The 288358-nt window shown below is 43.1% G+C and overlaps 4 protein-coding genes and 2 long non-coding RNA genes across 9 annotated transcripts in view; 1 reads left to right on the forward strand and 5 right to left on the reverse strand.

The window, feature by feature from the left end:
• Positions 1–2593: 2593 nt before the first annotated feature.
• On the reverse strand, positions 2594–6670 carry LOC308457619. The gene is made up of 2 exons (XR_013977043.1): positions 5956–6670; positions 2594–5843 (listed from the first exon to the last, which is right to left on the reverse strand). It is a non-coding gene; the product is annotated as an uncharacterized lncRNA (long non-coding RNA).
• A 4036-nt stretch (positions 6671–10706) lies between these two features.
• TMTC1 (transmembrane O-mannosyltransferase targeting cadherins 1) lies at positions 10707–145935 on the reverse strand. The gene is made up of 20 exons (XM_081024001.1): positions 145396–145935; positions 134067–134244; positions 127933–128006; positions 121930–122106; positions 120280–120486; positions 89036–89117; positions 88418–88521; positions 78786–78975; positions 68786–68907; positions 56173–56337; positions 54344–54457; positions 38260–38403; positions 30810–30918; positions 25659–25761; positions 19012–19147; positions 18261–18405; positions 16716–16853; positions 15640–15762; positions 14868–14945; positions 10707–13768 (listed from the first exon to the last, which is right to left on the reverse strand). The coding sequence occupies exons 1-20, from the start codon at positions 145725–145727 to the stop codon at positions 13634–13636; spliced, it is 2856 nt and encodes a 951-aa protein (XP_080880127.1). The 5' UTR covers positions 145728–145935; the 3' UTR covers positions 10707–13633.
• A 34233-nt stretch (positions 145936–180168) lies between these two features.
• Positions 180169–222325, reverse strand: IPO8 (importin 8). The gene is given in 26 exon segments (XM_081023963.1): positions 180169–183909; positions 183912–183941; positions 185703–185819; positions 187145–187363; positions 187817–188022; positions 192515–192735; positions 194858–194953; positions 196227–196324; positions 196862–196987; positions 197647–197713; positions 197917–198042; positions 200005–200165; positions 201044–201209; positions 202014–202103; positions 203455–203571; positions 204074–204150; positions 204672–204771; positions 205278–205412; positions 205963–206047; positions 209609–209703; positions 211509–211598; positions 212679–212835; positions 213409–213567; positions 215046–215202; positions 215500–215581; positions 221998–222325. Coding segments are annotated over 26 exon segments (3123 nt in total). The 5' UTR covers positions 222082–222325; the 3' UTR covers positions 180169–183847.
• A 174-nt stretch (positions 222326–222499) lies between these two features.
• On the forward strand, positions 222500–234334 carry LOC308486879. Of its 3 annotated transcripts, none has more exons than XR_013991352.1 (3): positions 222500–222586; positions 232724–232880; positions 234195–234334. It is a non-coding gene; the product is annotated as an uncharacterized lncRNA (long non-coding RNA). The 3 variants fall into 3 exon arrangements; XR_013991353.1 differs by lacking the exon at positions 222500–222586 and adding an exon at positions 229893–229982 and having other exon boundaries at positions 232728–232880; XR_013991354.1 differs by lacking the exon at positions 222500–222586 and adding an exon at positions 229907–229982.
• Positions 229059–255326, reverse strand: CAPRIN2 (caprin family member 2). Its single transcript, XM_081023947.1, is given in 24 exon segments — positions 229059–229957; positions 230874–231041; positions 232060–232123; positions 234263–234366; positions 235597–235719; positions 237349–237532; positions 238076–238225; positions 238727–238840; positions 240252–240347; positions 241008–241060; positions 242246–242321; positions 242578–242706; positions 243597–243692; positions 244629–245288; positions 246006–246049; positions 246514–246702; positions 247734–247816; positions 249633–249871; positions 250341–250427; positions 251279–251335; positions 252359–252421; positions 254078–254343; positions 255133–255159; positions 255162–255326. Coding segments are annotated over 24 exon segments (3708 nt in total). The 5' UTR covers positions 255232–255326; the 3' UTR covers positions 229059–229391.
• Positions 255327–270949: 15623 nt separating this feature from the next.
• Positions 270950–288358, reverse strand: part of SINHCAF (SIN3-HDAC complex associated factor) — a 20102-nt gene continuing 2693 nt past the window's right edge. For both annotated transcript variants that reach the window (XM_081024087.1, XM_081024088.1), the window contains exons 2-6: positions 279183–279330; positions 278918–279017; positions 277970–278096; positions 275583–275733; positions 270950–273876 (exon numbers count right to left, since the gene is read on the reverse strand). In XM_081024087.1, the coding sequence (XP_080880213.1) occupies positions 273714–273876; positions 275583–275733; positions 277970–278096; positions 278918–279017; positions 279183–279310 (669 nt within the window). In that variant the 5' untranslated portion in view covers positions 279311–279330 and the 3' untranslated portion in view covers positions 270950–273713. The remainder of the gene's footprint in view (positions 273877–275582; positions 275734–277969; positions 278097–278917; positions 279018–279182; positions 279331–288358) is intronic.

The following is a 288358-nucleotide window of genomic DNA, read 5'->3' on the forward strand; positions in this document are numbered from 1 at the left end:
ACAAATGCTTGAACCAAAACAAAAGATGCATTTGTTAGTGAAAATAACATTCAGGGTGAACTATATTAGGGGGAAGTGCTCGCAAACTGTGCACATTAGTCAAAACAGCATACAAAAATGTGTGTTAGGAGAAATTCACACCAAAACAATGGCAAATTTTCATGAGGATGTGGAATAACTGAATTTATGACTGAAAAAGAAAGGAAAATGGACAGGAGCTGAAGTTGATAGATTTGTCCATCTCTTTGTGTGCCGCCCCCCAGCATGTGCTTTGCGTATGCAATATCTCAGGTCTCATCCAGATAATTTCAAGTTATAAGAATTGTCCAAACCAAGGCACAATCAAGTGTCACCACTTATTTGCCAAGGAAGCTTTGCCAACGAGGCAAGATTGGACATGTACATATTCCAATTAGCGGCAAATCTGAAATCTGGGAGGCACAGTTGACTTCTAATCTACAGTCTCTTTACTTATTCAAAGCACAATCCTATCGACCTGATTGTTCCCCCCTTCCGAAAAACCACAAGGCGGCAAAAGTAATCTAATTCTAGCTCAATTGCTTAGTGACCTGCATTGCTAATGCTTTAAACAAAAAAACTTTTATTTTTACAACTGAGTAGATTTCCTTGCAGGGCTGTGTGCCTTGGGACTACAAATGAGTCTATAAGAAGTTAAGAATAAATATTCATAGCCACTTAATAAATATTAATAGAAGTATTTGGAGATGTATTTGCTCTTGAAGGCGGAAGACAGTATGAAAGAGATCATTATCTATTAGGACTCCGATGAATAAAAATAATATGATATAAGGTACTTGTCTTCAACTGGTGAGTTGGGGCAAGGGATGAATAGATTTGTCAACTTTCTTTCAGTTTCTCATTTTCCCAGTCTTCAGTTCTCCACACTTCCGCATCCGTTTACAAATGAAGATTTGTCAGCATTTTAATGCATATTTCTCCTAATATACTCATTTTAATACAATTTTGCCTGATACATACATTTCTGCAAGCTATTTCCACCAATTTAATACATTTCAGATGAGTTTTTCACTGATATACAATGGGACCTCGGGTTACATACGCTTCAGGTTACATATGCTTCAGGTTAGACTCTCCTAACCCAGAAATATTACCTCGGATTAAGAACTTTGCTTCAGGATGAGAACAGAAATCGTGCTCTGGTGGCGCGGCAGCAGCTGGAGGCCCCATTATCTAAAGTGGTGTTTCAGGTTAAGAACGGACCTCCGGAACGAATTAAGTACTTAACCCGAGGTACCACTGTATACACTTATATAAACTTATATGTTTAAAGCAGTATCATTCTTATCACTTTATACATGACTTCCAACCCAAAGAATCCTGGGAAATGTAGTCTGCTAAGGGTGCTGAGCGTTGTCACCCCTATTCCCCTCACAGAACTACCGTTCCCAGAGTGGTTTAACAATCAACCCTTCTTCCCAAGTAACTTCGGGAAATGGATGGAGAAGGATGGAGAAAATTAAGTTTTGTTGGCAAGTTGAAAGTCACCAAGTTAACAAAGGTGATACACTTGGCTGGCTCCCCAAAGTGTGTGTTTTGCCCTTTCCAAATGGAAGCCACTGGTGACCACTATACAATCTTGGCCAGACCATGGTTTAGTGCACCCAAATGGGTTCCCAGAGTGATTGCAGCTAGTTTACCCCTTCTCTGGTCCTGCTGATGAGCTAAAGATCCACCACACTCAGATTGGTTCATATTGAACTTCCCCCATGCAAATGTGTTCATGGAGACATGTGGAAAATTCGTGTAAAATGGGCTGCATGTGCAGAAAACTGGCAGACATCTTGGAGCAGTAGGATTCGGTTCTGTAAGAAATATGAGGTTTTCAATAGTTCTCAAGTTCTCAGTTTGGGGAGGCTAAGGTAAGGTCCTTTCAATCACTGCCATGCCCCACTGTTATTTAAATAATTACTTCCACTCACATGGGGTCATTTTCTCTGTAAGTGTTGCCCCAAAGTTGCAGAGTTAAATGGAAACCATGAAATGCAAAGCCCCAACTTTTTCATCATAGAATGACATTTTTGCTGAAGCCCTGCAACTTCTGGTAATATGGATTTCTGGGTATTCTCTGTGCAGGGCATCTTGTACCCTTAAGTAGGTGTGCGTACTAGCTGGCTCCCAACTCCCATCTACCCCAGGCAGCATATCTAATGGTGGGGGATGATGGGAACTGTAGTCCAGAGCATCAGGTTGGGGAAAGCTGGTATGCTGCATTAATAGTGAAGAATTGCTACATTTGTGCTACTCCCCATAATGCATATGTTCATGATGATTGGCCTGTATGAGAAACAGGGCTTTTTCTGTGGTAGCCTCTTGTAAATGGAATTCTCTGATGGAAGATACACCAGATAGGCTCCACTGGCCCTTTAGAATGACCATGAAAAAGAACTTTTCTGCACTGTGAGTTACTAGGAGTTAAGACGACTTTTAGATATTTCCTTTTCATTGGAATCTTTGTGTTTGCTTCTATTTGGTGATTTCTTTAAATACACTGCAGCCCTCTCAATCACACACATGAAAGAACACAATGAAAGATTCAACTGCACCAGGCTAATTGAAAAGCAGTCTGGCAGAAGGAACTCAGACACGTTTATATTGTTTTTATATAAAATAGACATCTATATACATTTGCTTTGTTTAAAGACTTCTTTGATCATAACCTCTGTAGGCAAAATTCATAATTTGACAATGAAAATAAAGGACCTTTCAAAATCCTGTTATCACTGACATACATCCCACTGCTAAATTGTGCATTTAATTGATGGAACAAAAACAACTGATAGTTCATAAAGGCAAAAGTGATGGAGACAAAAGACAGAGAAACACCACAGCTATGCAAAATTAACTTCTGCTTGTTGAAGTAGATTAACGGCATCCAGTTTCAGCAGAGAGATTTCTATATTTTCATAGAAGCCACAGCCGTGACCCAGAGACTTTTTCAGAAAAAAATAATTTTCAAACAAATTCATATAAACATCACAAGGAAGTTCAGCACATATTTTCAGAGATTACCATCATCAATGGTGACACTTTTCAAACACCATTAACAGCCAAAGCAGGTTTTCTTGTTGCTGCTTGTTATTAAGTGTACATAGAAGCAGGCTGCTTACTTGATAAAACTATTGCACATCCCCCTTAAGGCAAAAAGCCCTTTAGGACTAAATTTTCACAGATGAAAAAGCAGGTGAGCAATAAGCCGAAGTGCAGTGCAACTGCAAACAAGAACCAAGATACAGAAGGACCATGGCAGGTTCTTAAATGAATCAATCAACTTATAGGCTGTGAATCAATGAATCAATCAACTTATAGCTTCCCAGAGGTGGTGTTGGGAAAACTCACATGGCCTGCAACATTAAGTTTGTTCTGAGTCCCACCAAGGTTGCTTGTCAAATTGATTTTGAAATTTTCATACCACTCAGTGCTAAGGGACGGATTCAGCTACCCCATTCCAGTAGTGAAAGGACTCCCAGAAGCACAATATAACATTCCCACCCATGCATCTCCCCTGAATCTGCTCTGGAGGTTCGTGAGAACCCCTAGATCAGTGCACCCCAAAATGTGAGGTCATTCCTTCAGGCAAGCAGAAATGCTTGTGCTGATGGGAACCATCTTCTTAGCACTACACTGAATTCCAGCCCATACCTTTGCCACAACTAGGCCCCACCCACCAACAAAAGCATAAGAAAGTGCTGATGCACTAGGCACATGTTCATCTTGTTGCAGTTGTCATGGGCACCTATTGGTGGGAGACCTTAGCTCGGTGATAGGGCACATCTTGCATGCAAAAGGTCTCCATTTCAGTCCTGGGCACCTCTAGTTTTAAAAAAAGGACCAGGTTGCTATGAGAGCTGAAATGCAGGTATCTCTCTAAACTTGCACATAAGTGATGCAATGCAGTTCTCCAAACGAATGATGTTTACAGAGATGCATGTATTAGGGGAAAGTGTGCATTAAAAAATCAATATATAAGTAAAAAAAAAAAAAAACAGAAATGAAATTGCTTGCAAAAATGTGTATAAGAAATTATAAGAAATTGCTTCCAAAAATGTGTATTTTAGTCAAAACTGCATGCAAATTTGTGTTTATCAGGAGAGATACACACTAAAATAATTTTTGTGAGGATTCTTTTTTTTTTAAATGAAATTAGGAAATTGCTGCAGAAAGTGAAGAACTAAATTCAAGATTTGACAAATAAGAAGAGCAAAGAACAGAAATTAATAGATTCCTCCATCCCTACATGAGACCCCCAGGCAGCTGCTGTCCATCAGAACAGACATACTGGGCTAGATGGAACAATGGTCTGAAGACAGTTTCTTATGTTCGTATGAATGGTGTCCATAAAATGTAAGACATTTTTCACCCCTACCCTGTACCTGGTGCAGTACTGACATTTTAAATTCAAGATGCCACAGATAGATCCTGGGACCTTCTATATAGGGGGAAAAAACACATGTATTCCATCTCTCAGCAGGCCCTGGAGCTTACTGTCAAATCTTTTGTTGCCATAGCCACTTAGGAGAAAGACCTAGAAATTCCTAGCACTTCCCTGTGTTCTGCAAAGCAGGATCAATAGGCATGAGAAATCTGCTTTTCAGGGGGACTCCCCTCCCTATTGTTGATCTTCTGTTCAAGGAAACATGCATGTGCTTCAGAGGAACCCTAAGAGTCCCTAAGGACAGTAGTTTGAAGACTACAGAGAGAACCACCTCTACACAGGCACACACATCTGGCACACCAATTCATGCTGTACTGCTCTAGATGTTGCTGCACTACAACTCCCTCGCCATACTGGTTGAGTGTGATGAGAGTTGTAGTCCAACAACATCTGGAGAGCCTCAGGTTTTCTATCTCTGGGCTACGTGAATGCAGCACTTTGAAGACCTCAGGAAAATGAACTAAGAACAAGGGGGGGGGGAGTACACAGAGGTCCTGCTATTCAAACGCCCGTTATAGATAAATTCACTTATCCAAACACAAGGAATTAATACCCAAACCTTGCTATACATACCGCAGGTTCAGATCTCCAAACTGCCAGACCTGCGTGTAGTGGTGTAAACAAATCAACAGACTTAAAGAAGCTTCTTTTGTGTGTTTTGCTGGTCCGTGGCAGTTGTTTCATCAGAAACCATGATGAGAGGGAGGGAGGGAGAGGGACCAGATGAATAAGAGAACATTTTGCCCTTCCTTGTTAGCTTTTTGCAAGGTTTCAGAGGGTTTTCACATCATTTTATGGTCAAAATTCCATGGTTGGGAACACATTAGAAATTTCCCCATAGGAATCAATGAAAATTGTCAAATCATTATGCAAATGCTCACCTAACAAATATTTTCCTGAGAGCACATTGCGTTCGGATAGCAGGACCTGTGCGTATGCTATTTGTAGACTGGAGCAATAGAATTTCCCCCTCCTTAATAGCTTGCTTTCCTTTTTAAATAAAATATAATCCTAGTCTTCACAGTGACACAGGGAAGCAGGAGCGCCCTTTTCAATGACTTGCCACTTGATATGATACTGAAATATATATAATCTCCATACCCTGAAATTTTATCCTATTCCCTCAGAGCCATCCCTTCCTTTTGGATTTGGCTAGCGTCTGTCTGTACAGGTCTACTTTGAAAACAGTACTTAAGCAATATAAGAAGAAAACTGCCAAGCAACACCATTATTATCTGTAATGCAAAAAAGGTGTCCATAATACATGCTGTGCAGGCTAAGTATATGGCAGTAGCAGGAAAGGAGCCAGAGTATTTATAGCTGCATTACGTCGGTGAGCTATGAGAAAAAAAGAGAGAGGAAGAGCTGCCTTATATCTAATAATAATAATAATAATAAATTTTATTTATATCCCGCCCTCCCCAGCCGAAGCCGGGCTCAGGGCGGCTAACAACACTAAAATAGTGCAACATTATAAAAACATCAAATCTATGAGAACAAGATCAATTTTATTACCAATTAACCTGCTCTATTAGTTCAGCAGAAGTGGGAGAGAAATCCATTGTAATGTAATTAGACAAATATGAATCCTTATTTAAAAGTGAGCCTTTCACCAAGACTTTCCGGATTCACCTAGCAAAGGGGCCCGAATCAGACCATCAATGGAACCATTCCTGTTATTAAAAAATTAACACACATGATTCTCTTGTGTATATAGAGTTTGGTAAAACTGCAGTCACGGCATTGGGAGACAATACACAATTAAATGAATTGCTGCATTAGTTGGCATGAGGTTTTAAGCCTATAAACTGTTACTGCAGGAAAGGTGCAGCAGAACAAGAAGTATAATCCTAAAGAGTGTTCATCTCTTTTCTCCAGAAATACTACAACTTGTCTGATCCCAGCTGCATTTCCAAAACATGTCAACTGCATTGACTATTTTATATACCGTATTTTTCGCCCTATTGGACGCACCGGCCCATAGGACGCACCTAGTTTTCAGGGGGGGAAATCAAGGGGGGGAAATATGATATCCCCCCCCCCCGCAGCTCTGGGAGCAGCGGACAGGCTGCACGCAGCCTGTGCGCTACTCCAAGACCTTCTCCCTGCTTTTGCGGGAGGTGGCGGAATTCCGCCACCTCCCGCAAAAGCCCACAGGAGCCATGCGCGACTCCTACGGGCTTTTTGACCAGGAGGGAAAAGGGACTGAAATGGCCAGTCAGTGGCAGAATCCGTGACCAGGGAGAAGAGTCGGTGGAGGAAGATTGGAAGAAATTCAAAGACTATCTGCAGAAACATTGCAAAATTAAAGAATGTTAGAGTGATGTTGGATTAAAAATAAGTGGCTTCCAGCTGTACAAGATTTAAAGTTATATATAGATTAAGATTAAGGATTAGGATTAAAAAAGTTAAAGGAAATGGAAATTTGGTTTTTAAGAGGTAAAATTTAATGTTATATTATATTAAGATTAAATATTGGGATTAAAAAAGAGGGAAAGAAATTGCTGGACAAACAATTTGAACTGGAATACAAAAGAGGGAGGTACGAGGAGGTCCAGAAAATAAGTAAATTTAAAAATGGAGATGAAAAGGTGGTATTGTTTTTAATTGTTTTCTTTTTTTGTCTTTTGTTTTTTTTGTTGTTGTTTTTTTTTGATTATGTATTGTGTATTTTTGAATTGTGTATTTCTTTTTTATTTTTAACTTTCTATTGATGTGTTCTTTTTATTGGAAATCTTAATAAATATCATTAAAAAAAATAAAATGAAATGGCCAGTCAGTCCCTTCTCCCTCCTCGAGGAAAAGCCCCCAAGAGCGGCGCGCTCTTCAAAGGGTGCGCGGCTCCTGCGGGCTTTTCTACGCGGTGGGGGAATTCCCCCCCCGGTAGAAAAGCCAGCAGAAGCCGTGGAGCCCCTTTAAAGAGTGCGCGGCTTTTGCCTGCTTTTGCGGGAGGTGGGGGAATTCCCCCATCTCCCGCAAAAGCCCACCAGGAGGGTTGGAGAATAGCGGGAAGGCGTCGCACGCCTTCCCGCTGCCCCCCATCCTCTGGGGCTGGCCATGGGGGAAGCGCTGCTTTCCCCCCCGCCAGCCTCAAAGCCGGGTCGGAGAGTAGCGGGAAGGCCCCCCATCCTCTGGGGCGGGCAATGGAGGAGGCACTGCTTTCCCCCACCGCCAGCCTCAAAGAGCAGACTCTCCTGGCTTCAGCGGAAGCAACGCAAAGCCTCCGGAGCGCAGGCTTCGGAGGCTTCGCGTTGCTATCGCTGAAGCCAAGGAGCCTGCATTCGCCCCATAAGACGCACACACATTTCCCCTTCATTTTTGGAGGGGAAAAAGTGCGTCTTATAGGGCGAAAAATACGGTATATTGCATTAATATCCTGCCTTCCTCCAAGGAGCTCGAGGTGGCATACATAGTTCTCCCGATTTTGTCCTCCTCCCGATTTTATCCTAACAACAACCCTGAGAGGTAAGTTAAACTGAGAGCGAGTGGCTGGCCCATGCCATAATTGTGGCTGGGTAGCAGATGCAAAAGGAAATTTATTCTGGGTTGGGGGGTATGAAAGAAGACAGCATCCACTTCTGCTTAGTGACTGCAAAATCTTAACGTATTGAGGAATGTACACGGCTTGAAAGTGGCTTGCTTTGTTTTAGGAGGGGTTGGTTTTAACCCCTGGGAAAAGCAGCTGTGAGCAAGCTGGATTAAAAGTAATTTTCGCCATCAGACTTGCAAGCCAAAACATGTAAAAGTGAAGACAGAAAGGCTGACAGGAAAAGATTGTGACATGGATGCCTTTTAGTTAAGACTAACTCATATGACGGCTCTGATGGGCATCCTTGGGTTGTATTCAATTGTTACTCTAGAGTAGATCCACTGAAATTAACAGGGCTAAGTTAGTAATAACCATGATTTCAATGCATCTACCTCTGAGTAAAAGTTCATGGACTACAATCCTTTAATACTATTTCAGGTCTAATGTACAGAGGGACCACTATCTTTTCTGCAGCCACAATGGATTTTGGATGGTTTCTGATTACATGTACAAATCTGCCCAAATCTAAAGCCTTCCCTTCATCAGCTCTCTCTGCCTCCTTTTGAGATTCAGAGTGATATTGTGTGAGTTGAATGATTCCACTTACGGAACTTTTCTTCCTCTCCTTCTCTGTGCACACCCTGTGCCATTCCCCAAATCTACTCTGGAGGGGTGGGGTAACCCCCAGAGCATACTTGGGGGAGGGTGCCAGGGGAAGGAGAAAGTAGCATTGCACAAGCAGAAGTCGTTCCACTTGCACAGTTACGTAACCAAATACAACCCTAAGTCCCCAGTGTCAACACCTGGCAAAGGTAACGGGATGAATTAAAAAGTGGTAACCATACTAAGACAGGAAAGCTTTTCTTAATCATTATCATTAAACTAGCAAAACAAAAACAAAAAAAACTTGTATTATCTCAGATCAAGGAGACAGATTTTCAGGACGCCATTCCTTAAAAAAAAAAAGTGTTTTCCTTAAGTTATAAAAATAAACGCAATGTGTACATTCTGGATCTATGCAGCTGATATGTAGAATGATAAATAATGATAATTATATTCAGTGCTTCTTTTTCTTAAAAAAATGTTTAGGGGTACTCTCATTTTGACTCAAGAAAATCTCCATTTTATAGTTAAAATCGGGGGGAAATAAATACAGTAAATGGACAAAAGTATGAAGATTCACAAAATGTTTAGGGGTATGTGTCCCTCTGCGTTCCGCCAGGAAAAAAAGGACTGCTTATCTTGTTTTACAAATCTAATTTCTTCTTGTCTTTCAGTTCTCAGATATGTTACAATTAGGTTTCTAAGTATTATCAAGAAGTATTGGCTTACAGGGAAAGCTATAGGGGCTGCAATCCCATACTCACTCACCTGGGTCTGCTCAGTGAGACTAACTAGAGAGTAGAAATGTATAGGATTGCACTGTAGAGTATGGATGCTTGAAAATGAAATATACATTTGTGGCACTGTAGGTCTCCAAAGACTATGGTACAGATCCAGCTGCAGTGAGCAAATCATAAGTTAGGCACAACTTGTTCCGTTGTTTTCAGTGGGCTGGAGTCACACCTTATGCCAAAATCACAAGTGCATTTTAATTATCACTGGGGAAAGAGATTTTAATTTTCACTCTGGATTTTTCTCTCACTCCAGCTAATGCAAATCTTACTTTTCAAAAGTTATGCTCCGCTGGTTTTTAAATGTCACTGCAACCCTTCCCCGACCAGCTACTCTAGTTGCAAATCTATGTAGATTGCCCTGCAACTAGACTGGGATATCATCATACACAAATTCTTGTCACTTTCCATATACCACTTTTTTTTTTACCATACTTTCTACCACCCATTCTCCAGTGAAACTGTAAAGTTGCCTTGCCAGTTTTTCTTTCCTTCTCCCTTACTGAAGTAATTAGTGTGTGCTGCATGTACGTACAGTGGTACCTCGGGTTACATACGCTTCAGGTTACATACACTTCAGAAATAGTGCTTCAGGTTAAGAACTTTGCTTCAGGATGAGAACAGAAATTGTGCTCCGGCAGCGCAGCGGCAGCACGCGGCCCCATTAGCTAAAGTGGTGCTTCAGGTTAAGAAGTTTCAGGTTAAGAACGGACCCTCAAAACGAATTAAGTACTTAACCCGAGGTACCACTGTATATGTCAGTTTCACTGGAAAGCAGAGAGGGCAGGCACAGTGAGGAAAACATGCATTCATGAGATTGATAAGCATTCCTCACCCCCCACCCCAGTATCAATTTCTCTGTAGAACACAGGTGGGGGTAGTGCAATAAATATTTATGGATGAAACTGACAGCGCTTCTCCCGCGCTTTGGTGCAGGGAGGAGAGATGAGAATGTGAAAAACGCATCCCAAATGTGTTTAATTCGAGAGAGACAGATAAAGGTAGGCGGAGGATTAAAAATGCATGTCAACTAGAATGCATCAGTTCACAGGTGATAAAAAAAAAACCCAGGAAGGTTGGAAGGTGATTGTAAATCCATATTTCTCCATGGCTGTCAATCAATTTAAATGACTGATACAAGCACATTTAAAAATTGTATTCCTGTCTCCCCCAGGCATCGCAGCAATGGGAGTAAAGTTCATGCGGATGGATGTGAAATCTGTCCAGCACAAGTTAGATCAGAGCCTAGGTGCACAATCTACCAATGAGTTATATCAATGGGGTTTGTTCAACAGAACTTCATGCTGGATTGTATTGTGTCTCCCACAATAGTTTTACTGAGAATATCTATAATCATTGGGCTTACACGCTTTGCCAAGAACAACAACATTTAAAGGCATGCTAAAAGAAATGCAGGTGATAAAATGGACTTTAGATAAAAGTTAACCAACTTCAGCTGCCTTGAGGCCAAAAATTAACTGCTGGAAAACTATTCCCACCCCCAAACCCCTCTAGATTTTTGCCCCACCCTGAAAGCTCAGGGTGGTACAAAAAATTTAAGCAAGCAAAGGGACATTTACCAGTAAATCTTTAAACCTATTTCTGCATCTCTTGATGCCCCATCATATCTACTCTTTTCAGCATTCTTAACTTGTGAAGTGTCTTGCTGCATTTGCCGTCACATCAACCACATGTAATAAGTAAGCGCTATACACATTTCACAGATGGGGAATGGGAGCTAACACACAATGACTTGCCCAAGTCCATAGCAGAAGTGCGACTTGAACCCAGGCCTCCAAACTCTCAACCCACTGGGGCACACTATCTAATTATTAAGGCCACTCAGAGTAATGATATTTTTTTCAATAAAGATATTGAGGTCCACTTCCTTTGCCACTCTAGAATGCCTTGAGGCATTTAACAATTTCTGCCAAAGTTTCCTAAGCTGCCCTTTTGCAGACAACAGTGATTAAGTACTGGCAACCAGCAGCCACCAAATAGTGCATATGTGGGGGGAAGGTATTGCCCTGCCAAATGATGAGCATCTGCCATTCTCCAGATTCCTTAAAATGTGGTAAATTACCAAACAAAGGGTGCAGAAAGTAGTTACATGCATATCGCGATTAAATTATTAACTGGTAAACAGTCATCAGTATTCGTTTGACAGAAACTCTAAAACAAAACAGACACAATCCTCATTGAGGCCAATGTCTAGCAAGAGGTAGGAACAAGTTGGACTACAGCGCTTTGTGTTTTAGTAAAGCGTTCGCTGCCTGTTTCTTGGCTGCAGACTTGTTCGCATAGCAGAGGTCTTGCTGACGGAGGGCCTCTTTACGTGACGTCATGAACCCCGTCAATGCACACGACGTCTGAGCTCTTTATCGAGCATGCGGAATCCTCGTTTTAGTAGGATTTAACTTTATTCAATCAATGGAGCAAACAAGGATTGAGAAGACAAGAATCTTTAGAGCTCTGAGGCATCTGAAATATGCTCTGAAGAGGGGGTCACCAATGTGGTGCCCTTCAGACGCTGTTGGACTACAAATCCTGTCATCTCCGAACAATGGCCATACTGGGTAGGCCCGACGGGAGTTGCACTCCAGCAAAATCTGGAGAGCACCATGTCGGCCACCCTTTATAGGCTAGAAATATTAACAACTATTCACATACATTCCCCCTCTGTGGTTGCTACCTTCTCTGGCTTCATAAAAATAAGAGCAACATCCACAAGTTTAGCTACATTCCCAGTAGTGAAAGATATCACTTATGCTGCAGAGAAAAGTTAAATAAATAACGCTCAAAAATAAACACCAAATCCCTGTGAGCTTCCTTCTTCTCTACCATATTTATCTTTTATCTCATTTTTTATTCAGTGGGAGAAAGAGAATATCCATATGGAGATGGGCAGAATAGGCCTCAAAATCCCTTTCTTCACTCACTCCCCTGTGCCTCGTGCACAAATCAAGTCCAAAGACCATTGGAAAATGATCCCATCATCTCTGTCTTCAGCTGAGATCTAAAGAGCCACTGGTGTGTGCTTAGTGGACCTTCTAAGGCCTTCCTTCCTTCCTCCTTTGGAGGAAATTCAGTTCATTGGCTTTGCACACAGACAGGTTCAACCCTCACCATCTCCAGGTAGGACTGGGAATGTCCCCTGTCTGAAACCATGGAGAGCTGCTGCCAGTCAGTGTAGACAATACTGGTCCGACTCAGTATAAGGCAGCTTCCCATATACTCCCAACAACCTATTGTGCCACTACCTTACAAGCTGTCCTGAAAACTTAGGCTTGCTCCTGAGGTCAGCCTCTGAGGCAAAACAAGGGTCTATGATTTGGGGGGGGGACCCAGTGTGCATGGGTTCAAGCGCAACTTGGGACCCTAATATCATTGATATGGGAATAAGCCATATGACAGGGGTTTTCCAGAGCTGTTTCCCTCCGTTCCCCCATCTGGCGCTTTCGTTCTCTACGAAAACAGCAACCACCCTGTTATTTGGATCGAAGAAAAGCAGAGCTACTAAACTTCTAACACTGTGTGAGACCTTCAGTACAAACTGCAATGAAAAAGACTTTTCATATGAGTGACTTCTTCTGGAACTGCCCTCATGATCGAAATATTCAGCTGAGAGCTGGTTGCACCCACCTCCGCTTTGGGTGATGGAGAATTGCTTTCTGGGAAATGCAACCAAAATCCCTATTGGGGCCTAGAAGGGAGCTGCTATTTCTTTACCTCTTTGGCTGCTGCCCACTATCTTCTTGGCCAATCAGGTGCCTGGCTTTGGTAGGCCTCTATGGTAAAATATTCTTTATATCAAGACTGAATGGTGGGGGCTGCCTCCTCCGTTCCTTGCTGAATCAGGCCACTGTTTCACTTCTCATAATCATCCCAGTGCTTGATGATGATGATGATTTTTAACAAGTGAGAGACATGGACGTTATATAAGCATTTCCTACTGTCAGCACTAATGGAAAGTAGCATGAGGCAAACCCAAATATAATTCTGGATTATGATGAGCTTTGCGCCCATCCTTCGGCTCATCCATAGAGAAGCAGCAGGACTCCCCATAGCTTTCTGGCGACTCCAGCATGATTCCCATGTGCACCCTTCTTAGTCTGGGTCACCACTGCCTCCCCGCTAGGTCCTTTAAGTTCACTTCTGTCTTGTGTGGGCTTCGGGGCTTCCACAGTTTCTGCTCATCTCCAGGAGACATTGCACTCCACTGGCTGTCCCCCATTTTTATCCCCTCTCTTGAACTTCCTGCAGCCGTTTCTCCAAGCGATCCAGTTTAGCCAGATTCTCTTTCAGAAGCTTGCTGTTTGGAACCAGCTGCAAAGCTTTCTTATAATAGCCACGTGCCATGATGTAGTTGCCCTGCAGAAGGAAAGGGGGAAGGAGGAAATCATAGCACCCGTTGCAAAGCTCCTGTTGCTGAAATGCCATTCCTAACAGCCCTGTCCTAGTCTCACACGCCAATAGCTACAAATGTGCTGACAGAACCAGCATGGAATTGTGCAATAGTGAAGAGGTGTAGCCTAGTGGCCAGGACACCAAACTTTGTCCCTGGTTCAGATTGACAAAGTAGGAACTACGCAGACCAAAGTCTCAGGTGGTTGTTGTGCAGAGGAATCTGCGCTATAGAAAGCCAGTGTAATTTACGCTGGGGTAAATTATGCAAGTGTAATTTCCCCCAATTCCAAACGCCTTTCAGGAGCAGGGCTACTGTCAACCAAGCCAGCCTGAGCCTGGAAGATGGAATACAAGCCTTTAAAATAATTCATTTTTGCCAGGTTAACTTCTGTGGAGTTTCTAGGTCCTATGACCAAACTGAAAGGAGTTTGGAATAGGGATAAGTCCCCGACTGCTGGCTTGCCCCCCTCCACACCACATCCTTTTTGCAGGGACTTACTCAACCCCTAGGGGACGTGAACGGCGCTATGGGTTAAACCACAGAGCCTAGGGCTTGCTGATCAAAAGGTCATCGGTTCGAATCCCCGTGACGGGGTGAGCTCCCGTTGCTCTGTCCCAGCTCCTGCCAACCTAGCAGTTCGAAAGCACGTCAGAGTGCAAGTAGATAAATAGGTACCGCTCCGGCGGGAAGGTAAACGGCGTTTCCGTGTGCTGCTCTGGTTCGCTAGAAGTGGCTTGGTCATGCTGGCCACATGACCCGGAAGCTGTATGCCAGCTCCCTCGGCCAATAAAGCGAGATGAACGCCGCAACCCCAGAGTCACTGGTCACGACTGGACCTAACGGTCAGGGGTCCCTTTACCTTTTCACTCAACCCCTTCTGAGCCTTACACCATCAAAGTACACTCTGAATAGAATATTCTAATATATATGCCAAAATGAGTGATTTGATGGACCTCCGACTCCTTTCTTAACCCTGCCTAATTATCTCTGAATCACTTTCTTCCCTTCTTTGTTCCTCAGCAAAGGACCACATCCATTGGCAGAGCTTGCAAATCTTCTTACCTTGATATGCTCAATCCCTCCCATGTTCATCCAGGCTTGTGCTTGTTCCGGGTTGAAGTCTACAGCAACTTTATAGCTCTAAATTAACATGAAAAACAAAACAAAGCCCAAATGTTGGAACAGTCCTGCCCACAGTGTGGAAACTCAAGAGAGGCCAGTAAAGGAATGTCACTAACATGCCTTTCTGAAATCTCCTCAGAGCTACAAGTGATTTCAAAAACTGCTTCACAGTCTTAGGTGCTTACAATAGGATGGTACCATTCCGTTAAGGCTCTGAAAAGCTATTTCTTGGGAGAGCAGGTGGGGGAGGCAGGGGCACAGATTGCAAACTAGAACCTCGGGAGGTTATAATGCTTGCACTGAATTGGAGGAGAGTATTATGAATCATAGAGATTTTAGAAAGGAGTGTCAGCAACATTCCTCCAGAAGACTGGGTAATAAAACACGTGCTTGATCATAGGAACGAGGACACACAGTGCTGAATCTTAAACAGACCAGATTTACAGGATGTCTGCCTGCATCTCTGGCTTCACCCCTTTGCCACATAAATCAAGCAGCAGTTTCAGGGCACCCAACTGGGGGAGCAGGGATACAGGATTGCTAAAGTGCCTTCTTCATGGGGCACCCCATTTGCCTCATCATCCTCAGCTGTGTGGGGGCCCACCAGTATGTATACCAACCAATCTGAAGAGCTGTGTGCTACATTAAATGAAACAGGTGGCTGGTGAGTTAAGACAGCCATGTGGTTTTTAATTATTATTATTATATTTACCTCAAAAGCTTTGTCCAGGTGATTTTGTTCTCTTAGCTGGTTTCCTTTAGTGAAAAAGAGTTCTGATATGACTTTGGGGTCCTTTGGTTTCAGCTGTAGAGCTTTGTCTATGGCTTCAAGCGCCTTAACAAACACACAAACAATGATAAATATGGGTCATTTGAGCAGAACTCCTATAATATTTTGATATTTACTCTTAAGTGCTGATTCACACATGTTTTTAGGTGTACACGTAAACACATGTAATGTGTGAATGAGACACATTTGTATCATACAGGTATTCTCATCACAGAACCAGAACTGGCTGTGGTTTTCTGACAAGTGTCCAGCCGGTCACAAACTTGGTTTTGCTTCTCCACAATGTGTGGAACAGATCCAAAGTCAGAGGTGAACATGGGTGAAAATGCTTTTGCAGACTTCATAATATTTTGTCAGTAGTCTGTACCTTGATGTTCCTGTCCCCTTTTAACACTGAGGAAAACATCCCTACTTCATACTGAAAGCACCAATATTTTTGTTCTTGGACATACAACCCTTCCCTTTGCTGCACTACTGATCAGGCAATTTGTGTAGCTAATTGGTGCCATTTTTTTTCTGGCAAGAAAAGTAACATTTCACCAGCAGTTGGATCCTCAGTACCACTTGCTGAAGGAAGTTGGAAAATGGAGTCTCTCCTCTACTTCTCCAGAAAAGTCTCTTCTGAGAATCAGGGAACCCTACTGGGTAAGATTGGTGGTTGATGGGAGGTTGATGGGAGAGGGTGGAATTACATCAAACTAGGCAGAGTTGAGGATGGTCTCCTGAACATCTGGAGAGGCTTCTTGAGATTGCTGAAGGAAGGAGGGGATGAGAAAAACTCATTCCAGCAGCTTTCTTCTGCAAACGGTTCTTAGACCCAAGCTGAGATCTTAACACTCAGTGACAATACGTGCACAAAGCCACATGATGTCTGGGTTGGCTTAAGGGTTATTGCTATACATCATTTTAGGACTAACTCCACCTGATGGGTGGACAAAGACTGATCTCCTAACCAAGTGCTTTGACTGGAAGATTTCCCACCAGAGCAGCATTCCTACCTTGTTGTAGTTCTCTTGCTTGCTGTAGATGGCTGACAAAAGGCGGTAGCACTCCAGGCATTCTGCCTCCTCAGTCACAATATGATTGGTCATTTGTTCCGCTTCCTTGGTTTGCCCCATCATTGCTAAAACTTGAGCCTACCAAAAAAACCCAAAACAAACAAACAAACAAACAAACAAACCCTAAAAGGTGTTCTGATTGGAGGACCTCATATTTACAAGCATTCTGTGTCATCACAGGAGTTTATAGGATGACTTTCCAATTCTATCAGAACGCCTCACATACCGATGGCAACTAATCAAAGGCATCTCCCAAAACGATACCTCTGACATGATCTGTCTCCCTTTTTCTCTTTTACTGAAGAAGAACAGGATATTTTAATGCTATCATCACCACAGAGGGGTGTCTGTGGAGGGGATATATTTATTCAAAATGTCCAGCCAACCAGATTGGTAGCTGGGTTCCTACTGAGGATATTTGGCAAGCCAACGTGACAGTGATGTGGGATTGAGGAGTGGAGTGATCATTTTGTGGTATTATGGCAGCGGACAAAGCTGCATTGCAACTTTTGAATAAATGTTTACTTTAATTTTAAAAAATATTTTTTGAAAAAGGGGAATGACTTTTCAGTGAGTGAGCATTGCAACACTGGAACCTCACTGGATGAGATGTTACGATGGAGAAAGCCACACACCTCAACTCAGGGAGTGGGCACCAGAGCTGAATGATAATAATCTGAACCCCTGGCTGGTTTATATGGGAGCAGGCCATTTTTCAAATGCTCTGGTCTTAGCCCATTTAGAACTTTATAAGGCTAATGCCAGCACTTTGAATTGAGCCCAGAAGCAAGCTGACAGCCAGTCAAGATCTCTAAGTACCAGCATTACAGTTGTTTAGACTAGCTGCTGCCAAGGCATTGATAGTCAGATCACTTCTCAACATCAGCTTTGGGAAACTTGGACTCATATACTCCTTCCACATTCCTCTTCCAGCATGGCTGCAAGGAAGAAATCAGAAGCTTGCATTTTTTCTTAGAATGACCACAGTTTAATATTACATCCAAACCATAAGCTGTGGTTAATTTTAACTATGGTTTGTTGAAACAAGCCAACTTCTTAAGCTATAGTTTGAAGTTGCCTTGTTTCAACAAACCATAGTGACTATTAGCGACAGTCTGTGGGGTTTGAACGACACAGCAAGCTGTGCTTAACTGAAAATAGAAGCAGGAGTCTCCAAACTCTTCTTCATAGTCATGCTGGAAGAAAAGTGGGAGTGTGCAAACCCAAGGCTTGGGGATGGCTCATTCTCATAATGCAAAACCATGGTTTAGCGGTACATCCAAACAGTCCACTTCCTCTCCCAGACCTAACTGCAAGCGGAAGCAACTGCAAAGCTGAAATCCACTGACCTTCACAGAGTCAGGAGTAGAGGAACTGTTCCTTTGACATGGAAGGACAGTTGCCCTTTCTATGGTTCCAGTGGTCAGTATGATATAACTCCCCCTCCTCTGCCACACACACACACACACACACACACACACTCACCAGAGCCAGCCGAGTCTCCTTGTTGGATGGTTGAAGTGCTGCAGCTTCCCTGTACACCTTTAAGGCGTCTTCATATCTCCCTGTGTTATAATACAGAGCTCCAAGAGGAGACAATATTTCAGCTTTCCGTGCTACTTTCAGTGCCCTAAATGTTGGCAACCAAAAGGAGGGGAGCGGTGGAAACAAGGAAGCAAATAGCATGGATTGAAATGTGCCTGCTGTTAGGCTCCAAAACAAATACACGAGCAGTTATATAGGATGCTGCCTTATACAGAATCAGACAATTGGTTCTCCTAGCTCAGTATTGTCTATACCATTGGGATTGAGCTTGAGACCTTCTGCATGCAAGGCAGATGTTCTCCTACTGAGCTACAGCCCTTCCTAAGGTTCACAACAAGGCTTTCTGCCATCGGGGGGCAGGGAGGATATTTCATCCAGTCTTCCCCCTGCCCCTCCTTCTGTCATCATAATCTCTACTCCCCTCACCTATTGATGCCTTCCTTGTGGCTTTACTTCCATGGCAACAACTACATTATTCTGCATTTCAGGAAATAACCCAAATTACTACAGTTGCAATAAATGGCATGAGCCAAGTGCATTACGAAGTTATCGCTTACATCATTTGTTCAGAAAATTGGCATTTACATTTTCCTTTGTACATATCTGGGATTTCTTACAATTAGACGCCTTGAACCCCAAGAAAGGAATTTGACACTATAAAGTGGCACTCCCCCATCCTGCCTTGCCTTACCGTTTGTACCAAGTTTCAGCATCTTTGTTCTGCCCCAAGGAGCGGTACAGCCTGCCGAGGTTCACCATGGCCACATGATGATTGGGGCTAAGCTGTATGGCCTTCTGGTAGTGGGAAACTGCAGTCTCTGGAGATCCTAGGAAATAAAGAGGGTTTGGTTACGGCTTCTCTTTACATATCTTGCAAAGCTATTATAGATTCTGTTCGTGCTCATATATTTGGGAATGCATATGAAAACCAACCACACCTTCAAGAAGAGTCTGAAAAACTGTGTTCTTCAACCCTAGGTCACCTGCATCTCTTGCATTCTTTGTAGAACGTTTTAAACCCACCTTTCCTCCAAGGCAACCAGGATGCCACACATAGCCTTCAACACATAGCAAGGGACTATGAGACACTGGGCAGGGAGCTGAAGAGCTGCGTGGAGAACATGGAGAAATGCTATTGGGTGACAGAGAAGAGGCGGAACTACTCAACACCTACTTCGCCTCTGTCTTCACCCAAAAGGAAAGTGATGCCCAGCCTGGTGATAACAGAATAAATGATGTAAGGAGAGAGCTGAAGCCCAAGATAGGAAAAGAGGTAGTAAGGGAACATCTAGCTACTTTAAATGAATTCAAATCTCCAGGGCCTGATGAGCTGCATCCAAGGGTACTAAAGGAGCTTCCGGGTGTAATTTCACAGCCTTTGTCTTTGTCTTGGAGAACAGGCAAGGTCGCTACAGACTGGAGGTGGGCAAATGTTGTCTCCATCTTCAAAAAGATGGAAAAGGAAGACCCAAACAACTACCGACCAGTGAGCTTGACATCAATACTAGGGAAGGTCCTAGAACAGATAATTCAACAGTTGGTCTGTGAGCATTTAGAAAAGGATGCTGTGATTACTAAGATCCAGCATGGGTTTCTCAAAAATAAATCACGCCAGACCAATCTGATTTCTTCTTTTGATGGAATTACAAACTTGGTGGATCAGGGAAATGCTGTGGACATAGTGTATCTTGATTTCAGTAAGGCATTTGACAAAGTCCCCCATGAGGAAGCTGGTAAAATGTGGGTTGAACGAGGTAACTGTTAGGTGGATTTGTAGCTGGTTGACTGACCAAACCCAAAGAGTACTCATATACAAAGATTCTCCAAATACACACAAACATATTTATCCTCACAAAAACTATGTGAGAGAGGTTAGGCGGAGAGATGCTGATTAGTCCAAGGTTACCCAGTTCAACTTAAGAACCTTCAGAAAAGCCTGCTGGAGAAGGCCAATAGTCCAGCATCCAGTTCTCAAGTGGCCAACCAGATGCCTATGGGAAACCAGCCAACAGAACATGAGCTCAAGAGCCCTCTCCCCTCCTGTGGCTTCCAGCAACTGGTATTCAGAAGCAATGCTGCCTCCAACCGTGGAGGTAGGCCATAGCCTTCATGGCTAGTAGCCACTGATAGCCCTCTCCTCCATGAAAAGAGAAGAGCTGTCATAGAAGAGTGGGGATTTGAACCTGACACTTAAGTGCAGCGTCCCTAATCACTATACCACACAGGCCAGCCTAACTGACCCCATAGGGCTGATGTGGGGGGGGGGGAATGCATTGTTCATGGAAGTTAGTGGGTGTGGAGATTACTTGCTCAAGGTAACCATCTGCACTTGACAGAGGTGGTCTTTATTTATGATGTAAATAAAACCATAACAGACCCCTCTAATGATGCTTAAAAGCAGCTTGCAAGAAAAGCTTTTTTTAAAAAAGACACTAACATTTTTTAAAATACACTAACATTAAATAGGAAAAACAAAACAGCACAGTTACAGGTATTTTATTCCTTCTATCAATAAATAGATTGGTTTGGTTTAAAGTGTCCTTTCGTGGCAAAACCTAAGACTGTATTTATGCATCGCCACAGGATGGAGCTGCTTGACTGTCTTTTTCATGGACAGACGTGACAGATGAAATTTTGGAGAAATCCATTACAGCAGAGAAGAAGAGAGCAAGAGAGCGCTCAAGCTGTGTGTAAACTGATTAAGTAGTATCATTCATCAGTGTCTTATGCTTAAAAAAAAGCCAACAACCCACAACCGATGTGTTGATGTTAATTTCATCCTGCAGAAAAGTGACAGATTGCTAGCCTTGGGAAGCAAACAGCTATTTAAGATAAATTTTGTACATGAATCCACTGCCTGTCACATGGAAACATCTTCCACAGCAGTATGCATACATAATCTGCATGTGAAATGCAAATAAATATGTCAAGGTTAAAAATAAGCAATGTTTAAGAATTGTAAAATAAAAGGGGGGGCCCTCTTGTTAATTTCACTTTATTTGAAACTTTCAGTCATGCCCTCAAGGCCAAAGCATATTTACAGTGATTCAAGACCCTTCAGCTGTTTTATTCACTGCAAACTCACATCTCTCACAGTGATAGAATCACAGAATTATAAAGTTGGAAGGGACCCCGAAGGATCATCTAATCCAGTGTTTCCCAAACTTGAGTCTCCAGCTGTTGTTGGACCACAGCTCCCATCATACCTGACTGCTGGTCCTGCTAGCTAGGGATGATGGGAGTTGTAATCCAAGAACAGCTGAAGACTCAAGTTTGGGAAACACTGATCTAGTCCAACACTCTGCTACACAAGAATATGCAGCTGTCCCATATGGGTATGAAATCTCAACCTTGGCGTTATCAGCACTACACTCTAATTAAGGGAACTATCCAGGCCAATCTAGATGACTGTAATGAACTCTACCTTGGGCTCCCCTTTGTGCTTACCTTCAATGCTAGTCCTGTACAGAGCAGACCTACTGAAATTAATTATCTTAAGCTAGTCATGTTCATTAACATCAATGGGTCGACTCTGAGTAGGGGTAGCACTGAATACCACTCTGAAGCTGCAATGGTTACAGAACGAAGCGTCTTGCCTCTTGGCAAGAGTGCTAGGAAGAAATGCCGTCTGTGCCTATTGTATCTGTGTTGGTGTTCTGTAGCTTTCAGGATATGAACTGTGATTCTGGTTTTGATTATAAACCTCTAAATGTCTTAGCCCAGAAATTTTCATCCTTTTTGAGTCCACAGCTCCCTTGACCAACTACATTCTTTCTGTGGCACCCCGTGGGGCTGAGGAGCCCAATTATGTCACCCTTTGCCTGCAGAGCCAGCAGCCCCTCACCCCTTTCCAAGCCCTCTGCCTTGTGGTGTGCTCCCTCAGCCTCCTCTCTTATCCCCTCTCCTTGGGACGTCTCTGGGAAGCCGCCGCTGCCGCCCCTGGTCTCTGAGCTGCCCCCTCCCCAAAAATAGGTGCTTCTTCACATTGCCCCACAGGGGCCAGGGAAGCACCCCCTGGCCAGCGCCAGAGGCACCATTCGCCTGGGAAGCTTGTAGCCAGGGCTGCTGCAACAATCAGTTGTGCAAGCCTTTGGGAGGCAGAGATGTGAGAGGGAATCAGAAGAGGGAGGGAAGGAAAGAGGGACAGAGGCCAGTGTTGCCCACGGCACCCCTGACTATCATTCAAGGCACCCAAGGGTGCCACGGCACACTGGTAGAAAACCACTGTCTTTGCAAGCCACTTTGACTTTACTTATTTTATTTTTATTTATTCATTGTGCTTATATTCCACCTTTATCTCAAAGGAGCTCAAAATGGAGTACATGGTTATCCCCCCATCCTGATTTAATCACAACAACAACCCTGCAAGGTAGGGTTAGGCTGTTTGTTCCGATTCTGCATTAAAGAGTGGACTTACTTGGGGGAAAGCTAAGGGGCAAACCAAAACAAACAAAAGCACTTGGACACTGACCGGGAAATGCCTAGAAATGCAGGGCAAAGTTAAGTGTGGACTCATCAAGAGTATCTCTTATACAATCCATCTGAATACTGAATTCATGTAACAAGAGGAATGTACAAAAGAATTATCAAGTGTTTGGAGTTCAAGGAGCAAGTTAAACCTGAGCAGCTTCTGAAAAGCAAATTAAAATGTTCCTGGCTGAGCCACAGTTAAGCTAGTTAAAGCTTCATATTATTGTAAGCATTTTATCCCAATGCCTTAACATGAGGTTTTGGAAGAGTCGGGGTTGACAGTGACAGGCCTCTCAGTCACCTCCGCTGGCAGGAAAGCTCAGATGGCAACAGAAAGATTTGTCACAATCCCCAGCACTTTTAATTGCTGTGCTTTCCCCATGTGCTGTCAAAAGCATCTTTGGGGAGCCTGGGAGCAAGGAGATATATGACAGTATGAGGGCAAAATTGAGTGAGAGACATATTCCTCAAACCGTCCGTGTGTTTCCTATGCCTCTGACTTTGGAGACAATGCTAATAATCACAGTCCGTGAAAGGAATAAAAATGGCCCCTTTTATCACCTATCCAGGCTTCTTGAGGCAAGGCTGTGCATGCAACGGGCTTTTCAGAAAACTACTTTTTATTTTTCTAAATTTAAAGCGCTGAGATTCTCTACCCTGACCTCATCCAAGACCTTTGCAGAAGAGAACAGACTTGCAGCCCAAGGAGCAGGTGCCTGCCCTCTCATGCAGAATGCAGATCAAGGCAAAGAGGAAGAGTTTCTCCCAGCACAGAAAAGCAACTCGGGCACTGCTTGGTGTCCAGGGGCTATTCTGAGGCTACAATAAGCTGCTTAAGAGAAGGCGAATGGAATGAACCCCAACAAAGTAGGGATATTAAAAATACATATATAGAAAACATCTACCCTACATTTCTGTCTAGCAAAAAATAGAAGACAGCTCATTTCATTGCAGTAAAAGAAAGGCGGGGGTTAGGTTTCAGACTGGCTGAATTTTTTAATTTTATTTTAACACAATAAGGGTGGAAGAAAGAGAAGGCGGTATTATTCCAAAGTGCATGTGTGCCAGGATGAATCTGGGGAGGTTTTGGATCTGCTGGATCTAAAGTTCTCCCACTCCCATAAATCCTACCCCCAAAGCCCACCTAGGAATAGGTCTGAGGGTGGGGAAGTACAGCAGCATTAAATATGGCGTATTTCTTTTCCCTCTGGCTACCCCATCACTAGCATACTCTCTGGTTGGTGGAAAACTGGCTGGACTCAAGATTTGATAGTTCTTCTACCACATGGTGCCTGTCACCACAATACTAAGGCAGCAGGATCACCAAAAGTTATTTTTTCTGCTGTGGCTTTCAGAAGTGTTAATGTGCACCTTCTCCCTTATTTTATCTCTGAGAAATGCTTGCTGCAGCAGTTGGAAGCCCAGATAGTTATGTAACCTTCCCTGTCAACAGCTCAGCCAATTGTCTGAAGTCTGTTTTGGAAGGGGCAACCTGAGAGCCAAAAGGAGTGGCTTACTTTCTTGGTCCACTATTCAAATTCAAGTCAATGTATGACGTGCCATTTGCAGTGACTACTTCTATTATGTGTGTGCCAAGGAAGGGAACCGAAGCTACAGAAGCTGGATCTGAAAGACTCCGCATTCTGCCACGAGTCCTTTGCTGAGAAAACATACGTGCCTCCTTTTCCAAGTCACAGCATTTGTGTTTGCACAAAACAAGCCCACTGCAAAGCCTGGTTTTCTTCTGTAGCAGATGTACTCTTCCTCTAGGAGCTGATGTGCAATTCTGAGCCACCACTGAGCTGCAGCAGGAAAGCCTGGGAAGTGGCTGAAGCATACATGGTTTCAAAGTGGTCATAGTGCATCACCATCAGGATATGGTAGGCAACCCTTTGGTGCCCAGACAGAAAGCAGGACAACACTCTGCTGGCTTGAAAAGACAAGCACGTACCAGGAAGGTTGCCAGCTGGACATCATTGCTAATTGCAAACCCTTCCAAGTGCACTTCCAATGACCACCCGATGTGGATGCTATCTCATGAATTTATTCATTTGCAGTGTGATCCTATACACGCCGATCAGAAATATGCCCCCACTGAGTTCAATGGAACTTACTCCCGGGAAAGTGTGCATGTGATTGCTTGGCTGGGAGTAAGCCCTCTTGAACTCAATGGTGCTTTCTTCTAAAAGACATGCACAGGTTTACACTGTCAGTTACCTAGGGTTTTAAGGACCTTAATGTCTAGTGCTCACGGCACACCTGCCCTGATAACCAGCTATGCATCTTTCTGCAAGTGGGAGGGACTATGCTAACACACACACACACCATTGTTAAGGTTGGAGGGTGGGGTGTAGGATTGGACTGTTACAATTCTTCTCCTTTCATTATGCTTGGCCTCATTTACCCTCCCTGACATTTAATCTCTCTGGTTGTGGTGAACCATGTGGTTTCATTTACAAATGTCCATGACATCACCAAGTCACATGTAACACTGCAACATCATAGACAAAACCGGACTGGTCACTGCAGTTAATCAGCGGGAGGTGAGGGCAGATGAGGGCAAGAGGGAAAAGAAGGTAAATGCAGAAAAGGAGCAGCAGCTGACAGGGGACCAAAAGGCTGCTGAACAATTTTGAAGTAATTCGGGTATGGTTGCAGCAGGTATCAAAACTGCCAAAAATGGGAAGGACTTTTCAACACATACGAAAGTTAACTAAAGACAAATTGAGACATTTTGGTTCATTTTCACAGATGGCAACAAGAATGGGCACATTCGCTTTCGGGCACTTTGAATTGCACAGATTAAACTAATTGTCCTCTTGGTTCAACCAGAATATATCTAATAACCCCAGTGCAGTGTGTACTTACCTGTGTCTACTAAGAAAACCCCATAGTTATTGTGCAGATCGGAGCTCTCAGGACAGTTCTCTATTCCAGCCCGGTACACTTCCTCTGCTTCTTTTAATTGGTCCTTAACACAAAAAGAGTTAGCAAACGTGGTTACCCAGAGGGCTATCAGCCTCGCTACTCATGGCTACTTGTACATTTCTTTCCTGGAAATACTTATGGGCTTATTGGGGAAGGGTTCAGGATATTTCCTTCTGAATGCATAGGAGACTGCTTGAGAATGTTACGCAAGCCGTTCTGAGCTCCTTGGAGAAAGAGACTGCCATATAAGAGACTGAAGTACATTAATAGCACTGATGAAAACATAATGTTCCCATGAGAAAAGAAGCTCCTGTGATATGCTTGAAGGTGAGCATGATGCTGCCGCTGCCCCAGATAGGCTCAAGAACAGAGGGAAACGCTTTCTGCTTGCACGGCAGCTGCGCCTGCACTTCAAAGAACAGTGCGCTGTGAGGCATAATGCTGAATCATATCCATGAAAGGGTCTGCACTCATCGGGGTCAAGAAGTAGGCAGGCAGGTGCTGTGTGAGATATCATCATCACACATGGTGAGCTTGAGAATAATCTGAGGCCACAGGAGAGATTTTCACAGCTAACCTGCATATATTCTAGACAGGGGCATATGATGTGCGAAAATCTTTTGTATTTAATTGTGCTCAGATTTTTGAATCTGAATTATGCAAACTGAGCCTATCTGTACATTTAAGGATTTTACAGCATTTATTCTCCTTCTGTTAATCTTCAGGAGGGACAAAAGCTTTGGGAGCTGCTAGGTCCTAAAAAGGCACAAAGGTCTTCAGGACACAAGGAAAATTGGCTGTTGGTGTAAGTGAAACACTCTGGAGTTTTGGCAGAAAATAATTATTTCATTTCACAATCCATGAAAACTCGGCAGAATGGAACTGGGTGGGTTCACACATCCCAAGCAAATATATTTATTTTATTTTACTATTTTATTTAGAAGCATTTACATGCAGCTTAGTATTTCAAAAACTTCTAAGCAGTGTACAGTTTAAACAATATACAATTAAAACAAAAATGCAACTAAAACAGCAATAGGCAGCCCTGTTCAGGGAAGTTTTTAATCTGTGATATTTTAGTGTATTTTTGGTTTCTATGGAAGCCGCCCAGAGTGGCTGGGGAAACCCAGCCAGATGGGCGGGGTACAAATAATAAATTATTATTATTATTATTATTATTATTATTATTATTATTATTATTATTAGAAAAACACACAAAAGCATATAGAGGCATTGCCGACATGTCAAACAGGGTCCAATCTTACAGGCCAGGGAAAGCCTGGATGAAAAGGCAAGTCTTCCCAATATAGTTTTCTAAGTTGCTCATCAGAGAAAAACCCAGACATAGATCAAAGCGTTCCGGGTTTAGGCCCCAGGTACTGGTGTTGGCTACAACATGTTTCCTAATTTCCGGATGAGAAGCTGCATTGGCCTCTTGCAGCTGTTTCCTGCAGGCTTTTTGTTACTCACGTTCCTCCCCCTCAGGGGTTTTTTAAGCACCCACACCTCACAGCTCTTGTCACCCTTTAAAATGCACTACACGAGCCTTCCATCTTTGCTTTGCCACGGTTGCACCAGAGAAGCTTGAGATGCCACAGCTCCGAGCCCCTGCTTTGCAAGCAGAAGGTCCCAGGTTCAATCCCTGGCATCTCCAGTTAAAGGACCAGCTATCAAGTTGTGAGAGAGTCCTCTAGGTGGGACTCTGGCAGCAGTAGATAAGACTGGGCTAGATGGATAACAGCTGGAAGGCAGCGTCTAATGCCCCTTTGACTCCAGAAGGTGTTTTCTGGGGGAAGAAATCTGCATGGACTGCAAATATTGAAGCCCCCCAAGTCTCCGCCACCAACGCTTAAGTTCCCCTGAATCATAATCTTGTAGTTTTCAATCCTCAATAATACGATATGCTTCTGAAGGAGGATTCCTGCCCAAGGCATCCATTTTGGCTTCATTAAAAAGCAAAGCAAAACCTCATTTGATTCTAGATCAGGGGTCAGCAACCTTTTCAGCCGTGGGCTGGTCCACCGTCCCTCAGACCATGTGGGGGGCTGGACTATATTTTGGAGGGAAAAAATGAACGAATTCCTATGCCCCACAAATAACCCAGAGATGCATTTTAAATAAAAGCACACATTCTACTCATGTAAAAACACGCTGATTCCTGGACCGTCTGTGGGCTGGACTGAGAAGGCGATTGGGCCGCATCCGGCCCATGGGCCTTAGGTTGCGTACCCCTGTTCTAGATCAACCAGAGACACAAGGTCAGCTGCCCAATGCCAGTATACAACCAAATCAAGCACCACCTTCTAAACTTCCGATGTCTTAAGAATTCCAATGGGAACAAGTTTTGGGGGGTTGGGGAACCCAGAAGAAAAACAGAATTGGAGAGCTGGAGAGGACGATAATCATTTGGTCCAATGCAGGGGTCTTTTGCCCAACACAGAGCTTGAACCCACAACCCTGAGATTAAGAGACTCATGCTGGATAGCTCAGCTGGCTAGAGTTTGGTGCTGATAATGCCAAGGTTGCAGGTTTGATCCCTGTAAGGGAGAGCTGCATATTCCTGCATTGCAGGGGATTGGACTAAATGATCCACAGAGGCTCTTCCAACTCTATGATTCTATGCTATCTCTGAGCTATCCCTATAGCGCTTTGAATTCCACAAGCATCACAGGAGAAGCGGCTTTTCTTAAAGGTACAGAATCTTCAAAAGCAGCGAAGTGCTTGCAGTTAAGTTTGGGGCTCACTACAACACTGGCTTGTGTAATCGTCCTCCCTTTGCAAGTCTGCTCTCATTTGAAAATCACCTTTCGAGGGGAGGACAGGGTAATTACGCTGACTTACAGCCCAACTCCCTTGAGCATGGAACATTAATCTTAAGTGCCCCTTTTTACAACTACTGGAGCAAAGGAACGTCAAGGCTCATTTTAGATTCTTACATTGCAAGGGGAAACGTGCTGTGCAGGATCAACTGAATCAATCAGAAAGCTCCCTCCTCCTCCCTTTCCCAGATTATAATAAAAATAAATCCAGAACCCACAATTAATCAGTCTGCTTACTTCATAGTAGCTGCAGAGAGTGTGACTTCTACCGCTTGACCTGATCCTCCTGTTAGTCTGGCAGCGTGGGAGCGCTAGTAGAGCTGCTGCTTTGTGTGCCCCCAGGTAACTTGCCAAGCCCCACACCATGCAGAAGGAGCCTTTGCTGCAGCTCCTGTGCACTCCCAAAACTCAGTCTACCAAGGGATGGCACTGGCAATAGGGGGGAGTCAGAGCTGCACATGTTGCTAGAGTACAGCCTCCCCAAACCTGGTTCCCTCCTGGACTACAACTCCCATCAGCCCCAGCCAGCATGGCCAATGGTCAGGGATGGTGGGAGCTGAAGTGTAAAAAAAAATCTGGAGGGCACCACGTTGGGGAATGTTACCATGGTGGAAGGAGAAGAAGTGCATCAGTGACTCCCATCCCAGTGGGCAGGGATCTAATAAGACATTGGGGCTCCCCTGTAGCTACTGAGAGAAGATACTTTCCTCATCTATTTACAACTGAGCCAATGCTGCCCCTCCCACAATGTGGACACCATGTTCACATGCCACAAAGTTGTGGGGAAGGACCTTTCAATGGTTCTGGGGGTAATGGCAACCCCAACCATGAGGGTCATCCAGTTCAACCCAAGAAACCCTGAGATTAATAGTCTCGTGCTCTACCGACTGAACTATCCACTTGCAGCACATCTATTGCCCTGGACCATTTTTTAAATTAAAAGTTGATGAGTCAGTGAAGACCCGTATATTTTATTTATTGATTAAATTTCTATATCGCCTTTCATCCAAGGATCACAGGGTGGTTCACAAGTGACCCAAACATATGATTCTAACAGTTCACCAAACTTATGCTTCGTGTTATTACCTCCTCAGATGAGATAATGTCTTGAGGGAGCAGGCAGATCGAGAATGAGCCTCTCCTACTACCTTTTCTATCGTTGTTGCAGACAAGAAGTTTACTGCTGCTAGGGGACAACTGTTTTTGACTCGCAACCTCTTTGACTCAATATTAGTTATTGCTCTAATGGCCTTATGACCGGTGCTCCACAGTATTGAAAATCCATACTCTTTAAGTCTGTTGTCACTGAGAGCAATTAATTTCGTTTATTCTCTGGAGGTGGTTCAAAATGAAGACAGCCTTACTCATGCCCCACCTGCAAAGAGGAAAAATCAGTATGCGCCACTGGCTCCCAACTCTGCAAGCGATGATAAAGCAACCCAGCATCAGAATCCCAAAGGCAAAGCCCTGGTTTCCTTATCCTTGCACTATTTTCCATATGCCTACGTAGATGTAACAGTATACCTACAGTGAATGAGAGAAAGGATTCCTGCCTACGACAGTGCTTTTATTGACATAATCATTTATTTTCCATAGGTAAACACAAATAAATGAAAACATTTCAGAGATGCTTCTGACATGTTTTACATATTTGCAAAATGGGGCACCTGCCTCATTGGGACAGGCAAGAGGTATGTCTTCAAAAGTTGTACGCTGTTTGCCAACCCTAACACTAACCCTATAACCCTTTGCATGCACAAAGTCCACATTCAGTCCCAGGTATTATCTAACTAGGGCTGGGAAATATTCTCTTGCCGGATATTGCAAGTCTGTGTAAATAGTACTGAGATACATGAGCCACAAACGACAGCTTCCCATGTTGTACGTGCAGCAAGGAACACATGAATGTGCCTAACATCCCTTGGCGTGCATGAGACTTTTGGTGGGCGATTATGCAAGTTTAGCAGCTGTTGCCTTCACAGCTCCATGCCTCTCCTGAGCAACAGAATAGAAAAAAAAAATAGAATACGGAGGGGGGACCACCACAATATAAAATGCATCATTTCTACAGGTGGTATAATTCAGGTACAGAAACCGACACACAACTGGGGCTAGGTTAGTATAGAATTGCCTTCATTTTTAACAATTTCATGGTTTTTTCCTGCGTGGAAAGTAGACATCTCTTATCACAGGCATGTGTCCAACAGAGCTGAAAATTAGCATTAGTATACAGTACAAAGCATAGGTGGTGAACTGGAATGGAACTGGTTACCTGTTCAGCCAACAGTGAAGCGAGGCTGGAGTAAGCATCTGCAAAATCTGGTCCATACTGAATGGAATCTCTCAGTAAGAGAACAGCTTCTTCCTTCTTCCCCCGGGACCTGTAAGTCATAGGAATTTGGATGGGGGAGAGAGAAGGCAGTTCTCTTAACAACTTTCTCAGCTCACCAATTGATTAAAAATACCGTTAACAGACTCGAAAGTGCCTGTCTTCTCCTTTTCAGAAAGGGCTAGATAATTAAATTTTCTTCTATCGAGCGTCTCCTGGGGCAATATCATATTGCACAGCCTGACAGCACAAAGAGGAGTGGGAGCAGCCACTGGATATGAGCTACGTTGTGTGCCTTGGCACCTGCTGGCAACATTTTCTGTAGCCTGCTGGGCAGCACATGCAATTCCTACAAAAGCCCCTTCTCTCCCTTGTCAGCACTTCTTTCCATTTGCTATTGTATTGGGGCAACACAAATCTCCCAGGGAACCTGAGTGAAGCAAACCAGGCTGATGGAAAACTCAAAATACTGGAGGTGGGGGAAGATGAGGATCTGTATAAGGAACTGTGTGGTTCTCACTGTGAATCGTGCAACCCAATCTTCTCAGTTTCTGACCGGTACTCCAGGAAGGAGGCAGAGGGAATCGTTTTTCTCTACTTCTGAAACTCCACATAAACTAGAGATGCTTAGCAGTCTAATTTTACATGCTGGTTCTCCATATGTGTTCCAGCGTCATGCTGAGAGGAAGAGGACCGCAGTGAGCTGGGTTGGTGTCGTTAAAACATATAGCTAGTCAAATTGCACATCGCGCATTTAAAGCAAATTTATATGGCTTCTCCCAAAGAATCCTGAGAACTGTAGTTCACCTGCCACAGAGCTACAATTCCCAGCACCCACCACAGGTTACAGTTCTCAGGTTTCTTTGGGTATCTGGGGTTAAAGCTAGACTTTATGACATATATGTGGCCGAAGTTGAAAATGACAGCCCTGTGCCACCTCCTCTCTCTTCTCTGTAACATTTTATTAATAAAGAATACAGAATTATTCTGAGAATGTAACTTCATCATGCTTCACGTGTTTTGTATTACTGTAGACATTACTGCGGGGGAGACACTGGGCAGCTGCTTTTGGAAGCAGACAGGCCTCTCTTGTGACCTAGCCTCAGTACACCTGCAGCCGCCATTTCCTGCTTTAGAAAGAGTGAAACTGAAACAGAAAACATTGTGCCCAGCTATGCAAATAGGTCAACTTATATACATCAGAGCCTACTGCATGTAAATCTGACAGCAAAGGAAAACACGTTGAAAGCCATATACTGCCAAGTGCAAATGTTTAACCTGGGAGGGGAAAGTTTGCGGTTTCTTTCAGATGTTCATGCCACCCTTAGCTAACAGCTCCAGATGCTGGCGGAATATTGATGTACTGTGGAAAAAGGAGCTGGCAGGCCCAAAGCACGTTCAGTAATGACAAACCATAGTTTATTGTTACGATTAAATGCAGCTAGTGTCATTTTGATAAACGCTAACTCTACAAGGATCCGGTGTAGGATGCCTACCTTCTTTTGGCTTTCCACCTGCTCCAAGTTATTACTGTCCATAAATTCCACTGTGGTCCACCTTTTAAAAAATCAGCTGCAATATTTGCCTTCAGAATTGAAGTCCCTGAGAAGGGCAAACTACAAATTGCTTAGTGAGACCTGGGCCTCCCGTGAATCAGCAGGAGACGGCTCAACAAATGAAAAGTTCCCCAGAAGCACTGATTAAGGAGCACACTTGCCCTCTGGGAGCCATTAGCTTTAATATCTTGGACTAAAGTCATTTACTGGTAGTCTCTCTCTACCTCTCTACTTCTGACTCCCATATCTATAAAATCAGCACAGGGCATGGTAAGCTCAAACAGGCCCCATTTTTTTCCACGTCTGAGGTTGCCATAGGGAAAAGCAGGGATATAAAAGTGAAGAGAGGAGCATGATGAAGCTCAACAGTAATTGAGGAAATAATGAGAGGGAAATGACACTGCTTCTGTCACTGCCTGCCCATGCCGCCATCTTGGCCGCTCACGAATGAAGAGCATAATATGACATTGGACTCCCTACCGGTTGTCTCCCAGTCTGTGTGTGAGGAAGGCTTTCTAAAGTTAGATGCAAACATGTGCAAACAAAGCACTAACAGGCATGTAAAGGAAAATGGCTGAGAGAATCATTTTGAGTGTTTAAGTGCCCTTCTGTTCAGCCATTTCCCCTCCATCTCAGCTGTCTTAGCTTTATGACATACATTTCTATGTAATGAGCAGTCTTCCTCTCAGACTTCCAAAGCCAGGGATTTTACTCCTTGAAGGCCATTTCCCAGAGCTTATTTTAAACCAGCTGGAGCAGGCTCACAAGCAACTCCCGCATTTAAAAATGCAACAAGGGAATGGTTTGTGTGTGTGCTGCTTCAAGAAACACTATATACACTGATGCTTCAGCAAAACATTTCCTTTCTTAGAAGATGGCCTGTGTGCATAGACCCTTCCCATACCTACTTCCAAAAAAGAGACAACTATGCTGGACCATGTCCCTTCATCTCCTGCTTCCAATGTAGAATATGGGAAGAGGCCACAGTGCAGTAATAGAGCATATTATTTTCCTGGAAAAGGTCCCATGTTCAGGCCCTGGCACCTCCAGTTGAAAGGATCCAGTAGCAGGCGAGAGGAATGACTTTTGCTAGAAAACCTGGGGAGCCACTCTTTGTCAGAACAGACAATACCGAGTTGGATGCACAAATGCAGAAGGTACAAGGCTTTGAAACAACTCACTTGCTCTGCAGGTTCTCTTCAATGTACTACTCTTTGCTTGTAATACATTGTATGTACAAGGGATGGGAATACAGAATAATCCTTTTTCTGGGTAAGCGGCTTCGCAAGTAACCTGTGGCCCTCCAGATGTTACTGAACTACAACTTCCATCAGCTTATATCCCCTACTTTACACTTACAAAATAACTGTTATCAGAAAATTAATGGCACACTAAAGTACAGACAATACACCTGCATTTTTAAACACCCATGGCTCAAGCAGGTACAGATACCTGGTTGTTTAACACTTGGTATGTCATCTACATTTTCATGATAGACTACCCAGAACAGTTATGTCTGCTGCATACATTTTCATGATGCATAAAATCAGGGGTGCACTGAACAACACAGACAAGCTATCATCTTTTTTTTTAATAAGCTGGGAAATTTAGAAGATCATATTTGTGGGGCTTTGCAAATATTATATCTTGCCCCACCACCACCACCACTCAGTTTCACAGCAGGGACATTTCTTTCTTTATAAAGCAGCAGATAGCTAACCTACTGCTCTCCAGAAGTTGCACGACTCCAACTCCCATCAGCCCCAGTAATAATGGTCACTAACTAGAGGTGATGGCAGTTGTAGTCTAGCAACATAGGAAGGACCATAGGTTAGGCACCTCTGGTGAACAACAGTTGCTTTGGGGAAGGAATGCCACAGTACAATATTGAAACTAACTTATCGAAGCCCTGTCAAATGAAGGCCTATGCACCTTCCCCTATCCTGCTGAATAATGAAAGGTCAGCTAACTTGTCAATTTATAGATCATCATCTGAGGCCCTTCCTCCACAAGAGGGTGGCAATAGGAGAACGGGCCTTTTCTGTGGTGGCCCCCTGCTTGTGGAATGCACTCCTCCGGGAAGCTTGCCTTGTGCCTTCATTACATATATTTAGGCGCCAGGCATAAATATCCCTCTTCTCCCACGTCTCTGGCTAATTAAACAATCTATGGCCTTTTAAACTGTTTTGGGGGGGTGTTATTGTTTTTGTTTGTCACCATGTTATGTATTTTTCTGTTTTCATACTGCAAACCACCCTGTGATCCTTGGATGCAGGGTGCTACAGAAATGTAATAAATGAATAAAAATTCAAATTAAAGCATCTGAGGTCACCGGCTTGAGTATCTATGGAACATTTCAGTGACATAGAAAATTGATGACTGCTCTGGCAAAAGATTTGGCAAGAGTGAAGGAAATGCCAGTATCAGAAGTTAAAGGATTAAGAAACCCACTCAGCAGCAGTAAAAAAATCTTTATTACCCACAGGCATGCTTCTTGAGCACCATGTAGTCCTCTCAATTATCCTCTTTTTTCTGTTAATGGTTTTTTTTTTATTTGAACAGAGAACAATGTGCATTTTTAAAAGAGATAATAAAAAGATTATAGCATCCCTTATGTGGCAGCCTGAATTACATATGTTGCTCTGGCCCCATTCCAGACAGAGGCTCCGTTTTAGGCAGAGAAGCAGCTGACATACAATTGCACACAATCAGTCATTACAATCAAGACTAGATAAATGTGGTCCAGTAGACAGGAAGTTGGATTTAGATTCGGAAGTCTGCTTCTGCTACATTGGCTTGTTTGGACCTAACACTAAATTATGGTTTATAAAGTATGGAAATGAGCCTCGGGCTTACATGCTGGTGCATTAGCTTACTCAAGAACAAACACTGGCCCATTTCAGATGTAATGATAAAACATGGTTTAGCCACACAAGAACAAGCCTTAGAGTGACACCCCCACCCCTCTGGTGTGGTCAAAAGGAAGAAGTTAGAAGTTGCCACTGCCTGGTTTCAACTAACCAGATTTTCTTGTTACATCTGAACTGGGAATTCTGGTTAGTTTAAATTATGGTTTGTTGAAACAAGTCAAAATCATAAAGTGTAGCTTGTTCTTAGCTTGTTTCAATAAACCATGGTTTAAACCAACCACAGTTTCCTCCTGTTGCCCTCCACCTCTGGGAACATTCTAGGCTGTTGCCTGGCTCACAACCCAGTGAGGATTCTGTGAAGGCAATGATGGTATTAGCAGGCTCTTTTACATGGGATACAGGGCTGCCACACCTCGCACAATGGTGCCAGTCTGAAAGGGGGATGCTTCTTGTTCCTACCTACACACATACATTTCCACAGTGTGCAGCTGCTAACGCATACAACTAGTATCTCCATGGAATTTTTCCTGGCTTTTGATCCTGCTAGCAGTTCCTGAGGCCTACTAGTGCAGGCTATCGGTTCTGCTGAACAGGGCAACTGTCTTTCAGTGTTAAGTTTCCCATCTGCTTGGTCCACCATATGAAAGGATTGAGGATGAAACACAAGCACATGATTGCACAACACACTGCAAAGTCAAACAGCATATAAACATTATTTAGCAGTAGTCTGAAGAATTATGGGCTACGAAGCTCTTCCTGCCTGTGACCAAGGGATCTGCTGCAAGGGGGGGGGGTCACTCGGAGTATGTGTTTGTTTCCTGAGGGCAAGACGTATATTGCAGGAAAACAAAAACCTGGCTGGCTATACTTCCTACCTTCTCTGAATTCACTGAGTGACCTCCTGCCAGGAGCTGCTGGGGCAGCACCAGGAACCTCCAGATCTGTGCTCTGCTGCCCTATAAACGGTTCCCTGGGCTATGATACCTTTTCACAGTTCACTCAGCCCATCTTGTCTGTTGGATTTCCCTGACCTACTAGGGCTTCTAAAGTCTCCCACTACCTGGCTGTTAGACCCAACTACATAAGGGCATGCAATGGACAATCACATCAAAATAAGAGAAGGGCATCATCTCCTCTGGACTGGAAATAAGCTGAGCTATTTTCTCTGTGTGAAAGAGTAAGGCTTATTTCTAAGTCAAGCTGAATTTGAATCTCAGAAACCCTTGATCCCCCAAATCCCCACTTCTCCCCATAACACATGCCCAGTTAGGGCAGTAGCTCTCCAGCTGTGAGGAGACAGAAAGAGGGAGGTATCTCTCTCACTTCCTCTCCGTTGTGCTACTGACACTGCAGTCATAACAAGGAGCTCCTAGTGTGCAGGTGGATGCTAGGTGCACTACAGACACCTGCCCACCTCCCATCCAGTCTGGAGCTGTCTGGGAGCTCCAGTAAGAGATGCTGAAATTGGAGAAGGCAGAGGAAACAGAAGCAGCAGTTTAATCAGAGAAAAGAAAGGGAGGCATGAAAGGAGACTCTGAGAAAGCAGGAAATTAATAGTCTTGCTGGGGAGAATGGGAAGCTGTGATTGCTAGAAATAAGCTACTAAAACTAAGTGATGTGGAATAAGATGGCAGAATTAACTGTAGCACTTCAGGTTGCAGGTGGAGGATTTTTATTTTTTAAAAAGAGATGTTCAACTATGAAAAATTTCCTGCAAGTAGAAAACCAGCACAGTTACGAGAATGCTGGTCTACAACAGGCAACCCCAACCTTCGGCCCTCTAGATGTTTTGGCCTACAACTCCCATGATCCCTAGCTAACAGGACCAATGGTCAGGGATGATGGGAATTGTAGTCCAAAACATCTGGAGGGCCGAAGGTTGGGGATGTCTGGTAAACAACCTCTTTCCCTTCATTATGTCTCAGTTTTCAGTTATCATTTGGATGGGGGACTATGCAACACTCAAAACTAGTATCCCCCTACCTGGACTCTCAGGTGATACAGTCAGTTCTATCACATTCTGCTTAATGTACTGCTCTGGCCAAAGGTAAGGAGAAAGAATGACAACTAGTGTTCCTTTACTCTTTCAAAGCTGCTCAAACTTTGCTGAATATTCACACATAAGGTGCCCCCTCATCCAGGGCATCCTATCTCAAAATCCAACAGAACAGAGAGCACTTTCTTTTTATTTTACACCAGGATGACCTTCTGCACTGATTCTCTTCCTCTTCACTCTTTATCACATAGGGAGGAAAAGAAAATGATTTCACAAGTTTTCTTAAGAAGATAGCTGGAAACAAAGCCAAGGATTCATAACACGCTTCCGATCTAAGTGCAGTATCTAGTCCACAGATGGGCCCTAAGGCAAAACTGGAAAACTGGAAGTGGCTTTGTTTTCACTGCAAAAGGGAAAATGCATCTAGCCAGAAATATTTTATCTGAAACAAATGTACTGATTACAGGGTAACTCTCTCTGGAAACATAGATCATTATGACTGATGGTTATCAGAACGCACATGGGAGCCAAGTATCCAAAAGTTAATCATAAACACAACTCCCTCAGTTCTGAAATTCCAAGTCATCTAAGCTCCATACTGATGGTGGAAGTTAGTGATATGCTTACAAAACAGTTTGGGCATGCCCTCAGATGCGACATGGAACCTGCAGAGCTCCAGATGTTTCTGGACACCAACTCCCATCATCCCTATGCTATCTGGGTCTGATGGGAACTGGAGTCCAGCAACATCTGGAGGGCTCAGAGGTTCTCCAGCAGTGTACTTAGCAAAGAAGTGGTTGACTAGAAGTTGTAACAATATGCATTTGAATAATTAAGACTTACCTAGGGCTGAAGATGGAAAGCTTCTGAGGACTCAAACATTCTCCCAAGGCAGTCAGACCTGGCTTTGATTTGCAAGAACAATTTTCCAATTTTAAACCTACGGGGGACTGAATGAGACCATAACCTACTTGAGCAGATTTCCAAGATTGAAGAGGGCCCGGTTGTGCTGTGGATTCAGCTGGAGGGCTCTGCTGTAGTATTCCTTTGCCTCTGCCAAGTCTTTGGTCAATGTCCCAAGGTTGTTCAGGGCACTTGCATGACGTGGGTACAACCTGAGGGTACAAGAAGGAAGTTGATTGTCTTGTTGTAAACAAAGGAGGCCATCAAACCCATTTCAACACAGCCTCCACTCTTACAAACCCTAAAGCTGTTCCAGCCCAGTTACTTCCCTGCTTCAGTGTGCAATCCCATACATTGTTACTTAGAAGTAAATGTGTTCAATGGGGCTTAGTCCCAGGTAACTGAGCATAGGACATCAGCCCTTTTATGCAAGTATATGAAAGTGAATAACACTAGTTGCTTGGATGCAACAGAAGACTGCTATTGACTGTCATGTCCTGCTCGTGGACTTCTCATGGGTATCGTGATGGTCACTGGCTGCTGTGCAAAGCAGGATGCAAGACAAGGTTGGCCTTTGTCCAGATGCAAGAGGGCTCTTTTTAAGTTCTTATGGCATCAGAATGTCTGCTCCTCCTCTGCCACCATTGCCTGTCGGTGAGGCCCTCAGTATGCCCTCTCCCTCTGTGCTTGATCTAGGCAGCCACCCAGAGAAGGCAGGTGGAGGACGCTGTTCCATCTTGTCACTCTCCTCCGTGTTCACATGCTCAGAGAGGATGGGCTAGCAACTGGAATTTCACAAGAGCAAGACAACAGGAAGAGAAGGCACAGCAAGGCCAGGAAGCTCCAGGGTTGGCAGCAATGATGGCAAGCCAAACCTAAGCTTCTCCCATTATGGTGCAGGGTTAGGTCCTTGACCACTAGGCATGCTGATTGGAGGTCGCAGTCCAATACATCTGGAAGGCACAAGGTTGGGGGAAGCTGCCCAAAACATCACATTTCAATGGAGTTTGCCAGGGGGTTACTGGGGCTCCATTCCTACTCTGCCTTTTTTTAAAGGGGAGAGTCTGCCTGACATGATCTTGCATCCTGATTACGGGACAGGATACAGCCTTCATTCTAATCTACAGCTCTGGTGCCTGAAAGGAGAGACAGCCTGTTTACATTTAATCCTGTCGGCTTTATTACGAAATACAGCTTTCCCATTTGGAGTCTCTCTGAAAACACACATGCGCGGGCACATGCACAACGGTATATATGTCACCGGTAATGGCAACCATCTGCAAGCAATATCTCTCTTGCTATGTATCTCATTAGGCACAAACTCCTCTTCGCTTCACCTAATCAAGTGCCAAGTGCTGCATTATTTATGAAAGAAAGCTGAATTTCATTAACACTCTCACTGGGGCATCCAGTTTTTTGTTTTAATTTTTTTTAAAAAAAACAATCAATTTCCCCATTTTTTTTAAAATCCCAGGCATTTGCGTTAAGAACTTCCTCTCCTTCACAATTATAGCAAAAGGCTCAAAACAGTGCAATTCATTATGCCACTGGAAAAAGAAATGGAAGTAATACTTTAAATCAGGTTCAGCTTTGATTTCTGTACACAAGAAAAGCAGGATGTGGTGGGGGGGGGCAAAATGAATTATTCAGAAGACTCCTTCAGTGGTGCCACTGCAATTGTCAGGATAAATTTAGGCAGCCTGGCCTGGAACTATTAGAGGTACCACATACACTGCACAAAACTTCCAGTATCAATTATTGTCGCAGTCCTCCACATACCATTGTTGCTAGAGAAAAGAAGTCTCTTTGGCTGCCAAAGAATGGTGAATTGTAGCTTCAACACAAAAAAGATGTCAAGCAGAAATGGATTTTAAATTTTTAGAGAACTGTTAACTGTTCTTCTATCTGAGACACTTAAAAGTTTTTTTCCATTGCTGTTTGACATCTCAGTTAAACTGGTGGCAGCAAGGCAATGCCAAACTCAACCAGGGTGGAAGGGAGGAAGGAGGAACTTGTTGCCATGGATACCATCTAAAATCAAGCAAATATACTGTATTAATTCATCTTTCGTTTGTGTCAGGAAGCCACTTAGGAAGCGCTGCACTGAGAACGGGCTGTGGAACTGGCCAAAGTTTAAAGGAGCTCTGAATTTAGGTCAAAAGCCGGGGCTAAAGTTAAAAACGAATGCTTATGAGGTTGTCAGTTTTCAATGGTGAACAAGTAGTTTAGACTGGAACTCGGGCAACGGACAGTATCCAGAGCTGGTCTGCAGAAAAGGGCAGGAACACAGATAAGCATGCAGTGGAGCAAAACAATTAACTGGTTTTGGATTGTTAGGCAAGAAGAATAAGAATAACAGAACTGTAAGAATGGAAGGGATTCCCAAGGGTCATTTAGTGGGGTCATCTGGGGCTTTGGAGTACGTTGTCAGCAATATGCTGATGACACACAGCTCTACTTCTCCTCTACATCTGCTGGTGAGGCAGCCGAAGTGCTGGACCAGTGCCCTGCCTCTCTAATGGACTGAATGAGAGCCGACAAACCAAAGCTCAATCCAGATAAGGATTGAGGCACTGTTAATGGGTGGTTCCCTAGTTTGGATGGATGGGAGGACTGCCTGCTATTGATGGGGTTACTGAAGCAGCAGTTATGCAGCTTGGTGATACTTCTAGATTCATTGCTGTCACTTGAGGCTAATGGCATGAAGCACTTTCCATCACCTTGGGTGACCCAGCTGCTCCCCTATCTGGACAGGGATAACCTAACTGCTGCCGTCTATGCTCTGGTAACCTCTAGGTTAGATTACTGCAACATGTTATACGTGGGGCTGCCTCTGAAGACGGTTCGGAAACTTCAGCTGGTGCAGAATCCAGTGGCCTGGTTGCTCACGAGGGCAAGCGTGAAAAGGGAATAGAGTAGCCTTCTTTACTCCATCCTGAACCCCTCCCCCATCCTTTTTGTGTAATGACAGGGATTCAGAAATGTAGCAGTAGCATGCCAGATATTGCAAACCTGTTTTCATACTAGCACTTTTTAGAAAAGAAAACCAACAAGGAAGAAAGCAAGCAAGTGCAAGAATAAGAAACCCATTCATTCACTTTCGGATGCTTCCAGACAGGGGTTTGATATTGTAAACAGCTTGTTCAGATATTGCAAACGAAGACTTTTTTAAAACATCAGATTTCCCCCAGAGAGGAATATTATGGATTAAACAGAGGGAGACACAGGCTGACATTTTTATGCCAACAATGTTGAATGAATGCTCCAAGAAGAAAATTTTATGCATGAGGAACATCCATCCCACAATGAACCCCCATCTGAAAGAACTCTTTATGTTAAAAGATAGGCAGGTGTTTGGATTGGGTGGGGGGGGGGAGTCTGTTTAAAAGCTAATCAGAAAAAGAACTGGGTAGGGCTTCCATGGAAAAAGTAATTTTCTTATACTGGACCATGTCAAGGCCGGTTTGTATGAACCTGTGCATGGTGTGGGTGGGTGTTTGTATGTGTGTTTCCCCATGTGAGTCCAGCCCAGTTATAAGCATGGCATTAAGCTTGTGCACACCTGAAGTGATTGCTCTGGGGCCATCCCCAAGTGTGAATGACTCAGCCCTTTTATTTAACAGCTCTCTGGTGTTTAAATCACTGCCTCCTTTCACCCATAGGTAAAGGACGGAACATCACAAAGATCTCTCTTTATAACATTACAAGGAAAACAACAACATATCCACTGTGTCGTCCTAGTTATGTAGGACCTGAAATACTGCGCGACAACCCCATCCTTGTCTTGGCATCCTGAGCTGTGTCAATCAAGGACTCTTCAAAGGGTGGAGTGGTTGATTCCTCCCGGTGCAATCAAGTTGGGGGTTTTCAACACGAAGTGCAGTACGCAACTATCTCCGTCAGCTCAGTTGGGGTTCTCTTAAAGTAAAGGTAAAGGGACCCCTGACCATTAGGTCCAGTCGTGACCGACTCTGGGGTTGCGGCACTCATCTCGCTTTATTGGCTGAGGGAGTCGGCGTACAGCTTCCGGGTCATGTGGCCAGCATGACTAAGCCGCTTCTGGCGAACCAGAGCAGCGCATGGAAACGCCGCTTACCTTCCTGCCAGAGCGGTACCTATTTATCTGCTTGCACACTTTGACGTGCTTTCGAACTGCTAGGTGGGCAGGAGCAGGGACCGAGCAACGGGAGCTCACCCCGCTGTGGGGATTCGAACCGCCGACCTTCTGATCGGCAAGCCCTAGGCTCTGTGGTTTAACCCACAGCGCCACCCGCATCCCTTGGGGTTCTCTTAGGCAGCACTATAATGTCCAGCCTGCCTTGATTCCCCAGCACAATATACATTCATGAATAACGGGCCCCAGTCTGTTGTGGATGCCTTTGCAATGAGACAGAATTCCAGCAGCCTCTTCTCCTCTGGCATTGATGATGAATAGAGTCCCTAGCCTTTTTTTAATGGCCCTCTGTTTTTGCCCCCATATTCAGGTAATCTGAACCATATCCACAGCCTTCACAGCCCCTCCCAACTTTACAGCAGTTTCTAAATTGACATCCCATGGTAGGTATGATGAGGTAGGAGAGAAAGCAGCCATGTAATATGGGCGGGGGAGGAAAGTGGTGAGCTGAGGCATAGGATTACTAAATAAAATACCATTTAACACCAGGCTACACCTTCCCGTTCTTTAAAATAACGCCCACACAAAAACAGCAGAAGATCCAGTTTCCTTCAAAGCTTCTCCATGAGTTTTTAAAAATTTATATTTGAAACCAGCGTGTCTGGGTTCATTTAAACTTCATTAAATCTCTCTCTGCCTTTACACTCTGAATGCTTTTCAGCAAAGGGTTGCAGGTAACCTTGGACACCATCTGGGATTTATTTCTGCAAAGAATTAAAGTGCCAACACCTTTAGTCAACTTCTGTTTTTGTTGTTCCTTTTTTTTTTTTTACAAGAACTCAAAATGTTCTCTGCTGCTTCATTTATGAGAGCCATAGCCATCCTTGTTCCTAACGCATCAAGTACTATTATGGGACCTGGATTAGTCTTTCGGAATCATTTACTGGAGTTTGGCCTTGGTTTGATTTTACGTGTGATTGCACCAATATTCCTTTTGTGCCATGTTTTGCTGAACTGTCCCTGTGCATTGGTAAATAAGCACATAGGAAGAATCCAGACACAACCTATGTAGAATTATATCAAGGTTTTCTCTTTTCTTTTTGTGCTATATATCAGTGAAACACCCACATAAGAATCTTAATGCAATCATGTGTATGATCACATTAGGAATGCTTATATATCAGTGACACACCCACATATACACAGCAGTCTGTACAACATTCAGAAACTAAACCAAACCTTAAAAATGGGAGATTTCTGATGCACAAGTCCCACTTCAGAGACACTGGAAGCTGCTTTATACTGAATCAGGCAGTTGATTCATCTGGTCCATCTAGCTGAGTATTGTTTCTACACTGACTTAAGAGCATCTCTCCAGTGTTTCAGAGGGGGGCATCCAAGCCCTATCAGGGATGCCAGGTCTTGATCTTCTGCATGCTCTGCCAATGAGCATCAGCCCTTTTTGATTGATTTGGAATTCCAAAATCAAATGATAAATTGGCTATTTCAGAAGTATCCCTACACTGCTGTAGTACATTGAAGATTAAGATGGAAAAAAGTAATCCTGTCCAAGGCTAGAATCTCATCAAAAGCTTCATGGAACTCCTAAACTCCAAGTGAACATTTCCTCATTTTCAGCATTGGAAAAATGCATTTTCAGCATTGGAAAAAATGTGTGTGCCATCTCTGTCTCTCACGTCAAAGGAGAATGGGACAATGCTGAGCTCTGTGTATACATTTCTGTCCCATCCTGTGTTCATCACAACAGCGCTGTTTCTATTCTGCTACAGACTGGCTTCTGCTAAAACCAACATTGTTCGCATCACTATGGCCAAAACTAACATAATTTATTACATAATCAGTTTCACTGGAAGGGAAACATTGAAAACAATGCAGAAAATAATGCCCTTGTTTACATAACATTTGAGAACTATAAAGTCGATTTCTGTTCCTGACCTCCAATGAGTTTCAGCAATTTCTGCTCCTTCACAGATTACTGTGAAGAAGATCTTCATACCTAGCTTTATCCCAATGTGTGGATTTCCCAATCCACTAGTCACTAGCACATATTTCAAAGGAGGGGACATCAAGATGATCTGGAGTTGCTCGGCACCCAGAATGCTTTATGAGTAGTTGCCAGGAAATCATCACCATCATCATAGTCACTACTTCACTTTGGTCAAAATGTGGGATAGAGAGGTGACTGGTTACCCATGAGAATCATCCTAATGTCTTCCAACCCAGCTTCAGGGGCAATTGGCTCATTGGTCTACCAAAACACCAATGACAAGGATGAATAGATAAGAAGAGCGCAGATGGCAGACAACCTGAGCCAAATTTTTAAAAGTTCACTAATTTGCTGTGCAACTGAAGACATACAGAAAACTGATGTCCTTGCACCGAAGCTTATAATAATGCTTAAGAGGCATGACATTGCAGTAGCTCTTCCTTAAGTGAAAGCTATTATAGCTTCAGAGATGTTAAGTACCTCAGTGGTGTGGAGCAGGACTTTATATATTGGAGCAAGGAAAATCTATGAAAATTGTATGGGTAAATCTAGGTCCCAACATTTGGGCTTAAGCTACTGTTTCTCCAGTTTTTATGAGCACTCCAAATCTGCAGTCTAGAAAAAGTTCCTGTGCTTTGCAATCCTATGCATGTTTACTCAGAAGTAAGTCAAGCTGTGTTCAGTGTAGGTTACTCCTAGCTAAAATAATCTTTAAAACAAGCAATAGAAATGGTCAGCATTTCCTTGTTCACCATTCTTCCCAACATAAGAAGTGTTTACATTTGAAATTTTCAACACTTCAGTGGGGAATGCCTGTGACACAATGTGACTCAACTCCAAGTCTGGGCAAATGAGTGAAATGCATTTAATGAATTCATTTTGTTTCAGCAGTGCCCACTGTGTTTTGAATTTCATCACGGTTAAAACAAGACCGTTTGCGTTAGATCACTTGGTAAGAAGCAGCCTTTTGCTGCTGACAGGCAACTGCAGCCAGAACTCAGGGAGATGAAAGACAATTTCCTTCTCTACTTGCAGTAGGGGGGCTGGAGATTACATTTTAGGGTTGTCTAGAAACTCTGTTGTGCTTTTCCCACTTCCCTTTAGGCCCAATAAGAGTTGGTGTTAATTGTATCATTGCAGCTAATACGTCTAGCATTTTTCCTCTTTGAAAAGTTGCCCGGGGAATAGTATTGTGACTGTGGTGTGCAGGAAAAGTGGGATTAAAAAACAAAACACCTCCCTTCCTGCTGCAGTCTCCATGAAAAGCATCACCCAGATGCTATTTTTTCTGGGAGAGAAATATCCATTGATCCCAATGAAAAATCCCTCCTAATAAGAACAGCATAAGGCCATTTTCCCCAGGACCATATTGAGAGGGTTTTTTTAAAAAAACAAACAAACCAAAAACAACCATGTTTTAAACCTTCCCCACATAACGTGCTGTCCTAGCCCAAGTACCTAGCCCAAATCCTGCAGCTGAAGGACTATTTAATCATACGGAAGATGCCATAAATTGCATTTCAACCACCACTCCATAAAGCTCAGCACAGGTGCCAACTTAAACAAAATATGGGGGGCACCTGCCCACCCTCCCTTCTCCCCACACTTCTCTGGAGAGCACTTTCCTCCTCCACATGCAACTAGGCACAAATCTCCCCTTCCCCCCGTCTCCCACAAGAAGTTTCTGCCTACTCACCTGCCCCACACCTGTTTGCTTCTCCTACCAGCCTGCTAACCCACTTGCCTCTGCCCAGCTACCCTGGGCTCAGACACGCTCGGAAATGGCGCCGAAAGCTGAGAGCCAAGTTGGGAAAAGAGTGTAGCACCCAGCTTGGGGGGGGGGAGGTGGCTTCCCAAGGGGGGGGTAAATATTTTATGGGGGGGACCAGGGTGCCATAGAGTTGGTGCCTATGTTGCCCAGTACTGTCTACCCTGAACAGGAAGCTTCTTTGTGCCAAATCCGACACTTGGCCCATCTACTTCTGTATTGCCTACCCAGGCAGACAGTGGCTCTCCAGGGTTTCAGCCTGGTGACTCTCCCAGCCCTACCTGAAGATGCCGGGGATTGAACCTGGGACCTTCAGCATGAAAAGCAGATGCTCTACCTCTGCGCTATGCCCCTTCCCAGTCTTTCCCCAGGATATCAAGCTGAGAAATCCCGCAGCCCAAGTTAAATCAGGGAATTAGGAATGGACGTTGGGACTCTTCTGTAAGCAAAGTGTGTGCTCTGCTTCTGAGCTGTGGCCCTTGCCCAACACGTAGGAATGGCAGCACAGCAGTGAGCCACAGCAGGCAGAGATAGCAGCACCAAGCACTGCAGCTAGAAAGCAAGGAGTGTGCAGCGCTGCTTATCAGCAATGCTGCGTTTTAATGAAGAGGGAGAGCCTGCACACATTCTAATAAGAAAGGCTTCAATGACACATTAAACATTCAGCGCAGCACTAGAAATTGAGCATCCCAATATTCCTATTCAATCTTACACACATTAATATGCACACACTGCGATGATTAGTCGTACTTTGTTTCATCTCAGATGAATACTCTTTGATCTCCTTGCAGCCGGCGTCTCCTGCAGAGCTGGCAGCAGAAAACCAGCTATAGTGGCAAGGATTTTAAAATTAACCTTAGGGGATAACCTTCACCTTTCAACAATCTGCACTTTTCTTTTCTTTTTTTGCAGCCTCTCTCCCAGTTTCTTTTCTTTTCTTTTTTTAAAAAATAGTTCTGCCAAATAGCATGATTCTCTTCTTTTCTGGGGCCAACTACAGCACACCTGGCAAACGACCAGAGAGCTCTATTGCAATGATTTCTCTTTATTGCTTCACTGCAAGTAAGCTTAAAGGTTTATAACCATTATCACCATTCCAGAATATCAACCGCTCGTGAACTCTGATTTAGACACAGCTCAGTTTGCATTCCCCAAAAGAATGAGCCTTTCAAGTTACACTTAATTTCCACCGTCTGTGCTGGGCACACAAGAAAAGAGTTTTTGTCCAGACCAATAAATTTGCATGTAGAAGTTTGCTTTACCTTAATTATGGCTCCCTCCCATGCGGTTCCATTTCTGAGACCCCCACAACAATTTTTGCAATCGTTTTTGGTGTTATATATTGTAGAACAACGTTTTGGCCTACCATGTCTCCACATTATGCCTTTTCTAAAAAGCAGACTATCACCATGGCCAGCACATGCATTTCCTAATTAGACTTAGCTACACTAGTAGAAAACAACGTTCTAGAAGCCTTGCTTAATATGAAAGCATTACAATTTAATTTAAAGCCTGTCCCTCTCCTTTGAAAACAGATGCCAGTGTTAAGCTGGCCTTTGCAGCAGAAATATGGATTTGTGTTTGGAATGTGAACATTGTGTTCTGTCTCATGTCACAATCTTTGAGGGAGAAATCATGTAAGAAAGTGGATATTGGAGCACCTTCCACAGCGTTGGGAACATTTTTTGTGTGGGCAGAGGGGGGAAGTGTCTAAGGGGGGTCATGACTAAGATACATAAAATTGTGCATGGTCTTGATAAAGCAGATATAATTTTTCTCACACTTTCCCATAATATGAGAATCTAATGAAAACAACTGGCCAGAAATTCAGGACAGCCAAAGGGCATTACTTCTTCACACAACACTCATAATCTAACCTCTAGGTTAGTTTATTGCAATGTGTTACACATGGGGCTGCCTCTGAAGACAGTTTAGACACTTCAATTGGTGCTGAATTCACCGGCCAGGTTGCTCACAGGGGCAAGATGCTTTTGAGCATATAGCACCAGGTAAAGGTAAAGGACCTCTGGATTGACTGGATGGTTAAGTCCAGTCCAGGGCGACTATGGGGTGTGACGCTCATCTCTCTTCAGGCCAAGGGAGCTGGCATTTGTCCACAGAAGCTAGAGCACACGGAAATGCCATTTATATAGCACCAACTCTGGCCCAAGAGCACTGGCTGCCAATTCATTTCCAAGCCCAAAATTGACCTATAAAGCCTTAAATGGCTCAGGACTGCAATACCTCAAGGACTGCCTCTCCCTATATGACCTGACCCAGACTCTGTGATCATCATCTGAGGCTCTTCTTTCATGTGCTCCGTCCACAAGAAGTCGGGAGGATGGGAGCATGAGAACGGCCTTTTTCTGCAGTGGCTACCCACTGCAGTGGAAAGCTCTCCCCAGGGAGGCTTGCCTGGAGCCTTCATTGCATATCTTTAAGCACCAGGCAAAACCATTCCTCTTCTCTCCGGCCCTTGGCTAATTAAACAATCTGCGGCCTTGTAAATTGTTGGGGCAGTACTGTTTTGTTTGCCGTTAGGTATTTCTGTGTTTTTATACTGCAAACCACACTGTGAGCCTAAACTGAAGGGCAGTTTATATATTTAAAAAATAATAAAATAATAAATCATTCATGGAAATTTGCCAACCCCAGATGCAAGAGGAGGAGAAGATCAGGTGCCAGAAAGCAGACACCCAGGAATAGAGGGGAGAAGCCCCCACCTCTGTTTCTAGATGTCAGACAGAAACGAAAAGGGTGGAGATAGCTACCCTGCTTAAGCCCCTGAATGTCATCAACTGTACTAACATGTCTCAAAAAGTCATCCCAATGAAGTTTCGAGTTTGGCAAGGTGGTAGGAACATGAACCACATCCTTTCTCAACTCCTGTTCCTGTCTGGGCCCCGTGGAGGCCTGGAAGCAATAGGATAGAGGGGGCAGAGTCTCTAGAGAAGCGACTTTGTTTGGGGAAGAAACCAAGAATCAACAGTTATATAAGGCCAGCCAGGTACCCTTTTAGCTTTCCAGTATCATATTGCCTGCCTGAGGTGCAATAGCAATTTCCAGCCATTATCTGGGTGGTGCTGCAGCACAGCAAATATCCGTAAGCTAAAATGCCGGGCCCCTGCTGCCAGATTCCTTGGTTTGTGCCTCAGATGCCTGACATCTCTAGCACAGGGCTAGTGTGATGCCCTTCAGATGCTGCTGGACTAAAATCCCCATCAGTCCTAGCCAGCAGGCCCAATCATAAGGGATGGCGTGGGCAGTAGTCCAGCACACAAGGAGGGTACTGCTTTAGCTACCTCTGCTCTAGGGGAACTCCTGTTCTGAATCATGCAACCTAAATGGTACTTGAAGCCTCTGTGTGTTCTTCTATGACCTATTCCCACGTTCCTGCCCAATACAGGACCGACCTATGGCCAGGCTTCGCAATCTACCCTTCAGCAGCAAATCCGCTTCCTAAAACACTGACTGCTGCTTGCTAAACTCCCGGTGCTGAATCCCTGATTTACGTCTGCTGACATTCTGGCCAAGGCTACTCGCTTCCCAGCTGGCTGCACCAATCTTCCAGCTGCAAGGAAACCGACATAGTAGCATGAAGCTATGTTTATTTTGCCCACATAACTTAGTTGCTTGAGTTGAAAAGGTAACAGATCAGAGCCGGCAACCACAGCTTAATTCCAAGTTGCCAGGCAACCGCACATCCGCCAGTGAAGTACTTTCAGACGGCGCTACCAGCAAGTTTGGGAAACGGCGCTGCTGGCCCTTCATGGGGCCATAAAGCACCGCGCTGGATGATGCTCACAATGCTCTGTAAACAAGATCGTTGTGGGCTATATATCTAATGATGCTTAATTAACACTCCTGGCAAATCAATCCTAAAAACAGCCTCCTTCATAATTAAAACTCTGCCAAGTAGGAGACAGCACCGGAGCTATGGCAACTTGATGCTTGCTGAATTAGGGGAGGAAAAAAGAAACGAGGGAGAGAGGGGGGGACTCTTGACAGCAATTACTGTGTGCTTAGACTAATTCACAAGCAGATGGTTGCACTTAAGCGCCAGTGAAGGAGGACTGCATGTTACTGTCAGCAGGATGAATAGAGAGGCTGTGTCGAGCAGTGGCTAGCTTTCCATCAGAGAAGCCTGGGGCAGGCGTAAACCATTATTACTTACTATTCATACTCTGTCATCAGCATACATGAGTCCCTTACAAGCTAAACAGGGAGGTCACTGCCTCCAAAGGAGCCCCGTGGAACCACTTTAGACTGTCATGGCTTCACCCCAAAGAACTGTGGGAAATGTAGCTTGTTAAGGGTTCTGAAAGTTGTTAGAAGACCCCTATTGCCCTCAAAGAAGGACAGTTCCCAGAGTAGCTTAACCATCAATCCCTAAGGATCAATCCCTCTTCACAGGCAACCTTTGAGAACTGTAGCTTGTGGGGAGGAATAGGGGTCTCCTAACAACTCTCAGCACCCTTAACAAACCACTGTTCCCAGAATTCGTTTGGGGGAGCCATGGCTGTTTGAAGTGGTATCGCTTTAAATGTGGTATTGCTTCCCTCCCCTGATTCCCTCTGAGGCTGGTAAGCCATGAGGAAGAGTTTGGAAGCTTGCCGCTAGTTCTCTGCTGCCCCTTACCCACCCGCAGCACCTCTGGGAAAATCACTAGCTACGCTACTTGTGAGCAAATGGCTGGTCCAGCAGCTTCTTCCTCACATGAGGATAAGCCACAGTACAGGCAGAAACAATGGTTTTTGAGGAGAGATTCAAAAGAAGGAAACAAACACATTATGGAAGAATCTTTCATATAAGGGGGCATCAGCAAGGAGGGATGGGAGTAGCTGTTTAAGAGAGCTGATGAAAAGCTATGGAAAGCTTTAAAGGAAAAGACATGGGAATCATTGCAGGATATGGAAGGGTATGGGGAAGCCACTGAACAGAACTGAAGAGGGACTTCACTAGAAAGGGGTATCACTGCTTCAATATCCTCTCTCTCTCTCTCTCTCTCACACACACACACACACACACACACAAGCACATCAATTAAGTCCCAAGCGAGATTGGCTGCTCCTTGTAGAATAAATGAGGGTGTGGTGATGCCACATTTCAAATTGCTAGATGTTATGGGGGAGAGAAGAGGAGGCGAAGGCACTTGTGTATCTGCTTCTGTCAGCTGTCAACATCCCGGTTCATTCTCCAGAATGTGAGGCTGACAGGCTTAATTACAGAACTATAATTAATACATACTTGTGTTTAATAAATATTACCTGCCAGTTTACACGGCACTTCAGATTTGCAAGGTGCTTTGCAACAGAAGGGTGTAATCACAATAACTCAGTGCTATGGATAGATGGATGAGTCTATTACCAGCCCTGGCCAATTCTGTATATGCTCATTCCTAAATCAGCTCTGCCCTCTTTCTGCATTAATTTGTGAGTTTCCTTTAAAAAATGAATGAAAATACATAAATTTTTTTCTCAGTGCACACAATTCTAAAAGTATTTTATCCTAAAATGTGCATTTTGTAATGCATGTTAGTATGGTTTTTAAGCAGAGAGGTGTATTGCAAATTTCAGATAACTGCAAAATATGAAGGATAGTAGCATTAGTCATGCATTAGTCTGGGAGGTGTGAAACTGGCCAGCTCACATTCTTCTAAAGCATTTTCAGAAGCGCACAGCTTGTTTTGTCCTCAGTGATTTTTCAAAGCTTCAACATTTTCTGCTCAGCCACTAGAATGAAGGGGAACTGATCAGTCAAGCCAGGAGAAATTCTTTTCTGAAATGCCTGCTTTGGCTTGTTCTTATGCACAGCTCATTAGGGTAGCTAGCCTTCCTAATTCTTTGTACTTTGGCCACAAGCAAGGACAAAAATCCAGGAGGAAAAGCAGATAGACTCATTTGGGCTCCACATTCAACATTTTTTAAATGTCTGGTAATGAAATGCAAATAGTTGGCTGTGCAAATTTCTTAGCAGCATCCTGCTGTATGGAAAAGCTTTCCATGTGACCTTAAAGGCATTTGGCCCAGAGCCAAACTAGAGTTACATAGGAGATGCGTGAACAGTTCCTTAGCTTTTATTTATTTATTTTTTGAATGAAAAGCAGCTGTGGGAGGCTGCCAGTCTGAGCAGAGGAACGAGAGGCAGGAGGGGTTGCTTAACCCATTCCCCTTCTGCTATTTGTATGCTCACAATCAACATCCTTAATGAGTACCCCCACCTTCACAAAATTCCTAAGGGTTCTAAAAGCAGCTTAGAGAGGAGCAATGCGGAGATGCTTTTCTACTTCTAATCACGGCTACCAATACTTTGTTTCAGTGGGTTTAAATTTAAACTAAACTAAACTAAACTAAATATTTCAACTATCTTTGGTTGGTCAACAGAGCATATTATAAAAAAAGACAAAAAAATCCATTGGTGTGATATGACACACAATTAGCAATATCTGCTAATAGCTCTAACCAGAGCAGCGCATGGAAACGCCGTTTACCTTCCCGCCGGAGCGGTACCTATTTATCTACTTGCACTTTGACGTGCTTTCAAACTGCTAGGTTGGCAGGAGCAGGGACCGAGCAACGGGAGCTCACCCCGTCGCGGGGATTCAAACCACCAACCATCTGATCGGCAAATCCTAGGCTCTGTGGTTTAACCTACAGTGCCACCCGTGTCCCAATAGCTCTACTTGGAAACTAAGTAAAGGTAAAGGGACCCCTGACCATTAGGTCCAGTTGCGGACGACTCTGGGGTTGCGGCGCTCATCTTGCTTTATTGGCTGAGGGAGCCGGCGTACAGCTTCCGGGTCATGTGGCCAGCATGACTAAGCCACTTCTGGCGAACCAGAGCAGCTATATTTGTGTAATTAAAGAGACTGCATTTAAACTTAAGAATCCTCTGTGAGTACGCTTGTAAACTTGAAATGTCCAGGAAGATATTTTATCAAGACACTATATTTAAATATAAGCACTCTCTGAGGGGGTTTATGTGATGTTATGAATTTCAGAAAACCCACAGAGTTGCAGTTATCTCTTTCTGGGAATTAATTTGCCAACAGACTAATTTGCAATGAGAAACATTAATTCATACCAACCTGTTGTCTATGTAAATGAAAAACTCTTGTGCCTGTCGTATGAATTTATGCAGATAAAGCTTTTAGAGGAGTGAGCATTCACTGCTGATTCCCCAGAGCATCCTGTCCGAGGCAAGATACACTGCCTGCATACTTAGGTTCTGAATATAAAGAAAGACACTCCGCAGGAGGCATAACAAGGAGCTGGGCACAAGCTATGAGCATTTTCCAAACACATTTATGAGGAAGTCAGTCCCATTGAACTAACATGAAGGTTTAGGGCAAAATAAGTTGGTTCAGCGTGGGACTTCTTTGCTGTTTTCACTGATCATGTCTGCTTGGATTCTGTCTGCATGGACGGCTAGTAATCAGTAAGGGGAACTGCACAGTGGCTTATATATATCAAGTAGGGTGATTCTGTGTGCCTGACACTCACAGATTTAGCTCAGTCTCCCAGGCTTGCAGTGGAAACAGAGCATTTGGAGGTAAGGTACTAGAGCCTCATGCTAGGAGTCCCATTTGAAACACACACACACACACACACACACACACACAGTTCCATAGATTGTAGTGGCTTCAAGTACAAGAGCCTAACTCTCTGTTAAGACATTCTCTGATGTACCTGAGGCAAAGAACACCATCTAGAAAAGGTCCCTGAACAAAACAGCACATGCCCCAGGCCTGTACAGAATAAAAACAAGGCATATACCCAAAGTTCCAGAATTACTGGTAATAAACATGTTTCATGGTAATAAAGATGCTTATGGAGCTCCTGGACTAACCAGCTTGTGAGAAGACACAGCATGTGAGAGTAAAGAATAACAGCCGCAAAATACATCAGAGGTAGGGCGTTGGAACTGGCCTGTGGGCCAGATCTATAATTCCCTTAATCCCTACAGCTGGGTGGGACTTCCCACCTGTCTACCCCTTGGTGTCCTAATGATACTGGGAGCATGCCCTTCAAAGAGGTTCACTGTAACTTCCAGCCAGCTGACCAGCAGTTACAGGGAGCCTCTTTGAAGTCCTTTTGGAGGAAGCGGTTCCGTTTCAAAGCGCTTCCCCTCCATGAAGTGCTCTGAGTCCCAACCGCTTTGTCTGCAGAGGGGGAAATACTTCATTTGAAAACATCTGTCATGTTGGGTCACTGATCAAAAAAGGCAAGAGTGAAAGCAAACAGAATCTTCCTAAGAACTTACTTGAGGGCTGTTTTGTAGTGGTAGATGGCTTCACTGTCACGACCTTGGTCTTTCAAAAAATTGGCATAGTTGTAGTGCACCTTGGCATTATGGGGCAGAGTCTGGATGCCTGACCTATAAACGAGAAACCACATAGGAACAGTAACAAACACAGTTTTGCTTTTTATTATTGGGATTGCGCCTCTTGATAGCTTGCCGTAAAAGGGTACTAAAAATGAGGCATACTGGAAACCACGTACTTGGAAGAAACATAGTGTACCTCTCAAACCAAACTGTAGTTTTATTGAAATATATATGTAAAAAAATAATAAATGTCCAGTAGCACCTTAGAGACCAACTAAGTTGGTTCTTGGTATGAACTTTCATGTGCATGCACACTTCTTCAGTCTCCCCCATTCTCCTATGAATGCCTCAACTAGAAATATACCACCAAGCCATCACTGCCAAAATCACACTGTATGCACACACTTCATAGCCTGAAACCTGGTTCCTGACCCACTTTGGAAATTATTCTCTAATTAAAAGAGGAAATAATAAATATTCATACCCCCAGCCAAGTAGGGAAAGGTGGGGAACAAATTACAAGGCAACACAAAATGTTTTTCCCATTTCTACTTCCTTCAATCTTGCAACTAATATTTTCCATGCACATTTGCCCAACATGAATTCCTAAACTCTAATATTGTTGCTCCAGAAAATACATAGCAATTGAACTGGCTGGGGGTGAGGGAGGAAAAAACACACACCACAGATTTGAGAACAATGTCCCAGTGTGGTTTCCTTCCGCACTGAATGCTATGGAGTTTCTCACAGACCAACCTGCAATATAGTGCGTTGGCATAAACTACAATGATGTTAATAAAGCCAACACAGGTGATTTTAAAAAACATTTTAGGGCACATGTGATCATAAAAGAGGGTGCCAAACACAGAATTCTCAGAACTCTCACAAAACTACAATTCCCAGTGCTGAGAGATGTGTCATACAATTTAAACCAATTAAAACTGGGTACCATTGGAAAAATTTAAGGTGCTTCCAGCTGGGAGGCTTAATATCTCAAATGGGTTGTTGGTGACAGGTTTTTGCATATTTTCTGCCAAAAAAAGAGGATTTAAATAGGGGGGAAATATAAACTGGTATTTTGATGCTGATGATGTCATGTGCACACTATATAAAACCTTGCATTCATCAACAGCACCAATCCCCCAATAAATACCCATGTGGAAGCATCCATACCGAGCGTGACATTATCACCCCTCCGTTCTGTAAATCATCACCACCAGTAATAAAGTGTTCCACCATGATAAACCGTTTGCTGTGCAACCTCCTGTTAAATTGCTGTCCATTGATCTTTCCCAAGTGTATGTGTTTGGAACCTATTACATAATTCTGTTTGCAAAGCACAAAAAACAAGCGGGACTACATGCATCACGCTGCTCGTTCTGCAGAGGTAACATGCATAAATAAAAAGAAGCAAAAGTGTCTTTTCAGGGGTGCAGAGGAAAATCATTCCTAGTCAGCACATTTGGCTCACGGAACAGATTTACTGATTAAGGATAAGCTATTTTTAGACAGGTAAAGAGCACCATTTTAAAGGTTTAATCCCCAGTGGAGGAGAGACATTGCCTAGCAATCCATTCTCTCTCTGTCCCACACTATCACCTGCTTATAGGGTGGCTAAAACACATATTGTACTGTTCATATTCCAAGTAATATGCATTCTTCAGGTAAGGTATGAAAAATATTACTGGTGGGCCTTGGAGAACCTCAACAAAGCCAAAGTGTTTCCGCAGCCTTGCTGCCCGCCCCTCACCTTAGATCAATCTTACCTGAAAAGGGACTCTCTTGACAGCCAGATTTCATTCTGCTTCACTGTTTTCCATGAGAACAGCAAGAGCAGCAAAGCCGAGAGGGTCGCTGCAGTGGCTCCCCATTTATTTAGCCACATACAAAGCTTGTTTAAGCCGTGGACCAAGAGGATGCAGTACCCCATACTGAAAAAGCAATCAGGGAAGGAGGAGGGAGAGAAAGAATTATAGCAAGATGCAATGGTTGAGGTTCTTTCACAGAGGTTAGCATGAGAGCAGGTCCCTTGCATTATCTGGTCTTCTCTCATAGTGGGGCAAGATATTGCTAGATGGAGTCATTACTCCTCTGTGTCTCTTTGCTCACTCTTCAACATAACTAACTTAACACAATGCATGCTGCAATTTCACTACATCTTGCCCAGCTTCCACTGCCTAAGTCAATGATGTGAGGTAAGGTAACACACAGTGAGGTGATATCCCGTCAGATGTTTCGTTAAGCTAGACCAGGGATGGGGAACCTTTGGCCCTCTGGATGTTACTGAACCCCAACTCCCATCAACTCCAACCAGCCTATCTCAGTGGTGAAGGAAGATTAGAGTCCTGGCTCTCCATATGTTGCAACTGCCATCATAATTGGCCAGCCTGGCTGGATCTGATGGGAGGTAGAGTCCTCCTCATCCCAGAGTCCTCATCCCTTAGTTGAATGTTATGAGGGAGAAAGTGCCAAGACACTCAGTGTGGTTCCTGCTCCTTCTCTCTTGGCAATATCTAGTTGCACTTTGGTTCTCAAAAACCTGCAGAACATATTAGGCAACTCCAGAAGTTCAATTTTATGATGCAAATATTAAATTGGGGTAGCCAAAGTAGTGCCTTTCAGGTGTTGCTGGACCACAATTCTCACCAACTCTACAGGGAGTTTTAGTTTAGCAACAGCTAATGGTGGCTACCCTTGGTTTTAACTGTCGGGGGCGGGAATTGTAATTCTGCAATACATAAAGTTGTATGAGAGTAGCTTCCACCATGGCTATAGAAACCAGGTAGTCAGTGTACCCGGGACAAAAGAACACAAACACACACATATACTCTGTCCTTTGGATATTGTAAAATACATACTCTCCCCATCACAGAACTTCCGTGTTGGAAAAAATAATGAGGGAAGCAGCTCCCCATGGGTGTGATCCAAAGTCATAGTTCCTGGGGAAATTGTCCAAGGTCAAGGTTTTCAACTATTGCCCTTGGCAAACAGTTTTTAAATCTGGAAGAAAATGCTCCTTCAACTAAGATCCTCAACTTTAGTCTACCTCACACTGGCTGGGAAACTCAGAGCAATATAGGACATGTCTAAGACTTTAGCCTTTTCTGACTATCCATTTGGTGCCACAGCTTTTAAAATAACAACTAAATAGCCAGGGTGCGGATGAGGGGAGAGAGATCAGGGTCATGGGATATATTTCTTTTGGAGGAGGTTAACCTTTTGTCAGTAATGTTCCAATTCAAAGCTGAGTATCACCCCACAGGCTTGCTATTCACAATGGGAGGAAAGCTCTGTTCCCACATGCCACATAATGAAGGAAAAATATGTTAAATACACTACATTCTGTTAGTAATTATAAGATATAGCTCTGTCTTTTTTGCTATTGCTTGCTCTTGTCTTCTGCACACTTATTTGCCTAATGCTGACATATGGTTTAACATAATCTTGAACCAGGCCATTTCTTTTGCCCCGTTTTGGTTTTTACTGCCTCTCTCCCATGCTAAACTGAATTGGTTTTTAACATGGTTTAATATAATTTTTAGCATCATTGTTATTATAATTACGTATTAGCTTTCTAATGTATTGTTGTTTAACTGGAGCATTTTGTCTGGAGCATTTTCTTCTTAATGTAAGCTGTTTGGGGCTTATAAAGGAAAGGGGGGGGGAATCTACATTAATCTGCCTTAATAGTGAACTGTTAATTAGTTAAATTCACCAAGTTAATATGATCTTATGAATCAAAAGTTTCATAATACGCTCAATAGATTTTTTTTATAAAAACATTCACACTGAACTTCTGGTTCAGTTTTTTTAAAATACAAATATAGTTTTTATACAATTTTCATGTGTTTCCTTAAACCATTCCATATTTAAAATAACAACCAACACTGCTCCATCTAAACTAATATGCAAGGTTATTTTCCCTACAAAACTATCCATATATACTGACTCTATCTTACATATTGCTAAAATATAATTTTCTTCCCAAAGAGCTGTTTGCTAAATCTACAGTCCCTGCTAAATCTACAGTCCCTGCAGATAGCACCAGAAGCTAATCTGCTTTTGTTCTCTAACATTCCTTTGCTTTTATTCCAGTGTGTTTATTATAAAGCAACAGCATCCAAGTATCTTGACTTTTTATGAAATCAAACTTGCTATTTGATTTCAGAGTGTTTGATATTAATGGACAAACAGCTAAACATTCGAAGTCTGACTCTGGATAAGAATAATCTCAAAGAAAGGATGTTTGCAATGCTTAGTAACTTAACTATCTTTTATCTGATCAGAGAGCTAGAGAAACAGGAACTAACCCCAAATGCTAAAATGGCATTATTTCTTTCCTTCATTATTAAACATAAGTGGGAATTGAGACTGTTTCACACTTGATTCCTGCAAGGGTGCATATATTTGCTCCTGGATGTGTTTCTGCAGGAGACTGTGTAAGAGCACTTGCACATCATCATCATCATCATCATCATCATCATCAACAAAAGGAAATGTGCCACCAAAAAACAAGATAATAGATGTTCAAAGAATTTCCATATTCCGATTTACAGTGGTACCTTGGGTTATATACGTTTCAGGTTACATACGCTTCAGGTTACAGACTCCGCTAACCCAGAAATAGTACCTCGGGTTAAGAACTTTGCTTCAGGATAAGAACAGAAATTGTGCTCTGGTGGTGCGGTGGCAGTAGGAGGCTCCATTAGCTAAAGTGGTGCTTCAGGTTAAGAACAGTGTCAGGTTAAGAACGGACCTCCGGAACGAATTAAGTACTTAACCTGAGGTACCACTGTTCTTAACCTGAAACTGTTCTTAACCTGAAGCACCACTTTAGCTAATGGGGCCTCCCGCTGCGCCGATGGAGCACGATTTCTGTTCTCATCTTGAAGCAAAGTTCTTAACGTGAGGTAATATTTCTGGGTTAGCGGAGTCTGTAACCTGAAGCGTATGTAACCTGAAGCGTATGTAACCCGAGATACCACTGTATATGTATAGATGCAAATTTAAGCAGAAGCATATCTCACAATAATGGGGAAGACTGTAACCTGGTGGCTGAGCGCTGATGGGCAACTTCAGTGCCCCTACTGCTCTCCCTTCTGAGGGTTCTAGTTTCTTTCAAGTTTCAAATGGACTTGGACTGGACTTACCGACAGACAGATAACTCTTTCAAACAGTGGACTATCCTCTGTAAAGTAGGAAACATGACCACTCTGCCTACCAGGCTATCAACCAAAATGCAAATACTTGGAGCATGCATTAGTGTGTGGCATTTTTTCAGATGCTGCCTTGGTACCAAGTGGCGGGAAGTCAGCTGCTCAGCCTGAAGTTCTTAAAGCATATGAATTGAGGAAACTGGATACATTACGTGAATACACCAAATTCCCCAAATGATCAAGGGGTTGAAGCACTTTCTTTAGAATGAAAGGCTGAAGGTTTTCGGACTTGTCAGCTTAGAAAATAAATAGCTACTTAGGACAGTGTGTGTGTGTGAATGTGTGGAATATGAAATACAGAATTATGGACGGTATGGGAGGCAGAAGAGAAAGACATCATTTCTCCCCCTTGCATCGTACTAGAATTCAGGGTCACCTAATTAAGCTGATTGGCAGTAGATGCAGGAGCGACAAAAAGAAGCAGCTTTTCGCACAGCGCAAAAATGGATAATGGAAATTTACCACCTCAAGGCTGCTGATGCAGCACAGAGAATGGAAGTGTTATACAGGAGGGATCACAGCTCAGGAGTAAAGCTCATGCTTTGCACGTAGAAAGACCCGGACTCTGGCATCACCAGTTTTAAAAAATAATAGGGGAGCAGGTAATGGGAAAGATTTCAGTCTGAGACCCAGAAGAGCTGCTGCCCGTCAGACTAGGCTGCAAATGACCCATTAGGTAAAAACAAGCCTAACTACAATTAACCTCAGCCTGCAATACCTCTGGATTGCGGTACCCTCAGTATTCATTGATAAAAGTTGTTAATAAATGGAGCAGGGCAGCTACAAGTGTCATTACAGTGGTACCTCAGGTTAAGAACTTAATTCATTCTGGAGGTCCGTTCTTAACCTGAAACTGTTCTTAACCTGAAGCACCACTTTAGCTAATGGGGCCTCCCGCTGCCACTGCGCCGCCACCGTGCGATTTCTGTTCTCATCCTGAAGCAAAGTTCTTAACCCAAGGTACTATTTCTGGGTTAGCGGAGTTTGTAACCTGAAGCATGTGTAACCTTGAAGCGTCTGTAACTCGAGGTACCACTGTAATTTCAACAGGAGATACCTTAAGCATGCTTAACTCCATCCCAATGGAATCTACAGGGTTTAAAGGTGCACAATGCAGGCTGGATCTTGCCCTTTCTATTTAGAAAGAACTTTTATCTAACAATACTTTTGACAGCACTTTTAAGCCACAAGAATGTCACAATCCTTTGCCTACCTCACCACAACCCTTTGAGGTAGGTCACAACTTTCCCCATTTTAAGTTAAGAGAACTGAGGGTAAGTGAGGGTAAGAGAACTGAGGGTAAGTGCCAGTGGTAATTCATAACAGAGCGATGTGCCAACCCCTATTCTCTCCTATTCAAGTGAGGTTGCAATCTGCAACCACTTGTTGTGGAGGGGGCAGGAATCAGCTGGTGAGACTTAAAGGAATATGATCTAAGGATCAAATTCTGGTCATTTGCAAATAAAACTTGCATATGTTTTCAACTGATGATGCAGTTTAATCCTTTTGTGTCAGGTTTTTTTGGGGGGTGCGGGGGCGTTCTTAAGCAGTTATCCACAGAAAGTGCATGTTGTATAAAAGTGAAGGGATTGCATTTTACGTACTTCAATTGCAGGGGGAATGACACACAAGGCTTTCATCGAAATAGAGGTTTTGTCATGTTCACAGAATTACCAATGATTTGTCAGAAGCATGGAGAAATTCAGATTTCCAGGAGTAAATTGAAAAAAATTAAATGGAAAAAGACTAGATCGGGCCAACAGCACACCAAATAAGCATTCATAATAGGAAGTTAGGAGGAAAATATCCCCTAGAAGCAAGGGAATAATAATATATTCTCTTCAAATGAATACTTGGCTGGGGGAAAAGGGAGAGAGCTCTTTTGTGATTTTAAAGGGTCACAACCTCATAAAATTTTTAACTCTATTCTCACATCCTCATCACACTATGAATTTTAATTGCTATCGAACAAAATGCTATTAAAAGAGGTGAAGTAAAATGGCTACAAAATCCATTTCTCTTTTTACTTCCAGTTCCTCCCCCCCCCCCCCACGCATCAAATCATCTTTTGGCCCATTACAATGTAAGCAATTTCCTTTTTAAGGAGGACATGGTGAATACAAATATGTGCTTTTGAAAAATAATAGGTAAGTATCATTTAATGCTGAGTGCTAGACCCCAAGCCATCTCAAGACATTCCATGGTGACCTGAATATTCCATAACCACCACAAAACTTCACATTCACTAATATGCATTATTTAGATAAACTGATCTCTCGCAAACCTTGACAAAATGCCTTGTGAATATTAAGCACACACACATACAGGCTCCCAAGATCATCATCATCATACAACATGTACAGCAGAGCCATAGCTGCTTTCCTTTAGCAGAGCGTACCATATTAACAGCAAATGTTTGACCCTCCATTGCTGGTCATAGGCAGTGGAAGATCAAATTCTGCAGAATGCCAATGAAGTCCCAAGAGGCAGAGCACCATGTCTTGGGACAGAAAGGTGCTGTGGCATGGTCTGCCCAAACAAGTTGGTTCTAGTTTCTCAAACAAGTTCAGCAGACTAAACTCTGTGGGTCAATTGTGTGTGATAGGCTATAGTACCAGCCTGCCTAAATGTTGTCAGATGAACCATAAGGTCAATCTGTATCCACTACAGGGACCTGACACCCACGAGGCACTTATGAGGACGGATTTGACAACCCCAAGCATGCCATCAGGAAGCACCAGATACTACAACTATCTGTGGCACCACTGACGTTCTTGTAAATAAACACTGAGAACCAAACATTTCACGGGCATGAATACCTATAGGGATTATTACGTAACCTCATTCCTTTGTGTGCTCATGGGACAAAACTGTGATAGCTAGATAAGCAAGCAGTTTTCTAGCACCGCTGGCTAACATGCAAGTTGCAATGTTAGGATTAAGTAGCTGCTACCATATAAATGTGTGTCTTCTTACAACAATCACAGTTGCAAAATCCATGGATCCCGTCCAAGAGGGAAAGTTCCCAGGACTGATAAAAAATAAGGGGGGAAATGACTTAAGCACATTAACCAGGAAACAATAACTGAGCGCTTCTGTAATTTGCTCATTGTGATATGGGCATTTAATGGGGAAATTCTGAAACCACACTAGCAATACCGAAGAAACCCACTATTGTTTTCAGCAGGGGAGTTTTCTGAGAAACAAGTTCTTTCAGAGCTAGGAGACAAGAACTCTTCTAAAAAGGCAGAACACCAGCCTTGAGTGTCAAGGCAATGCATCTAGCTCTGAACTACCTTCTCCTGAACATTCACCAATATGTGATACAGCTACTGTATTGTTATTTAAGCAGAATCTTAGCAGCTAGGGAGATATAAAACTATTTTAGTTCTAAGGCAGATGTAATGCAAGTCTGAACCTGTTTATTTGGAAGCAAATCCTTCTGAAACCAGTGAAAGTTTGTTTAGTGTACTGCAGCTATTGTGTTAATGTGAGTTTGGTTTTGGTTTTTTTAAAAACAACAGCAGCAGCAGCACAGTATCCTGCTCATCAATGCTAAGGAATATGGCAGAACCAGCAATTTGATCATGATTTAGTCCAAACTTCTCCAACTTGGTTCCCTTTACATGTTGTTGGACTACAACAAGCCAGTGTAGCCAGCAATCAGGAGTGATGGGAGCTGTAGTCCAGCGGTCAGCAAGATTGATCTTGCCTGGGCCGGATCGGTCCCACAGAGATCCCTCCGTGGACTGGATTGTGTACCCGTGTTAGGGCGCATGCACGTGATTTTCAGCATCTGCACAGACGCGATTTCCTATGCCACGGAAGCGAGCCCCTGCGCTGCGTTGCGCCGGTTTAGTGCAGCACGTGAGCGGGCAGCTTGGTTCGGGGCTGGCTCATGGGCCGGTCAAACAACCTCCGCGGGCCGCTTCCAGCCCATGGGCCTTAGGTTGCTGACCCCTGCTGTAGTCCAACAACATCTGGAGAGCACTGGGTTGGGGAAGGCTAATCTAATCAAAGCTAAGCACTTTAAAAATCTTACTGACTTTAATGGGAGGATATTGCTTGCTATGACTTTAAGATTTCAGGATGTTACCTGGTTAACCTGCAAAACCTGGAAGAATAATTGAGGAAACGTTTTAAATTTTAATTATTAATCGCTCCTTACTCCATTCCAGGGCACCCACATTTACTGGCTTTCCAAATAATTGCAAGACAACAGTGGATAGTTTGCAGAGATCAAGGAGAATCATGGATATTGAAATGCAACCAGTTGCCAATATGTACCCTGCTTTTATGGTAAAGAAAGCTGCGTCATCTGGGCTCAGGAGGTTGTGCTCTGCATGCAGAAGATCCCAGGTCCAATACTCAACATACCAAGCTAAGACTGGGAGAGACTTCTTTCTGAAACCTTGGAGAAGCACTGTTGGTCAGTGCAGACAACACTGAGCTGGAGTAATTGACTCAGTGTGAAGCGGGGTTTTCCTGTGTTCCTGTAGAAGACCTTCTTATACACTTTCCTGCACAGGAGGAGCCAGTGGCCAGGCTGGATAGAGTTAGTCTAGATAGAAGGTTCTGTAATGGCATAGCTTACCGCATAGGGCAGTGGTCAGCAATTCCTGGCAGGGTGTGAGGTCACAAGTAACCTAGGGGTTACCCAATGAGCCTCTGCTCTGCCAGCTAAACTTAACTCAAGAGATCCATGATGGGACCTCATTACATTTTCATTTCTCCTCCTCCAGTTTTAATTAAAACTGTCAGTTTGATTGGAGTAGCAGTGCCAGCATGTGTGTGTGTGTGTTTAAGCCTTCCCTCTCCGCCCCCCAGCTAGTTTTTTCAATAATAAAAAAAATCACATACCAAATCCCTCCCAGACAAAACTCCCTCGCTTGAGGTTGTTGTCTTGCAGGTGAGAGTGGGGAGAATAGGCGTACCTGTAGCCTAGGGCAAAGTGAATTTGTTTGGGAAACCATCATGAGTGTAAGGGTTAAGCAGCCCCTCCCAAGTCAAACTGGCCATCCTCCCAATCAGCATTTAATTAAAAAAAGAAATCAAAACCTTTTATTGAATACCAGAGGGATGCAATGCAAGCTTTTATACAATATTTTTTTCTTCAAAAGCACAATAGTACAATTTAAAATATGAGAATTTGTAAATCTGGGAGACAGTCACAGATCTTCCACAAAACATGTAACTTGGTCCTGAAATTCAGGTCTAACAACATCCAACTGCTATGTAAAGGCTTCTAGCCACTTCACTGCTGCTTTCCCAGAATTTGGCAGAGACTGTTACACTGTCCTCTGCATTTACATGAAGAGAATTTTTTATTAAAAGATGTTTCATTTGGAAAAGAAGGCCAAAGAAAGCTTTAAAGGACCACTACATACCTATGGGTACGTTGCCCCCAACCACACTGGTTAGATATCCTCGTCTTATTCTAATTCAATAACTGAGACTTAAGAGCAGAGGTGGAAACAAAATCCAAGAAATGAATATTGTGCTTGGCAAGAGACGAAACTGCTGCTAAAGAAAGTTCTCAATAATGTTATACGTCCTTGCTCTCATTATTTGCTCAACCATTTTATTGCCAGGCTCTCCCTTGGAGCAAAATTATAAAGAGGAGGTGGGAGGAATCTTTCTTGCTTTGCAGTGGCTACAAATTCTTGTTTGAGAAGAGTGCCACAAGACTGTATTCGAAATAAAACAAAAGAGATCACTGCTCACTATTCAGTCTTGTGAGCAGTCATATTTAGCCCCCTCAATACTCTAGGCCTGTATCAGTTTTTGGAGCAGAGCACAGCTCCCATTTCCTGGGGGAACCTTGGGACAACAAACAAGATCTATCCATTTTAAACATAACATAGGAATTGGCTGCCATGCACATTTTTCATTTTAGATTTAAGTTCCAGTTCTCTGTCAATCTGAGGCACGCACCATTTTCTCCCAAGGAAATTCAGGACCCAGCAATGAAGAGCTGAAAGCAAGAGCTCCTGGCTCCCAGAGGCATAGTAAGCTCTGAGGAGGGGATGGGACGGGAAGGGGGCAGATTCTTTCCCAAAGTGTGTGAAGGAATGTGCCCCTGACCCTCTAGGCTAAACTTTCTTGTTTAATCATACAGTTACGAGGGATCTCAAATGTCACCTTGTCCAACCCTCTGACAATGCAGGAAATCCACTGCCACAGCACCCTGACAGGTGAGATCAGGTGTCCAAGGTGGACCGTCACAATGGAAGCTAAGAACAGACAGTGGCAGTTGCCCAATGCAGTGATGCTGTTGTGGATCAATACCATTGTTGCCCAACACTGTTCTTTTCCTGCAGGGTCTTCTCCCTTCCATGGGCCTGAATCTTCTTTCTGGTGACAACTAACCAGACAAGCTAATCACCAAGCCTCATGATACAATATGGAAAAGATCTGAAGTGTACTTTTTTAAAACTAGGGATGCAAGCTTTAAATCGATAGATTAAACATTTAAAGATTTAATTGATTAACCCATTTGAAGCAAGTTAAAGGCACTCATGCTCATTAACAAATAGCATGTTAGTGCAATAGACCATGAAAAGGAAAATATTACAGATCTAACACTAAATGGAAGCTTAGAGCTCTCTTGAGTATACGGGTCTGCAACAAAATACTGCAGTGTGGATATTCAGGGCCCTTTTCCAGGGTACTTACTCTATGCTATCCTCCCTTCCCAGTTTTCAATTATCCCCCTCCCCAATAGTCAGTTCAAATTCCAGGCCTACTTCGCAAGCCAATTCCTCACTGGACTGTTCTGGTGGGTGTCCACCCCAACCACTGCCAAGTCTTTTGTACTACTGCAAACCTTGGACTGCTCTGAGCCTCTTGGTCAGCAGTGGTACATGAGATGAGGGGGAGGGTGGAGCAGCAGTGCCATCCTCCTGTCATCAGCCGTGATACCACTCTCTGGGTCAGAGATGGGGCAGCAACAAAGGGTTGGTGGCAGCCCACAAGTGCATGCTACAAACAGCAATTTCCTTCACATTCCACCACTGTTGTTACCTCCCTCCTGTGAATGGGCGGTGTGGTTTTGGTTACATAAATACCAGCACAAAGTACACTATTAGTATATGCAATATCAACATTAATGAGGTTTTAGTATCACTCTTTCTCTCTCATTTTTGTATACATCTCTGTTTCTTCATCTAACAGGTCTTCATACCTCTGCTGAGACAACGTGTTCTGTTCTCATTCCATATTATAGAAAACACAAACGAGCCTTAGTTTTTTAAAAAACAAACTAGCCCTTCAACTTCAGTCACACCAATTTAGCAACTCATCTACTGATTAAATCAATTCGAATTTGTGAGATAAGCATAACATTATTTTTGTACACACTGGGGAGCAATCAACATCGCCCAATTTCTCCTGATCAAGACAGTGGTTTTCAATATGCACTCTGGGGAACTGTAGATGCCCTGAAAGCTTATAATGGGTTCCCCGGTTTTTTAAAAAAATCAATAATGGCAGACATGTTTCCTCTCAAAGGGAGCTTTGCCAGCGTCCAAAGCTACAGATTGCCCAACAATGAGAGCACTGGATGTGCCTCACTGTCATTTTTAGCCATCTTAGTCAGTGCCTCACATGAACTGAAAGCCAAACCAGATGAGACACAAATCAAACAACTGTGTGATAATTGTTTTAAAAAGTAAATTGCAGGTGCAAAGACCCCAATATAAATCAAGACCCTGAAATTGGGTTTTTATTGAGTGTTCTCTGCAAAGTTATACTTTGCAACAGCACTACCCCTGCAATTTGTATTGTGGGGGGGGGAGCGTCAGTTTACCCCACTGGGAACGTTTTTGAATGTAGATGCAACGTCCCCAATCCAGACTGGGACCATAAGGGGACAAAGGGGTAAAGCCCCCCCCTACCTACCCCTCCAATTCCAGGATCCCACTGCAAATGGGGAGACTGTGCCTGCAATTTATTTTTAAAAAGCCATTCATGCAATTGCTAATTGTGTGATTGGCATGTCATCTGTTTTGGCTCTGTGTGCACACCAGAAAACAAGTCCAGAATCCTCTGGCTTTCCATGAAAAGAAGTTCAAGAATTCCTTGGCAAATTAAAATGTTCCCTAAAGCTAAAAATGTTGAAAGACACCGCTCTAAGAGATAAAAGGCCACATTTTACACTTTCCCAGAATGGTGTGCATTTTGTTTGTTCTTTAACAGTATCTCTCTAGATGTCTACCCATTCATTAAAATGTCAGGCTATATCTCATTCTGTGGCTTAATCTGACATTTCCAGTATCCTTCTTTTTTTATGTTGAACTAAGAAGAACTTGTGACTCAAATGTTTTATATCCAAACAAAATAGCTGAAATTCCCAGGAATCCAAATTACAGTAGGACAATGGATCAGGTATCACATCTAGTACATTTTGAAAAGGAATGCCATTGTTTACCAAAGCTCATTTCTCCCACCCCAAATTTCACTCTAAACTACAGTCAGTTTTTCTAAGAATAATAGACCCAATACAGACTGAAGTAACAGATCAAGATAGAAATCCAATATTTTTCTTTCTTTCCCAGTTCTATCTAATGTTTACAAATAAAGAAGACAACAATTCACCTCTATAGTAGTATCTAGGAAGATACCATTTTGACCAGACTTTGGGTCAGCTCATGGTCACAGCAGTATCCACACTGGGCCTATAAATCACTGTGATTGGTGTAATTGTGGCACCTTGAGAAAGGGCTGTTGTTACTGTACAAGCAACAAGGACCACATATACAATCCTTACATGAAGTCACTAACAGTCACAGTCAAGCTGTTTGAAAATCACTGCCAGCATAGCAACTCTTTCAGTAAAACCCTTGAGTAGATCTAAGTATTGAACCATCCAAATCTCATTTTTACAGATTTACTTTAGCACTTGATGAGCAGCAGACCACGAATATCAGCAAAGTAGTTACAAATGAATGGGATTACATGGCATCACTGCGTACAGCTAGTTGAACAATTCTATCTACCACTGCCTGGTAGATGTTCCTCGACAAATTCTGCAGAATTTCTGAAGCGATAGTTCTAAATACTTGTACATATTTACTTGTGGGAATAAATATGGGCTGAAGACCTTAGTTTTTAAATATCATAATTGAGAGTGTCATTTCAAAAGAATTAAATGTGTGAAAATTACCTAGGCATATACAGGACACGCTCGGCCACAACAAATCCCACCCTGAAGAAGAGGTTGCTAGCCGGTATGAAGGGGAAAACCAGGAACAACAGGCCAACTAGAACTTCTCTGTGTTCCAGTTTCTGCAACGAAACAATAATTAGAGACAAATGAGTGAAAAAGAATGCCAAGTTCAGGGAAGATCATAGTTCCAATTCTAATGTAACAATATTCATACTCATATTTTTCATCATTTCATTTTATTATGGCACTTAAGCTATGTGCTTTAACAACAACAGCAAAACCTAAGAGATTGTATTGCACTGTATAGCATCCAAGCACTGGTTCACAGCTAAAACTTTTAGGTTCAAGCTAATCATTAAATGACCTCTTTATACAGTATTAGCCTTCCACACACATTTTGCAAATGGCAAACGGACAAGGAAATGATAATATCATATTATGAGTATTTTCCTACTACACGTTATTGGGGAGAAGTGAGAGAAGGCAAAGTTGGTGATGTCCAATAATTTCCCCTAATGTATAATGTGTCACTAAACTATGCCAGCTTGTTTTTACTTATCTTGTATATATTCATCTTAAGCCAGTGGGTTATTGTCATTCCAATTTTACAGATGGAAAAATGAAGCAGAGGGATTACAGTTTGCATAAGGTTTATCAGTGTTTCCGTGGCTGAGCTGGGATTGGAACATGGACCTACCAGATCTAAGTGTGCTACTAGCCCCATTCACAAGCAACAGTAAGAACAGGCTTCCTCAACCTCGGCCCTCCAGTTGTTTTGAGACTACAATTCCCATCATCCCTGACCACTGGTCCTGCTAGCTAGGGATCATGGGAGCTGTAGGCCAAAAGCATCTGAGGAAGCCTGGGTAAGAATATTGTCCAAACTAGGCCAACATTTTGCTCCAACCCTAAGTTTCTCAAGGGAAGACTAAAGGCTAGGAAATAACATGTACCATAATATTCTACAATGGGAGGGAAAATCTGATGTACAGAAAGAAGAAATCTAATTGCCCTGTCCAGAACTGGGCTAGAACATTTAGCAATTCTCTTAAGCACAGTCAGCTGCTTAATGATCTCAGCTAACTGCTTAATGATCACAGCTAGTGACCACCTTCTCACTAAGCCAAAAGCGTTGAGATGTTCCAGCAGCAAGCTTCCTTAGGAATTTCAAAGCCTGCCGAAATAGGTCATTTGTTCAGCAGTTCCTACCCAACAGCCATTTCTTGCAACATTTAGGCTTTTCCTCTGAGAACTCCATTCCACCCACAGCAGCAAACATCCATATTTGATGCCTAATAAAACTAAGTAGATGTAACAAGGAACCGCTAAGAGGCTAGAAACATGAAAAATGCACAGTGTTATTTTTATGGCCACTTTTCAGTCTATAGTGCACCGGAGCATTTTATAGCACTCAAATTCTAAGAAATATTGCCTCACAGGCACTGGCACGCACACACTCATATTAAATACACATGTGAGCATGCACATACACAATAGTGGCAGCACCAGTGCCTCATTATCCAAACTAACCTACACAATTACATTGAGGCCCCATTCACTTTCAGCCGGCGAAATGACCATGCAATTTCTTAAAGAATCGTGGGAACTGTAGTTCAGGATAGGAACTAAGAACTCTCTGCAAAGCCCAATTTCAAGATGATGGCATGTAGGCAAGAACTTACCCATTGCATCTCATTTCAAGTAACCCTTACATGCTATGCATGCAATACTGGCACACTAGTGCAGCAAACCGTCTGGGTCAGGGATCTCTGGTATGCTAACACTGAATGAAGAGGCAAAACAACACAGCACAGGTAAGTTCCTCTACCTTGCTGAAATCTGGTTGCCTTAGGCACTGCATTCTTAGCTCCCTTCTCGGACTATGGTTGGTTCGCAGAGCAGCAAATTTAAGTATGTCGTGTAAACATGCTCTTACAGAACCCCAAACTCTCACCTTCACCCTGTTTCCAAAAACAATTCGGGGCAACTTTTACACAACCACTTGTGTGTGTGATGGCTGACTTTCAGCACACTTTGGCATGGGAATAGACAAGAGACACTATATATTAATCTAACGCATTTTAGACCCTTCTGGTCCCTTGCGGAAATCTAAAATCAATTTAAAATATTTTTAATTTGCAGAACTGACTATACTATACTATACTAACAGTAATACTATACTATAGGACACTATACTATTGTTATAGGATTGGGGGATTGATTTGGATGACGCTCATGGGTACCAACCCAGCCTGTGGTTTTGCAGCTACATGTTGGGGGTCTGAAATGGCCAAAGCAGTTTGCATCTCTAGCTCCCAGGCCCAACAACTGCTTTCAAGGATTCCAGAACAGAAAAGGCTCACTCCATGTTATGGCCATCTAAAAATGACACCAGCCAGACTATTTTCACCTTTCGCCACTCAACTTCATTGAGAAATTCTAAATTCTAGTGTTATCATGGGGGCGGGCCATGATCTTGTCTATGCTCTCCACGCCATTTCGAATTATATCAGTGGCAGAGCACGGTCTTTCCATGCACAAGATCCCAGCTGCAGTCCTGGCATCTCCAGTTACAAAGGCTCTGAATGGCAATATGAATGGCTGCAACTCTTGAGATCTGTTGTCAGGCATGGCTGACAATAATGGGATAGAGAAGCCTTCAGTCTTACCCGCTACAAGGCAGTTCCTTATCCATTCAGTATTCAAACTGCAAGGCAGAAGTGAAATTTTAACAGGAAATTTTTCAACAATGGCCTTTCATCAACCTTTTCATCCTTTTTAAGACACAGATGGGACTGACTGGGTGTTAATCAGAGCCTAATCTTCATTTTTGGGTATAGGCTTTTCCCCTCCTCCTCCTCCCTTTTGTTCCTAGCAAGTCTGTGAAGAATTGGTTTGATTCTATCCACTTAATCCTACAAGCTCTAATGGTACTTGAAGATTTTTGCTGAACAAATGCAGACAATGACATAAGAAAATAAAACTCTAAAGACAAACTGAGTCTTAAAAAAAAAAAAAGAGGAATTGGCCTTTATAGCCTTTTTCTTTTGAAGACACTAGATTGCTCCCGTGTGCAGAAAAAATGATGCAAGAACATGCTCACCCCCTCTTTCTCTCTCTCTTTTTTTACAGATTACAAATAGCAAATAAAAAGGGAAAGTCAAACTAGGAAGGAGGACAGGGATTAAAATGCTTTTACCATACAAATTGTTGACACAGATACTTTTCTAGCTCTTTTATTTGTGGAAATATAAGAAATCACATGCAGATGGTATTCTGCCTATCGAGATGTGGGGCTTATTGTGTTCATTTTACTGGTAACATGCTAGTGCTTTTGTCTCGATTCCTAACGTTCCTTTTTTGCTGCAGTACCTATTGCATTATGGAACCATGGCTTTTTTATCAATATGTTGCCGTGTTGCACAAAATTTTAAACCGTGGGAAAGAACTGCATGTCAGGAAACCACCCCAAATTTCATTACATGAAATTAGAACACAATATGCCCATAACCTTCCAGGTTAACCAGGTTGCAAAAGAATTTTTTTTCTGGAAACAACACAGAAATGAGCCCTGAACTTCCATTAGATTTCCAGAAGTGGCTTTTATGCTATGTGAAAGGTCACATGGAAATTAACAGGTAAGAAAATGTCGGGGAAATGCAATAGCATGCTGTCCAAATGCAGCCCGAGCAGCAATCTAATTAAATAGCTATAAAGCTATGCACTGCTCAGTGGTCTGAAGATCTCATTGCTTTTCTACATTTCAACACTTGGCTTATAATAGCTTAGATATCTGATTGGACATATGGACAGTGTATATTAATTTATACATTAAAGTTATTGTTAATGTCAGCAGGCAATGTTCAAGCTATATGTGTCTTGGATCCCCTCCCCCATCTTTTGCTTTATCTTATTCGGGGAACAAGTTGGCAAAACCACATTAACATAGTGCCAGCCTATACTTATAAAAGAAGAATACCCAGCACTAGCTTTGATTTTGTAAATAGATATATAGATTCTATAGACGTTATTAAGGACCAAACATGACAGATAACAGTTGTGGAATGTGTTTGCATTTGTGTCCATCTTTGCCATTTTGGCAGATGAGAAGCAGTGGCATATAGGACTGCTTATATATGGAGCCCTAAGTAAGACGCAGGTGGTGCTATGGGTTAAACCACTGAGCTTACGGCTTGTCGAAGAGAAGGTCGGTGGTTCAAATCCCCATGACGGGGTGAGCTCCTGTTGTTCAGTCCCAGCTCCTGCCAACCTAGCAGTTCAAAAGCATGTCAAAGTGCAAGTAGATAAATAGGTACCACTCCGGTGGGAAGGTAAACGGCATTTCTGTGCGCTGCTCTGGTTTGCCAGAAGCGGCTTAGTCATGCTGGCCACATGACCCAGAAGCTGTACGCCGGCTCCCTTGGCCAGTAAAGCGAGATGAGCGCCGCAACCCCAGAGTCACGGACGACTGGACCTAACAGTCAGGGGTCCCTTTACCTTTACCTTTAAGTAATGGTTTAACTTTAAACACATCCTTTCATGCCCTCCCTTCCAAAAAGAAAAAGTATTTTAATCCAATCCTGTGGGTCTGTTGATCTAGAATCATACGAGGAGATGAGCCTGTAGCTGCTTCAACATTTGCTACTCCTTAAGGAGTTAAAATTCACAATTTTAAAAGCTCAGTTAATCTCCTTAGTGTTTCCTGTGCTCCTGTAAGTCAGTTAACAGGGCAGGCGCGCAGTTTATGCAGGGAAGGAGGGAGAGAGATATTCTTTTAGCCAGCCCCAGGGTCTCTTGACTTATTGCTTTCTCTTCCTGAAGCAAATGCTAATGCAATAGTCATAGAAAACCTCATTGCCAAAGCACCAGGAACATCAATAGTGACCTTAGCAGGGGTGTCAGGAAATTCAGCAGGCCCTCAGGAAAATCAAGGAAGGATTGATTCAAAATGGGTCTTTTATGAAAATGAAGGCATTTTCCAGAGAGTAAAATGCAAGAAGTCAATAAACAGCCCTGCTCACCTTGTATATCTTCGGTGCATGGGGGGATAAGAACTGTTTGGGAAGGGAGAGAAAGATATGTGCTTCCAAAACCTTGTCCATTTTGGCCTCTAGGAAACGCCCTTACCGCCAAGGAACCGTAGACAGCCATTTGTAGATGAAAAGCCAACTGTAGCAAGGTATGCAAGGTTTTTATTCACACAGACTTAAAATGGTGAACAGCACCCTTAGCTGCTTTTGTAACAGGCGCTAATTCATTTGCTGCTAGGTCACCTTCCGACGCAGATGTTCAGTTCACATACAGATGTAGAACAACTTAATAGAAAGCAATTTGATTACAACTTAATGCAAACCAATTTGATTAGACACTTAATATAAACCAGTTAGACTACAAAAACAACTGAAAAAGCACTATTTCCAAATGCTAGGCAAAATAAACATGCTTCTTCTACATGTCTCCAAGACCAGGCCAGAAAACAGTTGTAAAATGCAGTGCAGTGGAACAGCCAGATACCACACCTCTACGCTCAAGGGAGAGAACTGCACAGGTGTGGATTGGGGTGAAGTGAGGGACATAAGAATAGCTCTTCTGTTCTGTGTCTGATGCTGGAAGAATTCATGGAAACTGGAGGAAATGATGTATGGCAGGCTAACAGGCTGAAATGAGTACCATCTCCTCCCATGAATGCTTAGCCTACTCAGGAGCCTTTAGTAAGGGACTTTATAAAAAGCTTTTTGAAAGCCTAAGTACATAATGTTGACTGGATCACCACTATGCAGGTGCTTGCAGACACTCTCCAAGAGCTCTAAGTTTAGTGAAACAGGAGTTATCCTTACAGAAGCCATGTTGGTTTTCTTTCAGCAAGACCTGAAGGCTTGACCATTCTAGATGATCCTTGTGGTCCCTTCTATGATTCTATCTTTAATGCTTTCCACCAGCTTCCCCAAAACGAATGTTACACTAGCCAGCTTGGATCTCTTCTGAATCGCTTTTTAAGAAACTGGCGTTGCACTGGTCTTTTTCCAGTCCTTGGGTATGGGGGCTGGTTTTAGGGACAAGTTACACATTTTTGTTAGAAGATCAACAATTTAACATCTCTTTAAGAATGCTCAGTTGTACCTGGATATTTGCCACTTTTTAATTTGCCAGCAATGCCTAGAACTTGGTCGCTTGTCACTAATGCAGGCGATGACCATTTTGCACGGAGGTTCCATTCCTGGCCCCCGCGCACATCAGCAGAGTGTGCATAAGCCTCTTGCTTCCCCATTCTGCCTTCTTCCAGGTCCAAAAGGACCCGCCCATCAGCAGCTGTGCATCAATTGGACACACTCAAAAGGGTTGCAGCTCCTGTATTTCCCTGTTTCCATCCTGAGAAAGTTGGCTCAAGCACAAAAATCTGCCCTACATAAGCAAAGAACGAAAGAAGCACATATATTTTATCATAGATTATTCCTAACTTTTTACCTAATTAAATATGAATATTTTTGAAATATCTCTTTGCTTCGTATGAACGGAAAAGAAATTATATATCCTCTGGCAAGGACTATGACCCACAAGCAGGAAACAAAAGAACTTATGGGAACTGGTTTAATTAGACTTTGCTGGATATTGGGAAATGAAAATTGTAATTCCTTCCTTCTTACGAGAAAGGATACATCAGAAGGATACCAAGGGAAAGCTAAAGAGCAGGAGCACTGCTAATTTCCTGAAACAAATAAGCTGATAATACTGGAGAGCTACTCTTGCATTCTAGGCAACCTTCTCTCCAGCAAAACGGCACATGGCCCTATTCCAAGAGTACCGTAAGCAAAAGCAAGACCTGGAAGAGCCACAAGGCGATAAACCTATATTCATTCTACATTATAAATATAGAAGTATTCAGCAAAGAAAACTGAGCTGCCTGCCTTGGTAGTTTATCAGCACTGCACACACATTCCAACAATGCAATTACCCAAATCACAAGAGCTGACAACAAATTAGTCTCACTTAAAAATTCAATGATAACAAAATAATCAATCCCTTAGACATATTCTGTAATTATATTCAATGTAACCTGTCTTCCGACTCAGTATGACACGAGGCACCATCTCCCTCCGGTGCTCTGAGGTTGGGCAAACCTGAGGAAGGGGATAGTATCTGGTTGCTGTTGGGCACCCAGAGACAAGACCAGCTGCCCCAGCAACCAGATGCATATATCCCTGTTGTGTGAATTTTACTGGAAGTACACAGCATATACACTCTATGCATGCTTGGGGCAATAAACACTTTATAGGACACACATTGGATATATTGCAGGTGCAACTTGGTCCTGGTCTATCAAGGCTGAAAAATTTGCAAAGTCTGTGGGTAGATAATGAAAGATTTAATGGGGGTGGGGGGTGTAGAGCTGTTCTAAATAATTTTGATGCTGGGTGCAGCTTTATGTGAATGTAGGGGGTACGCATTTCCAGCTTGAGCCCTGCCTTTTCTGTGCAGCTAGTGGTTCATTACTAGAGCTGAACCAAGGCCACTGTACCCACTAAACTGACATAAAATGTGAGGCTATCCTGAGTAGCTGGCATACTCCAACTACTGGTGGGATATGGGCCAACCGTATGACACAAACAGTGCCACTCTCTGTACATGCACACACACACCCCTGGCCTAGAAAGCAATTGCAAACCTGGGAGTGTAAGAAAACGTATTCTATTTCTTTCTCTGAATGGCTATTACACCTAATGATGGCTGTACTACTTTTGGAAAGCTAGTTGTTCAGAAACAAAACACATGCTCCAAACGTAACATTATATCATCTCTCTTAACCAAGTCTCTCATTCTATGGGCCTCTGTACACTGGCTGGAAAACTGGATATAAGCTTCATCGGATCTGCTGCTTTGATTTTGTGGAGCAGAGGAAGGGAGGTTATATCTCTGCAAGGTTGACAGAATGAGACACATTGGTTAAGAGAGATGAAGCAATGTTTCATTTGGGGCTTTTGCTTTGTTTTTGATCTATCAGTGGTTCAAAAGTGTCGTAATCATCATTTAGCGTAGAGAAAGAAATAAAATCCATTTTCTTACCTTTTCCAGGTTGACAAGTGCTGTCTGGGTATTTTGTTTTAATGGCAAAAAGCAGTCCAGAGAACAAGTAGGTCCTTTGTTCTCAGAGCAGCAGCGTGCAATATTTCTGACTGCTAGCTGGTATTACTTCACCTATTCTGCGTCTCTAGAGTGTTACAAAGCATTCACGATTAAATTCTCACACAGCTCATCTTTCTCCCCAGGTTCATTACCAACACACGACTCTCAGCTTGTTTGTGGAAAAGTGGATAACCAACCCTAAATCGTCAGCTCTGTACCAATATCCCCCCCCCCCAAATTATATATATTAAAAGCAGAACACTTGATGACTTTTTGCTTCATGTACTGATCTGAGTTGTGATGGACAAGTTCAAAGTGACCCATGACCAAAGCCATAGGAAATCTGATTAGGATGGAAGAGGCAAGAGGAGTAAGGAAAAGAGGCGGAAGTAATCAGGAGCAGATGGAGACACAATGAATCCAAGGTTTCCTAATATACAAGAGAAGCAAACCTTAAGTTCATTTATGTCACAATACTCACCCTCACCTCCTCTCCCTGCCCTGCTCCCGATTCCCAAATCCCTCTCTATCTTCCCTCTTTCCATTCTGCTACAAAGAGATCCCAGGTACAAGAGCCACCTGATATTTTGCCAGTTCATACATTACACAGGTAAACTGTGGTGGAGTAAGGAGTGGAAGGGGTGTGCATGAATCGGAGCGGGTTGTCATGGGGAAAGGGCCAGACTCTCAAAAAAGTGCTCAGACACAGCACTTTACATCACAGGCTTGTTCCTAGAAAACATGGGGCAAAAGGTAACTGCGGATGAGCCCGGGTTATATGCGTGGAACTTGGGATCACATTCACTTGCCTCAAACAAATGTTTTCTTACGGGTGCAGCTCCAATACACATACTAGCTCTCCTGCTCACAAAGCCTGCCTCATCTGTATGAAGCCAAAACTTCATTGCTTTGTTTGTGCTGATCCACTTCTTCCATTAAAATAAATGGGATAGACAGCCCACACTCAGTATGTTCAAGGAAGAACACCCAGACCTCTTGATCTTCTAGGTAAAGGTAAAGATACCCCTGACCATTAGTTCCAGTTGCGGACGACTCTGCGGTTGTGCGCTCATCTCACTCTATAGGCCGAAGGAGCCAACGTGTGTCCGCAGACAGCTTCCGGGTCATGTGGCCAGCATGACTAAGCCGCTTCAGGTGAACCAGAGCAGCGCACGGATCCTCTACTCACCAGAAATTTCTTTTTTAAAACTGCTACCAACTCAATGGTTCACAATAGTCTAAAGACCTTCCCCAAGGTTGTGGGGGCACAAAGGGAGACAAGAGTGCTTGATTCCTCCTCCCCCTCCCACTAAAGCTTGATTCACGCACAGGTAGAACAGGACTTTCAACTACAGCATCAGAGAGTTGTTACATTCAAATCAATATGGTACAGCCTGTAAAGTAGCCTGTATCACTTATTATTTCATGTTCCCTTCAACCTAAGGTTCCAGGGCAGGTTATAGCAATTAAAGGACAATATTAAAAACAGTTCAAAACAACATAAAATAACAGAAATAAGGTGGCTCCTAAAAATATACATCTCTCATGTCAAAAGCCACGGTAAAGAGATACATCTTCGGCATTTGCCAGACGCACCACTGTGGGGAAGGAGTTCCACAACTTAGAGGGTGCTGCAGTAAATCCTCTCTCCCGGGTGATACACGCAACACCAAGTTTCTGGGGGTGGTGGAACAACCAAGACTGAGATTATTCCTTGGTAAATAACATCTGACCAGGCCCAGATGGGTATGTACAAAGAGAAACGGAATACTTATCTTTAGCATATTCAGGAACACTGCCTCCTCCGTTCTTTCCGGACAGAATTGTTTCTACATAATCAGTACACAAACAAATAAGTAGAGAAACATTTGTTTACCTTGAATGCTACTATGCAGTGAAGACCCAGCAGCAGCATCACCGCTGCCATCAGAAGTGTGGCAAAATTCCTCATGTCCCAGATCGATTCAACCAAAGGGATACTCCCAACCTGCCAGTCATAGCACAGAGTAATGGGAGCCAGTAGAAGCCAGGCATTGAAGGCCAGGAGGTAGGAATAAGTAAGAAACCTACAAAATGAAACGTGAAGTTCAGTTACTAGCATGCTGCTCGTAGGGGGAAAGGCAGGATTGTCAGCAGTAGGTGGAAAGGACACTGGTGCAAATCAGAGCCAAGTTTAATTTGTGGGATGAAAGAACAGTGAAAGAACATCCACAACTCTGCATTAATTTCCACACTCATATCCATTCGGCAGTACCATATCACATTAGATGAGTAGAGATGGGCAATATCTTTATTAGGACTAATCAAAATGCCACAGAATAGTGAGTAAAGCTTTTTGAGTTCTCCAGAACACTTCATCATGTCAACTGTTATACAACCCTGCTTTGTGAAGCATCTAGGCCTAAGAAAGAGTTCAGGAGAATGGAAAAGCTTGCCTGCTATTCTTTGGGATCCTGGTTGGTCCTAATAAAGGTGTTATCCAAATGTGATTTTTGAAGGTACCATTACAGGTGCCTTTGCTTTTTATGTACATTCCTAATGGCATGCACTGGAGAAACCCAGGTAGATGGGCAGGGTGAAAAGAGAAGAGAAGAGAAGAGAAGAGAAGAGAAGAGAAGAAAAGAAAAGAAAAGAAAAGAAAAGAAAAGAAAAGAAAAGAAAAGAAAAGAAAAGAAAAGAAAAGAAAAAGAAAAGAAAAATAAATAAAATAAAAATAAAAATAAAAATAAAAATAAAAATAAAAAATAATAATAATAATAATATCCCATGCAGCAGTGGCAGCAGCAGGCCCTCTATAAACTCAGTGAGACATGATTGGCTGTTCTAATGAGCCGATTGGGCCGAGGCAACTGATCAAGCCAAACCACAGATTCATGATACAAGCTCAGATATGTAAGCTCGGCTCCCAAAAGGTAGTACAGTCAGGTAAGACAAGTGTGGACAGACAAGAAGGTAGTGGGAGTTGGCAGGGCTGTAGAAAAGGCTTGCAGGATCCTGTACCTAAGTAGGAATAGGCAGGTGCAGAGCAGGAGCAGAATCCATGCTGCTTTTTTCTTAACACAGCCCATTAACAGAAAGGAGAAGGACAAGAAAGGCCAGAGAAAAAGCATAGTGCAGCAAGGCAAGGAGCCAGTAAAGTTAATTGGACCTAAGAAGACTTACGGTGTTGCACAAGGCTGCCATGTCCCAGGAAAGCTCCCAGAAGACCCACAGACTGAAAATTCACTTGTGCAATAAAAGCCGACATAGTGCAGCAGTTACAGCAGCTTTTGCCATCCCAGTGCCTTCCAGATGTTTTGGACTACAACACCCATGAGCTGCAGTCAACACTGTGCGGGGGGTTGTAGTTCACAACATCTGAAAGGTATCAGCTTGGCAAAGGGTGGGTTACAATATTGGGCTAGGAGTTGAAATCTCTGCTCAGCCATGGAGCCAGTGACCGTTTCCCAGCCTAGCGGATCTCCTAGGTTTGTTGTGCAGCTAAAATGTGTGTGAGTGTGCGCACATGCACACGGGCGTCTGCACGATTTTGTACACCACTTTGAGCTCCTTGAAGGAACGGCAGGATATAAATATATACAAGTAAGTTAGTGTCTGATAACCTTGTGAGGTATAAGAAAGGTTGGTCATATAATGGAAAAACACCTTTTTGTTTCTGAGGCAGTGATCTGATGAAAACTGCTTTTCTGCAATCTGGTAGCATTTAGAAGCCAAGACAACTGAGAAGCCAATATCAGACTGTTAATCTCAGCATCACACCTGGCTGATGTGGAAAACAACAACATAATGAGAGATTCCCTTGAGGAGCAGAGCTTCCAACATAACCCAGGCAACATGTAAGCAGCCCACAAGGATGCGGACAGCTTAGCTGCTGACCCTGCAACTGTTCTTGTGAACTATTATGAGCAGGCAAAGGAAACAGAAGTCCCCTCCCCATACCATGTGAGAACATTTACAAAGACGAATGATAAGACCTATTTGTACAGCACTTTCAGCAGAAATGATACGTAACAACAAACGACAGAAACACCAACCAAGTGGCTTGAAAATTGCTCTGTTCTGTCTTGGCACCACTTATGATCCTTCCAAACATTCTGCCAGCACAGCCACATATTGTTTTCCAAATCCTAAAACACTCGTCACATGCTGTGCATAGTTGGCTGGTTCACATCTCAGCTTATCACAACAGAAAATCTCTTGGCTGTTTTGCTCATTGTCAAATGCTGAAAGCTCTCATTAAATTTGCACGGTTTAGGAAGCATTCGCCAAACATGGCAGTGGGACTAAAGAGAGCACTTATTGATTCGCCGCAAGCCTCTTTTGAAAATGCAAGGATTCCATCTGTGACAGTTTTTAAAGCGTAACAATTTGGATCGCCTTCCCATTTTAATAGCCTTGAATAATAGCTTGCCGTTTGTGTATACCACAAAGCTAAGAGTGGCTGTGACAGCGGGCAGTAAGTGTGAGGCCAAAGAATAAAAGGCAGCATTTATTTTTAAGTAATCAACAACGTCATATAGTACCTTTCATCAGTAGCTCTCAAAATGCTTTGCAAAAAGTATAAAGGACCTGCAAACACTAAAATAGCTAATGCTATTAATCAGCTTTCACAAAAGCAGTAAGATACACTTGTTATTTCTATGAAGTAGTACATTGCCATTTATCATCCCCAAAACCTGCTGTAGGAGGTTAAGCTAGTGATTTGTCAAAGGTCATGCACTGGAACACACCTTACAACTAGTCAGATTATTTGTCCGTCTAGCCCAGTACAATGTACTCCAGGGGTGCAGAACCAGATATTGGTGGACTACAACTCCCACAATCCCTTTCCATTGGCCATGCTGACCAAGACTGCTGGAAGCTGAAGTCCAACATCAGAAGGGCCACTGGTCTCCTCTCACTGGCAGCAGCCCTCAGGGTTCTCAGGCAGATAACTTTCCCATCATCTGCTACCTCATTCTTTCAGCTGGAGATGACATGGATTAAGCCTCAGACCAGGGGTCGTGGTGCCTGGTGCCCATTTGGACTGGTAGGGCAGAAAACAAGGAGGCTAAGGATTTGGGGAGTTAGATCCACTGACATGCAGAGCCAACTAATTCTAGTTTTGTCCCCGACTTCTTCCCTGGTGAGTTTTACTAAGGCAATGCTGAAACTAAGATTTCCAGGCGCCACAAAATTAATCCAGATTAGCTACTTCCTTGCCTCTTTTCAGCCAGCACAGCAATGCCAAAAAATATTCCAGCGGCCTCTGTTATTGGGTAGTTAGAAAACAGCATTCCTTCTCTTCCAGCCTGAACTTTTAAGTTTCACTAAGAACACTCTCCTAAATTTACTATCTACATGGGAAGTCAAGAAATAAGAGCACAAAGGCGTTCTTGCTGGCTGCCTCTCAACTGTGGAATTTGCTCCCTCTTACCAGACTTGCCAAACCCTGAGATTGTGCTTCTCATAGTGATATTTTTATTCAAGTTACCTTTGGGTGACCAAAGAAAGAGTAAGATGATGATAATTAAACTCTAATTAATTACAATAGCATAATGTTACCCCTCTTGAGCTCTTGGCATAGGGAAGGCTATAAATCAAATGAAACTAATGAGCCCCCTGTTAATCTCATCAGATTTTAAAAAGGAAAGTGAAGCTGTTTCGCTTCATGTATATACAGATTTTCATGACAGTATATAATTACTTATAATGCAATTTGCTCAAAAGCAAGTTCCCTTGGGTTCAATCGGGTGCTTGGTCCAGAGTTGCAAGAATTCAGCATTAAAAAGAAAAAAATCCTAAAACTAAAAGGAGAACTTGAAAGATGAACTTTCCAGTTACAGGCTTCTGCCATTCTCCATGTTAAAGCAAGGCCTGAGTTTATTCCCAAAGTTTGCATGATTTTATAAAAAAGAACCTCGGCAGCAACTGTTACTGTGGCATACTGGATGCTTGAATGCATTTAATCTAATGCTTTAAAACTAATTATAAATACTGCTTGTGCAACCAGATCTCTCTCAAGAACATAAAACAACCACCCTTCCAAAACACAGCTCTGAGGAAAGTGACAGCTTGAACATAAACACCGGGGACTTGCTTGCTTCCCTAACTGCAATCTAGGTTGTTTATTATTTTACCCCAATCTATAGTTTATGCAGCTCTGGAGAATGTTCCCTAATCATTTGAGTTAATTTGTCTACTAATTTTCAGTATGCATTGCATTTCTTCCAATTAACATTTGCTCTTTGAATAACTGAGACGAACAGTGCAGATTAAGTCAGATGGCCAAAGAGTGTTTGCATTTTTAAAAAATTATTTTGCAGACTTCATGTAAAATAAATATTTTTTTATTGCTAATATGTCGAGAAACTGCTTGTTTTTCTTTCTGGTGCCAAGGCATCTGCACTTCTAGCCCTAGATTCAAACAACGAAAAGCATCAAAGTTGAAGCAAAGTTAACTCTTTACAGCCTAGTCACATTACTGCCTAGTCCTATGCAATTTCCCCCCAAACTAATTTCACTGTATTTAATGAGGCTCTCAATAGTTTAACCTGTTTAGAATTGCAGCCTTGAAGTCAATGGGACCTGCATAGGATTTTGCATAGGATTGTAAAGTATGGTAAAGGTAAAGGACCCATGGATGGTTAAGGCTGACTGACCGAACCCAAAGGGTGCTCATCAATGGTTCCTCTTCATCCTGGAGAAGAGTGACTAGTGGGGTGCCACAGGGTTCTGTCTTGGGCCCGGTCTTATTCAACATCTTTATCAATGACTTGGATGATGGACTCAAGGGCATCCTGATCAAATTTGCAGATGACACCAAACTGGGAGGGGTGGCTAACACCCCAGAGGACAGGATCACACTTCAAAACGACCTTGACAGATTAGAGAACTGGGCAAAAACAAACAAGATGAATTTTAACAGGGAGAAATGTAAAGTATTGCACTTGGGCAAAAAAAGTGAGAGGCACAAATACAAGATGGGTGACACCTGGCTTGAGAGCAGTACATGTGAAAAGGATCTAGGAGTCTTGGTTGACCACAAACTTGACATGAGCCAACAGTGTGACGCGGCAGCTAAAAAAGCCAATGCAATTCTGGGCTGCATCAATAGGAGTATAGCATCTAGATCAAGGGAAGTAATAGTGCCACTGTATTCTGCTCTGGTCAGACCTCACCTGGAGTACTGTGTCCAGTTCTGGGCACCACAGTTCAAGAAGGACACTGACAAACTGGAACGTGTCCAGAGGAGGGCAACCAAAATGGTCAAAGGCCTGGAAATGATGCCTTATGAGGAACGGCTAAGGGAGCTGGGCATGTTTAGCCTGGAGAAGAGGAGGTTAAGGGGTGATATGATAGCCATGTTCAAATATATAAAAGGATGTCACATAGAGGAGGGAGAAAGGTTGTTTTCTGCTGCTCCAGAGAAGCGGACACGGAGCAATGGATCCAAACTACAAGAAAGAAGATTCCACCTAAACATTAGGAAGAACTTCCTGACAGTAAGAGCTGTTCGACAGTGGAATTTGCTGCCAAGGAGTGTGGTGGAGTCTCCTTCTTTGGAGGTCTTTAAGCAGAGGCTTGACAACCATATGTCAGGAGTGCTCTGATGGTGTTTCCTGCTTGGCAGGGGTTTGGACTCGATGGCCCTTGTGGTCTCTTCCAACTCTATGATTCTATGATTCTAAGTCCACTCAAAGGCTACTATGGGGTAAGGCTCTCAGCTCGCTTTTCAGGCCAAGGGAGCTGGTGTTTGTCCACAGACAGCATTCCGGGTCATGTGACCAGCATGACTATACCATGTATAGTCATGTATAGTGTGGTGTAGTGGTTAAGAGCAGTAGTCTCGTAATCTGGGGAACCGGGTTCGCATCTCTGCTCCCCCACATGCAGCTGCTGGGTGACCTTGGGCTAGTCACACTTCTCTGAAGTCTCTCAGCCCCACTCACCTCACAGAGTGTTTGTTGTGGGGGAGGAAGGGAAAGGAGAATGTTAGCCGCTTTGAAACTCCTTCGGGTAGTGATAAAGCGGGATATCAAATCCAAACTCTTCCACTTCTTCTTCTTCTTCTTCTTCTTCTTCTTCTTCTTCTTCTTCTTCTACCACTACTGGCGCACAGAGGACCGTGACGAGTGGCAGAGTGCACGGAAATGCCGTTTACCTTCCCACCACAGCAGGAATTATTTATCTACTCGCTCTGGTATGCTTTCTGCTAGGTTGGCAGAAGCTGGGACAGAGCAACAGGAGCTCACCCCATCGCGCGGACTCGAACTGCCGACCTTCCAATCGGCAAGCCCAAGAGGCTCAGTGGTTTAAACCACAGCGCCACTCACGTCCCTACTAGGATTGTACTCTTAGTCAAGAAGCAAACAACGTGAGTAGTCCCAAGACCATGAACTCTTAATTGGCTGCAGCAGATGTATAGGTATTTTTAAGATACACTACCCCATATAACAGTGGTTTCCCTTGGTGGGCCAAGCTCAGCCTGTGTGCCAGAGGTTACCCACCCCTGAAACAGAATGAGCAGGGAGGCCCTCAGATGCAGGACAGTTGACTCACTCCAATCTGACACCATACATATGACTATTTAAAAGAGCTGAAACTCTTTTAATACCACCAGAGGCTAAAATTGCCTGGGACCAAGTATCATGGCTGTAGCAATTCCATACCTGGAATACGCTGGACAGACCAGTGTCCTTTATCCTATCCAAACTCAGCATTCACTTCTTCCCTCTACATGGGACCCAACTGATAATCTAATACTGTATAATATATATGTACCTTTACTATATGTCTGCATCTGCCTGTCTCTCTCTGTCCATTTTCTTTCCCCTCTGGTTGCCAGCGTCTCTCTTCTGCATTGTTTATGTGGCATTGCTGATACAACCAATCTTAAAACAAACAAACCCACACATACATACACAACCCTCTCTTGGGTTGCAACCTACCAACAGAACTTGGCCCTATAGCAGGTCCTGAGCCTGAGGAAAGTTGGGTGGGAATTCAGTTTGTGCCACCAACAACTATCACCTGTGGCTGAAGGAGGGGCTACAGAGAAACCAACCGGACCAGCAATGAAGCCTCTTAACAGGAAGACAAGAGAACAGATCATATTGTTCTGCTTGACCTCTATTAAAAGCTTCTGGGTCAGGCTGTCTCACTGGTGTGGGATAGGATCCCACTACATTGGTACCTCGGGTTAAGTACTTAATTCGTTCCGGAGGTCTGTTCTTAACCTGAAACTGTTCTTAACCCGAAGCACCACTTTAACTAATGGGGCCTCCCGCTGCCGCCGCGCCACCGGAGCACGATTTCTGTTCTCCTCCTGAAGCAAAGTTCTTAACCCGAGGTACTATTTCTGGGTTAGCGGAGTCTGTAACCTGAAGCATCTGTAACCTGAGGTACTACTGTACTACAATGGTATACAACCACCTTCTGCAGGCCCTTCCATACACAGAACAACCTGGTAGAAGTATGATGTCCACCAGTTTTATATGGGGAGTGGAGACAGACACACACACTCAAAAAGAAGCTGTTATCTTTTCAAAAATGATTCGGCTGACAAAGAGACAAGTATGCCGAGCTATATAGAAAGCGGGAAGGTTTTGCCGCATGGATGGGCTCCCTGATAGGAGCGCCTCAGAGTAAACAAACCAAATACGGCAGAGATAGGGAGCCCATAAATAACAGCACCTGGTTATAATTGCAGCCACATATGTTTTACAACATTATTATGAAGTGCCTTGTCAAGCGCATTTGATTTAGAGCTGTGAAAAAGATGGAAAGAGCCCCAAGCTAAAATAGCTTCAGCTGTAAATACCGAAGTGAAAAATTGTTACGCCTAATGAAGGGCATTAATAACATTTCCTCTCGGCATTTAGGAAGAGTTAAAATTCTGTTCGTTATCTGAGGAAGCCCACAAGGTTTTTAAAAGGAAAAGTTAATGGGCTACAAAACCTACCCCATGCTGTTCTTTTCCATTCCGCCCTCTTACATGACCCATGAGAACATTTGTATTTTCTTTTCCAGAGTCTCACAGTTCAATCTATAGCAGCCAGAGAGACAATGAGCTGCTTGTCTCTTCCGGTACCTTCCATTTTCCAGCTTCTCCTCCTGGCTTTTTCTTCCCCTCACACTGAAGTCTTAGGGATAAACCATGGATGTTGAGGCATTAGGCTTGCCAAGCCAGAAACCCAAGAGCCTTAAAGGCTTATATGGTGGTGATGCAGTTTCCCCTAATCAAGGGATTAGACAGAGTGATATTCGGGAATTAAGTACAACCCATGAAAAGCTTCCACAGAAAGCAAACTGAAAATGTGGCGCTTGCTTTCACTAGTCCTTCACTGGCTTCCCTACCCTTTCAAAGAGACTGCCCAAATTTAAATGGGAGTTCATTGGGACTAGGAGTCTCCTTTGTACTGCTGCTCTCTTGAGGAAGTACCCTGAGGGCATTTGAAATAATCAGTCAAAGCATTTATCCAAGCTTTTAATGCTGTGGTGATTATCCTGGGAGAGCTCTTACTCCTAGTTCATGAGCAACTGGCAGTACCTAGCTAAACAACATGGCAAGGAATGTAGTCAAGAAATGAAACCCCAATTTTTTCTTACTTTCTTCCACCTACATAATTTCTATGTTCTATGTGTCATTTGACATAAGTGCTTCCTGTGTTCCAAATTTCTGACCTTCTCTATAAAAATATAAATGAAATATTTAGGTGTCCGAAACCCAAATACCTCTTTAGAATCATTTATCTATATCAGGGTGAATTTCAAAAATTTGAGCACGGCCAATATTCATATTAATGCTAGGTTTGGACAAATCTGTCTATTTTGGTTTCTCTAAGTTTCTCACTTTTACAGTCTTAAAATTTGGTCTGCCCATTTCTGCATACACGTCTGAATTTTTTTTATGCAGCATAAAATGTAGTATTCATTTTTGTGCTAGCTTTCCCTAATACAGTGGTACCTCCGGTTGCGGGCGGGATCCGTTCTGGAGCTCCGGTCGGATCCCGAAGTTTCCGCAACCAGAGGGTCCGCTTCCAGGTTTGCCGTGTTCACATCCTGAAGGATACGCAACCGGAGGTGTGGGTATCCAGAGGTACCACTGTATGTACAATTTTGCTTGTAGAAGCATTTTTGCAAGCAAATGTGCCATAACAGAATGCAGTTGTATATGTTACTTTCACTAAAATATGCATTTTTGCATGTACTCTGCACGAGAATACATATTGTTGCACACATTCCTTGGTTGGGCAACTCCATCGTAAAATCTGGAAAAGTGCACATTCACACGTGACTGTCAACAACCACCACATTTTGGACAATCACTGCAACATATCCACTGGAATTATTTCATGCATTTGAGTTAATCTAATCCCACAAATATTATGTGATTCCCAAGCATTATACAGTTATTTTTATAACTGTAATTTTCAGGAAACAACAACAAAGATTAAGGCTTCGATTAGTTCACATTAAATGGAAAGATAGCATCAACCCAAACATATGTGGCTCCTGTTACCATACCTTGTTAGAAGATAAGGTGAGAATGAAGCTGGATTGTCCTGTTCTGAAAACGCTGGCATAGAACCTCCCATTATCCAGAAGCGAAAATACAAAAGTAGGATCACCTTCAGAAAAGAGGAGATATTTCGGTTATTACTACAAAAAGGCATACAATTCATTAGGACCAGGAAACCAGAACCTATCTTAATATACCGGTACTTAAGATTCACAAACATTTTCAGGTTAACTGAGATAAACTGCTCTAACTCAGCATAGGGGCGGACTTTGTTAATATGGTGCCTTGAGAAAGGACAAAATTTGGTGGCCCCCTTTTTCTTCTAATTTTCACAGTAATTCATTTTGAAACAGTTGCTTTTTTATGGATCTTCTCAGTAGGTACCCAGTAGGTACCCAGTAGGTGGTTGTTTTGCACCCCGCAGCTTGGTGCCCTGTGCAGGAGAACTGTCCCCACCAACTTAAATCTGCCGCTGCCCAGCATACAAATTCTTATGTTTGTTCCTATGGACTAACAAAGTAAGATACTTCTGTATTGGGCCTGCTCTCGAGACTGAGGAGAGTCTCGAGATTCATCTGAAGAAATTAAAGTTAAGTAAGAATATAGTTCAAAGTAATACTTACATAGGTAAGTACCAAGGCAGCCCTTTTTAAAAAAGGACTTGTGATGTATAAGAACTTCTGTTTGTTGCTTATGGTCAGGTAACTGTAAAAAAAAGAAAAGAAAACATTTATGAAAGTGATTATCAGTAGACACCAATCTTTTAGAACTGGGGGGTGGGGGGTGTTATTACAATTATAAACTGTCTTTCCACCAATGCATTGAAGGCATTCATGGTTTAAAACAAGGTTTCCAAATTAATAAACACAATATGCAAAGAGAGAAGGGACATGGATGGAAGAGGAAAAAATAAGCAGATAGACCGGGGGGGGGGGGAGGTGACTTTGCTGCCCCACCTCTCCAGCTGATACACAGCACATTCCACATATTTAGGCACAATCTCCACATTTAGGTAAGATCTATTGTTTTTGGGTGTGTAAATCCCATGGGGTTCCCGGGATCCTAAGTTCTGAGGAAAACTGTACTCATGAAAGGAGTGCAAACTCCTTCCATGCTTGGAGGGAAGCTTAGGATCCAAGCCATTATTTCTCTGCTGCCTGCATTCCACTGATCCATAAATAAAAACATGTTCCTTTAGGTTGCAAAAAGTAAAGGTCTTTGGTCCCTGTTGTACAGTTTCTCAGGCAAAAAGGAACAAGGCGTCTCTATTGCACTAAGCATCTATTACACTCACCCTTCTAGTCTGGTTCAAGGAAAACTTTGGCTTAAAGGCTTCAGCCGAAAAAACAAATAAAAAAGTGCGCAGATTACAGTATTTCCCAGTTTAAAAGAAAAATGTCAAAAGCAGTCTTTTGATCTATGTCTTTACAGCAAACAGCAAGTAACCTTAACAACCCTTAAAATGTAAGGAAAAGCTCTGCACACCAACAAAGAAAGAGAGATAAAGCCCACATGAGATGGGTTTAAAATTTAAAGAGGAAAAGAAAACATGGAGGGATCTGGGTGTGCTCCAGAAAACACACTGTCTAATCAAAGCAGTCTGATGAATGCCATGTCAAAAGAAGTAATAATAAAATGAGCCACATTCCACAGAGAAAAGCTAAATTGTCTCAGACATTTTATGTCTATTTATTAATAAATGTCAGCATTTCATCTTGGTATCCGAGCTAAATGCCAAGCTAGACTAAAAAGGGACTAATCTTACAAGGTCTTAAGTTTCCCAAACCTCCACTGATTTCAGACAGGCAACAAGTCCTCACTTTAAAAGGCAACCCCCAATTACTCTCCATATTTCACCTTGGCCTTGATGTGAAGTCGCCGGAGGGAACAAGCAGTTGATTTAATTAACCTGAGAGTAGGCCCTTAACACCTCCTGTTTGCCTGCTTATCTAAGAAAGCAGTAGAAGAGGTTTGTATAAACCCTCTTTGACTTTAACGGAATTTGGCAATAAAAAGAATACTTACAATGCCAGCAAACCATCGGAAATGTCTCAATTCAGTCAGCAGCAGAACGCTGGCCCTATGTAGCCAGCCCCAATGAAGCATTCAGGCAACTCAAAACCACACTGTCAAACTACTCAAGACCCCAGTAGCTACTTATAAAAATCACACATCCTAACTGGAGTTTCTTAATTCATAATCACATTCAGGATACTATTGTGTATTCTTCTTCTTTGGCGATCACTCATAGCCGAGTAAGCATGGTCTTAGCAGTGTGTCCGTAGGTGACTGTGGAGGCCAGTTCTGGATCCGCACGTCCTTCCACATTGGGGACATAGGTTTCTGGGCAGGAACTGATCATGGTAGGGGTTTGCCAAACATGCTTTCCTCTTAGCACATTTCTCCCTTTTGTCCTGAGTGTGAGTGTCTTCAAAGTCCATGGCACCTTTGGTAAAGGCTGTTCTCCAATTGGAGCGCTCACAGGACAATGTTTCCCAATTGTCAGTGTTTATACTACACTTTTTAAGATTTGCCTTGAGAGAGTCTTTAAACCTCTTTTGTTGACCACCAGCCTTACGCTTTCCATTTTTAAGTTCAGAATAGAATAGATGCTTTGGAAGATGATAATCAGGCATCCCATCAACACGACTAGTCCCAACGAAGTTGATGTTGAAGAATCATTGCTTCGACACTGGTGATCTTTGCTTCTTCCAGTACACTAACATTAGTTCACCTATCTTCCCAAGTGATATGTAAAATTTTGTGGAAACACCGTTGATGGAATCTTTTGAGGAGTTGGAGATGGTGTTTATAAGTGGTCCATCTTTCACAAGCGTACAGTAAGGTTGATAGTACAATAGCTTTGTAAACAAGCATTTTGGTTTCCCTGCAAATGTCCCGGTCCTCAAACATTCTGCATTTCTATCGGAGTCACAGAGCACCACAGAGCTCACACGATGCTGGATTTTGGCATCAATGTCAGCCCAGGTAGGAAAAGTGATCGACACTTTCCAACATTTCTACTGGGATCTCCTCTCTCTCCCAGATTTTTTCGATGAGCTTGTTAAGTTGTTGTGTAAGTTCAATTCCGTCCACTTTGAATCCCATCAGGTCCATTGGCTTTGTTGTCTTTCATTTGGTTAATAGCTGTACACAACTCTCCCAAATTTGGAGATACTGCAAGCTCATCTCTAATTTGTTTTTGCAGAATTTGTGAGAGGACCTCGGCAGCTACGGGGGAGTTGCGGTTAAGGAGATGTTGGTAATGTTCTTTTCAGCACAATGCAACAGCTTCTTTATCTTTTAGAAGTGTGGTACCGTCTGTTGAGTATAGAGGGCATATAGCACAATTTATTGGCCCACAGATGGTCTTTGTGGCTTTAAAGAAATTCTGTGCATCATGGATGTTGGCTAAGTGCTGGATCTCTTGAGCTTTTATTATCCACCAGGTGTTCTTTAGTTTCCTGGTTCTTTGAACCTCAGCCTTAGCGTTGGCATAGGTTTTTTTCTTAGTTGTGCAGTTTCTATCTCTTTGCCAGATCTGTGTAAGGTGGCCATGTGTCCTAATGTACAGAGGAAGGCCTCTAATATAAAGGGATATCCTCTATTTGACAAGTGGCCCCAAGGTCATGCTGCTGCTCCCCACCCACCCCACAATCTTTGTCCTGATGTTGAAGCATAATTTCTGAAGGAGATATCTTTCTGTACACATGAAGGCTCTCTACCAAAGTTAAAACCCTAATTGCAGACAGACTATCACAAAGCTCACTTTCTTGGAAGGTAATCCCCAACACAGCAATGATGGGAGAAGCTGCACAACAGGAGTTTTTTTACTAAGAATGCAGTTCGTTAAGTGTGCTGTGAACCGCCCAGGGTCCTTTACCTTTTTACCTTTTATCTCAGGCCTTAGAACAGAAAGAAATGCACAAAAGGGGGGGGGGGGACAAGCCATATAACACTGGAAGGCATTATTGAGCAGGCTCGCCATAAATACTGAGAACATGGCACCAGTCATCAGAGCAGTATTTTCTGTCTGCTGTACTTCATGCTTCAGTCCGTAGTAGAAGCTGACAGGCTGGAGGGCTCATAGCACCTCTGATTCCAGAACGTCTCAGTGCAAATGCCAAGATCAGTGCTGCAAAAATATTCAGCTGCTCACCATAACTACATGCTAAACATGTCCAAAATGCATCTTTCATGGAGGATCATTTAAACAAAACAAAACAAAGAACTAGATGGTGAAGAAAGCCAGCTCTACTCAAATGGCAGAGTATTTGTTGTACAGAGGTTTTTTGTGTTTTGTGTGTGTGTGCGCTTTTTAAAAAAAAAAACAACCTTGCCTCCAAGCCAGCTTCTCCATAAGTCACTGTGTAATTACTTGGCTGCTTCCTTTTCTAAAATGCCTTTTAGGAATAAAACATAATCAGAACAACAATAAACAACACAGAACTGCTTAAAAAAGCAAATTCATATACACACACACCCATATAGTTCAACGGGAGGCCAAGACAGAGATCTGGCAGCTGTGATTTCCTGAAAAGGAGAATTCATCACAAAAAGCCAATGACATCATCACTGCTCTGAGACCTTTTTTTATAACCGAAGACAGCAGGACAGGTGGCCCAATAAAACTCACAACCATGTGGGTTTACAGCAGTGTTAAAAGTTGCTGGTACAAGATGGGAGTTGTGTGGATCAAAACAAACCCCTTCTAAGGCCAGACAGATTGTCTTTGTTAAGGTGAAGAACTCAGATGCCTAATTCATTTAAGCAAAGAGCTACTTGAGGCCTGCTCCACACAGCCAGTCATTTGTCTGAAGAAGATGACAGCCTGGGGCCTACCTTCTTCACAGAGCACTTCCATCTATAGAAACTCCTGCCAGTTAGGAAGAGAGCGCTGCTCAACACACCACCGCTTAGGGAGATTGTGTCATCAGCCAGAAGGAGCCGAGTCTTTTTTCCCACAGTAGAAAAGAGGCTCTGGAATGGAACTCAGCTTCCTGAGACAGTGAAACCCTTTTCACACGCCTTGTTAAATCAGATATTATTTTGCAAATCACAAAACCTTCGGACTCACGTAACATTGTCATTTTGAATGAATGAACATTTGAAATAGAGGCGGCTGTTGCAGGGAATATTACCATTGCTGACGGTGATCTGAAACAAACAGGACTTTAAAATATCAGGTGAAGGAAAACAATGTTCCTTAGACAGAACGACACCTTTCAGGACAGTTGCACCCATTTACTTAGAGGCACCCTGACATGGCCAAATATTATGAAAAACCTTGTAATCTGTGTGCGCTCAACAAGTCGACTGAAGTCCTTGCAATCCAAAAGGAACCTCTACAATCAACACACCAATATAAAAGGCAGAGCAAAGAGAGCGTGTAAGAATTTTGGAGCCATAGGCTTGTATTCACCTAACTTTTATTAAGAGTAGACCCACTGAAATTAATAGACCTAAATTGGGTAAAGACCTCTGCAGCACTCAAAGGAGCAATAGGAAGCTTCAATCAGTCCACCACACAATCAGTCCACCACTTCCCTACTAGACCAGCCTCCTAGTTAAACAGAGCAACTGTATGCCTGCAGAGCATCTATAAATATGTTGTTATGACTGAGAGCTCTTTAACAAATGAAATTAATATATCATTTTATTTTTGAAAACTGGTATCATTGCCTTGGTACCTGTAGCATCCTCCTCCAACCTGGGCTGCATTTATTCTTTGCTGAGGTTCAAAATGCTACAAAGCCCAATGGTTTAAGCCAGATTTTAATGTTAAAAATTGGGCTATCGTGATATTTGAGGATTACTTGATTTTATGGCTGTTGCCTGAACAAGGTAATTTAACCACCTCAAGCTGCAGGAGAGGCAGGGCTGTTTAAATGTGTAGCAGCTCATACTGGTCATATCAGCTGCTCAAAAGCTCTGGGTTCTGTCCCATCACTGCCAAAACTATCCGACAATGACCTTTTACAGGAACTGTAACTTGCTAAAGGCTTCCTCCTCCTGCAGCTCCCCACAAACTGTGCATTAAAGTCAGAGGATTCTCCACTGCTAACAGTTCGCATACACAAAAGGCAAGACAGCAAAAGGGCTACTTCGTGAAAGGTCAGAAAATACGCTGCAGTAAGAACAAATGGAATGAGATTATTTTCCCCCATCCCCTTTCATTCTATGACATGCTTCACAATGTATTTTCTATTCAAAGTGACCTACTGTTGTCCACCTAGATAAAACATAGATGAAAAGTGTAACAGAAACATACCCACAATGTGCCAATACTTGTATAGAAACAAGGAAGGGGAGAATTCCCTCATGCCAAGCATCCAATCAGCTGTCTGCTAGCTGACCAAACAAGGTTACAAGCTCTCAGCCATCCACTGACAGCTTCTCCCACTAGTTAAAAATCAGCTGCGGTCGTTGGTATATATGGCTGCCTATACATTTCTGACTTAAAACACAAGTAGGTTGTTCTTTTTCCTGGACTGATGCTGGTTTGAAGGGGGTTATGAAACACAGTATTTCATAAGAAAGCAACAGGATAGATACAGATTGTGGCAAACGTTGCATGTACACCTCTTCCCAAACCAGTGGTGGGAGTACATGGGATGCAGAATAAATGGGAGCATGCACACAGCCTCAGAATTCATGGATTCCCATCATATCCATTTCAACCCAAGATCCAGACTCCTAAGCTCCAGAAAAGAGGCAATGCTTTATTTGTAAGCTGCTCTTGAGCTTAGGGCAATTTTTGATGTCATATAGGAAATCAGCTGATGTGCAGCGACTTCAATCCTGCTTTTTGCAGGGATCAGCAACACAACTGAGTTCCCCATAAGGAACTTGGTCATATAGCTGATGCAGCCACATTTCCAACTGCTCCACCCCTGAAGTTCCCCACCAGTAATAGATGTCTCCTTCAAAAAGTTTTCTCTCTCTTCATATTCTGCATCTTTTTATTCTGCATCTTTAGTTTTCAAATGCATAAAATTACAGATGCATTCAAGCTTCTTCTAAATGACAGCTTAAAGTATTTGGGTAGAAAAGCATCTGGGTTATGCTCAAGTGGCCATAATTTTAGAAAACAAGAATGCCATGTATGGTTACTTCTGGTTACTATAAACAATGTGTACAGGTTGTTCCAGTTCAGGGCCAATGATGTGGTTTGCATAGCAGGCTCTCTGGAACGTGCAACTGAGCAGCTGCACTGAGGCTGGGATTTATGACATGTTTTTCCCTTGGACAGTTTCCACTTCAGCATCACAGCTCCCAACTGACCCATAACTTGAACTTTGCCACCTCTGCTTTGGAGGTAGAAAGATCCTGGAACACCAAGGATGAAAAGACAGATGGAGATCTTCCTGTATCATTTCATGAAGCCGCTGGTAAGAAACCACTCTTGCAGAGTTCTTCACATCCCTCCTGATGACTTCAGACACCAACTCCTATCCAGAAATTTCCTCAGCTTCTGGTATGCTGCCCTCAAGGCCTGCTTGTGAACTTCCCATAGGGATCTGGTTGGCCACTGTGAAAACAGAATGCTGTGAACTAGATGACCCTTCAGCCTGACCCAGTAGGTCCCGGCTTATGTTCTTTGCCACTACACAACACCCAAAGCAGACTTCTCGTTATTGCAGTGACCACAGAGGGTGCTTCTATATGGAAGTGAACTCAGTGCTTCTCGTGCATACAACGTTTTTTGGCAGGTATTTGAGAAAGGCAGTCCTTTAGCACTTGGGGTAAATTCAATTGTCTACAAGTTTCTGCAAGCTCCTGAGCTCTTAGATTCACATTAAAGTAAACACCATGCTTGTTCCTTCTAATTATGGCTACCTGGATATAATTCACGTGCTTGGCTACTAAAATGTTAAACTGATAGTACAGAAGAATTGTGAATCCTTCTAACTTTTTAAAATGCGTAATATAGAAAGAAAATATTTCCCATGAGGGATACATACACACACACACACACACACACAGTAGAAGAGATCAACTACCAGCTCAAGAAGGGCTTAGAAATAAAGCTTTGTCACTTCTCTGGAGCAATAGGCGTTTGGCTCTTGGAAAGGAAGGGAGGTGATTGAAATCAATGAAGTCATGGTTGGCAATTACTGCACCTGGTTTTGTACAAGTAGGAGAAGCTGTGATTGCACGGCTGAGGGCTTATAACCCTGCTTGGCCTTGTTTGATCAGCTGGCAGACAGTCGATGGAATGCTTGGCATGAGTGGAAATATTTCCCCCCCTCCTCTCCTGTTCTGTACAGACGCACTTCTGTGCAAGTATTGGCATATTATACATACGTTTCTCTTATGCTTTTCTTCTCTGTTTCATCCATGGGCTCAAATGGATTTGTCATAAAATAAAAAATGGGGAGGGAACCTCACTCCATTTGCTCCTACTAAAGCATGTTTCCTGACCTTTCACTGAGAAGCCCTTCGGCTGGTTTGTCCTTGGAGGGAGAGTTTTTACTGCTTGGCCTCCTTCAATTGTGAAAATTCCTTCTGTCTCCAGCAGCAGAATCTATTTAAACATTTTCCACTATGTTGTGTCTTCAGCAGATGATAGGCTAGAAGGGAGTATTCCACTGAAGCTGTTGTATGAGATAGTAGTTTCTCCATTTCTGGTCTGTTTTCTTAAAACATTGTTTTAGTGGTTAGCTGCTTATCTCTGGTCTGGATTCATACCTGCTATTTCCTCCTTTGGTACTGTTGTTGTTGTTGTAGCAGTAACATTGGGTCTGTATGTTGTTAAGTCTTTCCTAGAAAAGCTGTTCTGTGAATTCTGAGTAGCACATGAACGAAGAATTCCATCAAGCTTGGAAACTTGCATGCTCTTGCTGTCAGAAAGTGGTCAAAACGATTTTCACTTGCACCACACCTGACAAAAGTGCTTACATAAAAAATCTTACAGACCTATGTTTGCAAGTTTTAATCCTAAAACAGCTAATAAATGCTTACACATAGCTACTGGGCAGAAGAAGGGCGTTACAAATACGATACCGCCTTCCCACACGAGTTTTGGGATCAATTCATTTGTGCTACTCTGAATTCACAAGACAGCTTTTCTAGAAAAAGACTGAAAAGGATGGCTAAGGAGCAGATAGGAAGGAGTTGTTAAGAACTAGCTTTCTGGTCTCCTAAGCATCCTTATACCTCCCCCACACACTCAACACCAATGAAAATAGCCTTCACTTGCAAGACAGGAATTATGTGGGCTGAGCTATCCAATATTATTAAATATTTACTGACAAGATAAGCAGCGCTGATGATGTCTGGGCTAGTAGCATCCTTATGGAATGTTTCTAAAATGAAGCAAGCTCTAAACTAAATCGCACCTATTCTTGAATGGCACCATCTGTGCATCACCACTAGCAACTAATCCTATGCATGGTCTCTAAGCCTAGAGTGGGCATCAAGGGCATGCACAGAAGGTGGACACACCCAGACAAAGATCACTGCAATACATAGGGCAAGGTTCCTGACAATGGCAGAGAGTACATGCAACTTGCCTCTCTGCTCTTGCTGTCACAATTAAAGCTTGAAGCAAGACCTGGAACCTGAGGTTTGCTCAGCAGGTGTTCAGCCTGTCTGCCATCCACTAAACGCTGGAAGTGAACTACAGAGTAGAAAGCTAGGCCGCCAAAAGAATCCCCTTAAAAGCAAATAGCTCAGAGTAGGCCATTGCAGACCAAACTTACTCCTGAGACTGAACATTAAAGGCCAGTAATGGCGCATGTGAGGGGGTGGAACTGTCCTCATGACACCAGCATTTTTACTTTTTACCCAGATGGTAGGAACACTTCAAGGCTCTGTGGAAGCATGGCATTGGCTGCTGTGGTCTTGCCAGTGCAACCAAGCAGCTCTGAGGTAAGGGTAAGCAGCAGCGTGTTCTCAGGGTAAGCAGCAGCGTGTCAGGAGGAATACTCCACACCAGCACACTCTCTGCTAATATTAAGGGCACCCTGCTGCTAACAGTCCTTGCCACAGATCTGCCTCACTTTTCCTCTGCTTGGTCTCCTAGGTTCAGCTCTTGCCCTGCCTCACTTTGCCCTACCACAGCCGCGCTCCCGACAGCTTCCCCCTGACATAGCAGGAGAGTTCTTCCGTATGTAGATATCGCTCTACAATTCAAGTCTGGAACAACAAGAGCTGGGTACCAACTCCATTACTGTGTAAGTTTAATTCGACTTAGTTCTTGAACACAGCATGAGAGAGGAAACGGATTCAGGAAGCAACACACCAAATATATATCAGTCACTTGGGGACTTTTGAAGTAAAAAGTGAGACTTAGGTTTAATCAAATGAATGAATAAAATAGGTACAGAGCCAACAGAAGCCAGATCTGGCAGCACTACTTAGTAGTCAGAGGGCAATAGCTACCTCTAGACTGAATTGTCATCAGCTAGGAACATGGCTCTTTGTCCTCCCAAAAGGCTGATGTAAAGCATGAGCTATTTCCTTAAGTATTGTTCAAATGAAGACCCTGCCTATTTTCCACAAGCAATTTCCTTTATCAAGCCAATATCTACTCTATATCAGTTAAATGGAGGCCAGTTCCAAAGCCATCAGGAAAACAGGCCCTTCCTGTGCAGAAAAGGGTCTAATCTGGCATTCTGATCTGTCAAGCTCCCTTGCTCAAGTCAGATGAAATAAAGGAGGCTGTATTCATTCCACAGCAATGAACACACCCTAAATAGAACTGGTAACAACTTTCCCTCCTTTTTTCTTATTTGGAAAAGCTCTGCTATTTTTATAAACAGTTTTCAGACTGATTTCCTCCCTTTTAAAAAGACAGATGCAATTCCATTCACAATCTTGGAAGAGATAAAAATGATTCATTTGGGGGCAGGAGATTTTATTCCCCCCCTATGTTTTCTATTTTTGCAATTAAATATGAAGTCCAAAGAAAGCATCTCAAACTCCGATATACCAGCACTGCCAAGATGACTAGTTTATGGTTGTTTTGACATCTGACATGACAAGCCAGATAGTTCCTTCTCAACTGCACCTTTTCCATTTATTCATTCTCCTCAGCATCCTTTATGCTCTTAGGATTCATGTCTTAAATGTGGATTGATTTTATCACCATATTCTAACACTGGTGACACCTAATTTATACATTCCACAGAATTAGTAAGAATTGAGTCATATGTTGGACTACAACTTCAACCATCCGTGGTTATTGGCCATGCTGGTTGGATATTAAGAGTGGATATTGGCTTGATAAAGAAAATTGCTTGTGGAAAACAGCCCTTTTGAAGTCGTTCAACAACATCTGGAGAGCCACAGGTTAGCTGCCCATTTATTAGGTGTTCAAGAGCTGAGGTGGCAGAATACACTGTGTGACTTCAGGCTGTGTCATGGAACCTGTGGTGCCAGCTAGGATGGAACTAGATGACAAGATCTGTCAGAGGAGAAGTGGGATCCAGAGGTTGGAGACAGTGAGTGCTCAAGCAAGGAAGGGTTTCACCCCATTGTTGCTGGACATCACAGAAGGAGAGGGGGAGCCGCTGGAGCAACTGTCCACTTCGTCTCCTGAGAATGAAGTTCTCATGGGAGCTGAGGAGGTGGCCAGTGAACTGGCAGGGCCAGCCAAATTAGAAGCAGGCAGTGAGTCAGAAGGTTGGACTCAGGTACCATCACCAAGGACACACCACCATATGCACTGGTGCAAACTGATCTGCCCTGTAGGGGCACACACTTGCAACCAAGGTTTTCTCACTTGGGATAAGAATCACACGAATGATTGGTCCTGCCCTACTCTTTAGAAGTAGGGCAGGAGGTCTGTGTCTAGTGTTGGGACAACAACGGCTTTGCTAATTATTGGTCAAAATCCTTATAACTCTGTCTGTAGACCTTAACCGTGACCCTGGGTTTGGACAATGTAGATGCAAGCTCCTCCCTGGGAGCCAGCAGGTTCATACAGTCACAAAAAAACATTGTTGTTGTTGTTGTTTAGTCGTGTCCGACTCTTTGTGACCCCATGGACCAGAGCATGCCAGGCACTTCTGTCTTCCACTGTCTCCCGCAGTTTGGTCAGACTCATGCTGGTAGCTTCGAGAACACTGTCCAACCATCTCGTCCTCTGTCGTCCCCTTCTCCTTGTGCCCTCAATCTTTCCCAACATCAGGGTCTTTTCCAGGGAGTCTTCTCTTCTCATGAGGTGGCCAAAGTATTGGAGCCTCAGCTTCACGATCTGTCCTTCCAGTGAGCACTCAGGGCTAATTTCCTTAAGAATGGATGCGTTTGATCTTCTTGCAGTCCATGGGACTCTCAAGAGTCTCCTCCAGACCATAATTCAAAAGCATCAATTCTTCGGCAATCAGCCTTCTTTATGGTCCAGCTCTCACTTCCATACATCACTACTGGGAAAACCATGGCTTTAACTATACGGACCTTTGTTGGCAAGGTGATGTCTCTGCTTTTTAAGATGCTGTCTAGGTTTGCCATCGCCTTTCTCCCAAGGAGCAGGCGTCTTTTAATTTCATGACTGCTGTCACCATCTGCAGTGATCATGGAGCCCAAGAAAGTAAAATCTCTCACTGCCTCCATTTCTTCTCCTTCTATTTGCCAGGAGGTGATGGGCCCAAGGGCCATGATCTTTGTTTTTCTGATGTTGAGCTTCAGACCATATTTTGCGCTCTCCTCTTTCACCCTCATTAAAAGGTTCTTTAATTCCTCCTCTCACTTTCTGCCATCAAGGTTGTGTCATCTGCATATCTGAGGTTGTTGATATTTCTTCCGGCAATCTTAATTCTGGCTTGGGATTCATCCAGCCCCGCCTTTCGCATGATGAATTCTGCATATAAGTTAAATAAGCAGGGAGACAATATACAGCCTTGCCGTACTCCTTTCCCAATTTTGAACCAATCAGTTGTTCCATATCCAGTTCTAACTGTAGCTTCTTGTCCCACATAGATATTTCTCAGGAGATAGATGAGGTGATCAGGCACTCCCATTTCTTTAAGAACTTGCCATAGTTTGCTGTGGTCGACACAGTCAAAGGCTTTTGCATAGTCAATGAAGCAAAAGTAGATGTCTTTCTGGAACTCTCTAGCTTTCTCCATAATCCAGTGCATGTTTGCAATTTGGTCTCTGGTTCCTCTGCCTCTTCTAAATCCAGCTTGCACTTCTGGGAGTTCTCGGTCCATATATTGCTTGAGCCTTCCTTGTAGAATTTTAAGCATAACCTTGCTAGCGTGTGAAATGAGTGCAATTGTGCAGTAGTTGGAGCATTCTTTGACACTGCCCTTCTTTGGGATTGGGATGTAGACTGATCTTCTCCAATCCTCTGGCCACTGCTGAGTTTTCCAAACTTGCTGGCATATTGAGTGTAGCACCTTAACAGCATCATCTTTTAAAATTTTAAGTAGTTCAGCTGGAATACCATCACTTCCACTGGCCTTGTTATTTGCAGTGCTTTCTAAGGCCCATTTAACTTCACTCTCCAGGATGTCTGGCTCAAGGTCAGCAACCACACTACCTGGGGTGTACGAGCCATCCGTATCTTTCTGGTATAATTCCTCTGTGTATTCTTGCCACCTCTTCTTGATGTCTTCTGCTTCTGTTAGGTCCTTACCACTTTTGTCCTTTATTATGGTAATCTTTGTACGAAATGTCCCTTTCATATCTCCAATTTTCTTGAACAGATCTCTGGTTCTTCCCATTCTGTTGTTTTCCTCTATTTCTTTGCATTGCTCATTTAAGAAGGCCTTCTTGTCTCTCCTTGCTATTTTTTGGAAATCTGCATTCAATTTCCTGTATCTTTCACTATCTCCCTCGCATTTTGCTTGCCTTCTCTCCTCCACTATTTGTAAGGCCTCGTTGGACAGCCACTTTGCTTTCTTGCATTTCCTTTTCATTGGGATGGTTTTCGTTGCTGCCTCCTGTATAATGTTGCGAGCCTCCATCCATAGTTCTTCAGGCACTCTGTCCACCAAATCTAAATCCTTAAACCTGTTCCTCACTTCCACTGTGTATTCATAAGGGATTTGACTTAGATTGTATCTTACCGGCCCAGTGGTTTTTCCTACTTTCTTCAGTTTAAGCTTGAATTTTGCTATAAGAAGCTGATGATCTGAGCCACAGTCCGCTCCAGGTCTTGTTTTTGCTGACTGTATAGAGCTTCTCCATCTTTGGCTGCAGAGAATATAATGAATCTGAATTCGATGCTGCCCATCTGGTGATGTCATGTGTAGAGTCGTCTCTTGTGTTGTTGGAAAAGCGTGTTTGTGATGACCAGCTTGTTCTCTTGGCAGAACTCTATTAGCCTTTGCCCTGCTTCGTTTTGAACTCCAAGGCCAAACTTGCCAGTTGTTCCTTTTATCTCTTGACTCCCTACTTTAGCATTCCAATCCCCTATAATGAGAAGAACATCCTTCTTTGGTGTCAATTCTATAAGGTGTTGTAAGTCTTCACAGAATTGGTCAATTTCAGTTTCTTCAGCACCAGTGGTTGGTGCATAAACTTGGATTACTGTGATGTTAAAAGGTCTGCCTTGGATTCGTATCGAGATCATTCTATCATTTTTGAGATTGCATCCCAATACAGCTTTTGCCACTCTTTTGTTGACTATGAGGGCCACTCCATTTCTTTTACGGGTTTCTTGCCCACAGTAGTAGATATGATGGTCATCCGAACTGAATTCACCCATTCCCGTCCATTTTAGTTCACTGATGCCCAGGATGTCAATATTTATTCTTGCCATCTCATTTTTGACCACATCCAACTTACCAAGGTTCATGGTTCTTACATTCCAGGTTCCTATGCAATATTTTTCTTTACAGCATTGGACTTTCCTTTCGCTTCCAGGCATATCCGCAACTGTGCGTCCTTTCAGCTTTGGCCCAGCCGCTTCATCAGCTCTGAATCTACTTGTACTTGTCCTCCGCTCTTCCTCAGTAGCATGTTGGACGCCTTCCGACCTGAGGGGCTCATCTTCCAGCGTCATAACTTTTATATGCCTTTTGTCTTTGTCCATGGAGTTTTCTTGGCAGGGATACTGGAGTGGCTTGCCGGTTCCTGCTCCAGGTGGATCACGTTTGGTCAAAACTCTCCACTATGACCTGTCCATCTTGGGTGGCCCTGCACGGCATAGCTCATAGCTTCTCCGAGTTATTCAAGCCCCTTCGCCACGGCAAGGCAGTGATCCATGAAGGGGATTGCCTAAATGTGATAGGTGAGCACGGCATTCTTACACTGTGCGGTTCAGGATTCCCTGCTCCTCCTAACTACCATGGTGCTGTTCCATTGTCTTTCAGGGCTATTTGAAATACATGCTAGGTTTGGACACGTGGGTTTCGCTCTCACAAAAGTAGTGATGGCCTCCAAGATGGGTGGCTTTAAAAGAGGATTAGGCATATTTGTGGAGGGTAAGGCTTTCAATGGTTATGTTCTACCTTCCACTGTCACAGTCTGCTTCTGAAAGCCAGTTGCTGGGAATCCCAAGTGGGGAGAGTGTTGTTGCGCTTATGTCCTGCTTGCAGGCTTCTCATAGGGGTACATGACTGGTGACTACGAGAGCAGGAATCTGGACTAGATGAGCCTCTGGCCTGATCCAGCAGGCTTTTATTTGGTTCAGGTAATCTGGAAATGGAAGGGTCTCTAATACTCTTGTTACTGGCAGACTGTGATCTGGTTGGGTTTACACAGTTGCCACTCAGAATTTCTGTAGAGGTGGCATATCAGTTCTGTTTATTGGTCTGGTGGTTTCCAAAACTCACCTAGGTGCTTTCTCCCCCTGCAATGTTTTCTGCCTTCATTTGCAGGAAAACTGGAAGCATTAAAACACAAGTGGAGACTGTAGGCGCACAAGTGATACAAAACTTGAATCAAATGTATACAAGCACATGCCCATTTTCAGACTATCAACGAACAAAGTCTTTTTTTTTCCTTGTCCATCCCCTTGTTGTCCAGACAGAGCTGTCCACCTGAGTGACTCCAGGTGGTAAATGTGCTTCTAAACTCTAGCACAACCTGCCTGGATATTGAGCCATCTGTTGCCTGCTTACAAGACACTTCTCAGATAAAAATCAATGTTATCCATTGCAATATAAACACCGCAACTGAGAACAGTGTATATACCAGAAGCATCATTAGCATCCCTCTGTTTCTATATTTGATGTGGATGAGCTGCTTCGAGAGGTCTGCAGAATCCCTTGAACCGGTACAAATTACTGAGTTCTACAGAACTCCTCCTTATCTCCCTCTTAATATTGCTGTCAAAAGAGAATTGGAGTGGCATTGGGCCAAGCTCTGACCAGCCTGTCCAGTACATGTCCCTTCAAGAGCACAGCTGTACTGGAACACGCCAGACAACAGGAAAGTTCCAAAGGAAGGCACAGAAAAAGGACACACCCAAAACATGGTAGGCAAACTTGGAAACCAGAAAGACATAGCGCTTATCCACACTTATCGTTTGCCCTGCTCTTTCCAGACACATATCCACACTTTAAAGCTCTATGTCCAAGTGCAAACACCCGCTCTTTAAAGCTGAAACACAACAAATGGCAGTTCAGGTTTTCTGCATTGTCCTTTGCTCCAACCTATTGGGTTATCCCTGTTCCGTATGGGAATGGAAGGATCCTAATTCAGAGAATTGGTGGCTGATGAAGTCTAAAGACATCAGTGCAGTAACCACTGTACAAACAGCTCTTAAATCAAAAGAACATTTCCTCTTAGAAAGGCATTTGAAGTTCTAGGGTTGCATATTTTGAACAGCAAAAGAAGAGGACACATTTGCTGACTTCTACTTTTAACTATGGATCGCTATGATGACTCTACCCATGAAAAAGAGGACATGTCCTGGGAAAAGAGGATATATGGCAACCTTCTGAGCCTACCACTACTGACCAAAGCCCTACCTAATGTGTACAGCTTTAGCAAATGGTTAAGAGTCTTCATTATAAGCATTCCTTGTTTTTTAAAAAAGTTGGGCACTGTAATAAGAGGATGATTCTACACCCAACAGATGCATTTCCTTTTATTTAGAAAAGAACTTAGAAAAAACCGCATAAGCACTGAAAACTGCCACAGTTTATCAGAATGGATAAATGAAAAGACAGCAATACCATAGTTCCTGTTCTTAACGACAGCCCAATAATAAACTTCACAAAAGGTGTTGGCACAGAGCATACCGCCAACCGTTTCCGGCATTTATTGGAAGGAATGGAAAATGTACATTGTATATTGCCATTCAACAACAACAATATCCTTTGCAGAAAATGGGTTGATTCTGGCTTTGACTGAAAGAGATATTGCACAGGCTTGGGCAAGCAATTCTTTAATAGATGCACGTGCACACACACACACACAAAACCAGGCATTTAGATATAACAAATGCAACAGCTTCTCTATAAGAGGAATGAAAGTGGGAGAGGAAAGGAAAAAACTAAACAGCACAATTCAGACATTGTGCCAAGCCATGGTTTCTGGTAATCCTAGTTATGAATTGACACCATAGTCAGAACTTTCAAATGTACAGAAGACAAACCTTGTTTTGAAGCTACTTTTCTGCTTTCATTTTGTATCTGCTCCGCATCGAGCTCCATAACGTTCCTCCCTTCTCAGTGTTGCAGCAGCCTTATGAAGCCATAATTGTAGTTTGTGAATTCAAGATATAGCAGCACAAACTGTGGTTTGCAAACCAGCTCTGAACCATGCTTTGATATCCAAGTTCAGTTTCTTGCAAACCAGGGTTTGTAAAGTGGCATAAGTTCAGTCATGCAAACAAACCATGCTTTGGTGGGGTGTCTGAATTCAGCCATTAAACTGTAGAGATTTTTTCAGAGGTCTTTTATAGTTCCCAGGACAAAGTGAAAGAGTATATACAACACATCCCTGCAATGGTGCATTTCAGGTGAGCAATAGTGGAGGACCAGCTGCCTTTTAACCATTGTGGTGTAATTAGAGTGTTTGACTAGGTCTGGGGAGAGCCAAGGTCAAATCCCCATTGAGCCATGAGGCTCAATGGGTGACCACAAACTAGCCGCTGTCAGCCTAACCTACCACATAAGGTTACCGTCAGGCTAAAAGGGGGAGGGGATAACACCATACATGCAGCCCTGAGCTCCTTGAATGGATAGAAATATAATAAGTAAAACAACTTTCAGAGAAACTTGCCAACCATTACTGAACTGAGGGACTCCTGGTAAGCTTCTAGGGAACTCGAGGATTCTCCAGGAAATCGTTTTGGAAAGCCTCGGTACTGTACAAATACCATCCTTATGCCAAATACATTTTTCATTTTTGCAGCCTGATCCTAAGATGAACACTACTGAGCTTGAAGCAATTCATCATAAAATTTTCTTGGGATCATAGCATTAAGAAACAAACACCTTGAGCCAAAAGCAAAAAAACCCTGAGCTTGCCTGTATGGGCCTTGTATTCCCTCCCCAATATTATCTATAAATCAGTGACCACATCAAAGAAATTCCAAAGCATACCACTAGTATGGTTCTAAAACAAAGTTGTTACTAATTGCTGTATCTCATTATCAGGGTGTTCCATCTGTGTGCCTTTGATTTATCCTATGGTAATTATTTCTGCCTGCAGCATTATTTCCCATTAAAATCAAGGGAAACCTAAAAAGGAAGGAGATCATAGAGCTCTTCATGTGCTCTGAGCAATATGGTCTTTCTACATATCAATAATCTTGAAATCAGTTGAAAAAAATTTCTCTGCCTTAAAAATAGACTTTTGCATCAGGCTGGAAAACAAATTGTGGCAAAATTCAACCTTCAGCAGCAAAAAGTTGCCCAGGACAATGGAGTGCACCTCCAAGGGTGAAGTCAAACCACTGAGTTAGCAACGCTGAAATGACCCATCTGAGGTGCACGCCTGGACAGTTTGTATAGAGATCCTGGACTACCTAGATGACAAGACCCACTTCTCGGCTTTGCCGATGTGTTCGAAAGCAGAGCAATACGTTTCACACCAGCTTGGCTATAGGAGTTGTCAGAAGGAGGAGTACAAGGTGTCATCCAACCATCTTAGCAATTCCACTCCAGACTTGTGTAGGGTTCACGCCTTAGCCTTTTCTTCTCCCGAAGATATCCCACAAGGCAGTAGAAGTTTAGGATCAGAGTTTTCTTGCTCCTAGATGGGCTTTGAGACCCATCGGCTCCCCTCACCTGGTTTAGCTGGCCTGTCAAAGCTGTTTCCTGGGGTGTGGCTGCTGTCACATGTAGACAGCTTCTAGGAGTCACAAGTGAGAGCTGAGTGCATGGTGGGAACCAAAGGTGGGCAAACATGTAGATAATGCATACACTGCTTACTTTTGGGGGGGGCAGGAATCTTCAGTGTTTTACAAGTATCATAAATGTTACAGATATTATATACTACCAGTACAACAGGTATGCCAGCAAAACTCCAGATTATATATTGTTGACTATGACTGGCAGCTGTTCTTGGGCTAGCAGACAGGGAGTCTTTCCTAGTTCTACTTGAAGATGCCAGGGATTGAACCTGGGACCTTCTGCATGCAAAGCAGATGCTCTGTCACTTAGCTTCTCAATATCCATCCTTAACCAACCCTCCATGTTCTGGACCAAGAGCTGACCAAGAGGAAGCTGTGCAAAGGAGTTCAGTAGGGAGCTGAATCTCCTCCCTCCTGATTGGAACCCTGAACAGGAGGGTTATCTCACCTGACATAGCTAACAGCTGTTGGAAGACCTATCTTCCTTCATGAACTGGTCCAGCCTTCCTTTAAAAAATCCATCTAAACTGAAAGCCATGCAGCAGTGAATTCATAAGTTAATCATGCAGGGTGCTAAGCTAATGATATAATTGCCACTTAATTCTAGACACAAGCTAATAAGCAGAGATTAACTTAATGGCGACCAATTTAATATATACGCACATATATATGTCAAAAGGCTGGACCTTTCATCTGATCCAGCATACTAATGTATTATTATTTGCATTTTTGAAGTGTTCAGAAAGTCTTGCCTCGTGAGCACTGCTATCCTCACAAATCCCCCTTCCTTCGTTCTTCTTTCCTTTGTTCTGAGTTGTAGTTACAAGTAAAGCCCATGTTTTGAAGACCGTCACCATGAAGACTAAAAATCTCTCCATGTGAAAATCTATAAGCAGGTCTTGGTTAGGTTAGACTAGTACAGGGAAGACCCCTGTTCACATCTCTGCCCAGCCATAAAGCTCACTGTGTGACCTTAGAGTCTACCTCACAGAACTGTTTAGTGTAAAAAAAAGTAAGTAGGGAGCTATTTATACTACTTTGAGTTCTTTAGAGAGAGGGCGAGATGTAAAGGGTGAGCTGCTTTGACACATAATGAACTCCAGAAAGAGTTCTACACCTACGATCAAAAGCTTTTGCTCTCATCCCGGTAGAAGGAAAGTATCATTATTTAGCAGGCAGCTGAGCATCATTATGGTGCAGTGGCAGATTCAGACAATTGAGGAATCTGCTTATTTACAGATGAGCAGGTTTAGAAGAATCGCCTCAGCACTGAGATGGTTTTTATTTTTTATCTTATTCACACCTTGAAATTAACTGAACTACCCAAAGGAACCAAGATGCCTTAGCAGCACAGATATATTCTTTCATTATTAAGAATGTCGTTGAGGCCTCTTGTTAGATTCTGACATTTCCAATCTCCCAGCATGTAACATTCCAGAGCCATTAAAATGACAAATGGATTTCCAAGAGGGGGGAGGGGCGGAGAGAGATACCAGACTGTCTTCAGACTACTTTAGCAACAAAAGTATTTCAGCGATAGTCTGTCAAATGTTTGTTGCTCAATGGGACACAAGGCAGTCACGTGGTAAGCCACTCCAAGGCTGCATTCACATGGCAGTTTGTTCTATTCCCCTGTTAATTTCCACATTATACTAGAGCTTTCCTATGACATAAAAGCCACTTCCAGAAAACTAATGGAATATAATGCATGTTTAGCACTCATTTACATACTATTTGATTCCAGAAGAAATAGATTTGCAGCTGCCATAACCCGGAAAATCTTGGGAGTAAAGTGAAGACATTTGGGGCACGTTTCCGGCATACATTTTGTTAAGTTGTGGGTGAACATATCAGATGACACAGTGATTCTTCAAACAGTTCTTGTTTATTCACAGGCCAGAACAGAACTGAACTGAAGGGTTCAGCCAGCCTGTTTATATAGAGCTCCAGTACAACGTAACTGTAACAACTTTCTGTAACTATCCAATCACTGAACGTCACTTTCGATCCCTTATTTTCATATGTGGACCTGAACTATCTACAGTATCCCCCTGCTGGCCCAGGGTGAGAACTTCAGTACATAACATATTTCTTTCCTGTTGTTTTCATGGGGGAACAGAAGCATGTATGTGTGGAAAGAGAGGGGAAGTAGGGACGTTGCCCAATGATGTTTGCTGTTGTGTCACACCACACCCACTGCTGTGAATGAAATTCAGTGCAGCATGCCTGTATATCAGTTGAAAAGCCACAGTTCCATAATACAACAGATACTGCAATGTGAAAGGAACATTAGAAAACATAATGCACTAGGCATTATGATCAGCAAGACTATCACAATAGTCCCCAAGTCTGAATGCGACCTGGGTTGGAAGTTTCTTTTTCTCAACAAACAAAAGGAAGAAACAAGAATTCTTCCTTAGCCACCAGGGACCTCAACTTCTGTCAAGTCCCTCTGAAAAACAAGTCAATAGTGGAGCACTCAAGTGTCATTAGCAGTAAGCCAGTTTAAAAGTGGTTTACAATTTGGAAGGCAGATGTGCTCTAAGATATAAGAATAGCAATGACGCAAGTAGCAATGCTCATCGTTATCCTTAGCAAGCAGGTCAAAAGAAAGGAGAGATGACTGGGGTCACATTGATCCACATTATAAAATCCCAGGGGTGGAACCAAAACAGCAGAATGGCTCAGCAGACCCATGAGTGTAACAGTGACTTGCATTTTGAAGGGACAGACCTGAAACTCAAAACAACTGTGCAATGACTAATGAAAAGACCCAAAGACACACACTTGTGAACCATGTTAGTACATAACCCTGATATACTTTGCTTGTTCCCAAATCTCAAACATTCCATGTCATGCTATTGTGTCTGTCTCAAAGTCACCGCTGAAGAGATTAGCAACATCCTTCTGGTTTCTGTGATCATCCTGCAATAGGCCCAAAGGATGCAGCTTAATCTCCAGAGGCCATTAACCTTCATGCTGCAACATCTGGATTGCACAGCACAGAGCAAACCAACAGGCAAAGAATCACAAAAGAGACTTAACAAGCCAGTCTTTATATTGGGGTTGGACATCCGCTGTTTGACCTTTAAAGACCTAAATGTGTTATAACAGGAGTGGTGGGGTTTGGTCCTTCAACTACCACCAGCCCCTGCAAGCATGGCCAATGGACCAGGGATGATGGGAGCTGTAGTTCACCAACATCTGGAAAGCCAAATGTCCCCAAACCTGTAAGGCTTACAACCTGCTTCCTTAAGGTTCACCTCCTCGCAAACACGCCTAATCAGACATTGAGATCATCTTTAGATGCCCTTCTCCCTGAGTGAATACTGGGAAGTGGCTACCGGGGAGAAGGTTGATGACACTCAGGCTGTAGAATGGCCTACCCAGAGAGACCTGGGGGTCATTTCTGAAATCCCAGAAAGCCACTGTCAGTCTGTGTAGATAATACTGAGCCAGATGAGCCAATGGTCCACCAATGGACCAATGGTGCTGTAGAACATACCTGCAAGGGGGGGGGGGGACAGTCTGCAAGTGCCCCTTGTCTAGTGTTATGGTTTCCTTCCTTTACTTGTGGTTGTAGGCAGAACATGGCCAGCTCCCTTAGCCTTTCTGAGTCCCAAACCCCTATCACCTGCCAAATCTGCAAAACGTCTTGAAGATTTTGACCAGCACTATATATAGCCGGTTCCAACACAGCATTTTTTCCTCCAAGTCAGTGCTTTCAGAATTGACTCCCAGTGAGGCATCAAGCTAAAGGAAAGCATTACCTCATAACTGATCAATGGGGATCCTTCAGAGACTATCTATAAACTATCCCATATGAGGTCTTAAGAAGAACTGTGTTGTGAACGTTTTAACACAATGGTGAGAAGTGCAGGCAGATCAAACCAAATATGGAGAGGTTCATGTGGGACATATGCACAAACTCACAGCCCTTGTTTTCAAATTATCCAAAAATTATCAAGATCTTTTTCTCTGAATCCTTTGGTACAATCCCTTAATTCTCGTATCCAACTATAACAAAGCAACAGCATGTATCAGTGAAATAATCAAGACATTCTATTCCTGCCCCCTCTTCCTCGGTTATTTTCATTGCTTTGTATATTAAACTGTAAACTCCTTCGGGCAGAGACCTGCCATATTGCGCTCCAGTAAAGTGTTATGCACACTGATGGCATGAATATGCACACACACACACACACACACAATAAGCCTGCAACGCACATAGAGGTTACGTTCCAGGGATCACTAGTATAGTCAAAACACACTGGGTTCAATGGCAGGTGAGATTGCCAAAGTTCTTTTTCCTTGACAACCACCCCCTTTTTAAAAAATGCCAGGTGCAGAAAGATGAATGTGCACAAGTTAAATGAGTGTAAGTTGAGGACTTACTGTACAAAAATCAAGCTTTGTTGTGATTTTCATTCTTCTAAGCTTCTTTTATGCTAGACTCCATCAAAGTTATTTCGTAGAGGCCATGAATTCCACAGACTGCATGTTGTGCAAAGAACGATAATTTCTTAGGTCTTAAATCTGCTACTAATTGATTTCAGTGGGTTCAGGGTGTTCTGCATGGGTCTCCTCCTCGCTATTTTATCCTCATAACTACCCTCTGAGGGAAGTGAGGGTGAGAAACAGTGAGGAGTCCACGGTCACTCTGTGAGCTTCATAGCTGAGTGGGGATTTGAATTGGGTCTTGAAGAAGAAGAAGAAGAAGAAGAAGAAGAAGAAGAAGAAGAAGAGGAGGAGTTTGGATTTGATATCCCGCTTTTCACTCCCCTTCAGGAGTCTCAAAGCGGCTAACATTCTCCTTTCCCTTCCTCCCCCACAACAAACACTCTGTGAGGTGAGTGGGGCTGAGAAACTTCGGAGAAGTGTGACTAGCCCAAGGTCACCCAGCAGCTGCATGTGGAGGAGCGGAGACGCGAACCCGGTTCCCCAGATTACGAGACTACCGCTCTTAACCACTACACCAAAGTCCTGGTCCAACATTACTTTGTTTGCATGGAGAAAGCAAACCCAGGCTAAGTTAAGCACTCTTAAATGCCTGTGATATTAGTTTAATCCCGAAGTGCTGAAGCACTCCTCCTTGCTTAAAATGTTCAATCCTCCTGATTGCCTTTTCTTGTAATAGTCCTATCTTGCAAGCTTGGAATTGCATACAAAATTTGCATGTAATGCCATTTAATTGCCATAGAAATATGATTGGGAGACTGTATTAAAGATACCTATAATTAAAAAAATGAAATGCTTCCGACTGAGTTGCCTACTAGCTATAATAGGCTTATGTATTCTCTATATGTTATGAGTCAATTCTTCCTCCCACCAGATCCAAAACTTAGTTTCTGTGCCTTGAAACAATCTTGAAACTTGCGCTTTGGAAAGTGTTTATGTAAATTTAATATGTATCTGAAATAAGCCACTGGGAAAGAGGTTTAATTAAGCCAGTGAACATAAATGGGATCCAAAGATGGCTACATTATAAAGTGGAAGAAGACAGGATTAAGGACAGAGGGAAATGCCCTTGGTGGGTGGTCTTTTTCTATACAATTGAAATTGCTTCTGTTCCATTATCTGGCATGAAGAACAGAGGGCACACAATGATAACTGGAACATCAGGACTGGGAAAATATATCCAGTTATTTAAATGTTTAGGGGCCAAGATCAAATTTAGCCACAGCTGAAAATGTTTTCTAACTACTGAGACCACTTTTACAGTCAAAAGAGCCAGATTCACTCAGTGCAAGCTTGTGCTTGTGTACTGTACAACAAGACTCACTGCGGACTCAGCTATACAGATGGAAATAAAATGTTTTCAATGTGTTGTAAAGTGCATTACACAAATGTGACAATAGGTGGCAATGGTGAGCTATGGCAAATTCAATATATATTTTTCCAAAAAAAAAAAAAAAAATTAAGCATTTTCACACTGTTTATTATATGTGTCTAGATTCCACCTGTGTTCTACTTATACCCTTGCAACTGCATTTAGAACAGCAGCCTCCACTAATTAATCACTAATTAAAAAGGCTTTGATCATCAGCCTTTTAACCTATTAGCCGCCCTGAGCCCGGCTTCGGCTGGGGAGGGTGGGATATAAATATTATTATTATTATTAATCTATTATGTTTTTTAAAAATCAAAACCTTGACATAGAAGCCTTTTAGAAATATTGAAATATTTTTGAAATATTGAAGGAATTAATAAATTTAATAAGCAAATGTCTAGCTTCCATTGTAAGAGGGAATCCCCGTTTTTGCTATTTCCCCCCTTCCCTATTATAGGAAACACCAACATATCCTCAAAAACAGAATAAAAATGTGCCTCCAACTCATCACCTCACCATTTAAACAGCTACAGTTTTAGATGGTCCGTGAGAGAACTGTACCAAGAACCTGTAACACATACACAAGAAACATTTTTGTCAACTCTAAACACTGGGAAACACTGGCCTGGGAACGCTCCAACTGGAGAACAGCCTTTACCAAAGGTGTCATGGGCTTTGAAGACGCTCGAACTCAGAACACAAAGGAGAAACGTGCTAAGAGGAAGGCACGCTTGGCAACCCCTCACCATGATCAACTCCCACCTGGAAACCTACATCCCCACTGTGGAAGGACGTGTGGATCCAGAATGGGCCTCCGCAGTCACTTACAGACTCACTGTTAAAACCGTGTTCATGGAAGACAATCTTACTCAGCTATAAGTGATTGCCAAAGAAGACGACAACCGAGGAGACGCAACTCACTTTTTGAAAAAACGTAGAAAAGTTCCTGTGACAAATTTCTGTCAGACTAGGAGTGAGAAACCTGCGGCTTCCCAGATACTGAGGGATCACTGGCCATGCTGGCTGGGGCTGATGGGAGTTGGCATCCAAAACATCTGGAAGGCCACAGATTTCCCGCCCCCTATATTAGACAATGCTTCAAATAATATATTCAGATGATGAGTTAGATGCTCTGTGCTCTGTGGAGCCCTCCTTGCTATTTTATTTCTGGCCAGCAATATCTGGTGGCGAAAATCGCGGGTCTTGAAATTTTAATTGCAAAACGGCTCACAGCTGTGTTGCTTCCTCCAACATTTCAATATCTCTTTCTCCTGCTATTTTTTTGCTGGGGCTGGTAATAGTAGAGGAGCAAGAATCAGAGCATCTTGTGTGTGTGTGTGTTGGCACCCATACAAAAAAAACTCCAGTGTAAACAATCTGGTCCTATTGACCTTGGAAGCGCACACAGCATCCATCAAACGCAGCTGAATTGCAAATGCAGGGAATAACGATGAAATAGAGACAGCTGTCTTTGAGCCCTCCAACATTTAACTTCCTGACCGGAGCTTGTAAAAATCCTCTCCTCATAGATCAGCAAGGCCTATTATGCAGTCTGCTGGTTACGTTTAAAATAAAATAGCCACTCCCTGCTATAAATCTGCACTTTATAACAAGGAAAGAATCCAATGATGTTAGCGCAAGCCACAAATTCCCAAGATAAATTTCCCGTTCTTTTGGGAGGATTGAGATGGGGGGGGTGAGGTGGAGATATTCCCACCAAATAAAATAAAATCTAGGAAACAATGAAACACTTTCTGCCCCAGATGACACAACAGCAACAAGATTGTATTAGGTTCTCTTCTAAAAACAAGCACAGCATGCCATGGAAAAGGGCTGTGTTTCAATTGGAGAGCAAATGCTTTGCAAGCAGAAAATCCTAGGTTCAATCCCTGGTATCTTCCCAAAAAAGCTGTCAAGATGGACAGTACTGAGTGAGATGGACCAATGGACAAACTCTGTAGAAAGCTGCTTCCAACACAGGTAAAGGCAAAGAAGAAGAGGAAGAGTTTGGATTTGATATCCCACTTTATCACTACCCAAATAAGTCTCAAAGCGGCTAACATTCTCCTTTCCCTTCCTCCCCCACAACAAACACTCTGTGAGGTGAGTGGGGCTGAGAGACTTCAAAGAAGTGTGACTGGCCCAAGGTCACCCCAGTAGCTGCATGTGGAGGAACAGAGACGTGAACCTGGTTCCCCAGATTACGAGACTACCGCTCTTAACCACTACACCACACTGGCTCTAAAGGACCCCTGGATGGTTAAGTCCAGTCAAATTCGACTATGGGGTGAAACACTCATCTCTGCTTTCAGGCCGAGGGAGCCGGCGTTTGTCCACAGACAGCTTTTCCAGGTCATGTGGCCAGCATGGCTAAACAGCTTCTGAAGCAATGGAACACTGTGACAAGTGCCAGAGCGCATGGAAAAGCCGTTTACCTTCCCACCGCAGTGGTGCCTATTTATCCCTTTATCTCTGTCACCTCCTTTCCCCCTGTTTTCCTCCTTCCTACACACATGAAAGGGTGTCAGGCTGCAGGTTACTCACCCCTGTCTTCGCTGACAAGCAGATTCCTATCTGGGGTGGGATTGTTCTTTAAGTATCTTGGTCCTAAACCACTTTAAAAGCTTTCAAAATAACGACCAGCACTTTGAAGAAAGCCTGGGAACAGCTAGACCTGAAGCAAGAAGTATAATTTGCTTTTCGGTCACATATACATGTTTTGTTTCAGGCACCATCTCAGAATAGGCATTCTTCTTTTGTGTATGGGCTGGGGGGGTGCAGGGGGAGAGACAATGTGTATGAGAGAAAAAGAAGATTAAGTGCCTTTCTTAATACAGTTCTTGAAAATCTACAATTTTAATAAGTTATTATGTTAGTTTCTTTTTAATCTGCTGCCCAATTAATCAGAGATATCTTTTTAGCTCATTAAAGGATTTGCCAATAATTACATTCACTGCATCTGAATGCTGCCTTTCTGTAAAGATTACAATGAAAGCAGTCTAATAGATTAAAAAATTAAACATTACAGGCTACCTCCCCCCCCAAAAAAACCCCACCAGACATATCTCATTAGCAGAAGTTTGTAAATTCACTTGACAAGAATAGGCTCCAGGTGACTATGTAGGGGAAGGTTTTCAAAAGCCAAGGTGGGTTTTCCCCTTTAAGTGACTAACACAGGCATGTGAGAGCAGGTGAGTTATAATTTTTTTATGGACTACTGATTTTTGTAGATTTATTTGCAAGTTTACTTTAGGGCCTTGCAAATAACAAGCTGTTATTTTTAACATCTGAGTTAACAATCCATTTGACATGGAGATACTGCAAATATCTGAACCATCTTTGATTCACTCATTTTTTTTATTTGATGTTTTGATCATGCAATTTTAAAAGTATTTTTCCAAGTTTGATAATTTCATCTCTGTTCCATAGTTGCACATAACCCAAACTCCCTGTTGTGATAAATAGATATAACAACTTCTTACAAGGCAGAAAAGACAAGAGCAGGTTATTAGCTTCGTGTTAAATTAAACGTTGAGGATATCAAGTGCACTCACCATGGCTTTGCAGAACTTAACTACAAATTGATAATTGGAGGACTGTACAGGGGAGATTTGTAAAATCACAAAATGGTAGTTAAACCTACCTCGCTCTCCATTTTAGTTCTCATTAGAAAACCATGCTTCCATACAGCATTTAACTAGAAGCAGGCCTCCATAAAGCTGTCAGTCTTTCAAAGGGTGGTGAATAGTTTTCTTTTATTTTTTATAAAGGAAATGTTTCAAAAAGGTCTTCAACCAAGTTTAAAAGCCTTCATAAAAGTGCTGAGTAGACATTAATTAATAACCTAACCATACTCCCTTGCATAATGGAACACAGAATCTCGTGCTAGGCATAGACTGGAGTTCCTGATGGGATTGATCCTGCACAACTGGCACTGTTACAGGTGCCACACAATACCTGTAATAAACCAACCTATTATTGTAGTGCCATCGACACTTTGGAACTCCCTGCCTATTGATATCAGGCAGACACCTTCACTGTATTCTTTTCAGGGCCTGGTAAAAACTTTTTTGTTTAGACAAGCCTACTGAGATATTTAGACTGCTGATGTGTTTTTAGTTTATTACTGGTTTTGATTTTTTGAATGTCTGTTGGGTGATAAGAGGATGAACAAAGAAAGCTGGGTTTGGCTCTGTATGGTCTCAGTTTATATTGTTTATTAACAATAGTACAGTAATCGCCATTCTGTCTCAGTCACAGCAGCTACTATGGAGAAATTATCTTAACGCCTTAGACTTAAGTATACCCTGCGGGTGTGAGCTGAAAATGTAATGTAAAAGATTTTCCAAGTTTGTTTTGATGCCATGTGGATGACTGCATAAAAGTCTTAACATATGTGCATATATTTCTCTTTGGAAGACAACACTTTGTGTTTGGCAATTAAAAACAAAATTCAACCAAGTTTGTAATTAAAAACAAACACTTGCATTGGACCATTAGGGTTTTTTGTTTGTCTGTTTTACAAAATATTGAGTAAAGGCCAAAAGCTACATTATAGATCACCTGGAGCGTTATGGTTCCTAACACTTTTCTAGTTGTGTCTTAACTGCCCCAGAACACAAAGACCCAAGGAAGCAGATATTGCTAACATCTTGCATAAGCATACAGCAGAACTACATGGGAAGAAGTTTTATCAGCAAAATTAGCTGTACCACTTCTGAATGCAGAAACTCTTTCATAACAAATGCTGAAATCTGATTATATCAAGAGCCCAACTGCTAACTCCTTTGTATGATGAGCTTGCCAACACATGGACATAAGAAAATGTTATGCCTGTAATGTACATTATGTCTGTAATGAGAATAAGAGTACATTTCTGAACTGCCCAGCAACCAAAGACCACTGGGCAATGTACAAAAAAATCAAATACAATTCAATCAGTAAAACTATCACAATACAAAAATGATATAAAAACTCACACCGCAACATAAGACAGTACCAAAAAGAAGCCTAAAAAGTGACCATAATAAAAATTAACAAAGAACCCAGCCTAAAATCCAGCAAATGGGAAAACTATTTGTAACCATATCTGAATGCACTGAAACATAAAACATAAAAGTATGGCAGAGTAAAAAAGACCTTCACCTGGCCTCTCTGGAGCTGATAAGAGCTGTGGGCCAAAACATCAAACTGGGAAAGGCTGCTATAGAGAGACACGCTATAGATGCGCTGTAAAATCAATGCATCTATAGGGCTGTTTGCATCACTGTGGCCTGGAAATTTGTCACATTACTCCTTTCAGAAGTGTCTGCCTAGCTGTACACTTGTAGCACAAACCCTTGCTTTATTTTGCTATGACTGCTTAGCCGAACTCTCCACACATGGTTTGGCCCCATAGTTATACCGCAGTAGTCACTACCCTAATCAACAAGTCCAGCGTTTCAAGGAAAAGATCACCTGGCAAATGAAACACAACGCTAGGAAACAAGCATATCCAATTAACAGCACTGTGCCCTATTAAGGAGGGATTAAAAAGGGATAATGGCTAATAAGACTTATTCACAACTCAATTACCAGCAGATGGGTAAGGAAACTTAGCAAGCAATACACATAAATCCTTAGTAGAAGGACGCTGTGCTCCACCCAGAGAGGAAAAACAGAAGTGACACAAAGCCCTTATTTCCTGTTCGCAAGTTGCCATTTAGTGACACAACCTAGGGGAAGTTGCTTTATTCATCTCTGCAGGATAGGGCCCTAAGTGCAGTGGCAGACTTTGGGCTCTCAAATTTCAGAGGCGCCCTACGCAACACTAAAATTTGGCATCCCCTGGCCTCTTGGCTCCATTCTACAACATTGTTGTGGCACCCTCCGCAGCACGGCACCCGGTGCAGCTGAACCAGTTGCGCTACCCTTAAAGTGCAACCTGCTAAATACCACATTCGCTTGAAAGCTAGGTATGCTGGTGAAACTGCACTGGGACATGTTGGCTCCCCTGCAAAACAGAGGGGTGAAAGGAAACTGAGTTATGCTGCGTAGGAGAGCCACAATTCAGTGGTAGAACCCTTGCCTGGCATCTCCAGGTACCAAGGCTTGGGTAGGAGGCAATGGGAGAGACCTCTGCCTTTGACCCTAGACAGCCACTGCCAGTCAGAATAGACCCGAATGACCTAAGAGCAGGTTTCTCAAACCAGGCACCCTTGAGACTCCCTTCATCCCTGATTAACGATGGGGGATAAATCAGCCTGGCTCACGTTTTAATGCAAATCTAATTGGCACTTCTCAAACCAACACACGAACCAAAATGCAGCTCCCCTTCAAAATGTGCACCTCTTCAAATTTTGCACTGCAGTTTCGAAAACAATAAATGTGCACAAAAAGAATATTATTAGGGGTAAGCACACACAAAATTTCCTACATTGGTGAAAATGACATACAAAAATGCATTATATTGCTTGCAAAAATGTGTGTGTTAGGCAACATACTATGCAAAAATGTGTATTTTAGATTAAATGCACAAGAAAATGTATATGAATTTTTATTCGGACTTTTAAACAAAATTGTAAACTGGTGCAAAAGTGAGGAGAGCTAAACTTAAGATTGGAAAAATGGGAAACAGAGAGAAAGCAAAGTTGGCAAGATTCACCCCTCCCCAAACCATTGGGCCACGCTGCCTGGGGATGAGGAAAGTTTGGAGCCCACCAACATCAGGCTGGCGAAGACTAGGCCAAATGAACAAAAGGCATGATATGGGGAACACAAACCCATGTTCACCTGCTATTCTGATAAAAGCAGCTGGGTGCACTTCCAAGTTCCAAACATTTGTTTGAATATAGTACCTTAGCACAGCCCTCACAACTTTGCTCAAGACAGAAAGGCCGTTGTGCTGCTGTTCTTCAGGCGATGCCGGGTGGCAGGAGTTCCACGTCCCCTTGTGAGCCACGCGGTGCTTCCCATTTTCCCTGCTGGATGACGGAAATTGCAACGAAGCATGTAGAGAAGCTGAAGGAGGCCGGGGAATCTTCTGGTGCACCCCTCCGTTTTTCCTAATTGAAAGAGGAATCGAAGCTTTTTATTGACAAGACAGGTTTCCACATACATCGAGCGGGAGCTACCTACAGCATTTATTTGGTTCCACCTGTGTGAAAAGCGGTGTTAGGATGATCCCACACCCAATATCATTTCTCAGACAGCGTGACAAGAGTGCTCCTCTGAGTCATTCTCTATGGCTGAAAATGAATCGCAGAAAGGCATCAAATACATGAACATTCCCCACACCTGGGATAAATAATTGGCAGTTCTATGAAACAGGCTTGTGTTCAATGTCAGTGCTACTAACGAGTGTCCATTAATTCCAGTGGGTCTGAGTGGAGCTTAGCTGACCACAACCCAGCAAAAATTTAATTCACTTTAATATAAATTTACAAATGTGTATGTATACAATTATATACTTTATGATTCGCTGTAGCTTGTGCATTTGCTGCTGCTCTAATGGCTTGATGTCTGTTGCAGCTGTTGGTGCTGTTTCCATTATCGATCTTAAGTGTTGTTATCAGTGTAACTAGGTTATTTTATTTGGATGGAGAAATCCATCTCAATAAAGAGTGCCAAGGAAGAAGTATAGACATAAAATACTGAGCACTATAAACTGCAGCATTCATGCTGGATAACGTTAGCGCGGATATAAAGTTGTGCCACACCTGGGCCACACAGCCTAATTCTTGGAAGCTCTACAATACAGATGTGGCAGCTATATAATGTTATTGAAGCAATAAAACACAATAGTTAGCATGTGTCAATGCAAGGAGCCCATCTAGGAAAGCAGTTGAAGGAAAGAAATATTTTCACTGAACAGTCCTAAATACATATCAGACAAGCAAGTTCTAAGGTTTTTAGGGATGATTCTGTCCAAATGGAAACACTGTGAAAACTAGCTAATATTTTCCTCCAGGTAGCTTGGGACAGCATAGATGGTTTTCCCCCCAGCCACCCAAAACCTTTATTCTCACAACAACCTAGTGAGGTAGGTATGGCAGTGAGACAGTGACTGACCAAGGTGACCCAGTAACTATGTGTGGTTAGGTGAGGATTTGAACCCAAATTTATTTGGACCCAGTTCAACACTAACCATTTCTCTATTTCTGCCCCCCATCCTGTGTTGTTCTAGGGGTTCTCTCGACATCCCCTAGAACCAACTGGGAAGGGACATGGGGGGAGTGCACAAAGGGAGAAAGGGGGAAGCCCCATTGCACTGGTGGAAGCACTTGCCTCATATCTCAAGTTTTACAAATACTAGAAACTTCCTGTTTTGAAAAAATGAAAGCTGGGAATCTGGAAATTCTGGCTGATCCAGCGAGGGCAACTGCCCCACATCACCCCACTGTGGACACCCATGTACTGATCGTATTTATGAGCAGGTACATTTTGTGTGCTTCTATGCAAGATAGATATAGCCAAAACACTTAAACATGCAAGTTATGTTTACTTACATTCTGAGTCTATTTTGAGAAAGCAAGAAGCCATCATACACCAGGCAAACACCAAACACGGTGATCCCAGTTTCCTTCACCAGCATTGCACAGGTCCCAAGAAATAAACTAAGCAGCAAAAAGGAGGGGGAGGCAGTGGGGGGGAAATGTTCCCCAACATAAAGCTGATCCACACTCCTGCAAGGCAGAATGGAAATGGGAGAAATTACTTCAAGAAACCAAACGGCAAATGCATTTTGCTTCCTATTTGTCCATTAAGCAGATTTCATTCCCTTAAGTTATAAAACCCCCTCCCTAGTACACTGTTAATAAACAAGACTGTCTGCATCAGCAAAGTTGAAAAACAACAACGTGCTTCTGTTAAATAAGCAGAGCAATAAGGCAAAAAGAAGAATGGGCAAAAAGGGAAGTTATCGTAAAAGGAGGAGACGACATATGGTTCCTTATAGAGTTACACAGACAGCATGCACATGTCTTTCCTCCCCCAAGGAGCATACAATCAACAACTGACAATAGGTGGGAAGAATATGGGCAAATGCAATCACACATTGGGCAAATGCAACTACACAATAGCCCTATCGTGCAATTACATTTGCCCGTGTATTTCCCTCTCCACTACCATTGTACAGGCACTATTCATCCCATTTTTCGTGAGAAACTAGCCTGTTTCCCTTTTCAGTGTTTTCCTTTGCCCCTCTCTCCATAAAATTCCTATGGATGCCCATGAATTGGTGCTTACCCAAGATATACCTCGGCACCAAACAGTTGTGTACATGTGAGCTAAGAATTGCTCTCCAGCCCAATCCTTCCTGTTGTTGGAATACAGGTACTGTACAATTAAGGCCACTTGAGCTTCCAAATTGTATTTGGTCCAAAAAGGAAGCAGGGGGATATTCTTTCTTGGGAACTGATCATCTTCCCCTGACCTAAGGTTAAAGTACAACCAGTAGGGGCAGTGGGGGTGTGGCTTTTATGTGCAGTCCCCCGCCCCTCCAGATAATATGACTACATACGTTATTTGAATGCATTAATAAGGCTATTTAGCCTCACATCTCATGTTCCACAAATGACAGAAACTTGGAGGATCCAAAGAGTATGGTTCATCAAGGGGAAGTGGAAGACCACATCCCTTTTGCCCTCTCCCATGTGGACACCTATGGGCACCACAGTTCAGTGGTGGAACACATGCTTTGCATGCAGAAGGTCATTAGAACATAAGAAGAGCCTACAGCATCAAGCCACTGGCCCATCTTGTTTAGCAGCCTGTTCTTGCAGTGACCAACCAGATCCCAAAATCAGGACCTGAACACAACAGAACTCTCTCCACCTGCAGTTCCCTCCCAAGTGGTACTCAGAACAGTGAAGGTAGAACACAGCCATCAGGGTCCAAGTTTAAGGCTTCAATCCATAGCATCCTCAGTTAAAAAGCACCAGGGAACAGGTACTGGGAGATATCTCTGTCTGAGAACCTAAATAGTTTCTGCCAATTCAGAGGGGATAATACTGGGCAAGAGGGACAAACTGTCTGACTTGATTTAATAAGGCAGATTTCTATGTCCCAGTATAATCTTTATTGTCACTTCCTATACTTAACCTAAATTGGTTGTCACTACAAATGCCGAACTGGCAGGTCTATGGGGCTTTCATCATAGAGAAGTTAAGGGTAGAACGATGCCCCTATTTGCATTCAGAGAAAATCATGGCTTATGACAGCTTTTCAATTCCGTATCAGAAATCTAGCGTGTCCCTGTAGCCCTTCCTTAGAGAGCCCCCACCCAGTGGAAGCATTTCCTGACGGAAATACAATATAAACTGACCGCCACTAACTTTATTCCAATGACATTTCCTGGAACAAAGGACAATAAGAGTTTGCAACAGCTTCTTTCCTTTATAGAAACTTCTGTGGTCTATTTAGGATGGTGTTAGCAATGTGAACTCCTGCCAACCTAGCAGTTCGAAAGCATGTCAAAGTGCAAGTAGATAAATAGGTACCGCTCTGGCGGAAAGGTAAATGGCGTTTCCATGTGCTGCTCTGGTTCACCAGAAGCGGCTTAGTCATGCTGGCCACATGACGCGGAAGCTGTACGCCGGCTCCCTCGGCCAATAAAGCGAGATGAGCAACGCCACCCCAGAGTCAGCCACGACTGAACCTAATGGTCAAGGGTCCCTTTACCTTTAGCAATGTGAACATCTAGGGGTGGTCAGAAACAAAGCGTGGGATTTAATACTGCACTCTTCCAATTGTTTCATTTGCACAAGCATTGCAGCTTGCCAGATGGAGCAATCCCCCTCTCCTCCTCCACCTGCTATTCTGGAGGTTCTCCCAACCCCACCAGAGCCATTTGGGGGGGGGATCATAGGGAGAAACCCCCATTATGCAAATCCTTCCACTGCTGGGGCTGGTTAGGTGAATCCTACCCTATACATTTAAATTATTAGTACAAAACAAAAGGGACCACCAGCATAATGTTGCAGTGTAGACTGTCCCAGTTCAGCATTTTAGCCGCCCTATTCCAGGCATATTCTGCTCCATTCTTTCTCCACCACCATTTCCCATTCTTTTGTCTCCTCCATTAGTCAGTCAACATTCTGCACTCACCATATATGCTCAGTCATCATTAGGTTGCCTTGGGATTTGCCAAGAACACAGGAACAACATGGGAAGCTGCCTTATACCAACTCAGGCCATTTGTCCATCTAGCTTAGTATTTTCTACAATAACTATCAGCGGCTCTCTGGGGTTTCAGGCTGGAGAAATTCTCAGCTCCACTTGGAGATACTAAGGGTTAAACCTCGGTCGTTCTGCAGATGCTCTATCACTGAGGTACGGCCCTTCCATGGCAGGGAGGAAGTTTCTAATAGTGTTTTGTGTTTCCATAGATCCTGGCATTCTCCCAAGCCTGGTAATCCACCCTTCTTGTACATGGGTGGTACTACTCTGGTTACATGCGGATCAGCACTCACCTCTCAACACTGGAAATAGATGGAACGATACAGGTGACATCATGAGATGGAAGGGTTAAGGACAAAATCAGGGATCACGAAGTGAGGAAGGGAGATGACAGCACAATTCAAAGGGCTATGTAGCCAATTGGATTTGGTGACCTAGTATCACCAGCAAAGGGTAAACGAAGCAAGGCTGCTTCACTGTGAAGGAACTCCTCCCTGCATTGCCAAGACAACCAGACAAGGCTACCTGTCTTCTTGTACTGCGCTACAGAGGCAGTTTTATTGCTTGTTATGCTCCCAGCACAATGCGGCAACAGAATGAGCTTTGCCTGGTTATTTGGGCACCATGCAAACATTCCCGGTCCTGTTGCACCCCTAGTGTGGTAACAGAACCACCACTCTCACAATCCAGTTCCAGAAGACAGGAGACATCATTGGGCTAATCTGGAAATCCGGGGGAGGGGGGGAGCAGATGTGCTGCAACAGGAGAGCATCTGCTCTGCATGCAGAAGTTCACAGGTTCACTCCCCAAGCATCTCCAGGTAGGACTGGGAGAGATGTCCTTCCTGAAATAGGAGATTTGCTGCTAGTCAGTGCAGACAATACAGTGGTACCTTAGGTTACATACGCTTCAGGTTACATACTCTGCTAACCCAGAAATAGTGCTTCAGGTTAAGAACTTTGCTTCAGGCTGAGAACAGAAATCGTGCTCCGGCGGCACGGCAGCAGCAGGAGGCCCCATTAGCTAAAGTGGTGCTTCAGGTTAAGAACAGTTTCAGGTTCAGAACAGACCTCCGAAACGAATTAAGTACTTAACTCGAGGTACCACTGTACTGAATTAGATGGGCCCAAGGGTCTGACTCAGTATAAGGCAACTTCCCATGTCCCTGCACTCCCTCCCCCTGCCTTCCTGCCACATTCACATGTACACTCGATTTCAGCTCAATTCTATAAACTATGAAGACAAATAGCTCACCTGTTGTGCTCGAGAGTTTTTTAAAGAGTAACTGAACATACAGTACATCTGAATGCTCCCATCAACAGAAGACTGGCCTAGTTGCCAAGGTCTTGGAATGACATTTTGAGCCCACACAAACCATTACTGAAGGAGCCTTTGAAGCCCTTTTAAAGCTACTCTCAATTGCCGAAAGTGGGGAGACTTTTCAAAGAATGTGAAAATGTTCAGTGAACTCATCCCCATCCGATTTCAGATCAGCTTCTCTAAACTCTTAAGACAATGCACGTTTTGCTTGAGACTTTAACAGAGTAACTGAATCCCCATCAAAGACACTGAGTCTCTCTATACACGCTGGAAAGATTTAGAAACTTGACCACAATCATGTTTGATGTTAAAAGTAAAAAAGCTTTTAAAAGGGAGTAAGCACTCTGCAAGCCGTTTGTCTTCATTGTTGTTAAGTGCCAGCAAACAAATAGTTTTAAGAGCATGCAAATTGTGATTCGTTGCTTACAGCAGAGATTCTGTGAAGCATTCGCAGTAATTACAGGACTCATTTATTTAACTATGTAATACCCTTCACTTCAGTGGGATTATTAGATATTTCATCATGTAGCCAATTCAGCCACAGACTCAAGGGTCTCAGGCGAGTGGCGTGATTCTACACAACAGTTCCATGCCAACGTGGAATTTGTTTATCTAACTTGTTTAAATATGTGTAGCCCCACTGCCCAGCCATAAAGGCTCACAAAGTGGCTTGCATATAATCAGAGGAACCAAGACCCGTAGGCATTACAATCTGAAAGACAGAGAGCAAAAGGAAAAAAGGATGCTGAGGGAAGAGGGGTGGGATGGGGAAACCAAGAAGGCACCCATTCTTTAAAACATTAAATAGCAGTTCTTACAATAATTGGTTGAATGGAAACAATTTAAGGAAAGGAGGAGCCTAGCTGAGAGTTCATCCACACTTTTGTCTGTGCCGTGATTTGTAGACACAGTTCCATGGAGAGGTTTTTCATAGCTGTCAAGTGTCCCTTATTTGAAGGGACAGTCCCTTATTCCAGCGCCATGTCCCACTGCTGTCCCTTATTGATAGATGTCCCTTAAATGTCCCTTAAATGATGTCCCTTAAATTTCAAAGGAAGCAGCTCCTCTCCCTCCCTCCCTGCCGGCAAGGGAGGAGGGAGGCTCCAACTGTGTTGCTTGGCTGTGTTGCTCACCCAATAAGAAGTCTAAGAACGACTGGGGGGTGGAGCTTGCATGCCTTGTGTGTGGCTAGTTAATGCAAGCTGAGGGGGTTTTTGAATGCTGGACGCCATTTTGTTGCACGTGCTGCTGCAAACTTTGCAGTGCAAAGCCAGGCCGGGCAGCCATCTTAAGTTGAGGCATAGGCCTTGTGGTGCATGTGATTCAGATTCTATTCAGTTGAACCTCTGGTTACAAAGTTGGTTGGACAGTGTTCTCGAAGCTACCAGCATGAGTTTGACCAGACTGCAGGAGGGCAGGAAGACTGGAGTGCCTGGAACAGGTGAGGCTGCAGGTCCCTTATTTTGGCTGCTGGTCCCTTATTTTCAAGGCTGCTGGTCCCTTATTTTCAAACCTGTAAGTTGACAGCTATGGTTTTTGTTGTTGTTGTTGTTGTCCCACCATTTCCCCTGGGAGCAGGCTCTGCTTCCTGCCTCTTTCACTGCTAGAATTCCAGGCCACATCTGGCACCTGAGTGACCCAAAGGCCTTCCCAGATTCACTGAGGCAGAAAGCTCTGTATGTGCAACGGGATGCTTGCACAGGTCTTCCCCACAGCTGGAATGAAGAGGGAAGCCTGCCTGTGCGAGAGCTCTATGCATTCTTCACAGTGCTTAAGAAACTCTAAATGGGTTTTTCCTCTCTCTACTCCGCAGGCACTGATACAGGGCAGTTTTCCACACACCCAAAATGGTACCATACCATATAACCAGGGCAGCAGTTAACATCTCCGGAAAAAGCAGGTGCTTCCCACCCTCTTCCTTTGTTTTAATTAAAGAAAAAGCAGCTTAGTGGAGGGGGATAATACAGAGCACATATTTTTTTAAGAACCCCATAAAACAAAAAGAGTCATACCTATTATAGGAGAGAAAAGCCAAAAGAAATAGTAGACAGGCCAAGACATCTGCTCTGCCTACTATACCCGTTACCTAAGAAGGGATGGGAAAAGAGAAACATTGTTAGAATTGTGATTAAATAAGGAAACTATACGGTATTTCAAAGCTACAGCAATGACTAATGTTGTTGCATAGGACTGCAGTAGGACATACTCCCCAAAGCGCGTGGTGAGAATTGCAGCCTTAGTTTTAACTAGAGGTTCATTTTCTGTATCCTCCCCTCTCCCCTCAACTTTGCCATAAGAAAAGCTGCAGCCCACAACATCTGGAGGGCAGCAAATTGCCTAGCCCTGGCTACCATGGCATGCAAATTAGGCCAATGAGGCCCTGAAGGATGAATGAAGCGTTTCTAGAAATGGCACACATAAATAAAATATATGAGTTATTTCAAGAGGAGTTTTAGGGAAAACGTGAGTTCAAACTGAGAAATATATTGGATTTACATTAGAAACAGACACACAAACATTCCTTGAAAGGGCTGATTCCTCCCACCCTAGGGAGGTGTGTGTGTGGTGGATAAGAATTGCATTTCTGGATCTAAGATCAATCCATTCCATCATTCTGTCTCCAGCAGCGATCAGCAAAACACCCCTTGGAAATTCGTATGCAGGCCATAGCAGCAATATCCATCCTGTTGCTTGCCCATCGCATTGTAAGTAACCAGAGGTATAAGCTTTCAAATACGGAGGCTCGATTTCAGCTCCAATTTCCCCCCAGCATGTGGTAAACTCTCAATCCATGCTGAAACGGAAGGCGAACACACGTGTGTAAGGGAGGGAAAGCACACACAACGTGCAAATGTGTGCACCAATAACCTGACAGTTTGCTGTTGCTGTTAAGGAATACAGCTTTGGAAGGGGCTGTTATTTTGAGCAGAGAAGTGTACTAAGAAGGCCCACAACCTCTTTCCCCAGGTCAAAGTGCCCTTCAGTTTGGCCTTTTCTTCCACATGGAATCTGTGGCCCTCCAGATGTTGATTGGAACATGGCCAGGGATGATGGGAGATGCAGTCTAGCAACATCTGTAATGCATCCAGGAAGCCAGTGGATGGAATGGGAAAATACTGGGCACAGTTGCCCTTCATCACCCCTTCTCTGCCCACACGTCATATCCACTGGAAACAGCTTTTCCATAGCCAAGCAGAAAGGCTGCCAGGCTACCAATGCACTCCTAGGCATGTAAGATGTGGTTTGGGCCTGAAGCTACTTCAGGTCAGCTGAAGGAGGAAGAAGGGCAAGGGATAAAAATAACTTGAGGGGCAGTTTGCAAAGATGCAAACGCTCCAGAGGTGGACGTAACTCTACAAGGACACATCCACATCATACATTTAAAGCACATTTAACAGAAGTTCTCTCCCCCCCCCCCCATAACAGTGAATCTTGGGAACCACAGTTTGCTAATGGTGCTGGGAGTTGTGGCTCAGTGAGGGGTAAACTACAGTTCCCATGGTTCTCTGCGGGAAGCCATGTGCTTCAAATGTATGCTGTGGATTCATCCAGTACAAGTCTACAACGCTCTCTCTATATGTAGAGAGAGAGAGAGAGAGAGAGAGAGAGAGAGAGAGAGAGAGAGATTGTCTTTAAAAAATAAAGCCCTCCCCTATAGGCTAGCACAGTAATTCTTAACTATGATAAAGTTCACCAACGAAAGGTTAGGCAATTCTCAGTTCGTACATAAATTTTGACTGTCATGAACTGCTGCCATTTCCCAAGTCTCAAAACCTGGCAAATTCCTTAATGAATTTATTTGTGTTATTTCAACATTTTATCCCCTCTCAAAAATCAAGAAATTAAAAGCACCTCTCTTTGGCTATGTCCGAAGTAAGAGGAAGAACATGCAAGTGGTAGGTCCTCTGTGTGGGGAACACGGAGAAATGCTATTGGGTGACAGAGAAAAGGCGGAACTACTCAACACCTACCGTAGTTTTCGCTCTATTGGACACAGTTTTTCCCCTCCAAAAATTGAGGGGAAATGTGTGTGCGTCCTATGGAGTGAATGCAGGCTTGTTCCATAGCCGCGCGCTATGATTTTTTTTATTGATTTCCCCGTCTAAAAACTAGGTGTGCCCTATGGTCAGGTGTGCCCTATGGTGCGAAAAATACGGTACTTTGCCTCTATCTTCACCCAAAAGGAAAGTGATGCCCAACCTGGTGATAACAGAATAAATGATGTAAGGAGGGAGCTGAAGCCCATGATAGGAAAAGAGGTAGTAAGGGAACATCTAGCTACTTTAAATGAATTCAAATCTCCAGGGCCTGGTGAGCTGCATCCAAGGGTACTAAAGGAGCTTCCGGGTGTAATTTCACAGCCTTTGTCTATTATCTTTGAGAATTCTTGGAGAACAGGCAAGGTCGCTACAGACTGGAGGCGGGCAACCGTTGTACCCATCTTCAAAAAGATGAAAAAGGAAGACCCAGGTAACTACTGACCAGTGAGCTTGACATTGATACCAGGGAAGGTCCTCGAACAGATAATTCAACAGTTGGTCTGTGAGCATTTAGAAAAGGATGCTGCGATTACTAAGACCCAGCGTGGGTTTCTCAAAAATAAGTCATGCCAGACCAATCTGATTTCTTTTTTTGATGGAATTACAAACTTGGTGGATCAGGGAAATGCTGTGGACATAGTGTATCTTGATTCAGTAAGGCTTTTGACAAAGCCCCCCATGATACTCTCGCAAGGAAACTGGAAAAATGTAGGTGGATTGGTAGCTGGTTGACTGAGCAAACACAAAGAGTACTCCATTAATGGTTCCTCATCATCCTGGAAAAAAGAGGCAAGCCCATTGTTGTTCAACGTCTTTATAAATGACTTGGATGAAGGAATTGAGGGGATGCTCATCAAATCTGCAGATGACACCAAACTGGGAGAGCTAATGCCTCAGAAGACAGAATCAGAATTCAAAATGACCCTAACGGATTGGAGAACTGGGCACAAGCTAACAAAATGAATTTCAGCAGAGACAAATGTAAGGTTCTGCACTTAGGCAGAAAGAACCAGATGCACATATATAGGATGGGGCACACCTGGCTTACTAGCAGTACATGTGAAATGGATCTAGGTGTCTTGGTGGACCACAAGCTTAACATGAGTCTACAGTGTGATGCAGCAGCAAAAAAAGCTAATGCTATTCTAGGCAGCATCAACAGAAGTATAATGTCCAGGTTAAAGGTAAAGGTAAAGGTACCCCTGCCCGTTTGGGCCAGTCTTGCCAGACTCTAGGGTTGTGCGCTCATCTCACTCTATAGGCCGGGAGCCAGCGCTGTCCGCAGACACTTCCGGGTCACGTGGCCAACGTGACAAGCTGCATCTGGCGAGCCAGCGCAGCACACAGAACGCCGTTTACCTTCCCGCTGGTAAGCGGTCCCTATTTATCTACTTGCACCCGGAGGTGCTTTCGAACTGCTAGGTTGGCAGGCGCTGGGACCGAACAACGGGAGCGCACCCCGCCGCGGGGATTCGAACCGCCGACCATGCGATCGGCAAGTCCTAGGCGCTGAGGTTTTACCCACAGCGCCACCCGTGTCCCGATTAGTACCACTCTATTCTGCCTTAGTCAGACCACACTTGGAATACTGTGTCCAGTTCTGGGCACCACAATTTAAGAAGGATGTTGACAAGCTGGAACATGTAGAGAAGAGGGCAAGCAAGGTGATCAAGGATCTGGAAACCAAGCATTATGAGGAGTCCTTGAAAGAGCTGGGTATGTTTATCCTGGAGAAAAGGAGACTGGGAGGAGATAGAAGAGCCATCTTCAAATACAGAAGACGGAACAAGCTTGTTATCTCCTGGTCTGGAGGGTAGGACTCAAACCAATGACTTCAAGTTGCAAGAAAGAAGATTCTGACTAAACATTCAGAAAAACTTTCTGACAGTAAGAGCTGTTCAGCAATGGAACAGGCTCCCACAAGAAGTGGTGGACTCTCCTTCCTTGGAGGTTTTTAAACAAAGGTTGGATGGCCATCTGTCACAGATGCTTTAGCTGAGATTCCTGCATTGCAGGGGGTTGGACTAGATGACCCTCGGGGTCCCTTCCAACTCTAAGATTCTATGATTCCCTGAAACCTGGCTCATATTATGAGTTCATTCATCTTAAGAATCCAGGCATTAGCATTGTTCTCTGCTAATTTTTACCTTAAAATAAAATTTCAAAGAACGAGTTCTCTACCCCCCTCCCTTTCTAACTTTAATGATCCCACACATACTAAAATGGTACATTATTTAAAGACTGGCTGATTAAGGCCTGAAACGCTTTGGAGGCATCTAGAAAGCTCAAGGCTCCTTTGTTATTAAAGAGCTAATCTTTCCTGAAAGGAACTCAGCAAAGAAAGCCATTTCACTCTTCCCCATCTTAAAATATTCCACATTGGCCAGGCCTCCAACGAAGTACCGGTTCGGAGGGAAATGTTTTGTAAATAACGCTGGCGATGACAAACTTCACTTCTGAATTGCGAGGGATATTTCCTAAGCATCTTAAAACTAGCTAAAAGCCTACGGCTTTTGACAGAATGGGGAAGTTCCAGGAGCCTCTGGTAACCTGTTAAGACTTCTCTCTCCATGAACTCTTCCTCAAGTTCTGTTTCTCTGCCACATGGAATGCTGAGAGGGTTGTGTGGACTCTCAGGTCCCCAATGCACTAAACATTTAAGAACACAGGAGGAGCCCGCTGGATCGGGCCAATGGCCCTCTAATCCAGTGGCCAATGAGATGCCCATGGGAAACTCACAAGCAGGATCCAAGCACAAGAGCCCTCTGCCCTCCTGACAGGCCTTGAAATGACTTCCATTGGAGTTACACCCTTGAAACCACAGTCCCAGGGTTCCTAGTTATCCAGGCTTTTAGAATTCTGACTCCAGTTCCTGAAACTTCATCGGATTTATGTCAAATCGGAAATATTTTATCCACCCCTCGAAAAATAAAATAGAATATTGCACTCTTGGCAAACTTTAGTCAATGAACTGCAGTGTAATGGCTAAAAGACTATAAATCAGGAATCTCCAGGTAGGACTGGGAGAGACACTAGTCTGAAACCCTGGAGAGTTTCTGCCAGACGATACTGAGCTTGATGGACCAAAGGTCTGATCACTGAAACATAAAGGCAGGTTTTTATGTTCCTAAATTCACCATATAGTTAAGACAGTCACAGCTCTTCATTTGCAATACGAGAATAATTATGCTGACCTTCTTTACAGGGAAGTTTTAGGGATTACAATGTACCGGTAATATCTAAGTGCCCTGAACACTCTGGTAACAATACCCTAGTACACTAGTCTATGTAGAAATAAGTTCCATTGAGTTCGTTGATACTTACTCCCAGGAAAGGAATGAAATCTTTAAAAAATCAGTATCTAAGATATATTAGGGGAGCAGGGCTTAATATTAGCTGTGACATGCTGTTGCCAGCTCGTTTTAGAAATCAGTGCTCTAGTCACTTATAAATGAATCACAATGATTAACTGATCAATGTTTTCAGCTCTTCCAATTTGTAACTATACGCACGATGCAATCTGTGGGCATGTTGCAACATTCATTATTCTCTCAAGACGTAATAAAACTTGGAGAGCTTGTTGAATGCTGGGTTACTTCTTTGTGTTAAGAGAGAGAATGCTAGAGGAAGAAAAGGAAGCCAAACAATGTCTCAGCAGGACAGACATCTCAGAAGGAATTTTAAAAAAAATATATATGTATTGTACAACTGCTAAGCGTCTCATTATTCTTCAGCGAAAAACCCTTGGTATTCATTCCTAGCAACACTGCGTTAGGCACTTAATCAGGATCATAATTCTAGCACAAAGGCATGTATACTTACAACTAAGCAAACCTTCTCAGGACTAGGAATTATCATGGAGAGAGAAAATTAATTCTTCCCCTCCCCTGCCACACCAGTCCTTTTCTCTAAATACGGTGGTGCAATTCTCGCTCATCTTTTGACGCAAGCGTGCCACAGTTATCATTACTAAGCTGCTTTCTACTGAGTCAGCACAGCTCTTATCGTGGAAAAAGGGTAGATTTCCAATTACTGGGAGGTCTGTGCTTCCACAAAGCTGGATTACAAGGCCCTTGCCCCTTTAGCTGCTTCTCCTATATACATACGGCCTCAGTGTGAATGGGGTGGACAGCGAAGAAGAGGGCCGTGACGAAAGCCAGGCGGCTGTCCTTGAAGACGGCTTTGTCACAAGTGTACATCAGCACAAGGGTCACCAGGCAGTGCAGGACTACATTCACGGCGTGGAAATAGAAGGGGTTCATCCCAGCCAGCAATATGTTCAACCTGTTTTAAAAAAGAAAGAAAGCAAAATCAGAACAGTAATAAGATACCGAGCAGGAAACAGGAGTTTTGGAGAAGACAGAATATCAATTGACACATATTAAAGACGGCTTCAAATGAAGTCCACAGAAGTTACCGCCGTATAAATATTTTACTGCCTGGTAGTCACACATACACCATGCCTCTGGGACAGGGCAGGAGCTATTTGCAAGCCTGGCTGCAGGTTGCACATGCTACATTGGTTTCTCATCCCCTTTGGTTTCTGCATAGATGGAAGTGGAAGGAAAGAGCTCATCAATGTACCAGTCCACTAGAGAATCCAGATCGCAGCAGGCAAGGCTTTGCAAATTTAGTCAGGAGATGGTGGTCACTGCTGGGTGGGGGCAGGACAGGGTGGGGGGAGGCTGAGAGCAAGTACAAGAGCCTAGGGTTTAAGGGCTGGCAATTCACTCTCTCCATCCAGTTGCCAGAAAAGTTAAGACAAAAGTCAAAAAGCAGTTATTTCCCCTTACTGGCTGCTTTGCAGATTTTTAAGAACCACCATCTGATTTCCCCAAATCCTTATTCATTGGTTACCATTTGTATAGTAGCTGGGCTTCAGTACTGCTGCTGCCAGGGCAGCAAGCCAGTTGGTGTAACAATTAAACACAGGCTTCAAATAGAATTTTGTTTGTGATTAAAACAGGAGGGCAATTAAACAAAAGGGGGAGGGAGGAATCATGGCAGAATGAAAGCTAAGAGAGCTAGCAGAGGTTTAAAGTGCTGGAAAAATTAAAAAAAATCTCCAGCCAGCTCTGGAAAGACCCAAGGATGGTACCTGCTCTCAGAAGTAGTGATGGGATTTTCATCAGGAAAGGGGTTTTGCAATGCAGGACAAGGTGTTCAAGGGCTGGCTTCCAACCGTTAACCATGATTAACAGAGAGGATGAGTCATGTCTGCCCTGCTCCAAAAAGGCATTGGTCTATCAATTAAAATATATCCATGAGGTAGGCTGAGGTAAGGCAATTCCAATAATGTGATTACTAACAGCCTTGTACACAGAATGTATCAGGAATTCTAAGAAACCAGAAAATCAGTGCAATTTTGAAACCAGTGGTTAATATCAATGCTGTTTTGAGAGGTTCAGTCCGCCATCTTGATTCAAGATGGTGTCCAATGGTATCCAAGCATAGACTTGGTGTTATAGAGGTGGGCCTTTCCGCAAGCTGCTGAGATACAAGAGGCTCCATCTGTTACCAGCATTCCAGGGATATTCACTTGATCTCTCAACCTGAGCCCCCACTTTAATAACTGTGTCGTTTTAATGAGATTATTGTCTTGTATATTGTACAATAACAATAATTTTTATTATATGGTCACAGATCCAATTTAAAAACTGCATGTTTTAATTATAGCAGATAATATTTCAAATGTTTTTATACCTTTAAACCACTTAGAAACCTATTTTGGCATTACAGTGGTACTCCGGTTACAAACTTAATCCGTTCCAGAGGTCTGTTTGTAACCCAAAACCACTTGTAACATGAGGCGCGCTTTCACTAATGGCGCCTCCCACTGCTGCCGGCACGCGACTTCCACTCACATCCCAGGGCAAAGTTTGCAACAAGGGGCATCTACTTCCAGGTTAGCGGAGTTCATAACCCGCAGCGTTTGCAAGGAGGACGGTACGTAACACGAGGTTCCACTGTAAAGGATACATTCACGAATTAATTAATAATATAAGTATAGTGTTATCCCCACGCTGCTACGGCTTCTCAGAACGGTAATAATGCTGGTCTTCTGATCAAGTGGTGGGAGTCTACAGTCCACCGTGTCCTAGTATGGCAACATTTCACATGCCTGCTAAGAATGAGAATCCACCCTGGGAGTTACTGCAATATAAGAGGGGTATAGCCACTAGGTTCACCTATCAATTCCAAAACCATTTTCCGATCGCACCTGTTGGGAAGGTTATTTTCTGCTATGCAGCACTGTATAGTAGGATTTCATCCCTGGTTAGATACACAACGCCAACATCAGTAAAGATGCAGGAAGAGGCAGAAGTCACCTAATCCTGCTCAGCAGGTAATTGCCAGTATATGGATCATTGACAATGACGGACTTTTTACTCCACAGCATTGTAGCACTTACCTTAAACAGCAGTGGCATTTTGCTGCAAGAATTTCATTTGTGCTATTTGTGTCTACTGAAAACAGGAATCATTACAATATAATATGCAATGTGTGCGCACACACATGCAAACACACACACACAGTTAATTTATGGCTGCGCACCTGCAGTCCTTAATTAAAAACTCTGAAATAACAATAAAGTTCCCTAGAACATCTGGTATTGGGGGGGGAGTACGGCACTCCTATCGTTATGCTTGAGAATCTGTACCGGATAAAGGGACAGCTTCATGGTGCCCAGGAGACAGGGCCAATGCACCCCAAATATTTATACCCCATCTTTTCCCCTAATGGGACTCAAAGCGGCTTACACATAAAAATGAAAACGGATAAAAACAAAGGGAAAAAATCATTAAAAACAATTAAACGTTGTCAGAGGTAAAACTATCTATCTATCTATTAAAACCATCCAAATAAAAACAGCACGGCACCAGCCCTTTCGTTAAAAACAGTCATTTCCCAAAAGCCTGTTGGAACAAAAAAGTCTTCACCTGTTGGCAGAAGGACAAGGAGAAAGCCAGTCTAGCTTCCCCAGGGAGGGTGTTCCAAATGTCCATTAACCGCAGCTTGCTTACGTGCATTTGGTTCTTCAAGGGCAACCCTGAGACTAAAGGAGGAGAAAGCTGACAGGTAGAGCTACCCTCTGGACTAGTTGGAAGGAAGAAGCCAGATGTGCCCTGGTAGTGGGTAGGCTATGAATGGTGAGCCAATGCCCCATTCACTCTAATGCGGAAGCGCCCACCAATTGTGATGTGGTGTTGGGCCTCCACAGAGTCTGCCATCAACTCCTTACAATGCAAATTGCCACACACACAAAAACCAGATGCACAAGACTAACATCTGCATATTTCCCTCTGCTACAGGGAAAATTCTTGGGAAGTATGGGTGTCTATCTCTCATCCAGGTTTTGTGTGGGGTTTGTTTGTTTTGAATGGGGGGAGAATGTTTGTTTCAAGCATCCAGTACAGTATTTGGAGGCAAAATCTCAAGAGTCTCTAGGTTGATACAGGCACTTTGCTATAGCAGCTGAAATACACCCCCCTGTTTTCCTTCCTCCAAAACCACATGTCCATCTGGGATAGCTCAGTTGGTAGAGCATGAGGCTTTTCATCTCAGGGTCGTGAGTTCGAGCCCCACATTGTGCAAAAGATACCTGCATTGCAGGGGAGTTGGACTAGATGACCCTCATGGTCCCTTCCAACTCTACAATTCTATGATTCAATGTCCTCTTTCAAGGCTCCAAATATATGGTTAAACACCTAACTAGATGCAAAGATTAAAGACCTTCACTGTCAGAGATTTCTGCTTTTTGCTAGATCCCTTAAAATGAACTGTCTAATGCAGAGATGGGGAACCTGTGGTCCTCTAGATGTTGTGGGATTTCACTGCATGGCCAGTGGTCAGGGATGATGGGGGGGTGAACAGGTTTTCCATTCCTGTTCTAATACATCTCAGGTTCAAAAAGAGAGTGTTTGGAGGTGAAGTAAAAAACAAGAGAGACGTGTTTTGCAATCTTAGAAAACCAAATTCTATCTACACTACATTTGTCAACAGTTCTGAGAATGGGTAGGAAAGGTGAGGTGCCGCTTTGCTTGTAGAAACAAGTTTAAAAAAACAGGAAAAAAATAATCCCCTCTATTAAGCTGCCTAATGGGCAAATTACACATTATCCCAATTATATTAATGCACAGTTCAAAGCTTATTACTCGAAACCATATGCAGCTGCTTCTCTTGGATATTCAACGGATGTAACTAATGTCTAGTTCCCATGTCCCAGATTGTTGATTCCTTTCACAACCAGTTGGCAAAGTCTGCTTTTATGGAGAAAAGGTGCAAAATGATGGATAATGTGCAGCCTGGTAAAGATGCTTCTCTGGACGGCCTGCCAATGCAAAAGTAGAGGCTCCAAGTGGGAGGATACAGGAGGAAGCAACCCAAAACGGATTAAGACTATAAACTGGCTGATTGCGGGCGCTTCCAAACTGCCAGTGCTTTACCAGAGGGATTCAAACTCATACCAAGACATTCAGGTTTGAGCAATTAAAAGGGATTAAAGTGCTCTGCTACCCACCCTAGCACAACAAATCCACTTTAAAAAAGAAACTGATTCTTTGCAGTTAGGAAAGTGACGGGGAATTGCATTGAATAGTGTGTGCATAGAGTGTGTGAACCAATGATTAATAGGGAGACATATAAACACCCCAAAAGCTTTCAACACACCGTGACTCATCTCAAGAAAGCCATTCTTTCTTCCATGATCCTTCCCAGGCCTGAAATGTTCAGAAAGGGCCAAATACACACAATACTGTTGCCATTTTTGTAATACACAAATGAAACTGGTCTTAAAGATAAATTATCCAAAGCATCTTTGCAGATACGGCTCTTCTGAACAGCACAGCTTGAACTATTCCTGCCCCCCGAAATGATTTATCTGTAATAGATTTAAAACATACAAACAAACAAAAAGCTTTTATGATGTCTCCAGAACTTTATATGCTGGACATTTGTATAATTTGTATGACTTAGTAATAATCTTTTATTTCAATGTAAAATTTCATACCTATTATGTAGGTATGGAGATGGGGGAGTTGTTATGTAAGGTATCTGTTATGTATAAAAACCAATCTTCATTTTTTAAAGGGCTCGTTGAAACAGACTATCATCAACCACTGAAAGAGATGGTGAATGTGTACAGTGGTACCTCAGGTTACAGACGCTTCAGGTTACAGACTCCACTAACCCAGAAATAGTACCTCAGGTTAAGAACTTCGCTTCAGGATGAGAACAGAAATTGTGCAGCAGCGGCGCGGCAGCAGCGGGAGGCCCCATTAGCTAAAGTGGTGCTTCAGGTTAAGAACAATTTCAGGTTAAGAACAGAGCTCCGGAACGAATTAAGTTCTTAACCCGAGGTACCACTGTAAATGATAGAAGGTCAACCAAATCCTTCCAGAGATAAGGCAAGCTCCCCCAACTTCGCCCCAATTCATTTACAATGCTACTGTGGCATTTGTGGGCTTCTTTTATTTTATTGACTGCAGACAAGGAACTTGGTGCAAATGCTGCATCGTGCTGCTAATCAGAACCACAGAGGTGTTCCCCTGACAGTACAGGGGCTTTCTCAAAGATAAAAAAAGGAAAGCGGCCACAGGAACAAAAAGAAGTACACCATGTACTTTAAAAAAAATCCTAGCACATTTTTGGCAGGATTAAGAGGTCTGGAGGGATGCCAGAAATAGAGAATCAATCTGGTACATTTTTTAAAGAGAGAGAGAGAAACCAGCTACATAGTGCAAGGGGATTATTTATATTTCTCCTTGCACTGTGTACTGCAACCCAAATAATCAAACAATTCCCTAAACACAGAAAGAACCAAGGAAGCAGCAACAGAAAGTCCCAGTTCCCTCTTCGCTCTCACTCAGTTATCTCCCTCTGCTCCTCAGTGTATCCTTGGAACGGCTGCCAACTACTGGAAAGTCCCTGCTACTGACTTCCATCGAATCCAAGATGCCAACCAAACCAAGGCAGAAGCTGGGCCGGTTTTCTCCAACCTGGTGACTCTCCAGGTGTTTTCGACTGCAACTCCCATCAGCCCCAGCCAGCATGGGGGCCAATGGGAGTTGTAGTCCAAAACACCAGGAGGGAGGGTATCAGTTTGCAGAAAAGAATTAGGCGCTCCATGATCACATGCTGCTTACATCTAAGTGCCCTTGCAGTACACAGCGTCCCATTGCCGTGCACCAGCACACCTCTGGCAGATCACACAGCCACATCTAGCAGTCACGCAGGTACAACTGCACGGCTCAAGACCTTGTGCAATGCATATGGGTAGAGATCTGGAATGGGAGGGGTGAGGGACCCTCTCACTGCATCAGTCAGTGCTAAAACATGTATTAGCCTAAAACACCATACTCCAAACCCAGTACTATGGGAACAACAGCATAGAGCTGGGGAACGGAACCTGGTGCCCTCAAGATGTTCCTGACTACAATTCCCATAATTATTGACCATTCATCATACTGGCTGAGGCTGATGGGAGCTGTTGTCCAGAATATCTGGAGGGCACCCGGTTGCCACTGTTTGACGCAGACGCTCCACAATTGCACCCAAGCCAACAGCATGACAAAACTATTCAATATGAGATAGCCTAAGAACAAGAATAACCTATGGAAAAACACTGAGGATCCAAGAAGGGTCAAGTTTCACTCACAAATCACATGTTCCCCACCAGTACAAGTGTAGGAACGAACTGGACAGGTTGGAGAGGAGGATCACAACTAGACCCTTGTTTTTCATAAAAGGCCACACCCATTTCTGGAGCAGATGATGGCGCAGCCCCAGACTGCACGAGCGCCAATTCAAAGCATAGCAGCAAATAATCACCAGTATATCAAAGGCAAAACACAGTGAGCAATCATAGAGAAGCTTTGCCCAACCTTGTGCCTTCCAGGTGTTTTGGGCTCAGTCCCAGACAGCACAGCCAATGGTCAAGGATGATGGGAGTTACAATCCAACATCATCTGGAGGTCATCTGGCTGGAGAACTTTGTAGGGGCCCCATACAGCCAAGCATAACTCATCGCAAATACAATGAATACAAGAGAGAGAGCACTAAGCACTCGATCCATAGACACAGATTGCTGAAGACTCCTGTATCAACCATTACCAAATCACAAAGCAAGCAGATGAGCCAAGCAATAGAAAAGGGAGTCGCACTTATTTACTTACCACAGTTCTATGCCACCCATATTTATTTACTACATTTGTATACCACCCACATAGCTAAGATTTCTAGGGTGTTTACAGAGACATTAAAAATGGAAAAGGCAATCCAATTGACAACAAAAATACTTAGACCTGCTATGAAATAAATCTCAGCCGCAAAACCCATCTAAAAGCAGCATAATCACGCAGCCAAAACAATTTAAAACCAGCAGAAATCTTAGTAAGGTGGGATAGATGTACCCACTGCGATGAAAAGGCATTCACCTGGTGCAGAGAAGGGCAGGTAAGCCTCACTGGGGAAGGCGTTCTAGAAGTGGGGTGCCACCACATAAAAGGCCCTCTCCCTACTAACCACTCATCTAACGTCACTAGATAAAAGGGATTCTGATGACAATCTCAAGATTCAAGCAAGTTTAGGATCCTTTGAGTAACCTGGGCCCAAGCAACATGAAAAAAGAGAAAGTATGGGACCTCTGATCATAGAACTGTAGAGTTGGAAGGGACACCAAGAGCCATCTAGTCCAACCCCTGCAATCATTTGTCCAACATGGGACCGGAACCCACAACCCTGAAATCGATTCTCATTCTCTACCAACTGAGCTATACCTAGATATCAGCTATCCCTGATATTCTCTCTTCTAAAAGGCAAACTATGTATCTGGAAAGGGGAACTGCAAGGGAGACAGACCAGGTGAGCACACATCCAGTGAGAGAAAGAGAAAAGGAGCACAGGCTAAACTTGGTTGTAGATCAGGGATGGGGAGCCTGTGGCACTCTCCAATCAGCCTCAACCAGCATGGCAAATCATCAGTGATGATGGGACTTGTGGCCCACCAACATCTGGAGAACCACAGGGATAGAGTCACAAGGCTGTGCTGGTTGCCAGGGGGGAAAGACCATTCACGTCTCCTTCATCCATAATCCAGTAGGTTCTACCAATTAACTTGCACCCTGCCAAGACTTTCTAATAGCATGCAAGCACCCATCTTGTGCTCCCAGGAGTGAAGCAGGTCTTCTGACAAGCATCAAGGAGACAGCAAAGCAGAGCTATTGCCGCAGCACTGAACCACTGAGCAGTTGGAAGACGCCATGTGATGCTGTCACCCACTGTATTCAACAAAAGCCTTAAGTGATGCAGCTGTGTCACTCTCCCTAGGGCAATGCGGAATGCAAGATGCAGAAAGCCCAGAACGCATTTCTGAGCAACTTAAACAGCAAGACAGAATTCCAATGGAAAAGAAAAACCAGCCCTGGGACACCCACCTCAATAACCAACCCAAAGCAGGCTTTATTAAATTTTAAAATTTAATAAGCCACCCTTCCAGAGCACAACTCTTCCCCAGAATGACATACAATGAAGTTAACACTTCCAGGGTGGGAAGCCAGATGCTGAAGCCCCTCCTTCTCCCCATATGCCTCATGGCCCATGCAGCACACTCAGCAGCTAAGAAGGGGAAGGGCTGCAGCTCTAGAGCACCTGCTTTGCCTGCAGAAGGTCCCAGGATCAATCCTCAGCTTCTCCATGTGAGGCTAGGAAGGTCTCTTGTCTGAAGCTCTGGAGAACCATTGCCAGTCAGTGGACCAGTGGTACAACTCAGTATAAGGCAAGTTCCTATGCAGGAATCCAAATCAAGTGCCAATTGTGTCCATGAAGAGGAAGAGGAAGCTGCTGTATAACAAGTCAAGCTGGAAGTAGCAAGGCATAAATCTAGAAGCTTCAGCATGCAAACCCAATGCTGCCCTACAGAGCTGGTGTGTCTTTCCCATTGTCCTTCCCAAACTAGGCTACATAGCCAGATGCCCAGAGACCCAAAGCGTCGAACAAAAAAAGTGTGATCCAGCAAGCAGGGCATGACCCCAGCCAAGTCCACAGCAGGCTACAAAGATACCACTGGCCAGGCTGAATGAGACTGATGGGAGTTGGCATCCAACAACATCTGGGGAGTAGGAGCGGAGGTCCTCCCTTCCTGCTTTAAGGGCACTTGAGCTCTCGGTACAGGTGGAAGGAATCCTCTGCATCAGTTTTTAAAATGTAACAGGTAAACCTCTGCCTTTGACCCTAGAGCAGGGTGGTCCAAGGTGTGGCCCCTGAGGCCTTTTTTGGTAGCCCTCAGCAACATCTGACACCCCCTCAGCCCTTACACTGCCTTCCCAAAGTTGGAAGGAGGCGTGAGAGTTCTGACAGGGTCCTAGAGTTGCCCTGTCTCCTTCCCAAGGCCCAGTTAGGGCTTTCGTAGCTTTGGGATGGAGGTGGGAGGGCTGGGGGGGGTGTCAAATTTTGGCCCCGCTCCCCCCCCCACCCAACGTGCAACAAGGCAGTGTGCAGCCTACAGGTTCCGTGTCAAAGCATTTGTGCAGCCTACTTGGTATGAAAAGTTGGGGTGCCCTGCCCTAGAGAGTCACTGCCAGCCAAAGTAGACAATACGGGGATAGACCAATACGCGGACCTAGCCTGGTATAAGGCAGTTTTCTGTCTCTCAAATGCTACCTAGAGTCTAAACTTACTGCTCACCGAAGCAATTTGCAAGTACAGTCAAGGATGGAGGCAGCAGGCAAAAATGAAAGTTAAAAGAGTGCTAATAATCCTATGTGCGACTTGCACTGATGAATTATTCACTTATGTATTCAAATATGTATAGGCCATTTGTTGTAGTTTATGCATCTAAATGTTGTTGTTTTTTACATTGATAAATATGGAAAAACAGTCTGATCTAGCTTATGTCAGATTCCAGTTAACATCCCACCTTTTGACTGTGGCTCAGTGGCAGAACACTTGCTTTGCATGCAAGTTCAATCCCTGGGATCTCCAGGTAGAACTGGGAAGTGCTGCCAGTCAGTGTAGACAATACTGAGCTAGATGGACCAATGATCTCACATGGTATAAGGGCAGCTTCCTATGTTCCTTACAGACCAAGCGTCAACCACAGGGAGGTACTAAAGCTGAAAAAAAGAAACTCAGAGGCCAAGACGAAAGAAGACGAAATAAAGGCAAATCAGTTAGCTTGAGACGTTTTTCATCCCAGGCATACAGCCATATAGATCAATGGAAAGGGGGGGAGCACTACGGCTGCATAAACCTCTGGCGTTAAACTCCAGAGGGGGCACCACCCCAAAGGAAAAAAGCCTGGGGGTAAAAGCAGGAAAAGCATCAGCATATATACAACCAGTTAGGAAACCCTTCTTGGCTCAGGAGTGAGGCTGGAATTTGTAGCTTTGCACAGCTAAAGTTCACCCAGCAACCAAGAAAGCATCTTATCCCCACAGGGAAAGGCTGACCTGTGTTCTAAGCCTGCTCCAGTGGAAGCAAAGAGAACCAAAGAACTGGCTCAGAAGGAATACCAGCCACAGGGATGTTTCCAATACTAATCCTACTCAGAGTAGGCCTACCTGTGTTCTTGGAAAGGGCCAACTTGGATTCATTATTTTCAGTGAATCTGCTCTGCGTAGGGCTAGCACTGGATACAAACCCTGGCCAGCACCACAGGAAATACTTGGAAAGGCAGAGCACAATCAACTTTCCAGCAGACTTTATGGCCCAGGATTCAGCTAGGAAAGTTGCCAGGACTAGCCGTGGGAATGACTGCTGCGCCAGGGGGCAAAGACTGTGCTCAAATGAGCCTGGGAGAAAGAAGAACTCAGAGAGGTGAATCACAGAATCAAGACAACCACAGAGATGGAAAGGACCCAGAGGGTCACCTGGTCCAACCAGAGGTGGTAAGATGGGCACAGGAACATTTACCACCTGAGCAAAAAACTACATGCACACACAGCATCCCTGTGGTTCTTTGCTCTATCCCAAAACAGAAGGGAATTCATCGGTGTTCTTCAACTCCCCTCCCTCCCTATATTCTCACCCACTGTCAACATTTTTTAAATCTAAGTTCCTCAGGGAAGGGACTCATTTCCCCCCTCCCGGTAAAGTCCATTCAGCATTGCCTGCCCTGGGATGTAAGAGTAAGAGTTAAGCAGCAGTATCCTTTCCCCTACGGAGTTAGGACTACTCCCCACCCGACTTTCAAAACTAGCTTCCTCTCCCCCAGGCATGTGCAAAGCGCTTTCACTTCTCCCCAACTGCCTCCCACAGTCTGGGGCGCAATGGAACTCCTGAGACGTAGAAAGGGCTGGTTTTGGCGAGAAGCGCGCCCGCTCCCCTAGGCATGTGCAGAGTGCTTTTGCATCCCCCGGGAGGCCAGGTCCGCGGCTCCCGTCTCCTGGGCGCTGCGCGGTTTTATGGAAGAAGGGCTCCCGCTCGGCGCCCACTTACTTGAAGGTGAGGACGCAGAGCGGGCGGTAGGACTTGTGGCTGGTGTTCTCGGCCATGCCCTTGCCCCAGAAGTCGTTCCCGAAGGCGGCCGCCACGGGGGCCGCCGCCCGCGCGTCCGGGTTGTTGACGATCGCCCACACGTCGTCGTGCACGAACTCGCCGCGCAGGGAGTTCAGGTAGCAGAGAGCCGCCAGCAGCGCCGCGCCCGCCCCGGCTCCCCAGCGCCCGGCCCGGGCAGCCCGGCGCGGAGGCGGCTGCGGCTGGCGCAGAGGCGCTCGTGACTCCCTGCTGCTCCGGCCGCCGCCTCCCGCCGCCGCCGCTGCCGCCCCCATCCCGCGGCCGGGCTAGCTGCCTTCTTCCTGCGCAGCGGCAGCGACGTCGGCGGCGTCGAGGCATCCCCAGCTCAGCGCCTCCTCGCCTTCCCTCCACGCCGGCATGGCGCCAGAGGAGAGCAGCCGCGAGCCGGAGCAGGCGGCGTCGGCGCTGCTGCTGCTGCTTCGGAGGCTGCCCGCTCGCGTTCTGCCGCTGCTCCGCCGGCCCAGCTGCAAATAAACAGCCGCCGCCTCCCCTCGCCATCCCTCCCTCCGTCCCTCCCCCGCAGCACGCATGCTCCCTCCAGCTGGGGAGGCTTCCCTCCCCCGCCCGCCCAGAAGCTGGGTTCTCCTGGTGGGGTGGAAGGGGCGGGGAACAATCCTCTCCCTCCCGTGCATAGGTGCAGACTCCCTGGGGGGCCGAGCACCCGCAAAATTCCCCATCAAGGGGCCGGGCACCCACAAATCTCGCCGCCAGGGTCATGCACGCTGCAGGGCACCCACAGCCCCGGGCACCCACGGTTGCTGTGCCAAGCTGGCACTTTGGCCCCCGTGCGCCCTGTATGGCCACATGCACCCCTCCCGCTCAAGCCCAGGGTTTGCGGCGCGCTCCCCGCCCCGATTTCTTTCCATCAAGCGTTCCTTCGCCGGTGATTGAGCTCAAACAGGGCAATGCAAGCAATAATAATAATGAAATCTGCATTAGTTTGTAAGTAATTGTTTTCTCAAGGAAATGAATGGGATGTTCCAGGATGCTGATTCCCAAATGTCAGCTTTTCTTGTTGACTTTTGGTTTCCCTCTCCCCCCTCTAATGAAAGGGATGACAGTGCACTCTCAAAGAACATCCGAAGAGTTCTGCTAGGTTGGGCCAGTCGCCTAACTGGTCCAGCATCCTCCTCTCGCAGCTGCCAACCAGATGCCTCTGGGAAGGAGGCAAGCAGGACCCCAGGGCAACAGCACTCACCCCTCCTGCAGCTAGGATTCAGAAGCACACTGCTTCCCACAGCGGAGGTAGAGCAAGCATATGCAAACTTGGCCCTCCAGATGTTTTGAGACTACAACTCCCATCATCCCTGACTTCTGGTCCTGTTGGCTAGGGATGATGGGAGTTGTAGTCCCAAAACATATGGCGGGCTGAGTTTGCCTATGCCTGAGCATAGCCATCAGGGCTAATAGCCATGGATAGCCTTATCCTTCACAAATTTATGTCATCTTTTAAAGCCATCCAAAGATGGCTTTCTTTTTTGTTGTTTCTTGTGGGGGTGAATTCCATAAATTACACCCTGTCCGTAATTTTGGGCTGCCCTGATTCTTCCAACATTCAGCTTAATTCCCTGTTCATTCTGCTTACGGTCAAAATGGCTCCGTTGACTTTTTGGAGAATTATAGAATTATAGAGTTGGAAGGGACCCCAAGGGTCATCTAGTCCAGCCCCCTCTTAGGGGCCCAAGAGTACTTGAGGGTTGTGCTCTAGCTGGACCATAAAGAAGGCTGATCACCAAAGAATTGATGCTTTTGAATTATGGTGCTGGAGGAGACTCTTGAGGCTCCCATGGACTGCAAGAAGATCAAACCTATCCATTCTTAAGGAAATCAGCCCTGAGTGCTCACTGGAAGGACAGATCCTGAAGCTGAGGCTTTAATACTTTGGCCACCTCATGAGAAGAGAAGACTCCCTGGAAAAGACCCTGATGCTGGGAAAGACTGAGGGCACAAGAAGAAGGGGATGACAGAGGACGAGATGGTTGGACAGTGTTCTTGAAGCTACCAGCATGAGTTTGACCAAACTGTGGGAGACAGTGGAAGACAGGAGTGCCTGGCGTGCTCTGGTCCATGGGGTCACGAAGAGTCAGACATGACTAAATGACTAAACAAAAAAAAAGGGACTGCCACAGCCATACTGACAGGCAAATATAGGAAGCTGCCTTATACTGAGTCAGACCATTGGTCCATCTAGCCCAGTTTTTCCTACACTGAACGGCAGCAGCTTTGCAGGATTTCCAACTGGGGACTTCCCTAGTCAAACCTGGAGATGTCGCAGACCAAGGCAAGGCAGATGCTCTACCACTGAGCTTTCACCCTTCCCCTAATAATAGTCCACCATATGTGGTGGATATGTAGGAAAATACAGGTATTCTGGGAGAGTATACATGCAGAACTGCAAAAAATGCTAAAGATCTCTTTCAATAAAAAAACAGAGGCCTACCTCCTGGGAATAACAGATTTGGATATTCCACAAAAGAGGAAGGGTATCTTTTTATATGCGACGGCGGCGGCAAGAGTTTTGATCGCAGCAAAATGGAAGAGTAATGAAATCCCCTCTATACAAGATTGGATCCAAAAGCTGACAGAATATGCCAAATTAGATGGTTTATCAGAAAAAATAAAGAATAAATCAAAACAGGAATTTGTTTCTAAATGGGAGGTTTTCAAAGAATATCTGAAAAATAAATATAGTAGTTTAAATTCTGTTGCAGCATTCGAGGAACTTCAGTAATAGTTGCTAGGTAGATAGAAGAAATTAGATTTATTGAGTATAAGTTTAATTATGAAAAAAATGTGTATTGGCAATAAGTAATATGAATTTGAAAAATGGAATAGACGGGAAGTTGGGTCTTTAGTGTTAAGACCAATAGATGTTTTATTGTTTGCCAAGAAAATTATGTGTCTATGGTTATTTTTGTAATTTGTGTGTAATTTGGTATTTGTGTTTTTTCGTGTGTGTTTTTTTCTTGTTGTATAAATAAATATTTAAATAAAAAAAACAAAGTTTCTAAACATCACCAGGTTAGGGAAGGTGGTGTAGATTGATGGCAGCACCTCTCCAGGGCCATGGGCAGAAAGCTCTTTCCTATCAGCTGCTATCCTGATCCTTTTACATGTCCAGCATGTGCTTTTACCATAGAACCACAATCGTGCTCCAAAGGGGCTTATGTACTGCCAGAAAACCAAATCTGGAGAACACAATCCTTGACAAAGCACAAAATACAAATAAATGAATGAAGTTGAGGTCTAGATAACCATAATATTGCTCTGTAAAGTATACATGCAAGAATTTAAACCTATATCAAAACACAATCTATGGCTGATAGCCAATAGGATATGCAATAATAGCTGAGTTAATCTTGTGTGGGCTTATGCCATTTCTATGCAAACACAGCGTGTTATCTCACATGAACAAAAGCATGTTGGTCCAAAGTCCTGAAACACATCTATTCCAAAAGCTGCACGCTAAGTGGCTTGCCAGTGTGGTGTAGTGACTAGGGCCTGAAAGACCTGGGTTCAAATCCCTGCTTGGTCATGAAACTCACTGGGTGACCTTGGGCCAGTCACTGCCTCTCAGCCTATCCTGCCTCACAGAGTCATTGCGGGAATTAAATGAAGAAGGGGAGAACCATGTACAGCACCTTGTGCTCCTTGGAAGGAAAGGAGGGATAGAAACACTATAAGTAAATAAACCCATTTTGACTCTGAAGAGTGTTGTTTAGAGAGTGCTGTTTCAGTGCTGTTTAGAGAGATTATTCAGCTTATGTACACAGAACCCATTTGGGCATGTAGTTTCTCATACAGTATGTTCACAGAGGCGTACCCCTATGCACCTAAAAAAGAATAAAAGACTGGAAGAGAAAGGAATAACACAAATACTTCTTTTTAAAAAGTTTTTAAAGAGTGCGAGAGAACTTCAATTGCAGCTCTTATAAATTGGCGTATATAGAGATTGCTGTCAAGAAAAACCTAGGAAGAAGAAGGGGGGAAGATAGGTATCAAGAGTTTTCTTAGAAGAGGTGAGTACCAGTGGCGTAGCGTGGGGGGTGCAGGGGGGGCGGGTGCACCGGGCGCAACATCTGGGGGTTAGGGTTAGGGGGCGCAAATCCATGGGTCAGGGGGCGCAAATTACTTGCCTTGCCCCGGGTGCTGACAACCCACGCTACGCCACTGGTGAGCACTGCGACATGCTGCATATCAGGAGGTAAAGAATTATAAATGGAAGGATAGGTGAAAGAGAACCTGCACAGAAGCAAAAGAGAATGAACTGCAAAACAAGGAGAGGACAGGATTGAAAAACAGCGGGGAGGGCAGGAGTATAAGGTTATTTCAGAGGCAGAAGATGGCTGCAACAAAGGATAAAACAGGTAACCACTGTCAAGAGAATCAAAACAGGAAGCAGATTAACTACTAATGCACACGACATGCTGTTTTTCATAAGGTTAAGCAATGGAAATTCTGGATTTTATCTTGGAAGATGCTTCACACAGTAATTTCAGTGTGATGATAGAATCTGAGCCAGTCATCCTGGGTAGTTTGTCACATGTCCAGAAGCTGTAAATTATGTTGTTTTCAATCTAATTATGAGGTCCCTGGTGTTAGGAGCTAAGGTTTTCACCTATGGAAATACAAAATTCTGGTAACTGACGGGTGCAGGGGGGAATTCAGTGACTTCTGGATGAGCCCAGCGCAGAAATGGTCTATTCACCTAATGTTTACTTTCGGTGTCAATTTTATTTACATCCTATGTTTCCATATAGGCCCGTGGTGGTTTACATCAAAGTGACAAAAATAGTGCAAAAATAATAAAGCAATTAGCCTATGACATCTCAGTAGCTAACACAAATTCATAAATAAGACAAGATGGAAATATTAAAATATTAGTGAACAACAACCCACTCAACTATTCATCAAAGCATGTAATTCATAGTTACCAGATCATAACATTTCAAACTAACTTGAAAGCATAAACAAACAAATCTTCTATCAGGCCAAGAAATGCCCAATCAAGTTGTACAAAGTGTACAAATTAAAAAATACAAATAGTATTTATTTGTGTGGCTGAAGTCATTTTTAAAAAACAACAACACTTGTCAGGTGGTATTTAACTCATTTAGGAGACCTGGTTTTGTGCTAACCTGGCCATTGTTCCATCTAGCCTAATACTGTACTGTACTGTACACCAATTGATAGAGACTCTCCAGGGTTGCGGGGGGGGACGGGGACCTTGGAACAGATTTAGGAAAGGAACAGTGGGAAAGGAAGTCCCTTTGTGCAGAGAAAATTGTACCTGTACTAATAGTGGGTCAACATTCTACAGCTAGATGTGATTTTTTGGGGATGATTACATGCATAACCTTAAGGTTGTCATATTTCAAAAAGTGAAAATCTGGATACAAAAGCTCTTTTTTGCCATATGTCCAGATTTTCCAGGCTGTTTGGACGATTTCCACCCAGACACTGATTCCGGCTGCAGTTTTCCAGGTATGTCCAGGAAATTCTGGATGTATGGCAACCCTATATAACCTTGTATTCTGCAGTATTATATTTAGAAAAATAGTTAAACCAAAATCACTTGTGCCTTTTTCTTCTTCTAGTGAGGACATGTAGTGAACCATTCAGACCACCACAATATCAGTCATGAGATCAATTTTTCAGCTTTGAATCCACACCATGTGATGACATGAGCTGGTCTTTGCTTCCAAAACAGGAACCCAGGAACACTGAATCAGACTACTAGCCCATCTAGCACAGTACTGCCTGCACTGAGTAGCAGCAGCTCTCCAGGGTTTCAGACTGAGTCTTTCCCAATCCTATCTGGAGATGCCAAGGGTTGAACCTGCGACCTTCTGCATGTAAATCATCTGCTCTATTGCTGAGCTACAAGCCCTTGCTCAAATGAATGTGATTAGTGCAAAGCTTTAATTCCAAGTCAGATTTGCACTGGAAATCTGCAGAATCTGTAGAAATCAACATTCCCCTGAACACTAAGCTTGTTCAGCCATATTCAAGTGTCTCACTTTCAAAAACCAACTCAGTAAACATGTGTCTGTCCTTTGTTGTATTTCTATGACCCCTTTTTTTATGCAATTCTGGGCAAAAATGCTTTCACCGTATCAACCAATGATGTGTTACTAGCGTTATGGAGACTGGTCAGGATTTCCACAGCAACACCGGCTGGCAAAGAAACCTGATTCAGTTCACATATGGACCTACTTAAGCTTTCATTCCTTTAAAATATAATGTGTCTAGTATTTAAATAAAGTTTATAGAACTTGACTTGGGAGTGGAAAGTGGGTGGGAAGGAGGCAAAGTGGGAAATATGCCGGAGGCTGGTCCGTCAGGATTTCATCTTATAATCGGTTCATTTGGAAACACCTGGTAAATGAGGCAATCAAATTTGGCCTCAAAGCAACCCCCACCAAAAAAAGCAAGCAGTAAGAATAATAAAATCCAGTCAGCAGAGTCAACAAAAAGAAAAAAAAACAACAGCCCTGGGGCATTTATGATCATGACAATTATATTTAAATTTTATACCTTGCCCTGGCTTAGAGGAGTTTACAGCTTTGGAAGGAATGCGAAAGCATACTTAAAGTGTGTCTGTGTTGCTCATTATAAAAATACAAGTTAGTATGAAAAATTGTGCATCAGCACTTCGGATATGATGAAATGGAAAGCTCAACATATACACAAAACACATAAGATAAATATGCTTATGCCTGGTTTATCCTCCAGGGACTTGGTGTCTGTCGCTAAGGGCTACAGAATGTGACAAAGTGTAGCAGGTATTGGGAGCTGGCTTTTATATACAACAGAGGTGGGGAACCAAAGGCCCAAGAGCCAAAAATGGCCTTCAGAAAACTCCTTAGGCCACACCCCCTTGCTGGCCCCACTTTGCACTGAGGGTTTTAGCCTCTTGCTTGTATGGATGGAGGGTAGAGAAGTATACAAATGAATGTAGAAACCAGCCTACTGCACCTCACTTTCATTGCACTGCCTCTGGTCCTGCTCACCACTGGCAAGTGGCCCCCAGAAAGTTTCATGGAAGAAAATGGAGTCCTTGGACTGGAAGACATTTCCCACCACTCATACATGGGAACACTGGCTGAAGCTGCCCATTTCAGTGCTGGAGAGATGCATATAGACCTTAACCCTCTCCATGCGTTTAAAATGCATTCTGCCCAAAATTGATCCGTATATATGTTTAAAGGCTTGGGGAAGGCTCCCACCTGGCATCACCTGCAGCCTCAGCATGTTGAGATAAGATCTGAAAGGGGGATTTAGTTATCCTCGTGGAGGTTTGATGGCTTTGAATGATATCCAAGGCTCAGAGACAGAGGAGGATCAGCAAGCTGAGTCAAGGGCTGCTTCACCACCAGCTGGAGAACAGAACCAGGTTCCTGATACTGAATCAAAGTGGATGACTATGAATCTTAGGTTCTTGCTTCAGTGGCTATTAGCCATGATGGATGCGTACTACCTTAAATGCCAGACTCAATACCAGCTGCTGGGGTGAATGCTGATGTTCTCATGCCATACTTTCAGGCTTTCCCAGCAGCATATGTTTGGCCACTGGGAAGGCAAGGTGGGTCTTTGGCTTGATCCAGCACAGCTGCTCTTATTTTCTTAACATGTGGCCTAAGCCCTGATCTTCACAGAGCTATCACCGCCCCGCCCCTCAGCTGAGCTCAGTTCATCGAAGAGTCAACCCCCTCCTATTCCACAATGCCAGTCCAACAGTGCATGGGCAGAAGCCATGGGGAAGAGGAGAAATGCTCAGCTTCAAACCAGGCTTTAAGAAGCCACACACCTCAGGCAGGGGGGGTGGTGCCTTGTCAACTTCCATCTTTCTCTGGAGCAAGTTGCACCCATGGAGCTATCCAAGGTGCTGAGACTTTGGCTTCCTTGCTCTTTGGGTTCCCACTGAGGTCAAGAGCTCCAGTTGCACAGGGCTCCTGAATTAATGGAGGAAGGTCTGTGAGTGTGGCCATGAGTTGGGGTCAGGCATTCTCTCAATGGGTGGAGGTTGAAGGGTGGTGCCAGGTGACTGAGCAAGTGCAGTGCTAGATGTGGCCGGTGACCCAGACCTGCTACCCTCTAATTGCACAGAGCCTCTTTATGTGGAATAATGTAAATCTTCCAATGCAAAATGAGATAAGGCAGCCCATTCCCACCACAGTCGTGTTGCCTCTCCACCTCCCTTTTGCACAGCAGTTTACAGCAGGTTCAGGAGAGAGGTGAATTACAGTGATGGGGAAAGACTATGCTGCAAAAGTCATTTCTGCTTTGTCTCCTGAAACACTGGGTGACTTAAAGACATATAAATGCTCCCCAGTTTTTCAGATATGCCCAGTAAGCTTTTCTTACTGAACCATTTTTAAATTTAAAAGAATGCAAGATGCAATTTTTTAAAGTTGATGCTAACACTCCTACTGAAATCAAGGGGAAGTTACAGTGCAATCCTATGCCTTAAAAGTCCTTAGCACTGGCTGGATTGTGTCCAAATTGTTGGGAGTGTTAGAATGCATCTCAGCAAGACTTGTGGGTTTGCATGGGAAAGGGTAGAAAAAGAGAGGAACCCCCAAACTTCCTAGACTGTCCTTTAACCTGTGCTGACTTTCCCTGATACTCTCAGGGTTGCTGACCCCACTCCTCCCTTCTTCATCCCCTTACCTTAGGAGAGGGGACATCTTTGTGTGTGTCTCCTGCTGAGGACAAAGATCAAGCATTGCTCTTTGTATCTCCACCCTAGTTAGATAGAACTAGGATCTTTCCTATGAGTGACATCTGCTAATTGCTGCAGATCAAACTGCCACTAAAGGAAGTGACGGGGGATTGGTGTGAAAGCTCACCATCTGAAGTACAATCTCCAGGCTGACAGCTGCTAATCTTAAGTCTCCAGTTCCCTCTCCTTCAAAGGAAACGCAACCCGCAAAGCGAAAGTGACTAGCAGAGCCACTGCCAGTCAATGTAGACAATAACTGAACTAAGTGGATCAATTGTCTGACCCAGCATAAAGCAGAGTCTGGTGATGGGCAAATCTGTCCACTTTGGTTTCTGTCTGTTTCTCTCTTTTTCCCCATCTTAAATTCAATTCTCCACATTTCCACATCAGTTCACTTTTTTTTTTTAAGTCCTCATGAAACTTCATCAGCACTTTAGTGCAAATTTCTCCCACATTTGTATGCATTTCCCCCCCACAATATACCCATCTATTCAAAGTAATTCCCCCATATATAACGCATCTTCGTACGCTACCTACATTAATATATTCATTTTCATGCACACTTTGTTTCAGTATATACATGTACATGTTACGTGACTGGAGAACTGTATTGTAATATTCAAGAAGTGTGAATTTAAAAGGATGGCTGTGTTTCCTTTTGCACAGAAACCATGGGTTAGGGAGGGGTTTGCCTTTTCTGTGAACGGAATCATTTTTTTTCTCCATTCCTTGATAAGGCCCAGAAGACACGTAGAAAATGGAAGTTGAAACCGGGCTGAAATGTTAGAGTGAAGAGGTTAATAGTGCAATCCTACACAGGTCTCCTCAGATGTAAGCTCCACTGATCCCCCAGGTAACTCTGTACAGGACTGCAACCTTCAAAATGTCTTGTTATCCTATGCTATTTTTTAAAAAAGCTGCTCTGAGATTGCTTTTTGTTGAAGCAAATAAATAATAAAACATGTTTAAAAGAGAAAGTGGAAGGGCTGGACTGAACTATTGATTGATTGCATTTATATCCCCACCTCCCACCCACCCCAAAAGAGATCAAGGTGACATACATGGTTTTCCCCTCCTCATTTAATTCCCACAACAACAAGGTAGGTTAGGCTGAGAGGCAGTGACTAGCTGCCCAGTGAGCTTCATGGCCAAGCAGGGATTTGAACCCTTGTCTCCCAGGTCCTAGTCCGATACTCTAACCGCTATACCACACTGGCTTTATAGGAACAACTGGGCTAAAACATGAAGATGCTGCTCTGACTTTCTCCACCAAGCAGCAAGAGACACAAGGCAATTCAATATTTTAAAAATTGTCATCCTCCTGCAGCACAAAAGCCACGGAAAGCCTATTTTTGCTAACGCCCACCTTACCCCTCCAATGTATAGATTTTACTGAAAAAAATCCTTTAACGGCAAAGAAGAGTAATGTATCACTGGAAACTGATGGTATCACAGGCGCATTTGCCCACCCCGTTATATTTTAATTCTTAGGCCACTCACTTCCCAAACCATGCTAATATTTCTTGTACATAAATGCCAGTTGGAGAAAACTAGTGGTTTAGGAGACAAGGCTGTTGAGCCCTAGGACAGGGTTCAATGCAGAGATCAGCACACAGAGATACACACGTCTGGCCTGGCAAGGCCTTAAAAACAGAGATGAACACACATTAACTCATTTGAAATTGTTGCCTGCAGAGAAACAACAACAAAAGATTCATGACAGCTTTGGGCCGTTTTATTTTTATTTTTTTATACACCTGCTTCACCTCTTAACACCTGCTTGAAAGACGTGTGTGTGTGTGTGTGTGTGTGTGTTTTAACCTAATAAATGATTAGTACAGCTGCTACTGGATTAACCAAGGGGAATTCCCATTTCAGCTTGGTTGGAAAACAAAGCTGCTGCCCATTCAGCTATGAGAGCTCTACCCTACCTTACATCTTTGGGAGAGCAATGAGTTTGACTGAATTAACAGCAGCCACATCTAGAGAGGGGCTTGAGGAATTTAATCTTTGCACATTCAGATGTGAACTCACTTGATCTACACCTTCCGGACTAATGCACAGATCGGAACATCACTAGCTATTGGCTTTTGCAGTTCTCCAAATGTTGGGACACAGCCCTTGGCTACAGAAACTTATCCAAACATGCTTTAGAATGCATATTCTGAGAGATAACGTGTTTAAAAATATATATTTAAATGCAAATTTTATTGAGGATTAAATAATAAAAAACACCAACATCACCGGTTATTGTGGAAATGGGATGCAATAAACTTAGAAGTTAGCACTTGTGAAGGAGACTGGAAAAAGACTGATTCATCCAGCCCTAGTTGCATCCACCCAGAAAAAGGCCCTAAAAATAGATTAATTGCTTTTAAAAAATGAAGGATCAGCCAGAAACTATGGCTTTATGCTCCTTTATTATTAGCAGTAGTACTGGCATTATTTAAACTTATTAGTTGCTTGTTTCCTAAAAGGTATCCAATCGATTTACATTTAAAAACATGAACACATTGTATTATACTGAGGAAAGAAAAATGAGTATAAAACATTGCTTTTCATATAACACAAAAAAACAGTCCTTCCTTCACAGGCGCAGGAAGCTTTGGCAGCACTCTAACAATAAAACAGAATCAGCTCAGTCCATCCTAGGCCTGGAGGGAAAGGTAAATCTCTAGCTGGTGCCAAAAAGATTTCAGTGAAGGTCCCAAGCGGACCTTACTGAGGAGAGCATTTCACAGATGAGGAGTCACCACTGAGAAGGCCCTCTTTGTTAATTTTGTGCTATAGCTCTGCATCAGATTGGAGAGGAGTCTTAGCTTACTCCCAGTGTGCTAATACCGCCAATTTGCTTGTCCACAGAATTGGCTGCCTTTTGCATCTCTGTGAGAATTCATGCTAGATCACTGACTCATGCAGAAATACAGGGATGGAATGGTCTCCTCTCAGATTGAGTCACTCTTAACATTTAAAATAAAGCTTTTAGACTGTAGGAAGCTGAATACTTCCGCCCCCCCCCCATTATGGCAAATATTGCCTGTTAGTAACAGTGGCGGAGGAAGAGGAGTGCGGGGGGAGCGCACTGCCCAGCAGCACGATCTCAGTGGGGTGCCATCATGGCTGCCCCCCACCCGCGCTGGGCACCACGCCCCTGCAGGCGGCCGCCACGCCCCCAGGACGCACACCAGCCATGCCCCACCTGCTCCCCGCCCCCTGGTGCTGGAGCATGAAGCTCCGCCACTGGTTAGCAAAAGCTCACACTTTTTTAATTTTATGGGGGGGGGGGATATAACTACATTTCCAGCCTCTGAACATGTAAACTGGCCTCTGCATGGCACCAGTTACAACTGAATCAGGCCCATCTCTCTGAATTGCCATTTGTTCAGCATTTCAGCACGGTCCATAATTTGGTAGTTCTGTCCATCAGAAGAACATGATTGACTGATTGGTCTACTCCTATCTAAAATGGAGTCAGGATTAAAATGATGCTTCATTTCTCTTCACTTTCTTTGGTAGTCCAGAAACCTCACTTGAACTGCCACGTGCTTTTGCATAGGATTCGGACTTTGACACTGGTCATCCATTTCTCAGTGTCATTTCATGAAATGTGTAGGACTGGCTTAAAATGCTAAAGAGACTCAACTGTATCCTAGGATTGCTGCAGTGTACTCTACGTGGGACTACCTTTGAAAGTGACTTGGAAACTACAACTAATCCAGAATGCAGCAGCTAGACTGGTGACTGGGAGCAACCACTGGGACCATATAACACTAAAGGATCCTAAAGGATCTACATTGGCTCCCGGTACATTTCCAAGCACAATTCAAAGCCTCAACCCTGTAAACCTGAAGGAGCCTGTCCACCTCCATCATCCAGCCCTGACACATAAGTCCAGCTCCGAGGCCCTTCTGGCAGTTCCCTCACTGTGAGAAGTGAAGGTAGAGGGAACCAGGGAGAGGGCCTTCTTGGTAGTGGCACCTGCCCTGTAGAACGCCCTCCCGTTAGATATCAAACAGATAAACAACTACAGTTGTACCTCAGGTTACATACGCTTCAGGTTACAGACGCTTCAGGTTACAGACTCCGCTAACCCAGAAATAGTACCTCGGGTTAAGAACTTTGCTTCAGGATGAGAACAGAAATCGTGCTCCGGCGGCACAGTGGCAGCAGGAGGCCCCATTAGCTAAAGTGGTGCTTCAGGTTAAGAACAGTTTCAGGTTAAGAACGGACCTCCAGAATGAATTAAGTACTTAACCCGAGGTACCACTGTATATGATTTTTAGAAGACATCTGAAAGCAGCCATGTATAGAGAAGTTTTTAATGTATAATGTTTTACTGTGTTTTTATATTTGGTTGGAAGCTGCCCAGTCTGATGGGCAGCAAATAAATAATAATGATAATAATAATAATAATAATAATAATAATAATAATAATTATTATTATTATTATTATTATTATTAAACCGCTTGAATTACAATGGGGAAGAAAGGAAGAAAAACAGACTCTGGCCATAAATTGTACCTTAACGGTCAAATTAGCACCAGATGTATCCAGAATGGTATAAAAGGTTATTCACACTTCTCCCCCTACAGTAATACATTTTAATACATTATCAATTATTAACAACAACAGGAGCAAAAATGTTAAAAACCACCTTGCACAGTATGGCTGGCAGAGTTTTTGGAATGCAAGATGAATCTTTCCGTCTAAGAAGCTGTGCAAGAGAGTTCTATATTGTTGTCTAGATTTACCTAAGCTTCTGTCGGGTTCCCTAAATAACCACCTGCTTACATCTTCACACCTAAGTGCTGTTAAGGGCACCATCGCCACTCTTGTGCCCTTAACAGCGTTAAATCTGCAGATGTAAGCAGGTAGTTATGTTATCCTCTATCCTGTGGGAAGCATTGACAGCTAATTTCTGCAGACAGAGCTGCTGTTAAAGGCACAGTTAGGCTGGGTGTTAAGACGCTTCATCCTTGGACAGCTGCCAGGGGCCCAACAAGCTAATCCCACTTCTCTAGGGATGGCTATTCCTGTACTGGAGTTAGCACAAAGTGGTCCCCATCATAGGAACATAGGAAGCTGTTTTATATTGAATCAGACTACTGGGTCCCTCCAGCCCAGCATTGTCTACAGTAACTGGCAGGACTTCAGGCAAAGTTCTCTCCCAGCCCTACCTAGAGATGCTAGGGACTGAACATGGGACCTTGTCCATGAAAAGCAGATGCTCTACCACCAAGCTACAGCTTTGTCCTCATCAAAACAGAGCTTTTATTAATGCAACCACCCTCCAGCACCTTCTCCTTATTCTGGCCAGTAAATACTTAATCCAGAGAGGGTTTATTGAGGAGTGGTTTTGCCACATCCTCCTTCAAGCAGGAAGGGATGACTCCTTTTCGCAAGGAGGCATTAATTGCCTCTGTGTCCCAGCCAGTTGTCCCTTCCCTGATACTTTTTATCAGCCAAGAAGGGCAGCAGTCCAGAGCGCATGTAATTGCCCTGACTGATCCAAGCACCTTGTCTGCATCCTCAAGCCTTGCCAACTGAAATCCAACACAGCAGGACTACACAGTGTTCTGGACACCCCTTGAGATTCATCTGCTATAACAGCAGAGTCGAGATTCCAGTGGATGCAAGCGCTTTTATCCTCAAAATGTTTTGCAGACAAGCCACAGCAAGCTACCATCGGTTCTGCCACCTGTGTTGCGTTTAACATACAGAAAATATGGCACATACGTTTTAATTATGAAAGTTTCTGTATGCTGCATGGTCTGTTTCAGTTGGCATATTGTTTTGGAAGGTGTGAATTAAGAATTTAATTGCAAACAGAATTTAATGCCTCCCCCCTTTCCTACATTTAGCTGCTCCTTTAAGCTGATCCTCTCTCACATGTGGCTTGAAAACAAGAGGGGAGCGACAGTGCAGTGCAGGCTGTAGTGGACCACAGGAGGAACAGCATTTCCAGGCAAAGGCTTAGCCAGTTCCCCTGCATTGCTTGAGAGTTGGCTGTTCCCAGCTGGATGCTGTTTTACCTCTGCTTTTCATCTCTGATATGTTCTCCAAGGGCTCGTTTGAAGAGAACAATTCAAACCTTGCTATTACGGTTTTGCTTTCAACTATGATTGTCACATTAGGAAGCCAATTCGCAATCCATTTTCTCCAGAGTAGTCCTATCAAAAATCAATGGGGCTGTCCGTTGCGGTCCAAGTACAGTGATGCGACATTAAGTTTACCCACTGTGCTCTGCTGTGAGCAAAATATACAATAAAATAATTATTTCCTCCCCTCTGACTTTCCAGGTAAAATTGATCCAAGCAGTGATGCCTTGGGGAGACCACCACACTAAAACTGAACCTAGAAACAAAGCTGGCAATTGGCAGCCTGGGGCACTTTGGTTAAGAGGGATTTAACCATTGATGCAAACATTTGTTTCCTCCACTAATGGTGGGTCTCCATTATGTAAGAAGGAAAAGGTATGATCATAAAACTCTTGTAAATGTAACCAGGGCAGTGGGGGGACAGGACACTTCTGGCTCTTCCATGGGTTGTTTCTGAATGACCTGTTTATTGCACGTTCATCCTAATTTGCTCACTCAAAGTTTGTGAAGAGGTTAGTCAATGTTTGCTATTTATTAAACATTCGTTCTGATTTGTTTGTGGGGCGGTTATGTAATGTTGCATCAAGGATTACGCCACACTTTCTAGCGCATTTCCCCATCACTTCCCTTTCTGCAAAAGTCAGCTTTGGGTGGGGGGCGGTATGTTTGTTGTGCAAGAGTGTTAACTGCAAAATCTGAATTTCCTGGTATGGTACTTTGCCCTCCAGCTGTATTTGAACAAGAGAAGCAGGTGAACTGTGGTGGTACAGAGAAGAGGGAAAGCCTCACCCATCACCTGCTGCAGAAAAAAGTGCTGCCCTCTACAAAGTGTTGTACTGGATCTAAGCGGCCATTTGTAGGACTGCCAAGCACATAGAGCAGTGCTTCCTCTTAGCAAATTAACTTAAACAATGCAAGCAGAGTCCAGAAAGAAAAATCCTGGAAATACTTTACTAAGCAAATTGAACAAAAATAGTATATCATTTCAGGAGAAATAAACAGAGAGGCTTTGTCTTTCATAGTTCAAGCTTTGTACACAACAGGGAGATTTCAACCAAACATACAGGCGAAAATGCCCTCAGAACTACACAGCCAATCTGAGCACAGGCTACCCCCAGTGAAGATTATGCCACTCTGCCTGGTCGCTAAGTGACACTTTCACTACCACCACCCCCTTGGCTAGCTGACTTATAAAATTAACCTTTAAGTTACACTCTGAATAATCATTGCTGTTGCCCTTCCAACACTTCCACTGGTCACAAAACTGGTGAGTCAAAATGAGTTACTGGAAGCTAGCAATTTCATGATATAGAAAATTAGCAAGCATGGCATGGTTTGAGAAGAATTAGCTAAGTTTGCTCTGCCACAGCTGGAAGCAAACATAATCATTAAAGTGTAATATGTAGCTGGGCACTGTTTTACTGAGTCCAATGGGACTTATCCCCTAGTAATTGTCCGTAAGACTTCAGTCTCAGTAACCACATGTTAAATCAGTGACTAATAGCACCATGCAGAGCTTGCATTTGCCTATGCGTTGTAAGGTTTAAGGTTATCAGCAATGTGACTGCAGAGGAAGGAGCGCAACATTCATTCTGCATAGCTCACCATCATCGGACAACTCAAATGCACTGAGAGAGCACAAAATTGCACGTGTCGACCCACGGTTAATAAAGAAGAATTGTATACTCAATTGTATGCATGTGATCTATGTACCTATCTGGCTATTTACTGAAAGATTAATGATTGCTTTGGGTCTGCTTTTCACAGTACATTTCATTCCCACCACGCACTCGCATTTAAAGTGTATCATTACGGCCCTCCTTATTACTCTTGCAAAACTGCAGAGTCCTGCTTAATACTAAAAGCTATACAGCTGACTGTAGAAAACTGTGCCTCTTTTGCTTGGTGTGTTACATTTTGCTAATAATAAAACAGAGGAAAGCCATTATGAGTGCTTATTGGTGAAGAGGGGAATGCTTCAAATCTGCTTGCTCAAGGGCAACATCCTTGACCTGGAGACATGAAGTGGTTAGGCCCAGACTGAATAGTGCAGCACAATACGCCATTCACATGACTCCTGTAGGAAAATATAGTCCAGGCAGAAGATCCTGGCCTCTTCACTGCTATGTACTCAGTTGCCACACGTAATGTGTGAAGTGCTGCTCAAATATCATTAAGCCTAAAGTCAACAGTCTATTCTAAGACTTCCAAGGAATGGGGAAGTGATCCTCTCACTTCCATTAATCCTTTGGAATTGGGGTTTATAAGGAGGAACTGATCCTGAATTAATAACAATAGCTACTAGAGCCTTTGCTTCAGAAAAATAATAAGAGCTGGTCTGACCCGGTTGGAAAGGTTGGCCCATTTGGGCAAATGTAGCACAACTCCACCAAATTGTATCTTGACTCTTCTTCTTATTTACTGTTCCAGGGGTGACCCTGGCTGCCTGCTTCCTCCCCCTAAGCCCTTGTAGAACTTAGCCGGGACGAATCTAGTTAGTTGGCTGTGCCTGTCACTGACAGTGGAGCCACCTACTGGACCTGATGTTACTCTGTGACCTCATCTACACGTGTTGGGGAATTCACATATACAGGAGAAACTTATATTCAACTTTTTGTTGATCACTTCTCCTACCTGGGCAGTTATCTTTCCACAAGGGCCGACATTGATGCCAAATTCCAGCATCATCTGAGCTCTGCGAGTGCAGCTTTCTCCGGATTGAAGTTCAGGGTGTCTGAGGATTGGGACATCTGCAGGGAAAGCAAAATCCTTTTTTACAAAGCTATTGTACTACCAACATTAATGAATGCTTGTGAAACATGGACCAACTCCAACTCCTCAAAAGATTCCATCAATGGTGTCTCTGGAAAAAATTACATATCACTTGGGAAGACAGATGAACTAAGACAGGTATACTGGAAGAAGCAAAGATCACCAGTGTCGAAGCAATGATTCTTCAACATCAACTTTGTTGGACTGGTCATGTTCGGATGCCTGATTATCGTCTTGCAAAGCAACTACTCTTTTCCAAACTTAAAAATGGAAAGTGTAATGCTGGTGGTCAACAAAAGAGGTTTAAAGACTCTCTCAAGGCAAATCTTTTAAAATGTTGTATAAACACCGACAATTGGGAAACACTGGTCTGCGAGCGCTCCAAATGAAGAACAGACTTTACCAAAGGTGTCATGGACTCTGAAGACGCTCAAACTCAGGACGAAAGAGAGAAACGTGCAAAGAAACGTTTGGCAAACTCTCATCTTGATCAACTCCCACCCAGAAACCTATGTCCCCACAGTGGAAGGACATGTGGATCCAGAATTGGCCTCCACAGTCACTTACAGACTCACTCTTAAGACTGTGTTCATGGAAGACAATCTTACTCGGCTACAAGTGAAGAAGGAGACACGTGTTGGGTAATTCACGTGTTGGGTAATTCACATATACAGGAGGAACTCCTATTCATGTTTTTGTCTGTGGCGCATCATGACTCTCAGCAAAGCCTCATTGTGTAATATTGATGCTGGTTTACAGCAAAAGAGCTGCAGTGGTAGAAAGCGAAGGAGGGAAAAGTATAATCATGTGTACAACAGGCCCACCTTTAATGATTCCAGGTTATTCGGTGCTGGGTTTCTTATTTACAAGTGCTATTAAAAGCGTAACTGGAATCCTTCTGCTTTGAGTTTAAATGCAGTCTCTGTAAAAAAAAGACTCACTCTCACGCAGCTGCCATTCACCCCCTTGACTGCCATTGGTTGTAGGCAATATTTTTAGCAACGCAAAAAACATCTACCAAGGGGGGCAAAGAGAGAACTTAAGCTGCAGGCAACAAAAAGCAGGGTATGAATTAGGTCAGGCACACAAAAATTAACTGGAACCCCCATTTGCATTTATTAATATAGCATTTTAAGCGACTAATAAAACATTCTTGCTGAAAGCAGAGACATCAGGTATGCTGTTAATATTGGGACTAAATGCACTTGACGGATGCACTTCAAGCAATAATATTTTATGGTTTGTTTGTTTTTAAAGAGTGACACTCCTTTTCTCTCCCATCAGCCTTGTGTAAATTAGTTACACAGGTTAATTACTTTCCTCACCTCCTCAATGTAATGTACAATTCATGGAATGAAATGGAAATATTTGTTACTGGCTCTGCTACTGTAGTTTTATCCTCCGCAAACTATATCTGTCTCTAATATATAAAATTGTAAGGATGTTGTCACACTGCAGTTCCTTTGGCCACAGACAGGTGCCACTGTGAACTACAGTGTGACAAGCTGATGAGCTGGTGATCAGGCAGCTGACCCAGGAGAGCAGAGGAGAGGAGAGGAGGAGGAATCAAGAGCATGGAGATTCAGACCCAGGTGAGGTGAGCAGAGAACCAGAAGATGGAAACACAGACCGACAACAGTCGGGAAGTCTAGGGTAGTGGCCTGGGTGAGGCAAGAAGGAGGGATCTGAAGGACAGTGATGTGGGCAGCCGGGCATGTAGCAGTTAGGCTTACACTCATAAACTCATCCCTTCATTCAGTGGTGGGGACCCGCAGTCCAAGCGGCCAAATGCGGCCCTCCAAGCCTCTCTACCTGGCCCTTGGAACACTCTCCAGGCCCACCCTTCACTGGCCTTACTTTGCACATTCCTTGAGTATTTCGGCCTGACTGGAATTTGTCCTTAATCTCTGAGGCCTCTTGCCTAACTGGATGCAAAGAGTGGTGTGTGAATACTAGCATACTGCACAAAGGTAAAATTTACATTCATCGCTCCTCCCACTTTTGCCTCTGGCCCTACCCACAACTGGCATGTGGCCCTCAGAAAGTTGTCCAGATGGGAATGAAGTGCTTGGGTTGAACAACACTCCCTTCCCGTGGCTTAATCCCATCTCCCCAAATGCCGGCACCCCACAGTCTTCGCCTAGCCTAGGGCTGCACTTGTACACAAGTGAAAATGAAGACTTCCTGCCACATTCTCAAGGGCAATTCCATGTGCCAAAAGAGATGGTCCTGCTGCCAATGCTCGCCTTGACTTGGAGCCATCCAGCTGCCTCTGTTTACTGGTAGTGCCTGCCGACTCCAGCCTGCTTATGAATATTGATGACGGGCTCCTGTGCACAGAGACACCAGAGCAGGGCATCTGCTGCTGCAGAGGTCGGCGGGTGGGAGGGCAGGAGAAACACTTCATTTCCAGCTCATTTGTAAAATCGGAAACCAGGTGGAGCCGCAGAGAAAAGCCAAAGCAGCTTTCTCCTCCTCCTCCGCTTGCCAACGCTCCCATTTACACACGCAGCGCACTCACCACTGAACAACCTGCCAAGAGGCTCCGACTGCGTGCCTTCAAATTTCTCTTCGCTAATTAGACAGACAATATGCAAGGCATGTCATTTGTAATGGAAACGCCGCCCTGAAATGGGATTCTTCCCAGATCTTTTTAGTAAGTTGTCGTCGTAATTGCCATCTTGGTAATTAAGCCCTATTACCATAGCACATCCCTGCAATGAATTCCATGTTGTCCATTTATTAACCTCTTTGTGCAGTCATTATGGTACCTGGCTCGCGTACCTGACCAGGCTTTCCGCTACCTAATGAGTGTTCAAGCAGTTGCGAGGAGGCCCTGTAAGCTTACCAGTGAGGAAATCACTAGGGAGAAGACCACAATGAGAAGAGTATGGATGGTAGAGAAGCTTCACTGGTAGATAGCGTCGCCAACAAAATGCTATAGGACAGAGATGAGGAACCAAGAGCCGTCCAGATTTTGTCAGACTATGCCCTGCATCCACGGCCAAAGGCAGTAACATTTCTGAATACCAGTTGCTGGAAACCAAAGGCGGGCGGAGTACTCTTGTTCTCGGGTCAGCCACTGGGTGAACAGGATGCTGGACTAGATGGGGCCATTGGCCCGATCCAGTGGGTTTTTCTTATGTTGTTACCCTGACTGGCTCTGCAGGTTTTCTATTAAAGAGCCTTTCCCAGCCCTACCTGGAGACATTGAGGATTGAACCTTCTTCATGCAAAGCAGATGCTCTAACCATTGAGTTATGGCCCTTCTCTGAGATGGGTAAAGATCTGTGCCCTACTGTAGGATTGATGAGAAAGATTTAAAATGATTAGGAATTGAAATGTGTTTTAAGGAAACTATTCATCCATCTGGATAGCTGAGTTGGTTAGCATGCAGACCTGAAAATGCCAAGGTTGCAGATCTGATCTCCATATGGGACAGCTGCCTATTTCTGTATTGCAGAGGGTTGGACTAGATGATCCTCAGGGTCCCTTCCAACTCTACAATTATAGATGTAGATATGTATGTATGTCTAACCTGCCTCAGACAAGACATACTCCCAGGGCTAACCTGCTCTCAACTGAATCACAAAAGCACTTGATTAACAGTTTGTTATTAAGGTTGCTGTGTTCTATTAGAAGCATCTATAAATAGACTTGTGCTTATTGTGTCTTCTGGAAAGTCTCCCGGGGTCTCTAGGATGTTTTAAGAGAACCTCAAATTGAGCTGATACTGTACAAAGGAATTTGAGCTATAAGTAACACCTTATAGCGTCAGATAGGGGAAGAAAATCTACCTAGGTACAGTGAAGATAGGATCAGTTGACCCTGAATGAGAGTGAAATCCAAACTGGAAATATAATCTCAATTGCTGACTGACTGAACATCTCCAGGAAATGCTAGCCAAGCCCATTTTCTGGGGGCTCTCATCACAAACATAGCTAACATCTGAATATAATAGAAGTGATCCTCATGTAACATACATTGCCAGACCCCCAGAGCTGGTGAGATTTCTCCTCTGTGCTGCAGTTGCATGATAAAGAATGACAAGAGCTGATGACAAATCTCTCAGCAAGGTTCTGGTTGTCTGGAAAATATTAGCCACAGAATGGAAGGCATTTCTGACCTTGGGCAGATGCCACTTGTTTTTCTCATTTCAACACAACCCTTTGAACTAATGCTCTCTTCAATGTCTGGCATAACAAGACACATACTGTACTCGGTGTTCTTATATTTCTATTTGTACTTTGGGGATAGGTGTTTACAATGCACTGCCGCCTGTATTAGCCATGGCCCATACGTTAATATATTTAATTGTGTTCAGCAGGAGATTTCAAACTGGGATTCCTTGGAAGCTGAACGGGAGGGCTCCTTGCAACAATAATGGCAAACAAACATATCTGAAAGGCAACTTGCACACCCACACAGATCGAGGCTGCAAACTCAGAAGCAGATCCTGTTAGAGCAGATGTGGAGCCAGGCAACACTTGGGAGATTAAAGCACATTCAGCCTTTCAAGGAAACCTAGGAACGGTGGTTTGTTAAGGGTGCTGGGAACTGTAGCCCTGCAAGAGGTAAACTGCAGTTCCCAGAATTTTTGTGGGGAGGGAATATGCTTTCAATGTATGGTGTGTATGCAGCCTTAAAAAAAGATATTAAATCTTTGCTGCTGACCATCTGCAGCAAGGCTGACCAAGACATTTTATTACTGGGGCAAAGAACAAGATAGTGCCCCTATACCAAGAGTGGGGAATCTCAGGCCCTCGACCCAGATGTGGTCCTCCAAACCTCCCTCTCTATTTGGCTCTTGGGACTCTGCATACCATACCATCTTCATCCCGGGACACAGCTCTCCCCACTTCTGCTCCATGTCCTCCTTGAGTGCTTTTGCATGGTTTGGAATGTGTCCTTGAACTGTGATAAGTCCTCTTGATTTCCCTAGATGGAGGATGGAGGGATGTCTGTGTGTGCACAAAAGCATCTGACATTTGCAAAGCTGGAATGCCGCCTGCTGCACAAAGGTAAAAGCTACATCTGTTGCTCCACCTACTTTTGCATCTGGCAGCCTTTCCTACCTTTTGCCTCTGGCCCCGCCCACTGATGGTATGCGGCACCCCAAAGCTTGTGCATAGCCAGAATACAGCCTCCAAGCTGCAGATAAATTGGCAGCTAAATCTGGCACTGGGACAACAGGTACCATAGTTTGGGGAAACAGGGCAGGTGATAAGAGGCACACATACACCCATCTCCTACAACACATACACATCCTCACCCCAGCATGCCTTGTTCCCATAGTAGCTTGGTACCTTAAAAGTTTGAGGGAAACAGGGGTGCCCTTCAGCAGCCACCACTCATCTTTTTGGTATCATGCTTCATTGGCTCTCCTCACCTTCCCTTTTAGCTATGCCAGGCTTCCTCTGCGTGTGTACACAGTGTGCCACGGAGGGAGTGGGTGTAAAATAATAGTCATGCTAAAGCAATATCAAAGTAAAAACAAAAGAAGCACGCAATTAATCAAGTGATTAGATCTTGGCAGATGCAGATTCTTGAACAGAGCTAATTGATGACAGCATACCTGCCTACGGTGAAAAATCTTCATATGCTCCTAATTTGCAGATGTTTCTGCCCATCCCGAAGCCAGAGCTCCTGAAGGAGCAGTCTCCAACATTCCCTTTGATTATTAAGGGTATTGCTCAATGCTATCCATAGAAGTAATATTTATGGGTTGCATGTGATAATGTATGAAGAGAAAGATGACTCTGTTGTCAACTTTCAGGGCCGATTCTTCGGGCAGGAGGTCACCGTGGGGAAGCGGATAGGAATTATTCCACATCTGAGGAGCTTCTGTCTGGGAGTGGTTTCCAGTAGTGTATTATTATTACATTACCCACCCTTCACCCTAAAATCTGGAGTGCAAGAGCTCATTACGGCATCACACCCTCAGAGTCCAAAAATATAGACAGCTGCACTTACCTATTATACATACACACCAAAAAGCATTATTTTACCTGGTATGCTGATTTCCCATATAAATATGCCTAAAGCAGCTCAAACCACAGCAAAAATGCAAATCAATACCTCATTGTCTGCTCAGAGTCCTGCACTGATTGCGCATTTGCTACTGGGCAAAGTTCAAAGTGTCACTATTACTCTATAAAGCCCTTAATGGTTTGAGACCAGTTTACTTGCAGGGTAACATTTTAAATCATTATAATATAAATTAGCAATCTCTGAAACGTATCAAGTAATATTAAATATCAGAAGCATTTCAAGTACAATCACATGCTAGCAATGCATAAAAAACCCAACAAAAACTGCGTAGTTTTACTATGTCAAATGGGATAAAAAGTTAGAAAGTGCATGACATTTCTTCTTTAAGGCTAGAAACAAAAGTGCACAGAGTTCCTAGTAGCTTGATCATATACTACAAAGTTCTCAAGAAAAAGCATCTCATTAATCTTACGGGAAGCTGCTCCTCTGTTGACAACAGATGACGTCAATCATTGCCTTCACTCCAACCCCTCATCCCAGATTCCAACCAAATAACTGTAAAAGCTTTAGACATATATATAAAACCAGCCTTCCACTCACATGGGGAGAGCCCACCCAACACCCATCCCTGGCTCTCACCCAGAAGAAGCGCTACACTACAGCACCCCTTCCACTAGGAATGACTCAAGGAAATGGCCCCCTATTGGAGGGGGCAGACTGCAGCTTTTTATCTGTTGAGGAAGGCACCAACCTTTCCAGGGAGGTACCTAAAGATGGCTCAGGTGTTGCTGGTCAGGAAACCAAGGGCTAGTGCCACCTCCCTTCATCCACACTTTTCTTGAGTTGCCAGAAAAGTTCGCAGTGGACTTGAAGTGCCACTAAGTCCTCAGCAGTTGGATGTTCCAGGTGCAGGCAGGAAACAACAATAAAACAGTCTGCCAGCCTGGCTCAGGTGTTACAGCTTCTGCTAGTGATTGTCAGAGTTGCTGCTCCTGAAGCTAGGAAAGCATTAGTTTTATCTCTTACTCAAATGCAAGCAGGAGCCCTCCCAGAGCTGCCTCAGGTGTTACTGGTCAGGAAATCAAGGGTTAGTGTACACAGCATAATAACCAATTTGTTAGGCACATATGACTGTAACCAAATACATAATTTCCTGACAGCAAGCTCCATTGAACTGAGGGGTGTTCACTTTTGATTGCATAATTTTAGCTTGTAAAAACCCACTAAGCTTTAACAAAAGACAATGATTTAACACATCTTTATTTGTTCAGGGATTTATTTCCTGCCTGTTGACTTTTAGATTGCGCCACTTGATATTTTGCGTTAGTATTTTGGTTCTGGATTTTTATTGACTGCATAAACTTCTGTTTTGTTTGTATTCTAGCCTTGTGATTTTATAGTGTGTGAGATAGATGATAGATAGATAGATAGATATTAAGTAAATAATTAAAAGGCCTTCTGTAAACTGAAAAGCAACCTTCTGCTTCTCATCAGAAACACAAACGATTTTGCAAAGAAGTGCTATCATTTAAACTGACTGCATGAAGTAGGATTCCTCCATCAAAAAAAAAAACCACATTATTCAGCCTCTGCTGGATAATTTACCTCATTTTCTGGATTCATCTATGTTAATCTGCCGCAAACTTGAAAGACTTCTTACCACTTCATTCAAGTGACAATTGCAGCGGCACTCTGGCAGATCACATCATTGTTTTCCCCCTTTAAAAAGTCCCAGAGCTACACCCGCCTGCATCCCCAATCCATTGCATTCCCAGTAGCACCAAGGTGTATCAGCTGCAACAAGAATATTTGCAGCTCTGGTACATAAAAGTTCCATGCGATGGTGACAATACACGCTGCAACTGGCCCTCACGTCATGGTGACTTCTGCAAAGAGCTGCTGCCAAAGAAGGAGCATTTCCAATGCCTTCCATGTGGCAACAGTACTGTAAGAACCAGGTCTAAGTAAGTGCACTTAATGATTTCTGCATGTGAAGCCCTGCGTTTTCCTCCCAGCAGCTGTGTGTACACAGCCATATTTTATGTGCCACTAAGACCCACGGACAGCAACAAAGGCAAGATGAGAGCCCTGGAGCACAGCCAGCCTGCTTCAAAATCCTCTGTGAGCGAACCAAAGCTAATCTGGGAAGCATCCAGCCAGAATTTGCAAGGGACTGATTGCTTAAAAGCAGCATGCTCGGCTGGGGAGGGGAGTAAACGAAAAGAAAAAGACGGCAGTTATGCCACCCACAAGGTTATTTTTTGAGTGTGTGTGTGTGTGTTTGTGCGCACACTCAGCAAGCACACATGTGATTTGAGGCCAAGGCATTCCAAGTGGAACTGAGGACATCTGCAGCGAGGCTGGCAGCATTTTGAGCTGGGTGGTTCATAGCTTAACTTGCACTGGCGCATGCTGATTGCAGCAGGCCAGCTCCTGTCCCTTTCAATTTAGTCTTGGAAACGTAAAGATATTTACATACCCTTGTAAACGTAAAGATATCCCAGTCCTTTGGATGATGCTTATTCCTCTGTACGCCAAGGGCCAAACTAGCCATTAAGAGAGACAGAGAGGCTGGTGCGCTCTTTTTGCTCTTCTTTTGGAACCCAATAGAAATGTGTCATGTCCTGACATCATTGCACCTAGAGATGGGGGAGAAATTCAGTTCACTTCATGCTTTAATGAAAACCTACCCCAAAACTAAAATACAGCTATCTTTTGAGACTTGCATGCCACTCAATTTTGCAATTACAAAGAAAAGTCTACAAAAATGCATACATTGGGAGAAAGTAGGTATAAAAATAGATTTGTGAAAATAACATACAGAAATGCATTACTTAGTGATCATTACTTCGCATATTAAGCAAAATGTATATACAGTATATTAAAACACTGAATAATTTTTGTGAGGATTTTTATTTCATGAAAACTGCTGAAAGAAACGTAAGCAAACTGAAACAAAAAGCTGAGTAAAACTGCAACTGTCAGGTACTTACATAAAATATATATATATATGTCGCCTTCCGGCCTGACAATAAGCCTTGGATAATAAGCATATTAAAGCATAAGCAAGCAAATTCAAATGCCAGTTATTAAAATCACAAAAGATGCACACATTTGGCCTTCGAATGACCATTTGAAATGGCCACTGAGGAGGCAGTTCCAGGAGAAGGGAAGGCAGGAGGCAAACGGCCATTGCTCCCAGTGAACTGTTGCTGAGGGAAACTTTTGTGAGGGAACTAATTCACACACACAGCAGCTGCTTCAAAAAATAAAACAACCGCAGGGGAAAAGGGGAATAACACTTTGAAAATGTCTAGCAGCATCATAGTATCGATTTATGCTTTCCCTAACAGCCTTAAAAAACAACCAAAAGGGACTGACTGAGAGGGAAGCCGCACCCACGTCAATCTTTCCCTGCCTTTTCCAGAGTTTTGGCGCCAGGGCAGATAAGACCCTGCCTTGCAGGTCTCGCCTACACCACCGTGAAGCAGGAACGCTTTAGGAATTCAGCAGTATTGAATTTCAACCAGTTGGCCTGATCTGCTCCCAGTCACCTTTGGATTTTGCACTTCTCTGCATTTTGGGGTGCGAAAGAAAGGATCAAAATGCATTTTGAGTATGATCTTTTTGAGATGGAATACACTTTGATAATTTTGTGAGAAAATACGCCCCAAAATACATATTCAGTGTTAATATATATATTTATATATTAACTTCCCTGTATAGGGAAGTTTTTAATTTTTGTTGTTTTCCTGTGGTCTCATAATTGTTGGAAGCTGCCCAGAGTGGCTGGGGCAACCCAGTTAGATGGGTGATTTATTATTATTATTATTATTATTATCATCATCATCATCATCATCAACCACCTCCCACAGCTCCTCCAACCCCCTTCTGCATACCTGCCAAACCCCACCCCTCACAGTTCACCCCCAAACTCTCCCATCGCCTCACAGCCACCCCCAGTCCCAAGATCCTCCCTGTTGCTGCCACCACTGGCAAAAGGGAGGGGAAGGAAGAGACGTCGTTATCCCTCCTGACCCCCGTAGAAGGAAGTGTGTATTTTAAAGGGGGAGATGGGGGGCATGGGACCTCACACCTGCCCTCTCTTCCCCTGCCGGACACGGACCCACTCGCACGCCACGTCCCACAGAAGGTTGCCTGTGAGGCAATAAAGATTTCTCATCCCTTGCTCTAAGAGCCTGGGGAAATGGAGCAAGGCCCCCATTGTTGACCTGAGCAGGAAGGCACATGTGGAATAAGGTGGCCCTTCAAGATTGCCTCCGTTGTAAAGATCTCAATTACATTTGTGCAAAGGATAGCGCTGCTTATTTTAAATTACTTCCAGTGCTGCAAATCTGAAAAGAAACTTCCTCCAATTTCATCAGGCACTTCCTCTTTGATTTTTTTTTTTCTTTTAAGCATACATTAATGCCAAATCCAGCTTGAAAAGGGTTAAGAAACAAAGGAATATCCTTAAGCCAGCAAAAGCCTTCTGGGTCAGAAAAGGGATTTTGTAACCATAGTCTAGATTCATGCAAGCATTTATTTCCCACAGTAATGAGCTGGATGTTAATCATAATTTTGTGGGGCTCTCTATTAATGTGGTCAGTGCTGTCTGCTTCTAATAATGTAACCAGAATGGAAACCAACCATAGTAATTACTTTCTTTTACAGCAGCAGCATTCAACATTTCTGTCTGTGAAACCATTTCCACATTGTTGAGGGATCCACGCTTCTCAGCCATTGCACACGGAATCTGGGACATGCCTGAGGGCGCATGCATGCTCAGCTAATAAGAACATACAAAAAATCCTGCCGGATCAGGACTACTCCATCTACTCCAAAATCTTGTTCTCACAGTGGCCTCACATGTGTCTTTTTTTCACAAAGGGCAGCCCTCTATTTGCAAGGACAAACAGCTATCTGACTTTTAGAAGTCACCTGAAGGCAGCTCTGTATCAGGAAAATGCTTATTGTCTGATGTTTTACAATTTTTTATATACAGTATGCTGTAAGCCGCCCAGAATGGCTGGGGAAACCCAGCCAGATGTGCAGGGTATAAATAATAAAAATGATGATGATGATGATGTCTGGTTCATACAGCACATTACAGTAGTCCAGGTGGGGGGTCACCAGAGCATGGACAACTGAGGTCAGGCCCAATCCATAAAATAACCATAGCTATTGAATCAACCCAGGCTGGGCATAAGAAGCCACATGAGACTCTGCGACATCTCCAGACTCTGGAGTATTAGGATAGGTCCAATTACCTGCTGAAACCCTTTCGTGTGCAGTGAGCAGTGTTTAGCTAGTGAAACTTGGTTAGAGAGTACTGTAGACTTACCTGTTGCCATCACAAGGAGCAGGACATGAGGACAATAGCCCTCTCGTGCTGTTGACAGCAGCTGGTATCCCCTAAGGTAAAGGTAAAGGGACCCCTGACTATTAGGTCCAGTTGTGACCGACTCTGGGGTTGCGGCGCTCATCTTGCTTTACTGGCTGAGGGAGCCGGCGTACAGCTTCCGGGTCATGTGGCCAGCATGACTAAGCCGCTTCTGGCAAACCAGAGCAGCGCACGGAAACGCCGCTTACCTTCCCGCCGGAGCGGTACCTATTTATCTACTTGCACTTTGACATGCTAGGTTGGCAGGAGCTGGGACAGAGCAACGGGAGCTCACCCCGTCGCGGGGATTTGAACCACAAACCTTCTGATCGGCAAATCCTAGGCTCTGTGGTATAACCCACAACGCCACTAGCGTCCCCCTGGTATCCCCTAGCATACTGTAATTCCCAATTAGCTAAGTACCGCAGACCCCATTTTTCAAAAGCCAAGCTATGGAAATTTTGGAAATTTTGATATTTGTACGGTAGTTTATGTTATGAGAATGGCTCCACGGACCCCCTAGGTGAGTTACACACACACCCTGGGTTCCATGGACAACCAATTGTGAACCAGTGTCCCAATATATTGCCTCTGAAATTGGAGGCTGCAGGCAAACTGTAGGCCAGGGATGGGGATCCTCATGCCTTGGAGCCAAAGGTGGCCCCACAAGCCTTTCTGTCTGGCACTTGGGACTTCTGCCAAGCCACACTCCCAACAGGTCCTTCTTTGCACCCTTCCGTGAGGGTTTATTGGTTCCTTGCCTTCTGAAAATGCCTCTTGCCTGTCTGGATTAAAGAGAGGGAAGTGTGGGAGTGTTTGTAGAAACTAGCCTATTGTACTAAAATAAATACTATACTTGCATTCATTGCTCCACCCACTTTTGCCTCTGCCCCACCCACCAATTGCATGTGTTCACTGGAAGATGGCCCAGAAGCCAACACAGCCCTCAGGTTGAAAAGTTTCCCTAGCCCTCCTGTAGGCTGGGCTTTTGTGGTGTCAGAATATTGTATTTTGAATTTTTATACCACTCTATATCGGAGGTCTCAGTAACCCTCAAAGGACAATTAACTATTGCAGTGAATTAGACAGTGAACTTATCAAAGTTAGATCCAGAGTGTCTGCAAAAACAGGCCTTTGAATTTCATCTAATGTGTAGTGGGGAAGATTTTCCATGAAACACAGGAAGTTGCCTTTCATAAAATCAGATCTTTACTTTGCCTAGCCCTGCATGGTTTACACTGGCTGGCAGTAGGTCTCTGGTTTCACTTGCATACCCTCCAACATTTCTCCGATGAAAATAGGGACATCCTAGTCAATCATAATCATAATCATAATTTATTATTTAAGCCCCAGCCATCTGACTGGATTGTCCCAGCCACTTTAGGTGGCTTCCAACATATATAAAAACAGAATGCCTGCAGATGTATTCTAAAGGTCGTATAGTTACTTATCTCCTTGGCTCGGGAGTTGCATAACTCTATACCCTCTGATGAAAATAAGGAGGTCTTAAGGAAAAGCGGGACATTCTGTGATCATATCAGAAACTGGGATGGCTTCTGTAAATCTGGGACTGTCCCTGGGAAATAGGGACACTTGGAGGGTCTGCACTTGCCTTTTTGCTCAGCTCTACAAACTGAGGATTGAAACTGGGTTCCTTTGTATGCAAGTCTCTATGCTTACCCACTGATCTATGGCCTCTTCCTAAGTGTGTCCCTGAAATACAAATTTCTCTGTAGAGCTTGGTTGCCTGGAATGCTAAGGATCACAGTAGCTGTTAGGCCAGACAGACCTACACACCAATGGTCTGACTTGGCATAAAAGCTCTTCATACAAGAGGAAGGGATGATCCTTCCTAAAATCAAACCACTTAGCTTATATTCTAATCTGAAAAGTACTTAAACAGGACTGAGGCAAAAACTACCCAGTTTTTCAGATGTTTTCACAGTATGTTTAAAACCAGCCCCCTACTTTCTCAGTTAATTTTTTGGCATTTTTTTTAATATAAAAGCAAAATCCAACAGCCTATTTATTTAGATTGCAATGACATGTGCTTTCATTCTTAATTGACTTCACTTGCCCTCAGAGACATCATTACATAGCCAGATCTGATTGTTTATGCAGCCTCGTTGACATCATCCCATTCACTCCATATTCCGATAGAGTGGGATCACCCAGGCAATTAATCCAGGAAGGAAAATGATGGCTCCGAGTGAAGAGAATCGGGGGGGAAAGATAAGTATTCACACAAAGTTTTAAGGAAATATATATATCCCACAGAATCATAATTTTTCGACCAGAAAACCAAAATGGAAGAAAGTGTGGTTGAGCCTTAGTACTCAGCATAAAAGACCTAACGCAGCCTTGAATGTTTGTACAGTAACCACAGCAGCAAGATCCTGGCCAGCTCTGGGATACTTTTAAGTGTTTAATAACAGCAATAATAACAAATTGGGTCAGGTTCTAAGTCAGCAAGAGGGGGCAAAAATAGAGTTGCTTTTTGATGCAGCAGCGAGACAAGCCATAAAATGTGGTAGTCTCTTGCCAGCTCCTTACTGTACACAGCAGTGCCAGATGCAGTGTTATAGGGAGCTGAAGCATGGGCAGCAGCTGCGTTGAATATAATGGTGCTCTTTTTATTTAGGTCCCGGATGTTGTTGGACAACAACTCCCATCATCCTCAGCCAGCTTAGCCAATAGCTAGGGGTGATGGGAATTGTAGTCTTACATCAACTGGGGACCCAAGGTTGGAAGAATGTTCGAATAGAGCATGCTCTGGGTTGAGAGAAGCAAGAGGATAGGGAGTAAATATATTTTTTTAACGAAACCAGGGAAGAGTCAGAATGGTATTACATGCACAGTGCAGCTGTGATACTTGCCTACTGATAAGCAGAGCTTCCATTACATCTGCCACAAGATGCCTCCCAAAGCAGCTGCTTGGGGTTACTCAGTGGTGAAGAGACAGCATCCTAAGCAATCCCAGACACTTCTTATTGCTACTTCACATACTGAAGGGCAGGGCAGTGTGTGTGAAGTTTCTAAAGAACCAAAATAATCAGTGCAATTTTGACGGTGGTTGAAATTAGTGCAACTTGGAAAGGTTCAGACTGTCATGTTGATTCAAAATGGCGTCTAGTTGTATCCAAACATGGATGAAAATCTGTTCCTTGATCTCAGGAACCATCATGCAACATTTGGTTACGATATCTTAAAAGGTGTCCACATGCAGAGCTAACAAACAACTTTGCAAAATATATGGTAGAGAATCTGGGGTGTCTGGCACAAAGAATGCATCCACAGCTCTTAATGACAAAGTTTTCGAAATGCTTATGTGATTTTTATTATTGCATTTTTACTTTGGTTGTAAATTGCTTTGGGACTTTTTGTAATGGGAAGCAAAATCTAGGTGTAACAAACCTAATTGTAGGAATGATCCCTGGCATCAAAAAGATGCTTTGAATAATTCCTCACATCAGCATCAGGTCCTCACCCCCTTCTCCCCCTTGCCTGTTATAGCAAGTATCAGTTCTGTCAACAAAAAGTCCTGGAGCGTTCCCTCCTGTGATCATGGATCCAAGCTGAATGGACCCTGCTTTTTAAAAAACAAACTTTTAGCAAAAACCTGCCTGTGCATTCATTTTCATTTGCCTGTAGTTATTTTCAGAATCTGGAGTGTGTGATAAAGCAGGCCTTTATTTAAGGATGCTTGCTTGTCCCCATAGGCTGGTAAATATATGCTGTTTTATGTGGTCTCTGCCTTTGTTGTATTTCATGACACTCTGATCTTAAATTGCTTTTGAGCTGCCCTGAAATTGCATCGGCAGTAGAACAGCAGGGCAGAAATCTTTTTTTAAAAATAACCTTTGTGCCTTGCTTATGAACTTCAGAGGCATATGACTACCCACTAGAGTAGACGGGGCTTTGGTCTGATCCCATGAGACAGTTCTTAAGCCCAGAAAGCAAAACGAGGGCTCCCCAAACCCTTCTCACTGTATTGAAACAGGCAGTTTGGAAGATTTCAAATACTGGGGAGCCTGTACCAGTTCTAGAACAAGGTGCAGCACCTTTGTTCGCTATGAAGAGTTCCATAATTTTATTTAGCTCTCTGGATGCAATGAACTATCACACAGGTACAGCTGGAGTCTAAAGGCAGCATTCAGAGGTAAAAAGGAACAAAATCAAGACAGTCCAACAAACTCTGAAGTGCAATGCTCAGACAAAGAGTAACTTGGGAGTACAAGTCATCCTGTAAACAAGCACACACAGAAAGGATGGTCCTCAGGTTCATAATGAAGTGGTATTGCCAAGAGAAAAATATTGCTTCCATGGAATGACTCTTACAGGAATTGCTGTAAATGGCATACATGGGAGACTATAATGAAAATGGTCATTGTATACAACTTACGTAGGTCACCACTAGGGCTGCCACTATTTTGCAGGCAAGATTCAATCACATATTAGAAATTTAGGTTTATGCAATTAAAGTGCTCTGGCGCAACCAATCCACTTTTAAATAAAGACTTTCTACAGTTAGGAAAGTGATAGGGAAGTGAACTGATTGTCCCCGCAAACAAACCAGAATGAATATTCAATAAAGAGTGAACATCATATAAACTTTGTGCAAGCAAAATGAAGATCAATGCTCAATAAATAGGTTACCTGGGCGAACCCTTTGGGGCTTGATGGTTAACTATAGCAGACTCCTGGACAGTGGCAAAAAAGGAGTGAATGATATGGATGACCCATTCAGAAAGACAGTCTTTAATTGTAAGCAGTTACACTGACCACTTACAATTTCATGGCTACAAAATCTAATGTAGAACTTGCCCAGAATGGCACAAGAATGATTAAGTCTTGCAACAAAGCTTTCTGTATTGTTCAGCATTGGACAGAAACCAACCCAACTTCAGTCAAGAGTCAGCTAGGCACAGTAGCTAGAGTGTTCAGCAGACTTGGGAGGACTGAGATCTAACACCCTAGTTTAGGCCCAAAACTCTATAAGTAGTCCTGAATAAATATTCATTTCAGAGTCACTTGCAATCACAATGTGTGTGTATGTTTAAAAAAGGTAAAGGACTATTGCCATAACCCACCTGAGTCCTTGTGAGAGAAGTCTAAAGAAAGCTTATCAATTCAAATTATACAGCAGCAAATCTCAAGGCTCTTCTCATGTTTCCTGGGGAGCCCTTGAGATAGCTCCTTCCTTTGTAGTATTCAGGTAATACCAGAAAAATCGAGGCCATGTGACTGAAAGAGATCAGGGTGGAAAGGAATTTGTCTGCCCCTTGAGCAACAGCATCACATCCATCCCTGCTTTCTTAAGATCTAAAAAAAAAAATTAAAAATCCCTTATGTTGCTGTGCACAAGTGCAGAACCCATGTGTGTGACTACACAGAAGCCATGAAGAACAATCCCAGTTTCTAAGAGGAAAACACAGGTGGTGGGCTGCTCCCATGTGACAGATTCCATCTGATGTTACCTGAGGTAGTGGGAAGACAATATTGGGTAACACTTCAAAGTTTTTACAAGAACAGTCAAAGGTAAATAAACATTTAAAGATGGAAAAGGGTCATGCAGGTAACATGACATATGGTCTTTTACACAAGAAAAAGCAAGGGGAGGGGGTAATCACACTCATATGTCAATGAAAGACCCCCTGCTGGTGATTTCAGCCCCCTTATCAGTAACCAAAGCTCTACTAAAGAAAAAAACAAGTCCGATTCAAAATTTAGCATAAAATGGTCCTGGTTTTAATGGTCCTCAATGTTTTAATGAGTTAATTTGGTTGTGATAGTCATGCTAGTTGTTTCAGCCTTCAAAAAGTGGAAAGGGGAGGTTGTGGTAGCTGGCAACTATTTTTTGTTGGGGGGGGGGAGTCGAAATGTAACAACAGGTTTACCTAGAACATTTACAGTTCCAGAAGATTAGACAGTACAAACTCTTATTTCCTAGAATATCCACAGATCTGTCAGGTCAAGTAAAAGTTGGCACCAGTTGTTGAGTCAGTTTGAGGACTTCTATTTCCTCAAAGATTGGTTCACACATGCACATGTACATCACTTGGTTTTTCTACACTTGATTGTGGTTGGAAACCAGCAGTTCATAGAGTGAACTGACTCAGCTGAAGAACAGCACTGTGTTTTGGGTGGTGTAAGGCAATGTGGAGGCTTTTATCTGTGGTGCTTGATCTCTGATACATGAATGTAAGCCAGAACTTGTTAATGCAGTCAGTACTGAACAGGTACATGTGAACTTATCATTAAATTTCAGAATTTCCAATGGTCACCCTCAACATGAAGCTTTCAGATCAAGGAACTGTTCTCTTGAGTCATGCCTGTCATAACACTGTATAACATACAAAAATATGACAGACATATATATGGGGAGGAAACACGTCATCAGTGAGCTGCTCACAATCCTGGAAGACACTTCAAATCTTTTATCCAAGATAATCATATTTAAATGAATGCTTCAAAAGAAAGCAAAGTCAGCTCTACGTGGATCCCCTTCCCGCATGCGTGAAATTATACTTATTTTGCTGACATATTTGCACAAAGATCTGTTGTGAAAGGGGGGAAGAGCAACAAACTCTCAATCTCTCTTGCTCTGCCCCCTCCTCACACCAATACTGCCCAGCAAGATGTCTCCTGATGAACTGCAGAACAACACATTCCAGGACAGACAAAGGAAATTGACTGTAATGGGCTAAAGCATTTGCAGGAAATGACTTTGGGGAAAAAGGGGCAGAATTATCAAAGAATCAAAACAAATATAAAAGGAGGCACACATTCAGCATATTAGTTAAGAAGTTAGATGACATTTGCATTCTAGCTCCTCAGAGTCTCTAGGCCAACTTAGAATTTTTAGAGGCACACCAAATGTTTTAAATGTACACTTAATAATGTAAAATCTGATTGATACTGACAGAGGCTGTTGGCCTGGTCAGCCGTTCAGGAAGCCACGACTGGATGTAGTTCCTTGTTTGGTGCACACTTTGTGGCAAACCCTGCTTTGCCTCTGTACAGAATAGTCTTCACTGTTTCAATTAGAGAAAGAACCCCAGTTCCTTCCTATGGTCCATCACAAAAAGCCAAGCCCTTTACTACAAACCTATCAATGATCCCAAATTTTGCATTTTCATCAGACGATCAATATTTGCAGACAAATTTAGTCTTCTAGCCACACAGAGTTGAGGGGAAGCTTAAGCACAAACTGAACAAGGGAATCAAGGAAATGTGTGTCTTAATTCAAACCCTTAATTAAACCACCTTCCCTTACAGTTTCTTAAGTGATGAATGGCTTTAGGTGATTAAATGTGACAGGCATGAAGAGCTGGGGCTGTTTTTGAAAAATGCCTAGTACATCCCTATCTCATAAAGAAGCTCCTTCCTCACCTTCAGGTTGTTCGTCCCTCAAACCAGATTTTTGATGCTTCTTCCGAAAGATACAAAACTCATTATCTTTGCTTAGTGCTTAACCCTGTGTTCCTCAAGGTATACCTATGTGAAACAGTTCTGGGAAAGAGAATCAATGTTTTTCCTGAACACTGAAAACCACATCTCACAATATATTTTGTGCCTGGGTACCAATGCATCAGTTATGAAGGTTGCGTGCATGCTTCAAATGTGGCTTTCCCCTTGTAAACAAACCAGCGAGGTGGTTTGATTCTTGCCCACTTGTCACTTATGTGTATTTTAAAAAGGGAAAGCTGTACTTGAAATGTGCACTGCACATGTCTTTCACAATCAACTTGGCATACATGTATTTTGTATTAATTGGTACATGCAAACAGAAAATTTCTCACTAGATACAGCCATCAAGTGTGACTGGAGAACTGGTAAGGCTCAAACACCAAGTTCCCTCAGTAATAAACATCTGAAGAAAGACATGAGCACCCAGTATTATGGCATGGGAAACATATGCTACAACAATGGGCAGTGGGAGATGAAGGAGAATGAGTACCAGGGATAGGAAAGTGGTAGTCCAGAGACTCAATCCAGTCTCCATCAGATGCCTGGTTTCTTAAGACACTTCTTCCCTTTATGCAAGGTAAGCTATATGAACATAGGCTCATTGTTCTGTGCCACTCCTGTCTACCTGACCATTTTTCTCATGTTCTGCTCACCAATGCCTAGTTCCAATTCATTTCTGATGTTACGGGAGGCTGGCCTTTTAAACCTAAGATTTATTTATTTTTGTGATCACTCAGTTGCTGGATACAACCTGAGTGATGCAGCCAATAAAAATAGTTATTTAAAGCGTAAGTTTTCACCACAGGCATGGCTGGAAAACCTCATTCTTGTCAAAGACAGATGACAATATAAAGAAACACTGCTTGCAAAGACCACTGTTTGATTACCAATACATCAATAAATCCACAAGAGCAATGGGATAGTTCTAGATCTGAATATGCCAGGCCAGGTACATCATTGCTACATCTACAAACTGTCCCCCCCCCCCCCCCACAAATAATTACAATGCCTCCATTAAAAGCAATAGCTTCCAAACTGTTCTGGAGACACCTTGGGCTCATAATAAGATTGAGCCTGGCAAACCAGCTTCCCTGAAAAAGAGAATAGTGAGACCCAACATGTCAGGTTGCAGGCTCAAAAAGTCAGAAGGGCTATGCTCCAGGACCTACTGCAACGCACAATGGATTCCTTGGTAGACAGGGCGACACAGAAAGGATTCCCTCAAGGCAGATAGTTTGAAAACCACTGCATTAATGAACCCCAAGTATAAATCTAAAGAAACATTTTCCATGGGAAGGTCTGCTTTCTGGTAACAGCTGTGAACATAAAGGTTATTCTTGATAACTCCAAGATAAATTATTACCCTGGACACATACACATGAACTCAGGAAAGCTGAAAGGTTTGCGTAGCCAACGGTGTGAAGTTTGTGACTGACAAAATACAGCCATGATTTCACTAGAGGAAAGCAAGATTTGAAGTGTGCCTATTAAATGTCCTTCCTTAAAATAAAATAAAAAAATGCACTATGCACTCCAAAATTATTTGTTCAGGCAATCCATATACAACAGAAGGCACTGTTATCCATAGGACCCCTTCAATTTCACATGGCAAAGACCTGAGAAGTGCAACTCAATCCAATTCCATACAGCTGCTTCCCCATTTCATTGGGAAGAGCAGGAACAGAGACGTTCTTCAGTCCAACAACTTAGAAAAATACCACAAGAATTTATACATTACAGTAGCTGGTTAGAAAGAGTGTCCTAATGAGAGGAAAGAGGGTTGACCGCTGCCTTTCCCAAAGGGAAATCATCTTTCAGAGCACTCCATTACCTTCCCTTGTCTGCTCACAAGTCACAAATGTGTGTTGCTGTTTTAATAAAATGCAATAATGAAATATTCTGCAGAGTCCCTTAAGCTTTCGTCTTTTCCTCCTTCAGTTGCTCCCTGGAGGATTGCCAAAGTTAAATGAAGAGACCAGTCCTTTGTTATCAATGTGAAGCCCGTTTGCTGCTCTATCCTCTTTGATTCTAGAATTAAAAAGAAATAAGTGTAAGAGACAGAAAGAAAGTATGTTTTTTTTAAAGCACTAATGAACCTCCTTCAAAATGCATGCATTTATTTTCTTAAAAGATTGAAATTCTGAAGTACCACCAAGGCGGGGGGAACAAAATAATCTTGCAGATTTGTATACCTCTATATTGTCCCTCCACTACTGGAGATGGGTAATATTCTGTAGTGGAAAGGGAAAAATACTGAGCCCAATAGAAGAACACCCACTCAAGAACACCCATTTCCACAGTTTGCTTGTACGGACAAGTAGGTAATATATAGGTGTATCATACAAGTAGAAATAATCTATTCCTGTATAATTCATTTGGTTAAGCTTCCTGTCCTAATAACGGTGGGAAATGCAGAGACTGTTTAGGGAGTCTCTAAACTCAATTTGTGTGCAACTAATTCTCTGTAGACAGGGACAGGGTGGCGCTGTGGGTAAAACCTCAGCGCCTAGGACTTGCCGATCGCATGGTCGGCGGTTCGAATCCCCGCGGCGGGGTGAGCTCCCGTCGTTCGGTCCCAGCTCCTGCCCACCTAGCAGTTCAAAAGCACCCTTAAGTGCAAGTAGATAAATAGGTACCGCTTTATAGCGGGAAGATAAACGGCGTTTGCGTGTGCTGCGCTGGTGCAGGCTCGCCAGAGCACCTTCGTCACGCTGGCCGGAAGTGTCTTTGGACAGCGCTGGCCCCCGGCCTCTTAAGCGAGATGGGCGCGCAACCCCAGAGTCGGTCACGACTGGCCCATACAGGCAAGGGTACCTTTACCTTTACCTTTAATTCTCTGTAGAGATCACTGGTCCTACATACCAAGTGACAATTGTTAACCATGTAAAGTGGACCTCTAACAAGGCCTAACAAAGGAACATAGAAAGCTACTTTATGCTGAGTCAGGACATTGGTCCTTCTAGCGCTGTGCCATCTACTTTGTCTAGCAGCTCTCTAGAGTGGCAAGCAGAGGTTCCTATCATTACCTACCAATCTAATCCTTCGAACTGGAGATGCCAGGGACAAAACAAGGAGCCTAAATTTGAAGCATGTGCTGTGTCACTGAGCTATGGTTCCAAGAACTATGTTGATAGATTATTTATTGTGGCAATATATAGAAAGCAACAAATGCTTTTTTGTAATTTAATCTCAGTGGACTTTTAAAACTCGCTGCATAACTCCATTTCTACTTCTCTCACCAAAGTTTCTTTGTCCTTTCTTACTGAAACAGAGAAAGTTGGGAGGGCAGAAGAAGAGCTATGCTTGCACAGTCTCCTCTGAGTTGTGCTTCTCCATCCTATACATACTGCTGCTGTCTGCGGTGTCTGTTTCATATTTATTGCCTCCAATTTCTCTCTCACCAAATGTTCCCTGGCACTTCTCTATCTTCGTTTTCTCTACAGGGAAGATAAGGACCAGTGAGAATTCTCTCTTTTGATCTGAAGACTTATCTGTCCCTCTTAAAAGGATAGAAGCCCTTGTGAACTGAAGATACCTCCCCTCCTCCAAAGAGTATCCAGTACTCAAAGGCTGCTTACAATGAGCAAAAGCAAACAAAATCTATTGAATGTGCTTCTCTCTTTGTGCAATCAGAATAATACAAACATTAAGACTTGTTTTTTTATTATTTTAAACTTGAGGAAGCTTGAATTACTTGACATGGTTGCAAATATTAAAATTCTTATTTGTGCACTGTACAATTCATGCTTCTACAGACATCCTTGCAACAGAGTAAATAAACAGACTCACCTGCTGAACTCCTCCGGTGTTCAGCTAATGCACAGATGCCCTGCAGTTGAGTCTTCTGATCATTGCTGAGTGGTGCTGTCAGCAAGTGGTACCAGGCTGCATCTCGGCTCTGTATCGCTATCAACACAGAAATAATGGTCTTTCTTTTAAGAAAGTTTCAGAAAGAAAAGGCAGATACACAACCCACCACAACCTTCCTCCATTATCATTAAAGCAACCCTTTTCACAAGTAGAAATCTTCTACCTTTGGCTTCAGTATATTGAGCTGAAATATCTGTTCCAGTGAGCAAAGACTGTACTGACATACTTGGCAACTTATCTCTGATGACAAACTAGGAAGACAAGTAGCTGCCTTATATTAAGTTAAACCATTGGTCCATCTAGCTCAGTATTATCTATGCTGACCGCCAGTGGCTGTCCAGGGTTTTAGGCAAGGATCTTTTCCTAACCTTACCTGGAGATACCAGGGATTGAGTCTGGGACCTTCTGTTTTCAAAATACTTGCTCTATCACTCAGCTACAGCCCTTCCCCTAAGCTTGTTGGTTTTAATCATCCCACCCCAGTAAGCATTAATTTACCTATCATCTTTGTATCCTGCCCTTGCTCTGAGAATCTCAAGGACGCCTGATGAAGCGATAACTCATTTTGTTTTCAAAGTACAGTTGTACCTTGGTTCTCAAACTTAATCCGTTCCGATAGTCTGTTTGACTCCCCAAACTGTTCAAAAACCAAGATGCGGCTTCCAAAGCTTCCTGCACTGAAGTGGAAGCCGCGTCAGACGTTCAGCTTCCAAAAAAAATTTGTAAACCGGAACACTTACTTCTGGGTTTGTGGCATTCGGGAGCCAATTTGTTCAACAACTAAGCCATTTGAGAAACAAGGTACCACTGTAATCCAGGGAGGTAAGTTAGGCTGAGAGAGAGTTGCCCAAAGCCAACATCTGAATGTCATGGCCAAAGAGGATTTGAACCAGAGTTCTGACTGCCAAAGCCAACATTACAATCTGCCTGAATAAAATAGACTTGTGTACATCTGAATCTGGGACATTTGGCATAAAAATATGTTTTTTACCACTTGACTATGATCCTTCTGACGATGGGAGAAAGTTATGAGTTAGGCTATGCTAATAAAATCAGTGTTAGGCTATGCTAACCCTTCCCAGAAAAACAGCTTGAGATTGCAATTCTCTTTCTGAAATGCAAGAAGAAAACAAAGAGTTTTCCAGCTTAGCAGGGTTCCTCTATCTTCTGTTCAACTAGAGTTTCACAGAATCCTTGTAGGACACAGAGTGCATGTTTTGGACTGAAAGTTGGCCAATAAGCTGACTGAATGTTGTGCTCCAAAGATGACAATGAATCTGACAAAGACTTTGTAGCCTTGGAGAAGACAAAAGACATTTGTGGGTTTTGTTGCTATTGCTCTAGGTTTCAGATGTGTGTACCTAGTAGTGCCTGTGTAAAGAACTGGTATTCATCCACACCATCATCCAGGTCGATAGGGGTGCTGAAACCTTCTAAAGCAGTTTCTTCCAGTGCATCATCATCCCAGTCATCATCATCATCATCATCTTCATCTCCTGCATCACCGCCGCCACCTGTATGGTTTTCCTGCATCTCCTGGCTGACTTCATTGGCCTCCTCTTCATCACTTGGAATCTCTTCTGTTAAAAAGTTTATTTTTATAGAAGGCATGTCACAATATATTCAGGATTTAATGGGGCGCTTTGGGGGGGGAGCAAAAAATATTCTAAATTTCCTGAACAACTGGCCCCAGTGCTATCCCATAAATGAGCGATTGCATTTCACCTATGTAGAATAAGGAAAGCACTACACTCAGGCAAACATTAAACCATCATCCTTCTAGGAGGTGGCCCAATTCTCAGAGAGGGTTATTCTGCAACGCAATATGGGAATGTAAAGTACTTCTGAATTTTTTTTAAATATGCAGTCCCTCCCTCTCAAGGAAGCTGAAAGACATTATGACAGGTATTTTTGCTAGTAACAAATAGAAAAATGATAGCAGATGAAACAGTATTGCTATAGCAACCATCTCTCCCCTGCCCTCTCCAAATCCATTTCCAATGAAATGCACACATGTATATTAATTATTTTACCATTATCTTCTGCATCATTCTTTTCAGATTTAGCATGTTCTTCATGTTCCGTATGCTGCCTGGTGGCACACAATTGTTTCAGTCCCAGGAAGAGAAGGAGGACCGACGGAACAATCTGAGCAGCCACGGCATCTACTGCGGGAGGTCGGTTGGGCAGCCCCATCAAAATGCTCAGCCCTATGATGCACATCTTCCTGTCATGGAGGCTAAACACACATGCACACAAATGAGTGAGAATCTCCCATTTTTATTTATTACAGGTTTATTTAAAACCCCTTCACGATGAGATCTCAGACCACGTTACAACAATTTATAGTCGCACAATTTAAAACCAGGTAAAAGAAATTAAACAAGAAACCAATACAGTTTAAATCAGAAAACAGAGATGTGTATATAAACACATCTCAGCTGTCAAAGGCTGAGGATTACTTTCAGAGCAGCCTGGGAGGCTCTGCTCTGGTTCCCAATCACTCTCAGAGGTGGCAGCATAACAACCAAATAGGCTCTCTGAAAGAGGCCTCCCTGCCTTGGGTAGTAGATGAGGACAACCCATACGAGGATGCTTCCTTTACATAGGCCCAATACTGCTTTTCCTTTCTTTTTTTATAGACACTGTTTAACGGGAATGAACATAACTTTTGATTATGTATTTAAAAATTCACCAGATGCAGAAAATCCTGAAGCAAAATTCAGACGGGAGCTAGAAGAAGAAGAAAAACCCAAACATCAGCCAAAGGATTCGAAGTGGCAGCCACAGTAGAACTCCAATTAAGTTTCTCATTTACATCATGCATTCAAATTTTCATGCTGCAGAACGGCATGACGGGGGTCTACGTATTGGTCACCACACAGAAACAAGCAAGCAGTCAGAGGAGGGTGACAATGTGAAGTCACCTGTTTGGAGTAGGAGGGCGGAGCAGGGTTTGAGGAAAAAGAAGAGTTGTTTGCTCTTTTGACTGTGTGGGAAATTCATTATCAGGGCTGGCCCAAGACATTTTGACACCTGAGGCAAACCACAAAACGCTGTCCCCCTCCAGGGAAGAAGGAGTGAGTGAAGTTCTACAATGGGAACAAGGGTGGGAGGAAACCAGCAGTGCCTTATATTCGCCAAGAAGCCGCTGTAGAGCTGGCACTGGAGTACGGATGCTGAGGAGACAGCAGTTCCCATCTCCAAGGAGCTCACCACAGCTGTTGCTGCCACTGGGGCAGGGGCGGAAGCAGCAGGGTGAAGCATTCCTTGGAGGCTGGATCTGCTGCCCCTGCGGATCCTTCCACCCGAGGTGGTCGCCTCACCTTGCCTCATGGGTGGGCCGACCCTGCTCATCGTTTAAACATTTTACTAAGTGCATACTCCACCTTGTATCCAAAGGTGTCCAAGGTGGTCCTATCATGTGGCCCCTGACACTAACAAAAGAGGCCATTTATGGTTTGAAATAATATAAAATAATACGATTTGAAAAGAACTGAAAAGGCTGTACACACAAAAAATGGAATGAAAAAACGTGGCACAGATTTTAGAGTCTTTCCTGGGCACAGAAGTGCTGTTACATCCCTGTAAAACGGCATAGCCAGTTATTATCCAACGTTCCCCCCGCCCAAGAATAATAATTTGCAAAGAGTCCGCTGCTAAACAAACACATGCGGTTACTAATGAAGCAGATGCCCTGCCCTCTGGAGAATTATAATGACGTGGGACCTACTATAAATCTGACAGAAAAATTAATCTCAATTGGGCTGAAGAGCACTCTCGTACGGAATGAAAATTGGCAGACGGACCACTGCAAATAGGAGCAATAAACAGTGAAATATTTGGCGGGGAGAAGGGAGAGCGCGCGGGGGGGGGTTTACCTCAAAGACTTGGGATGCTCCTTTTATTGTAAAGTGTTATCAGCATTCAAAGCACGTGCCTCTATCTTAAATTAATGCTGCAACTGGGCCCAACATATATTTTAAGAAACAAAATTGTTAAGAATATCCTTCAAGTAACTCACAAGAGGATTCACTGTGGAGGAGAAAATATATTTTCAAGACAATGAGGGTAACTCAAAATGGGCCTTTAGTGAGACAGAGATCACAGAACAGGAATCAAGAGAGCTTCAAGCTTGCAAGGTTTGAATGAGCATAGAATGAATTGCCCATGTCTTTGGTCTCCTTTATTTAGGAGACATTTCTATAGAGGAAGGATAGGGAACCTGTGGCCCTCCACCAGATGTGGCTGGACTAGAAAATCCCCATCATCGTTAACTGTATTATCTATTAAATTTATGTCCCATCCAGTCTACCTAAGGAACCAAAGGGGACAAACAGCGCTAAAACAATAATATTTAAAATAAAACACAGGAACACAGGAAGGTGCTTAGACCATTGGTCCATCTAGTTCAGTAATGTTTATGCTGACTGTCAGTGTAGACAGTACTGAGCTAGATGGACCAACAGGCTCAGTATAAGTTCTTAGAATCATGGAATTGTGGAGTCGGAAGGGAACATGAGGGTCATCTAGTCCAGCCCCATGCAGTGCAGGAACATAGCTTCCTTCCTAAACACAAGGTGGCAGCAGTATAGAATGCAGAAGGTACAAGAGGTTCAAATGCAGAATTAGCCACTGTCTGCATTTGCTAGCTAAGCCAAGGTCTTCTGCTCTTGGATGTTTGTTGAATTCCGGAAAACCTCAGTTTTAAATTTTAAAAAAAGTTTCTAATCTTTATAATGAGATGAAGAATATGATGGCAAAAACTAGGCCCTTAGTGCCAAATAAGCTGTCCACTCTTGCCCCTTAGCCTTAGATAAATTGATCATCATGTAACCATCGCCTAAGAGGGAAAGTCTTAGAAGCAAAGAAAACTGAATGAAGTGCCTTCTGTTTTTTAATTGGCACAACAGGACAAAAAGCCTTTTTATTTTAAAATATATACTAAAGAGTTACATTCTGCCGCTGATGCACCTTTGAAAGCTGGATAGCTCCCCTAACCACAGAATGTAATAAAGCCCTTTTACAACGCACTCACCAGAGCAGTAAATGTCATGTTAAAACTGCATTTATGAGACACTGTAATTCTTTGCAGTTACATAACATCGACTCCAAGACAAGAACGAATATTACAAGATGTCAAGACAGCCACAGTAAATGGCTTCCGGTTCTTGTTAAATGTTTCCTCCTCAGCCTTAAAGGACAACTCTGTTACTGTTCATCGTGATCGTCTACAGAAAATGACTTCCGAACACAACAAAATTCAGCAACACAACAGATAGAACTATGATCTGAAATTCCTTATCGTTAAGAAATTACAGCTCAGTATAAATGTTGCCATGCACAGGTTGTGAAAAATCCCTTACTCACACAGATGCTGCATGTGGGAAGCACAACATTTTAAAACTCCTGACTCTATATAGAGCAAATGACTTCTATACACCCATTAAGACAGAATTGGGAGGCACACGCTACATGAACTGAGAGGGAAGGCATAAAGCCTATGATTTTTTGGGGGAGGGGGTCTAAAATACCATTTGCAAATGGTGAATTGGAGGCTGCTGTTTCACTTTTACTTCAGGGGTGAGATTCAGCTCCCAAAAATGATTTCAGGATGAGGGGAGGGGACTTACAATTTGCCACCTCATTTGCAAGTGGTGAATTGGGGTATGGAAGCTGTTTGTCGTGGGGGGGGGTGTATCCAAAATGGTTTTAGAAGGAATCGGCTTTCAACTATGGGGATGGGACATCTCTCTCTTTTTCTTTAAAAAGCTGCCAATTTTAAAGAACAGTAAAACCTCCACTGCAATTGCCCCCTCTGATCATTTCCACAAGATAATTTTACCTTTCTCATTTGGGAGGTTTGCCTGAAATACCCCCACCCCACCCATTCAGGCACTATTAGAAGACGTTGCAAGGGGCGGGGTAATCACCTTTACTTTCAGCCAGCAACCAAGCCTGCCTGTATGTCGCCTGGAAAGAACAGCCTGGAATCAAGATGATACCACCAACAGCCAGAGGCTAAAAGCATCTTCCCTCTTCTGCACAGTGACATATCCCTAATTGAAACAAAATAAAAAAATTCCTTCCAGTAGCACCTTAGAGACCAACTAAGTTTGTCATTGGTATGAGCTTTCATGTGCATGCACACTTCTTCAGAAGAAGTGACAAACTTAGTTGGTCTCTAAGGTGCTACTGGAAGGAATTTTTTTATTTTGTTTCGACTACGGCAGACCAACACGGCTACCTACCTGTAACATATCCCTAATTATAATTGCACCTTGGTATGGATTTTCATTGTAAGCTGCTTTGGGAACCATCTTAGATATCTATATCATCTATACCAAGCAAACATAGCAATGGCTAGTATTTTTTCTTCTTGCCAGTTAGTAATTTCTGAGGATTTCTATGGCTGACGTGGAGTCTTCTTAACATAACAGAGCTAAAGTGTGTGTGTGTGTGTGTGTGTGTGTGTGTGTGTGTGTAAAACAAAACGATTGGAGGAAATGATGTTATTTTTTAAAAATAAGCCAAATAGATTTTCTTTGTTGGGAAAAATATATCAGAGTACAATCTGGAGCTGCAGTTGGTGGGGAAGGTCAAGGAAAATCCTCGCTCCACACAGGTTTTGATATTTTCCTGGACCCTCTACGCAAACCAAAATAAAAAGTCGCTTTCCAAGAAGCCCTAAGCTTTTAAAAAAGAAAAAAGAAAAACCACCAGACACCTACCCAAGGAAACAATCTGTATCATTCATCCACTGGTTTATGAACTGTGCAGTGATGGGCTCTGGGTTGTGAGGAAATCTGATGTTCTCTAAAGTGTGCAAAAGGAGATCAGGGTTGTAGTAAAGGGCCGCAATGGCCACCTGGAGACACATGGTGCGGAGCTCGCTGGTTTTAACCCCTCGCGTTAAGCGCTCTAGGACAGCTTCTACAAAGAGCGGGATGCACTGAGGATAGAAAAACAGGAGAGACATGGGGTAGAGGAAGCAAAGGGAAAGTGGAGAAATGAAATATGTTCAGAGAAAGTTCCAGGCATTAAAAGGCTTTAACTTACAATTAGAATTACCTTTCCTTAGAATAAGGGTCAGGGAACCTGTGGCCCTCCTGATTAAGCTGGACCACAGTTCCCATCACCTCTGACCATTGATCATGCTGGCTGGGGCTGATGAGAACTGGATCCCAGCAACACCTGGAGGGCCACAGGTTTCCCCATTGCTACCTCACAAACATGCAACTATACAGCACACAATTCCTTACGTGACTTTGAAGGGGAAATTATGTTATAAAACCATATAATGAGATACTGGCTCTAGAATACTGCTTCCTAAGAATCTCGGCTCTTTCTTTTTAAAGGCCTGTTTTTCAGTCCTGCAGTTACTGAAGAAATGGGAACTATGCCTGATGAAATCTCAGAAAGCCAAAGAAACTGCTGAACAAGAATTCCAGTTGTCAGGAAGCAAAGCTTCACTACCCTGTGAAGCTCTTTGTTGTTCCCTGGGGGTATGCAAAATAAGAAAAAATATGCAACTCTGCTAAATATGCATAATTTATACCGGTCACTTCTCTGAGATAGCTTGTAGCCCGTCATATATGAGTCCCACCTAACCACCAGCTGAATGATACCACCAAATACTTGTGTAATGTACAAAGCAGAAGAGCTACTGCCAGAACGTTGGCGATCAATTTTGGAAGCAGAAGGCCAGAGAAGCAGAGGCAATTTTTTATTGAAATATTTTTAAGCACCTGGAGCGCCATCTGGTGGTTAAATTCTCACCATCAGATTGTAACTTCTCAATTTGATAGAACAGGTGTGGGGAACACCCATTGGCCATGCTTGCGGGGACTATGGAGTTCAGCTACACCTGGAGGTCCTATGATAGATGAAGAGTGCTTTGGAGGGGAAGCCTCCAACCTCCCCCAACTCCTTGTTCAACCTTTTCCTTTATCTGCTTCCCCAGCTCTCCCCCTTTTTTCTCTTCTCCTTTGGCATCCCACCATGACCCCCTTCGCCCCCTCAACATCCCCGCTATTCTCCTCTTGCCCAATTTTGTCAGCTGCCAACAGGAAAAGGTGGCAATGCACAAGGTTCCCATGCAGCTCACACCCCTTTCACCCTCCCTACCCAGAGCAGTGGGCAGCAGGTGGCCGTCTGACTGAAGGAACAGACTGGCAAAAGGGCTGGTGGTGACCTTGAAAAGCCTTTATGGTTTGGGACTGGGATATCTAAAGGACTGCCTGTCAGTTTACATTTCTTGGTACAGAAAGTATTGATCTGATGTGTAGAGATCTTTCCTATTCTAATTAATTCAAGAGGGTTCTGGAAGCCTCTCTGTGTGAAAGAAACAAGAAGATTCCTGATGTTTGGGAAGCTGAGTACAGCTGGCTTAAACAGGTCCTGTTATCTCTTCCTGTCAAGGTCATGCTGACTAAAATAATAAGGCCAGAAGGGGCCTGGGTTTCACTCTTTTCTATCTCTCTTTCTTTTTGTTGCGGTGTTCTGTATATAGTATGCTTAGTGTTAAGGCTTAGTCTTATTATAAGTTATTGTAAGTTTAAGTTAAGTCTGCTGCAACTGGATTTCTTATGGACAGTGCCAATCCTGAATGTATTGGATTTGTGACCATTATGCTTATTTGCCTTCAGCAGCAGTAAAGCTCTGCCGGATGAAATATTAATGGTCTATTTTTTGGGACTCCTGCAACATGTTTAAGTTTTTACTCTGCTAACTATTCATTGGAATACTGCTCTGGATCAATACTGAGTAGAATTCAGGCTTGCTTACTAAGACATGCTTGCTTACTAAGGTATTCCGTGCAGGCCCTCTTGGGACTGGAGAGGGGGCCTTCTCAGTGATTGTGTCTAGACTGTGGAATTCCTTGCCAAGGTAGCCATGTTTTGCCCCATCTGTCATGCTGAATCAAAGTGACACCTAGCCCAGCACTACAAAAAAATAACCTAGGCCAAACAGCCCATTCCTCCAAGCACAAACTAGACCCATCTCAAGCTAGTTCTATCTAATGATCATCAGCAAAAGAAAAACTGTATGCCACTCTATGATTCTATGATTACCTGGTCAATACCCCTCCCTTTGCATTGCAGAATAATGACCTCTAAGAGCTTGGCTGCATGGCATTCGGCATCTTCTCCTGCATCACCAGTTAATACCTAGCAACAAAACCATAAACAAATTACTGAGATGTCAGTTGATACTAAACATGCCCAAACAGAACATGTTTGCTCAGGGTGTAAATGGAAACTGTTCTGAACCATTCATGTCATATCTGAGAAACGTATTTTCCAATACAGTATGACCTCTTATCTGAATAATCAGCAAGGCATCCAACATAACTGGATAACAAGAGAAGAGCAGACATAAAAACAGAGGGGCTAATCACACGAGCTTATACAGAAATGAGGGATAAACAGTAAATCTGAACAGTAACAATTTTAAGGTGTTCCCATAATGGGAGTCTTAGTATTGGCACTTTTATTCCTTTTCGTGGAGTTAAGTGGCACTCACTGAAATTGATCCCCAGCCTTCAAAAACAGGGTAGAATCTTGAACATTGTGGTCTGAATCCGTTTGTGAATTAAGAGTTCTCAAAACATTATGCTCAACAGGCTCAGTGAGCAAAAAGCAAGCGAGCTCGGATCTGTTTTTATTCTGTTTTCAAGTCTCACTGTCAGATTCATGGAGCTAGAATAGGCCAAAAGGCCATTTAGTACAAAGCCTGCACGCAATGCACAGCTGTCAATCCCAGCAGATCTACCTCAAGTGTTCAGACCTCGGCATGCTAAAAGCAAAGAGGATGCATGGCAGAGCAAAAAGCTCCGTGTTGCTCAAGCAAACTGAGCCAAAGCATGGCCCTCTACTAGAGAAAGGCAATTCTACTAATACTCTGTGGGCCTTTTCCCAGAACAAGCACATTAGGAAGAGCAACCGAAACTGAATATTCAAGAACAGAATAAGTGTTTGTCCTGTTTGCTGGTACAGCTCATGTATTTAAAAGACAAACACATTCACAGTATTCTAGCATATGTTTTTGTGTAGGATATACATCATTTCTAGTTGTAAAGTGGGTGTCTTGCATGCTGATGTGCTATGAACCTAAGTGAAAGAAGTAACAGAATTGGAAAAGGATCCAACATATGGCGTGGGCAGAAAAATCCTGTTTTTTTTTAGAAAGCCATACCATGTCCAAAATCAGTGGGTATAAGTAACTACACTCATCCTGTCAGGGTAACATGCAGGCATGACCCTCAGACCCTGGGTTTGAAGTCTGCTGAAGGGAAGCAAGCAGAGAATGTATGCTAAAAGCAGGTCTAAACAGGACTACTTGTGACCTTTACATTTCACCCAGTGCTACATTTTTCGGTCACTTTTTCATATTCATTTTTGATACCTAGTTGGTAAAGGTATGAACAATGGCAATACTTACCTTTTTACACATGGTGTAAATTATCTCTAAATTTTTGGGATTTGACAGTAACGTATCGGTATCAACAGTGACATAGTTGTGCAAGAGAGGCATCATATCTAGACAAAGGCAAGCAAAACAGTTAAGCTTGAGAGCAAAAGTAAGGTTAGCATTGTAGAGTTGTTTTCCTTGCATAGTACATGTTAACAAGCACTATAAACACATAAATAACTTAAGGGGTGGGGGGGTGGGAAACAAGTTCCTAGGGCTCCAAAGAAATGCCAGAAGTGTGTTGGCAATCCCTGAAGCCATCTACATGACGGAAGGAGGAAATGTGCAAATTTACTCAATATGTAGAGTTTATATAGGTCTCAGAAACTGGATTGCCACAGCCCAAATTAAGTGCACACCACTCTGCACAAGGCTATCCCGTGCACATGCAGCTCTGAATCTATAGCACTGAGGAACAATGCAAGCTTGTTTTCACTCAGCTGAGACAAACTGACAATTGATACACTCCATCATAGCTTCCTGAACTACTGCTAGCCAACATAATACTTCAAATCGAGTTACTTGAACAGATCTACTGCTCCAGTCTCTCAGGTTATTATAACATCAGTCAATCCCCTTTCAGAACACACTACAGAGCTCATTACCTGCAAAGTACTCAAAGCAATCCTGTTGAAATACTTCATATAAGACACCCAGAAGCTGCCACATTTGAGGTGAAATAAGATGGCACGTCAAGCTGTATGCTAGAGAGAGGATTTCTTCATAGAACTCTGAAAGGGAAACCCCCGCAGATCTGATGAGGTCTGAAAATAAAAGTTTGCAAATCCCACACAAACTGCAAAAATTCATATCATTATCAATCCTTTATACAGCAATTTTAACCAGCAAACATGTTTTGCAATCATGTCTTCCTTGAGGTATACTGACAGCAAGCTTGCCAGTTCACCTGAAGGTGTGACGGTAAGGAATTTACCAACCAGCACTGCATAGACTTGATTCAGGGCTTAAACAAAACTGCACATTTAGTGCAATTTGAACCTGGACATTACAATACTATACTCCCATTGTGTGCCCCACTGTCAATTCCCCAGGTATGTCTAGAACTGAATTGACTGTTGTTCCATTGGCCTTCCAATTTGCACTACAGAAAGCAATCTATATGTCTAATGTGCAACAAAAGTAAATTCACAACAGGCTAATAATTTATGCCTAAACTGAAGTGGATAGCAGAGAAAATAAGTTGTTAAGGCAGCCTTCACCAATCCAGGCCAAAACATCTGGAGGGCACCAGATTGGCAAAGGCTGGCTGGAAAAAGAGGGTGTACTATATTCTAATATCTAATTCGAGACTGGCATTTAGTTCTCTGCAATACAAACACAAACAAAAAATCTGGAAATATTTTCTAGAAGGTCAGCTTTTTAAATTTACCTATTACGTGCTTCTGCAAGACGAGGCCAATGATCTGTAAGCAAATGCTCTCCAACTGTTGAGTTATCTAGAATAAGAAGAGACAGAGACCGTTTATAGCATGAAAGTAACAACTGAATGCTTTTGTTTAAATGAACAGTTGCCCTAAAACAAAAAGCTAAATTTAAAACTGTTTTAAAATTATGACTGGCTGAAAGCTGTAGGCAAAGGTTTTGTGGAACAGAATAGGCCCACAGCGCCACCTGTTGACAAGTGATGGAGAAGGCTCACCTCCTTGTGGTCTTGCACGACAGTAAGGATTGTATCAATTGTGTGAAGGATCCCCATAGCCATGACAGTTTTATCCTCCAGTTCTTCATATTCTTCACTTTGGAGAACTTTCCCAAATATCTCTGCCTAAAGAAATCAAGACACAAAACAATGGAGAAGCAGCCTGCTGATTATGTCATCCTTGGAGACTATGAATAATAATAATTATTTATTTATTATTACTATTATTATTATTATTATTATTATTATTATTATTATGTATTAAAGCCATCAATGGGCACAGCACCTTGCAGTAAGTCCTGCACTAGTGGTTAGAACACCTGGAAGCCTGGGGAAGAGGGCTTACCATCATTGCCCTCCACAGCACTTCCCATTGGCTGTGTTGGCCTCCTCTAGTGAGTGAGCCAGCTGTGAACTATCTAGTTCCCAAACGGCATTTTAGCCAGGCTGCTTGGCCCTTGGAATGCAAGACTAGAACTTGTAGTGTAGCCTTCCCTGTGCCTGCCCCCATCCTGAACTTTTGAGTTTTCTCTGTATATAGATTATTTCTTTGTACTGTTGAACTTATCCTATTTATCTGATCTTATAAGGTCTTATGTGAATTGATTGACATGTTTTGTAAAAAATTATATATATCGTTTCAAATGTTTGGTATGTTGATAATAAGCATAGGAAGCTGTCTTATACCAAGTCAGACCAGTAGCCCATCCAGCTCAGTACTGTCTATACTGACTGGCAGCGGCTCTCCAGGGTTTCAGGCAGGGCACTACCTAGAGATGACAGGGATCAAACCCGGGACCTTCAGCATACAAAGCAGATGCTCTACCACTGAGATACACCGAGTTGCTTGTTGTGAGGCACTTGGAGCACAATTCACTGTGGAAAAGCGACATATACCTAAACTAAACTAAACTAAACCTTATACAGTGGTACATTGGTTTTCGAATGGCTGTTATTGAACAAATCAGCACCCGAACACCACAAACCCGGAAGTGTTCTGGTTTGCAAACATTTTTTGGAAGCCGAATGTCCGACGTGGCTTCCGCTTGAGTGCAGGAAGCTCCTGCAGCCAATCGGAAGCCGTGCCTTGGTTTTCAAACAGTTCCGGGAGTTGAATGGACTCCTGGAATGGATTAAGTTCGAGAACCAAGGTACCACTGTAGTGTCCTAGAATGGTTCTTGCTCCAAGCAGCTTACAAAGCAATATTTAGCAACAGAGAGAGAAAGGAGGAGAGGTGGGATGTGAGAAAAGACAATTACAGTGGTACCTTGGGTTAACTTAATTCATTCTGGAAGTCTGTTCTTAACCTGAAACTGTTCTTAACCTGAGGTACCACTTTAGCTAATGGGGCCTCCTGCTGCCGCTGCATGATTTCTGTTCTCATCCTGAAGCAAAGTTCTTAACCCGAGGTACTATTTCTGGGTTAGCGGAGTCTGTAACCTGAAGTGTCTGTAATCCGAGGTACCACTGTAGTCAAACCTAGTTGCAGTTTTGGATGAAGACAAGGTGTGCATGTTAAACGTAAGACCTGAGAGCCTCCAGGTGTTGTTTGACTCTGACTCCCATCATCCTCAACCATGAGCCCTATTGACTGGAAGCGAAGGGAGACAGAGTCCAACAACACCTGGAGGTTCACGGGTTCTCCACTCTTTATGTAAGAGTTTCGTTCCACAGACTATAAACCTGCCTGAAATGCATGTAAACAGCTGAGAATGTAAGGTGGGGAAAAGAGAGCAATACAGGCTCAGTGTTTTTGAAAACCAGGATATATTTTTTTAAAGCAGTTTAAAAATATAACAAAAGTTTCAATATTTAGGGTTAACCCATTGAAAAAAAATGTGGTATGGGCAAAAACACATGGGAATTTTCCAGGATGTACTGCCTTATATTGAGATAAAATGAGAAATGCATTCAATTAATTTTCTTCAAGTCGTTTAAAACTTATTTTTATAGACATGCAGACTGGTCTTTACAATGCCAAAGCTGGAAGCTACACATCCCTTAATAAATTCTTGATTCCAACAAGATCAACTGGAACCAGAAACATCAGAGGTTTTCCTCTGTATCAGAGCACTGCTATCTCTTACCAGGTGCTGTGTCATTTCAACAGCAATTGTTGCTACTTCCTGACTGTATTCACAAATCAGCTTCTGGATTACATTGGTGAGATCATCGTTCTCAGTCTCCCGAACAACAAGCAGCAGCTCCTGCATAACTGGCCTGATGTAGGGCTTAATGTATTCCTTTGCTAAAAAGGCACACAGAAAAACAACACAGAAAAAGATAGAAGGGGTCATTTGCTAAATGAAGATGCATGGAGCGCTGGATTAGGATTAAACCCCCTAGATAGATAAGATAAAATGATAGAAAGATAAAATATAGATAGCTATCTGTCTATCTATTTATCTATCATTTTATCTATCTATTTATCAGTGCTTCTTAGGTACACATATCTGTCTGCTTTCTATTCCTGAACTATTTCACTGGTGGAAGAAAAAGTGGTATGTTGGAAAGCTGAAAAAGGGAGAAAACTAAACAGACCATTTGGGGAATTTGCATCTTTTTCCTTGAAGATACACTCAGGTCCGCCTTGCTCCCTTTCTAAAAAAAAATATTGCAGAAGATAGTATATGATGACTTGCTAAAGCAGGGTTCTGTAACATCTGCAGCTATTACACCAATCCTAACCTTCATCTCAGACCTATTTGCATAATTAGCAGTCAAAATACCTGACACTTAAATGAAGGTTCAAAGAATGGGAAGTGAATGGCCAATAATGAACTACATGGGCATTTATTCAGTCAGTAACAACCACTTAGTAGGATGCTTGATAGAGTAGCAACAGATGCATTGATGTTATTGGAGCATTGATACTCAATACATGGGTGCACCTTTACAGCAACAATACACAGTAGGGTGAGAACAAGGATGCACCCTTCCTGGCTGGTACATATTCTATATTCTAGTGTCTGTCATTACAGAGAGGAGAATTATCATAATATTCATTTATTTTGACAGAAGGAATCTGAAGTTTAGCAACTAGGCATTGGAACTGAACTGGGGATGTTCATGCAGAGGAAAGAAAGAAAGAAAGAAAGAAAGAAAGAAAGAAAATCAAAATCAAACCTCGTTCCTGATGGCTTATTAAGGATTGAAGTGCTATGGCAGCTTCCACTTTGACAGGCATCTCTTTGTCGTCAATCAGGCTCTTCTTTGTTAGCTCAACAGCATTCCTTAGGTTGAGTTCATTGTGGAATTCCAAAGTACTGAACGAATGAAGAGTCCAACAGGACTGCAGCATAAGAGGGAGAAAGCAAAACAGACACTACTGAGTTCTGTTGTTCTCTAAGGAATCTAGTTGTGTGCTGGTAGTTCTCAGCTGATTAGACTTGTACCCCATACAGTGGTACCTCAGGTTAAGTACTTAATTCGTTCCAGGGGTCTGTACTTAACCTGAACCTATTCTTAACCTGAAGCACCACTTTAGCTAATGGGGCCTCCAGCTGCTGCCGTGCCGCTGGAGCCCAATTTCTGTTCTCATCCTGAAGCAAAGTTCTTAACCTGAAGCACTATTTCTGGGTTAGCAGAGTCTGTAACCTGAAGCGTACGTAACCTGAGGTACCACTGTATTATGGTTTGAAGAGGCTTACATTAGACAACTAAGTGTGTGTGTGTGTGTGTGTGTGTGTGTGTGTGCGCACGCGCATACATCCACCCCTGATTAAAGCCACCACCACTACCAACAACAACCATTAAAATTCTAGGCCAAGTTCCATAGAGACACTTGTGTATAACTAAGGCAGTTTTGCACAGGCAACAGTCCTTTGTGCCACATGAAAATGTTGCTCCAGACAGTTACCCGACCTTCAGGAGAGGGGCAGCAAGCAAGAATGTCAGCAATAAAAGAGCAAACAAAAAAAGCAAAGAGCAACAATGTGCAAAACAACATCCCCAATGCCATCTCGCCCCATTGCCCCTTGAGAAAGCAAACAAGTTTAAATCAGCCTCCCAGAAGCTGTAAGAGGGAGCATGCTCTCTAAATGATGGTAAGAAGAGCAAGTTACTGCAGAACGATACACTTGCTCTGGTCACTTACTCTTGCTCTCAAATACCCCAGGTTCGACATGAACAGTGGAAAGATGTGATTCTGTAGCATCAGCTCCATTTGATCCTTGAAGACACTCTTCTGATGGAATTAACAGTAGCCACAAAAAAGGTTAGTCTCCATTTTGATATGTGACAACATTCAATTATGTCCCAAAATTTAACTCCCCTAGACTAATTGCACAAATATAAACCAAAATCAGCTTCTAGCTTCAAGTTCACTCTCAGAAAATATTCTGGCATTATATAAGTCCAATAAAATGCAGAAATGCCCGACTGTTAATATGTTATGCTGTCCAGGCCAATTACAGCCACAGGTGGGAATGTGTCCCTATGAAGGTACATGTATCCAGAAATGCGGACTTGCTATGAATTAAGAGTTTTACAGGAATATCCAACCTCTTACATGGGAACCTGCCAAAGAGAGTTCCCTATGGCATATGCCTGTATCAAAAATGTGCATTTCAAAGCATGTTTTTGGGAGTACTGCAAGCTATAGCTCAGTATGTGCAATGCAGATATAAGCTAAAGTTGTAACATACAAAGCAGCCCCTAAGTGTCTGCATGAGGCCTTCACTGTTGGGCTGGCTCCTGCTCAGGAAGTGGGATGAGACATAGATGAAGGAGGCTATAAGAGGCAGCATGCCTATGTATTTCAATTGCTGGGAGTCACATGCACAGTTGAACTCAAAGTCATCTGGTTGGCCACTATGAGAACAGGATACTGGACCAGATGGGCCTTTTGTCTGATCCAGCAAGGCTCTTCTCGTGTGCTTAAGTAAGACTGCAGAAAGGACCAGAATATCTTTCTAAGACCAGGTGAAAAACAAAACCTGGGAGTTTTGATATAGACCAGAGATATTGCCTTGTTTGTTAAGAGGCTTCCTTGTAGCTCTCTCCTTTGGTTAGACCTGGCTGTTGATGCACAGGCTAAATCCCTGTCTAGCTTGACTGTTCTCGTCTTCAAGTGCTACTACTGGTTTACGGGCCAATAGCATACCATGGGATTATTTCAAGTTGTTTTGAGGACCAAAGTGCCCTCTGATGCACACCTGCTTTTCAAGATGGTATTTAAATTGAACAGAACAACTAGGATACGTCTGTTTTAATGAACATTCTAGAGCTACTTACCATGCCTTACTGTCCACAGATCAATTTCATTTCCATGCATGTCTCTGATGAAATACATGTATACAACAGGACTTGCCAGGTAGTCCCAGAATACTAATTAAAATATACTGTACGAATCTTGGTTCATTCCATTTTCATTCATCTCTCTTAGAACCCCTTATCAACTCCTGCTCTACACAGACCTTCTGTCAGAGATATACATGTGCATTCTGATCCCTGCATTAAAGTTTTCATGAATCACATTGAAGACTACATATTTGGTGGCAAAACTACATGTATCTTACAAGTCTTCATCCGCTTACCTTCAGCAAAATCTCTGCTAGAGATCCTATCACATGTAATGCCCCATCTTTTTTCCTAGGGTCAACATTGGGCCCAGTAAGTATCTGATAGCAAAATGCCATCATTTTGGGTAACACCTAAACAGATGGAACAAAATGCAGAAAATTAAGAACTAGAAAGTAAAAAATGCTGGAGTCATTCTGTTTAAACCAAGAAGACACTGGTGGTGCTGTTGATGAATGCCAGATGACCCATGGGGAGAGTGACCCATGGGGGGGGGGAGTGAGTGCAGCATCAGTCCAGACTGGAGGAATGGGAGGGGTCACTGTAGCCTGAACCAGCTCAGATGGTCATGGCAAGGATAACATTGGATTTTCAGGCAGGGACATATCTTGTACACTGCTCCTGAGCAACTTGGCTAACAAAGAGGATTAAAATGTAATAAAGATTTTATTTTTTTTAAGGGAGACAAATAGCCTTTAAGCAGGGATAGGAAATCTTGGCCCTCCAGGTGTTGCTGGATTCCAGTTCCCATCCCCAACAACATCTGGAGGGCCACAGGCTTCCCATCACAGCCAATGAAGAATGGAGGAAGCGGTACAAGCCTTTATAATGTCATAGTGTTTGTATTATAAGTACCTCTTTTCGCTTTTTTGCTGCAGTGTACAGAAGTATCTGAGCAGCTGTTGTAGGGGATGCATAATCTTCAAAGACATCTTTCAAGTTTTCAACAACAACAAAAAGAACAAGAAAAGAAAACCACATCAAGTGTTACTGCACAATCTTTAACAAGAACATTTTGACAAATCATTCTGAAATTGACAGAACAAGGACAACCCAACAAGGCTCTTTTTATTTCTTAAATGAGCAATCACTAATGGAAGTAAACAGCTTTCAGCCAATATCCTACTGTCTCTCCCTTATTTTGTGTTTTTAACAGACACCTCACCACAATCATAGTTTATGGAGGCTTAAACAAACTGTTATTTAGGGATGGGGTACAACGGACAGGTTAAACAGGGGCATGTCCTACTTTGCCATCTTTTTTGTTTTATCTCCTTTTGTTATATTGCCTAAATACTAACAAAATTACAGGTGCAAACAAACAAAACTTCTCACTGTAGGCTGATCTGAATGTATAGTAATCTGTTCAAATATTGGGTGCTACTGGGAAATAATATCAGTGATAGCAAGGAAATCATCTAGCTGATGCATAATACATATTTACCATATTTACCAAATTTCATGCGGATGTACTCATAGGGGTCCTCTTGCCAGAGCTCTTCATCCTCATCTTTATAACACATCAGGGAAAAGATCACTTCTTCACACACAGTCTAATAGGAAAAAATGCAAAGAGAATGTTCAACAGAGCAAAATCACATTATTAATCATTCAAACACAAGTCCTCACCCCAACAAATGATCATTAGGAATCCTGCAGCAGTACAGTGTGCTGCATACTGTACCCACCAAATCCAGCAGCTAATGCAATGATGTCACATCACATGCTTTACATTACTAAATGTTATCAGGCAGGGGTGGGAGATAGCTACACACACACACAGAGAGAGAGAGAGAGAGAGAGAGAGAGAGAGAGAGAGAGAGACCACTCTAAATCCTACAGATGGTGTGGAATAAAATACAGATAAATGAAATAAATATGCTATTGACTGGTTATTTCTGTCCAAGTGACTGCATTCCCATTATAGTAACTGCAATGTTATAGTAATTGCAATGTTAATTATTGTAATTCATTTTTCAAGCTCCAACACTACATGAAAAGCTCTAGCTCAAATCCTCAGTATTTGTGCAGGGACACCAATCACTATTTTTGTATTGACCTGCATATGTGGTTTCATCTGCTTCCAGGTTATACAGTGATTGACCCCTTGGTTCAGATAGTTTAATGTTTGCTGAAGGACACGTGGTGCAACATACTCTTTCTTCCTATATTGGTCCAAGATTTTTAGGAGCACCTAAAGGAAAAACAACATATATCAGGTTGCATTTGAAAATCTGTCCTTAAAATTAGAACATTGTGATTGTTTCCATTACCACCATCATCCCTGAACATGGTAGCCATGGGAAAGATTTGCTGTAACAACATACAACAGGGACCAGCAACTGGAAGCCCAATGGTCAAATTTGATCATCTGAGGAGGACCTACTGGCCAAAATGGAGGCAAGAGAGGTGCAAGTGGCAGCTACAATAAAAATAATAATCAGCAGTTCACTTTGGGAAGAGGGGCACCCTGGAAAACTAAGGGCTATAGCTCAGTGATAGAGCAGACTTTTTGTGTGCAGAAGGTCCCAAGCTCAGGTGTGGCCTTCCAGATGCTGTTGGACTCCATCTTTCATCAGCCCCAGACAGCAAGGCCAATGATTAGAGATAATGGGATTTGCAGCCCAACAACATCTTAAAGGCCACAAGTTCCCTATCCCTGCATTAAAGAAATGATACAAGGACAAGTAAAAAATTCCTGCTGTGGAACTATCATACTAATAAAATAAATGGCAGATGTTTACCTGTTGGATTCCCACAGCGTAGGTTTTCAAGAAGAACTCAGAAAATTCAAAATATTCTTTTGTTACATTCCCAGGACTGCCATACCTTGAAGAAAGAATCCAAAGCGAGTACGTAAACTGAAGGTTAATGCGTACACATGCCGCTAAAGTTGATCATATATAAAAGTGTGCTCAGAATAACCCTGGACACCAAAGGAAGAAGAAAAGCAGGGAAGCAAAATCTAGGACCACTCAAGGCAACAAGGATACATACACTCACTGTGACTCCCTGTCAGGACTGGTCGTTGTCCTCTTCAGATCACCACACAAACACTTCTTGTTCTTTTATAAAACTTTTTATTGTGTATTAACAAAATAATCTTATAAACAGTTCTTAACTATTATTCCTCAGAGTCACTTATTTCAGATACCTTCTGAGCTGTGCTTCTCCGTGACCAGCCACCCTCAAAATGGCGAAGGCGCCTTTCCCTTCGTTTTCCCTCTCTTTTTTCTAACCTCCTGGCTAGAGCTGGCCTGTATCTCCCCTCCTCCCAATCTGAGCTAGAACTTAACCCTTGCCTTTCCTGTGAACAGCCGGTCCCTCCCTGTTGTTCCTCTTGCTCCCTTCTATTAGATTCACTGCTCTCCCTCCCCCCTTGGGGAATGCTTTCTCCCTCTGAGAAACTGGAAACTTCTAACTCTTCCCTGACACTCCCCTTGGCTAACTACATGCAGGTGCAGTGGTGCCCCGCAAGACGAATGCCTCGCAAGACGGAAAACCCGCTAGACGAAAGGGTTTTCCGTTTTGGAGGTGCTTCGCAAAACGAATTTCCTATGGGCTTGCTTCGCAAGATGAAAATATCTTGCGAGTTCCTGCAGGTTTTTTTCCCTCCCCCCCTTTTTTCCCAAGCTGCTAAGCCGCTTATCAGCTGATCCTAAGCCGCTAAGCCGCTTAACAGCTGATCCGCTAAGCCGCTTATCAGCTGATCCGCTAAGCCGCTTATCAGCTGATCCGCTAAGCCATTAAGCCGCTTATCAGCTGATAGCTAAGCCGCTTATCAGCTGATCCACTAAGCCCGCTAAGCCGCTAATAGCGCTAATCCACTAATGGGCTTGCTTCGCAAGACAAAAAAACCGCAAGACGAAGAGACTCGCGGAACGGATTCTTTTCGTCTTGCGAGGCACCACTGTGTTATAACCCACCTATAGTAAAAGACAGATTTCACATTAAGCAAACTGGTCTTCTCTTAAGAGCTGCAAGAATGATGTGTCAAAGATGCAAAGGTATCAGCCTACTAGAGAAGGCCTTCATATCTTGTGACTTGCACTTGTGTACGAAGCCAAACACAGTCCACCCACCATGCATTGTGGCTTGCCTGACTTCCTGACTCCCAGGCAAGCAGTAAGATGGCTAATGGGGCATGGCTTGATTTTGCACGCTCTAGATATATTCAAAATAGCTCTAGTTTGTTTTTGGGTTTTCTGTTATGTAATTTATGTTCTCATTTATACCTTGTGATCTTTGGATGAAGGATGATATACAAATTCAAGTTACAGATAGGTAGCCGTGTTGGTCTGCCATAGTCAAAATAAAAAAAAATCCTTCCAGTAGCACCTTTAAGACCAACTAAGTTAGTTCTTGGTATGAGCTTTCGTGTGCAAGCACACTTCTTCAGATACACAGAGTGTATCTGAGTGTATTCTTCAGAGTGTATCTGAAGAAGTGTGCTTGCACACGAAAGCTCATACCAAGAACTAACTTAGTTGGTCTTAAAGGTGATACAAATTCAACAAATAGTTGCAAGATGAGAAACAGAAAATGAGCAAAAGAAAATATTCAATGGACAAATTGGCCAAAATATTGTGAAATTTTAGAACAAGATGGAGACAGATTAAAGCTGCAGAGTTTTGACAATTTAAAAACTAAAGTACGAGACTGGCTTCACTACTATCAAATAAGGGAGGCTTATAATTTAGATAAGAAAATTGGTTTCCAGGTGGAAAAATCAAAATTGGAAACAGAATTGTTAGATCCTAAAACCAAGAATTTGTCAAGAATGTATAACTTGCTGTTGAAATGGAATACTCAGGATGAAACGGTTAAATCTGTTATGATTAAATGGGCACAAGACGTTGGACATAATATTATGTTTGCTGACTGGGAACAGTTATGGACCACAGGTATTAAGTTTACGGCATGTAATGCTTTAAGAGAAAATATAATGAAAATGATTTACAGGTGGTACTTAACCCCAGTCAAGCTGGCAAAAATTTATCATCTGCCCGATAATAAATGTTGGAAATGTAAAGAGAATGAGGGTATATTCTTTCACCTTAGGTGGACATGCCCAAAGATCAAGGCCTTCTGGGAGATGATTTATAATGAAATGAAAAAGGTATTTAAGTATACCTTCCAGAAGAAACCAGAGGCCTTCCTTCTGGGCATGGTCGGACAATCGGTGAGAAGGGAGGATAGAACCTTTTTCATGTATGCTACAACAGCAGCAAGAATACTCATCGGAAAGTACTGGAAGACACAAGAATTACCCACCCGAGAAGAATGGCAGACGAAAATGATGGACTATATGGAACTGGCTGAGATGACTGGCAGAATTCGAGACCAGGGAGAAGGGTCGGTGGAAGAAGATTGGAAAAAATTTAAAATATATCTTCAAAAGCATTATAATATTAAAGAATGTTAGAAAGATGTTGGAAAAAGAAAATTAGGCAGTTTGGGTAGATATGAGATAAAGGATTAAGTAAAAATGAGTTGATGAAATTGATGAAATAGAGGATGTTTAATTATAATACTTTAAATTAAATTACGCAAATGAAAATAAGATTGGAAGGATGTGCTGAAAAAGAACGATCTGAACTAGAATACAAAACTGGGAGGTGAGAGGAGGTCAAGGAAATAAGTAAAGGGAAAAAGTTGTGTAAAGGTTTAATTGGTTTTTGTTTCATTTTAATGCAATGTTTTTGTATATTTCTTGTTCTGTTTTTTTTTATTGTATTTTATTGTACTTTTTTTCTTTTTTTTCTTTTTATTCTATGCTCTGTTATGGTTATGGTCAAATTTTTCTTTGTATCCTGTACTGTTTTGTTTTCCGGGTTTTTTTTGTAATTTTAAATTTGGAATAAATATCATTTAAAAAAAAAAAAGAAAAGAAAATATTCAATGGAGACCTTCAGTAAAACTGGTAAAACTTTTTCAAAAGATGTGAACAAAAGTGTGAAAGAACATACAGAGCTTGTTCAGACACAATGCTAAACCTTGGTTTACCGTTACAGGCACAAGTGACTATGACTCTCTCATACACACACCCCTCTGGTGCAGCCATAAGAAGTTTGGAAGTTTCTGCTCCTGTTTTAGATTTGTAAGGATACTTTTTTACAATAAATCAGAGCTTTCCAAACTTTTAATGTTGGTGACACACTTTTTAGACATGCCTCACTTCACAACACAGTTATTCAGTTTTACTAGCAAACCGGAGGTTAAACTAACCCCTTTCCAGCCCCTGGAGGGGTGCAGGGAGTATTCATGCAACACACAAACGTGTCATGACACAGAGTTTGGAAAGCTCTGCATTAAATATATAGAAAAATGACTGAAGTATAGTGCTGAGAAAAACAGAGTTCAGAAAATCTGCTCTAGTTAGCATTTTACCTTTCAAAAAGGCGAGCAACAATCCGCAAAGCCCATTTCTTACATTTCCACCATACTAGTTCTGGCCTATCATCTTCATCAATCTGCAGAGTCTCCTAATGAAAGGAAATAACTATCAGCCAATGTGTACACAAATTACCGCTGAACATTAAGAAAACATATATATATATATATATATATATATATATATATATATATATATACACACACACACCCACCCACCCACACACCCCACCTAAGACCAAAATTGGCTTTGAAGTGGTTTACATTGTATAAAGACCAGTTAACACAAACATTAAAATATAAAGATTCATAATCAAAAGAGCCCCACTGAACACAGTGATATTTACTTCTGAACAAACATGCTTAGGACAGCACTGTAAAAAGACTGAAAATTACTTCTTTTGAGACTGTTCTCTGAAACCAGCAATACAAAATCCTCAGAATTTGTTACTGAGACAAATTCCACATGGTTCATACTCTGCAGACTACACAGATTATGCAGGCTGTAGTGTCCACCCCATACCTTTCGATACGTTATGAATTATATCCTGCTTATTTTCTATTCATGGTAAACCTCAATGCAAGATACATAGGATTCGTAAGCATCTGACATCCTGGCACTGACTAGATTCAGACGTGCTTGGCTTCAGCAAAGCTGCAGCATCAGGTGCCTTCAGACCCTGCCCTGGCATGTCATAGCATGCACAGAACATCAAGCCAAAACTGTGCATCTTTAAAGCTTGTATAATATATCGTGCAAAACTACCGTATTTTTTGCTCTATAAGACTCACTTTTCCCCTCCTAAAAAGTAAGGGGAAATGTGTGTGCGTCTTATAGAGCAAATGCAGGCTGCGCAGCTATCCCAGAAGCCAGAACAGCAAGAGGGATTGCTGCTTTCACTGCGCAGCAATCCCTCTTGCTGTTCTGGCTTCTAAGATTCAGAATATTTTTTTTCTTGTTTTCCTCCTCCAAAAACTAGGTGCGTCTTGTGGTCTGGTGCGTCTTATAGAGCGAAAAATACAGTTACTTGCATATGTCACGAACTCCACAGCTTGAGTCTCAATCCTCATGGACTAAGGTTAGGTTCTGGCTAAGCTACATCACTGTACATACTTAGGTCTTGGAGCAATCTTCAGGCATGTAAGGGAACAGGCAATATCAGCTTCTACAACAGAGTCAACTGAGCAGTACCTTCTGCCTGCTCCACTCCAGCGCAAGCTTGTTTCCTTCTCCCCATGTCAAGGCAGCCAATGGCCCCAAGCCCAGCCTGGTCAAAAGGAATCTGGCTAAGATTTCCATGAAAACCTTCAAAGAGGGAGATTCCGCAACCACACTTGGCAGCACACTCCTGTGCTGATCTGCTTTTATAGAACATGGCCCACACAGAGATGCACAGGCAATGGGTCCCTTGCAAGTCCTGGGTATACATGGGCACTGAAACCCAACAGGGCCCAGAGACCGTGCAACAGCCAGAGGCACTACTGTAGTTGGGAGGCTGCAACAGTGCTCAGTTTGTAACAGGGTACCATGAGCAAGGCAGCCAATGGTCACATGTTGTGATGACATCACTCGGTGCTTACAGAGGCCAAGAGGGCTGGGGGGGGGGGCAGCAGGTTTGTGGAAGGCACCTGAAGTCAGATTTTCCTACGTATCTTCTTCCTTGTATTTCAGAAACACTATATTCTTGCCAAGCTAGTGGAAAGTGTGAGCAATTGCTCCTGTCCTTCTTTCTGCCTCCTTTTTTAAAATACTGGAACACAACTAGAGGATAAGCCTCTAATAACACTGCAAACAGGGGGGGCGGGGGCGGTGTTAAGTTAATATGCCCCTTAAGCTACACTTCCCCCTTTCCTATTCCCCAAAGGCATTAGTGTTGCCCAGTAATATAATCCTTACAGGAGGCACACTTCTGTCGATGATAGTCCGGAAAATCTCCATCCACTGAGTCATGGTTTGGTTATTCACCAGCTGAAGTGGCAGTGCATACTGGAATTAAAGAAAGGAAGAAAAAGATGGGGTGGGGCAGGGTGTCACACACAAAGAGTAAAGGTATTGCTGTGTTTCCAGACTATATTATTTGCACTAGAATCCAGAGATTACACCTTGTTTTTATTAAAGAAAACAATTTATTATACTACTGATACAACACCACAACGCAGCTGGATTATTTACTTATTTTTGCTCCAAGAGACAGGGTAGGACTACCTTTCTTAATGCCCTGGGAGTGTATGTTATGTGATGGTCACCTGGTCATCCATGGGCAGCAATGACTTTCAGCGATTTATTTAAGAGGAGTACATCAGGAGCTTCACAGGGGAATACAGAAGAAGCATGGGGGGAAGTGTGGAGGTATTGTGATACACAGAAGTAACAGAAAGGGAATGCAGAAAGGGTGTTCTAAAAAAGGTGTCAGGGCTGCAAAATGCCTCTCCTCATCAGTTTCCCTCCCTGCACAGCAATTAGACTTAGAAAATAAGGTCCCCATTCATTTGAAGGGAAATCTTGGTTTCTACAATGTCCAAGAAGCCTTCTTAAGTACAAAGAGCTCCCCACTTTACACAGTCAAACTTAAATAGTTAAGGACTTTCTAAAGAGGACTAAATATGTCCATTCCAGGGGCACTTATAAACACACAGTAAGCCTGCAACTTGCACACACTTAACTTGTGCTCATTCAGCTTTACGCACTTGGCAAAAAAAATTCAAAAGGGGGAGGAAATTCAGGAAAAAAGACTTTGGCAATTCCAACTGCCATTACTGTACACCCAATGTGTTTTGACTCTACATGATTTTGGCTTTAAGCACAATCCTCAGAACGTAACCCGCATGCAAGTTGCAGGCTTATTGTAAGGCGTTACAATCTCTCATTAGCATTTTTTCTTTTCTGAAATACTGTGAAGTCCAGGCCTAAGACTGTAATCTTAAACATCCAAATTTGTAAGTAAGCAAGCTTGAAGTGAATGAAACACTCTGAAGTATGCCTCTTAAGGGAAATGATGCAGAGGGTCCCCCACACCCACCCCAGAACTCTCTATAATCTGATTGCTTTACGTGCAGAGGCTCATACCTGAACAAGTGCATAGAAAATCTTTAAGATCTGTTTCTGAAGGAGCACAGAGTAATGGGAGTTGTCAGGAAGGAGCTGGATTGTCTGCTGCTGAATCCGAGGCAAGAATATCTGCATTGCAGCGATGAGGGGCTCTCTCTCCTCGGCCTTCTTGTATCTGTAGAAGTAGCCAGACCCAGAAACAATTAGGGAGCAAACTTTTACACTTGTCCTAATTCTTCTACATTTTAAGGAAAAGATTCAATATTGCTTGCCATCCTTCCACCCCTGCATGACCATTTTTATCTATTTTTCAGCACAGCAAATCAGAGACATATTGGCAAATATGCTATAACTTACACAGCTGTACAGCATTATCAAGTAATCTGATAATTACTTGAACCTTCATGTTGACTCACATATTGCACACAGCAATCAAGCTCTATCTACTTTCATCTGGAAAAAAGCATGAGTCTCTCTTCTCATGTTACTCACTCTGCCCTAACCTTGATGAATGCAAGGACTGCTTCCCATTTGCTAGAGCTGCCTTCTCCTGAGCACATGGGTGGACTCCTGTCTTTCTCCCTCCCCACACATACATTCTTTGAGAATTGAGAAGCTATTTCTCCAAGGAACCAGTCAAGGCAAAAGGAGGGGTACATGCATGTATTTGGAGGTGCTCTCCAGACACTGCCATCTGTATGAGCAAGGCTACTGGGCAAGGGGCTTTCCCAGAAGAAGATCCACTTACTCATAGGTCTTCACGAGTTGGTACAGGCACAGCAGACTTCCAAGCCAGCTCCCACTATTGGGAGACTGCAAGTAATAGCCTATTTTGTCCACCACTGCAGTCCAGTGACCTGGAAAGTCATGCTTGATAATAGTGCGGAGGCACATTGTCAGCTGGGCCCTGAAAGGTTGGGGAAGAAGAAGAGAGTGTCAGCAAGTAACACATTCTGGTAAACAGTTTGAGAAGCAAATTCTTTAAGCATGTCAGAAACCCAGAGCAAATAAATAAATGCTATCAGACAATCCTCCGCAAAAGGAGAATATCAGAAACCTTTCAAAAGACAAAGACAGGATGAGGGGATATATGTGAAATCACATTCAGTGTAACTATGGGCAGTATGCAACCACAAAGTTCCACTAGTGCAAGGCGTTTTAGCTATGGATTGGAACTTCCCTGCACATGCCCAGCTTGCCCTATAAATCTGCTCTGAAGGGTTGGGGGAAACCCAAGAACAGATTTAGGGGTCATACAGGGAGAGGAGAGGGCAGGGCAGGGCAATTCCATAAAACACCTAGAAGTCACTGCACTAGTGGAAGAAGAAGAAGAGGAACTGTTTAGTTGGATACTGTGTAATGAAACCATATTGCTGGTGTCTTCTCCTTCTCCTCGAGTTATCAGAGAGCAATGGACTAACAAAATAAACAACATACACACAAATTAATGACTACTAGAAACTAAAGCACACAAGATTTGCAAACTTGCAGACCATCAGTCTCTATGATTAACCCAGGGTCAATCCTGGGTGACCTAGAGGCTATATGCAGTGGGACAGTGAGATGGTATCATCCACTGGGCCACCCGATATCCATGAATAGACCTAATGTCTGCAGAGGGCCCATGTGCATATATCCGCACACTCAGACCAAATCGCACAGCCCATTTCTGGATTCTGTGTTGGTATCAATCAGGCCTGCACATGTACACAGGAGGCTGCCTTATATTAAGTCAGGCCATTGGTCCATCTAACTCAGTAGTGTCCACACTGAATGGCAGCAGCTTTCCAGTGCTGCAGGCGGGAGTCTTTCCCAGCCTATCTGGAAACATCAGAGATTGAACCTGGATCCTTCTGCATGCAAAGCATGCGCTCTACCAAGGAACTACAGCCTTTCCCTATTACACACTCATGTGGAACAGCTGGCAGGCAGGGTGAGAACAGATCTTTCTTTATCATCTAGACTGGGTCAAAAACGGATTATAAAGGGTTTTATTTATCTTCATCTGGGAAACAAAACTTCCTTGGTGTGACAAAAGGATATGATATTTTAGCTTTAATTGCCCTTTGTTCATTAGCCTGCCTCTCTACAACTCTCATTTAGACCTTAACATGAAATATCCAAACCATCTTCTTTAGAAACAGCTCTCTTGGAAGCCTCCACTTAAGAATTATTACAGAAGTGATTCCAAGTCCTTTAGCTTACTTTCCATTACCCTTCCTAACCCATCACCTCCTGGAAAACCACAATTTTCAAAAAGAAAAATACAGAGTAAAAACTGACGTAAAGTAGCATGATCTGCATAATTCATACCTAATGGAAGCATTAGTTCTCCCTGGAACACAATTCAGGGAATTCTGATGCATGTCCCCAAGCCTGACATACCTCACTAAGTCTGGAGAACGAATAATTCCTTCCACAATGTTATCCCGAATCTGTTGCCGATCATTTTCATGAATGTTGAATGGAAATATCACTTCTCCAGGTGGTGGCTCTCGGTCTGGCCAGTACTGCGTCACCATGTTCTTCAAGTAAATAGCAGCTGAAGTGAAAGAAGAAAAACATCCCTAAGTCCTAGTGTCCTAGCACATGGAAGACTGCTGAATATTTTTTTTAAAAAAAACCCCAAGGTCCAAATGCAGCCCTTATAGAGCCCTTGGGACTCTCCTCACAGGCTCTTTATTGCACCCTCCTTGTTTTGCTGGAACATGTTCTGAACTTTAGGTCTCAGTAGCCAAGGCAAGCAAACCATCAAAGTAAGAAACAGTAGCTGAATTTGGATATGTATGACTATCAAACCAAATTCTAAACATAGCACATAGAAATAATTTCTGCTCACCTGCCTGTCGGACTGGGAATTCCACTTGATCAGAAACTATTATTTGTAGTAGGCTGGGAGCAAAGTTGATGATCTTGTAGGACTGAAATGCATAGAAAGTCAATCAGAAAAGCACCATATATTGTGAAACAAGTTAACCTGTAGTATTCTCCTTCCTTGGAGGTTTTTTTTAGCAGAGGTTGGATAGCCATCTGTCATGTATGATCTAGTTGAGATTTCTGCATTGCAGGGGCTTGGACTAGATTATGCTTGGAGTCCCTTCCAACTATACAATTCTATGATTCTTTATTGCCATGAATAAGAAAAAGATTATTTCCTTCCAAATCAGATGTTCTCCTGCAAAGTTAAGCAGTTTGAAGGGCTGAGCATGCGGTGGACACACTCCAAATGAACAGCTGGCTTAGACACAACAGGTTTTGTTCTGCTCTTGAATCCAGTTGTGGTTTTGACCATTTATTTCTCTAATAAAATTGGAAAATAATAATACTATTTCCACCTCCAAACTATAAGCAACAGCAAAGCTGTTGTTGCTGCTTCTTGCAACAGCAAAGCTTCTAATAAAACACTATTACCTTCATAAACAGTTGAGAAGTACAAAGTACATTCAAAGTACAGTATTACTTTCCTATATTAATTTTATGCAACATATTTTTAAGGTAATTTTCTGTGCTGACCTTTACATACTTTTTTGTGGATCAGTGAATAAGTTAAAATAACTGGAAGAAGGAAAAAAGGTGTCAGCCTGATCACAGTCATTCTGATGGAAGTTTCCAGCTATCACTGGAAAAGGCATTTTCCGATATCACAAAAAATCTACTCAACAAGAGCACTCAGGAAAATTATTCTGAATGATTGAGCTTCTAAGTGAAAAAAGACTGCTGGATATGAAACCACACAACATTAAAACCCTCTAACAATTTCCAAAGTTCCTTAAATGGTTTCTCTCCCGTCGCTCATATTTTATTTGAACTTTAGCCACTGGGGCAGGAGAGTAGCTGTAAACTGTACTGCCCATATCACTCCTGCATTCACCTAACCCCACCAACTTCCACACTTGAAATATCTTTTATTTGTAGTAGATGGATGGCCTTTGACTTGATATGGCTGACTGGGTTGCTTTCACATCCCCTCTTGGTTCAACCAAGAACCCTCTAGTTTCCCAGACCCTCTATTTTCTGCCAGATTCCACTGCACCAGGCACACTGCAATAGCACAAGCACAAAGGAAATGCAAGACCAGGTACTGATGGATCAGCACCAGTCACTAATGGAGTACATCCTAAGAAGTCTGTAGCTGTTGCATTCTTTTGACGACAGTTCACTATACTTAACTCTCCCAAATGGGAACTGCATTAGCATCACTGTGGCATTGATTTACTAAAATCTGCTAGAAGGTTTCGAAGACCTCATTCAGCAGTTGGCAGCTAAATGTGTCAGCATGTCAAGGACAAAAGTAAAACTGTAACCGATCTGATCCTCTTTAAAAATGAATACCTCCTTTGCTGTTCATCCAGGATGAATGCCACAATATACGCTGGATACTTTTTTAAAAAAGAAAGCCTAAATCTGGGTATCAGAAATTTAAGCAAGAGAGAATTATGGATAAAGGGCAGAATTCCATCTGGGTCATTAAGGCTCTCCTTTGGCTTCTTTCAAAACAAGCAGTGAAAATAAGAAGCTGCCTTATATCAGACCATTGGTCCATCCATCTCAATATTGTCTATACTGACTGGCAGCAGCTTTCCAGAGCTTCAGATGAGAGACTTTCCCAATCCTACCTGCAGATGCCAGGGACTGAACCCCGAGACCTTCTGTATGCAAAGCAATTGCTCTACCACAGAGCTATGGCTCCATAACATTAAACATAGATGATGCATAACAATAGAAATAATAACTCAGATAGCCCCTCCCCAATTTAGAAACTTGATATTTGAAGCTTCTGAATCATGCAAATGTGTCCACCTTCCCTGGAACCTCTCCCTCTGCTGAAATTAGGCTAAAAAGAAGCATTCTATTGTAGCAACTAGAATAGGGCATGTGTGGGATGCCCATAACTGTTGTCCAGATTGCAAATGTACCCATCAGGTTGGCGACTCCTGACTTAGGAGCTGTTAGTTGCTGGCAGTTCTTTCATGACCCTTCTGCAATGAAGGCCAAAGGAAACATATACTTCAAACAACATAATGTAGAAAATCACATTCTGCTCTTCTTTTTTTCGAAAAAGTATGGAACCAAACAAGAGCTAGGAAATTAAGCTTTCAATGACACCACCCCCATCCAACCATTTTTACCTTCATTTCCATTGTCAGAATCACAACCAAATGAACATGTTATGTGTATTTATATGCAGCAACTAAAAACTTTTACAACTAGTTTGGATGTAAAGATGTGCCGGGGGGTTGCAGTCTGTATGCCCTGTCAAAGTTGACTTGAGTAATATACTGCTTTGTGTTGATATCTTTTTACATTATGAAAATTACAAAAAAAGCTTTGTACAAATAAAGCTACAAGTTGGCATTCTGATGAGTTCCTGGATCTTTTTTATCTAAAGTAGATATGTATACAAGCTAAGAATTCTTGGATCACGGGAAGCATGTTGATTCCAAGCTGAAATTCAACAACCTTCTGCTCTCTCTCAGGTATCATAGCTTTGATGTTTTTTGACATGACTCTTTTTGAACAATCCAGTTACCACAGAATCTTGCCACTTACTGACTTCCGGGTTGGCGCCATCGCCGAATGGCGGACTCCCTCCGAGCTCCGGAGGGAGCCTGCTCGGCAGGGGCTGGGTCCTACCGCACCGGCGATGCGGGGACCCTTAAAAACCACGGCCACGGAGGCCGTGGACATGGAGACTCGGCTGGCACCGCTAGCGCCCTCCCGACTCGTGAAGGAGCCTTTTTAAAGGCTACGGATCGGGTGCCGGGGAGAAGCGTGGTGCTTTGAGTCCTCTGCTATCCCTGCCGAGCGCAGCCGCATGCCATCCGGCGGAGAGCGCTGACTTCTTCCATTGAAAATTCGGACTTCTTAACAACAACCCGTGAGTAATTTGGAAACCGGGTTCAGAAGGAGAAAAAAAAGAATTTTTTTTTCGGATTGGACACGAGCGGGGGGGGATCCAAAAAGGAAGTCAGTCCCCCCCCCTACTGTAAACCTTCCAAAACAAGGACGGGGAAACCAAGGTCCAAAATGATGTGTATTGCTGATTAAAACTAAGAATTCCACGATGGGGAACTATAAGAACTGTGCTGGAGGAAGAATTGAGGGAGAAGAAACGTAACCCCCCCCCCTGGGAACCGGGGTGATTGAAGAGAGAGCCTGGTGAAAAGAGTCGGAGATTTTGACAGCTGTCAAAGTAGCTGTCAAAGTCGGAAAGCAGAGAGGATTTTATTATGAGAACTTTGCTGGTTAAATTTGTTACAATTTGCTATAACTCGCTAAAATTTGGATACAAAATGGCGAAAACATGGATAACAATCGAACTTTTGGACTAGAGAAAACAAAGTTACAACAATCCCCCTAGAGGAGTTTTGGGACATTACAAAGATGGTCGTAAGTGGAAAAATACCATTGGAATTTTACAGGACTGGTTATCTTCTGGGAAAGCTGCAAAACGGAAATAATATTATGTCTACAGGGTGTTCAGCTAAAGGAGACAATAGAATTTTCTATTGAAGAAAGGAAGGGACTGAACGCAAGTTTTTGTTCCTGAATAATAATAATCCCTGCAGAGTTATTAAGCTTCTGAATTAGAACGTTTCAGCAGCGGAACAAGAGGAAACTGGACTACAACTTGGAAAGAACAATGGGGGGAGTTTTATTAAAGATTTGAAGTTAAATGTTTTAAAAAATAATTATAAAAAGAAAAAGCCAGCAAGGAGTTGGGGGAAATAGGTGACTTATGGACTTTAAGAATTCCAGGCAGATAACATGGTTTGGTGGTCAGGGGGAAATTAAACCGGGGACAGGGGGGGGGAGAACTAAAATCCAAAGGCTTGTCAACTTTTTTTTTTCTGAATGAGCTTTTTCTCATCTATTATACTTTTTATTTCTTATTTCTTATATTTTTATTGTGTGGGGTGTCCTTATCATTAAAAAAAGGGAAATTGTGGAATGAAAATGGGGTGGGCCCTGGGGAGAGAATTTTTGTCTTTTTATTAAGGGTATTGATGAGGAGTGTATAAATTTTAAATTCGAATAATGGTCTAAACAAATTAAGTTTCAATTAGAACTGAGAGCTTGTGGAGCCAACAATATGAAAGAGGAATATGGTAGGGGTGGGGGAAGGGGGGAGTCCCGGAAAGTGGGTGTATGAAAATAAGGCTTTGAATGTATTTTAATTCTTACTTTCTGTATTTTTGAAAATCTTAATAAATATCATTTAAAAAAAAAAAAAAAAGAATCTTGCCACTTACTTGTGAATGATTTGGGATCTTCTATCCTAATCTAATACAACTGTCACTCATGTGGTTGCTTAGCAGTAGTTTTGATCATTAAGGGACTGTGAACTAACCTTCAATGTACACGTATAATGATTCCATAAAGTGAGGCATTTTACTTTGACATGTAAAGCAATCCTATACATGCCTACTCAGAAGGAAGTCCCACTGAGTTCAGTGGGGCTTGCAGCAGAAGTTTACTGCTTGCTGATTTGTAATTAATTTGGCAACCTTTAAAAAAGTTGGAAAAGTTCACAATCTAATTTCAAAGTATCAAAATTCCGGGGGGATGGTGATGAAGAAGTCAACTTGTCAAAAAATAACTATGCTGAAGAATCATAGGAACTACCATAGGTTGTAGCATGAAGGAATTTCACCACCAAAAAATGGTTAGGATAGTTAAAAAAAGTTGCGAAATTAAAAGCCACAAGTCTAAGACCTGTAGAGTACCTATAATACCAACCAGGGAGCCCAAAATTCCAAAACCTGTTGTCAACCTTCAAAACTTGAGATGTCTGCTTAAAAGCCAAACAAAAGTGAACAGAACTTTCAGTGAGGTTGCCATGTCAGCCTGTTACAGCAAACACACACACACATACTTTTCTCTTAAAACAGCAGCGCCTTCTGGCCCCCTGTAGACTGACATATCTTTAAGGTCCAAACTAGTCTTGTATGTAAGAACTAGCCTAATAGCTATAGGTGACATGCAGGCAAGTGAAAGGCTAGCTGAAGACAGATGAAGTATCTTGTCCCTTCTTTTCTTTTTCTTTTCTTTTTAGATGTATTTTTTTTCAAAGGAACAAATAAACACCACCATAGTATTTACAGGTCTCACATCTGGTGTTCTATTGGAAAACCATTTTGGATACTGGTAGTCACAGACTATGCCCAGCACAGAAATCAAGTGCGTTGCCAGAGGGAAGCCCCCTTCTACAAACCCAGCATAGCAACTTGGGCTGCGTACACCCCATTTAAAGCACATGCAAAGCACAATGCTTTCCCCTAGAGAATCCTTGGAACTGTAGCTTATCCCTCACACAGCTATAATTCCCAGCACAATTAAACTACAGTTTACGGGGGAGGATGTGCTTTAAATGTATGGCTTGCACACGGTCATAGTATAGAGCTGCTGTAGCAGGGACAGAGCTCTCCCTCCCTCCTGTCAGCCCCCAGCAAGCAAGTAAACGTCTTTTGCAGGCAAGCAAACTCTGCGGGATTATTTACAAGGCCGGTGGTAAGCTTCCCAAGGTTAGAGATCTCTCATTAGATTTGTGTGGGCTCCAGTCCATGAAAACATGCACAGTAGTAAATATGGAAGTCTGCAAAGTGCCTCTTCCCGCTCCCACAGGCGAACTTCTGGACAGAGTCCTCTGGTGCTGAAAAGACCGAAGGGTGCTTCACAGGGAGGAGGGGTCAGCTTTTGTGGCTGAGAGACCACCCAAGGTCCTGGCTGGGTGAAACCTGGGTTCAAATCCCGCACTCAACCCATGAAAGCTGGCTGCGTGATCCCAGAGCCAGCCACCCTCTCTTTGCCTAAACCACCTCACAGGATGGCTGTGAGGCAGGAGCGCCAGCTTGGGTGCCTGGGGCCACGGGTGCCGTGCATCGTGCATGGCCCTGGCGCCGGGATTTGTGGCTGCCCGGCCCCTTCATGGGAATTTTTGTGGGTGCTTGGGGGCCCCCGGGATCCGGCACCGATACTGTGAGGGATAAAACACGGGAAGAGCGCACCTCGGGAGGAGGAGAGGCGGGACAGGAATGCAGGCGAATAGCCGTGTAAATCCGTTAAGGAAACCGCTAGGCTGTTTTCGGGTGGGGAGGTGAGCGCTGCGCGCCTGAGGTGCAGTGACAGGATTCTCCTCAGAGATGGAAAGAGCGCGCCCACCATGGCGAGGCAAGAGGGGGAGGCGAGGAGGGAGGCCACCCCCTGAGGGGAAAACAAAGCCCCGTCCTCCGCCGAGGCCTGGCGGGAGGGGAAGCAGCTGATCCCCGAAGTGCCTCCGCCGCGATCCCCTGGGCGGGGCGGGGGCGGCGAAGGGGGCCGGAGGCTGCGCTCTCACCTGGTTCAGCTCGCTCTCGGCCGCGAGGCGCAGCTTAGGGTCGATGGTGCCCTTGAGCGCCTGGATGATCCGGTTGGGATCCATGTCTCTCCGATGGCGGTGGGGGGAGAAGGACAGGCGCCTCAGAGAGAAGGGCCGCCGCCGCCGCCGCACACAATCCCCAGCTCGCCTCTCCCCCTTCGCCACACGGGAGCCATTCACCGGTTTACGACAGCGCGGCTGTCGCGAAGGAGAAGATGCTTTGCGCCCCGGGCGCTTTCCTTCGCGTCTCTCCTCCTCCCCGACTCTCTCGCGGTGCCCGAATGGCAGGCGCCATGTTGTTGTACGGAAACGAAACACACATTGCCAAGCCGAGAGAGCGAGAGGGGGCGGTCTAGAGCGGCCGCTCCCTCCCTCTCCCGGCTGTGGACTTTTTAAAGATGGGGGCGGCCATGGTTTGTTACGGAGAGCATCCGCTGTAGTTGGAGCAAACGGGGGCTTCTCTCCTTCCTTTCCCTCCTTGGCTTCCAGCTGATATGGGAAAGCAGAGAGGCCCATGCTACGAGGACCTGTTGCTGGGACTTCGCTGGAGGATCCATTGGCCCGGCAGGTTGTGGCGCTTCAGCTCTCCGAAAGTGTCTCACGTGCTCGACAGGGAGTGGCGCGCAGCCCTCCAGCTGCTTTGGGCAGCGATTCCCTCAGTCCCAGGCTGAAATCGGCAGAGGCCCTTCCTTATTTTTGGGTACTAGCTAGAGGGAGCAAGCTGGTCCTCACAGGTTGAACTTGACGTGGGTTTTAAAGGGGTGTGACAAGAGACCACATGCGCAAAGTGGATGCTCAAAAAGGCGAAGGCGCTTACGTGAGTGCTTAGGGATTCCTCCCAGCCTTTCGCCTTTCTGCCGCCCCGCTGGGGTTTGGGCAATGCCCGCCCAGCCACCCTCCCAAAAATAAAAGCTGCAACTTGCAGCTTCTAATATGTCATATCCCATTCTATGATCTTCATTTGCGAGCAACTTTGAGGGGAAAACCGCCCTGAGATCTCCGGGTATAGGGCGGTATATAAATTCAATTAATAATAATAATAATAATAAAGGGAAGCTTACAAATACTGAGGGTGGGGGAGGTAATCAGTCCAAGTTATCTTACAAAGTAATATAGGTGCATTAGGCTCATAGTAAAAAAAAGTTATAAGTAGCACCTTAATTTGTTGGTTTCCAAGGTTGCACAAGCCTGCTTTTTACCCAGAATATTTCTTTTTTGCTACAGACTGTGGGGGGAAACGTGATGCTACTGCTTGTTTAGTCTGACCCGCCAAACATTTAAGGTGGTGTGTACACAGCCACACCCATTGTCGTCATCCCCGCCAAAAAAAATCCTGGGAACTGTAATTTCCCCCTCACATAGCTACAGCATTCTTTGTGATAAAAATGTACTTCAAAAGATATTGTGTGTATGCCAAGTACTAGAACATTGGTCCAAAAGAAGTCCACCTAGAAATCTTGTACTCATCACTACAATATTGACACACATTTAGATAAAATTTATGCTGGCAAGAGAAGCACTCTCCTTGCTGTATGTATGAATAAGGGGCATATACACTTTGAGTGGCAGGTAAGGATTTCTTAACTATATGTGAAGCAGTCTCCAGCAGCTTTGGTGACAGTGTAAGCATAACATAGTCCATTTCAGATCCAGGAGTTCACATAGTGCTGTATGTGTGAGCCAGTTAATTGTAGAGTTGGAATCCCAAGGGACATCTAGTCTTCCAATCCCTTGCAATGCAGGAATCTCAACAATGAAAGTGTAGCAGAGGATATGAATATTGGGTATAGTGTTTGATCTTCAACACAGCAACTACTAAAAAAAAAAGACAAATGCACACTAGCTTTTTAAAAAAATATATTATTAGAGATAGATAATTTATTACGGTTGGAGACCAGCTTATAAAACACACTTGGGGGAACGGTCCCAGAAGGAAAACAAACAATTAAAACAATCTACAACAATAAATTTAAAATTTATAAATGCACCCAGACACCGAGGTCCAGCTCTGAGGGCCTTATGGGGGTTCCCTCAGTGCAAGAAGTGAGGTTACAGAGAACCAAGCAGAGGGCCTTCTAGGTAGTGGCACCCACCCTGTGGAACGCCTTCCCATCAAATGTCAAGGAAACAAACTACTATCCAACTTTTAGAAGACATCTGAAGGCAGCCCTGTATAGGGAAGTTTTTTATGTCTAACGCTTTACAATTTTTTATGTGCTGTCTTGGCTTGTTTGATTCCTTGTTTATTTGTAGGTGTGGGGTGTGTCACTTCACAACTTCCCCTTGCTCCATGAAATAGCGCACCCTGCACTTGCAGATAAACAAGGAAGCAAACAAGTCAAGACTTTACCATTTTTTTGAATGCAGTTTTGAATGCACTATAGAATTGTGTTCTATAGTGAATACTGCATTTAACACCCTTTTCGCATAATGGCATCAGAAGCCAGCAAAAAACATGGTAAAACAAAAGTTTTCAGCATGCACCAGAATTACACCATTTGAATCATGCGTTTTCCAATGGGGAGGCCATTCCATGGAGTGGGTGCCACTGCAAAAAAGGTCCTCTTCCTAGTTAATGCTAAATCCAAGGCTGTGGCACAACCAGAAAGATCTCTGTTGTGCAAATCTATATGGGAGAAGACATTCTTTCAGGTAACCTGATCATTACAAACATTCTTTCACATGTGTACTGGTCATCCCCATCACAAAACGTGGGATATGTGTAAAGATAAGGACCTATCCCTTATCTCTTTTTGCTGTATTCAGTAGCGCCTCATATGCAAGGAAATGTGAAGTTTGGGGCTTTACATTATAGAAAAACTAAAGAATGAGCATAAGAGGCATAATAAAAGTTAAATAGGAAGAAAAATATTTACACGCTATGAATACTAGGTGCTGCCGTTCTGCTCCCAACTTCAAGGGCTTCCCAAAAGCGCCAAGCTACAGTCAGGAACAGAATGTTAACTATAAGGAATTCCACCCTGACCCGGTGAAGGTGTTCAGTGGGGTAGGAGGAGAGGACATAGAAAAAAGAGTTACAATAAACAAGAGTGCACAAAGGAAGGAAATGTTAGAATTTACCACCAGGCAAGAATGTTACTTGCCCAAAAATGGAAAGAAGTAGTCCCAGCAAAGGAAGAATAGATACAAAAACTTATGGAATATGCAAAAATGGCAAAACTTACTGGAAGAATAAGAAATCAAGATAACAAACTTTTTATAAAAGAATGGAAATGGTTTATTGAATATTTACAGATAAATTGTTAACACGGGCAGGATTACTGTAATAACCTGCAGCTACGCAAGAGTATATATTAAAAGAAGATAAATAAGTTTGGATATGCAGAAGATATTAAAAATAAATTTAAGGAATCGCAGAGAAGGGGAAGGAAGTCAAGTTTTAAAATGTCAAAATGATTGTAAAATCAGTGAAATGCATATATCTGAAAAGTATAAATAAAATTTAAAAACGGGGTGAAAGAACTAACCATCAATGTCCATTCTCTTTGGGAGAATGGAGTGAATCTGAGTGTGGGTTACTGTAAGCAAAGCTGTGTAAATGAGTTTCAGATGCACTGCCTGTTTGTTGGCTTTGCATAGCTCCAAAATGTCTACCCTCCTCAGCTGTGCTTTGGCAATGAGTGATAGGCATTATAGTCCACCACCTGTAAGGCCACAGGGTCCCTCTCCCTGACTTAGGGAGAGGGAACTCATTAGCTGTCAAGTAAAAGGCAACACTCCCAGAACAACTTGGGAGCTGCGGTCCCCTTTTTGCAGCTGAGACTGCCCAGGGTTTTCCCCCCTCCAAGTTGTCCCTGTACAAGGAAGCTTTCTTAAATCAGAAGTGCTGTTGTGAGGGTAAAATTGCAGTAATTGTACAGGCCGGAAACAGATTCCCTCCACCTCCCTTTGGGAAAGTAAGGGAGGGAAGTAGCAAACTGCCCCGTCTGAAGCTGAAGATAAAATAAACGCACAGGGTCACTGTAAAAGACTTACAGTGGGAGAGCAAGCAGGAGTGGAACCTGAAATGTATTTGAATAACCCTGCTTATGGAGAGTGGAAATAGCTCAATTCAGGGTGTGCCTCCACATGATAAACAGGTTAAGAAACCATATGCAAAAAATCTGCAGCTAATGTGGCATGGCAGTGCAACGCACACATACTTCAAGACAAATATGCAGATATAAATCTAAAATCGATTTTATTTTACACCCTGGGACAATAAAATTGCTTATGGCCCCATTAATCCTTGATAAAGGTAAAGACCCCTGACAGTTAAGTCCAGTCGTGAACGACTCTGGGCTTTACTGGCTGAGGGAGCTGACGTTTGTCTGCAGACAGTTTTTCTGGGTCATGTGGCCAGCATGACTAGGCCACTTCTGGCGAAACCAGAGCAGTGCACAGAAGCGCAGTTTACTTTCCTGCCGGAGCGGTACCTATTTATCTACTTGCACTTTGACGTGCTTTCAAAATGCTAGGTTGGCAGGTGCTGGGACCGAGCAACGGGAGCTCACCCCATCGCGGGGATTTGAACCACCAACCTTCCAATTGGCAAGTCCTAGGCTCAATGGTTTAGATCACAGTGCCACCTGCGTCTCTTGATACCCACCCACAAAGAAGACTGAAGTACAAGGTTCCATATGCTTACTCGCAAACTATCCAAGCAGAGCTCCAGCTGCACTAAAGCTTCCATCCCATTGACCAGTTTTAATATTCCATTCTGACATCTGAAAAACCTTTTAGTTTATACAAAGCAATCCTTCAATTCACTTTTTACTTTAGTTACAAATCCAATTCTATGTACTTTGAGCACTTTGAATGTAGAACAGGCACCCCCAACCTGCAGCCCTCCAGATGTTTTGGCCTACAACTCCCATGATCCCTAGCTAACAGGACCTGTGGTCAGGGATGATGGGAATTATAGTCCAAAACATCTGGAGGGCTGAAGGTTGTGGATGCCTGATGCAGAACCTTGCAAGGTGGGGTTTTTTTTGGGGGGGGGGTCCTAACAGTCTAGTCCAATGTGCGGCTTAAGGGCTACATGCCGCTACCAAGGCCTTTTCTGAGAGTCCTCAGCAACATTTGATGCTACCCTCACCTGCAGCCCTCGCATACCCTTCCCAAAGCTTAATTAGTGCTTTCCCAGCTTTAGGAAGGAGGTGGAGGGCTCTAGAACCCTGCCAGAGCCTTGCACCTCCTTCCCAAAGCCAAGTAGCTGTGATGTGTGTCCCAAATTTTGGCCTTGCTTCCTCGTGCACACACACAAGGCAGTGTGTGGCCTGTGGGCTCCATGTTGAAGTACTCTTGTGGCCCACTTAGTATGGAAAGTTGAGCTGCCCTGATCTAAAATGTACCCCAAGGTATTAGCAATGTAATCTGCCTAATTTGCATACTGCTTCAAGAAATGTGGTTGAAAAATAGTCTAAACAACAAATACTATTTGAATAGTTTGAACACTTCCTCTCTCTTGCCCAATATTAGAGCAAGAAGCCTAACCACATGTGTGTGACGCTTACTTCAGATAGTTTGAACTCAAGAGAAGTTAAAGAGTTCATCACCTGAAACAACTGATAGGAAACAATTAGTTTTAGCATGCATTAAAAGCTATAGTAACTTTGGTGATTGAAGAAAACATTCAGGGTGTTTTAAGGCTCAGCTTAGCTCTTTGTACCAATATTCACATATGCAGCATTGGAAAGCTTGCAAGATTTAAGCCTTATAGATGAAAACCTTGCCTTTAATGCTATGAAACGAGTGGCTGGGACAATTGCCAGTATACAGCCACACAATCAGCTCCAGAAAAATGAATGTAGGACATCCTACACCAAAAGTCTTAAAAGGGCAGGACTTTGTTTCAAGTGAGCAAAGGAAGACACTACCATAAGTGTCACTTAATTAAATCTATTTAAAAGGCTATGCATGAGCTAGTTTTTGTGTTAGTGAGAAGCTGAACACTGATACAACAGAGCAGTTCTAAAGACTGCTTCATGGGAGGCAGAAGTAGCAGGTAAAGGTTTTATCCTTTAAGATGCAAGTCAGATTCTACGCCCCCCCCCATGTGCGCACCGTGGGCAGCTATACTAGCATATCCAGCTCTTGCTGTTGAAAACAGTATTCTTGCTAACATGTCAGATGCAACTAAGTGCTAACAGCAGCTCTTAATTTTAACAAGTGTTTCAGCAAAGGACTAAAGACAATTACCCCGTACTACAGAGGCCCATACATCCATGTGTGCAAAAACTAGTCAATGTAGACATTGACCTGAAGAACTTTCAATTAGTTAAATAGCAGCAAGAAAAAATGAGAACTGGTTTAGAGTGTTGCCCCAGATACAGAAGGACTTCTTTCCAAGTAGCAGCACCAGTAGGTATCAAGGAGGCAGCATTATCAGTAGGACATGGAACTGCCAGAAAACAATTAGGACTAGTAAAATATCACTTGAAATATTTTTGGGATTACATTTACTATTACATTTCCCAGTAGATGTGGAGTTCGTTCTCTCTCTCTCTCACTCACACTCTCTCACTCTCTCTCTCTCTCTCTCTCTCTCTCTCTCTCACACACACACACACACACTGCAAGAAAGAATGACACTAACTTTGAAGCTTACCCATGTGTTACATTCACATCAGCACAAGCTGACTACACCTGTATAAACTCTATAAAGTAATGGGGAAAGGTAACTTTGAAAGTCATCCAACTTCTTGCTTTGGGCTGTATCCAACCAATTTCTACTTAGAGCTGACCCTTTTAAATTAATGGACCCAATTCAGCCAGGGGCATTCATTCCAGTGAGTCTACTCCAAGACTTAGATTGCATATTTTTATAAGGGAAAGTAAGAACATATGAAGCTGCCTTATATTGAGTTGGACCCTTGATTGGTCATCTAGTTTTAGAAGTCTACTTTGACAAGCAGCAGCCACATCCTTTTAGGTGGGAGTTATGAGGACTGAGTCTGGGATCTCTTGCATGCAACGCATATACTCTATCATAGAAATGTGGCCCCCTTAGAATGTGCACCCAGCAGTACAGACATTGATACTAAGGCATATTTTTTTATTGAGGCAGAAGGCATTGTGAATAGCCTAGACTTGAGGCAAATTTTGAGCAGTGTAGTAAGCTGATAATTACAGTTCAGGGAGAAAAGCAAACATACATTCACAGCTTTACTATCAAGACTACATCAAAACTGATAAAGTGCCACATTTGTGCTGACCCAACTCCATCTCATAGCAAGACAGTTCACCATATCCCATTTCAGAATTATGTGGGTGTGTTTTAAGCAGTTAACGTGCAGTGCAAAACGAGTCTCCCCAGTTTTCACCTTCCTTCACCAAATTGTTTAGAGCAGATCTATTGTTAACATTAGTATTCAGTCTTGATACAGCACAAATCCTGAGAATGTAGAGTACTTCCAACTACTTCCATAAATAGCTCCTCTATGGAGGCGTAACCAAATCTGGTCTCCCTGAAAAAGCTGGAGGACTGCATGATTACTAGCAGTCTCATGATCTGGAGCACCATCATTGGCATATGCAGATACTAGAATCTCTTCATTTTTCATCAGGTTCACATACAGCGGAACATTCACAGCCAACTTCAGCATATTGAAGAGGAACACATAAGTACCATTCACAGGACAACTAAACCTACCAAGATGGATATTAAAGGATTCACCAAGATTGTGTAACAGGGAGTCAAATGTAATAGGTTGGTCTAGAGTTCCAGGAGTAAAGTTAGAAGTTCTACTAGCCGAAAAGGCAGCTCTGACTTGCTGTGGGAAGGCATAGATGTGCACAGGTACAAAGGTGGTTGCTTGGCTCGTCACTGGCATATCAACAGGAGTAATGCTGCGTGAGTCACCCTGCCCAGAGTCCCCACTGTCAAAAGTCTCACTGTCACGTTCTGGGCTGCTCACCTGAGAAGAATCGCTCCATCCTGTTGTTGAAGATTATGAGCAATGGTTAGTTCTGACGTAACCTTAAATTCAGTATTTCTAGCACTCGTTTGTTCAAGCTTGCATGTTTCAAGCAGTCGTTAAAAAAGACCTTGTGTATTAGTGACTAGACCGATCCCAGCTGGACTTGTACCTAGTTCTTACAAGTTTTTAATCATTTTTCTTCAAAGTGAGTGTGGAGATGAATACAATGTTAGAGAGGCTTGGGTGTGGGTTTCTCAGCTGCAAAGCAACTCCAGCTTCACTCAACCAACAAATATACAGCCTCTAGGCTGAGTGTGTTCCTCATGCTGCTGCAAGCCAGCTATGCTTTGGTTGCTGTGCTTTATTCATTCTCCCCACCCCATGCTCACCTGCTCCAGTATTTGTTCAGTATTTTAAAAATCTTCTCCACTAATGGCAAGATAACCTCCAAAACACACAATGGCTCCCTGACTGACAGCAGCTGGTGCTGTGCTCTGAAAAAAGCAGAGCTGCTTCCTGGCAAACATAAGGGCCAGTCTATCAGCACGCCGCAAGTCCAGATTTCCTCTTAACTCAAACAGCGTTCCCACCTCCTTACTCTGAAAACTGAATGTGTGTGTCAGATATGTAACAAGTGCACTTCCACAGCAAGCTTAGCGTTGAAATGATTCAAGCTTCTCTTCACCCAGAAAGAGTAGCAGAGGTTAAGATGACAATGCAATAGTTCTACTATTATGTTTATGGTGAATAAGCAGTGGCTACATGCTCACCTTGGAAATCAAGACAAATACTTAAATATCTAGTTAACAGAAAACACATTTTGGAGGGTGCAATATTCTTACTACCAAGAAAGGACATATCTTATAAATGTGTGTTTATTTAGTATAGAAAACCAAGTTACCAATATCAACTGAACTGTTAATCAACACTAACTGAACTGATGCATCCTCGTGGCCACAAGACTGCTTTCAGACTCTGCTTCCTTCCCATTTCTCTCAGTTTTCCTCAATTCCCTTCTTCTGAAGTATTCTCTAACACGAGTTCTACCTCGAGCTCTACCTGATGAGCAATTCTCTTCCTGTCTGTTTTCTTGTCTGTAACCTAAAATACAGAAGCTTTAAGGATTTTATAAACCCTGCACCAAGCTGCTAATATGGCTAGACTGGAGGAGCAACTTCAGTACTTCTCCTTGATAATCTGAACAAACCATTAGGCCTACTTTAAATCACCTGTGTATAAAGTGGGCTTACTACTGGCTTGAGACAATAGTTACAGTGAAATGGTTGCTCTGAACTGTTTATTTAAGCTAGTCTTGGATTCTCTCAAGCAGAGGTTGACAACCTGGTCCCAAAGGCCAACTAGTGTGCATGTCAGGATTCTAGGTAGGTGGTAGGGGGTTCTACGGCACAAACTGAATCCTCCTTGCATTGAGCACTGGTGGGCGGTAAGGAAATTTTACCATCAAGAAAGATGCATTAGTGGGCGGTAGGTATAAAAAGGCTGACTACCCCTGCTCTAGAGAATATTTTCTAGTTCTTTTTGCTCATATGACTCTGAGGTATGGAGAAGGCAGAGAGAGAACACTGCCTTTCCATAAAGTTTCCTTTACAGATGGAACAGGACACCCAGTGATGGGCAACTCCCCATCCACCAGAGAAGGCAGAGGGAGATCTCTCATGGTGAAAGTACCACAGCTGAGAAAACCTTTCACAGTTAAAAGCCAAGTATTGAATAAAAATAAGACAAGAACAAATCCCAGGATCTGCTACAAAGCTGGGATATTTGACCGATCCTCCTTGCTTTGGCAAATGATGAGACATGATCTTCTCTCCTCCATCAAGGAGAGCAGGCTAACTCAACTGAAATGACAACTCTCCCCTTCCCCATCATCAATTTTTAATAGCTCTACAAATCATGTTCCTGGGCCAGAAAGAATTAGATTCATCTTGTGAGCAGAAATGGAGCCCATATGTTGCATAAGACAGTTGATTCCAGCCAAAAAACATATGCGGTGAAAGCACATCCGATTATTGTATGCAGCCCTATGTTGTTTTATTTCAGGTATTAAATAATATCTAGGACAGAACTGCATTTTAAGCAATGTTTGAAGTAAACTTACCTCTTGAGGTTGCCCGGCCACTACTAATACCACCTCGCTTATAGTTCTGCTGGTAATTCAAATCCTAGGAGAACACAAATATTTGTTCCTGTTTAGTCAAGCACCTCCAGACAATATTTACAGCCATATAACATCTACTTCATGGGGAACGGGAGAGAGAAAAGAAAATTGCTACACAGTGGTACCTCGGTTTTTGAACTTAATCTGTTCCAGAAGAACGTTCAAGTTCCGAACGTTCAAAAACTAAAGCATTTACTTCAGGAAAACTCAATATGGAAGCTGTGTGGCATGTTCGACTTCCAAAAAGCATTCGAAAACCAAAGCAGTTACTTTCGGGTTTTCGGCACTCAAAAACCGAAACATTCGACTTCTGAGACATTCGAAAACCGAGGTACCACTGTACCAGCATTGAAGTTTATTGCTGCTTAGTAGACATCAGAAGTAGTTAGTCCAACATACTAAATTTCTACCAGCATCAACAGGATGCATATTACGCACCTATACTTTTAAATTAGAACGTTGGTGCAGTACACGCCGCCATGAATGTTACTTCTTATTGGGTGTGGGAGGTGTCCAAGTGGGTTATGATTCCTTCTATTGCTCAGAAGGAAGGAAACATGATCAGATTTCCCCCCTTTCTCTACTGGTGTGGTTCTGTTCCAAGGCAGAGGTGATGCCGAAACAACTTTGTAATATGAGACAGCGTGAGAGACAGAGCGTGCACTGAAGAACGAAGACGAGGAGGAAAAGAATAAAACAGTGTGGCCTGGACCTACTGGTTTCCAAAGCTGAACTTTCAAGAAAAAAAGGCTAGCTAGAAGGTAAAAAAAATATTCTGAAGCATGTATGTCCAACTTGCAATGGTGTATGAAATGTGGCCTAGTGTGGTGTATGAAATGTGGTGTATGAAAGGCTGCCAATGTGTAGTGTGTCATGGTGTTGGCAAGTGTAATCACTCATAAAATACAGAATGCAAGTCTTTATCCACTAGGATTGAATTAAAGCCTTTCCCCTACTGTAGTTAGGCAGAAGGACATAAAATACTGTTTTGCGTAAAGGCAATTGTGTGGGAATGTTGATCTTGAGGACCCAGACATTCAGCTTCTGCCAGGCCCACTCAGAGAGGTGAGATGGTTTAAGAGTTGGATGAGGAGAACCGGTTACTGTGCTCCATGGAAAGACAAGCTGCCCTTAGGAACGAAGGTCAGGTCAGTACAGAATATTGCACCGGTGGTCATTGCTGGCAACAGCACTGAGTTCCAAGATTCTCCAGACTGTTGTGATGGCCATGAGAAAAAGCACACTAATTGACTGACCAGGGGAGCTCAAAAGGCAGTTTTTATAGTGCATTGATGCCCTTGTGGATACCTCCAGGTGGGGAAACCAGTGGCCTCAGGTATATGTTTTAGGGTGGTGTGACTGCATGGCACTTTGATGCACACCTCAACTATGCATCTCCATCCTTTGGGAGGATAGCTCCAGTCAGGAGCAGTGCTCCAGGGGCACCCACTCCTGAGTAGTATTGGGAGAGGACTCCTGGAGAAAGAATATGATCAAATCTTTCCTGCCTTCAAAGCAGTAGGAGGGGTCATAATCCACTTGGACACCTCTCATGGCCAACCCTTGCTCCAGTATCACTGCAGCTGACTGAATGTGCTTTATTAAATTGATATGAGTGTATATTCCTTGAAAGTGGAGCAAGTTGTAATACCATTGTAGCTATCCATCAGCACACTGGGAACTCAAAGATAGCTCCATGACACACACATTAACCCAGGCATGGCCAAACTTGGCCCTCCAGCTGTTTTGGGACTACAATTTCCATCATCCCTGACCACTGGTCCTGTTAGCCAGGGATTTTGTGAGTTGTAGTCCTAAAACAGCTGGAGGGCCAAGTTTGGCAATGCCTGCATTAACCCAATAAACTTGAGAGATATAAACGTAAGTCATGTTCTCAGAGTTAGGATGGGAAGCATGAATACTGAATATATTCAGCCCTTTCTAGATGGCATTTCAATTAAAATTAGTCCCTACTAAATGATACATTACAATACTCCTCTCAGTCTGGTAAGTCAAATTTGCAAAGCACCATTAACCTGACTATGTGCAAATAAGTGTTCTTTATTCCTGAGCAGAATCCAGGACACCACCACCAAGGGTCATGTATACTTTCGCAAAGCCAAAAGTCTTCCAAAATAATTACCCTGTGAGGATACTGCACTGAAGGATAATCTCTGCCAGGAAGATGCATTTGGCTATAAAGGCCATTAGGAACAGAAGGTGATCCTCTGTAAACTTCAAAACCTGCTGAACAAAATATGAAATCTTTGCTTTAAGAACTAGAATGATTTGACAGATTGATCTCCGTGTCATCCAGTAACGCATTGGAGAACTCTGGTAGTTCCCTCCTAGGGGCAGGTCAAATACCCAATACGTTGCTGAGTACTGAGAGGTTCCGACTCTTATGACATAACTTTGTTTTATGGGTAAAGAGTAACTAGGAAGTTTATCCAGTAATTACAGTGTTAGAGAACTCTTCCTGTGTTAGAAAATTAAGGAGTTTATGACTCACTTTGGCAGCCAGCATTTTCAGGCAAAGGAGCAATGCTCAGTAACTATGTATCTGACTTCAGTTTGAGCACATGCTTACAACCAAAGTTATTTAGGGTCATTAACACTTAAATTGATATTCACCTAGTTTGCTATACCAAATAGCATCCCGGAATTACCACCAACCAAATACATGAGTGTTTCTTATTGAGGTCAAAATCCAACTAGATATGGACAACAAATACTGCATTTGATCTTTTGGCTCAAGTTTCTTCCTTTTCACATGATACTACTATTTGGTGAAAGTCACTTAAAAAAACAAGACTAACATTGTGGTTGATATGTACGGAGTTATATTGTAACATATGCAATAAACAATTCTTCTCAAAGAAATAAAATTCTTTTTTTTAAAAAAAAAAAACAGCTTAAAAAACAACCCCCTGCTTTTGCTTAAAGTAATGGATCAACTTCATAGATATCTTATTTAGGCACTTGAAAGTTGCCCGTTGAGTTGCCTGCCTTTTCAACCTTAAGTTATCAAACAGCTTACAACAGAGCACCACAAAAGGGTTTGATGCACAGATGCACAGGCAGATGGCTGCTCATGAAATGGGACTTCCCTCCTTCTATTTGTGCATGGTGCGCTTACCAATTTTAGCATTTGACTCCATTCTAACCTCAGCCTCTGTGCTGCAGCCACACTTTAATGAAAGGTCCCAACTGAGAGACTTCAAGGAACACGGCGTTACAGCAGAGGAGAGACTAGGAAACCCTGTTGCTCAAGCAACCAACTGCTAACACAGCTTTGATCCAACCCAATATGTCTTACTATTAAAAAACAACAACCATGAGCTAATAAAGTTTTAAAGTTCAACAGTTTGAATGTTGCCCTTTACTATGTGGTTTTTTGTATTGGCCAACTATATTCTACTTGTACAATGTTAAGATATATCCACTGGTAAGTATTTCCACAGAAACCATACATACCTTTATAGCCACCAGGAGAGCGATATGAATTGGTTGCTGACCTTCCACCTCGAACGGTGCCTCTGACCGATCCACGGCTTGTGACAAAAGGTTGAGGTGGTCTAGAGAAAGTGGGCGTCTGTGCTGCATAAAAGGTGAGAATACCATTGCTTACAGGAACAGCTCCCTCAACCAGGTACTTTAAAAATAGCCTTATAATTTTCTGCATAAAAGCAGGAGTTTCCCTTATTCCTTCACCCAACCTTTAGCAGCTAAAGACTTTCAAGATAATTTGCAAGTCTTTATTTTGAACAGCTAGAATCATCTCCCCTATTACTGGCAGTTACAATTAACCAAACCACTTCTAGAGCTTTAACAAACTAAAGTTTTACAGATATGTTATCCACCTGCCTCCTTGAAAATCTAATCATGTTTATCATAACAAGTAGTTAATGCAGTTATTTCCAACGATACTTTACTTCATCAAAGGCTGTCACATCAATAATTTGGACTTATTTTTAGAATTTAAATCTATACTCCACCCCCTCAAATATAGGACAGTTTGCAGTAGAAAACATAAGTAGCCAAAGTTAAAAAAAAGAGCAACAAAAGTTGAAAGCCTAAGAAAATCTTCACCTGGCCCAGGAAGATTTAAGGGTGTAAGATTGCAGCTGAATCAGGCCAAAGGCCCTTTTGGTTCAACATTCTGTTCTCACAGTGGCCAACTAGATGTCTACCTATTGTCCTAGCAGGGCATGTGAATAATAGTGCTCTCTCCACCTGAGATTTCCAGCAACTACTCTGGTATTCAGAGGCATGCTATGACAGTGGGGGCAGGACACAACCACTGTGGCTATTGACTACTGATAGGTTTATCCTCCGTAGGGTATTGTTAAAGAAACAGTCCCAGCCAGCACAGTACAATTTTTTCACTACGTGTCAGATAAGATCATGTTTCCTTGGAGATGGGCAGTTGGATACTGCCAAGTCATCACTCTTCAGTCCTTTTCTACTTCTGCTTTTATAGCCACTAGCAGAGTGCCTTGAAATCATTTGGGTTAAATATTGTAAGGCACCCCTATTACTGAGGAATCAATCAAGTTGTACTAGAATCATAGAATCAGAGTTGGAAGAGACCACAAGGGCCATCGAGTCCAACCCCCTGCCAAGCAGGAAACACCGTCAGAGCACTCCTGACATATGGTTGTCAAGCCTCTGCTTAAAGACCTCCAAAGAAGGAGACTCCACCACACTCCTTGGCAGCAAATTCCACTGTCGAACAGCTCTTACTGTCAGGAAGTTCTTCCTAATGTTTAGGTGGAATCTTCTTTCTTGTAGTTTGGATCCATTGCTCCGTGTCCGCTTCTCTGGAGCAGCAGAAAACAACCTTTCTCCCTCCTCTATGTGACATCCTTTTATATATTTGAACATGGCTATCATATCACCCCTTAACCTCCTCTTCTCCAGGCTAAACATGCCCAGCTCCCTTAGCCATTCCTCATAAGGCATCGTTTCCAGGCCTTTGACCATTTTGGTTGCCCTCCTCTGGACACGTTCCAGTTTGTCAGTGTCCTTCTTGAACTGTGGTGCCCAGAACTGGACACAGTACTCCAGGTGAGGTCTGACCAGAGCAGAATACAGTGGCACTATTACTTCCCTTGATCTAGATGCTATACTCCTATTGATGCAGCCCAGAATTGCATTGGCTTTTTTAGCTGCCGCGTCACACTCTTGATGTCCCCATTACCATTCTTGCACTGAGGTTTTCCTTACCATTTGGCAAAGCATCTTGAGAAAAAGCAGTTTGTTCAACATTTTGAGTAGACTGTGGTTTACACTGGGGTGGAGTCTGTGTACTTGCTGTACAAAAATTCTGATTATATCCTGTAGGATGCAAAGAGTTCTCTTTTATATCCCGCTCCCTGCGAGGTGGTAAAGGCGCGTTCACTTTGAACACCTGCAACACAACACACAATTATGCAAAAAAGGGCTATTTTTACAGTGTTTCTATAGGCCACATGCATTATCAAGTCTGCCCCTTCTTGTGCTGTGTAGTCTACACAGAGTAGAAATTTAAGTATTTTCCATTTACGCTGGAGTGGGGGTGTCTGGTGCCATGGCCATATCACATTCTACCAGGAATTTGCAATTAATTTCAACTAAGTATTAAGACTGGTACTCCTTATTCACAGGGGTTCTAGTCTCAAAGCTGCAGAACTTCAAGTAGGAACTGTAAAACAGCAATTGTATTATTAGGTCTAAATGCAGCTGTAAGCATGCAAAAAATAAAGGGATCCCTTCAGGGAATGCTTCTCTTGTAAGCTTGTAGTAAATACATCTGCATCTGCTTAAAAATAATAGTTCCTACTAAACATGTATCCTCTATTATACAGGGTGCTCTGTTGTTTCTGAGGAGACCCTGGATTTAGCTTCTCCTTGTTTATGTCTAGCTTTTGCCCTCCCATCTAATTGCATTCACCTAGACAGCCAATGTACTTACAATCTGCACAGCCTGAAAGGGAGGTGCTTTCATGCTAACACTACTACTTGGGGAAGGAGACTGGAAACCCTTCCCTTGGGGTACTGGTGACATGGTAGTTCTTGATGGAGTCAATGATGTCTCTAATTCACTTGAAAGAGGAATAGGAACCTTGAAGGAAAAAATAGTAATATTCTATTGTCATGCCAATGGGAAAGCCATTTACACTGTTAAACCCTATGCTGTCAAAACACCAGCAGTTTCTGCAAGCCAATGGTTGGGCATATCAAAGAACAGAATAGCTTCTACTTCGTTTGCTCTTGCTGTGCATTTGGAATTTCCATTAGTCTCTGCTGACTATGTCAAACATGTTTGAGCTAGATGTGTTACCACTTCAAACATTTACATACAGAAGTTTAACATGATGGAGATCCTTATGGCAATGAACTTGCATTTTAAAACTTACTAGTTTTCATTTTCAGAGATCAACATTATATAGCAAAGGGATAGCAAACATGGTCCCCCTCCAGTTGTTGTTGGACTACAACTCTCATCATCCTTGACCAGCCATGCCAGCTGGGGCCAACATATCAAGGGAACAATATTTACCACCCCTGCAATAACGGCACACTTTTTTATCAGTCAAATTCTTACAGTATGTGTCAAACTCACCTGAGAAATTTCAGATTTTTTAGGCTTTAATACTTCACCAATCTCTTTGCTTATCTGATAAAAGGACTGAGGTGGACTGAAGTTCTCAGACTCTTGAGAATTTGTAACAGATGTCTAGAGACATAACCAGATAGTTACTAGTTACTTAAAACGGAAATAAATGCTTGCAAGAAAGTGTGCCCAGATTACGCATGGTATTTTGGAAGATGCTGGGACTCAGTTATTACAGAAAGTATATCCTCTTACTACAGGCCTAGATATCAATATTGAAGTTAGGTAAACTCTGAAATGAATCCAAGGCTGCAACCCTTACATCATTCCACCATAATGACCAACTGGCAAAAATACATTTGCTTCTCAGTCAATACTGCATGCATCAAATAACTGTTGTATTTCACTTAATTTCCTTCCCCACCAAATATCACCTAAGAGGAATGAAGTTAGTGCAAATTCACTAGAAGTGAATTCCCTGTTGTTTCAACTACAAGCAAGCTGTTAAGTATTCATATCGTGTGCAAAAAATGATAATAGTCACTTCCTTATTCAATAGCTATCAGTAGCTTTAGCACTGTAAATTGACATATTCTGGTTTTCAGTTTCCCTTGTATAACACAACTAGAGCTGTATCTTAATTGGCAAAGTACCAGTTGCAAGATCAAGCTACATCTTCAGATACTACAATCATTTAACTTCCAAGCAATAGTGGTACCTCGGGTTAAGTATTTAATTCGTTCCGGAGGTCCATTCTTAACCTGAAACTGTTCTTAACCTGAAGCACCACTTTAGCTAATGGGGCCTCCTGCTGCCGCCGGAGCATGATTTCTGTTCTCATCCTGAAGCAAAGTTCTTAACCCGAGGTACTATTTCTGGGTTAGCAGAGTCTGTAACCTGAAGCGTATGTAACCCAAAGTACCACTGTATATCTAACTATATTATAATTAAGCAAATATATTTATTTGGGAAGAATGCTTCAAAGAGTCCCAGGGCCAACCCACCTATTTTTTGATAGATAGACAGGGTGGTCAGCTCAGTTTCATTGAATAATTTGCCTTACTGAAAACTGTTCAAGTTTATATTATCAGAATTTCAATTTACTGAAGTGTTATCTTGTAAATGTAAAAACTCTGTTATAGGGATACATATGGGTAAATTCCAAGCCTGGTTCACACATCACATAAAACCGCTGTTAACTTTAAACTATGCCTTAATGTGAACAAACGGCATGTTGGTTCATACTACTCAAGACCCTGCTTTGCTCCTCCTTAACAGTACAACAGGGGGGGGGGGGGAGTTGGCTTCGTTTGATATGCCTTCTCCCAGTAGGGACTTTTCTCAAAGCCACACCAGCATTTGCTGCACACCAACCTGTCACATTCAGTATCACCTGGCATAAGCTGCTCCCAATGTGTGCCTGCCCCATTTCTCAGAAATACCAAACAAATGAAGGTCAGAAATAGGCACCCCCTCATTAGAGGGCAACAAGTTAATCAGGATCAAGGGCAAACTCTAAAGAACAATCAGTAACCTGTGGTGTCGCAAGTTCAGTTTCTGATCCAGACAGTGTATTGTCAGAAGTTAAGGAGGTGATTGAGCCGTGCAAGGCTATGGGAGAAGCAGCAACCTGTCAATAGAGGGATATACAATGTAATACATAATGTAATGTACAGTAGACTTCATTGTTTGAAAAAATTCTTGAAAATCTTACTTAGGACTTCCAGTTTTTGCTGCCATGGTGAACAGCGGTTCCCACAATAGCAGACCCTGGGCATGCAGCCAATTAAGGATAATTTGAGAGTAATTATACTTGCAAACCCCCCCCCCCACTGGGTTGGAGAGAGGAGAGCTCTCACTTGCAGATCGTCCAGTACCTGCCTCCCACTCCTGCGGAATGCATCCAAGTTGCATGGCACACACATCAAAAGCCCCACTACTCTCTTGGAACAAGTTGCATGGTTCTTTAGGTCCTAGCCACTGTGCCTCCTAAAAACTGTTTAAGCCAAAATGGCAAGCCACATTTATACCCCCATCTTTTTAGAAAGTTACTCAAGGCCAGGCATCCCCAACCTGCAGCCCTCCAGATGTTTTGGCCTACAACTCCCATCATCCCTAGCTAACAGGACCAGTGGCCAGGGATGATGGGAATTGTAGTCCAAAACATCTGGAGGGCCTCCAGATGGGGATGCCTGCTCAAGGCAGTTTATGCAGTCAATATACAAAAATACATTCCAAATAATCAATGCATGTTTGACATGCATTGTGACAAATGGCTTACCACTCTTACCTGAACCGGTTCCTCAGGGAAATCATTTTGGCTTGAAAGTTGTTCATTAGGTGCTACAAAATATGGGAACATTTGGTTATGCCCTTTCTACACATGAAACTGCTCTTCAAATATCAGAGTTGAACTACCACCATTGTATGCCTGATGCTAGATAATCTATTAAGACAATGCTAACATATAAGGTTTTATTTAAATATATAAGTATGTTTACTGATACTTGAAAATGGAGTTGTAAAAAGTCAGCAAGATGTACAAATCAAAATAAAATAAAAACCATAATAACTGTGACTGAGTGGAGTACAGAGGTTGTTTACATTATGTTCATCTTTATATTAAGTAATAAATATGGAGCACTGTCCAGAGTTGACATCTGAATGAAATCAAATCACAAGCCATCAACAACAACAAAACATCAGCTGAGAAAGGGGACAGTCCGAGACATGTCTAGGCCAACCAAAGAGTCTGCTGGGAGGAAGGGAGGTAAATACTCCCTCTATAGTGATGTATGAGTCATTGGAGTTTTGTACAATACAATATTGTTGGTTATTAAAGTTGTAAATAGAAACTATACTATTTCAAAATATCTGCAGTGGTAAAGTCAGATGCTCAGACAATACAATTTCCCATACACTCTCTAACCATCCAGTATGTGTAGGACCAACAGAAAATCTCACTTGAGGTTTTACATTTAAGAGAATTAGTTCTCATTTAGTGACTATTTGTGTCAAGATCAAGGCCCAAGTTTCAAAGTTTTAAAAAGTGAAATTCAAAGATAAAACTTTTGAAGAAATTTCTAACAGGAAGAATTAAGTTCTGCTCCAGTATCAAGCAAAATTTTGGATGCAATGTAATTTAAGAAAATGTGTTTCACAATTTACTGCTTAATAGAAATAGAGGCTTTAAGAAAATAATGAATTAAATTAAAGTTTATCTCTTTTTTAACAGTATATCTCTGCACAATCTGTATAGTGTGTCTATTTATTTATTTCTGGTGGTGGCTGAAGTGACCATAAAGGTTGTAACAACAACAAAAATTGAATTTAAATTAAAGTTTGCATACAATACTTCTAAGATATACCATGAAGTATTAATCTCACCTATCGAACATCTTTGTCACATAGATTTAATAATTTGTTGCTATGCCAGTCTTTTCTGCTTTATGAAAGTGATAAGAGATTCCTAGAACATGAAACAAAATAGGATCTTCCTTGTTCACCATTAACCACAATTATGATTACCTGTGGAATCAACTGAAGGTGCTTGTGATGAACAAATGGCACGTTGTGAAGGTTTATCAAAATCCAGTAAAGACTCCTTAAAAACAAAAAAGTTACAAGTCTTGCACTCTTGAAAAAAACAAGAATCTATTCAGAGATGAATAAAATTTTACATGTTTTGTGGTGCATTTTAACCTCTGAAAATTGCCTTCAGCAATTAAAAACATGTGCCATTAAAATATCTGAGACCTTAACACCAACTGATGCCCTCCTTTTCATTTTTTCCTTGCGCTCACCATCCGTTAGGTACCTATCATACTCCCCCAAACTCCATGTTATCCAGGACAACTTACTTGCATGAAATTATAGGTCCCTTGTATTTGAGTCATCAGGTCTTGTAGTCTTTCCCTTCTTAATATTGGATCCTTTGGAAGACTAGTAGAGCAAAACTCTGCAACTGGTTGATGAACAGGTTTAGGTGCCTAATAATAATAATAATAATAATAATAATAATAATAATCGCTGAGGAAAATGTTAGTTGAACTATTCAAAGTAGGCAAGATTCCCAGAGTGCTTTTTCCAGTATGCTACTGTATGGGTTAAAGCATGGATAGGCAAACTAAGGTCCAGGGGCCGGATCTGGCCCAATCGCCTTCTAAATCCAGCCCATGGACGGTCCAGGAATCTGCGTGTTTTTACATAAGTAGAATGTGCCCTTTTATTTAAAATGCATCTCTGGGTTATTTGTGGGGCATAGGAATTCATTCTTTTTTTTCCCCCCTTCAAAATATAGTCCAGCCCCCCACAAGGTCTTAGGGACAGTGGACCGGCCCCCTGCTGAAAAAGTTTGCTGACCCCTGGATTAAAGGCTTTGTTGGTGCTTAAGTCAAGTTACTATTTTAACAGGAGGTCCATTCATACCTTTCCTGAAGTAGACCTCTTCCTGATATTAAAATTAAAAATGTCCGGATTTTTAAACACTGATCTACTACTAAGGCTATGAATTGATTCCTGAGACACTCAGAACTTAGGAAGCTGCCTTACAGAGGGCAGACCACTGTTCTGTCTATCTCAGTAATGTCTGCACTGACTGGCAGCAGCTCACCAGGAATTCAGACAAGGGTCTTTTCCCAGTCCAACCCAGAGGTGCCAGGAATTGAACCTGTGGCCTCCTGCATGCAAAGCAGATGCTCTACCACTGAGCCATGGCCCTATGTAACAACAAACAGTTTTTCTTTGGTTTCAAATTCTCCTTTCCCTGGGAAGATTCAAAGTGGATACTTCACACAGGAAGTATTCCAGCTGTTCTCAAGATTCTAAGTTTAAGCATTTTGAAGCATTTCCTATGATCAGTATGACCAAGAAAGCAAACCTGAAGGCTGTTTTCAAAGCTCCTAGGTAGTTTACAAGGTTCTCCAACAGACGTAGCATCAATGCCTCCTTCATTCACTCCATCTGTCTTTTCATCCTATGTAAAATAAGAATTCCATGTATTAGATTATTATAATATGACTTAGCAATGTACAACTTTTACATAAATACACCACAGACTCCGTGTTCTACACAAAGTATCAGATTAGCTAACTTTTGAAAGCCCCATTACCTAATGGCATTTTACTGTAACCACTTGTTTCATGTCAGAATCAAACTTCAGTCTGAGCTCTTATTTCTATATTGAAAAGCATTTAGAAATATGTTTTGACAAATTAATTGTTTAAGTAGAGATCAGTCCTACAGAAGGATCTCAGCCGATTGATAAGGTTGGTGAGCCCTACCTGCCACTCACTTCCCTCTACAGCACAAGCAGAAACCACTTTGACTGTTGGACCCACTATTAGTCTTGTTTGTTCAATCTGCAGAGACTGTCTTTGCATGCAGGGAAGTCCCTAACTCACCAAGGGGTTGAGACCCATTGGCTACCCTTACCTTCTCCTTTAATCCTACCAACCCTGTCATGTAGGTTAAAAAAAGCCTTCCAGATTCATTATCCTTCCTTCATTTTTTAATTATAGAAATCCAAAACTGATCCAAACTTGGAGGTCTATGTCTATATTCCTCCCTGCTCTATTCCTCTATTATATATTACTCCCCATTTTTTAACATCTAGAATCTTCAAGGTTTGTGATCAGCAATGCTAAGTTCTCTCCCCCCTGCCATTCCAAATATGAATTTGGCAAAAATTCACTGAACAGCAAACTATTTACACCCCTTTAGGTTTAGTTTATTTCCATGTCCAAATATTTGCGGAGAACCCTGTTTCATGTAGAGTTAGACTACTGTGGCAAAAAATAAGCTGTTCATTGACAAAGCCCAAACTTTGAACTTTTAGATACATCACTACCCCAAACTGCAGTTTTAGTATAAAAATATTCTACAGGCAATACTATTGTTTATACCAACTCACTTCACTGGGTCCCAAATCAGGCTTCTTTGGCCCAGATTGTTCCTTTGAGGTAAGATTTCCAGCTCCCCATATCTTTGGAGGGTTCTGTAATGGCTTCTGAAGTGCTTGCCGTGGTCCCTCAGATGTTTCCCAAACCTTTGGGGGTTGGGTTTTTTGTTCCCTCTCTTCCTTGATGTGTGCTACCCACTGTTTTGCAGGTTCGTGTTTCTTTTGCTCCTCCTCCTCTCCAACACATGCACTCCAAAGCTTCACAGGTTCCGGTTTTTCCACCCTTATTTGAGCAACCCATGTTTTTGGACATTGTGGCTTTTGTTCCTGCTCTTCCTTCACTTTGCTCATCCAGTGTTTAGGGGAGGCCCGCTGTTCTCTAACCTGAGTTACCCATGGCTTCAGAACTTCCTCCTTGTGATCATCATCACCTTCCTTAAGATGAGCTTCCCAAGGCTTTGAAAGTTCCAGTTTCTTTCCCTGCTGCCTTACAGATTCCAGAGTTTTAACATAATCTTGTTTCTGCTTCTGCTCCTGCTCTTCCATGTCAACAAGCATTTCCCATGACTTTGGAGGTTCATTTGTTTTAACATGTTCCACTTCCCAAGGTTTGGATTCCTCAGGCTTCTTGATAGGGGAGTCAGCTTCAGGCAAATAGTGCCTATTAAGAAACTATACAAACCAAAGAAACTTAGTATTTTACCAGTACTCATCTTATTGCTAGCACAATTAAAATGAAATCATGCCAGAACGTTGTTGTACAAGAGTCACCCAACAGGATTGAATTGTACATTTCCAAAAAATGTTTGTAAATCTGTGTGACAGTGAACCGCCCTAAGATCTTATGATGAAGGGCAGTATATAAATTTAATAAATAAACGTCGAGATCTTCAGACATAAAGACAAAACACTTGCTTTCAGATTTACAAAATGTTACTGTGCCATCCTGAATACTCATTATATGGTTCTCTTATTGAGAACATCTGCTGTAGCTTCCTGGCTAGTTTATATCCAGGATTCTTGAAAGAGAGAAATATGCCTTGTTTAAGACCACAGCAAGGTAGATGGCTTGGTTCAAAAACCACAGTGATAGCACAGAAAATCCACATTGTGCTAGAGACTATGTCCATAAACCTTCAAAGTTAAACAGGCAGCTGGTTGTTAATTCTACCTCACTGCACCCTGTCTCAAAGTCAAAGGATTTATGGACTCCCATTTGGCAATTGCCTTTGCTGGAGCCTTGTTACAAATTTCTTCAAGTGGAGCTTTCTGAAGAGATTCCTGTATTATCTCCAGTTTTTAGTTCTAGCATCACTGCACTGATATAGCAAGCTATTCTGCAGTTTAACACTAATTTCTTCTACTGTAGCATATCATTTAATAACTTACCTCTTGAGGCTGTATCTCAGACTGAATGTGCTCCATTTGAGGTGCTAGGAAGAAGGATTGCATAACTTAGATTCAAGTTCTCACAAAGCCAAATGATAGAAAACAGTTTACTTCTCTAAGCATCCATAGCACATTCACTTATGCAGGGGATGGGGGGGGGGAGACACACCAAACAAAATGACTTACATTTCAGGCTAGTCTAGCAACCACCTCTTTGAGAATTTGCTAATGTCTAGTATTATAGTAAGAAGTCACACAACTTCTTCTGTATTTCTTACTAAATACATTTAGTAGGAAAGTTTAAAATTAATCCCCAACAGCTAGGACTGTTTTATTATTGTGGTACAATTGATTTTAACCAATAAAGCCTAAATAAGGTGAAGAGCAGAATATACATAACTTATTTAGCTAAAAATTTAAGCTATATAAATTGACATGAAAATTTAAGACATACATCTGAAGTACTGTATCAGCAGTTAAGAATTTAAGATTTCTACAAATATATTACCTGATTCACTGACATGCTCTGAATTTGAGGGTTGTCTTGTTCTTTCAGGTCTTTGCATTTCTTCACACAACTCAGGTCTTGTAGACAGTTCTTTTGATTCCTCTTTTACTGGTATGTTGGAAGGAGCAGGAGTTTTTTCAAAATAGCCAGAATTTAACAGTTTAGATAACAAATCCTTCAGGTATTTATCTAGAGGACAGAGAGTTGAATGTTAAGCAGATTAAAAGATCACAAAATGAGTTTTCAGTTTGGGGATATGACACCATCTCATCTTAAATAAAGATCAAACGTTTTTTCTTGGCACAATATATTCTTGGAAATGTTTTAAACTAAATGCTTAAGAGGATCTTTGAAATGGCAATGTAATTCAAGCATTTCAGTTAACCAAAAGACCAAAGAAAATTACAGTTGTGAACACGGAGAACATCCACAGAACACCCTTGATTTCAAGAACTAATTTGCTTATTGGTAAAAGACTGTCATATCCTCAAAGATTAAAAAAATAATAATGCAGTCTTGGGAAGTTATCCTGAGATATACTCTGAAGAATATATGCCTTAAACACAGGGATGCTGAACTTATAATTGGTTAAAAGACCAATTTCCCTATCCAGCAAATCTCCTGTAGTCACACCCATAAATGTGCTGGTCTACCTTAATTATATACCAAGATAAAACATGGTTCCTGCAGCTGTGGGAACTCACCTGCTATTAAACACTTAACACATAAATGCAATCCCATGTACAGTACATCTACATAATATTGTGGCTTGCTTATTAAGCAAAATGACTTCCCACCCATGATAACAGACTGAGCACAATGCCTCTAGCAGTACTTCCTCTTTGCATTCCTTGCACACACTCAAGGTCTGTTCTGGAGAGTTGGGAGTCTTCTGGAGCAGATTGTGGGTGCAGAGAGAGGAAAGGAAGAGGAGGTTCTGTCATGTTTGTTCATGCCATATTGGATATTGCCATAAATGTGCAATGGGGAACTACAGGCCTTGCTAGGGATCTCTAAACAGTTATAAACAATCTGCATTTATGTTGCCCTAACCAGGCAACAGCAGTTACTGGCCTAGAAAATAATTCTTTCAAGCAATGGAAGGAACAATATAAGTATGTTTCTGAACTGGAATAAATGTTCTAATCCCAGTCTTGCTATGAAGTATTTTGCCTGAAGACGGTAGACGTTAGATGCAAAAATATCTAAAGGCTACTCACAAGTTGTCCCAGCTACTGTTTTTTCACTGCCTTCTAGCAGATCCCAGAAGTAGCGTGATGATTGCTCCATTTGGTCTTCAACACTTCATGTCAGAGGGGAAAAATAAGTGTCAGTGCTACATCAAGAAAGTAATGAACTTTTACTTAAGATGGCTGTTTGATATAATAGGGATGGCAGAGTACCTTGTACCCTATAAGCAGCAACTGGTTTTTTTGCTCAGAATTGACTGACGTAATTAAAAACATCCTTTCGCCAGTTATGCCAACACCATTTCACCAATTTAGTTATAAACCACTTCCTATGAGACATTTTGAAACAGTTTAATGATAAAAACATCAGTTTTTAGTAAGTCTTAGTACCAGTTTAACAGGTACAAGTGCACAGTTTCTTTCAAAAGACCTGAAAGCCAAGTATATTTTGCCTGCAAATGCAAATTGTATTCCCTTCAGGCTATCTAATAAGTTTTAATAATAATAAGACTTGTAAGGCTCCATTCCAAGTTGAGCCTAAAGATCTGCCAAATCACTTGTTAAGCTGAGAAAACAAGTAATTCTAACTGAATTAATTTAGAACTGTTTCATTTTACTGTAGATAACTTCTTCAAAAACTATTTTAGCAACCACAAAATAGCCACAAACTGGTGATATTCAGAGTCCCCCTCCCCCACAAAAAGAGACAACACACATACACAATTCTCAAAAGAAATAAAATGTAGGGGTGTGTGGAGGGGAGAACAGGCAATTCTTCAACTAAACCAAAACACTCAAATTTTAGAACAACAATTTGAGCAGCAGGAGGTCTTAGCAGATGCCAATAGGGTCTCTCTTGAGGACAGCAACACTAAGGTTTCTGGGAACAATAAGCACATCAGCCTGGATTTGCCCAGCATGGCTTTGACTACATTATGGCAAAGTTCTGAAAAGGCTCAATTAAAAACCCAAATTTGCAAATTAGAAGTTGATACCACTGGTATCCCCAAGATTAGCCAGTAGTCTGTGTTGCACATGCAATATGATTTCATTTAGTGTTGCATATGAAGTCTCCTCATTCAGAGAACTAAGCCACAACATCTCAGTTCAGTCCTCAGAATACATATTATGGTGCTCCATTAGTTGTTCAGACAATTCTGTAAGTTGTCCCCTGAGTAGTATTTGCTTGAAGAGTTTTATGTTTATCCCAGTCTTTTTGGGGGATAAACAAGCATGTGAAAGCCACAAAGCCAGCTTTATCAGCCTTGTAACCCTAAGGCAGCTTTCCCCAACCTGGTGCCCTTGCTAGACAACAACTCTCATCATCAATCATGTTGACTGGGGCTGATGAGAACTGTAGACTACCACCACCTGGTAGACTACAACCACTCCAGGTTTAAAAAGGCTGCCCAAAGGAATAATATATATATTACTAAACACAAAGTTCCGTAAAACAAACTATGCCAAGCACTGAGCACCAGGATGGCTGGGCACTTGTTGACATGCTGTGACTTAGAAGGGATCCACTACCAGGAGTTGATTGGCTCCTGCCATTCTTGCCCCATCATATGTAAAGGAACAATGAAGCAACAGCAGCAAAAAGAAGAAACTGCCTGTCACTGATAGATCCAATTCCCACCACTATCTTAAGCAACAAACAACTGCTCCCTTAACAGTGGGTGCCCCCTCACTTTGCAGACAAAAACCTGCTAACCTCGCTCTCTCTGCAGTAAGAAAATGACTGCAGCAAGGAGGAAACAAAGCACCAGCAGCAAGGAGGCTGGAGGCAGCTCATCCAAAGAGCTATCCTGAAGGGGCCTCCTATGCGGAAAACTCATAATGTTTCAAAACTACACTTCTAATAAAGCTAAATGTCCAAATGCTAGCACAGATTCGCTTTGCAATTTAAGTAAGGACACATTTACTTACCTCACGCCTTCATTTCTTCCTGAGCAGGTCAATTTTGCAAAATTAATGAGGTAGTCTAGTTCTTTAGAAGACAAAAATATTGCGCCATTCAAGCCACATTTGAAGTCTTTCTGCACGTGCTCTTGAGTGAAACTCTGCAACACATACTGGACCTGCAGTACTGTGCGGAGTTTCTTCTTCTCTGCTTCAAGCTTCATTATACTCTCCCTTCTCTGTGCTTTCCTCTGTGCTTTCAGAAGCTGTATTAATATAAAAACAAAACAGGCATATTACACAAGTTCCTGACAGATCCAACCAGCAGCTGGACTGTAGCTCAGAGAAGTCAATCCAAAGTCTTACCTAAATCATCTTCCTAAATGAAGGTGCTAAAGATTTTTCCTCAAGTCTCTAACAACACCTTTCAACTTCTACAACCATTCCACTTATCATACAACAAATGTTCAAAGCTTAAGTTTCTGGATAGTGTTTCATATCAGGGTAGGATGGAATGACAGGGGTGTGGTAGAACAGGAGTACTCCATATCAATATTTTTGGCACTGATATGCAAGAAGGCACCGGACATACAAGAGTAGAGACCCAACTCCAGATTCTCAGACAAGTGGGGATGGGGGAAGGATAAAGAGAACCTGAACAAAGCCCGCCTCCCCTCACAAAGTGGATCCTAAGCCACACCGACCCATTTCTAGTCAATAATTCAATCTACTTACATCTTGACTAAGCCCAGAAAATGTCTTCTGAAGGTCTTTAGCAAACTCCAAGTTATGGATCACTTCATCATATTTTTCAACAGCTTCCTGTAATCAGCCACACATTATTATTATTATTCATCATCATGTATAAAGTGCCTAGAATTATGAAGGGCAGATGTTTTAAGAAGACTGTCCTTTAATGTACACAAAGCTTCCAGTAACATCTCAACTTCTGATAGTCATAAGGTGCTAAGACCTGAGGAGCAGTGTGAGCAACAGCCACTATGGCTAAATTATAAGGTGACTTAAACAGAATTTTAATTATGGAGTTTTCTGCCATGTACAGGTTATACAGTTAAAACCAATGATGAATTTTTTAGAAGATACATACAATGAAGGCTGCTATAAATCTGTCATTATTTTATTATTTTACTACTTACAAAAGCAGCTATAATTTAAAGAATGCTACATTATTATTATTATTATTATTATTATTATTATTATTATCCTTATTATCCTGTCTCACACCATGAGGCCCCAAGGCAGGTCACAACAATGTAAAATACAACATTAAAAATAGTTATGCCTCTCTTCTTATACACTCTTCTATCTCTTCTTATATAAAGGACTAGTTGCTCTTCCAGATGATGTTGCAGCAACTCCCATCAACCCCAGCTAGCATGGCTAATAGTCAGGGATGGGGTTCCCTATCAGTGATCTTGAGCAAACTGAGTAGTGCTATGCTAACAATTATCATGTTTACATGTGAAGGACTCAGCTCACTAAACCAGGAAGAAATCACCATCATAAAGCTCACAAATTTATTGCTTAACAACTATGGCTGGAGTGTTTAAGTAGCTATACTTCCCTTCAGCAGTTATTCATAATTCAGGGTTACACCATGGAAAATGGGTTAACAAAGGCCACATCTCCAACTCAAGATGCTCAGTGCTTACCTTGACCACAGATCCGGCAGTTATTTGACCTCTAACAAGCTGTGGCCCAAACTGCATCTATACAATTTGGTAAATGGCAATTAGACAGCACTTCCCCTGCCAAAGCAGTATTATCAAATATCACATGCCATAAGCAGCACTATCTTCTATCTCCATCAAAATGATGGAACCAGTCTGAACACTTGGTGTACCAATAGCCCCTTCGTAGCAACAATTTCCCAACCATTCATCCACTATGGTGTCATGAAGATCATGACATTTAACAACATATGCTCATATACCTTAGAATTCTAATCCAAAAAGTCTACTAGTTGTCAACCAATAAATTGTATCTTGCTGTATCAGAATAATCTGGCAATGGCAGTGGGGAAGGGAGGGGGCGGCAAAGGAACTATTGAAGAGATTTTGTGTGTAAAGCCCAAGCCATCCTCCGTAAAAGAATAAAAGTTATTGTTTCTCTGCGCAGTATTATAATATTTTTGTTAATGCTCACACACAATACTCAAACACGTAAAATTCAAAGTTCATGGCTTTCCTGCTGCCTCAGTTCATAATCAATCCTGTATAAGAATGGGAAAATGCAGCATCACAGTTACTATTACTGGAACTTAAAATACCTTTTCTATCCAACCACTGTAAAAAGAGCCAAGAGCCTGAGTCAAAAGGAGCCAACAGCATGAGTCAGGATGAAGATAGATCTACTATTCTCAGCAAAAAAGTTAATTATGTTTGATCATTCTGGAGCAGCTTACAGACCTTAGCTGAGAACAATTTTAAGATTTTAGTAGTTTGCTTTCCTATCTATTTTCTACATACTTTCCCGGCCATGTTTGGCCCAGAGGACTGCTTAAAGGTAGGTCCTGTAGCTCTATTCCCATAGCTTCAATAGGGCCTAGACACGACACAAGACCTCAGCTTGACTGGCACCACTGAAATCAATGTGCAATAACTCTTTGTTAAGATTTAGGTCAATGTATTTTGCCTAGGCATGAAGGAGCATCTCAGAAGTCTGTCATGAGCTGCTGAATTCATTGCTGCAAATGTTTGCAGCAATCTGAGATACAAGAACAGAAAGCTTACCAACTGATCCTGATTGAGGGGTTCCCCCTTTTTCAGACGATCTCTGTAGTCTTCTAGTTTGAGCTGAAAACATGTATTGAGCAGGTACAGGATTAGACCATGTATAACCAACTTATTCAAGTCTGGCCTATGATTAAAGTCTGAATAACATGGATGCCTACACATGCTACCATGCATTTATAGCATTAAATACAATAAAATGCACATCAAAACAACAATAAAGTAGACCTCTTTGGCAGACGTTTAACATTAGATTTTCACAGTTAGTTTAAGCAAGAGGTACACTATATATTCATATGAATGGCGAAGGTTGCTGTAGCTCAGGGTCAAGTTCTATAAAGGTGATGGCAATACAGAGTTTCAATGCACAAGAATTTTATAATATTGGAACCACTGTCAAGATAGTACCATTGGCAATATATCTAGTTACAGTTGCATAAGGTGAATGTTAGGTTCATAACAGCCTTTCTATGACATTCAAGCTCTGATAACTACTGCAGCTGGATGGCAAAGCCACCTTCCTGCTGGATTAGGTAAGGTAAAGGTACCCCTGCCCGTACGGGCCAGTCGTGACCGACTCTAGGGTTGTGCGCTCATCTCACTCAAGAGGCCGGGAGCCGGCGCCGTCCGAAGACACTTCCGGGTCACGTGGCCAGTGTGACAAAGCTGCACTGGTGAGCCAGCACCAGTGCCGCACACGGAAACGCCGTTTACCTTCCCACTATAAAGTGGTCCCTATTTATCTACTTGCACTTAGGGGTGCTTTCGAACTGCTAGGTGGGCAGGAGCTGGGACCGAACAACGGGAGCTCACCCCGCCGCGGGGATTCGAACCGCCGACCATACAATCAGCAAGTCCTAGGCACTGAGGTTTTACCCACAGCACCACCCGTGTCCCACCTGCTGGATTAAGACTGGCTAATTAAGCATGAAACTACTACTAGTCATGTAGGTTTCTTTATATACTTCCATTAGCACCTTAGAAACCAGGTAAGTTTGTTATTGGTATGAGCTTTCGTGTGCATGCGCAATTCTTCAGAGTGTGCATGCACATGAAAGCTCATATCAATAACAAACTTAGCTGGTCGCCCAGGTGCTAGTGAAAGGATTTTTTTTTATTTTGTTTCGACTACGGCAGACAAACACGGCTACCTACCTGTAACTATCTTTATATACTGACAGCAGTGACAGACTGCATCAAAATTCAGTAGACAGTTTAATTTTGGCATGCACTCTACACTACACACAAAGCAGCATCCAACCTTTAGGACTTAGTGGGCTAGTTTGGAAGCCAGAATACCACACTGGCAAAATTGTAATTGAAAAGTGGAAGTAAAAGATGTGGGATTTTGCCATTGTAGCCACACAGGGAACACATGAACCTAAAACTTGTTCTCATCACAGTAACAATAGTTTCTCATGCCACCTGAACCAACTCAATACTGACGGCTCATGCAAATTACATGCCACAGCAGAAAGTTCTTATTTCTCTCTACTCATAAACTCTAGCCATTATATTTTATTAATCTAATTTTGAAGGCTGGCAAGTTATCTTAAGTGAAATCAATTTAGTTACACAGCGTTTCACACTTCCATAAACAAATATGGGCCTTTCACCTCAAAGAGCTTACAGTCCAATAGACAATGGCAAGAAAGAGTGAATGAACAAACACAGCAGTTTCCTTTGGTACCATTTCTCTAATCTAGGAGAGATACATACCTTCTTTTTCTCAATGTTCCTGATCTTGTGTTTCATGCAGATAAGTCCATTATCAATGTAAGTCTCATACGCCTGGGAAGCCGTTGCAGCAGAACTCAAAGCTGCCTGCAGGGGGCTCAAAGGAGGCTGATTGTCCCCATGAGGGCCCTGAGTCACCTGCTGCTTGGCGGGTTTCATGCTCTTCTCCTCTGCTTCCTCAGAGTGGCATGAAGGCGAAGTGTGGCAAAGCGGGGACTGTGAAAGCTGCACCATTGAAACAGCTAGGGCTGCAAAGAAACTGGTACTGTTTAGCTTTTCCCTCACAGCTGCAACTTCAGCATCCAGTTACTGTTAAGTTTCTCATCTACACAGTGAGCATCGAATGTGCCTTTTATGGAACATGTACCATTAGGGAACAGGAGAGGCATCCAGAAACCACTATTTCTCTGTTCAGATAACCTTACAATTGAGAGCACTTTAACATCCTCATCCATAATCTATTCTAGATGGGGGCGGGGACTGTTTTAAACAGCTGCAGACCTACCAGCATTTGGATCAATAAGATTCCTGAAGAAGGGGAGTCTCTCCCTTCTTTCCCTATTCCAGTAAGATGCCAGCTAATACTAATCACCATCCTAAACTCTTTGCATGCATGTACCAACTAGAAAATCAAATCTATATGCCACTTTCCTAAGCAAGCAAGCAAACAAACCAACAAACCTACTGGAGGCTTTAGCCCTCCCCACCTGCACTAGAAACAGGGTCACAAATAAGGCATCAGCAATTCCTCACGCTGGAGACAGAAGCTAGCAGAGGAGTGCCTAAATGTCTTTTCAGGAAGAACACAAGACTTTCATTATGTATTTCTAATTGGTTAATTCACCTATGTACCGGCAGAAAAAAATTACTTCCAGAGGGGAAGCCCTATGGGTCAGTTGCAGTGTGTGTGTGTGTGTGTGTGTGTGTGTGGAGTTCACACCTGCATCAAACACAATTTGAGAAAGATGCTAGGTTACCCATTACGAACAAATTGGCAGTTGGGAAGCAGGTGAGCAAGACATTTCCTCATTCCTTACTGAAAATGCATGGGCAGTCGAGCGCTTAAGGTTAAAAAAAACCCAGCCATGTCGAGGCACTCTGCTTAAGTCGTCCTTCGTCAGAAGATTCCAGGGCATCACACAAAGCAGCGAATGAAACAATTTGGCGGCACGTCGCCGTTCTGTTCGAAGCCCGTCTCGCTACTTTCAGTGAGGGGCGAATGATATTGCAGCCCCCCCCCCAACACACTCACTAGGGCAATTAATACACATTCACACGTGCGCTTATTCCCAGGCAAGCAAGTGCGCGCAGGACCGAGGCCTCAAAGCTCCCTCCCCTGAAAGGGCGTCCAGAGAACAAGGCGCAGCTTGCCTGGCAGGGAAGGGGAGCAAGCAGGGCGGCGACAGAACCTGCACCACTGGAGGGGTTTTGTGCGGCGTTTTGTTCCACGAGAGGAAAAACACCGGGGAATTCTGTCCGCTGTCGGGAAGGGAGGGTGGGAAAAGAGGAGGCTGTAATTATGGGCTACATCCAACTATGGATAAAAGGAGGGGGTAATAAGTGACGTCGAGTTATCTTCTCCGCTCACGGAGGCGCGAGTCGCTCCTTCCCTTCCCCACGGCGTTCCCGACCACAAACGCCACCAGCCCCCGGGATACGCCGCCCCATGTACTGCCTTCCTTTCCCTCACACCGCCGCCTCACACACGCGGAGGAGGCGGCATCTGTTTCCGTGCCGCACGAGCAACCGCTGCCTCCCACTCGCCGCACCCCGCCCTTCGCCAACTCACCTCAGCAGCCTAAACTCGCTCAAGCCCACCCGCCGGCCGGCTGGCCTCCCGGCTTATAAACCCGCCCCGGCAGCGGGGAGATAAGGGGGCGGAGCCTCCGCGGAAAAGTCACACGCCGGCCACAAGCCGCCCAATCAGCCGCCGCGGCAACCGCGTGGCCTACTGCCGCTCGCGCGTTCGGCCCCGCCCCCGCGTGACATGCCGGACCGTTAACTGGTGAGGAGAAAAGAAGGTTGTGAGGTGTCCGGGCGTCCTCAAGGAAGGTGGTGTGTTTGTATGTCTCGGTCAAAGGTTCCAGTCCTGACCAGGATGATCTACACGTTCAGACGCACACACTCACATACAGTCCCCTCCCATACGGTGTTTTAAAAGCATCAAGCAGCACTCCAGACCACTTTAAGATGCACTAAGATCACTGAAACCATATGTTTATTACGGTTCCTTTAAAAAAAACAAACCCCAAACCAGATCAAAGTGATTTGGTGTCTGGGTTGGTTGGTTGGTTGGTTGGTTCCACCCCGGCCCAGTCGATCAGACATATTTGCAATGCGTGCACTATATAGCACACGCATTCATGTATACACAAACACTATAGATAAATATGCACAGAGAGAGAGACAGAGACATAAATGCACAGATAAAGATGAAAGCAGCAGGCAAAACTGGTGCTTTAACTAAGGAATGCCACAAAGTGGGGAGCAAGCTTTGAAGTTTCACATTGGGACTCCTCTGTGTAGTCTGAATTCTAAACAGAGATACACACCTGCTGGGGAGGTGCTGCCTAAGGGAGGGGGGGAAAACTCCAGCCTGCAATTTGGAAGATGGAGCGGAGGTGTTATGCAAACTCAGGATGTTTGTCTACTCCGAAGGAGGTTCCGCTGAGATGCTCTTAGGTAGGTAGATGCTGGGCTGCAGGGAAGATAGCATTTTAAAAACAAAGCATAACACAAACAGCAGTAGTAGCACAAAGCAACAGATGTTGAGGTTGAGTGGCCAGCTGTCATGTTGAGATTTCTGCCTTCCAACTCTACAATTCTATTATTCTATGTAGCACATTTCTGGGACTAAGTCCCAGTTAGGTTACAGAACTTGCTTCTGAGTAGACAGGCACAATAAATTGAATTAGAACATGCTGCACTTCTTTTTAAAAACAGTTGACAGTTTTAAAGGCTGAGGCTTTTCCAATGCATTCAGTAGGAACTTCCCCCTCCTGTCCCCCCCCCCCGGTTTTATTTCATTGATGTTATTGTAGGTAAGATATAATGCTGCTAATGCTTTTTTTTTAGTATTAGCCTTGGCAATGCACGTAGTTTATTGACAGCTCCCATAATTCTTTGGGAGAAGCCATGAATGGTTAAAGTGGTATCATAATGCTTTAAATGTATTGTGTGAATGTGCCCTAAGTCTTTTTACGAACAGCAGACATTTTAATGTTTTGGATAAGAGCGGCAAGCTTGAATGCAATACCAATGACATTGATCAGGTTAAAATGATTGTACATTTATTTTCTGTATCATACATGAATAAAGTTATAACTGTTGTTTTCAAAGCTTTATATTATAGAGAACCCTCTGCTGACTTGCATGCATACCATCCTTAATAAGCGGTAGACAAATTGCTAATTTGTATGGACGGTCACTTTTAATACTGGCAGCTTTTAGGAACAGTTTGACCTCTGAATAGTTATCACCATTATGTTGAATATTCAGGTCTAAAATAATGTAAGAAGTCGGTGTCATTTAAATATGAAGAGCCACACATTAACAAACAGGTAACCCTATTCCAACAAATGGACTACCCTTGGAAAACAGTGGATCCATTGTTGCAACTGCAGAAGCACACAGTGGTGCCATTAGGGCAGGGCTTTGTGGGCAGATGTCCAGGGTCCCATTCAGCTGTAAAAAGAAGAAGAAGAAGAAGAAGAAGAAGAAGAAGAAGAAGAAGAAGAAGAAGAGTTTGGATTTGATATCCCGCCTTTCACTCCCTTTAAGGAGTCTCAAAGCGGCTAACATTCTCCTTTCCCTTCCTCCCCCACAACAAACACTCTGTGAGGTGAGTGGGGCTGAGAGACTTCAAAGAAGTGTGACTGGCCCAAGGTCACCCAGTAGCTGCATGTGGAGGAGCGGAGACGCGAACCCGGTTCCCCAGATTACGAGACTACCGCTCTTAACCACTACACCATACTGGCCATACTGGCCATACTCACCATACTACATCATACTGCTCTAAAAGCAGAACCGCACTTCAGTGCAACTGGGCTGGCTTACAACATTTTGAAGTAGAATCACAGAATCATAAAGTACCTCAAAGGTCATCTAGTCCAACCCTCTGCTGAGGCAAGTAAAACATTTCTATCTAAAGTAGCCTTTGCCAAACTGGTGCTCTCGAGATGTTGCTAAATTATGTCTCCCATCAGCAAAGCTCACTAGTGACTTTGAGCCAGTCACTCTCTCTCTCTCAGCCAACCTACCTCACAGGATTGTTGTGAGGATAAAATGGAGAGGTGATGAAGTGTGTATGCCACCTTGAGCTCTTTGGAGAAAAGCTGGGATACAAATGTAATAATAATAAAAAGGATGGGGGGGGTGCCAACTTAATGCCCATGGGTGCTATGACACTCATGAAACACTTGAGGGGCCTCAAATTCTAAGGTTTCATTAGAAAAAAGTAAACCGATATCTCTCCTAGAAAGTAAGTTATGAAGCAAAATGTACTGTACTCTCCTGAGTGATTTCTGTGAAATGAGCTAGGCTGACTGCTCTCACCTGTCAGGGTTTTTAGCCAATGAGCAAAGCCAGCTGAGATTGATACATGAGTTGTTAGAACACCAGGCAATAGGAATCCCTGGGCGTGGCTGTAGTCCTTTCCCCTTTAGAGCACTTTTCCTCTTTCTGCCTTATGTTATAGTAATCCTTGGAATCTCTGTGGTTTGGCTTTTCATCTTTCCTTAAGCAACCAAAATGCATCTTTCCTGTGGTGGGTTCATTGGATATCAGGTAGTTCCTGGAAGTTTTGTTTTGCAAATACTACTGCTCAATAAACATGAGTGGATGTTAAGGAATTGCCCCCAACTCCCATAAGACAAATGTGAAAACTTTCCAGAGGCTTAGCCATGTTTATTGCTGTGTAGGAGCTAAAGACCAGACACTCAGTAAGAATTTACTGTATAGTTAACTTACAGTACAATTGTATGCATGTATACTGATGCAGATTAGCTTTTGAATTAGGACTGGCTTTGGTGAAAATCAGGGTTCTTGTACCTTTAACAGCTGTATGGCTGGCAGAAATTCAACAGGTTAAGACTTTTTTAAGTATAGGAGCATAGTATGGGAAAAGCTTAACCATGACTGTGCTGTCTCTAATTTTTTGTTATGCTGTGCCTCCCATGGCATTCCCTAAAAAATAAAAATGTGTGCACTGGGTCCCAAAAGCCTAGTGACCCCCGATATAGGATCATCAGATTTACCCGCTGCCTGACATGGTATACCACTTCGATAGCTTCATTCAGCTACATGTGTAAATCAGACTTAAGCAAAAGTGCAGGTTTTTACCACCCTCCCACGCTGAAGCCTTAATAGAGCCATATATTTTTGTTCTCTAGGGTTCAAATAAATTTTAAAAGATTTATCTATTACACAACCTGAGAAGGAGAATTCTAATGTACAGTGGTACCTCAGGTTAAGTACTTAATTCGTTCCGGAGGTCCGTACTTAACCTGAAACTGTTCTTAACCTGAAGCACCACTTTAGCTAATGGGGCCTCCTGCTGCTGCTGCGCCGCCGGAGCACGATTTCTGTTCTTATCCTGAAGCAAAGTTCTTAACCTGAAGCACTATTTCTGGGTTAGCGGAGTCTGTAACCTGAAGCGTATATAACCTGAAGAGTATGTAACCCGAAGTACCACTGTATTCTACACTGATATACTCCTGGGGTAAATGTTAGGAAACTGTAATGTGATCAATACAGCTTTATGGAATGGGGAATCAGCTTTATGGAATTGGTAATACAGAGTTTGAGGCTTATGACATCTATTGTTAAACTAAGGCTTTGAACTGAATTTGGTGGCTGAAGATTCTCTGAAAGATTCTTCTTTGAAGAGTCATGTTCTGCATCACATTTCAATGATCTTAATGAACCGTGTCATTCATATTTGTTTTAGAGCAGTGGTGGCCAAACTTGGCCCTCCAGGTGTTTTGGAACTACAGTTCCCATCATCCCTGACCACTGGTTCTGTTAGCTAGGGATGATGGGAGTTGTAGTCTCAAAACATCTGGAGGGCCGAGTTTGGCCACCACTGTTTTAAAGGAATGAAAGGACCTGCATGAAATTTCAGAGATATTGCCTACTTTACATTTCAGGGAAGTTATTTAGCTTCCAGAGTATTTGTATCACAGATCTCTAATATTTTATTTATGTACACAATAACTGTGCTCTTATTGCTAGCTAGCCTCAGTTATCCCTTAGATCAGGCATGTCCAACAGGTAGATCGTCTACCGGTAGATCACTGGCTCCCTCCAAAGCTAAAAAACTTTGGCTCCCCTAAAAAAAAACTCAACATCTTTGCCCTGCACCCCTAAAATGACCTAAACCACAAAACACGGCTTTCCTTCCTAAAAAAAGCTCAACAACTTCTTTGAACTGAACCCCCCAGAAGGGAGTTTTAAACTCTGTGAGTATATCGCAGTCTCTTGGATGTTGGCCACCCCTGCCTTAGATCATTGGGAAAGCTCTTTACTTGATTCCTTTCAATTTCAGCACAAAGTCAAACGTCACCTTTGAGCATTTCTTTGCAAAGAATAAACTCAGAAATTAAATTCAGTTCAGCCCTTCCTGGGCTTACGTTTAACACTCCTTGGTTTTATCAAAGAATTGTATTTCCAGTTTTAAGTTCTACAGTCCCAATACAAATAGAAATAAATACTACATGTTGCTTTATGAATGAAATATCAGAGGGCAGAGTTGGCAGCAGGAATGAGGGTATGACGTGGATGTGCCAACATAGTAAGAAAGTTGTCCTGCATGCACAATGTTTGTAGGTGCTTTTGTGACCATTTCCTATTTTGCTCTATAATGGAGGCCTGCCAAAATGGAATGCTGCTGTGTTCGCAAAACTGTCCAGCAGCCACTTACTTGGAACAAAAGTGACAGAGGCCCGTATTGTCAGGAGCACAAAGAACAGCTCTTACATCATTGCAGAGCTTTCCAAGAGGAATTAGAAAATGCAACCATGAGTGTCCCCTTGCTAATCTTTGCCTTTGCCTTACGAAAGTTCCTGCTGCCAATCATGTCCATGCCAGCCCAGCATCTCCAACTGGACGCATGAGGCCTTGGTTCTCAGTTGGCATCTCATTACATGGGAAGATCTTGTCAGCATCGCCCTTGAGCCAGTGCCACCAACTGGAATCATCCACTTCAGCCCCGACTGGGCTAGGCGAGCTGGGTAGCACTTCCAGAGACCACCTTCTGCTCAGGAACAGGTCAAAGTGCTGTGGACTCACAGCTTAGAGTTGTGAGCACCGGATTCACTTCCACAAGAAGACAGTCGTCGCACAGCAGAGTACAGCAGACTCTAGCAGAGTATATAAACAACTCGGAGAGCAGCTCTGTAGAATATCTTCTTTATTCTATAACTACAACTATACAAACTATATACAGAGCTTAATAGGTCTAAGCATAAATAAATGCTGCACTGCACTGAGTGTCTGCAGCTGCTCTTAGCAGCAACACACGATCTCTACACACGATCTCTAATACTCAGTCTCTCTCTCTCTCTCCCCCCCCCCCACACTGACTGACTGACTGACTCGGTGCTGGAGCAGAATAGGTAGAGAGCAGAACATGCCTCCTCCTCTCTGGAGAATCAGCAGACTCCTCAGGAGATTCTTGGATATGGGAGGGGTGAAATCTCCTCATCCTCCCCCATTTCATCCAACCATTTCAAGAATCTTTAACATAACTGCAATTTATACACACACTCCAAAAGTTGTTCTCTGCTTACAACCTTGGTTAACACATTTGCAGGTATCTCTCTCCCCCTTTATCTAAGACACTTTAACACATCATTAAACAGTTACTGCAATCACTCTGTGTCTATCAGGAAAGAGTTAAATCATAAACCTCAATCTGTAGTACACACAAAATGCACATTGTGAATACTCAAATGAATAAGCAGCTTCTAGAAAAATCTTCATACGCGTTTCTTCTTCTCAGATGCAAATTTACATTACTCATTTAGGCAGATTTGAACAAACCACTTTCAGTACTCAAATACACGCTTGCTCCTTCAATCCTGATCCTTTAAACATATTATACATGAACCACTTTAGGTCAGGTAAGGAAATAAATAAAGCGTTTTGTACTATTAACTCTCAGTACACTTCATGCCTGGTTTAAAAACCCCACCAGAGTTGCTCGTGACCGCAGCCTTTGCAAACTCTTCAGAAAACCTTTTTGGTGGTACACCCTTGGTTGTTCTCTCGGATCTGCGCAAAACTTTCTGATCCTCTTGTTCTGGTGCTTCCTCCTCTTTGGGAGAATGGGGAGCTAAAGTATATGAAGCTGCTAAGTCTGAGTCTGCGTCAGACTCTCCTGAGGCTTTTGGGCTCTGATAAGCTGTGCCACCACCTGAATCTACATCGACATCAGAATTATCATCAGCTGCAACAGCACTTGCCTCCCTCTTAAATGTCTTTGGCCCTTTTGCACCATCATCACAAATGGGATGGCACTGAAAAACGCCAACTCTGTCCCATTGTGGATTGTCCTCAATACTCCTGGTCAGCCTTATGGTTTTCGTGTCTGTGATCAGGACACGATAAGACCCTTTCTCATATCCTAGGAAAACACCATGTTCTCTACGCTTGCTCAGTTTGTCACCCTGTGAGGTGTGCACCCAAACCTCTGACCCAAAAATTTTAAAATGCTTTACACATGGCTTCCTTCCGTGAAGCATCTCATATGGGGTGCAACTTACAGCGGACTGGTACCTCCTGTTATACACGTGACAGAAAAACGAAAGAGCTTCGGCCCAAAAGGGATTGGGCAGCCCCGAATCATGTAACAGTGTTCTGATTCCTTGCTGCAGGGTCTGGCTTAATCTCTCACATAAACCATTCTGCCAGGGTGATCTGGGCGTGGCCGTCCTATGCTCAATGCCCTGTTCAGAAAGAAAAGCCTCAAACTCCTCTGAACAAAACTCACCTCCCCTGTCAGTGAAAAGACAACGTACGTTCTCATTATGTACATTTCTGAGCCACTTAGATGCCATTTAGATGCCATTTCTGTTTGCACCAATAAGAGAATTAGCTCAGTACAGTGGTATCAAAAATCATTCCACTTAATATTGCTCTAGTAGGGTGGCCACCCATCAATGGATAGATCCTCTGAGAGATGGTTGGAGCACTTCAGCAGCCCTGGTTCAACTCAGACACTCCTATAAAAGAAGAGAGAAAGGGAGTTATTACCCCTCCGCTCCCCTGCCCCACACTACTGCTGCTCTTGCTAAACAATGATTTACCATTTGCTTTGTGCAGGATTTATTACCGTACTTTTATTTAAATGTGACACCTAATGTTTGTTCCACACCTATAAGATATCAACTTTTTAGTGTGGTAGCACCTGTACCATGGAACTCCCTGTCTATTGATGTTACACAGGTGCCCTCATTGCACAGCTTTGGGTGCTTACTTAGAAAGAAATACCATATTTTTTGCTCTATAAGACTCACTCTTTCCCTCCTAAAAAGTAAGGGGAAATGTGTGTGCGTCTTATGGAGCGAATGCAGGCTGCGCAGCTATCCCAGAAGCCAGAACAGCAAGAGGGATTGCTGCTTTCACTGCGCAGCGATCCCTCTTGCTGTTCTGGCTTCTGAGATTCAGAATATTTTTTTTCTTGTTTTCCTCCTCCAAAAACTAGGTGCTTCTTGTGGTCTGGTGCGTCTTATAGAGCGAAAAATACGGTACCTACTCAAATACCCATTTCTATACAGTATTTGCTTTTAAAGCTTGATCTTATCTATATTTTGAGAATTTCATGGCTATCATTTTAAGTTTTTCATTGCTGTTTTTAATGAATATTGTATACTAGTGGTTCCCAAACCTTCCCCCCTAAATACTGTATTGGCCCAAATACAGTGGTGCCTCGCAAGACGAAAAGAATCCGTTCCGCGAGTCTCTTCGTCTTGCGGGTTTTTTCGTCTTGCGAAGCAAGCCCATTAGCGGATTAGCGCTACAGTATTAGCGGCTTAGCGGGCTTAGCGGATCAGCTGATAAGCGGCTTAGCGATCAGCTGTTAAGCGGCTTAAGGATCAGCTGATAAGTGGCTTAACGATCAGCTGATAAGCGGCTTAGCGATCAGCTGTTAAACGGCTTAGCCGATCAGCTGATAAGTGGTTTAGCGGCTTGGGAAAAAGGGGGGGGGTAGGAAAAGACCCCGCAGGAACTCGCAAGACATTTTCGTCTTGCGAAGCAAGCACATAGGAAATTCGTTTTGCGAAGCACCTCCAAAACGGAAAACCCTTTCGTCTAGCGGGTTTTCCGTCTTGCGAGGCATTCGTCTTGCGGGGCACCACTGTATAAGCTACACCCACAAATAAGCCACACCTTTAAGGGGGAAATAGAAAAAAGACAATACCTGAATATAACCCGCTCCCTTAAAATTGGAGAGAAAAAGAAAAGTCACCGTGGTTGGCCTGCACTGATGCTTTTCTGGCACCCTAATCGCCCTGACGCTCAAACCAACCAGTGGGTTAGGGGGGCAGTGCCAGCGCTTGTCACCCCGCTCCCCAGCCCGACACTTTTTTCCGAGCATGCCGCATGCCCGCCTCCCAGCACTACCACCCTCAACAGGGGATAGGGGGCTGGATGGTGCTCGGCGCCCCGCTCCACAAGCAGGCGCTGGTGCTGGACCCCCAAGTGTGCCACGCGCCAGCCTCCCCAATGCTTCTGCAATGAACAGGGGGGTGCGGCCATTGCTGGCACTTAGCACCGCCTGACCCTCCAACACCGGTCAACAGCCTCCCAGCAAACCATCTGGGGGAGAGTAAGCCAATTTTTGTAAGGTTGCGAATTTAAGCCGCACTTTAACTTTTCATGGTTGGAATTGGGGGGGGGGGGGAGTGCAGTTTATATTCAGGCCAATATGGTAATAGAAACACTTTAAAACTGTTAAAAATAATGAAAATGAACAGTAAAAAGGATTAGGTCCTATCAGCATCTACATATCTGGATAGGCTTGCCTGAACAAAAATATTTTAAGCAGGTGCCGAAGAGTACAGTGAAGGCACCTGCCAGATGTCAACGGGGAGTTCCCAAGTGCAGATGCTGCTATACTAAAGGATTGATTTCTTACTCATCCAGTTGCAATTGTTAAAGTTTGAGGGCTATCAAAAGTAGGACCTTTCCTGTGGGTGGTGTTCCAGTGCTATTTATTTCATCTGCTGGCATGTTTGCCTCGTACCTTCATTGCTACTTTATAGGTGGCAGAGAAATCTGCCCAATTCTTGTGGTCTTTTACTGAGTTAAGCTGCTGTTATTGCTCATTTATTGTTTCATCTATTGTAGAGTTCAATGTGTTTATTATACTTTTTAAATGGATTTTCTTTTATAACCCTTATTGAGGTCATTTGTCAAAAGGCAGGTTATGACTGTTATAAATAAGCATGCAAGCAGTCCTACCTGGGGAACAGGGAGGGAGTTAGCAACTGCACAGCGCAATGAGATTTCTGTAACTATTTCAAAACTGATCCAAATTACCAAAGAGCTGTTGCACTTGGTTCTCTAAGAGCAGAATCAAGCCCTAATAAAAGGTAAAGGACCCCTGACAGTTAAGTCCATTCGTGGATGACTCTGGGATTGTGGCGCTCATCCCGCTTTACTGGCTGAGGGAGCCGACGTTTGTCCGCAGTTTTTCCGGGTCATGTGGCCAGCATGACTAAGCCACTTCTGGCAAACCAGAGCAGGGCACGGAAATGCCGTTTACCTTCCCACCGGAGTGGTACCTATTTATCTACTTGGACTTTGACATGCTTTCGAACTGCTAGGTTGGCAGGAGCTGGGACCGAGCAACAGGAGCTCACCACGTCACAGGGATTCGAACCGCCAATTTAGACCACAGCGCCACCTGCGTCCTAATGGACGTGTCATAAACTTTCCCTTTACCTGAGGCTAGCATTTGGGAGGGTTTTTTGAGGACTCTGAAATTCAGCTTATTTCGTCTATGCAACTGCCTTTCTGCAAGTTCAATATAACTGTTAGGTAACTAGAATCCACTTTTTATATTTCAAAAAGCCTCCAGCACTTTCTTGGTTCAGTATGTGTGTCATTCACTTGTGATCTCTGAGGTTTCACATAATGATTACTCAATGTGTCAAGCTTTTTCTGTGTGCTGTGTAGGAACAAGCAAAGATGGAGAGACATAGGCATGTTTTATTTCCTCTTGGCTCAAAAGAAGAAGGATCTACTGAAAGCAGAATCCAGGACACTTGACTATTCAGTCAGGGGGAGGAGGAGCTTTTTTCCTAGAACCTTAGGAGCAAATGGATCATAGAAAGGATAAGCGTGCACTCACAGGTCATTACATTCCCTACCCGTAAACAATTTGCGCTAAATATAGCAGCATGCAACTTTTTATTAGAGTATATTTTCAGCCCTTAATTTTTCTGATGTCTGTTTACTGTTATATAAGTTTAGATCTGCCTCAATCCATTCCATGAACCTCAATGAAGCCATAGCATTTTATTCTGAACGAGTCTTTAAAAATAATATCTAGGCCTAGGGTCATCGTCCATGGAAGCCCGTGAGCTGCCCTAGGCCCCAAAATTAGTTGGGGTCAAAGATGGGCCTTAAAATGGATTTTATTATTTGGGAACCCCTTAAAGCCTAAATAAATACAGCTTGGCTAGCTGAGAGTAAACACATACGTATTTGGGTGCATCTGCTCACAGAGACCAGTCCTGTTAACATCCGAACTCACACAAGAACGTAGTGCTGGCCCAAGCCTTGAGATCGGCAGCAAAAGCCCTTCTCAAGGTCCCACTCATCAGTAAAGTCCATCATGTGGTGATTTGAGACAATCTTCTCTATAGTAACACCTTGTTTGAGGATTACCCCCCCCCCAAAAGGTGGCAAATCAAACTTACTGATAGATTTTTTTTGTTGGAAAGGTTTGGAGGAGAGATTTCTCTCGTAGGAGTTAGCACAATGGCAATTGCTCCAAACACATTAAAACTTGGTTAGATTTACTTAAATCTGCCCTCATCCACTTTAAACAAATGTTCTCCACAAAAATACCTAGGCTAGACTTAGTCAGAGTTAGCTTTGCAAACAAGTGAAATTTTTACTCAGTTTCAGGAGTTACAGCAAACAGGGCTGTGGCTTTGAGCCTCACATTGAGCAAAAAAAATAAATCCTGCATTGCAGGGGTTTGGACTAGATGGCCCTCAACTCTACGATTCTAAGTTGGCAGTAAAAATAACAAAGAAAGGGGTTCCAAACAACATAAAAAGAACTTTTGTTTCCTTACAAAAGAATCATGCAGTCTTTGCATTAGCAAAGGTATAGGCTATAAAAATCTCCTTTTAGAGATACTTTTCTTTCACGTGCAGAATTTGCTGACCTGGGAGCCAAGCCCATGGATCCTTTCTTCCAGATAGGCAGAAATAAGGGGGGAAAACAGAGACTGCTGGTAGCCTGCCAAGCCCCATCCACTGGCAACTTGACTTCAGCACTCAGGTCAACCCTTTCATGCATGCAAGTAGCTTTTATTTATTGCGTGTTTCTTGCTTTATTATTGCATTGTGAGCAGCTCTAGCTGTGATCATAACTGGGTGAAGTATGGTATGTAAATGAATCAAGGCTTTTTTGTTATTGTAGTTAATTTTGAAACCTATGTCTCACTTCGCAAAATTTCAAAGAGAACATTATTTTTGTCTCTGAATAAACTTTGGGTAGAAGTCTTGTTCAAGCATTTGACTCAAGCACTTTTGTGTGTAGAAGCCACCCATACCGACCTCACCCCACAGCATCCCAGTTGGCTACAGACTTCACTTTGCTGTGCAGAGTAGAACAACAGAACATGCGAAGACCCCCCACCATGGGAACTAATAGCCGGTTTAGCATGAGCTGCCTGCTTCTTTGAATGCATGGAGGCAAATGCCTGCACAGGTCTAGAGTGAGACTGGAATTCTATATTAAACTTGCCTGGATCAGAGTTCAGTGGGTGTTCTTTCCAAATAAGATATAGATGACATTGTGCTGTGTGACTGAAATGACTGACCCCCAGACATACCGTATTTTTCGCCCTATAGGACGCACCTAGGTTTTTTTTGGGGGGGGGAATTATTCCCCCCCCCCAGCTGCGGCTTCAGCACGCCCCGCGCTCCGGGCAGCAGGCTGCTATCTGCAGCCTAGGGAGCCCTGCGGGAACTCCCGCAGGCTCGCTGATAGCTTCCTGAAGCCTGGAGAGCGAGAGGGGTTGGTGCGCACCGACCCCTCTCACTCTCCAAGCTTCAGCAATAGCCTGTATTCACCCCATAGGACGCACACAGATTTCCCCTTCATTTTTGGAGGGGAAAAAGTGCGTCCTATAGGGCGAAAAATACGGTACTTGAGACCTTGAGGATTTCTTAAGCAAACAACTCCATCTTGTGGCTCACAGCAATCATGTACAGATACAGTGGTAAATTAGTTCTCGAACTTAATCCATTCTGGGAGTCAAAAGCCAAGGCGTGGCTTCTGATTGGCTGCAGGAGCTTCCTGCACTCAGTCAGAAGCCGTGGAAGCCACATCAGACATTTGGCTTCTAAAAAACGTTTGCAAATCAGAACACTCACTTCCAGGTTTGCAGCGTTCGGGAGCTGATTTGTTCGGGAGCCAAGCCGTTCGACTACCAAGGTACCACTGTACTAAGAGATCATACTTGTACAGTTTGCACTATTAAGTCCAAGTCTACTCAAAAGTAAGCCCCATTACTTGGAACATCACAGTTATCAGTAGATCTGTAAAGACGGACAAATTTCAGGCAGTCTGGTGAGTGTTTCATTTCTTATATCAAATCTGCTTCTTTATCTGTATTGAATTCGTAAATACCACTATTAACCCACCAATGGTGTACTGTTTCATCGTATATATGATTTTTCTTGGGTGATGAAAGCTCAGTTAAGCTTCTGTGACATGCATTTTGTTCTTGAACTTCAGCACCTTTCATTTGTTGCGGCATTTCTTTTTTTGTTCGTATTGTTGATCTTGTTTTGTTTTGTTTTCCTTTTCTTATATGCAAAAATCAATACAAACATTTTAAAGAGAAATGTAAGCCCACTGTGTTTGATGTGGCTTACTCTTAGATAAGAGTGAATAAATGTGCATAGTAACATTGTCAAAATATAACGTGGGGTCAGGGGAGTAATAATAATTAATGCTTAATGCTTTCCCCAATTACAGTACTCAAGAACATTTCACATACATTACCCTGTTCATCTTTGCACCAACCTTGTAAAGTAGATCTGCGTTATCCCCTCCCCAGATGGAGGGGAGAGAGAGTAGCTTTCCTGAAGGTCACCAATAGAGGTCATGACTGAGATCCCCATGGGAGGCATACTGGTTGTTGCTTAGAACAACTGCTGTGCCGAAGTCAATATATCAATATAGCCATCTGGTTTTTGGATGCAGAACTTGATTTATATCACATAAAAATTTCACCTCTATTTAGACTCAAGAAACACTTCTGGGTACATTAAACAACACCCCATATAGACCAATGACAAGATCCGCTCTGAACTGTTTTAGATGTACATGAAGTACAAAATACTATTGAAAGCACTTCTAAGAAGCAGCAACAATACTGAGACATGAGGGGATTTCAAGTCTCATAGGCTTTGCAGAAATTCTTGCCAGCAGCTAAGTATTGGGATCAACAATTTTTTCCTGTGACACTTTGAACTTGTTTAATTCCCACACAAATCATAATTGGAAATTATAGAAATCATTATTATTCTGCTTAGGGAGTTACTTGCTCACTATGGTCACAAAGGAAACACATCAAAGATGCTAACTGGCTGGCAGCAAATATATTCATACATGTGAAATTAATTCCACAATAACTCAAGCTGTGGCACAGAGAATTCTCAGTGCAACTTCTAGCAACCAATTAATGCCAGAGTAACTCTGTCTTACACTATGCTGGTAAAGCCGTGGTTAGGGTGCAAAATGAATACAGTCATATCTTGGTTTTTGAACAGCTTAGTTCTCGAATGTTTTGGCTCCTGAACGCCGCAAACCCAGAAGTGAGTTTTGCGAACTATTTTTGGAAGCCGAACGTCTGACAGGGCTTCCGATTGGCTGCAAGAGCTTCCTGCAGCCAATCAGAAGCCGTGCTTTGGTTTCTGAATGTTTTGGAAGTTGAACAGACTTCCGGAACGGATTCCGTTCAACTTCCAAGGTATGACTGTATTGGGCTATTTTACTGCGGAGATAAAAATTCAAGGAAGTGTTTCTCTGTGAAATACCTCATCCTCATTTCTGCAGAAATATGAGCGAAAGATCCCTGCAAAAAAAAGGGGGGGGGGATTCTCCTTATTCAGCCCATGACATCATCACACATCCAAATCTGATTGACATCATGGTGTCATGCAGCCATCAAACTAGCTACTTGATTCGATTAGCTGAATCACAAAACAAACTCTTTAAGAATGTAAAAGTAGCTGTCAAGTGTGACAGTGAACAGGAGGGACACTGCATTTTTTTTTTAAAAAAAGACAACGTTTGGTTGGACTGTGTGTGGAAAACATTCTAAGATTTATAAATCTTTTTCATACCAGGAATATTCACCCATAAAGGTTTATGATGTTACGTAGTAAGTTCTCTCTTAACTTCCCATGGCTACCAATGAAGAATCGGGATGTTCTTCCTTATTCCATCCATCCTTGAAAATGAACAACTTCTTAAAGCAGCATTAGTATTTGATCTGCCCCTGGATCTATACAGCCCCTATTCTCCTGCAATTCCTACCCACTTTAATGGTGAAATCAATAAATCAAAGTGTGTGTGTTTTTAAGTCAGGAAGAAAAATGCTTATTTTTCTAAATAAAGTCTATTTTTTATTAATTACCCTAGTGTAAAAAAAAAGTTTGGATTACAAGTGTATGAACAATATAAAAAGTATAAAAACAGGTTCCATAGATTTCTACTACATTAATACAAAGTGCATAACTACATACAATTCATATTGCATTACTACATAGGAAGGAGGAGTAAGGAGGCTGAGGGAAAAGCAGTCTGCTGTTGTAGTAATAAATAAATAAATACAGAAGTAGACGAGATGATCCATATCATAGTACATTGTTTCATACTGTAGCTGTAAATGCACAGAACCCTTGACGCTTACTAAAAACAACAACCCAGAAAAGAACAAAAAAAATAAAACCTTAAACGTGTAAATTGATGAGGGAAAAAATATCTGGGACTCTTACATGAATCCTTCAGAGATTACCAACCCAGCAAAACTGCCAAGTAGCTAGTCAGTTACAAATAAAGACCTATCTTATCCTCCCTTTAGAATATTTCTCCTATTTACAAATGGGGGGGGGGGGGGAGAGACACAATTAAGGGAACCCTAAAAACAAGGTAGGAAGACAATAGCTCAGATTTTGTTTTCCTAATGCATCAGCTTAGGATTTTTTTGTTTAATAAAAAGTATAACAGGACAAAGTTATGTTTGTAGTAGTGCACTGCACAAAACAAGTCAAAATTCTCATGCTATTTAAATAAATGGAGAAATCCGTATGAGCTAAATACAGCAGCATACTTACTGCGGAAGCCATTATTTGCCAAAGCTGATAGAACTCTTTCCTTGGTCAATTGGCGTATTTTATCAGAATCTTGGGAATCTCATCTTAAAACAAAGCAAACAATATTCTAATTCTTATGCTGGCTGAGATTTCAGGGAAAAACTGAATCCAGCCAAGTGCCTTGTCCTACGGCTAATATACTACAGTGACAATGCTTAAGAAACTCCCTTTTCCCCTCTCACAGTACAGACCGAGAAAGCATGGGGGGAAACATGGGAGTCCTAGGAGACGCCCACTTGCCCATAGGTGCTAGGGCAGAATTTAGGAAGAAGCAAATCCAAAATAGGGGACAAGCAGGCAGTGGGGGGAATTAACTGTGCAGTTCTGTGTTGAAGGCTGGGGACAAGAGGAGTAGGAACAAGGACCGAAGGCACTTCTGGGAGATTAGGAGGGAAGGAGGGGTAACAGGAAGGACTTGCAGCCGGGACCAGAAGATCATAGACAAGGACTGACACTGACTACAGCTTGTGACGGCTCTTCATACATGAAGGCTATTATACGCATTTAGTGTCGTGAACTTGGGAAATAGCTCTAACTAGACAATACTAGGTGGCGGTGGTTGTTTTAAAAAAGAGAAGTCACAGTAATTTACGCACACATTTACAGAGTATATATCTGAAATAAAAACGCTTTCTCTTATTTGCCAACAAATGCCGTGCATACCTAGAACTCTCTCTCTTTAGATAATACTTTACAATAAGGATGTGGGTGGGTTTGTTATTATTGCAATTTTCCTTCCTTGGGTGCGTAACCAAGCTAATCAAACAGTGCAGAAACACAGAAGAGGAATCTTAAACCTGAGCTTGTGCTAGAATGGGCTTGCTTTTGTGACTGGCCTTCAAAATTATTAATAATAACAATAAAAATATTTGTATAAAATGAAGAGTGATTACCGCGTTGTTTGCATTCTGCTGTTGGATTGGGATTATAAAACCTCCTCTTACCTTGCCAGGCACAAACTGACTGCTGTTCCCAGTTGCAATTTACTAATTTTTGACAGATTTTTACTCAGTCCTTATCAAGGTGTGGAACTAGACAGGTAAAGATAGCAATCACAAATTATAATATACACTTAATTGGTCCCATACCAAGGTACTGAAAAGAAGGACTTAGTATATATACTGTGTTATCATCACAGCCCTACACAACTGGCCAACATTTGTAAAGGGCGTCCCTTCAATACCATGAAGGAGCCCCTCATCTCCCTGAACGTTGTCTGTAATATTAATGCATAAATCATACATGAACTGCACACTGGAACAGGCAGGGGAGAGAAAAAAGTTAACTTGTTCCAGTACCAAGGTAATGAATGGGCCAGTCTCAAAACTTTATTGTTTGCCAAAGACTGACTGCATGCTCAGTCCCTTCACATACAGACTTTTACTAGGCCAGAAAGATGAGCCCTTGGCCTTGGGGTTCAGGACAGGCAAAACTTTTTATCCCTGTTAAAGCGTCAGTAGTAAAAATTAAGAGCTCCCCACCTTTACAACATATACAGAGCAGGGAAGTCTTGTACAAACTTCAGCAAACCCAGGTCCATGCCTAAGAGTAATAAGTATTTTCCTCACAGGGAGAAAAGGTTACTGGCTAAAAGTTTTAGCATGCCAAAATGTGAGCACTACTTCTCTTTCAGAAAAACACACTACATATTTTAATTCTCTTTTATGGCCTTTCATCTGAAGAAGAGTTGTGTGGGGAAAGAGGCTGAACCAAGATGACTTGCAGCAGCATTCAGCTCAATTATGGATTTTAGAGCCTTTTAAATATTACTTACAGTCATTTGGGGGTGGGGGGAGAGATATGAACAGGTTTCTGAATTAGTGGAACTGAGGCAGTAAAAAAATGGAATCCTCAAACCGTTCAAGGTCGCGGGGGGGGGGGGGGGAGTCTTTTGGCAGCATAGCAGGCTTCTAAAGTGAAGAGAAAGTCACTTTCAAGCCTTTCCAGAGAGAAAAAGAGGTTCTTTTTTACACCAACTGCTGTGGAAGTCACCACTCTTCCTGGTTGGAGATGGTTGGAGACTGGGGACCTTGTGGCTCTGGCTTCTCAGTTGTGGACTTCTTATTGCTACAGCAGGGTTTGAAGAGGTGAGCATCTATAACAACTTCTCCAAAGCGGCCTGTGTAAATAATTCCACAGCAAATTTTTTGCCTTCAAGAGAAAAGAAGATAAAATTGGATTTCATTTCATACATGTCTCAATTTTGACAAAAGATGGACTTGATGTGGCATACAAAAATATAAGTAATAATAATAATAATAATCAGCTAACAGATTAGAATGAAACCATCACAGCAAGGTAAAGCAGCATTAAATCTAAGTGGTGTTCAATGAGATTACAAAGGCTCAAAGCAGTTTAACCAGAAAATCAGGAAAAAAATGTTACTCCTAAAATTCTTGTCTGAATAATGAAAGGTTTCACAGCTGACCATCACTGCCTCCAGTGGAAGTGAGTTCCATATGCACTGCATGAAGAAGTACCGTATTTTTCGCTCCATAGGACGCACTTTTTCCCCTCCAAAAATGAAGGGGAAATGTGTGTGCGTCCTATGGAGCGAATGCAGGCTTTCGCTGAAGCCTGGAGAGCGAGAGGCATCGGTGCGCACCGACCCCTCTCGCTCTCCAGGCTTCAGGAAGCTATCCGCAAGCCTTGCAAGCCCGGTGGGAGTTCCCGCGGGCTCACAAGGCTTGCAGGCAGCAGCCTGCAGCCCCGGCGAGTGTCCGCAAGCCTTGCGCGCCCGGCAGGAGGTCCCGCCCAGCGCGCAAGGCTTGGGGCTGCAGCTTGTCGCCCGAAGCACGGGGAGCCCTCCGGAGGGCTCCCCGTGCTTCGGGCGAGCGTCTGCAAGCCTCGCGCGCCAGGTGGGAGGTCCCCGCCGAGCGCGCGAGGCTTGGGGCGGTAGCCTGCAGCCCGAAGCACGCGAGGCTTGGGGCGGCAGCCGCGGGGGGGGGGGGAATAATTTTTTTTATTCATTTCCCCCCCCAAAAAACGAGGTGCGTCCTATGGACCGGTGCGTCCTATAGAACGAAAAATACGGTACATTCTTTTCTCAGTCCTGAATCTTCCAATTCAGATTCAATGGATGTCAACAAGTTTCAGTGTTACACAAGCTAGCAAGCATGCCTGATAGCCACGAATAGCCTTGCCCTCTGTGAATCTGTCTAATCCCCCTTCAAAGCCATCCAAGTTAATGGCTATCACCACACCCTGCAGCAGCAAAAGCCATAAATCAATGGTGCACTCCCAGACTTCTCGATCACAGATTGTTATACATATCTTTGCTAGGCAATACAAGCCTACATCATATATGCAGCAACTAGCTAATCCTAAAGCAAGAGGGATACTTGGAGATCAATACAACTGCTGGCTACTGTCACGGCATCCATCATTTCCCTCTAAGAGAGGATTAATGGGGGGGAGAAACAGCCCCAGGACTCTGGCTTTGCTTTCAAGAGAACAACAAGATGCCTTGTGACCCACTTCATGTTCTGCATGCTATCCAGTTACTTTATTTACATCCCTAAACACCATGTTGAGTCATCAGCTGTCTGCAAGTGCTCCCTAATTGCTAAACCGAACGGAAGCAAAAGAGCCTTGTAATTAAGATTACATTTATTGCAATTATGTGCATTTTTAACCTCTGCCTCTTCCTGTGTTTTCCTCCCGCTGTCTACTTTCCCCTTTGTCTAAAACTAAGACTGTGTGCCGCCTTCAAGCAGGGTCTTGCTGTTATCATTGTTTTAAAAAGTTTTATAAAGAGTCATGTTTGTGTAGCTAGTTGTGCTTCGGAAATAGTGCAGATTTCTACCATGAATTAAAGGAGTGTGTCGATTCTGTTTCAGGCTTCCTTTTGTTTTTACCTTTTCCAGTAAATGGGATCTAAGAAGGAGAAGACATGAGGGCGGCTGGAGCCAGCAGTCATCTCAGTGTCTGAGCCATCATCAGACTGATTGCTATAGCAGGGAGACTGGGCTGGAGAGGCACTTGAAGTAGTGCTGTGGGCATCAGAGTCTGTAAGGAAGAGGGAAAACAGTGTATTTAAACTAGTTTTGCATACGTCTTTTATTTCTTTAGAATCTCAACTTTCAAAATCTCAAAGTTTCTGGTCCATATGATGAAGAAAACGTACAGAACATTTCCACGGACTACTGAGACTACCCAAGTGTCCGGGGTGGGGAAACTTTTGCTTACAGGCCACATGTGGCGCACCAGGGGTCCCAATTTGGCTCACAAGGCTGTTTTCCCCAAACCACACCCATTCACCCGGCCCATGACACGATATGTGACCTCAGATGTGCAGCAGGTACTGACATGGCTCCAAAGAAACATTTGGGAGCTTAAAGTTGAGCTCCCGATTCTCCCTTTGTTTAAACAAGACAGAGAGGGCACATCTTGTTTTCGGAGGGGGAAGTGGTTTCCATTGACATCTTCCCCTCCATTTTAACAGCCGTTTCAATGGAAACCACTTCCCCCTCCTGCAGCAAGGTTCAAAGAGCCACGTAGAGCTGTTTGAACCACCCCCCCGGCAAACAGCCCTGTGATGCTCTTTGTATCTCTGAAAATGTACCCCATTAGGGGTCGGAGTAAGAAAGATCTGGCCCGGCAGCCTGAAAAGGTTTTCTGCCCCGGAGTTATGCTTACACTTCTCCTAGGTTCTCTTCAGGGTTCTTAGTATTTAATCCCCCATGTACTTATTACCCCAAATCTTGCAGAGAACAATTTGATAAAACTTTTGGAAGTTTCGAAAATGTAATTTACCTATTGTGGGTGAGGAAGTTCCTGGATCCACCCTCATCACTTTGGTGGCTAAGAGTGCTTTTTACCAGTTACAGCTAGTGCACCAACACTCTCAGACAAGGACAGCTGGCCAAAGGTAACTCGGGACTTGATTTCGGCAACGAGTTCTATGTAGGGCTACCCTTGGGCCTGGCCTCGAAGCTCTGGCTGGTGCAAAATGCTGCTGCTAGACAGACTACTGCCAGCACTTAACACCTGCCCACAAAAGGTTGGCAGTTCAAATTCAGGGTTTTTAAAATTGATTTATAATGCCCTTAACTTGGGTTCAGGACCTCCTGGTCTCCTATAGACCTGCCTGGATCACTGAGATCTTAGGGGGAATCCCTGCCAGTGGTCCCCATTGACTGAAGACGCATGGCTCCTATCTACCAGGAGGCCTGCATTCAGTACTTTGAAGTCAATTTGGTGGAACTCCCTCCTGGCTGAGATTAAACGGCTCCTGCCCACTTCCTGTTGAATGTCAGATGTTTGACAAAGACTTTTCCAGTTCAGCAGGGATTTTAAAATGTGTCTGATTATTAATTTTAACTGATCTTATGAACTGTATGCTTTTAATTTTTATGTACACTGCCTAGAACAGCCTTTGCTAAGCTGCTTTCCAAAACATCTTGAGTGCACCAGGCTGGCTTAGAAACTTTGGTAATTAAGTGGCATATAAATAACTTAAATAAGTAAATATGCTGCTGCTATTTTTTTAAATAATGTCTTATCTTGCTCTTCTCTGGATTGCTAAGGGTGGTGTCATCCCATTTCCATCCCCAAAACAACTGCAATATGAATTATTCCTTTGGGATAAGATTGTGTACATACACAAAGGGTGGGAGATAGTGACCAGTCAAATGGGAAAAATAAAAAAAATCCTTCCAGTAGCACCTTTAAGACCAACTAAGTTAGTTCTTGGTATGAGCTTTCGTGTGCAAGCACACTTCTTCAGATACTGGAAGGATTTTTTTTATTTTGACTATGGCAGACCAACACGGCTACCTATCTGTAGTCAAATGGGAGTCACATGTTTTGACCCATTTATGATTAAAATGGTTTAAAATAGATATATGTCTATCCCTTAGGTCTCAAATTCAGCCAGGTTTGGGAGGGATTTTCAGCTTGACTGAATTTCCAATTTTACGCTGCAACTAAGCCACTGGAACTGCAGAAATGATACTTTCAAAGTCCTCCAGTAATGTTCCTTTGCTCAGGTCCAAGAATAAGCAAGACACATACTGTAAAAAAATACAGTAAGGCTGTGAAACTAGAAGGATTTAAAGCCAGCCTCTTAGAGAGATTTAGGAGGGAGTATTCCAGGGTAGCCAACATGGTGGATTTTTGAATTTCATACTGCCTCTATACACCAAAGGCCCTCTCCTGTGATATATAGTACAGCCATTCAGAGTCAAGGCCCGCTGCACCAAATCAAGCCCATTAATGGAAAAAGCAGATAGGATTAACATACTGTGTCTCTTCAACTCTTTCTGCAGCTTGCTTATCTGATTGCTCTTCATCCTGCTGCCAGAAAGGGTTTTCATCTTCTTTGGCTTCAATGTCGTCTTAAGACTCGGTCCAGCTCTTGCATCCACCACCTGGAAAAGGACAGCAAGAAAAAAGTTTGTTTCATCGACTCTCATCTGATGAATTGTAGCAATAAGCAATAAGCAATGGTGCAAAACCTGCAAAACCTTTTTTAATGGGGAAAGCAGCTGTGTGCTGATTTGCACGCAAGAGTTTGCTTTATATTGCTCAGGCTCTACTGTGCTTTAAAATAAATAATAAAAGAATAATAATTGAAACTCAGCACCCAAGACCTTTCAGGTTCAGTGCCAAGTAAAGATGGATGTTCTGAACTGTATACATTATACAAATGGAGCAAAATTTGACTAAATTGCAACCCAGAAATCCACACCCGCCCTTTGAATTGTTCCAGTGCACTGGGAGACGATGCTTCTGCCCCTTGCTTCTTATCTATCAGCTCCTACACCTAATGTGCAGCATACCTCTAGTCAGAAGGAATAGCTAATCTGGTGCCCTCCAGATGTTGCTGGACTACAACTCCCATCAATTCCTGATTAGTGGCTAAGCTCACTGGGGATCAGAGGAGTTGTAGTCCAACTGTATCTGGGCCTGTTGTGGCTTATGCAACTCTCCCTCCCAGTCCTATTTATCGAATATATTAATGCCTTATGAGTCATAACATCCATTAAGGCAGGCAATGGCAGAACCATAATACCAGCTGTTCTACACATGCTGTACACACAATGGCTATTAAGGAAATGCTCAGGACAACAACTTCCACCAACCTAAGCCATCGTGATCAGTGATCATGGAATGTGTAGTCCAGCAAGATTTTGAGGGCAACAGGCTGGCTTCTCCTACCATGATACAGGATGAAAGATGACAAACTCACATGATTCCAGTTCTTTTTTGATCCTGCTGGCAGTTTTTTCCATCTTTTCACCAGAAGCACACAAGCATTGCAAATATCTCCTGAGCGGGCCTCGTGCAGACTGTGAGAAGAACACAATATAGTTCAATTGCTTGGTTATACTAGAAGGAGATCAACAGAAAGGCACACAACTTGGCACCCCTTTGGTTTTCAGGCTTCACTGATTTTTGTAACAGCCTTCGGCTCAGAAAACCCAACACAGTACTGGAACGGCACCAACTCTTACCCAAAGCAGTTCTGGAAGTCCTTTTCATAACGCTTGCTGTCAGTGAAGCGAGAACTGGAAGACTTTGCTCTGCAAATGCAGCAACCTTCTAAACTCCGGTACATCTTCGGTTTGTGGAAGCCAAACATCTTCTCTTCCCTTCTTTAGCCTGTAGGGATGAGCGAGGTTGGGAAGGAAAAGAAAGGAGGTGATCAGGCTTCAAAAAGGAACAAGAGTAGGCAACATTTAGAAGGCAGCTGTGGTCTCTACCCCCCGCATCTGCCATGTACAACTCTGCAAACCGACACCGCATCGCAGTCAGAAATGCCCAGTGGGAGATGATCCATTATTCATGATCCCTGTCCCACACCATTTCCCATAAGGACAGGTGTCTCAGACACATTTCCGTTTCTCTCGATCGCCAGGAGCGCGTGCGTTTGTGTCGCCCCCTCGTTCAACGCAGAGGACACCACAGGAAATTCAGCCAGGCATGTAACAAGGTGACCCAATCGGCTGCAGTTAATGCAGGGAAAAAGGGGGAAGTAAAAAGGTGCATTCTAAGTCAGCAAGTTTGTCTCAAAAGTTATTTCAGGTAGATTTATTGGCTTCAAATGTGGAAGGGAAAAAACAGGCATACACCACTCAAAAGAAAACCAATCAAAGTGGGAATCTATGCCCACCAAGAGCGTTCCTGATTTTTTAAGAAATAAAAACCCAAAACTACATTTCCGTGCTATTATTGCTACTGTGCTATAAAAGTACAGGGTGGCCCCAAATACCGGTAGGTATACTTCCCTCAGGACCTGCACAAGTGCCCATCTCTGATGACCCTTTGGGGCCTCCAAAGATCAGGACTGTATCCGAACTTCTATAGCCCCTGGCCTTGGCGGGTGCTTACATGGGTCTTTCATTCTTGGCCCATTTCAGCTGTGCATGTTTTATAGCCATAATAATACAATGCAAAGTATCAGACTTTAATTTTTGTGCACTGCCTCGAGACTGAAGTAGGCAGCAGTACAAAAATGACTCAATAAAATAAATATAAAACAATAAGTCTTTTCAGGCTCTACTACCACCAACCCTTTTCTGTCGCAAACAGTAAATCCAACCTCTTAGCTGCTATGTATCTCCTGCCAAACATGTTGGGCAGTATCATCCTCCTTGCCGCTGCACGGCAGATTTCACAGAAGCGCAATGTTAAATAAGAATACAGAAGCACAGTTATTTGCCAGGGGCACATTCCTTAACATGTACCATCTCAACTGAAGGGACGCTGACCTCACTGTTCCATCAACTGGGAAGCCCAGCCACCGCCTCTCATGCCTTGAACATGTTCACGACTAAGCTATAGCATCTCATCCAAGGACTGGGCCTGGTCATACAGAGGACTGGCAAGAGGGTGGGGGCCACCGAGGAAGAGACACAGATGCCAAGGACAAAGTTGGCAAGGCTTTCTGTTGTTGACAGGTCTAATTTCTGTGCACCTGTAAGAAAAGCTTCCATCCAGTTTCACGAGGCTGGGTTTCCATCTGGCCAGGAATGAGCCTGCAGTTCACACCAGAATCTAAACCAGAAAGCGGCCTGTGGGTGTGGCCTTTATTTACTTCTTTAATTTATATACCCCCTTTTCTTCCAAGGAGCTATTTCGCTTTCACTAGCAACTACTCCACAGGCAAAGAATCCCTTTTGTGCCAAGGGTGCCGCGTGTCAACTGTTGGAGCAGGGGCAAAGCCAGTGGTGGGTGGTGCCACCCCTTTTCCTCTTCTGGAGCCCCATTCTCTCTTTCACTTCTTCCCCACCCAGCAGGCTACTAGGGAGGGGCAGAAGAGTCCACCCTGATCACTTGCAAGGGGCCTCTTATCCTACCTTCCCTCTGGAGCCCGGACTCCCCCTCCTTGCATGCAATTAAGCCCTATGTGATGGCTGACTCCTCCTGGAATTTATGGCCAGTTGTATCAGAGATGTGGAATTTCAGGGCCAGGGGCTGAATGTGGTCCAGGTCTCTGCCTGGCCCTTGTAGCTCTCCCCATCCCACACCCCCTCCCAAGTCACAGCCTTTGGCAGCCCTGCTTTACCTCCCCCTTTCCAGTGTTTCTGCCCAGCTGCGATGTGACCCTGAACTCCTGATAATGCCTCTTGCTTATCTGGGAGGAGGAGGATAGAGAGGAACACAGGAGAGCGAAGAAACCAGCCTACTGTGCAAAAATCAACATTCGCATTTCTTGGTCAGCTCATGTTTACCTCTGGTCCCATCCACTCCCAATTTGTGAAGGAGGCAAAGCAGCCACCTGGGCTGGGGAAAAAGTCCCCACTTCATTTTATACCTACCCTCTTCGCTTTGTTTTTGGAGGGGATGGTTTGGCAAAGACTGGGAGCTGAATCAGGCGCTGCTGTCCACAGTGAATCCGCACAGCTGCTGCCCCATGGCAGCAATTCCAAGCATGCTTTGATCAAGAAGCAAGTCCCACTGAAGTCAGGAGGACTTGTTTCCAACTAAGCGTATTTAGGAACCGGAAGCTGCAGATACAGCAGAATGCTGTGGCACAATTGCTGCCAGGAGTGAGACCCTGTCAGCATGCAAGCCCTTTACTCAGAGGTCTGCCCTGCTTGCCAACTTGCTACTGGGCCAAGTTCAAGTATATAAAGCCCTTAACAGCTTGGAACCAGTTTACCTGCAAGATTGCCTGGGAACTGCAGCCCTGTGACAGGTAAACTATAGTTCCCAGGATTCTTTGGGGTGTAGGCAGCCATAGGCTTGCTTTGTTGCACAGGAGCTGGGCTAGACAGAACAGGTTGGAGCAGAGCAAGAAATAGGAGTGTAAGAAAAAGCCGTACCAGCACTTGAAGACCATGCTTTTTAAATTACTAGCTAATACTGAAGGCTGAAATTGATTTAAGATACCATGCCTCAGTTGCTAAGACTTCTACCGAGTGTTGCTCTACGGAGCTCTGGGCACTTTTGCTAGGGAATTTAACTCATACCTTTTAATGACAGGACTACTAGAGGGCAAATGGGAGTCCAGAGTCATCTCTGCAGCCACCAGTACTTTTCTGCGCTTTCTTGACAAAACAACTACTTCCAAAATCCTTAAACTCTCTTGTCCACCCAGTTACGGAGAAAGGTTGTAGTTGAAGCACAGGCTCTGCCTGCAGACAGACCCCAAATCAGCCTGTAGCATCTCCACGAAGGGCTGGGAAAGGCCACTGTCCAAAATCCCGGAGAACTGCAGCCAGTCAGTGTAGAAAATACTGAACTGGATGGGCTAAGCATTTGTCTCAGTACAAGGCAAGCTCCCCAATGCCTGCAATCACCCTACAACCTTTTGCAGAGACGCAGCTATTTTGGCAGAGTGACCATGCAAATAGAACAGATTCCCAGGCTTCTTTCAGCCTGAAACAAGAGGTTGAGGACTCTCCTTCCCTGGAGGTTTTTAAGCAGAGATTGGATGGTCATCTGTCAGGGCTGCTTTAGCTGAGATTCCTGCACCGCAGGGGGTTGGACTAGATGACCCTTGGGACCCTTCCAACTCCACAATTCTATTATTTTCCCCCCCACCTATGTGTACCACAAAGGACAAGAAACAAATATGCCTAAGTACATTAAGGGCATTTATCTCTGGAAAGTAAGGGTGGATCATCTTGGGAAGCTATTAAGCACTGCAACTAAAAGCCAATGGACTTCAAAACAGAAAAGGTAGTAAAAGAAATATTTGGTTTCTATGGTGGTTTTACGGTGGAATGTTTAGTCTCCCAAAGTGCTTTATAATCCTTCTCTCATTCATAACAGCCCAGTCGTGGCCCATTCTATTTTTTTATGATTGCACACACATGAGCAATGCCAAGTTTAGATTTCAAAGTGATCTGCAGGCAACAAAAACAAACCATAACTAGGAATTTGGGTTGAATGCTGGTGCTCATTTCAGAATCCAGATCCAGCCGTTTAGGGGCAATTCCAAAACTTACTATTGCTTTCAAGTCTGCAAGAGTCATGCTTACATGAAAGGGCCTTATATACCACCCCCTTCTGACAATCTGCTTTCTCACAAGGCCAATTCATCTGCCAAAAACCTTCTGCAATGCAATCTTGTGAGATGATAAGCCTTGTGAGATGATACAGTTTGCCTGGGAGAAAAACACCCATGTGTGGAAACACCTGGAGCCTTTATTTTGAGAACGAAGGGTAACAATGAACAAACTGAACCACAACTGGAGGCCACGGAAACAGAATCTGCTGCTTCCCATTGGCAAGTGATGGCCCTTCTTCCTTTGGCAGATGACTATTTTTAACTTAAGCCTACACTATGCAAGGCCAATCTCCACCAAACTTCAAATCATACTAGGCAGGACATAGAGCTGCCGGTCATTTATCTACCTGCACTTTTATTCCCATTTCTCCCTCAAAACTGGACGATACCAAGCACAGCTCCAAACCGCTGGACGTAAGATCTGCAAGTGGATAAAAGGAGCAGAGCCCCTGCAGCTAATATCATGGACAACCTTGGGCTCAGGAATTTCCTTCCCTCCCACCAACCCTTTACTGATCTTCAAGCCACAGTACAAACCTCCCATTTGACAGAGAATTCCTTGGCTCCAGGCGCGGAAATTATTTACTTCGTTATCTTCCAACAGAAGGAAGTTTACAAAAGATATGCATCTGTACAGGCTTATATATTCTTTTAAACCAGTATTTCCTACCTCTTTTTAAAAAGTAGTAATTGTGGGGGGGGGGGGGGGTATTATCACAAATTAAGTTTGCTCCAGAAGTGTAAGACCCATCTTTTTGTAAACTTATCTTCTTGGAAGTTAATCATTTCTCATCTTTGATCATTCAGTTGTGTTGCATACTTTCTTTAACTATTTCTTTACAGGAGGTGTTTTCTCCTTTTTCCAGTTCTGACTATTCTTGCATAAATTAGTAGACTTGTAATAGTAGAATGTCAGGGTTTTTTTGTTTTGTTTTACTTCTGTCTGAATAGCACAAAGGAAGGTATTTGCAGGAATTCCTAGTTATATTGCACCCTGCTATTTCTTGTATAAATGTACATTATACAAGAATGTATAATTCATTTGGCTTCTCTATCCATAATTTTATTTTCTTTGCTTTTCTTTAAACTACAACGTCTCAGATGCTGCAACCTTTCTCGACAGGGGAATTGCTCCATCCCCATGACCATCTGGCTTGGATACATGCAATCCTATTCACTGACTGTCCAATAAAACAATATTTTACTATGCCTGATGCAAATCTAAATGCTCTCTATGCAATACTTGTAAAATTATGTTAAGCAATGCTTCTTAAACACACACAGTCCATCTCAATATGGGATTGTGATTCTCCCAATTCCATCAATGACTATTAAAAGGTAAAGGGACCCCTGACCATTAGGTCCACTCATGGCCGACTCTGGGGTTGCGGCGCTCATCTCACTTTATTGGCCGAGGGAGCCGGCGTACAGCTTCCAGGTCATGTGGCCAGCATGACTAAGCCGCTTCTAGCGAACCAGAGCAGCGCATGGAAACGCCGTTTACCTTCCCGCCAGAGCGGTACCTATTTATCTACTTGCACTTTGACGTGCTTTCGAACTGCTAGGTGGGCAGGAGCTGGGAGCGAACAATGGGTGCTCACCCCGTCACAGGGATTCGAACCACCAACCTTCTGATCGGCAAGTCCTAGGCTCCGTGGTTTAACCCACAGCGCCACCCGCGTCCCCTTATCAATGATTATTACTGTATTGTTTTTTCCCATCCCTCAAACAAATTAGCAATGTCAGCATACTAGTAGGTGGGGTAAAATCCTGTAATATATATAGAAGGCTTACTATTCTAGGACTAAGATAGACTGCATACCCAACTCTGCCTTCCCTTCAAGCCACTTCTATTTCAGCAGGATTCTGATCCTATGCTGTGGGTTTGCTGCTTAAGAGTCTACGCCAACCAGCAAAAGCTTTCTGGGATTTCAGACAAGAGGCCTTCCCAGACCATCACAGATGGGAAATACCAGGGATCAAATATGGAGCCCTGCACATGCTCTGCCACTAGGTGGATCATGGCCTGATCCAGCAAGACGCTTACATCCTTCACCAAGAGTGTACACTCAGGACCATGCAACACAACCATGTTTTAACTTCAAGAGACCTCCAAGGTGGATCAATGGATTTCTAGTAATATAAATATATATAAAAATTCAGACTAGCCCTGCTTTAAAAGGAGCATCCGAAGGAGAGAATGCGCCATTGCAGATCAAGAAACCCATGTGCTGCTAAAACTCTCACCAGGTTCTTCACTGGCCCAAGTTTGCTCTTTCTGTTGCGAAAGATCACCAGATTACCAAGCTTCATTATCGAAAACTCCCTGGGTGGTCACAGGAAAGCCTCTCTCTCTCTCTCTCTCTCTCTCTCAGCCTTTCAATCAACAGCAAGTTACTTCACAAGGTTTATCCTGTGGGAATTAAGCATGGACTGCATGGCTAGGTAATGCTATTAGTAGCAAGAACAATTTCTTAAAACTCTGGACTCACACAGTTTGTTAAAGATAACCGCCTCTCTCTTGCTTATTCAATGAAGTTTAAATGGGTGTAGAATGATTATCTGTGATTGCTTGAGCAATACTTCCTTGCAATGTATTGGTGTGGCCTATAAAACACAGGGTGGGCCACTTTTCTCCTGCATTCCTTTGGGAGTAATCTGCGAGGGGTGGGACAGGAGCTCAAAGGGACAAAAGTGGAAAAAATGGGTGGGTCCACTCCCTGTTTCTCTCTCTCTCTTTCCAGTGCCCCCTTCTCTTCCCTCCTTCCCTGGTGGGCTATCCGGAGACAGATTGCTCTTGTCAGAGGTCTGAACTGCTTGCCTGCAGAAGGCTGTTGAAATGAGGTGCAGGTTACCCACACTTTATCTCCACGGAGCAACAGAAATGCAAAGCAAGCCAGGTCTCTCTGCTGAGATGCTGACAATTTAATTTCTGATGCTAGAGAACGGAAAGGGTTGCATCCAATGACACTGTCCTCCTGGAGCAAGGTCTTCTGTCTGCATAATGGGGCTTCTTCTCCCTCTCAGTGGTGCCTCCCCACACACCCTCCAAAGCAGATTCTGGGAGCGTACCGGGCAAGGAAGTCCCACCACGCTGGTGGAAGTCCTTGCACTAATGGGACAACTTTGTTGGATGCAATCCAAAGATTATAAAAGGGATGAACCTAAGCAAACACAGTTCCAAGTACTTGGAGATGAGGAGATAGATAGAGCTCAATTCTGTATGTGTTTACTTGAGATGAAACTCCAGTGTGTTCAAAGAGCCTTAATCCCAAACTTAGAAGAGCCTATTGGACCACATAGCCCTGCATCCTATTCTCACAGTAGCCAACAAGATGCCTCAAGCAGGATCTGAGTGAAAGAGCATCTTGCCCATCTGCAAATCCCAGCAACTGGTATCGAGAGGCCTACTGCCTCTGACAGCATAGCCTTATCCCCCATGAACTTGCCCAATCCTACTTTAAAGCCATCCAAGTTGGTGAGAATCACTACCCCCTTCGGGAGTTCCATAGTTTTAACTACACACTGTATGAATAAATACAGTGGATGCTCAGGTTGCGAACGTGATCCGTGCGGGAGGCACGTTCACAACCCACAGCGCCGTGTCTGCGCATGTGCAAAGCACGATTTAGCGCTTCTGCACATGTGCGAGCGGCGAAACCCAGAAGTAACCCATTCCAGTACTTCCAGGTTCGGCGCGGTGTGCAACCCAAAAGCACACATCCTGAAGCATCTGTAACCTGAGGTCCTTTAATTTCTGCCCATGATGCCTACTTTGCTGCCAATACCTGAATAAGAATAACAGCACTTTCCACACAACACTCAAAATGACATTTGAGTTTCTGTTGTAGTATAGAAAGTCGCATGTGAATGCTCCTCTCTGTGCGAGGGAGAAAACTAGATGAGAGCTTCTTAAGGACCCCTCTACACATTTTCAAATACTGTATTGTAAATGAACACCAAAAGAGGTGGGGAAACACAAAGGGACTTTGAACATCATGTTTTAAAAGACCCTCAACTGTCTCCGTCCATACACTGAAAGCTGTGTGCGTGCATATATAAAGTGATTAAAGTAGGAAAGAGTTTCCAAGCATTTAAGCCATTTTTAAACAAAACAAAACCCTGTGCAAAAGACCACCATGCCACGCCACTGTGTAGAGGCAAGCCCTGCCTCCAGGAAGGACCACCCACCCACATCCACCTCAGCCAAGGACGACCTACTTTTCAAAACAGGCTGTAATGATCAGAGAGACACCAAGCTCTGAGGTCTCTCTTAGGCACAGGTGCAAGGAACTCTGCTTGCCCAGGAACAAAATATGTATACACACTCTCTAGAAGCAGCAAAGAAGACGAAGCAGCAGCAGCAACATTCACAGCTATGCTTATGCAAGAGGAGAATGTGCCAATCTACCTGCCAAACTAAGCCACTGCCATGAGGTCTCTCCATGTATCGCCCAAACGTGCAACTGGACGAGAGGATACTGTTGTTGTTTACTGGTAGGATCTGATGGTTAAATCAAGCCAACAATGGAGGGAGGTGGGAGAAGAGACTCACTCATGCATAGGCATTGCAAATCATTGCACACACGCAAAACAAATAAAAGGCAATCAAAAGCTGTCCACATTTCCTGTTCCGCTTTCGACTAGCTTTGCAGTAAGGGGCTGCCATGGAAGGAAGCATCATAGCAGTGGCGCAGCGTGAGGGGTGCAGGGGGGGCCGGCCGCACCAGGCGCAACATCTGGGGGGTGCGCGCTCGCACTCGAGTGCTAAAATCCACGGGTTAGGGGGCGCAAATTGCTTGCCTTGCCCCGGGTGCTGACAACCCACGCTACGCCACTGCGTCATAGCATTCCCCCCTCCAGAGGCCGCCTAATCTCCGAGTGCTACTGGTGGTAGTCTCTGCGCAAGGGGGGGGGCTGGAAGAGAGTGAGCGAGAGATCGGGGTCATCACAGCTACTGGCACGGATTTTCCACACACACACACACACACACACACACACACTATATATTTAAAATGCGCGAGAGCACGGCCTGTCAACCTTTCCCACCTCCCGCGAGCACGCCTCCCACGCAGAACGAGGGAAAGTGGCATCCCAGGCGAAGTGACTTGAGTTTCGAACGCTTTTTTATTAAAACTATAATGAGAAACAGCAGGTTGCACTGGCGCTCTC

This window comes from Podarcis pityusensis (assembly GCF_964106645.2).
Source record: "Podarcis pityusensis genome assembly, chromosome: 10".
Taxonomy (NCBI): Eukaryota; Metazoa; Chordata; class Lepidosauria; order Squamata; family Lacertidae; genus Podarcis; species Podarcis pityusensis.

Excerpts from the sequence above, each read along its gene's own strand:
- TMTC1 (XM_081024001.1), bottom strand. The coding sequence starts at position 145,727 with ATGGGGGCGGCAGCGGCGGCGGCGGGAGGCGGCGGCCGGAGCAGCAGG. Across the intron at positions 134,245-145,395 it reads CTCTGCGTCCTCACCTTCAA|GTTGAACATATTGCTGGCTG; the intron begins GTAAGTGGGCGC and ends TTTTTAAAACAG. Across the intron at positions 13,769-14,867 it reads GAGGGATTGAGCATATCAAG|GGCAACTACATCATGGCACG; the intron begins GTAAGAAGATTT and ends TTCCTTCTGCAG.